Genomic DNA, 286,494 nt, shown 5'->3' on the forward strand with positions numbered 1-286,494 from the left:
TGTGAAATTTTTCCTCTCACAACCTGCCAGTGTTCAAGCTCAAAGTCAGGACAGAACCTTCCAGCTTTGTGATCTGTATTATCCACTGAATAAATAAGGATCCGGGAAGGTACACAGCACTCAGTGCAGGCCGCGCTGCTGCCTAATGTCACTGAAGGCTGATTACAGTGGGCACCCAGCTTGGGTCCTGAGCACGTGAGACATAGCCTAGGCTGCTTGAGGCTGGAACTCTTCTCTGCTTTTGATCATGCCAGCAGATTTTCCAAGCAAGTTATGGAAAGCCTCCTCCTAAGAGATGGAAGAATCTGGACACAAATCTATCCTTTTCTGATACTGTTTGCTTACTTGTTTGTTGGAGACAAGGTCTCTGTGTTGGCCAGGCTGGCCTTGAACTCACAGAGATCCAGCTGTTTCAATCTCCCAGGTGCTGGGATTAAGGCATGCACCACCACACACAACCAAGACACAAATATATTCTTATATAGTACTAACAATATCTCTCGTGAGAAAGAATATACGTGGTCAGCCTCTCTATTCATTGACCTTGAAACTGACAGGAAGGGGAAGCTGCTATTTTTAGCAATACTCCTGAAGGCCTGATTATCCGCATCTCTGTAGAGGTCAGGCTGCCTGCCCTTGATGGAGGGTTTGAGATGCTTTTCCTGGTAGGTAACTTCCTCCTAAGCCCCTTGTGCCACTCCAGGGGGCCCCACTCTGACACCATATGAACTCCAACCTGAGCGTTCAGACAGTCTATAATCATGCATTTGTCTATCATGAAGCGTCTTATCCCAAGCATCAGGGCATTCGGGTCACCTGTTTCCAGATCACTTCCAGAAGTAATATTCTTTGATTCTCAAAGACGAATGTAGAAAAACCCCAGTATGTGGGGGGCAGCTGGCATGTACTAAGCAGGGGCAAGGTAGCAAACCAGGGTCCCTCAAGGGTTTGGAGGCAAACCTCGTTGGTCGGGCAGAGAGTGTGTGAAGGCCAGTGAAACTGTGCATAAAGGAAGAGTGAGGGGTCAGGAAAGTAAGATGGCAGAGGAGGTTGGTGTTTTATGTAAGATGTCAGGCGTGATCACCCAAGCAACATCTGAAGTAAGGCCTGAGGGTTGAGATGGAGCCACGCATGTAAAAATGTGGCAGAGCCGGAGCCCCACAAGTAGGATTGAACTTAACCTGTGCAGCGAATGCAGTTGGATGTATAGCAGGGGACAGAAGAAGTTTGGGGCCACTATGCAAAAGGAGGCTGGAGACGGACAGGGAGTAGGTCCAGGAGGACTTCGTCACTTGTGAAAAGGAGCTTGGAGGTTTTCCTAAATGCAGAGGGAAGTCATCTGAGGATTTTGAGTGGGGGAATTACATGATATATATATATATATATATATGTATGTATGTGTGTATATATATACTGGGCTAGCAAGATAGTTCAGCTGCTAAAGGCACTTGCCACCAAGCCTGATGGTGACCTGAATTCAGTTCCAGAGCCCACATAAAGGTGAAAGTGGAGAACTGAACCAACTCCCACAAGTTTTTCTTTAAAATCCACTTGCAGTGTTCTTTGATGTCCATTCGCACGCAGCGGTACACACACACACACACACACACACACACACACACGTAATATATACATTAATGCTAATAAATTTACATATAAGTGCTACGCTAGGATGAATTGCAGAGGAGACCTGTCTTCGAGTAAAGGATGACGGAGGGAAATTGCTTTCGCCCAGCGGTTCTCCAAACGTCACGTCAGGCTGCGGTTGATACCCGCTCTGAGATTTGCTACCGAGCTCTGCTTGGCCACTCGATTTTTCTCCGACCCATCATCTCCAAACCTAGCATGGGTTTGAGGCTGAAGGGCAGGATGTGGTTTGGGCATGTGGTGGCCACCCCCTCCCTCCGGTAGCGAAGCTTCGCTCTTTGCCTGCACGGCGAGCCCCCACACAGTGGCACGTCCCCCACACTGCCCACTCACTCACAGCGACACCGTGGCATTCAGGAGCAGCCCACGGCTTGATGCCCTGTTCCCCGTCTCCCTTCTGCCGATCTTTCAACGCAGCCACAAATTGCTGGCACCTGAACTAAAATTTGCCCGGCAGAAAACAGCTCCTTCCCAACAAGACATTTTTCCTCTGCTCTCCCTTTCTCTTGTGGCTAAGGGCAAACGAGCCAGTTGGCTCCGTCATCTGGTAAACAAATTTCAGGATACAAACCCACTCTCTGGGGCAAACTGCTTTCTTAACAACAAGAGGCGATAGATCCCTCACCCTCATTGTTGGTGCCACATGACACTGTCTGCTGGCTCTCGGCAGTAGAGTTGTATGGATGTAAGAGGTTGACCCTAAGCCGTGGCCTCTTTCTAGCTGTATTAGAACATTTGGGGGGTGTGGGGGGGGCATTATTTCACTTCAGCATGGAAGCTGACCGCCAATCATAGCACACTGTTGATAGGAAATTTCTGGATTCTTTCCTCAGACAATAACAAGTCATGATATTGCTACAATTGTTAGAATAAAATTTGAGGGTGGCCAGTGGCGGTGCAGGCTTTTAATCCCAGCACTCGGGAGGCAGAGGCAGGAGGATCTCTGTGAGTTCGAGGCCAGCCTGGTCTACAAAGCGAGTTTTAGGAAAGGCTCCAAAACTACCAAATAAATAAATATATAGAATAAAATCTTGCTCTGCATACCAATACCAGATTGTTATCCTTCACAGTGGGGTCCTGAATGCGACAAAAATACATATTTTCTGATAAACGTATCTGGACTTAAGTATTGACTCCCCAATTTACTACTGCTACTTGACAGCTCTGAGTCTTAGCATCTTTCTTTGTCACATGGGGAACTTAACCTCTTTGTCGTGAAAATCGAGACCACGCAGGTGAGCTGTGTGGCACCATCTCTGCACACCATAAATATCCATTGTTGTTAGCAAAGTATGACTTCGTGGTGGAAGCACCTCTGCACGTCATGAACTGTGCCAACAGAGAGCTGTGACATGCACCACAGATAAAGACGTCAGAGGAATACTGAAATCGGAAAGCTTTTAGCTGACAACACGTACAATTGACACACAGAGTCCTTAAACAAGCTGTACGTTTACCCTGCTAGTTCGCTATTTTTTCCTGGCAATAATTTTATCTAACTGTCTTTTCTGTATTATGATGAAAAGCTGATGATAATAAGCTACTAAGTAGCCATGTGGTGATGGCGCACGCCTTTAATCCCAGCACTCGGGAGGCAGAGGCAGGCGAATCTCTGTGAGTTTGAGGTCAGCCTGGTCTACAGAGCAAGTTCCAGAACAGTCAAGGCTATACAGTGAAACCCTCTCTTTAAATAATAATAATAAGCTACTAAGTATATTTTCCTGGCATATTGTGAGTGCTTAAAGAACTATTTGTTCTTCAAAACAATTCTAAAATAGGTTCTGGCATACAAAACAGTTTGACTCTGGGACCTTCACTTATAATCTCTATGATGTGTACCAGAAGCAATGGCAGGACTCCATCTAGCTCTTCACTGGTTTTTCTAAATAAAGTTTTATTGATATACACATGGTACACATTGATTTCCATATTGTCTATGGTTACTTGTGTTAGAGTTGCAGGGCATTTTTAGTATAAAGACTGACTGACCCACCAGCCTTAAAACAGTTACTATTTCAGTCACTATTGGGGGGCCAGGCGTGGTGGTGCGCGACTTTAATTCCAGCATTCAAGAGGCAGAAGCAGGTACATTTCCATGAGTTCAAGGCCTGCCAGAGCTGTAACACAGAGAAACTCTTGTCTAAAAATACCAAAAGCAAAAAAAAAGTTTGGTCCTTTACAAAAGTCTGCCTACTCCTTAAGACTGGAATTGGGGAGAAGAGCTTTCTTAGTGGTAGTAACACTTTATGTTTGGTACTCACATTAAGTTTTTGTTTTTAATCTCGTTTGATTCTCGTAGCAATCCCATGGGTCATCTTTTGCTGGTGTTTTGTTTCCCCGTACTTAGTCTTTTTATTGACATGACTAGACATAAACTCCGTGCGTCCGGGGGGTCACGTGTTTGTCATCCTTCCCTGTCATCTGTCTCCGTGCTAGGACAGAGCGGACACAGAGGTTCTTGCTAAATGAATGACAGTTATAAAGGTCACCCGGATCAAGAGTCCGGTTCTCCTGTTCCAGGGCTCCACAGCTGCCTAGCAGTCACAGCAGGGACTTTCCCTGCAGCTAGGGTGAGAGAAGAGTTGACATGTCACCTGCTGTCAGTTGACAGAATTGGCTGCTCTGTCCCTCCCCCTCCCCAGTTAAGGAAGATACTACCAGCCAGCCCTCAATGGAGCTTTTTGCTTCCCCTCAATGCACACTCTGCAGGGGTTTCCTAGATGCACAGTCAGGGCCTGCTGCAGAGGAGGGTTTTTTTTTTTTATTATTTATTTATGTTTCTTTGTGACCAGTGCCTTTTTAGTCAGGTTAATACTGACACTCTGTCCCCATCAAAATCCCATCAAAATTCTTCACAGATCTGGAGAAGACAATAATCAACTTTATATGGAAAAATAAAAAACCCAGGATAGCCAAAACAATCTTATACAATAAAGGAACGTCTGGAGGCATTACCATCCCTGACTTCAAACTCTATTACAGAGCTACAGTATTAAAAACAGCTTGGTATTGGCATAAAAACAGAGAAGTCGACCAATGGAACCGTATAGAAGACCCTGACTTTAATCCACAAACCTATGAGCAACTGATTTTCGATAAAGGAGCTAAAACTATACAATGGAAAAAAGAGAGCATCTTCAACAAATTGTGCTGGCAAAACTGGATTTCAATCTGTACAAAAATGAAAATAGATCCATGTCTGTCACCATGCACAAAACTCAAGTCCAAGTGGATTAAAGACCTCAATATCAGTCTGAACACACTGAACCTGATAGGAGAGAAAGTGGGAACTACACTACAACAAGTGGGCACAGGAGACCGCTTCCTACGTATAACATCAGCAGCACAGACAGTAAGGGCCTCATTGAATAAATGGGACCTCATGAGACTGAGAAGCTTCTGTAAAGCAAAGGACACTGTCGCTAAGACAGAAAGGCAACCCACTGACTGGGAGAAGATCTTCACCAACCCCGCAACTGACAAAGGTCTGATCTCCAAAATATATAAAGAACTTAAGAAACTAGACTGTAAAAGGCTAATCAACCCAATTATAAAATGGGGCACTGAGCTGAACAGAGATCTCTCAACAGAAGAAGTTCAAATGGCCAAAAGACACCTAAGGTCATGCTCAACTTCCTTAGCGATCAGGGAAATGCAAATCAAGACAACTTTAAGATACCATCTTACACCTGTCAGAATGGCTAAAATCAAAAACACCAATGATAGCCTATGCTGGAGAGGTTGTGGAGAAAGGGGTACACTTATCCATTGCTGGTGGGAATGCAAACTTGTACAACCACTCTGGAAAGCAGTGTGGCGGTTTCTCAGAAAATTTGGGATCAACCTACCCATGGACCCAGCAATACCACTCTTGGGAATATACCCAAGAGAGGCCTTATCATGCAACAAAAATATATGCTCTACTATGTTCATAGCAGCATTGTTTGTAATAGCCAGAACCTGGAAACAACCTAGATGCCCCTCAATTGAAGAATGGATGAAGAAAGTATGGAATATATACATATTAGAGTACTACTCAGCAGTAAAAAACAAGGACTTCTTGAAGTTTGCAGGCAAATGGATGGAAATAGAAAACACTATCCTGAGTGAGGTAAGCCAGACCCAAAAAGAGGAACATGGGATGTTCTCACTCATATTTGGTTTCTAGCCATAAATAAAGGACATTGAGCCTACAATTCGGGTTCTTAGAGAAGCTAAAGAAGAAGGAGAACCCAAAGAAAAACATATAGGCATCCTCCTGAATATTAACCTTCATCAGGCGATGAAAGGAGACAGAGACAGAGACCCACATTGGAGCACCGGACTGAAATCTCAAGGTCCAAATCAGGAGCAGAAGGAGAGCGAACATGAGCAAGGAACTCAGGACCGCGAGGGGTGCACCCACACACTGAGACAATGGAGATGCTCTATCGGGAACTCACCAAGGCCAGCTGACCTGGGTCTGAAAAAGCCTGGGTTAAAACCGGTCTCACTGAACATAGCGGACAATGAGGACTACTGAGACATCAAGAACAGTGGCAATGGGTCTTTGATCCTACTGCATGTAGTGGCTTTGTGGGAGCCTAGGCAGTTTGGATGCTCACCTTACGAGACCTGGATGGAGGAGGGTTTTCCTCGGACTTCCCACGGGACGGAGAGCCCTGATTGCTCTTTGGGCTGAAGAGGGAGGGGGAACGGATTGGGGGAGGGGGAGGGAAAGGGGAGGCGGAGGTGGGGAAGAGACTGAAATATTTAATAAATAAATAAATAAAGGAAAAAAAAAAAAAATACTGACACTCTGGTGAGCTGGGGGTCACAAGGCACCTGTTTTGGATGTGTTTCTGGCTGATCGCAGGCTGCCCCCTGCCTCACCTCCTACCCCCGAGATGAGTCACAGGGCTCAGCCGCCTGCCCCACAGGAACAGGCTCCAGGCTCCAGGCTTTTGTTTCCTTTCGTCTTGCTTTATGCTGGTCATGTGATGCTCTGGGTATTAATAAACCTCAGCCTGGCTTTCTACAGCCTGCTGTTGCCCAGGGAGAAAATGAAAGGTTTGTGTTCCTCTTTTCACTGTCACGTGCTGATTGGTGGCTGAACTAAACCAGAAAGGCACGGAGAGCTGTGGTCACTCGGGAGGGACAGAGCGTCCACCCGGGTGTGTTTTGATGCCTTGACAGTCCGTGTCACTCTTGTTAGCCCCTGGCTTCTGAGTGTAGATCTGTAGCACTAAGCACAACACAGCAGCCTCACCTCTTCCTCCTCCTCCTCCTCCTCCTCCTCCTCCTCCTCCTCCTCCCCCTCCTCCTCCCCCTCCTCCTCCTCCTCTCCCTTCTCCTCCTTCTCCTCTTCCTCCTCCTCCTCCTCTGAGTCAAGAGGCCATGCCACCCCCTACACATGTCAAAGATACCAAACCCAGCAGGAAGACATTTGAGGTTTAAAACTCTTTTTTCCAATTTAAAGTAAAATTATGTTGAAGGAACTACGTCTATCTGTGGTTTGACAGGGGTCCAAAGGAGACAAAATGTTTAAATGAGGGCCTGGGACACGGAGGTGCCCTGAACCACTCAGGACATAGGTCCAAAGTTTGTCCTCCTCTGCAATCCTGCTTTTATTTTATTTTCTTGTGTTCTCATGTTGTTTTGTTTTGGCAGTGAAGAATTTGGGGGTTTACTCTGTTTCCTCCTTTTGCCTTGATTCCAGCATCCCATACTTTGTCATATCCGTTGAGGAAATCGGGCGGGGGCCTGGTCCGATGAAATGCTCTTGGAAAGCTTCCTAGGGCCAAGACTCTCCCGGTTGGTAGGATATTTGCTTGGGCATGCACAAAGGCTAGAATTTAATTTCCAGCGGCTTGTAAACCAAGCAAGGCAGGATGCACCAGTAATCCCAGCTCTAAAGAGATAGAGAACGAAGGATCGGAAGTTCAAGCTCATCCTTAGCTTTGTAGTAAGTCTGAGTCCAGCCCGGACTGTGTGAAGTCCTGTCGCGAAAACAAACAAACAAAAAATACTGAAAATTTTGTTCCAACTCAAAGGAGAGCCTTGTTAATTTTGTGATGGGAGAGTTAGGGTTCCATTGAGAATGTTCTCTAAGGGCAGAGTTCAAAAAATGAGGCGGGGGGGTGTCTCTTTTCTCTTTCCTCTTAGAATTAGAATATATTATAAAATATTAATTGCACATAATAAATTTAATTATGCTGTTGCCATATATGTAAATGATGTGTTTTGCTTTGTAGCCACCTCTGTTACTTCCCTTGTGTCTTGTCTTACTGGGGTCTTGGTTTTCAAAGTCCAGTGTACTAAGCCTGAGTCTGTGTGATTTTTCTTGGGGGCTTGATTTGTCTTCTGAAGAAATTCGTTGCTTAGCCATTACAGCAACCTTTTGGTGTGGTGTTTCTTTGAGACAGACAGTGTGTGCTCCCACTTTCCTATGTGGTGAAAATATAGCTGAGTCCTCTTGCAGGCTGTGAGATCGCTCATAGAGTTTAGAGTCTTTGTCAAAAATTTTTGTTCCATTTATTTATTGTGTGTGTGCATGCCTGTGTGTGGGCACATGTGTGGTGGTCAGAGAACAACTAACAGTTCTCTCCTTCTGTTATGTGCCTTTGGGGATCAAGTTCATGTCATCAGGCTTGACAGCAAGTATCTTCACCTGCTAAGCCATCTCCCCTACCCTGGTGGTACTCTTGAGCCTCACTTGATCCATCTGAGAAGTGGGTTGAACTAGATGATCTCGAAGAATCTTGTCATTTTATTTTTCAACACTCACATCTTTGGGGGTTTTGCTTGTTTGCTGGTTGGTTGATTTGATTTTTCAAGACAGGATTTTTCTGGGTAGCCCTGGCTGTCCTGGAACTCACTGTAACTCTAGTTCCAGGGATTCTGATGTCCTCTTCTGGCCTCCAGGGGCACCAGGCACACATATGGTACACTTACACACTTTTAAGCAAAACACTCCTACGTGTAAAATACATTTTAAATAAGACACCATCAAAGCTAGCAGATACGAGGGTTCTCCTTTCTGCCTCTGGGAAGAACAGACAGACACACTGTGCACCCCTCAGTTTCTCTTCCTTGCCATCTTTCTATAGAAATAAAATAAAATTTAAAAAAAGGTAAATGCAGCAAAGGAGTCTAGTCAGGCAGGTTTATTGAACATGAAAAAGCAAACGGTGTCTAGAAAAGAATCACCCCTTCCTTGGCTCAGGCACATGGCCCCAAACACAGGCTTCGCTGTGCCCTGAGAGCAGTGGGTGCCAGTGGATGGAAGTTCAAGCCAGGGCAAGAACAGTTCCCCCTGGGGGTGACTGTGCAGAACTCCTGTGCTCACGGGTCACGGGAGGTCCTGTTCCCTCCAGAATACTGTCAGCTCTCCTTTCCAGTAGACCAAATAGAATGGATTAGCCCTGGCCGAAGCCCAAACCCTTTATATATAAAAGAAAAAAGTCATTAAATATTCAACCTGATTCCTAGTGTTGAGTTACCACCATTTGTCTTTCATTGGGAGCATCTGCGTTTTATTGCCTGGTGGCCCTGCCTGCCATTTATCGCTCTCTCTCCCCTGTCAGTCTGTATCTGCGTGTCATGTGACTCAAAAGTGAAGATTAGAGGAGAAAAATATCTCTCTGTAGTCTAAGCCTGGCAACGTCTATTTTTACCCACAGCTGTTGGAACTGATAGCGAAGTCACAGCTCACATCCCTGAGTGGTATCGCCCAGAAGAACTTCATGAACATCTTGGAAAAAGTCGTGCTGAAAGGTGAGCTCTGCCGCCCTCTCTCAACCCTCCTGAGAGGTGTGGGAACAGGCAGGTGGGTTTTCTCATTGAGTAGCATGTCTCTAGATTTAAAGGAACGTGAGTGGATGGCAACAAACAATGTCAGCTGAATCCCAGGGGCCCTCGCTTCCAGCTCAGGAGAAAGGTACCACCCGTGCCCTTGGCAAAGAACAAGACCACTGCCTTCTTGTTCTCTCTTTAGAATCATGTTTGCCTTACTTTAGGTTTGACTGGCTCCTCGTTGAGGACATGTGCCCCACCCTTTACCTCGGAGCTTCGATATTCCTAGGACATGCAGCTGTGTGCAAGGCAGAACGGAGGCATGGACTGGACTAGCCATGACCTTAGACCCCTGGCTCCACTGAGTCATTTCACACATGGGGGGACTGATGTGTATGAGACATGAGTGTCCTGTGATCATCTAGAATTAGCCAGGCAGGGTTCGAACTCAACCTTCTGAACCCCCAAACTGCAGTCTTCCATTGGCCACCCAAAAGCATGTCAGCTGCTGAACAGAAAAGCCGCGTTCTGCTCAGGTGGACCGTCGGCACTGAATTGAAACAGGAGAGCTCTTTAGAAACCCAGGAGAAGAGAACAAAGAGGGACCTAGATAACGGAAACTCTACCCGTTACCTGAGTATAGAATAAACACGGGTGAGAAAGAAGGTGGCATCCTAAGAGACAGTGCACAGTCATAGGAGTAGACAACAAAGAAGAAAAGACCACTTGTTTCATGCATGGTCCCCATAACATGACTTTGATATTCCTTTTTCTTCTTCCCACTCAAGTCCTTGAGGACCAGCAAAACATAAGACTCATAAGGGAACTTCTCCAGACCCTCTACACGTCCTTATGCACACTGGTCCAGAGAGTTGGCAAGTCTGTGCTGGTGGGCAACATTAACATGTGGGTGTATCGGATGGAGACCATTCTACACTGGCAGCAGCAGCTGAGCAGCATCCAGATCACCAGGGTGAGTGCAAGCCCCCCACTCACCCCACCGTAGCTTCCCCTGCTCAGACACTGAGCAGAACTCCAGAGCATGACGTCCTCTCTAGTGATGCAGCAACAGGTTGCTTCTGATTTGATGCCTCGTCCTTGGGCTGAGGGTGGTAGGCGGTATGAGGGGCATCCCGATAAAGGGGGAGCGGGAAGAAGAACTTGGCAAAACAGGTGGAAGGGAATGTTAAAGATGACAGCCAACTGTAACACCATGCAGCAACAAAAAAATAAAAACAGAAACAAAACGGAGAACATAGCTGTCAGGGAAGGGATGTTGGCTGTCTGCTGAAGTCTTCAGTGGGGCTTCGGGGAGCTCTCTGCTCCTTTCCTCAAAAAGAATGAGCTGTTTGTGGACTGGGGACGCTGCCTTCAGTACAATAGAGCCCAGAAGACAGTGGCTTAGAGAGCTGGTACCACCAGCCTTTTAGAATCTCAGTCCTGTTTAATGGTAGTGATGACAAAGGACATTTGAACCAAGCCTGAACACACACGTAAGAAAATACTAACTGGACTCACTCAGAACCTGTACGTTACCAGCATAGGACTTCATATAGCAGGCATTTCTCTTGGCTTTCAGAATAAGAACTCACTGTGGGCTCCCATCCTATTAATGGCGATGGGGGCGAGAGACAAGGCGCTCATAGAACTGTGTGAATGTTGCTGGCGTAATCTCTTAGGGCTCACTAATGGACAGGCACACTCGGGAAGCTCACACAACACTTGGCTACTTATCTAATCACACACTGGGCTGGTTAAGTGGCTTCCGGGACCCACACAGTTTGGAACTGCAGCATGTATCAGGTGAAGGTGACACAGAGGAAACCCTGTGACTTATAAACAATTACCTTGCTGTATGACGTTTCCAGAGAGAACATTCTTTCTTCACGGTGAATGATTTTTCTGCCCCTTGGTTTCTTAAGATCTGAAGTGGAAGGAATAATTAGGAACCTCTCGTTACATAGCTTCCTTAGAGTTGTTTAGGTTCCAACAACCCCGCTTGTACACACCCACATGCTCATGTGCATGCACACACGTGCCCGTGCCTGCAAGCACACGCATGCAAAGAGCTGAGCAGAGCCCAAATGTAGGTCATCTTTCAGAAATGATCCCCATGGTTGGATTGTTATAAGAAGACTTAAGCATTTATTATGAACAGTATAATTTTAATAATTTATCCCAGGCTCCTCTCTGAAGTAGAGCAATAGCTTAGCCACATGCAGTTAAGAGCAGAATTCCATTCCTCAGTCCCAGAAAACTCACTTCAACCTGCTACCTGATTTCCAGCATTCTCTGTGCCCTGGACTGAATATTTCCCGTCTTATTCCCCAGAGACAATTCCCAGCCAGTGAAAGAAACTAACAAGGCTCGTTGCAAGGCTGTCTCCCCTCAAGCACCCTTGGAACTCCCATGTATGCCTGCCCTGAGCTATGCTCCCTCTGACCACCTCAGATGAGTTTGTATCCTACCCAGGTCTCCCATTCTTTGCGTTCCCATGACCTTACTTCCTTAAAGCCCTCCTTGGTTGCCCCCAAACACTCCTGAAAGGCAGCCATTGTAATTACTATTACCCTTCCATAGGCTGGTATTGAAGTGGGGACCAGAGGAGTCCAGGGTTCTTCCCAGCACTACACAACAGTTAGGTCAAAGTCAGAAGCTGGGACTGTCTATTCCTAAAATGGCAAAGCGTGCTTAACATCAGTGGTTTCCAAACTCTTCCCCGTCTAGTTTTCTTCCAACTATTTATCCACTGATTCAGCTTATTAAAAAAAAAACTTTTTAATCCAATGAAATCCTCTGCTTAAGAGGTCCAGCCCTGAAACTCATCCCCCCCCCCCCCCCCCCCCCCNCCCCCCCCCCCCCCCCCCCCCCCGCTAGCATATGCTTGGTGTGTTCCAGTGGAACCCCACACTCCTCTACACACCCTTCAGGGCCTCTGGCTCACAGTCTGCCGGGGTCATCCCATCTCTTACAGCCACTATCACAGTCTTCTTCAGAACAGTTCTGATCAGCCGGAAGGCTCTCATGCACATATATGTCTGTCTCCAGCCACTGCTTTACAGTCTCCAAAGGAGAAGACATTCATCTTGTGCGCCATACCTGGCTCAATCAGTGGATTTTAGCTGAAGAGATGAATATTGGTTTGAAGAGACAGCTCCCCACCAATCCGTGTGCTGAAGTACATGTTCGGGGTTCCGGGGAACATGAATGGAGAATATTGTCCTAGATTATGGGTGACAGTGGTAAATTATACCCACTGCAAGATTCAAACAGTTTACTCAGTCTCCTCATGCTTTTTCACTTTTCTCGTTTGGAAACGAGAGGCAGACATGCCCAGCTCTTTCCTATCCCCGTGTGAGATTGAACATAGGTGTGAGATTGCATAAACCAGCCTATGGACAGCAGCTGGAGCAGGGCCTGGTGTGTAGAAAGCATTATTATAGATGCATTAAGGTGTTGTGATCAAGGGCTTGCCTGTACACACACTGTAAGTCCTTCCCATGTGATAATTAACTTATCTCGTAATTAATTGTAATTAGGGTAAACGGCAGGAATTTACTGGGTCCTGTGCTAAGTACTTCTATGTATTAACTCATCTCTTATACCCAGCCCCCACTGAGAGATACTCATTTCCTTGTTTTGCAATTGAGAGGAAAGCATCCTCAGTCTCCACAGAGGGTGGATTCAGAGACACCCCAAGGTTAACGTGGATGCCATGGATGCTCAAGTATTTTGTATACAATGGCGTAGTGACTATGCTTAGCCCGCCTGCACCCTCCTCTGTCCTGCAAGTCATCTCTAGCCCAGTTCTAGTATATTATGGGATGCTATGTGCATAGGGCAGGAGGACAAGAAAGTCCTGTGAGTTCAGATGCATTTTTCTCCCGGTAGTTTCCATATGTGGCTCGTTGAATTCAAGGATGTAGAAGCCAAGTACATGGAGGGCAGAGTGGAACTGTGTTGGGGCCTCTATACCAGGATGTCTGGCATCAGACTCCAGAACAGTCTGCTCCTTTCCTGAACCCACTAGGGGGCTCTGAGTTGTGCTGTTCTGAGAGCTGTCAAGAAGAGCTTCCCACACAGATCCCCAACTGTTACGGGTCTTGTAGTCTCAGCACACTTGGGAAGTGGAGGCAGGAGAATGGGGAGTTCAAGGTCATCCTCAACTATAGAAAAAAAAATCTGAAACCAGCCTGGGCTATAAGATCCTGGGCGGGGGGCGGGGGGCAGATGAGGGAGTCGGGGGACAGTGAGGGAACAAGAACAGTCGAATCACTTCATTCTGGATGATAGTTCTGTGTTTCTCAGAAAGAAAAGAATATTAATCCGTGAAAATATTAAAACGCCTTTTGTAGTAAAAGCTTCCCTATCTGCCCACAATCTGCCACTGTTGTCTCGGCACATAACCTTGTTTGCCTTAGAAATCTTCATGTCTAATTCTTTCAAGCCAATTTTTATTTGTAAACGTAACTTATATAAGAATAAGGGATGAAGGATGAAATTAAGAGAACTGGTTTGCAGGGGGAAAATAAAATATAATTACAGTGCTGTGGGCAAAGCAATGTTTTGGAAAATGGGGGCTGGGGTAGACAAAATGGAGTTCAGCCAAATGCTTGGCTAAGGTTGCAAGAGTGACATATTTTCCCTTTTATATGTTTATATTCGAAAGGGAGAAGGCATGTAAGCAGTTAACCATTTATCAGGAATAAGGGCTTGGCACGAGGTCTGGGCAAGGGTTTTGGAAAAGTTCAGGTTTGAAAATCTGACAGAGCGAACTCTGCCAAGCCAACTTGCCTTTAATAGGAGTTAATGTAATAATTGGCCTGGGAGTTTTAACCAAAAAAGTAGAGGCTTTGAAGTGCTGGAAACAAAAAGAAAATCCCATGGCAGTTTTATTAGCTCATATGATCAACAGCAGATGATAAATGACAAATAGGTCTAGGGCTTTCTGCGGTCACACAAAGGCCTGAATGTTGCGAACCAATTGAGTTCAGCCCAACAGCCTGCGGTAGAAGTGAGCAGTAAAAATTGTCAAATCACAGACACTTCTGAAACAGGAGGCCTGAGTCACTCCAGGCCTGCGATCATTAGGGCTAGAGGAATCTTCAGTATTCTAAACACAGTCTTTGGGAGCTGGGGAAACTGAGGCCCAGACTTCCCAGGATGCTGTCTGCCCCCATCACATTCCTCCCTTGCCACATCCATTCTCCTCAGCAGCTCCCATTAAGTCCTCCTTCTGCGGCCTATCGTCCCATCAGTTTATGTCCTGCCTACCAGGGGACTCAGGTGATTGACAAGATCAAATGGAACTTGGCATCATCCCGATGAGGTTGGTACCAAGTAGTCCCTGGAGTCCCCATGTGTTTGGGCTTTGCTGTGCTTCCTACAGGTTCTGCCCCAGAAATTTGATGAGAAAAATAATCCCTATTATTATTTTTCCTCTGTGCCTGTCCAGTAAGCGCCCCAAGGGCTGTTTGTGCTGGATTAGTCTCCAAGGCCTACAAGCTAGGTCCTGCCTTTAAGGATATAGGTCTAGGTGAGGTATCTTGAGATGATCAAATTGTAAAATAAGAAAGGGCTTGAATATAAGTTTGAGGCTATAGTGGAAGTTCCTTCAGAAGCTCAAGGTTGATTGCAGGTGTGTATTATATGTAAATAAACAGTTTTTAAAACATCCCCTGGAGGGGGCTGGAGAGATGGCTCAGTGGTTAAGAGCATTGCCTGCTCTTCCAAAGGTCCTGAGTTCAATTTTCAGCAACCACATGGTGGCTCACAACCATCTGTAATGAGGTCTGGTGCCCTCTTCTGGCCTGCAGACATACACACAGACAGAATATTGTATGCATAATAAATAAATAAAATATTTTTTTTAAAAATCCCCTGGAGGGGCTAGAGAGATCACTCAGCAGTCGAGAGTTCTGTTCCCACCACCCACATGGTGGCTCACAACCATCTGTAACTCTAGTTCCAGAGGACCCAATACCTTCTGATCTCCATGGGCATCAAGTGCACATGTGGTGTACATACATACATACATGCAGGCAAAACACTCATATTTTTTGGATAAATTTAAAAATTTTTTAAATTAAATGTTCCCTGGTGTCCTCAGTTACAATGGAGCTTAGCTCAAAGGTTTTGGGGCCAGCCATTCCCAGTGTGTGCACAAACATATACACACAAACACAAATGCACAAGCATACGTATTTATAAATGCAAACAAACATACACAAACCCACACAGATGCATATAAGTACATCCATATAGTCCTGTAAACACACATACCACACACACACAAACACATGCACAAGGTCTTTGTGTTATTCTTTTTTTTCCTGTTCAACTATTTGGATTTAATCCATTACACTAATATTTACTGAGTGCTTATGATGTGCCAAACATTGTAGACACCAGGACACAACAGTGAAACAAAGCCAACCCCCTGTTGTCAAGGACCTTAGGTTCTGAAAGCAATGCTCCATTCAGCCTTTCTTAAGGAAGGAGTTGTGCAGAAAGGAGGGGGGTTGCAGACAGTCACTGAGGGAGCTCCTAGGAGTTCTAAGAAGGCACAGTGAAGGAGACCTAAGGGGGGTGGGGGTGGGAGGGAATACACAGATAGTAAAGGTCAAATGAAATGGTTGAGTTCTGATTTTCTTTGTTGGGTATTTGGTTCTTGGTTTTTGGAGACAGGGTCTCTCTATGTAGCCCTGGCTGTCCTAGAACTTGTTATGTTGACCAAGCTGGCCATGAGCACACACATATCCTCCTCTCTCTACCTCCCAAATGCTGGGATTAAAGGTGAGGACCACCATACCCAGTGGCAATGGGTTTGAAGTGGGTTTGAGAGACAAGAGAAGGAAGGCCAGGTGGGTGAGGGCATTGTGCATAGGTAAGCAAGATATGGTTTGGGTGCCAGAGAGTGCACTGAAGTGGACTGACCTGAAATCACAGAGGACAGTGAGATGGAAGGCCAGGTGACTCCCTGGGCCACCCATCAGGGCGGTGGCACTTTTGGAAGGCAGTGAGTCTTGAAGTTGAATAGTGAGGCTAACAAAGCACAAAATCCAATGTGCTCCCATGCTCCGGTGGGTGGCCCCACATCGTGCACACATGGGCCGCACTAATTGGACTTAGAGAGCTATCCAGGCAAACAAACAAACAAACATGAGGGGCTCGAGAGATGGCTCAGTGGTTAAGAGTCCTTGTTGCTCTTGCAGAGGATCTGGGTTTAGTTCCTAGCACCCACATGACAGCTCGTAACCATCCATAACTGCAGTTCCGATGGATTCAACACCCTCCTCTGACCTCTGCAGTGCAAGGCATGGTGCATTTACAGACAAACACTCATACACATATAAGAAAAATTAATCTTTTAAAAGGACTTGAAGTTGAGAGGAACCTGTTGGGTGCAGGGGGGTTAGAAGAGGGAAATGGGGTAGATAGTATCATATGTCACTGTTTACTTATAAGAAAACTTCAGAAATAAAGAAAAATATAGCAGAGTGATGGTGGTGATGCACACCTTTGATCCCAGCCCTTGGGGGGCAGAAGCAGGTGGGTTTCTTGAGTTTGAGGCTAGCCTAGTCTACAAAGTGAGTTCCAGGACAGCCAAGGAATACAGAGAAACCCTCTCAGAAAAAGAAAAATATAATAAAAAGAGTCCAACATATGCTGTTTTGGGAGTCTTTTTAGAGCAGAAGGTTGCAAGGACAGGGAAAGCCTGCAGCCTGCAGGCTGCAATCAGCCAAGACACTCCTGGCTGTCCTCTGGAGGCTCTGCTTCTACCGGCTTCTACCTGTTGGACCGGGAGCATCACAGCTTTGGGAATCTAGCTGTTGATAAGCCAGCTTGAGATTGCAGGATCTGGTGACCGTGGCATTCTGGGAGCAAGTTATGGCAAGAAAATGGCTCTTCTCTAACACCCGGCTTATCATCTGGCCTTCTCTCTGCAGCCTGCCTTCAAAGGCCTCACCTTCACGGATCTGCCTGTGTGCTTGCAACTGAACATCATGCAGAGGCTGAGTGATGGGCGGGACCTAGTCAGCCTGGGCCAGGCAGCCCCAGACCTTCTTGTGCTCAGTGAGGACCGGCTGCTGTGGAAGAGACTCTGCCAGTACCACTTCTCAGAACGACAGGTCAGTGAAGCCCAGTGGCCTGCTCTTCGTGCTCCCTGATCTACCCTGAAAAGGCCCATCCTTCGCTGGCATGAAGCAGGACTGCCTGCCTCCTAGAATGCCTGGTTTACTAGAAAGCCACAGTTTAAGACCATGGTTCTCAACCTTCCTAATGCTTTGAGCCTCATGTTGTGGTAGACCCCAACCATAAAATTATTTTCCTTGCTCCTACCCAGTTGTCATTTTGCTACTGTTATGAATCACAGCATACACATCTGTGTTTTCCAGTGGTCTTAGGTGACCACTGGTCTAAGACATTCCTAAGTCAATGTGTGGTTTTTTGCTTTTTGGTTCCTTGTCATTGTCACCCTTGTCTTGATAAGAGAAAGATAAATCCTTATACCAAATTACATTTTATGGCTCACACAAAATTTTCACAAATCGGTATTGCCTCTTTTCTTTAAAAAAAAAAAAGACCTTTTTATGGTGCTTTTATATTCAAGCACTTTTATGAAGAGTGTTTCCTTTCACCCTCCCCACCCAGGAAGGGTAGATATTATCATGCCCCCTTCAAACAGGTGAAGAGACCAAGGCCACAATGACCAACTGGTGTATTCAGATTAGTGAAATGACCCTTAGGCTGAGACAGCTGACCCTACTTTTGAATTGGGCCCGAGGACACCCTAGGGTGCCCTATAAACCTGTTCCTCATCCAGGGTTGTTTTACCAATTTCTTCATTGGTACCTGTTGCATTAATTCAACAGGTTCTTTTCATGAAGCCATTGATACTTAAACATAAAATAGAGCCATGACGCTAGTGACTGAGCCTTCCTAGAAATAATTGTCCAGGTCGACAGCGAAGAAAAATGGCTTATGGGAGCTGCCTAAGCTTTGACCAGTCGGGAGCACTGCACTCAACCACTAGGAAAGTGTAGTTCCCTGTTTCTTCTGAAAGCTGGTTAAACAGCGCCCAGTAAGCAGGAGAGCTAAGAAAGCTGCTTTCCAACTTGACAGCTTTCTTTCCCGGGCCTTTCTAGGGTCCCTGTAAAAACGTGGGGGGAAGAGTGGGAGCAGATTTTCGGAACCAGAAAACCCCAAACTGTCCTCTTGGTGGACTCTCTGTAAATTACTTTTCTCCGTTTGCTTTTCAGATCCGCAAGCGATTAATCTTGTCGGACAAAGGACAGCTGGATTGGAAGAAGATGTATTTTAAGCTGATCCGATGTTACCCAAGGAGAGAGCAGTATGGGGACACCCTGCAGCTCTGCAGACACTGCCACATCCTTTCCTGGAAGGTATGCGCCTGCGCTGGCTAGGGTTCTGTCAGCTTGACACAAGCTAGCGTCCTTTTGGAAAAGGGAGCCACAGTTCATTAAATGCCCCCCACAAAATTGGCCTGTGGGCAAGTCTGTGTGGCATTTTCTCAATTGGTAATTGAGGTGGAAGGGCCCAGCTGACTGAGCAGGGCTACTGCCGGGCTTCGGTAACGAAGTTGGCCATGCAAGCTGAAGAGCAAGCCTTTAAGCAACACTCTCCATGGCCTGTGTTTCAGTCTCTGCCTCCAGCCCTGTCAGCAATGTGAGGCCAGCTCTTCCCAGTTCTTTCCTATCTCAGCCCTCCACCTAAGAGGAGAGAGAAACTCATTCAGCACTTAGACAGGGAAGAGCAACTGCAAGGCCTTCATTTCCCTTCATTTCTTCCAACCCTTATGTTGATTTGTCTCTGAAACCCGCTTACCACATATTCTATCTTTGTGTGCACAGGGAAACACATAGGCAAACACGAATTCTTCAGCTTCTCAGTGCTGTGGAATCCCTTTGGAGGGGAGGGATAGTATGTGCAGATGTGTTTGTGTATGCACGTGTGTGTGTGTGCACATATGAGCCCATGTGTATGGAGGCCTGAGGTCACAGTCTCCTTTTTCATCAGTAGCTCACCACCTTAAAAAAAAAAAGAACCTGAACTCACCAGATTGGCTAGACTAGTCAGCCAATGAGCTCCAGGGCCCCATCTGCTCTGCTTCACCCCCAGTGCTAGGGTTACAGGATGCCCGCCTCCATGCCCAGCTTTCATGTGGGTACTGGGAATCCAAACACAGGTCCTCACGGTCACATACCAGCCACTCCACTCGCCCCCTGAATTCAGTGGCATTCTTTTGCTTCTAAGATTTATTGGCCTTTTTAATCATAAACATGCATACATGTTTCTGTGTGGTTATGTGCATATGAGAGCTGTGCCTGCAGAGGCTGGAAGATGGTGTCGGGTACCTTGGAGCTGAAGCTACAGGTGGTTGTGAGCCACTTGACCCACATACAAGAACAGAACTTGGGTCCTCAGCAAGAGCAGTACCTGCTCTTAACCGCTGAACCACCTCTCCAGCCCCTGTAGTGGCATTCTTGACAGAGTTGCTAAGAGATTGGGCAAGGCCCGAGAGAGCCAGGGAGCTGCCCCTGAAAACTCGGATCTAACCATGATGCTGTTTTCAGGGCACTGACCACCCGTGCACAGCCAACAACCCAGAGAGCTGCTCGGTCTCACTCTCCCCGCAGGACTTCATCAACTTGTTCAAGTTCTGAATCCCACCTCTTGACGGCACTTCACAAGCCAACCCACCCACTCCCCGCTGATCGGATGGCTGGGAATTCGGAGACTTCCTTTGTAAATAGTGTACATTGTAAGCACTGGCTTGAAACTTGTGAGCGAAGTCACTGAGAAGACGTTGGAGGGAAGGGACGAAGCTGCCGATGGGAACTTACAAATGTGAACTGCACACTAGAACTGGTACGGAAATGCGGAAATACTGTAAATAGACTTTTTCTTTTCCCCTAAGAATTTGCCAGCGAGACTCTAAGGGCGAGAACTCTATGTCTGCCGTGGAAAACGGAGTCCTCCTGATGTTCATGGAAACTTCCTAGTTCCCTAGGAGGGAAAAAAAGACGCAAAACTCAAATACCAGACAGAACACTCTGTTTACAATGTGATGGTGTTGTTAAGACAAAATGAGGAAGAAGGAGAATGAATGCTACAACTGAGGAAGCCTTGGGCTTTGGGTTTGGATTTGGGATTTGTTGAACAGGCGAAGAAGTCCACCCATCGGACACCTCCGCAGGCATAAGGCCTTATCCTACGAAGATGCCACACAATGGTCTACCTCTGAAAGCGTAGCTTGCTCTCTGGCAGCGTGCACTATCTATCAGGCAATGTCTGTGTTTCATGTAAGTTCTTTCATCTGTAAAGAGATCTGAGATGGGAAGGCTATTAGAAACAACCCTCTTCTTGGTTCTGACTCCCCTTCCCCTCTTTGCTCCCAGTCTACACCTTCTTTCTTTCCGTGTTGTAGCTCATGTACGGAACCAGAGGGCCAGCCTAAGAACAGCTCCAGCAGAAGTCACGAAGAACTAGAATTGGGCACCTGTAGATGGTGGCGTGGCGCTTCTGATTTAACTCTACTCTCCTCTAGCTTAACTTCTGGGCTTGTCTGGTCTTCCATGGGTGTCGTCATGGATTAGTGAATGTCTGTGAACTTAGTGGAGTCTAAGAACTGAGGCTTGGGAGAGACATTTTTCACACCAGCCAATTAAGCATTCTGATAGCTGCTGCTTCCTCTTGGCGGGGTGTTGAGCTGAGGCTCTTTCTGTTCTTTAGGTTTAGCATCGAACTTGAGTCATCCTGAATGGGGACTTTTCACATGTGTGATTTAAAAGAAAGCCTGGAGTTCCAGCTAGATAGGGAGCTGAGTTCATCTTAAGCTTGTTTCGGGACTGAGTTAAAACAAAGAGAGGCAAAAGACAAAGGATCCCAGGGGGTCTTGCAAAGCAGAGATATGAACACTGTGGAAGAAAGCAAATCTCAGGACTTCAGGAGTTAATTCCTGGGGTGGGGGAAATGTTATTTTTTACTTTTTATAGATTGTTGCTTTTCTACAATGTACATATATTTGCAGTTGTATTTGCTTTTTTTAAAAAAAAAATCTCCAAATAAAACCACCACTATGCACGTCCTTGGTAAATAATCAGAAGTAGGAATGTGTCCACATAGATGTTAAGTGAAGGATTGTGTAACCTGAAGCATTGATGCTTGGGGTGATCCTCGAAGGAAAGGAAAGGTGACCGAGCATACATAGAAACAAGGGACAGTCAACACCTCTGCCTTCAGTAATAGAGTACGCTCAGGTCAGTGCCACGTGGGCAGATGAAGTCTGCAGGGTTCCCTAGTTTGCAGTATCTGTACTTACACCAAAAGTTCTCCATATTTCCTTCTTCCTTGAGGGGGAAATTAAGTTGAATTCAGAGGCCTGTAATGAGGAAAGGGAACTGTAAAAGAACAAGATTTGATGTATAAAGCTGAACTTTAGAGACTACAAACCTGTAACAGCTAGGAGTTTTCCTATTTGGTTTTGTGGGTTTTTTAGTTTTTTGCTTTTTTTTTTTTTAACTCTTCTCCCCAGAATTATTTTTACATTAAGATTTACATTAAGGGCTTAGACTAGGAAAGAAAAGAAAGGAAAGGAAAGGAAAGGAAAGGAAAGGAAAGGAAAGGAAAGGAAAGGAAAGGAAAGGAAAGGAAAGGAAAGGAAAAAAAGAAGGAAGGAAGGAAGACATTTTTTCCATAACTGTCAGACTCTACTATACCTCACCTTCTGTAAGTGGGGTGGAGCTGGGTCTGCCATTGCTATGGAAAGCTCTGGAAACAGTGACTCTAAGTGACACTGTTAAGGTTAGGGGATCATGGCCTTTCACATGTTCTTATCAGCTTGTTACCACCGCTTTGTCAACTTGTTTAGAGATGGAAAGTTGTTGGGACCTTGGGGTTTATTTACAGTTCCAGCAACTTTGCCTGCTTTGAACTGCCAGCAGAAAACTGGCGAGCCAGTCTCGTGGAGTGCCAACAATGCACAAGGCATACATCCTACATGCCCCAGGCAACCATCTGTCTCTGTGTAAAATGACCCTGACCCCAAGCAGTGAGGTCCCAGCTTTTTGAAATGTTGGCTAGGTGCCTGCAGATCCTCCATGAACCTTGGTGTCATTGGATATGGTATGCGACACAGCCCAAGAATTGATTTCAAAGGGAAAAGGAGCATGTATGGGTCACTTTCATTGGTTAGTAGAAAATAGGAAGGATTGGCAGGTGGAGAGGGAGTGGGGGAGGAGTAGTAATGGATCATCTTTGATGTCGTGTAGCAGGAGGAGCAATGGAGAGAAGAGCAGGCAAGATATCCATATTAGGGCATGGCCAGAGCCTCACATACAAGTGACGGGACTTAAAAAGTTTTGCTCCTAGAACAGGAATAAGTCTATAGAATTCCTCCTGGCAAACCCACCCAGGACTCCCAGACCTAAGACACAAAAACCTGGCCCAAGCTGCTACAAAAGTGAGAGGGGCGTGGATATAGAAATTGCTGGAAGAATTTTTTTCCAACACAAAGAAGAAATCTGTTTTCTCTCTCCTACTGTACCCTCCTGTCCCTCCTCTGCATGTTGTAAAACAGAACTTGAGTAATGCCCACTCTGAAGTCGTTCAGGCAGCAAGAGAGGGAAAAGGTTCTTTCCAAGTCATATGAGCAAACCCAGGGAGATGGTGAATCAAAACTTACTTAAGAACAATCAGCTGAGAGTCTCTGAAGAGAGAGAACCATTCCATATAGAGTTTAGGAATGCTCCTTTTAAAGCAAGAGCCAGTAAAAAAAAAAAAAAATCAGCCCAGTGATACTGCCAACTAGCTCGGGTCATTACTCAGCGCGGTTGAGTGGACAGGTGTGTCAGTCGAATGGGGGAGAAAGGGTGGCAGAAAGGATCCGAAGCCACAAGGTGGGATCCCGAGCCCATCAGCTGGGAGAACTTTCTGACTAGTAATGACCAGTTTCAGGTGGAAGTGGTCTGGATAAGATACTTGCGCTGCAAAAGTTCTCAGCTGACGATCCCATCTCCTTGTGACCGTGAAGCCAGCTGGTGGGTGGCTCATCCCTGTGGCCTCACAACGTGAGGAGGCTGCTCTTGACACAGATGCCTTATTTTTATTGTTTACCGTGGAAGAGAAAAGGTTGGGAATTTGGTTTGTCTAAGCAGTTGGTATGATTCACAGAGAGAGAAGGAGAGAGAAGTCGCCGCAGGAGACGTTTAGGGGTATATGGTTCTCGGCGTTGGAAACAATGTTTATTATAAAACACGCACCTGGGTTTATATTTTTCTGCCTGGATGTGGGGCAATAACATCTTGCTGTGCAAACACTCTAAATTTTATGTGTGAATTTTTGACTGTAATTTTATGTGTGCATTTTTTAACTAAACTCTATCATTTTCTATGTTGACATCTGTTGTTGTTTTTTTTTTAATCTGTTTCCAACTATCTGAGCCTGTGAACCATCTCTTCTGACTGGATGCTGGCTTGAAACCCGTTAGTGCTTAAACAGACTTAGAAACACCCCGAACCTCTGGGCAAACGCAGGGATGTTACTCTTTGATGTATAATGGGCCATCTATGGCTCAACAAACAAGGTAGTAATTCTTCTAAAGTCCTATGTTTTCTGTCAATGTTTTCTTCTCTGCTTTGCTGAAACAGAAAATAACAAAACCACCTTTGGTTTTCTAAATGAAGGAGATTCCCATCCCAGAATTTAGACCAAGGAGGGTTGTTAGAGAGGATGCAATCTGACGTTTCTGCCTTTCAAGATGCGGAAGCCTTTCCAGAACTGGGGGACTGGGAGGAGGGTGGTCTTCCTCTGCATCCCTTGGGAAGTCAACAGAGTTGAACAGAGACCTGAAGCTTCCTGATGCCAGAGCTGTGAGTCCTAAGCACCTTGTGGGTATCCGTAGATTCATGACACTCGGTATGATTCTTCCAAAGCCCCTCACTTTGGGAGGCCATCCCACGATGGGGGTCTGCCACCAAGTCTTCCAAACCTTCTAAGGCTGGTTCTTATCAGATAAGCTAAGACATCCCTTTTGGTTTTCACACCCTCTCATTCTGCTGCTACCACGGCATTCCACTGAGCACAGCTGCTTAGTAGGAAGCAACTAGCATGCCTGGTGTGTGGTGCATACCTGTAAGCTGCAGAGGCGGGATAACTGGACTTGTTTCAAAAACAGCCGGAAGCAGATGGCATGCTTTGACAAATTCGTCCTTTCCCTTGGGTTTTTACAGCATGCCCTTATAGGAATAAATACAGGGTCCTGGGGAGTTGGCTGGTTGATAAAGTGCCTGCTATGGAAGCTTGGGGACCTGAGTTCCCCATCAAATGAATTCCTTGTCAAAACCAAGAATGAACTTTAGTGCATGGGGAGTTGATGGGCCAGCCAGTTTAAAGAATCAAGTGATACCCAGGCTCAGTGAGAGACCCTGCCTCAAAAAGAAAAGTGGACAGAGATCCAGGAAGATGCCCAATATCTGCCCTGACCTCTAAATGCCTATGCAAGTGCACACACATACAGGCATACTAGCATGCATGCATGTATACATGTGCACACGCACACACACGTGCATGCATGCATGTGCAAATATACACAAAAGAATAGCTAAGTGTTGACCTTGCTCCTGCTGGTACCCCTGAAATGGAAAGGTACATTTAAGCCATCCATCCTCCTTCCTGTTCCTCTTACCGATGATCCCCACTATAAGATCCAGTGAGGTTCTATCTGGTGGGAGTTCATTCTGTTCGACCTTGTTTGCATTTAGCAGAATTTAACCCATAAGGCAAGGGATGGTGATAGCCATGATTTTTGTCTGGTACGCCTTTTTCAAAGTGTCCTTGACTTCAGCTAGCAAAGCTTCTTGAGAAAGCTCTCTAAACTTAGTCCCTCTCCAATTGGCTGGAAATGGATGGCTGGCTACATCCGAACACCAAATTTTTGGATGCTCTGGATGCTTCAGCATTACTGAATATGACTCTGTCTGTGAGTATAATAGACACATTTGTTAACTGTGCGCAAGGCTGTTTGACAGATGGCTCCAATCCCTGCTCCATATTTGGGGAGCCTTTGGTGTCGTCTTTTATACTACCAAATGCCAGTCACGCTGGCTAAAGAGTGTATATTATAGTCCGTGTCTAAGCTTAGACGCTTTAAGTGTACTTTTTAAAGAAGAATATTAGAGTGGGTGGAATGTTTTAACTAAATGTATAAGGTTAGACGGATTACATGCAAAACTGATTGTTCAATATTAAATAATCTGAGTCCTGTATAACTTATTTGCACACCTTTCCTGCATGATGAACGGACTTTTTTTAATAGTTGTTTGTACCAGACAGTGGCATATTTTTGTAAACATTTTTTGACACTGAGTTTCAATAAATGTTTTTCCAACAATGCACCCTGGTATATTTTTTAGTGTGTGTCAGTTCCGTTTGGCTTATTATTTTATGCACCTGGGTTTATATTTTTATGTGTATCTTTTGTCTTCGAGACTGACATTCCGACTCCCAGAACTTTGTTACTACAGTGATAAAGTTCCCAGGGAATGCATAGAAAAAATAAGCTCGTGGTTGAATACCAACCAGAGTCCAAACTACACTGTTATGTATAAATGGGATATTTCCATGTATTGATGATTGTATTGTATTGTAGAATGACTGGGAGAAAATGAATTCTGAAGTCATCATCACTTATTCACCAACAAACACAGAACAGTTACTGTTTGCTAGATCTGTGCAAAACACTGAGAACAGACATGATCTCTGCCTTGATGGATTTCAGGTTCTAACCAGAAGGATAAGCATCCCCAAGAAAATATAGCAAGTAAATAGAAGTCGTTTGCAACGTGTGATCTGAAGGGAATCATAAAGCACTGTTCAAGGCAAGCTCAGCAGAGGCCTCTCCGAGGGTGCGATGCTGAGCTGTTACCCTGCCTCAGAAGGAAAGTTAAAGTGTTTCAGAAAGCAAGAGGTTAGAACCACAGACCCAGCTCTGACCTGCAAGGTGGCTTTTCACACCTTTCTATAGCTCTCTCTGTTGCAGTCTCTAAGGTGTCAATAGTAAGATATCAATGCAAGAAACACAGTTCTGGGGGTTGGAGGGATGGCTCAGTGGTTAAGAGCACTGATTGCCCTTCCAAAGGTCCTGAGTTCAATTCAATTCCCAGCAACCACATGGTGGCTCACAACCATCTGTAATGACATTTAGTGCCCTCTTCTGGCCTGCAAGCACACATGTAGGCAAAGAACTGTATACATAATAAATAAATAAAATCGTAAAACAAATAAAAAGATTAAACAACAACACAGTTCTGACCTCAAAGGAGGTGAGTTTATTGTGAACCAAGGTGACCATAGCCCAGGAACAGATTTAGTTTACTCCAAATTCCACGTTCCAGTGTGAAGTTTCTGTGCTCATAGAAGTCATGTGTCAACCCATTTTTCAAATACATTGAAATCAGGAAGGTGGGTTAGAGCAAAGTGGGGAGATTCCCATTACAGGCTTCAGACGCTGTCTGCTGGCATTCCTAGTTTCCGGATTGGTAGACGCTGCGAGAGTCCCTTCCTACATTCCAAAGGGCTTACCTAACGCTCACAAGGGTGTTAGGTCACATACAGCAGTGGGTAGTGGACGATCATTAAAGAAGCTAAAGATAGCATTAAAAATGCCTGGGAACTTGCAACCTTCTAACCTCCCCACATGGGGGAAGTTCTGATCGATCTGCCTTGTGGTCCTGCTTCTCTCCAGGGCTCTCGTCTATGGCACCTGTTTCTCACAGGTGAGAAATATGCAAGATGCTTTCCTCATTGTTGTGAGCAAATATCTGAGCAGAGCAACTTAAGGTGAGAGGGGCTTGTGTCAGCTTACGCTTCAGGAAGGGATTCAGTCCCTCACGCCAGGACGGGCATGCATAAGCATGCGACAGCTGGAAAACAGCAGGGATGACCCGGGGCCAGGCCTTAAGGCCATCCCTAGTGACCCACTTCCTCCAGCCAGGGTCTATCACCTGTACAAAACACCAGCAGCAACTGCGGACCCAAGAGTTCAAACACCTGAGCCCACAGGGGACAGTTCACATTCAAGACACAATGAAACTTACCAAAGTAGTATATGCAAAGTTCCTGGGGCCTTATAGTAATAGGAATTCGAGAGATATTACCAGATATTATTATTCACTGAACAATAAGAGTTTAAGAACTGAGTTGGGGACTCTCGTTCAGTTTCCTGTGGCTTGCTTGGGATCCCTACCAGTGGATCTTGTAGTTGATATTTTTAACTCTGAAATGTAGCCCAGTCCTGCCACAATTCTGCTTCAAAATTTTGACGTAAAAAGTACAATTAGATAGAGAATCACATTAGGTGGTGGTGGCGCACGCCTTTAATCCCAGCACTCGGGCGACAGAGGCTGGAAGATGTCTGTGAGTTCGAGGCTAGCCTGGTCTACAACAGCTAGTTCCAGGAGAGGCCCCAAAGCTACTGTCTCAAAAAATCAAAATAGGAGGAGGAGAAGGAGGAGGAGGAGGAGGAGGAACAGGAGGAGGAGGAGGAGGAAGAGGAGGAGGAGGAGGAGAAAGGGCAGTCAGTAGCTCTGCAGTTAAAGCATTGGCTGAACAAGACACTGGGGTTCAGATTCCTAGAACCCACATGACTGCCAAATGAGCACAAAGGTTCACCTGTAATTCTAGCCTCAGACAGTGGAGACAGAACATACTAATAAAGTCTGGGCATGATTAATAAGATATACTGATTTAATGAACACTTGATCTAAGTGCAAATACAGGAAGATGGAGAAGCATCAGTAGAGGTATTTAAGGGATAAAATGTTTTTCTTTAATGATATGTATATTAAAATAGAGATATAGATAAATATATATAAAGAGAGCAGCCAGTAAGATGGCCCAGTACTGGCCACCATGCCTGACAACCTGAGTTCGATCCTAGGATTCACGTGGTGGAAGAGGAAAACCAATTCCTGCAAATTATCCATGCACATGTGCACATAACATGTGCTAAAGAAATAATCTTTAAAGATCATTTACTTGTGTATTTTTTTTTGTACATGTACAGAGACAGCCCGTCGCTAGTCTCTTGCAGCACCTGACTCAGACAGCCTCCTAGAAAGAGCAGGAGGATGAGGACAGTCTGAAGGAGGCTTCTCAGGGCACAGAGGCCAGGAGGAAAAGGCAGAGGGGGAGCGGAATCTAGTGGCTATAAGAGGCTCTCAGCTAACCACCACATCCTGAGAAATCATACTTGCCAGGTGCCATCGAGTGTGACAACAGAGTCATTCTCCGCCCACATGAAAGTGTGTGCGGCTCACCCTTCCTGCACTTCCCAAACTTGCCTTCGACTGTTTTCCTTATATTTTACTAGCCAGCCTTTTCTGTGCTTCAGAACCATTCTGCACAGCCCCTGATTCCTTCTAAGAGGCAACAGAGCATCAAAAGCACAGACAGTAGAGCTAGCCTGTGCCTCTAGTTGCAGTGGACAGTGTGCAAGACCTTGATGTACCTCAGTTCTCACCTGCATAGTGGGTGGGACAACAGCGTCTGTGACCTGAGTTGGTGTGGTAAGATGCAAGTGTGTGGTTATCCAACTTGGAGTATGTTTCACAGAAGCACCCATTTTTATTCCTGAGGTCTCTGGTTAGTCTTATGGGCCTAGGAAATGACAGACAGCACATGACCCCCATGGTGTAGTCTCTGTGTATTGTTTAAACCAGTGACATCAGCCATTTCATCAGAAAACATCTTTTTTAAGATTACACCAAATTTATGTCTCAAGAGCTAAAAAGTTGCCAGATCTTACCTGAAAGTCATTGGGGGAAAGAACGAGACTTGGAAAGGGCCCTATGATTGAGATGGGACCCAACACTTTAGAAAAAAAAAAAAAAAAGACAGCAAGAAAGCTATGGTGCACCGCACTGAGGGGAAGGAGAGAAGAAAGCTATGGTGCACCGCACTGAGGGGAAGGAGAGAAGAAAGCTATGGTGCACAGCACTGAGGGGGTAGGAGAGAAGCATTAAGGCAGGAGAGCTGCGAGTTTGAAGCCACCCCGGCAAGATCCTGTCTCAGAGAAAACAAACTGGTTCCTGTGATCCTCCACCCAGGCACTCAGGCAGCTGGAGCAGGAGAGTGACAGCAGAGCAAACCTGATGTGAAAATCTGAACAAAGAAACAAAAAGACAGCCAGTCATAGTTGAGAGCCCTATGTACTCACGGCGTGAAGCTAGCTATATATAAAGCAATATATACAGTAGTCTACGGTCTAATAGTGAGGAAAAAAGTATCACATTTTCACTCATATTCAGAAGCTAGATTGAACAGTGTGTGTCTGTGTGTGTGTGTGTGTGCACACGCATGCGCACACACACATGCATGTTGAAAACAGAAGGGGAACTATGGAGGAAAGGAGGTGAAGGAGTGAAGGAAGAACAAGGACAGATAATAGAGGGTAAATAAGTCCATATATGTATATGTGCATGTATATACATATATCTATGTATTAGGCAGATTGTATATATAAAATGTCATAATGAGACCTACTATTTGTATGCTAACCAAAAAGTTTAAAAAAAATCAATATTCTACAATTAGGTATGTACATGGTATAGGATAGAAGCAATGACATCTAATGCGCGTCTTGAATCAGTTTTTCTGCACCTGTCCTCATACACAAAACGGGGTGAAAGTAGCATGTACTCACAGGATAGTTGGGGGAATGGGAAAAGCACCTAGCCAGGCATGGTACATACACCTTTAATCCAGGCACTGAGAAGCAGAGGCCTGCAGATTTCTGTGAATTCAAGGACAGTCTGGTCTATATAGTGAGCTCTAGGACAGTCAGAGCTATATAGAAATACTCTGTCTCAAACAACAACAACAACACACACAACAGAGCAGGAGGGGAGGGAGACAAACAGATAGGCACCTAACATAGTAAACTGAAAAGTCGATTAATACTGCAGTCGTTCACTTTAGTGTTGGGGTGGTGAGGCACTAGCCTAAGCATGATGCTTGATCCTTAGAGTCTGCTAACTAGGGTCTGTCTCTGGGCCACATTTTTGAGAGGAGGAAGTTGAGGCACAGGGAGCATGCACAGCTCACTCAGAAGCACACAGTAGAAGTGAGATTCATTCAGACTGAGGCCCTGTGAGCCCAGGATCCACACCCCTGCGGGCTGGATGGGGAAGCACGGACAGTCTTGCTGGGTCCTCCTGGGGATGCAAAGGCACAACCGCTTTTTCCAAAACAGACACTGGTAAAACATTATCCTAAAATAACTCACAACTCAGCAATCTGGCTCTGGACTTCAAAAACATTCACAGGAATTTTTCAATCCAAATTCAAACTAGAAAAGGGCGTAATTCATTCAAGGGTCCTGAGCATGTCATGTGACAAGGGGCCAATCCTGTCCTGTTGATTCTCCAACCTTACACCCTGCTCTTCCCAGATTAAGGCCTGCCCTTCATCCAGGCTGCTGTTCAGAACTGAATGCCACACCCTTCAGAGGTGAATTTCTGGTCCTAAAAGTGAGACCTGGGTCACCAAGCTTACCTAGCCGTGGTGTTTACATAACCACCACCACTCCCCACCCCACCCCAATCCTGGCCCCAAAAGAATGCTAGTCTGTCGCTGCTCCTTTGTAGGCTCGTGGCTGGGAAGGAAAATGTGGACAACAGCCCCATCTGCCTGCAAAATGGAAGCTCTCTTTGAAAGGCAGCCAACATCCCTAGCCATGTCACACAAAAACATCTATTTATATTAAACCATCAGAATCAGGCTGCCCTGAAATGTCATGTAGCGGTTGAAAGAGGTAGATGCCATGTGGCTGCTGGAGGCAGACACCATGTAGCTGCCCAAGAAGTAACAAACCACAAGCCTTGTGATAAAAATATGAAATAATAGAAATAGATTAATTTAATGTGTAAGAGCTAGCTAGAAATATGCCTGAGACATTGGCCAAGCAGTGTTGTAATTAATATAGTTTCTGTGTGGTTATTCGGGTCTGGGAGGCCAGGAAACTAGAGCACAGTCTCCATTTACAAAATGGCACTGACATGGGCCAACTATATCTACACAAAACCTGAGAGAGCTTGGGAAGGAATTCTACACACAAAAGAACAGAGTTAAGCACAACTTCATGATAGCAGCATTTTCTCAGGTGAGCTCTGTTTGCTAGAGGCATGCAGAGGCACAATTCCTTTAATTCGTACAAACTCTGGCTCTTTTGGAAGGTCCTGCACTTAAATGGAGTTTGTGAGCTGAGTGCTACTAGTTGCTTAATAGAGACATGCACATGCTACACCCGTGAAGCTGGGGCAGTGAACATGGCTTGCGGAGGTGGTAGACAAACCTCCACCATGTTGAATGGGACAGAACCAACAGGCAGGGCCACAGAGTTGGTCCTAGCATGGCCCCTGGTCAGAAAATGATTACATATATGCAATAAAGACAGATTCAGAAAAAAAAAATAAGCCTCTGAATGGGACACAGTGTTTTTTTTTTTTTAAAAAAAAATGTTCGTAGACTTGGGAGAGAGAAGAAAAAGAGTATAGACAGTTATAAAAAGAAATAGCTTTTAAAAATAAAACCATCTTTAAAGTGACAGTAAAAGTAATATAAAAGATTACAGACAGTCATAGATTAAAAGAGTAAAGAAAATAAGCCATGTAAAGATGGGATATACAGAGAGTCTGGATTATGTATATTATTGTGTTTTCTTTGAATTTTTTGACTATAAACAAGCTAATACAGAGAAACATTTCATTGTAAGGGCTGCTTAGCTAAAAAAACAAATATATATTGAGTCTGAGGATATGTTGCTTTGGAAAAGAGGTTTTGCTTTTGTTTCCACAGAATATGAAAACTTGTGGATTGCTTCCAGGCTAATGTGGTTTGTTGGAACAACTCCCCCCCCCCGAAAGGTCTCTGTGACCCCTAAAAATACTTGGCCCAACAAACAGCAGAAAGTAGTTTGGAGAAAACCATGCCCAAATTTCCAAAATGATTGTTTATAAATGTTTGTTTTCATTTACAGGGGGATATGATGTAGAGATGAATACTTTGCATTGGTGTGGATCTTGGTCTATTGATAAAGATTTAAGGTTAATTTGCTACACTGTGTATATGCATTTCTGCTCATTTAAGGTTCTGTGTTTGTGAAGCTCATTTAAAAATGTTATAGTTAAGAAATACAGATTGAATAGTCACCTGTAATATACAGAGATATATTAGATAGATAATCTTCAAGACTTCAAAGACCTACGGGATATAGCATTTAGAATGTTTTAAGACTTTTCTTGACAATGAGACATGTCTGTTTCTGACAGCACCAATTACTTCAGAGAGGTTGATGGGCATTGAAACTTGTTATGGAATTTGCCTTCAATGTGACAAGGCTAGCCATTTAGACAAGAAACTGCTCTTGCCTGGACTACTTGATGGTATGCCGTATGAACTGGACATGTAGGACCCACAGAAAAATGACTGCAGAATTTTCCAAAAGATAGGATGATCCTTCAGAGTTCCTACTTCACAGAGGAAACTACTAGACATTCTGCAGGACACAGAAGAAAGCAACTGATGAACTTTGCCATTACAAGGCAGAACAGATCTTCAAATTTCCTGCTTCGTGGAAAAGTCTACTGGATACTATGTGCCTGCAGGCTGAAGATGGGTGCCACAACATTACAGAAGAACTCTGGGTGACTGTCCAGGTAGCAAGATGTCTCTGTCAGTTCTAGAACTTTGGAAGTTGCTTACAATGCACTTCCTGTTTACTTAGGTAATAGTATATACTTCTGGGGTCTTTGAAAAGTTGAAGACAGATAGTTATAGCTTTCCTTAGTTATAATAAAAGATAAATTAAATATGAAACTTTAGACTCACAAAGATAAAATAGATGATAGTATATTTTCTTTAATTTTGCCAGATACAAATAAACTAAATAGCCGGGCGGTGGTGGCGCACGCCTTTAATCCCAGCACTTGGGAGGCAGAGGCAGGCAGATCTCTGTGAGTTCGAGGCCAGCCTGGTCTACAAGAGCTAGTTCCAGGACAGGAATCAAAAGCTACGGAGAAACCCTGTCTCGAAAAATCCAAATAATAATAATAAAAATAATAATAAACTAAATATTGTAAGTATAATTCTTGCTTGATATCTGTTTTGTTACATGTTATTTTATTATGTTAAAGTTAAAACCTTACTTTGTATTTAGATAGAAAAGGGGAGATTATGTGGGATGTCCTTCTGCATATGTGTTTCTTTTATTAGTTAATGAATAAAGCTGCTTTGGTCTACGGTAGGGCAGAATATAGCTAGGCTGGAAGAGATATAGAGAGTAGGCAGAATCGGGGAAATGCCATGTAGCTGCCAAAGGAGGTAGACACCATGTAGCTGCCCAAGAAGCAAGAGGTAACAAATTGCAAGCCTTATGATAAAATATAAAATAACAAAAATTGGTTAATTTAAGATGTAAGAGTTAGCTAGAAATTTGCTTGAGACATTGGTCAGTGTTGTAATAAAAAAAGAAAAGACTCAGGCTGCCCTGACCAGAACATGCTATGGTCTCATAAATAGCACTATCCCATCTAATTAACAGTTTGTTTGTTTGTTTGTTTGTTTTTGGTTGTTTTTTTGTTGTTGTTGTTGTTTTGTTTTTTGAGACAGGGTTTCTCTATAGCTTTGGAGCCTATCCTGGAACTAGCTCTGTAGACCAGGTTGGCCTCGAACTCACAGAGATTCGCCTGTTTCTGTCTCACCAGTGCTGGAATTGCAGGCGTGCACCACCATCACCGGGCCCCATGTTGGGTACCATTTGTAAACAGAGTCCATAGCCAGGCAGTAGTGGTGCACGCCTTTAATCCCAGCACTTGGGAGGCACAGATAGGTGGATCTCTGTGATTTCGAGGCCAGCCTGGTCTACAATATTAAAATTAATCAAGCAACATAAAGCCAACTACGATGATATAATAACGCAATGTTTTGACTAGTTTAATGTTTGGCACACAGAAAGTATCCCAGTAGTGTTAGCTCCCTTGTCTGGTGAACTGAAGGCAGCATACTGTGTTCAGATGGAGACTGGGTCACCAGGCTGAGCTTGCCCTTGGAGCACAGTATCAGAGTCTGCTATGAACTCATCCAGAAGAAGTCAGCAAATATATTCTTTCCAGTGGCAGTGCTGAGTTTATGCTTCAAGTACCATAAAATCATGGTCTTATTTCCTTTTCCAAAATAGCTAGCTGCGCTCCCTGAGAGCAGCTCTAAATGACTGTAGTTCCTTAAATGCCCCAAAATTCTCTGGAGAGAAGGAATGTTTTTTTTTTTTAAAGTAGGCCCAGCTTTGAGAGGAAAAACATGAAGTTAAATTCTCTGAAGCTATGACAATGTAACTCATTTCCTGTTTTGCTCAACTGTCTAGACACAGATCTCATAAGCATTAGCTGTGAGTCCCATCATCAGGTTAAAAAGAGCAGGTTAAATATGAATGTGGCCACAGGAAAATTGCAGGTTTTCTACCTTTGTTCACTCCAGTGAAGCAGGATTTTTTTTTTTTTTTTTTTTTTGCCTCCATTGCCACTTTTTCCATTAATGGCCCTTTGAAGCTGTATTTCAGTGCAGGAATAAAGAATATATTTGCCCCTTGATAATGTTAATGTAGTTTTTCCCACAGTTTTTATTTGTTTTTTTTGAGGGGACAAGGGTTGTTTTGGATACAGGGTCTCACTATGTAGCTCCAGCTGTCCTGGGCCTCACTAGGTAGGCCAAACTGGCCTTGAACCTACAAGAGAGCCACCCACCCACTCTGAAATTTCACCACTCTGATTGGTGAAATTGAAGGCATGAATTACCACATCTGGCCTTTCCCTAGATCTTCAAAGTCACTTCGATATAGCTTACAGTAGTTTTTCTTAGGAAGGACTCCTAAGTTCAATTCCCAGCAACCACATGGTGGCTCACTATTACTTTTAGTGGGATCTGATGCCTTCTTCTGGCATAAAGGCATACATGCACAAAGAAACCCTGTTGAAGAAGAAAAGAAAAAGGAAGAAGATAATGAGCTTGGAGATACTGGGAGACATTTGACCACACTCCATCTGCTGCATGAGTACTGAACTTCATAGACATGATAATACCGTCATTAGGAAGGATGTCTATAATGTCCTTGTACATGAAGTTTCATGATGTCTGTAAGCCACTTTCAGTTTGCTCAGGGGGAAACAAAGGGTTTCCGACTAAGAGCAAGAGAGCTCTTCCCTGCCAAGAGCGAGAAGTTTCACCCTCTCCAGGGTTCTCATTCCTAGGCTGGATGCTCCCCCTTGTGTACCAAGAGAGCAAAACGCATTCGCCAAAATGGACTTCAAAACCAGACTTCACCGTGAGAAAGCAAGGCTCAGAGACTTTCAGAGAAGATGACCAAAGTGGCACACCTAGGCCAGGCACGAGACTGAAGGGGATCAAGAGTCACAAGCCATTCTGGGCCACAGAGTAAGGCCCTGCTTCCAAACAGTCATACTTTTTATAACATACCCACTCCCAAGCCCTAACAGTATCGCTCCCATTTAACCTCCATGGTGTGAAAATCTAAGTCTCAGGTTGGGGCTGAAGGGAAGACATGGCCGCAGAAAGGCCAGGGTTGGAGGACCTATCTTAGCCTTGCCTGTGACAGGCATGATCTTTGAAGACTGACAGCCCTGGGATACAATCCGACATTGCTTATAAGCTTGGAAACCTCTTTTCTGGGGTAAGGAGGTTGGTTTTTTGTAAGGAGGGTTCTCTGTGTAACAGTCCTGACTGTCCCAGAACTTGTTCTGTAGACCAGGCTGGCCTCGAACTCACAAAGATTTGTCTTCCTCTGTCTCCCGAGTGTTGGAATTAAAGGCATACACCACCACTGCCTGGCTTCAGTTACCCTTAACGCACAGCTTCTGCACCTCTGAGGTGGGAATGATAACTGGACCTAGATTAAAGAGGGCCCAGTGATTTGTTCTGATGTAACTGGATCGTTGTCTTAGGATGCAGCAATTCTCAAGCCAGAGCCCGGTTCAAATCATACTCTATACTAACTGCTCTGAATGAACAGGGACAACAATTCCTATTTCACAAAGTTAATATAGAGATTAACTGTTCATATACAAGAACCTGGGGCCAAGGGAGTACTTGCCAAGCATCAGCTATCATTACGGGTTCCAAGGTGCTCTTTCAAGTCGTATTAGAGAAATCATAACATCTGCCATGATATGGTAAGAACTAGAAATACTGGTGCCTATCTTCAGTTCTCACCATAGAGCCTGTTTCTAAGCAAAAGAAATACTAGAAGAAGAAGAAAGCACTGTTCTAATCTCTGGTCTGGGTCCAGGTTACTGACCTAGAGCTCCTAAAAGGCCCTGTAGACAGAGGTACTAGAACAATCTTTCAATCTCCCATTTTCTCTCTCACCCTGATATCAATCTCGTGCATTTCCGGGATCTCCTGGAGTATCTTTCGTTCTAAGGCAAACTCTGCTTTGCTCTTTGAGGACGGGTCTCACTCTGTAGCCCGGTCTGACACTGAGTTCTTGCTGCCTCAGCCTCCTGAGTGCTGGGAGTAGAGGCAGGAGCGACCACCACGCTCTGATTCTACAGCAGAGGCTCTTGTAAACTCCTGGATGGGACCTCATTACCACAAGTCCAGGCCACTGGTGTTTTCAGCCCCTCCCCACATCCTCCAGAGAAAAACGACTTAAAATGAAGAAAATCTGTATCTCATAACAAAGCCTTCATTAAAAAAATCTCAGCCAGGTGGTGGTGACGCACACCTTTAATCCCAGCCCTTGGGAGGCAGAGGCAGGTGAATCTACGTGAGTTCAAAGCCAGCCTCGTCTACAAAGCAAGTTCCAGAACAGCCAGAGGCATGACAGAGAAGCCCTGTCTCAAAAATCCAAAAATAAAAACCCCTGCACTGTTGGGTTCACAGAGCCCTTGGACTAATGGACATGTGTGTGCTGGGAGGTTGGCACAAAGAACTACTGAGCATGACTGAAAACCGTGGCAATCTCTCAACACTTTGGACATTTTATGTCCATGAAATGGTGATTCTTTTGTAAACCCAAGCAGATTCAGACCCCTGAGGTGTGCAGCACATGACTGAATGCCCAGAGGTAAAAACCTCCCGTCCTAGGGACCATTCCCAATCCCGCCGTGTAGGGCTTCCCCTGGGCCATCCATTTTCATCCTACCTTACCATCCTTTCCACCTGCCACTCAGCTCCAGCCAATGTTCAATACATCCCTAAATTCCATGAACCACCCTAGCAAACTTAGCAGACTCAAGAGGAAGTCATAGGAACCTCAACTTATAGCAGGCAGGTCAGAAGGGCGAAGGGTATATAACAACCTTCTACTTGTGATTGGCATTTGAAGTAGTGCGTAGGGTACAGGTGAGACCTTAACCCATGGGATCTGACTCAAACAACAGGTGCTGACAAACTGAATTCTCAGACACCCACTTGAGTCACTGTCTGACATGTACGAAGTCCCTGCACACCCAGTATCAGAGCTGTAGTATTTACATTCAACTCAAAAAAAAAAAAAAAAAGCAACATCCATCCGTGGAAAAGGGGGAAAAAACGCAATAAATGGCTAATTCAGAGTCCAATTTCTTATTCTATGGATGTAAAATGTCCCTATTGCTACACGGTTACCAGTTTTCAGTCACATGCAGAGGGCTTTCCGTGTAGGTTACTCAACAGCATTGTGCCAGCCTGCAGGAGGAAAGGTCAGATTCACGGGTTGTTTGTCCACAAGAAACAAAATGAATCCTGATAAACTACATGAGTTCCTGAATCTGTATTTTTTCTCACAGACAGCCTTAAGTCCAGTTACTTTGCCAAGACAATGTGATGTTTAGTTTTGTAAGGTATGCGATAGTGACCTCCTATTATCAGTGCTCAATAAAGTTTTATTTATGAACAAAAACAGTAATAACCCTCAAGTATGGTATGGCATTAACAGTAGGGAAGAGTCTGATTGTCCTATCTGGCTTATCTGCTATCCAGGTTCCCTCTCTGTGTATGAGCTCAGGGCCTTCTGAGCCTTTCTGTGCTGATAGGAACACACACTTTAGTAGTACACGGTCAGTGCCTTAGCTGTCCAAAGGTCAGAACCAGTGACCAAGCTAGCAAAGGACTGACGGGAAAGCTCGTGGGTAGGGTGTGAGCATACAAGTCCAGAGCGGATCCCTAGCATTGCATAAGAGCCGGCATGGTAGTGCAAGACTAAATTCTCAGGGCTATGTGATGAGCTGACACCAACCTGGGCCATGGGAGAACCTAAGAAACTACAACCAAAAAAAAAAAAAAAAAAAAGTCATGCAAACAGCAGGAAAACAGAACAAGTGTGATATAGCTTCTACTTTTGATTAGTGAAATTTGAACTGCAGAAAGTAGCTGAAGCTACACTTGTTAAAATGCTTATGTTCGGGTCGGGCACACGGCTTCAGTCCACAAAGCAAGTTCCTTGACATTCAGGGGTACACAGTGAGACCCAGTCTCAAAAAAGGGAGGACAAAATTTGTATTCATTTTTTTAAAAAGTTTAAGTGGGTAAATGCATACATAAGAGAAGGGGAGGTTTCTTTAACTTTGCTTTGGAGGGGGTGTTGCTGGGGTGTATGTGTGTGCGTGCGTGCGTGTGTGTGTGTGTGTGTGTGTGTGTGTGTGTGTGTATGGGGTGTGCACCTGCCTATGGCAGCACATGTAGAAGCCAGAGCTCAACACTTCGATAGAGTACCAGTTTATTTTTTGAGACAGAGTTTCTGACTGAACCTGGAGCTAGCAGTTTCAGCCAGGCTAGGCAGCCCCTAGGATCCACCTGTCTCTGCACCCCCGATGCTAGGGTTGAAGACCTGGTCCATCACACCCATCTTTCACATGGATGCTGGAGACTTGAACTCAAGCCCCCACTAAAGACATCTTTTGGGGGTTTTAAAGTCTTCTAGACCACTGTCAAGCTTGCTGTGTAGACAGCAAGGACACTGACTGAACTCTTGATGCCCCTGCCTCCGTCTCCTAATTGCTGAGTTACAAGGCCTGTGCCACCAAGCAGCTGAAGCCAGGGTGAAGTTGGTTACAGAAGGTGAAGTAGAACTGAGGGACTGAAGACAGCTCAGCAGTCAAGAGCACTCACTGGCCTTGCAGGGGTTCGATTCCCAGCCCCCACCTGATGGCTGGAACTCCAGTTCCAGGGGACCCGAGGCCCTCTTATCATCTCTGCAGGCACAGCATGCATATGGTACACACGCACACTTGTAGGTAAAACACCCACATATATATATATATATATATGTGTGTGTGTGTGTGTGTGTGTGTGTATATATATGTGTGTGTGTGTGTATATATATATATATGGGTTTTTGTGACTTTGGGTATGTTATTTTAACGTTACTGTGCCTTGGTTTTCCAATCTCTAACAGGGAGAAAATGATAGTGTCTTATGTTGTAGTCTGAGGATTAAATGAGTTCATGTACACCACAGTTTACAGGTAACCAACACCTATGAGGCTACTGCCAATTCAAAGTGGGCTGGAGAGATGGCTCCCTGGACCCATACAAGCGTGAGGATTTACTGACTAGCTTTAGAACAGAAGCTAGAGTTATCTGTGGAAGGATCCTCAATTGAAAAAATTGCCTCCGTAAGATCAGGCTGTAGGCAAGCCTGGAGGGCATTTTCCTAATTAGTGATTAATGGGGGAGGGTCCAGCCCATTGTGGGTGATAGTCCTGGGTTCTATAAGAAAGCAGTTCGAGGGCTGGAGGGATGGCTCAGCGGTTAAAAGCACCAGCTACTCCTCTTGAAGACCTGAGTTCAATTCGCAGCAAATCCTAAAAAAAAAAAATATTTGGAAAAAAAAAAAAAAAGGCTGGCTGAGCAAGCCAGTAATCAGGACCCTTCCATGGCCTCTGCAACAGCTCCTGCCTCCAGGCTCCTGCCCTGACTGCCTTCAATGACAAACTGTAATATGGAAGATGCAGAAGTGAAATAGAACCTTTTCTCCCCAAATTGCTTTTGGTCATGGGGCTTCATCACAGCCAACAGAAACAATATAACCAAGAGTCTGGACCCCAGAACCCACCTAAAAGCTCAGCAGGTGTAGCAGCTACCTGTACTGCCAGCAGCAGGGAGGCAAAAATGAGCCCCCCCCCACTGGATTCAACAAGAGATCTGCTTCAATAAGTGGAGAGAGATAGGGAAGACATTCAGCACCCGAGTTCCCTCTCCTCTCCTCTCCCCTCCTTTACAGTACCATTTGAGCCTCAAAACAACTCTATTGGGTGAGGCAGTATCAAGCAGTAATGGAGAGCTACGACTGAAGTAGGACCTTTTCTTCCTTGTAATCTGTGTATAGGGACAAGATCTCAGCATCTGGCCGCAGAGAGCTTGAATGTAGCTCCGTATCCTGTGGGTCTGGATGGGGTGACTCATCTATCTCTATATATATATATCACACATCTGCAGGAGAGATGTGGGCCAGCACAGCACGACCGTGTTAACATCCTGCCCTTTGTCTTGCTTCCAACGTTCTTCCCAGAAATTGTTCTGAACCTCAGGTCCCCATGGAAACCTCAGGAATGGCTATCTATTGACTTGAAGTAAAATGTTGCCAGTTCTCCTCCCTTGATTAAAAACAGGTATTATTAGGTCATGCTCCATGAGACACCTGCTACAGATGATGGGCAAGGCACAGTCTCCAGTTCACCCTCCAACACTGGGCCATACAGTTAGCTTAAAGGGAAGGGAGAAAACATTGTGTCTGAGTCTCAGTATGAGACACAAGACGAGGCTTTACACCCATGTTTCCGACCAGGAGCTGGAATTAGATGTTTACCAAGAATGAAAGACTAAAAGTAGTTAAGCCAATTCCCTGGTGTTCTTTGCTACCTGCAAAAGTTATCTGTAAGCCGGGCAATGGTGGCGCACGCCTTTAATCCCAGCACTCGGGAGGCAGAGGCAGGCGGATCACTGTGAGTTCGAGACCAGCCTGGTCTACAAGAGCTAGTTCCAGGACAGGCTCCAAAGTCACAGAGAAACCCTGTCTCAGGAAAAAAAAAAAAAAAAAAAAAAAAAGCTATCTGTAACATGCTTTTCACACCAAAAGGTAGAATAAAGCTTGGAGTTAAAGCATGAAGAACCAGTCTGGAAAAGGATGGTGTAAGTCTGGCAAAAAAGAAACAGAATTGAGTTGCCAGCATTCGATCACTTATTTCCCAGGTGCTGGTGCTGAACTGGGGCACCCCATAAAAAAATTAACTGAATTTAAAAATATTTTATAATTACTTATGGCTATTATCAGGTTGATAACATGTCATATCTCCAGATCTTTTGTTTGTTTGTTTTCTGAGACAGGGTTTCTTTTCTCTTTAGCTTCTGAGCCTGTCCTGCAGCTCACTCTGTAGACCAGGCTGGTCTCGAACTCACAGAGATCCATCTGCCTCTGCCTCCCGAGTACTGGAATTAAAGCCGTGAGCCACTACCGCCCAGCTAAAAATTTTTAAGAGTCAGGTAAGGTAGGACTCCACTTGTAATACCAACCAGGGGAGGCAGAGGCAGAAAGATCTTTGAGGTTTGCAGTCCAGTCAAGCTAGCAGAATCAGCCAGTCAGTCCCAGAGAGAGACAATGTCTCAAAAAATAAGGTCGACAGTTACTGAAGAATGACATCAAAAGCTGACTTCTGGTCTCCACATATACCCATATGTACCCATTCCCACACACAAAGAAAAAAAAAAGACATTTCCCTGTTCTTAAATAAAAGTTCAATGGCTGAGGCTGGAGAGATGGCTCAGATGTTAAGAGCACTGCCTGCTTTTCCAAAGGTCCTGAGCTCAAGTCCCAGGAGCCACACGGTGGCTCACAACCATCTGTAATGGGGTCTGGTGCCCTCTTCTGTCCTGTGGGCATACACACAGACACAATATTGTATACATAATAAATAAATATTTAAAAAAAAAAAGTTCAATGGCTTCCTAAACACAGGAACCCAATAGGGAAGTGACATTTCCTAACCTAACAAGACCCCTGAGTAAATCACTGTCACAGAACAAGGCAGAGGACTCCTGTCAAATGAAAATTTTATTAAATGGAAAATTGATGTACAAGCAAAGGTTTATATATACTTACTGTAAGAAATTTCTTGTTAAGCTGGATGGGTGGAGCATGCTTGAGATCACAGCACTCAGCATGCTGGAGCAGAAGAATGCCATGAGTTCAAGACCAGCCCAGACTTCACAGGGAACACCACCAGGCCAGCATATGTTCCACAATAGATTGTCTCAGAAAAGAATGGTGTTTAATTTTACAGCAGAACCACGAATGAGAGACATTTCAACTATTCCTTTCATCGTTCATACAAAATCTTCATTTAAAATTATAAGACTAAAGTCAAATTCCTGAGGTATCTTCAAGAAAGCAGGTGTGCTAAATGCATTTAAAGCAATGACTTTCGTCTATGATGAAGGCATTCTCAGGTGTTTCTGATCAAGAGTGACATAAAGAGGACAGGGAACGACGGCTGTCAGTAAAGTGGTTAAGTCCATAAGTGTGTGGACCTGAGTTCAAGCCCAGCTCACACATAAAGCCAAGCTGGGCGGCATGTGCCTATAACCCCATGCTGAGGGGACAGAGACAAGAGGAGTCCCAGGGCTTACTGGACAGTCAGTTTAGCCCAATCAGTGAGACCCTCCCCCTAAAATAAGGAGGACAGTCACTGAAGATGCTCGACACATGCACACGTACACACACACACACACACACACACACACACACACGAAGAGTGACAGGAGTACCTCGGTGGTACAGTACTTGCCACACACACAAAGCACGCACTGAACTCATCACCAACACTGCTCAACTTCACCTCAGAAAAAAAAAGAAAGCCACAAAATCTTTAAAAACAAAACTAATTTTAAGTCAGTTTTATTTAAACTATGCATATAAATGGGCCAAATAACTCCCAGTCAAAATATCTGCAACTTTTTTAAACATCATAGTCCAAAAAGACTAATACTTATAGCTGATTCAGCTCACAATATCGTCCTTTCCGAGCAGCAGAGCTGTCTCTGGAACATTTTACAGGTACCTCTAATGGGCAACAGAGGTTCTCAGAGCCACAGGCCACAACTCTATGCTCAAGGAGTTTAGAGTCTAGCAGGACAGGAAGCAGAGAGAGCAAACAGGAGCTAGCTCCAAGTCCACAATTTTAGTTTAACAAAAGCAATTGCTGGCCTAGGTTACCGCACATCTAAACAAATAAGTCATGGAATATCTTAGCAACTATATGCCGTGTGTGGCATATCAATAGGAAAGCTTTTATTTTACTTGTTTATCTGTGTCTGAGGCTGGGGACTGACTAACTTAGGGTTGGAAACAGAACTCCAGGATAGCTTCCCACGCCAAAAAAAAAAAAAAGGGAGGGGGGAGAGCATTCATTTATATTTGCATTCATTAATGTTTTCACTCAAATTTACTATGAAAAATATACCTCCAAACTACATGTACCATGAAAAGACGGCTTACTCATAGCCCAGAATCCCTCCAGTCCCACACTCTAGCATCAGACTCAGCAGCTTTTACTGCTGAAGCGATGTACAAACTCAGGCAGCGTGTAGACAGCTCCCCATCCTACTTCAGGGTCCATGCTGATGAAGTCATTCAGGTTCATCTTGGAGTCTAGAAAAGAACAGGAAAGAAATATCTGCTGAAACAAAGCCCAGGTGAGCAGCAACAGAAGAGATGAGGAATCCATTTAAATGAGCAAGGGTTCAAGATCACTTCTGCAATGTTCGCGCCTCAAACACACAGCTCTCTTCAAGACAAGCACCACATAGCCTCAGGGATGCCCCACGGAGCAGATGGGACAGCAGTCTTTACAAACACAAAGGTTGTACAAGAAAAGAGCCCATGGTGGTGCACGCCTTTAATCCCAGCACTGGTGAGGCAGAGGCAGGCGGATCTCTGTGAGTTCGAGACCAGCCTGGTCTACAGAGCTAGTTCCAGGACAGGCTCCAAAGCCACAGAGAAACCCTGTCTCGAAAAACCAAAAAAANAAAAAAAAAAAAAAAAAAAAAAAAAAAAAGAGAGAGAGAGAAAGAATGAGAATTGTCACAGGTGAGGGGAAACAAAAAGGAAATACCAACTAAATGTTTACCCCTGAGTTAGATTCTGTACCAGAAATAAATGAATGAGAAGCCCTGAAAAAAATTAGCAGTATTATCATTGGGTTTTTTTGTTTGTTTGTTTTGGTTTTTCAAGACAGGGTTTCTCTGTAGCTTTGGAGCCTGTCCTGGAACTAGCTCTTGTAGACCAGGCTGGTCTTGCTCTCACAGAGATCCGCCTGCCTCTGCCTCCCCAGTGCTGGGATTAAAGGCTTGCACCACCACCACCCGGCTCTTGTTATTTTTATAAACAGGAACATTTTTCATCATTCTCTTCTTTCTCTTTTGGTGACTATGCTATGGCTACATGTTATAGTTAACATCAAGGAAGTGAGGAAATGGCTCAGCAACTAAGAGGCTCAGCAACTAAGAGCAGTGGTGGTGGTTCACAGCCATCTGTAACTCCAGATCCAGGAGATCCGAAGCCCTCTTCTCACTGGGCAGTAGACACACGGGGTATACTGACACACATGCAAGCAAAACTCCCATATACATTAAAAATTTGAAAATAAATACATCATTTAAAAAAATTTAGCCAAGTGGTGGTAGCAGACACTTTAATCCCAGCACTTGGGAGGCAGAGGCAGGTGGATCTCTGAGGTTGAGGCCAGTCTGGTCTACAGAGCTAGTTCCAGGACAGCCAGGGACACACACTCAGAAACCTTATTTTAGCAGTCTTTTTTTTTCTTCTTTCATTAGAAGCCTCTCACTGAGAGACTCAAAACTCAGTCAGACCCCTTTTTAAGTGTTCATCTACCCCCTTCAAATATGCTAACTACTTTTGCTTTCTTCCTCAAACAGCTAGTGATGCCCCTGCTGTTTCTGCAGAATCCTGCACAGTCTGTGGGTGCTTTCCTGTAGACTGTGTTAGCCACACGAAGGGATGATCTCACCCATAACTAGAATGTTGAGAATGACTTACAGTCATAGATAATGTTTCAAAAGCACATGACCGCTGAGCAACAGTCAAAGGGCATCCTCAACGGGACTGCTGCTCAGAAGCACAGAAAGAAAGAGCTGCAATAAAGCTCTCTTGAGGCAGGTTTAAGTACAAGATTACTAAAATGGCACTTCCCATGCCAGAAGGATGCACTGGGGATGGCTTTTACAGTCCATGACACCCCGCCATGGCAATGTGCTACTGATAGCGCTGTTCTGTGACACACAGACGTGATGCCAGAATCCCAGCAGATATAGCCAAGAACCGAACAGTGTGCTACATCATGGCTCTGTGCCCCAGCACTTATTCTCCCCCGGAGTGCTTCTGCCTTCCAGTCCTATTCTCTGTGCCTCGATTCCTGAATCCACTAATCCTCACCAGTCAGGGAGCTTATCCAAAAACTGACTAAGGGAAACGCTGATCTGAGCAGCCACCATGCAGAAGCCGCTGAAAGGACACCCTTGGCTCACCGCAGGTTTCAATGCAGGGGTACGCTGGAGGAGGCTCTCTCCAGTTCCCACTGGAATCTTTCATGTGAGACCGGTCAGAAGCAAAGTTCTTCAAGTAGGAATCAGCACGAACCACTCTAAATTTCCTGGAGATAAATCGATATACACTTATATATCAGGGAGTACTGTGGCTGGCGTTCTAACTCATTCCTACAATGGACTCTTTCTATGGCATGCACAAAACTGCTCAAGAGTTTCTGCACTGTTCCTAATGCATACACATGTACATGACCGATTACCTATTTAACCAGATGGAGGAGATGACTGAAACCCAAAGCTATGAAAGTATAAGAGTAAATCTATCCAGTTGTTTTTGTTTACTCAATTGCACAGGGGGCCAAAGGGACAGGATTTTGTTGTTGTTGTTGCCTTTTAATTTTCTTGAGTTTGACAACACAACATCAGCCATGCTCTGGCCACACTCCAGCAATCAAGATAAAAATCTGGCAGGGCAGAGGTGGCACACACCTTTAATCCCAACACTCAGAAGGCAGAGGCAGGCAGATCTTTGAGATCAAGGCCAGCCTGGTCTATGGTCATTACACTCACTTTTTAAACACATTTATTCGAGTATGTGTGCATGTGTGTGAGTGCACACGCGTGTGTGGTCAGAAATAACCTATAGACATCAATTCTCTCTTTCCACCATGTGGATCCAAGGGATAGAAGTCCAGTCCTCAGGCTTGGCTGGCCCTCATTGCACTAATGTTTGTAACACCATCTTTTATATAAAGCCTTTAGAGCCTTAAGATACTCTTAAACTCTTGTAGAGCAAGCACACCAATAATGCAGAAATAGGAGAACAGAGACAGAGAGGCGCGAGGAGAGGGGAGGAGGGGGGAAGACAGTGGGAGAGAGGAAAACACTGAGAAAAGGGGAGGGAGGGACAGAGATGACTTCTGCATGATCACCAAGTCTTACTTCAGAAAGTCAGTAACTTTGCACTGAATTTCCTCACCTCCTAAACTGTGGATGAATGTCATCATCAGACTTAAGGGCATCTTCTACGTAAATGTCAAAGGGGCAGGGAAATGGCAAAATAGTGTCGAGATCATAAATGAAGCTCTGTCCTTCACTGGACACGTGAAGCAGGATGACATGGTAGTCCTAGGAACAATAATCACTGAGGTTAACCCAGTTGGTGCAGGACAGTCAGTTCCAGCACTGCAGGACCAGGGCACAAGCATTAGCAGGAAAGCAGCTATCGGACTAATATCACCCTCCTTGTAATAGCCAAACAAAATAATAAAAGACAAAACCACCCAAACAGAAAAATGTCCAGTGACTGGAAGATGGCTAACAGTGAAAGCGTTTGACCCACTGTTATGTGGGTCATGTTCTATATAGCCCATGTTCTATAACTGAACAGAAAAATTGATTCTGCAACACAGATGTATTTTGTATTATATTTTAAAGTTTGGTTACGTAAAGACACGCATATGCACTTGAAAGTATATATGCATTCATTTCATACATATAAATTCAGAAGTCTACATAGATCTTCTTCCTCACTTTGGATCGTTAATGCTCCACACAAAAAAAGTGTTAAAGCCAACAGCATGGTCTCCTAAGGGCAGTGAAAGTGACTGTCCCCCCAAACTGCCAACAGAGGAGGTCTTCCTAAGGGTAGCCTGAAGAGGACACTAATTTCCAGTTTTTACTACTTTTCTAATTAAAAGAAAAAAAAATTAAGGGAGCTGGAGAGATGGTTCAGTGGTTAAGAGCACTGGTTGCTCTTCCAGAGGACCCAGGTTCAATTCCCAGCACCCATGTGGCAGCTCACAACTGCCTGTAACTCCAGTTTCAGGCTATCCTACACCTTCACACTTATATATGCAGGCAAACCATGAAAGCATATAAATAAAAATAAATTATTAAAGAAAAAACTAAAAAAAAAAACCCACCAAGCTCTCATCTGCAGCCATTAAAGGAGAAGAATAAAGACAGCTCCCACAGCCCTGCTCAGTTACAGAATGGGTGCTACTTTTGCCTCCTGCTCTCACTCCCAGACACAAGGCACCAGCACCAGCTGATGGCTAGGACCACCATAGGATTCTCAAGGGGCAGGTATGCAGGCTGGCGCTTCAAACCCAGGAAAAATGCTCTCATGGAGAAAGTACACCCAAACCATTTTCAGTCTAAAATTACGCTACCAGCACCTGACGTTCTTTTTTTTTTTTAATATTTATTTATTATGCATACAATATTCTGTCTGTGTATATGCCTGAAGGCCAGAAGAGGGCACCAGATCTCTTTACAGATGGTTGTGAGCCACCATATGGTTGCTGGGAATTGAACTCAGGACCTTTGGAAGAGCAGGCAATGCCTTTAACCACTAAGCCATCTCTCCAGCCCAGGCACCTGACGTTCTTACAGCACTCCATAGTTTACACAGCATGCTAGCGCTGCTTTGACCTGAGACGGGAAAGTTAGTCGACACTAGACACATGTATGCTGAATGCTCCCTTCAGCTCCCACTGCAATTAAAGAAAGCAGAGATGGAATCCACCAAGTGCACTCTCCCTCCAGATGAGCTAGGATAGGAGCTGCTGCCCCTCTAACAGCCTACTTCCTCCCCGGTCTGATGACCTTACTTCCCCTCCACAACTACCCTGGTTTTCAGTCACATTTACCTAGGAATTAGTTAAGAATACTAAATCTTGAGCCATGGAGGGCTCAGTAGGAAATTTAGTCACGAAAGTCTGACAGCTCAAGTTCCATTCCTGGAACCCATGTAAAAAGTCTATGGATGTGGCGCTGAACACCTGTAATCCAGCACTCCTACAGCGAGGCGGGAGGTGGAAGCAGCCTGGAAGCTCACAGGCCGGCCAGCTAGAGTCTGCAGTACAGCAGCAGAAACAGAGACTCGCCTCAGCAAAGCAGGGGAGAGCCAACGTGTCAAAGTGGTGTTCTCACCTCTGCATACACCTCTGCACATACATGCAATAAACAAATAATAAGTTAAGTACTAAAAAAGAGGATACTAAATCTTGATCCCTTCTCCAGATAAACTAACACGCACTTATACTTTTAACTGGTCTCCAGATAAATCAAACGTGCACCTAGGTTATATGTAAAAAGCTCCTAGTGCAGAATAGATACAAGACTGGGAAATCACAAATTTTCCTCCTACACTGGACATTTATAAACATTACTATAAGTCAGACATGATGGTCTATGCCTTTAATCCCAGCACTTGGGAGTTAGGACAGGAAAAATGGAAGATTCAGGTCAGCCAAGACTGTTACGTAGCAGGCTTTCTCTGGGCCACCAACCCGGTCCCAAATTAAGACATGGAGACAGCTGGGCGGTGGTGGCGCACATCTTTAATCCCAGCACTTGGGAGGCAGAGGCAAGCAGATCTCTGAGTTCGATGCCAGCCTGGTCTACAGAGCAAGTTCCAGGACAGACTCCAAAGCTACAGAGAAACCCTGTCTCTAAAAACCAAAAGAAAAAAGGAAAAAAGGAAAAGAAAAAAGGCATGGAGATTTAATATTAGTTACGAATGCTCGATCTTAGCTTAGCTCGTTTCTTGCTAGTTCTTATAACTTAATTTAACCTGTTTCTCTTAATTTATATCTTGCTTTGGGGCTTTTACCTTTCTTTCCTTCCATATGTCCTCCTTCCACTGCTTCCTCCATGTCTGGCTAGCTGGCCCCGGGCATCTTCTCCCTTTCTTTCTCCCTTGTTCTCTTCTCTGTCTCCTTTCTCTGGAACCTAGATTCCTCCTACTTATGCTCCCTGCCCACCAGCCCCACCTATCCCTCTGCTGCCTAGCTACTGGCCGTTCAACTTTTTATTAGGCCAGTCAGGTGCCTTAGGCAGACAAGATAAAAGAGAAACACATCATTACATAGTTAAGCAAATGCAATACATCTTTGCCTAGCTAAAGCAAAATTCCACAACCCAAGACTCCACAGAAAAGAGATTGCCTCAGATTCCCTGTGTAACTTTGTACTAGTCAACACCCCCAGCTCCATAACCACACCTGACAGAAACAAGGAAGTGAGGAAATGTTTATTTTGGTTCACGGTTTCAGAGACTATGACGGGTCTTCTTCTGTCCCACCAGCCAGCTCCCAAGTAATGACATGGAGATTTATTGCTTATGAAAACTCAACCTATATGGCTCGTATCCGAGTCATGGCACCAAAAAAAAAAAAAAAAAAAAAAGAAAGAAAACACAACCTATAGCTTAGGCTTGTTCCTAACTAACTCTTTTAACTTAACCCACTTAAATTAACCTACGTTCTATCACATGATGTTACCTCTCTTCCATCTTGTACCTCCTGTTTCCTCTGTCTCCTGGCTTCTCTCTTTATGCCTGGATTCCTCCACATCTTCCTTTCTCTCCCCGAAAATCCCACCTATACATCCTGCCTAGTTACTGGCTGTTCAGCTTTTTATTACACCAATCATAGCAATACATCTTCACACGGTGTACAGATATCCCACAAGAAACCACAGTCCACCAACTCTAGGGGGAAGGCATGATGGGAGTGATTGTCCATGGCAGCAGAATATGAGACAACTGTTCCCCAGGTGATGACAGGCTGGGAGGCAGAGAATAAGAGAACAGGTACCATGAGCAGGTACAACCTTCAAGGCCATTCCCAGTGACACACTTCTACTAACTAGGCCTCAGGTCTCAGACATTCCATAATCTCACAGAACAGCATCACCAGCTGGGGACCAGGAATTCAGGCACACAAGCCTATAAGGGACATTTCATACACAAACAGATCCCAAAACAAAAGGTGGAAAAATATATGCCCACAGTGTTTCTACCACAGACAGAATAATATCCATTCTCAAAAGATCCTTTTATTAATAACTGTTATAGCCTATCTCTAGTGTGCCTTCAATTCTGCTTTACCACAGCATACTGTCACCCAGAAGCCACAAGGAACAATGCATCAGAGGTTCGTAGGTGGCCATCTTACCCAGATTACAGGTCCATTCCCAGGTCTTGCCTGCTGTTTCCAAATAGGTACCTACAAAATATAGGACACGCAAGGGTTTCATTCAAAGTCTTCTTAGCTGGGCGGCAGTGGCAGGTGTCTTTAATTCCAGCACTTGGGAGGCAGAGACAGGAGGATCTCTGTGAGTTTGAGGTCAGTCTGGTCTGCAGAGCGAGTTCCAGGACAGGTTCCCAAGCTACAGAGAAATCCTGTCTTGAAACATAAACAACAACAACAAAAAAATCCTTCTAGATTCTCTACACCAATACATTGGTGAATAATAAACTATTCCTAAATGAGCTGTGGAGATGATACAGCGGTTTATAGCACTTGCTGCTCTTGCAGGAGACCAAGGATTTGCTCCTAGCAGCTAACAAACATCTGTAACTCCAGGGCCAAGGGATCCAACCAGTTCTGGCCTCTGCAGGCACAGTGCACACAAGGTACACAGACATGTATGAAGGCAAAACACCTGTACACACGAAAGAAAGAAAGGAAGGAAGGAAGGAAGGAAGGAAGGAAGGAAGGAAGGAAGGAAGGAAGGAAGGAATCAGCCAAGCATAGTTAGTCACACACACCTTTAATCCCAACACTCAAAAGCAGAGGTAGGTGGCTCTCTGTGAGTTTGAAGCCAGTCAGGGCTACATAGTGAGACCCTATCTCTCAGGATAAATAAATAAGTTAACTAAATTCAATTCTAAAATAAAAATGTTTATGTTTCTAAGCAATCAACATCAAGGTGGAAGAATAAAATCTAAGTCCTAAGTGCTAGTGAGAGCTCACAAGAACTTCAGTTATTACACAGTGTTCTCCAGACAGCAGAGAGGCCTGGATTAGGAAGCAGAAGGCCAGCAGGGTCAAGGCCTGCCTTCTCTCTCAGTTATTCATGAGACCTCTCTGCATCTTTCCTTCCTCACTGATTAAGTGGAGAAAGTTAGCAGGTCATGGAGGTACATGCCTGAAAGCCCAGCCTTAAGCTACATGAGTGTGAGGCTAGTGGGCTGAGGTACATACATGAGACCTGTCTCCAAAACACAAGTAAAGTCAATAAAATAAATAAATAAAGTTGTCTACACCTTGCCTATTTCACAGAACTATTAGCTCCAAACGAGACAACAAAAGTATAAAACAAAGGGCTACTTCTAATGCTCCATGGAAGTTCACTCCAGCTCTCGTCAAACTTCAGAGAAAAATCTTTCCTTCAAATCTATTAGATGGCTCTAATTATACAAAAAGCTCTAAGCCAGAGTGGAGCACGCCTACAATACCAGGATTCGGAGGTCACCACGAGTTTGTGGTCAGTCTAGTCTACACTAGACTTCCAGGTCATCCAAGGGCTACAGTATGAGACACTGTCTCAAAAAGAAAGGAAGGAAGGAAATGCAGTCTGTATAAACATGCCATCACATACTTCATCACCCTCAAAAAAGGGACTAAATTCCTCTAAATCAAATCTAATGAAGAAAGAAAAAGAACTTTGGAAGGCTGCTATTACAAAGCATGTTTTAGAACAGTAGAGCTTCCTTCCATACTGCACTTAGCTTCTGAGGTCTAAAGCTCATTTCCACTGTCATCACTTACCAACTTACCATCTTCCTCTCATTTGATATGAAGACAGCGGAACACTCTTCTAAGGGGTACTGGTCGTGGGTTTTGATGTATTCACAGAGTTTCCAAATGTTTTCCTCACTGAAAAAGAAAACAAAACAAACAATTGCTTAAACTATATAATTACAAGTGAACACGCCATGTCTTTTGAATGTAAACAAAAGAATGATGAGGATATAATTGTGAAGGACCTTAACCACCTCATCTGACTTCTGGCTAACAATGATTCTCCTCTAAAGCACAGTCAATAAGCTGCTAGCCGACCTGTACTGTGCACAGGTCCAGACAGAGGGACCACATCACACCCACCACTGAAGAAGCTGCTAGTCAACCTATAACATGTACACATGTCCAGAGAGACGGACCATACTCACCAGTGAAGATGTTAGCCAAACTGTACTGTGGCCAGCAAAACACTATGCCAGGACTCCAGAAGCTGAGAAACCACTAGAATCTAACTCAACCACTAAGAAGAAAAGCAGCTTTGTATAGTGATATTTTATTTATGTTTTAATAAATAAAACCTGCCTAAAGAACAGAAGGTAAAACTAAGTCACTAGAGGCCAGGCAGTGGTGTCACACACCTTTGATCCCAAAATTTGGGAGACAGAGGCAGGTGGATCTCTGTGAGTTCAAGGCCACCATGGCTACACAAAATCAATGCAGAAACAGATCCAGGTGGTGGTGGCTCATAAGGGATATAAAACAGGAGACAGAGGCTCACCCAGCCTTGGTAGAGGTAAGACTTCTCTAGCGGTTTGGCTGTTTCGCTTTTCTGATCTTCAGCTTAAATCCTGCCTGTCTCTGGGCTTTTATTATTCGTGTATAGCTTTGTACTCTCTGGCTTCTCTAAGCAGCCACGTGTTTCTTCTGTAAAATGTACATTCTCACACCTCACCGTAACCCTCCACAAATCCCAATTAACATTATTTCCCCATCTGTCTGAGAATGTGACAGGATTTTTTTTATTTGTTTTGTTTTTTTGAGACAGGGTTTCTCTGTGTAACCAATGTAGTTATCCTGGAACTCTCTCTGTAAAATAGGCTGGCCTTGAACTCAGAGATTCTCCTGCCTCTGCATCTCAAGTGCTGGGATTAAAGGCATGTGCCACCACCACCAGGCCCATGACAGAATTTTTTAAAATTAAATTTGAGATAGAATTTAGTCCCTTAATTGTAGTTCACAAACTATATGACTGCATGTTTATACAGACTGCATTCCCTTCCTTCCTTTCTTTTTGAGACAGCGTCTCATGGTGTAGACCTTGGCTGACCTAACTCACTGTGTAGACCAGACTGGCTAGAAACTTACAGTGACCTTTTGAGTTCTTGGGACTATAGGCACGCTTCATGTCTGGTTTAGAACCTTTTTAATTGTATAATTAGAGATAGGCACATACACATACGTACACACATATATACGTACACACATACATATGTACACACATACATACGTACACACATACATTCGTACGCAAATGTTTCTAAGCAGTCAACATCAAGGCAAAGGAACGAAATCCAAACGCTAAGTGCAGGCATCCGCCACAGTTCACAATAACCTAAGATAGTGCACAGTGTTCTCCAGACAGCAGAGAAGCCTGGATCAGGAAGCAGAAGGCCAGCAGGGTCAAGTCCCGCCTTCTCTCTCAGTTATTCATGAGACCTCTCTGCTTCTTTCCTTCCTCACTGATTAAGTGGAAAGTTAGCAGGTCATGGCGGTACAGGCCTGCAATTCCAGTTTGGGGTAGGAGCTCCAAAACTCCCTTCAGCCAGAAAGATGGTGCTCCAGTACTTGGGAGGCAGATCTCTGTAAGTTCAAAGTCAGGCTGAGTCACATAGTAAGACCATTTCAAAAATAAATAGGGCTGGAGAATGGTTCGATGGTTAAGAGCGCCTACAGCTCTTCCAGAGGGCCCTCCTTTGATTCTCAGCACCCACAATGCAGCTCACAACTTCCTGTAACTCCAGCTCCAGAGGGATCTGACACTCACATGCACATATTAATAAACACATAAATATAAAAGACTAAAGATAAACCTAAAACATTTCAACTTAAAAAGAAAGAAAGAGTTCTTTTAGGAACTGGAATTCATCTCCCTACACTGTCCCAGACAAAGTTCTTCCTATCTGACACAGCAGTCAGAACCTGTGAGCACCGGCCAGACTATCAACCTGAGCAGCACCTGAGCCTCCTTCTGGATCCCAGGCAAGAACAGACACTCCTGTGCTGTCTCCACAGCTCAGTCTCTGGGTTCCTGTCTCTGTGTGATGAATTACATCACCTCTGCTCAAAATGAGTCTCCGATGCTCTGCTCATAGCTCATTCAGTCTGTCAGGACATTTCTAGTCAGCCACATCTCTCTACCTGAAAATGAAGCAAGACAGAAAGAGCACGCAAGAAATTTATGAAATTAAACTAAAAGTATTACAGAAATACATTTAGAGTGTGTGTGTGCGTGTGCGTGTGTGGAGAGAGAGAGAGAGACTGAGACTTTTGCATGGCACAGTGCATGTGTAGAAATCAGAAGACAACTTTTCAGGAATCAGTTCTCTCTTCCATCTTGTGGATCCCAGGGATTGAACTCAGGTCCCCAAGCTTGTTGGCAGGTACCTTTAGCTCCCCACAAACACCACTGTAAAAAAGGTTCAGGGATGGCAAGATAGCTCAAGAGGTAAAGGCCAAGCCTGGGGATCCATGTAGTGAAAGAGAACTCAGGTTCGGGCTCTATTCCTGAGACCACCCATGGACTCCTCACACATGAACTGACTATGCTCTAGACAGTGGCCTCCCCAGGTAAATCCTGGAGCATTTTCTCTAATGCTGCGTCCTGTCCCACTGGTTTTGCCTGGAAGCCACATGAATGAATAGGGGAAATGCATGTAGGGGATCTGCTCAGAGAGGACACAGTGCTGTGCCCCTCATCACAATGGCCCCAGATTCTTCTTGGGTGTGTTGTAAACAGAGAAGCCATTCTCCGGGCCCCCTGCTCTTAGCACACCCCACTAAATGTCCATCCAGGTTCTGAGAAGACCCATGTTGGTCTGGTCTACAGGAATTTTGAACTTAGCCCCAGGCATCTTCAAGAGCACAGGAGACATAAAGCACAGCCAAGTGCTTAGATGATGAATTAAAGCCTATGATGGGAAGAGCCTCAAGATGCACAGCAGAGGTACAGGTCAGCAGTTCTCCCGGCCCTGTCTCCATCTTACAGGTGGGTCTGGAGTTATGCAGCGCTCATGAGTCCACAAGCACCATTAGTAGGCACCATACATGATATGGCTTGAATATACACTGTCCATTATTTTTCAAATTTCTGTGAATGTTATATAGGGTAAAAATAATAATAAAACTAAAAGTTTCTTCTTTTGAGATAGGGTCTCACTATGCAGCTCTGACTGGCTTGGAAATATGATATTCAGGCTAGCCTCAAACTCATGAATATCCTCCTGCCTCTGCCTCCTCCTGGGTGTTAGGATTAAAAGCCACTAAACCCAGCCATCGATTATTTTTCAGTAATACAACTTAACACTAAGTTAAGGGATATCATGAAATTTCTGTTGTTTGATATCTGAAACAGGGTCTGCCCTGGAACTTGCTATGAAACCTAGGCCAGACTCAAACTTGAGGTATCCTCCTGGCCTATCTATTTTATGTGTAGGGGTGTCATGCCTGCATGTATGTCCGTGCACCACATGTGTGCAGTGCCTGAGGAGGTCAGAAGAGGGCATCAGAGCTCCTGCAACTGGTACTATGGACAGTGTGAGCCACCATGCGGCTGCAGGGAATCAAACTGCAGTCTTCTGGACAGGCAGTGTTCTTAACTGCTTAGTCTTCTCTCTCGCCCCGCCCTTGCACAGAACTTTTGATGTTCGAGTAAGGTAGGAGTGAGGTCCTTATATTTGGAAGTCCTGGGAGCCACAGCAGGAATAGAACGTGCTCTGTATGTTACAGATCCTGGCATCTACTTAACTGTTAAGTGGGAAAATAAGACAGGTGGGTGTGATAATCAGCTGATCTTATCCACAGCAAAAAAGGCTAACAAAGCAACAGAAGGGCCCAGACTGTCACAGCCATTACCCATGAGCTGAATTCAGAGGAGCAGACCCAGGAGAGCAGCCCTAGCCCCCAGCAACACAAGTGGATTTGAAATGCTGGGGGTGGAAAGCATCTCACCGGGTGCAAGACAAGCTCAGGACCCTAGGTTGTTCAGTACTTAGCACTGGGGTGGGGTGGGAGAGCCTGCAAAACCACACAGTCCCCCACAAATCCTAGTTTACCGTCAGCATCACTGAGTGGGTCTGGAAGATAAGTAACGCCTACCAGAACACAACAGAGGCAGCACTTATTTCAAGTCAAAAGACCCGGAGAAACAAATGCCGTCGGGTGTGCCTATTGACATGCCAATCACAGTAGGACAAGCAATATCTAGAGATATGTTCAGTTGTCACATCTTGGGGAGGGTACAGGGAGCTGGTAATAACATCTATCTGATACAGGCCAGGAAGTGCGATCACACACCCTTAAAACTAATGGAACAAAGGTTTGATACTCAAAATGCCAACAGAGCCAAGACTGATAACCCTGCAATAGGGCAGAGAAGATAGGTTCAAAATGAGGTTGGAAAAACACAGGCCTTGGACAAATAAACCAGATAGTCGGTGATATGCAGATGGACTTTGTTATCGCTAAGAATATTCCACAAAATAGGATCAGCAAGCCTGGCATGGTAGCACAGGCCTTTAATCCCAGCACTCAAGAGGTGGGGGTGGGCACATTTCTGTGACTTGGAGGCCAGCCTGGTTTACATAGCAAGTTTTAGGCAGATAGTGAGATCCTGTCTTAAAAAAAAAAAAAAAAAGAAATCACACATTCAGTACAAGGATGGATATGCAAGCAAAATACCCATACACGTTAAAAAAAATAAATAAAAGAAAGTAAAGGGGGATGGAAAGATGGTTCAGAGGTTAAGAGCACTGGCTGCTCTTCCAGAGGTCCTGAGTTCAATTCCCAGCAAACACATGGTGGTTCACAACCATCTGTAATGAGATCTGATGCCCTCTTCTGGTGTGCAGGTACAGCTGTATACATAATCAATAAATAAATCTTTAAAAAAAAAAGAAAGTAAAGATCAACAAAGCAGCTTTACACTCTTCCACTGTGCCACCTGTAAGTCCAAACTCTCTGGGGTAGTACCCTAAGATGGGCAGGTTTTACAAGCTCTCAGATGATTCTCAACATATTCCAATTTAGAATACTTTTGAGCAGTAGGAAACCACCAAAGGATAAAGATGCATGGATGGAAGAGTGTTACTTTTTCCGTTGTTATGGCAACATTTTTGTTTGCTTGTTTGTTTCTCTGTGTAGCCCTGGTTATTCTGGAACTAGTTCTGTAGAACAGGCTGGCCTGGAACTCAAGAGATTTGTCTGCCTCCGAGGGCTGGGATTAAAAGCGTGTGCCACCACTGCTCAGCTAGCATCATCTTAGGGAAAAATAGGTCTCGGTCTGACAGTGGGGAAAGCGTGAAGCAGCTGGTCACATTGCTGCATCCCAAGTCTGGGAAGCATAAACAGTGGTGCCCGGCTCTGCTTCTCCTTTTTATTCAGACTGGGACATCATCAGTCCTGCCTGATAGAATGTTGCTGCCCACATTTTGGGTGGATCTTCCATCTCAACACAGCCAAGAAACTCCCTCACAGACATGCCCGCAGGTTTGTCTTGTGGGGGATTCAAGACCCTGTCAAATCGACAGTGTTAATCATCACAGGGAAGTAGGTAAACAGACCTCCTAGAAAGCAACTGGAATAGTCCCCAGGATGGCAGAGGAAGGACTGCTGAAGCTGAAGGAGTCAAAAGGAGATCAGTTACTTCATCGCTCTTCCACCAGACACTGCATTCTTTATGGCTCCTGGAAATACTCACCACAGGCATCCTTCCCTGGGCTTCTGTGCTCGCTGTGCTCCCTGCCTGACACGATCTTCTTCTAATGTTTACAAAGCTCCCATCCCCTTTCCTCGGATCTCTGTTCGGTATCACCTTACCAACAATGTCTTCCTTAAATATCCTAATACGAAGTAGTATTGATCACCACCTTTTCTCTCATCCTGCTGTTCTTATAGCCCTTATCAGGGAGGCAGAGGCCAGAAGGACCCCTGTGAGTTTGAGGCCAGCCTGGTCTACCAGAGCTAGTTCCAGGACGACTAAGCCCGTGACACGGAGAGACCCTGTCTCGAAAACAAACAAACAGAATACTGAAATCCTGCCAGGAAACTTACCCACTTATTCACTGCTATATCCTCGGTGCAGAGAATCACCCAACGTATGTCTCACATCCCTAAGAAATAGTTACTGACTAAATGAAAGAAACAGAGCCGACGCTCTGGACAAAAGCCAGCAGGACTTGGGAACCAGGTGGGGCAGATATACAACACAACAGCTCTCAGGACTCGAGCCATCACACAAACTCCAGATTTCATTCCACCACTCAGTTGTGTGGCATGGGACAAACCAGTCATTCTACAGCTCAGCCTGTGTACTGGCGTAACCCCTCTCCAAGGCAACTGTCTTCCAGCAGGTCTCAAACTGCAGGTCACAACCCCAAGGGTCGCCGCACCAGATATCTTGCATTATCAGATATTTGCACCACGATTCATAACTAGCAAAACTATTAGTTAGGAAGTAGCAACGAAATCATTTTATGGTTGAGGGTCACCACACCATGAGGAACTGTAGTAAAGGGTCGCAGCATGAGGAAGGTTGAGAACCCCTGCAAGCACTTGGACTTGGGCTACTTGTAGTCACAGCTGAATACACGTAAGTTCTTAGTATCATTGGTTGAGTGACCAGGTGAAGGGGGGGGGGGAGAAGGAGATTTAGATGACCCTGAGGTTGCTCTAGGGTTGGGGAAGAAGTTCCTACACAAGGAAAGGAAGATGAGGTGAACAGTGTTTGAGCTGCAGAGGCGGCCTAGGATACTAGCCTCACAATCTGAGGCCTTGAGTAAAACAGCCATACCATGCCTTCCATGCCTCGGAGTTCTTCTCCAAAGCTGCGATCACAACCTGCCTCTTGGGGAGTCTGTGGACTTCAACTGAGTTTATTTACACGAAGCACCCAAGACAATGTTTGGCATACGGCAAGGACAGTGCAAATGCAACCGTTATCATCTCGCAAGTACAGTGATCAGGACAGTGGTACTGTTGCCTGGCTGGATTTCCCGCTACCTCAAACTGTGTCTTCATTTGTCTTTTAAATTAAAAACAACCTATACCTCATTCTGAAGCCACACGGACTTCTGCGGTTACCCAGGGTCAACAGCCTAACTCCCCTTTATTTGTCCCAGGCACCAAGACGCACAGACAGCCGTCACCTCTTCAGTTCCACCCACTGCCCATGCTCAGCTAAGGAGATCAGGGGTGCGTTCCCAAATGCCAAACCCCGGCAGCGGCAGCGTAGGCCCGCCCGGCGCTCGAGAGGGCCGGGAGGGAGGAAGCTTTTGGTGGCGGCACCGCGCCCGCGCTCTCTCTCACCAATAGCAGCTGCTATAGACACACGCGTCCCGCGTAGGACAGGCCGACTGGTACTGCGGGGCCGTGGCGGTGGGGCCGTCCCCCTCCATGGCCCGAAGCTGTGGCTTACACAAAAAGCACACAACCCGCTGGCAGCAGTTGCTGCCAGGTCGCCGGGCGGAAAGGACAGAACCAGGACCGCCAAGAGCGCCTTCCGGATGAAGAAGCCTAGAACCGGGTGGGCAGGACCTGGTAGGCGGGATCCAGTGCAGCGTGAGGGCGGAGCCCGGAATGTAGAAAACTGCGTGGTTCCGGTGGGCGGGACTTCGGGAGTGGGTGGAGCCCTGGCTGGGGGTGGGATGGAGTTGGAGGAGCGGGTGCAGGGGGCACGAATCCTAGGGTTCCAAGGTCTGTGTAGTTCTCGCCAGCCCTTACAGGTGGAGCCTGTGGCACAGTGGGCTCCACTGTGAGGGTTTCCCCCGCCCAGGCCAAGCTGGGGTTCGTGCGCTTAGTCGCCATCAGGTGGGGACTGCTTGGTGTTGAAGTGTTGAATGAGCTTACTGACACCCCTTCAACCCCAGCTGAGGTTGCCAGCTGTGTTGGGTTCCTGCGTGTCGGTGGAAAGAAGTAACACACTCTAGGATGAACTAGGGAGTCAGCCTCTGGCGAACTGACGGCCTGTAGCTTACTCAAGGGCTTCTTTATTATTGCACCTTTTAGCAAGTCAGTTTCCGCATACCAAAACCTCTTATCTGAAGCTCCCAAAGTCCTCCGTAACCAAGTTTTGCATAGCCTTTGAACCTTTAGAAAGCTCTCAGGTAAGATTTATGGACTTCACACCTGAAGGTGAAGGACCCAGAGAAACCAGAACCTAGAAAGAAAAAAAACCTAATCCAAGGATTGCACCGAAATCTCACCATATTGTTACTTAATTTCTTTTTAATTTTAGATGTTTATAATGTATCTATATATAGAAAGAGAGACTGATCTAGTAAGTAAAAAAGTTGTAAACAGGTGTGGTGCTGGGGGCCTATAATTCCTGCAAGCAGGAGACCCAGGCAGGAGGATTGCTTTGAGTGCAAGACTAGCTTGGACTACATAGTAGCAGACTAGAGCTACATAAGAATTTTTCTTTAGGGCTGAAGAGATGGCTCAGAGGTTAAGAGCATTGCCTGCTCTTCCAAAGGTCCTGAGTTCAATTCCCAGCAACCACATGGTGGCTCACAACCGTCTGTAATAGGGCCTGGTGCCCTCTTCTGGCCTGCAGGTGTACACACAGAATATTGTATACATAATCAATCAATCAATAAATAAATAGATTTTTTCTTTAAAAAAAATCCTAGCTCTTGGGAGTCAGAGGTGACTGGATCTCAGTGAGTTCGAGGCCAGTCTGGTCTACAAAGTGAGATCCAGAACATCTAGGACTGTTTACACAGAGAAACCCTGTCTTAAAACGCCAAAGGGAAAGAGTCTGGATAGCATTCTGTATTAATCGTATTTATTTGCAGAAGGAAAGACACCAATTATCAAAACAGTATTTATTCATAGTGAATGAAGGACATGAAGAACTGTCTCTTTAGACTTGCTAGTTTCCTGTGTTTGCATTGAACATGTGTAACTGCTCAGGGAACTTCCCTACAAAAAAGAAAAAGAAAGAAAAGAAAGAAAGAAACTGTAATTCTTAAGCTTGATTTATAGGCCACCCACAGACTCTCAACCTCACAAGTCCCAAAACCCATAAAGTGCTGTGCTGGTGGTATATTGGTGAATGTAATTGCCTTCCAAAACCCATAAATCCTACAAAAAAAAAACCACAAATGTGTTTGTGTCTGTTACCAATTTATTGCTTCAGCTTGAATATTCGGCTTCAAAGAAGGCTCTGGAGGGTGGGGAGGGAAGGTCATTAAACTTAAGGGTTCTTGTTTAGGAAAAAGTGAGCCTAAAGCTAATCTTTCTCAGAAAGAGCCTCCCTGCAGTTTCTAGGAAGGCAGTTTAGCTAGTGGTATGTGACCTTGAAGGTTTAGTCTTTCTTCAACCCTCTGGACACAGAAACCAGAGCTTGGGGAAACCAGAGCTTGGGGAAACCAGAGCTTGGGGAGGCCTGCACACGGTTGTGGGTGGCCAGCAAGTTCACACAGGTACCTTCTAGTCTCTTTCCTCCCTCGCTAGTACTCTTGCCCCAGGTGCTGTGGAAATCACCTCTGCTTTTCAAACTCTGGTGCCTTCACAGGTTGCTAACTGACCCACACACTGTCCAACACCCCCTTACACACACACAAACACCATGTTCTGGGGGTTGCCTTTCTGGCCAGCACCTCCACATCATCCCACACCAGCAAAATGATCTGCCTTCTTATAGGCTTGACAAGCCTTCCTCAAAGAGACAGAGAGGAACCAGTATCAAATTTGTTATTTCTTGGGTCCTCTGCTCTAGCCTTTGATGCATACATATATCTCTGTCTTTCTTTCTTTCTTTCTTTCTTTCTTTCTTTCTTTCTTTCTTTCTTCCTTCCTTCCTTCCTTCCTTCCTTCCTTCCTTCCTTCTTTCTTTCTTTCTTTCTTTCTTTCTTTCTTTCTTTCTTTCTTCCTTCCTTCCTTCCTTCCTTCCTTCCTTCCTTCCTTCTTTCTTTCTTTCTTTCTTTCTTTCTTTCTTTCTTTCTTTCTTTCTTGTTTTGTTTTTCAAGACAGGGTTTCTCTGTAGCTTTGGGAACCTGTGCTGAAACTAGCTCTTGTAGACCAGGCTGGCCTCGAACTCACAGAGATCCATCTGCCTCTGCCTCCCAAGTGCTGGGATTAAAGGCATTCACCACCACCACCCGGCTATTCTGTAGTTTCAGTTGCTTGCTGCCTGATCTGTGTTGTCTCCTGGTTATTTTGGAGTTTGTGTGCAAAGGTGGTGGTGAGATGGGGTCTCATATGGCCCTCACTGGCTATCACCTGAGTGGTAGAATTACAGGCTAGAATTTATCTAGCAGGTTCTATGAGTGTGTGTGCCCTTGAGCAGAGATACTTCTCCACCATCCTACTCCCTGTGCCTCAGTTTCCACATCTGTAAAATAAAGTTTACAGTGCTGTTTTCTAAATAGGCGTGCTACAAGGATTGAGTTTGTACATATTGTTGGTTAAACTGAGTTCTCAAGGCTTTGGTGCACCTTAAAAGAATCTCAACACTCTGGCATTCGTGCCAGACACAAAGGCTTTACCAATTTTCCCACATCAAGTTGTTGTCGGCACATAACCGTGGACATCACAGTTCTCTGGAGTACAGTCCTCCCACAGAGACTTCAAGAGTTAACCATATCCCTTCCTGTTGATTCTCTTTCAAATGGTTCTTGGGTCCTTAAGAGAGACTTCTGAATTGTCAAAGATACAGATTGACGATTGTAAGACCTTTTTAGTAAGTGCTTGGGGGGGAGGAGGTTGGGCAGGGCCTATCATTAAGTGCTGGCAAGAACAAACAGTAGAATTTCCAAGGGTCATTTCGATGAGGGTGAAAGAAGGAAGGGGATGTCATCCTCTGCCACAGCTCTTATAAACTATGCTAATGTTTTGTTAAGTCCCTCACAGCTAAGGGTTTCTACGTTGGAATCCTGTGACTATGTACCCTATACAAAACCCGGCAAAAACTGGCCTCCCTTTGAAATTGTCCCCATGCTCACACCTCTCCGGGCAAAGGCTAAGTATTAGGACTGGCATAAATCCTTTTTACTTAGAATGCAGGTGGCTGGAGATGTACCTCCGTTGGTAGGATGTTTGCCTACCATGAAAGGAACCAGCACCACATAAAATAGGCGTGATGGTATAGGCATGTAGTGCCAGCGCTCGGGCTGGATGGAAAGCAGCACTACTAGAGACGGATGTCAGGGTCCAACAAATGCCCACAGGATTTCCTGTTTCTTTTGTCTCGGAACAAAGAATTGGGCCAGGGGCATGCAGAAAATGTTTATTAAGAAAGAGAGTACCGCCGGGCACACGCATTTAATCCCAGCACTCGACAGGCAGAGGCAGGCGGATCTCTGTGAGTTAGAGGCCAGCCTGGTCTACAAGGGCTAGTTCATCATCACTTGTTTTGCAAGACTTTTAATTTTAAATTTTTTATGCCAAATGGCCTCTGTATTAATTAAAAATGACCAAGATTTGCTTGCTACCTGGACAGCCATTCTGGACTACTCCATCATGACCTTATTTGTGGCAGAGGTCCTCTGCCTTGCACCAGCACTCTGAGCAACAGCCTCAAGACTGAGCAGCAGTCTTTCAGAAGAATTTTGGGGAACAGAACTACTTTTGCAAGGCAGAGTACCGCAGGCAACCAAACAGTACCCACAGTTTGGACAGGGCCCTGGTGGAGGGTTAAGCATATAGTAGGCAGTGTTGTCATCTAATCTATTAAGTACCTGACTTTAAAACAAAACAAAACAAAATCAAACCTTATTTTTAGTTACTTGCTTTAGGCTTAACCTTGACAACATATACAGAAGGCTAAAGTTGTCACTGTAAATGAGCTACATTTGTACTTAGCATGATTACATAGTTCTGAGCACATTAAAGAATTCCATCATTTATAAGGTGACTGACCATTAACGTGCATGTCTTAATTGTCTTTAACAGTTTACAGCAAGTTATCAGCTTCTAAAAAATTAGAATTTTTACAGTTTCTATCCCTGGTTTGTATTGTATGACTCTGTCTATTCCAACAGCTATTGTCAGCTCTTAGCTTTCTTTAAGGACCACTAGGTTTTCTTTCCGGTAGTTAATTTATTTTCATTCGTTCATCAACAAAAAGCTCTTCAGTCTCAGTCAAAGTGCTTTAGGGATATTTTAAAGTTTTACTTATTTATTTACTTTGCGTTTGAAGGCTAGATGGCGGGAAGCAGCCGGCAGGTAGCCAAAGGGGCCCTCCAAATCCACGCGCCAAAATTCCAAACAGGACGCGGCACAGCTCTCTCTAGTCTCCCTCCACTGAAGGCAGTGAGCCGGAACTAGAGAAGGAAGAAAGAAGTCTCAAGTTCCTGTCCTTGCTGCTCCTAGCGGCTCGCGAGTCCCAGCTCGCGTCGGCATAGGCTCCCGCGCTCAGCAGGTGGGAGGAGAGTCACCGGGTTGTGGGTCTCGGAGCGGCGGAGGGGGCGGGGCCGGAGGCCGGGGGCGGGGCCGCCGGCGGAGGGATTCTGCGCGCGCGCGTCCTCTGAGGCCTCTGAGCGCGCAGTTCGTGGCGCCAAAATTCAGAGCGCGCCAGCGCCTGAGAGGCAATCCTCTCCTGGAGCTCCGCACCCTCTCCATCACAACGGGTTCCGGCTCCCGCAGCGGGACACCATGGTGGTCCTCCGCAGCAGCCTGGAGCTGCACAGTCGCTCCACCACCTCTTCGGCCACCGACTCTCTGGACCTGTCCAACGAGTTCCTCAGCCTGAAGGACAGCGGCCGGAGGCGGCCCGGCTCGCCCCGAGGCGCGGGGAAATCTCTGGACTCCAGCGCGGTGAGTACCGGCCTGGGGCGGGGAACCCTTGGACCCGGGGTGGAGCCGCGCCGGGTGGGGACCGGCAACCCGGGTGGGGGGGAACCGGCGTGCCGCGCTGGGGTGCTGGAAGGTTCCGGTGAGACAGATCTGACTGGAGGCGGGCTGAGCAGTTGGTCGCCACCTCTTTCTACGCAAGAGGAAACCAGGGCCCGCCGGAGCCGAAGCGGCGCGTAGGGCCGAGCCGAGGTGGTTTGGGGGCCGCTCTTCCCCCCCACTTCCCAGTGTCCCCGGTTCGCGTCAGTCGGGAGAGTGCGACCCCGAGGTTGCTGACTGCTCGCACGTGCACAGGGACATTTTAGGGAGTGCGAGCACAGCCGGTAACTCAGACTCCACTGCCCTCCACTTACGGTCCAGGGAGGTTTCATGATCAGGACCTCGGCGGAGTGAAATATCAGGTTGCATAATGTGGAGGGACGGCCGCCAACACCTCGTGTGCCCTTCCTTTAAGTCTCGTGACAAGCCTTAGAGGGTCTGCGGTGATGACAACCGTGTGACAGATAAAAAAAAAATGCACCCCAGAAAGATCAACAGGAGGGCGGTAGGAAGTTCTGAAGTTGGAACTTCGACGTTTCTGCCTCCCGGATCTTTGCTATCCTGGCTCGCCGTGCCGCAGCCACAGTAGCTACAAGGGGATGTTTGCAGAGAATGGAGACCTCGCATCAAATGCTTCTTGCCTGTCGAGAACCAGTGCGACTTTTGAAGTCAGAGTCCCGAAGACATCTGCCCGCTTTGGCAGTGGAGGGAAGGGGACAGCATTCACCAAAAAGGTTGAGGTTAAGAAGGCCACAGTAAAGTTACCGAAACAGGTAGTGATGGTCTCGTTGCAGTGAGAGTCGCTATGGCAATAGGAAAAATAGGGCCGGAGAACTGATCAGGAGCCCGGAAGTCAGAAAGACGGATAGGAGCTCTGGGGTGACTGTAACACAGACAGCAGTGCCCACTTAGTTGATACAGTGATGGCCTTGTATTGGGGTCTGGCTTCGGGAGGGATTTGAGTCTCAGGTGCAGGAATGGGCAGAGGTCTGAGTAGGCTAAACATTTCTTACTCGGAATTACAGACTCGTTCCGAGTAAAAAATAAAAATGTGGTCTTTTATTTTGCCCGCTGTTGTACTGATTACAACCTTCTAGGATAACTATAATCACCTAACTTTTCTTGTTTATATTTTTTCCCTATATCAAATGTAGCTCTATAGGGGTGTGTGTGTTTTATTTTTCTGTTAGCACTGTATTCTAGAACAGAGCATGGCACAAAGATGCAGCGTTTGTTTTGGGTTGTCCTTATTCGCAAAGCTGTTAACTAAGCGTTATATGCACGCCATCCATACCATATGAAGGGAGAGCCGTTGGAATGTAGGAGGAAGAGGATAGTCTCCGGGCCAGCGTTTACACTATATATTTTAGCATTTATTTATTTATTTATGGTTTTTTTTCAAGACAGGGTTTCTCTATAGCTTTGGAGCCTGCCCTGGAACTAGCTAGCTCTTGTAGACAAGGATGGCCTCAAACTCACAGAGATCTGCCTGCCTCCTGAGTGCTGGAATTAAAGACGTCCACCACCACTGCCTGGCTTTTTTCTTTTTTCTTTTTTTTTTTAATGTGATAGGGTTTTTTTGTGTATGTGTAGCTCTGGCTGTCTTGGAACTCGCTAAGTAGACCAGGCTGGCCTCACACTCAGAAAGAGCTGCCTGCTTGGTGCTGGGGAGTGCTGGGATTAAAGGCATGCGCCACCATCTACCTGACCACATACCATCTTTTTGAAATAAAATCTTCCTTCTATAAATCAAGGCACTGTTGTAGGCCTTCTGATTAGAGGTTAATTAGGAAGTGTTAGGTTGGGTGTGAAGAAATGAGTAGTTCTCAAAGATAACAGATTCCTATTACAAACCCTGTTAGTACCAAGAATGGGATAGCTTTGTGTTTGAAAAGCTTTCTAGCTGGGCGGTGGTGTCGTCGCACGCCTTTAATCCCAGCACTTGGGAGGCAGAGGCAGGCGGATCTCTGTGAGTTCGAGGCCAGCCTGGTCTACAGAGCTAGTTCCAGGACAGGAACAAAAAAGCTACGGAGAAACCCTGTCTGGGGGGGGGGGAAGCTTTCTAATATGGATACTTTGTATTCAGTCCAGTCCTTGAAATCAAATGTACTTTTCAAAGACTTAACTCCCATTATCCTGATATTTGAAAACTTCCTAATTCCCAGTTTCATTTATCAACAGATAGTAGAGATGGTACTTCTTCAGGTGGTTATAAATTTATTCGTTCTAATTCATTAATTTGACTTTTCCTGGTTTAATAGTAGAGTACCTTTAAATCCAGAAGGTACTGAGAGTGACTCATAACTACATAGTATCTTTTTCTCCTTTTTTCTTTTATATTTACTTATTTGAGGCAATTCTGTAACATTATTTGACTTTGAGCAGGTTAGTTTTCTCATATGCATTGACTGTAGGTTTTTTAATGTGTTAGGAGGCACTTAAGTTACCAGTATGTGGTTTGTCTGGTAGGTCCTCACCGGCATTTTCTGGACAAATGTGGGTGCGATGTGGAATGTTTGACATTTTGGCTGGTATCTGTTGGGATTTGTGGGGTTTTTGTTTTGTTTGGTTTTTGGTTTTTTGAGACAGGGTTTCTCTAGCTTTGGAGCCTGTCCTGAAACTAGCTTTTGTAGACCAGGTTGGTCTGGAACTCACAGAGATCCGCCTGTCTGCCTCCCAAGTACGCCACCACTGCCCGGCTTGTGTTTTGTTTATTTCTTAACATATGAGTTAACTAGCCATTATCAATTTTTGTGCTTTGACAAGTCTGTAACTTTTTGATATCAGGAAATTTGGGGGTTTTTGTTTCTGAAGAACCAGTTAAGGCTGGGTAGAGCAGGTATATGTGGGGGGAGTTGATTGTACAAGAATTTTGGATTGTATTCACTTACACTTTTGTGGAGTTTTGAGTAAGCTAGGCAAGCACTCTAGCACCAAACTCAATCTCACAGTCTGTATGTTTATTTTTGAGACAGGGTTCCATTATGTAGCCTGGTCTAGCTAAGAGATTTCTATATAGACCAGACTGGCCTGGAATCATAAAGGTTCACCTGTTCCTACCTCTCAAGTGCTAGGACTAAAGGCATGTGCCACCCACACCCAGCTGTTTGATTTTTGAGACAGAGTTTTATTGACACTGCAGCATATATATATATATGTGTGTGTGTGTGTGTGTGTGCGCGCGCGTGTGTGCTATTTTTAAATTTGTATTTATTTAAACATCTGGAGAAATAATACTAATTTGTGCAATATATGGAAATTTTGTTTTGAATTATATTAAGAGCCTAGTATAGTGACCTATTCCTGTACCTAACAGGTAGAGGTGGAAGTTCTAATTCATCCTGTGCTCCAAATCGAGGCCAGCTTGGGTTACTTAGACTTTCCTTTTTTTTTTTTTTTTCTTTTCTTTTTTTTTTTAAGTAAAAAGCATATAGTTTAGTGAGGTGCTGAAATTGTGAGTAGGGGTTTGTCATGGGATGGTGAAGAGCTTTATGAGGGTAACATGACAGTCTTCATGAAGTAGGAGCCAGAATTTAGGTTTAGAAGTTGCAATATTAGGAAACCATAAAGAGCTAGAATAGGGATTTGATGAAATAAGTGAGATTATAGTCAGCAGGTCCAGAGTTTGGATGACCAGATGAAGGTTATAGCATTAATAGCTTGCATTGTGTATCTGGAGTTACAGACAGTTGTGAGCCACCATATGGGTGTTGGGAATCAATTCAGGTCCTCAGGAAGAGTGGACAGTTGCTCTCAATTGTTGAGCCGTCTCTCTAAATTTTCATTCTTTTTGAAGACATGATATTATATTGCATTTTTCACAACTTAAAATGTTAGGTTTTTTTTTTTTTTCTGGGGAGGGCAGGTTAGTCAGTTTTCATCTTTTACCATGTAGGCCCTGAGGAGTGAACTCAGATAATCAGATTTCATGACTAGTGCCTTCCTGAGTCATCTTGATAGCCCCACACTGCATTTATCTACTCTTCTGCGAATGGATGGTTGGGTGGATCCCACTTTTTGGCTATTGTAGTATTGTGTTGTGAACATGGATGTGCGGTATCTGATTGAGCCCTGCTTTTATTTCCTTGGCTGTATACTCACTCAGAAGTGGTGTCTTTTAAAACCTGGATTGTATTGTAATTCTCTGATTATTAAGGAACGACCATACTGTTTTGGTCTCACAAGCTTATGTGTATGCTTCTGTATTTGTATGCCGTTTTTCTTCTTTTTTCTTTTCTTTTTTTTTTTGTTTGTTTGTTTGTTTGTTTGTTCGAGATAGGGTTTCATCTGATCTTATCCTGGAACTAGCTCTTGTAGACCAGGCTGGCCTCAAACTCACAGAGATTCACCTGCCTCTGCCTCCCCTCCCGGAGTGCTGGGAATAAAGGTGTGTGCCACCACGGCCCAGCCATATATGCCATTTTTCAAATTCTTCTGTTTGCTTTTCATGATAGGTTTTTTGTTTTTTGTTTTTTGTTTTTTTTTTTTTGTATAGCCCTGGCTGTCCCTGGACCAAGCTAGCCTTGAACTCAGAGATGTGCTTGTCTAGGTCTCAAGTGTTAGAATTAAAGATGTGCTCCACCACCATACCTGGCTTGGGGAGAGGGAAGATAAATATTCTAATAAGTGTAAGATGATATATTATTGCTTTATTTGCATTTCAGTAATGCCTAATGATGTTAGGCATATTTCCATATATTGGCTAGCTGTGTTTTCTTTGGAGAACTATCTGTTGCCTTCCTTTGCTCTTTTAAGTTTTGTTGAAGTATTAGTTGTTTGGGGCTGGAGAGATGAGGCAGTAGTTAAGAACAATTATTGTTTTTGCAGAGGACCTGGGTTCAATTTCCAGTACCCACATGATGTCTCAGAACTGTTTGTAACTCCAATTCAGGGGGATCTAACCTCCTCCTCTGACCTCTACGGGTACCAGGCACTTGCAGGCAACAATAATAAAATAATTTTGTCGTTGTTTTTCCAATACAGGGTTGTAGTGTGAATTCTAATTGGTCTTAATAATAAAAACCCAGAATCAGATATCACAGTGAGTGCTGAAAGATCAGAGAAGTAAAAGAGCCAGCCACTAGAGAGACTTTATCTCTATAGAATCCTCAGACCTAAGGGGGCAAGATCTTGTCTCCTGCCTAATATTTCTCTCACCATCCAGCTTTATCACTCCTGTCTCCACTTCCCAAGTGCTGGGCTCACAGGTGTGAACTCTTGTTTCTCTTTTGGACAGATTCAATCTCATATGGCCCAAGGTGGCTTTGAACTCACAGAGATTCTTCTGCCTCTGATTACCGAATGCTGAGATTAAAGGCCGGTGCCACCAGTGCCCCATAACTCAATAAATCCAAAAACGAAATATTGTTTGTATATAGTAGATATATTTTCTCCCATTCAGTGGGTTGCCTTTTTATTCCGTTGGTAGTTCCTTTTGATATATACATTTTAATTTAATTTTTTCGTGTGTGTATGAGTACATGAGGAAATCAGAACAGCTGGTAAGAGTCTGTTCTCTCCTTCCACCATATGGGTCCTGGATTTTAATTCAGGTCTTCAGACTTGGAAGCAAAATCCTTTTAACACTGAAGCAACTAGCTGACCTTATATATTCTTTGGTATGGGTATTTCCAGCTCAGCCTTACACTCTGTGAAACTGAGGATGACCTTGAACTTCTGATCACACTCAACAGGCCTGCTAGTAAATGCTGTATTTTCAGTTTCATAGCCTTACTGATTCTTGTAATAAAATAATTGTTTGATTTATTGTTTCTTGGGGAAGTGTAAAAATCATCCTGCACTAAAAACAACTATTAATAACTTATAATCATAGAAGATTCTTAGGACTTAGGGTTGGTCTTAACTATTAAAGTCAAACTTATAACGACATTCTTAATTTTTCTTAAAGGATGGCTCCTCAGTTAAGGGAGTTGAAGTCTACCGCCATACGCATTCTTTAAGATCTTTGAGGAAAAAAGAACAGATTTCTTCAGATTCTAGTTTTGATAAGAATATGGAAAGAACAGAGAAACACACTACTGATGGCAGACATTTCACAAGGTAATAAAAGATGTTTGACCACTAATTCAAAGTGGCTTTAAAATAGTATTTTTTTTAACTTGATTTTTTCCCCCATTTTACTTGATGTATTTACTACTTTACATGTGTTGTGCATGTGAGTGTGTAGGCAGGCCTGTGGAAGTGGGTTGATGTGGAGTGCCCTTGTTTGCTCTCCACAGGGTCTCTTGATGCACTCTTCCTGCTCTTCCCTTTTTCACTGTTGACAGCAACCCTATATTGTAACTTTTTCTCATTCCTTTTTTTTTTTTTTTTGCCACATTTTCCATCTGTCCGAAAGACCAGATAACCAATATTGTTAGAAAATGTAGAAAATTTGAGTAGCCATTCCATAATGGTGGATCTATATATTTCTTTGCTCATGTTGTGCTTGGGTCCGGAGAGGACACCAGCGATCTTCAGGGAATACATGAGATTTGTGAAATGTTTTAGCTTGTATATGCAGTTTCCTAGGGAATTAAGTTCATAGAAGTTGAAGTCTAGCCACTTGGTTTTACAGATTTTATTGGCTCACAACTCTACGCAATTTTCGGCTAATTTATCTATGGCTGCTTTGATGCTACAGTGTCCAATGGTTTTGACAGCCACAGAATGGCTGACAATAATAATATATTGACTACCCAGCAACTTCAAAAAAAAGTTAGTAATTTCCGTAAAACTAAAAACCCATCTGGTTCAGTAAAATAGCAACAAAAAAATTATACTTTAATTACTTCTGAAGTGTTTTACATGGTTTGATGGGCAGGGCTCCTTGAGAAGGAAAAATTATCAGCCTAAACTAACTCTTCAATGAATTACTCAAACCTTTCAAACTTTTTTTTCCCTTTATGCTTATTGATTGAGTGAGCGTATATACATGCAGATGACAGCTGTCAGGGATTTTTCCTTCTATGTTGATTCCAGGGATAAAACTGAGGTCAACAGCCTTGGTGCCAGGTGCTTTTACCCACTGAGTCATCATACTGGCCCTGCTTTAAATTGAAAGCCTTTATTTTCTCTTTGTTTTTTACCTGTATCCCAAGAAAGGTACAGAGGTAATGCTATTCACACCTTTCAAAGGATATATGGGTGAAATATTCTAGAAAGTTTCCTTTTATGTTTGTGTGGGATGAGTTCATTTTTTGGTGTATGCACATGTATGTAGGGACATGCATGAATTTTTGTAGATCAGATGTCTATGTCGGGTGTCTTCCATAACTCTCTACCTTGTTTTAAAGTAGGAATTTTCAGTGAGCCTGGAGCTCATCGCTTCAGCTAGGCTAGCTAGTCAGTAACCTGGACATCTACCTGTTTCAGCCCACCTCCACCTCCACCCCCACCCCAGTGTTGATATTATACCTGTGCTATAATACTCCCAGCTTTTAGTTGGGTACTGGAAATCCAAACTCAGATCTTTATGCTTGTGCAGCAGGTACTGTGTTGATTTTGTATATTTTTTTTATTTTCTTTTTTTGTTTTTGATGCTGAAAATAGAACCCAAGACTTTTTTAGACATAACTAGGAAGTGTTTTTTTTTTTAAACAATGAACTGTTTCATTTTAAAGAATAATGTTTGTGCTTATAAAGAATAATGCCAATAAATTTAAGCTAATATTCATAGGATTTGAAATATGATGGAGTCCTGTTTTTTAGGCTTGGATTCCTCCCTCCCCATTCAGTAGACTTTCTATACCTTTTTTTTTTTTTTTTTTTTTTTTGGCACAGAGTGGGTGTTTAGTTTCAGACAATTCTCTACTTGAGCCTCGCCTTAAATTCATTCAACACTTAAAGCTGGCCTTGAACTCAGGTTATCCCTTTGTTATTCATGATTTACTTTTTGAGACAAGGTCTCCCTGTAAAGCCCTGGCTGTCTTTGATATATAGACCAGGCTGGTCTTGAACCCAGAAATCTGTTCTTAGAAAACAATTAACACATCTCTTTAGAATTGCAAATTTCTCAGGGTTATGAGATTGCTGTGGATGTGTGTGATACTTGCCTTTGTGCAGTGTTTCCTTCAACTACTTAAAGATTTAGTCCAAGAATTTCACTTCTTATATCAAATAAGATGCTTTGACTTGATTTTTCTGTTTGTCTACGAGTTAGTAGGCGGTTGGTAGTGCACACTAAGGCTGGAGATAGTTCTCTGCAGCTAAGACCCAAACGCAATGCCTAGCAGCCATGTAAGGAGTCTCACAATAGTCTGTAAGTAACTGCAGCTTTTAGACTATCCAACAACTTCTTCTGGACTCCACATACACAAACACGTAATTAAAAGTAAATAAAAATGAAGGCTAAGCAGGAGTATTGACATTAGTTCACATATAGCCTGGGCTACAATGTGAGACCCTGTCTCAAAAAAACAAAAATAAATGGATTAATGATTGAATTCAAAATAGACATTTGTTTAATCATAACATGTAGATGTTTTCAATGTTTCTTGGATTTTTTTAAGTGTCTTGAGTTTCTTTTCTGACTTAACTTTCCATCTCAGTTTGTTGTATAGAATGTAGGATTTAAATATCTTGTCAATTTTATTTTTAATTCATTTAACATTTTTTATATAGACAGTTGGCTCGACAGCAGGCTGATAAAAAAAAAGAAGAGTGCAAAGAAGGTAAGTTGTGCTAACAGCACTTCAGCTTTTTAAAACGTGATTCATAATGTTTATAGGTTGATTGGAGCACATATAATAGCCGGTGCATAAAATGTGTACTTTGTTAGGTTTGACATAGAATGTAAAAGAAGCCATTATATACTAATATAGTAAAAATATCCTTTACCCTTAAAAGTTTCTTCAAACTCCTGTGGTGGTTTAAATAAGAATGGCCCTATAGGCTCCTATGTTTGAATGCTAAATCTCCAGGGGGTGGATCTGTGGTAAAATTAGTAGGATTAGAAGATGTCACTTTAGGAGAAGTAACTGACACTGGGGGTGAGCTTTAGAGGTCTCAAAAGCTCAAGGCAGACCTAGTGTCTCTCCCTTTCTCCATCTACTAAACAAGATGTTGCTCTTAGCTATTGCTTCAGCAAACTGCCTGCATGTCCTCATGCTCCAGGCCATGATAATAATGGACTAAACCTCTTAAACTAAGCAATCCCCCAGTTAAATGCTTTCATTTTTGGGGGGGGGGGTTAATGAGTTGCCTTGGTCATGCTATCTCTTCACAGCAGTAGAACAGTGACTAAGACACTCATATAGAATCTATCTCGACGACTCTTTCAGTTCCTGCCTTGCCCTCTGGTTCCAAAGTAATCACCAATGTTCTTTTTTTTGTTGTTGTTTTTTGTTTTGTTTTGTTTTTTTGTTTTTGTTTTTCGAGACAGGGTTTCTCTGTGGTTTTGGAGCCTGTCCTGGAACTAGCTCTTGTAGACCAGGCTGGTCTCGAACTCACAGAGATCCACCTGCCTCTGCCTCCCAAGTGCTGGGATTAAAGGCGTGCAGCACCACCACCCAGCTATCACCAATGTTCTCTTTTGCTCCTGCAGAGACAGAGTTTCTCTGAGTAGCCCTGGCTGTCCTGGAACTAGCTCTGTAGACCAGGGTGGCCTAGAACTCACAGAGATCTGCCTGCCTCTGCTTCCTAAATCCTGAGGTTAAAGGTGTGCACCACCACTGCCTGGCTTGTTTTTTGTTGCTGTAGATTAGTTTGCATTACCTAGAGGTTTATGCAAGCTAAATCATACAGGATATTTTTTATCATTTCATTCAGCAAAATTAATTTTAAGTGTTGTCTATGTTGCTACTTTTATAGCTGAGTAGGATTCTGTTATATGAATATACCATGATTTACTACCCAGGCTGATCTTTTAAAAAACTCAGGATCTGCCTGAGCTTCTTGATGGTGGGGATTGTAGGCATGCTCTGCTACACCTGGCTGTATCTCATCCTCTTTTGATAGACTTGAGTTTCAGTTTGGAGCTATCGTAAGCTGCTTTAAACTGTCTGATATGAATCTTTATCTGACATTTCTTTTCTGAAGTGCATTAGCTCATACCATAGGGATATGTTGTAACTTAAAATTTTTTCTAGAAAAACAAGTTTTGAGGTGGTATAATTTTGCTATATTAAAGTAGTGGCCTGTGCATTTTCAAGTTGTTTTGCTAATGCTTATTTGAAATCTGTTTTTCTGTACATATCTATGAAGACAAAGTTATTTCAGTTACTCACTCGTTGAGGAATAGAAACATTGCTCAGAGTACAGAAGAACATTTGCGTGAACAGAATGGAGATGTTGAAGTTCGAAGAAGTTGTAGGATTAGAAGTCGTTACAGTACTGTGAACCAGTCTGTGCTGTTTGACAAGCTTATAACAAAGTAAGTACAGATGCTTAAGATCAAAACTATGTATCTGGAACAATCTATACTAGAGACGGATTGTGAGTTTTTACTAACACCCCTACACACAACGCACAAAAACTGTGTAGCTGGCTGCCCTTGAACTCAGATTTGCCTGCTTCTGCCTCCTAAGTACTAGGATCTCCCGCCTCATTTTCCCTTTTAGGGATTGAATATTTTGTGTATGCCAGGGAAGTGCAATACCATTGAGCTACACCCCTGACCCTGTCCTGAATACTATAATCTGTTTGATTTATGTGAAACATGCAGGAGAATGGCTTTTGGTAACCTTCATTCTATGTATGTGTAAGTTAGAGGAAAGAAGTGTTTGAATATTTTACCAACTTAAGTTAGTGCTTCTTGCTGAAATATATTTATTACTATTTTTAAAGCACTGCTGAGGCTGTACTTCAGAAGATGGATGACATGAAAAAGATGCGTAGACAGCGGATGAAAAAACTTGAAGATTTGGGAGTGTTTAATGAAGCAGAAGAGGTAAGATTCGGGGGTGACTTAATCTCTGTTTAGTGCATAATCCATTTAAGGGTACTAATTAATCATTTTGTTTAATATTTGTTAAATTCAAAAATTACTGCTAGAATTTGTTTATAGTTATGTCTTCCTTTAGAGAATAATTTCTGTGTGAACATACACTAAATGTTAATGGATTTTATTTGAACATTTGTAGAGCAATCCTTATATGTACACAAGAGGAAAGCGGAAGGCTATTCAACAGGCCGATGAAGAAACAACTGATAACCAAGACGGCAGTGTGGGTTAGTGTGTTGTTGTTTAAATCTGTTTTCTGGCTTCAAATTTAAACATTTTTAACGTAGTAAGAAATAGCTTCATTATTCAGATTGATTTTTTTAAATTTATTTATTTATTATGTATACAGTAATCAACCTACATATATCCTATAGGCCAATAGAGGGCACCAGATCTCATTACAGATGGTTATGAGCCACCATGTGGTTGCTGGGACTTGAACTCGGGACCACTGGAAGAGCAGTCAGTGCTCTTAACCTCTGAGCCACCTCTCCAGCCCTCAGATTGACATTTATTGTAGTTTGCAGTAGTTGTGGTTATAATTTAAAGAAGTGTTGACAAAGGAGAGCTCAAAACAGGATAGTATGTTTTGTTGGAGAAAGGAACTAAAATCAACAAGTTTTAAGGTAATAATTAGTTGGTTTGCTTGTATAATAAAACTACAGTTTATCATATATCTCAATCTTAGTTAAAATGATTAAAGTTGTTAATTTATTCTTTTGGCTTTTCAAGATAGGGTTTTTCTGTAACTGAAACTCACTCTGTAGACCAGGGTGATCTTGAACTCACAGAGATCTGCTTGCCTCTGCCTAAAGTGTTGGGATTAAAGTCGTACACTACCACCATCCATCTATTAAATTTAATTTTACTACTAATTTTGAGGCTTAACATATTCTGTTTTCTCTTGAGTGAAAGCAGCTTTTTGAAATATATTTTAAACATGGTAGAGGTTATCTTATCATAAAAGCATTTATTAGACTTATGTAATTTCCATAGCCAGAGAGCTAGGTAGTATTAAGTTTTAACAGGTAAGCTTTTGTGTCTACGGCATTAAAACCTATCAGTATGCTACATGAACTTGAGAGTTTTAGGTAAAGTTGGCTTATATCGAGATTTCTGAGAACATTGTAAACTTTAATATGGTATTTACTAGCATTAGTTTTCAAACTTTGTGACTTAACTTTTTCTTCTATTTTTTTGTTTTTGAGAGTCTCACTTTCTGCCTTGGTGGCCTGGTACTTACTATAATAGACCAGGCTGTAGTCCCTCAGATTTGTAGAGAATTGCTTGCCTCTGTCTCCTGAGTACTGGAATTAAAGGCATGTGCTTCCAAACCTGACTTCTAAGTTTTAATTCTATAATTTTTACTTTAATTTTGAAAATTTCTTAATGTTGCAAATTCTGTCTATGAATAATGGAAAAGTAGGTAAAGTTTTAAATGATCCCTTCTTCCCTGGGAGATCTCTTTCTCTCCTAGCTCCCAGTGTTAAAATTGTTAACCTTTTGGTGAGTGTATCGAATGCATTTCTTTTGTAAACTTTTATTGTGTTTATTTTGTGTGGGAGTGCTAAGTGCATGTGGAGGTCAGAGGACAATTTGCAGGGCTCAATTTTTCTGACTTTATGGGCTCTGGGCATAGAACTCAGTTTGTCAGTTTGGTGGCAGTTACTCTTACCTGCTGAGACATTGCATTGGCCCCTGTGTATATTCCTAATTGTAGAATCATCTGAAGAGGGTGAGGAGCAAGAGGAAGATGATGGTGAAGATGAAGAGGATGATGGTGAAGATGAAGAGGATGATGGTGAAGATGAAGAAGATGATGATGAAGATGGAGAAGAAGATAATCAAAAACGATACTATCTTAGACAGAGAAAAGCAACTGTTTACTACCAAGCACCACTGGAAAGTAAGTACTGCAGTGATCTTTCAGGAGAAAGAAAGATTTTATCTCTTTTTGGGGGGGGGAGGGGGAGGTTTCAAGACAGGGTTTCTCTGTGGCTTTGGATCCTGTCCTGGAACTAGCTCTGTAGACCAGGCTGGTCTCGAATTCACAGAGATCAGCCTGCCTCTGCCTCCTGAGTGCTGGGATTAAAGGCGTGCGCCACCATTGCCCGGCAGAAAGATAGATTTGTAGTACCTTACTTTTCTGTCCTGTTATTTCTTTCTTAAACATTTTTTATTGCACTTATCTACTCTGTGTGGTGTGTGTGTGCACATGCCGTGGTGCATACGGGGGGTGAAATCAGTTACCTTCTACTATGTGGGTCTTGCGGACTCATCTCATACTCATGTTATCAGGCAGTCTTTGTAGCAGTTCATCTCACCAGCCCTGGTTTGTTCATTGTTGTTACTCTATTCTAAATTAGATATGAAAGGGTAGTTTATCCCATTGTCGTCATTCCTCCCTTCCTGCCTGCCTGCCTGCCTGCCTGCCTTCCTTCTTTCCTTTTTTGATTTTTCAAGATGGTTTATCTGTGTAACAGTCTTGGCTGTCCTGGAACTCCCTATGTAGACCAGGCTGGCCTTGAACTTACTCCCTGCCTCTGCCTCCTAAGTGCTGAGATTAAAGGCACTACCACCGCCCAGTTAAATAAATATAAAAAAAGTTAAATATTGCCTTGAAAAAAACAAATATCTGACCTCTTTTGAGATTTTATCTTTTGTCTTTTTTTCTAATCTTATGTTTATAAAGATTAGATGCTTTTGATTTTTGTTAATACCAAACATCAATAACTTGTGAGCTTTTATGGTCAGGGGGAACTATCTGTTATACATGTATAATCGTAATAATTGTATATGGCTAGTGTGTATCTTGGTTGTCCTATACGTAATTTATATTTGTTTATGTGTGTCAGTATGAGTCCATGTACTGCACCTTCACGCAAGTGCCCATGGAGGCCAAAAGGGCGTTGAATCCCTGTAATTTGAGTTACAGGTGGTTGTACGTCACTCAGTGTGTACCGGGACTGGAACTCAGGTCTTCTCAAAGCAAGTGTTCTTTACTGCTGAACTGTGTCTCCAGACCCCTACTATATATTTTTACTATCAACCCCATAGATAGATGACATTAATAAAATATTCTTTACATACTTACTAGCATTTTCATGGAAGGCAGCACATTTGTTAGTATTTAAAGAACAAACTTGTTAGTATATTTTACATTATATATGCTCATACTTCTTTTTCTAGAACCTCGTCACCAGAGAAAGCCCAACATATTTTATAGTGGCCCAGCTTCTCCTGCAAGACCAAGATACCGACTATCTTCTACAGGACCAAGAAGTCCCTATTGTAAACGACTGAACAGGTTAGGTTCTGAAATAGTGATTGATTTGTGATATCATAATTGGCTATGTTATGGCAAGATTCTAGAATCTTTGGATTGAGTGTATTAGGAAGGAATTCTAGAATTTCGTACATGGAAGAGCTCTGCTCTACATTTAGGGCTCTAATTCCCTTTGCCAGTGACTGTTTTTGCTTTTGTTTTCATTAATAGAAAGTATTAATAACTACTTGGTAAGATAGTTTATTCCATTGTACCACATTGAATAATAGATGTGCTTTGACTTGGTGTATATTGTAGTGTAGGCTCTGTGTTAAATATTTTATAAAGATTATTGCATTTAAATTTCACATTTAGACTGTAGCCTTTCTTTCTATACTGCCACAAGCACCAACTCCACCATTTAAATATTCTAACTTATAGACTCAATCATGACACTGGCCACCCTCTTTTCTTTTTTGGATCTATTTTATAGTTTATTTCTCTTATATTTTAGAAAAAATGTGGTTTTTTTCACTAGAGGATTTCTTTTATACCCCAACAGTTGTTTTCTTTCAGAGAACAGAGGTAACTTATACTTATTTTCACATCTTGAGTAATATAAGATTTTCTGATAAATTAGGATAACTAGAGTTTGAGTAGTATTACATGGCTTATAAATAGCAAAGAAAACAAGAATGATACTGGTATGTGAGATAACTTTAAAATATTAATTTTCAGAAGAATGAAAGCAGATTTCAGCTGTTTAAACAGCTCTCAGAATCTGTAAATGATCTGGTCACGCGTTGGTCCTGCAAGCAGAAACTTTTAAGTGATAAAGAGTCCTTTTAGGAAAAATAAGTCTATTTATGTCCTTAGGCTTTCTGATTTTGTCAGCATCATGAGTAGACATTATGACTTTCTTTTTTCATCATCCCTTTCACCTAACCCTGAAGGATGAGGGCCAGTTTCGCAAGATCAGTTATGCTTGAACGGATTCTGCGTTTTCGGTATTCTCGTGAACTCTTTGGAGTGCTGTTAAAAGCTAGACCTGGTGGTTTGGTCCTCTAATCCCAGCTGGACACTGAGGCAGAAGATTGACAGTTTAAGTCCTACCTGGGCAACAGAGCAAGTTCAAGGCTAGGCTAGTCAACTTAGCAAGATCATTTCAAAAATTCTCCAAAGACAACATTCTCTGTGACCTATTTCCTTGGTCTAGACTTCATTTTCTAATGGTCCATTCATTTATAAATGGACTAATCCATTGATGAGGTCAACATTTTTATCTCGTTACGTCACCAGATAGCTCACCATCTGGTGACAAACTTCATAGATAAGCCTTTGGGGTCAGGGTTCTTTTATTTACAAAACAATACCTTATGTTGGTCCACAAGGTTTGTTGTTTGCTTACAACTTTTATTGGCTTGTGAGATAAGCTTAGAAACCATCAATACTATAGTATTTGGCTTTTTGGAAAAGATGTAGGTTTGAATTTAAACATCATTGACTTATTCTGATGTTTAAACCAGTTAAACCTCACTGACCCTGACTGTAACATGAACCTACTACTAATGTATATTGTCCAGAATTTTAGTTAAGATTAAATGAGAAGGCTGGTTGGTGTATCTCTGTGGTAGAGCATTTGCTTAACATATGCAAGGCCCTGGAATCCACACATGCTTGTTGGAGCAGTAGGTGGTGAGAAATAAATATGTCAGATGGGTATATGGAAAACAGTCAGTAAATCTGACATTTCTTCAAACTGTGAAATGTGTTTTGCTTCTATGAATATAGGGTAAGTTTACATATAGTGAGAATATGTTAGAGTGTTGACAATATTACTAAACATGCAGGCTTGCACTAGATAATTTTGCCTGCAGGATGTCACAGAAATGGTCTTTGGTACATAGATCATTAGAGGGTTATTTTCTCATTTAGTCTGGCTTTACAAACCCTTACTTAAAACTCTAGAGAACATTTGTGTTTGAAATTTCAGATTTTTTAAAGAAATGTTTACAAGGGTTATCATGTAACCCATAGATGTTAGCATTCCTGTTAAAAACTATGAACAATCACAGTGAATGGTATAGAGACCATAAATTGATTTGTGCTGTTTTATAGAGGTTTATTTATTTTATGTGTGTGGGTGTTTTGCCTGTACACGAATCTGTTCATCTTTTGTGCAATATTTGTTGAGATCACAGAGGTTATCAGATCCCCTGGGACTAGAGTCCAGACAGTTATAAGCCTTTATGTGAGTACTGAGAATCAAACCCAGGTCCTGTGGAAGAGCTCTTAACTCTAAGGCATTTCTCCAGCTCAGTCTTTTTAAAGATAGATTCTAGACATGGATTGTATAGGTGCTTTTATAAAAGATTGTGAACCTTTTGTGTCTGAAAATACTTGCTTACTCATTAAATTTTTAACTCAGAAGTTGTAGCTTCTAAGCCAATAGAATGGTTAAAGTTTTCTCAGGCAGATTTTCTTTCTTTCTGTGAGTCTTTGCAACTGTCCAAAGGCATTTTTCCTGTGTATTTGTAGAACTTGGCTTGTTATTTACTGACTAACCTAAGAATTTTTTTTAAATATTTATTTATTATGTATACAATATTCTGTCTGTGTGTATGCCTGCAGGCCAGAAGAGGGCACCAGACCCCGTTACAGATGGTCGTGAGCCACCATGTGGTTGCTGGGAATTGAACTCAGGACCTTTGGAAGAGCAGGCAATGCTCTTAACCTCTGAGCCATCTCTCCAGCCCCTAACCTAAGAATTTAATCGCATTATTTTGTAAGGAAACTGGAGTTCCGTACTATGCTTAACAGTTAGGTGATACAGTTGACAACATACTTTAAATAAAAGGCCATTCTTTTTTGTTTTCTTTTCTATTTTTCGAGACAGGGTTTCTCTGTGTAACAGTCCTAGCTGTCCCTGGAACTAGCTCTTGTAGAACAGGCTGGCCTCGAACTCACAGAGATCTGCCCATCTCTGCCTCCCGAGTGCTGGGATTAAATGCGTGCGCCACCACCACCACCGCCTGCTTTGTAGTTTTTGAAGACAGGGTCTTACTGTGTGCCTCTGACTGTCCCGGAACTCATTGATCTTAAACTCACAGAGATTATTCTGTCTTCCTAGTTCTGGGATTAAAGGTGTGTTCCACTATGCCTGGCACCATGTTATTCTTTACTATTTCCCAGGGCTTCCTTCATGTCAAAAAAGTAAGCATTCTACTACTGAGGTATACTCTTAGACCTCACAGCATTTACAGATGTTTAGTATGTGCCAGTGTATGTTTATGCACATATGAAGGTGAGGGCAATTTGAGGAGGTCAGTTCTCTGCTTTCATTTTATGGGTCCCAGGAATTAAAATGCAGGTATTTAGCTTTGGTGATAGGCATCCTTACCCAGTGAGCAATCTTGCTTACCCTTCTTTCTTTTTAGCTTCTTTCTTTGATTAAAAGTATTTTTTTAAAAAAAAAAATTACTTGTCATTTCAAAAATAGGTAATTTCTAATGTAAAACTTTATATAATATTAAACATGCATATTCAGCCAGGCCTGATGCCACTGGCCTTTACTCTCAGCACTTGGGAAACATAGGCAGGTCAGTTTAAGGCCCATCTGCTTTACATAGTGAGTTTCATCTCAGTCAGGACTACACAGAGCCCCTGTTTCAAGACTAAGAACTCACTGCCCACATTATCTTTAATCTTAATGAACATTTGAAGGTCAGCCCTAGCCTCTTGTTTTTCTTCCCTTTCTCTTGGCTGTGTCTTTACCTCAGAAATTAGCCAACAAAGCTTGCTTCATTGTTTTAGAGAATATGTTAAGTTTACACAAGTCTTTTTAGATCATTAGATATTCCTGGTGCTTATGTCCTCTGCCGTTTTCCTGTTTCCCTCATCATGATTTCAGTTTCCCTGTTTAGGCGAAGGCACGCAATCCACAGTAGTGACTCTACTTCCTCTTCTTCTGAAGATGAGCACTTTGAGAGGAGAAGAAAAAGGAACCGCAATAGAGCTATTAGCAGGTGAGCTCAGACCCTGGTGTGGTGACTTGCACCTTTAAGTGCTTTGGGGCTTAAGAGTTCTAGGGCCAGCCTGGGCTATGTGGTAAGCCTGATCTCAACAAAAACAAAAATTTGGGAGAAGAGATGGAATGGATGAGTTATAAAACTATCAAATATATTTAAAAATAAATTTTCCTTACAATTATATATTTGTTTTGTGGCACAGGACACGTGCATGCTATGGCCTGTGGAGGTCAAAGGACTTGATTTAGTTGGTTTTTCCTTCTTCTTGTGTGGGCTCCAGAAATTACTTGTGAGCCAAGCTGCTGGTCCTCAGATACCTTTTTATATGACGAGAAAGTAGAATAATTTGTGAATGACTATAGCCTAACTGATTAGAAGGTTGCACCAGAGGTTAACACAAAGCAAACTCCTGCCTAACTAGAAATGTCTATAGTTAAGACAAATGACAGAATAGAACATATGGTTACAGTTTTGTTTTTTAATAGACCAGTATATTGGATTTTTTTATTTTTTTTATCCAAAAGCACAAATCCACACTTATTTATATACTTTTCATTAGTTTAAATCTGTCAGGGTTCAATATCACACACATGCTGGGTCTTTGTAAGAAGGTTGCATCAGAATTTGGCAGGTATCTTGCCAATATGTTTGCATAAGCCCAAGTTACCTTACCCAAGATTCCTCTGTTTTTGCTCAGTTTGACTCCAGGAAACAGTGTTTTGTTTTTGGCTTTATTCACATTAGCACATCTCTTGCCTAAGTAGAATCATTTTCATCTCAGGCATAATAAACACCTTCAGTTTTAAAAGGAGCCATGTGTTCTTTTTGATTCTAGAGCCCTTAGAGCCCACAAAAATGGCCTTCTACCACAGCCTTTCAGATATATTTGCCTCTCGAAGTCCTGTTCCCAGCAGGTCTCTACAGACACCAAGGTGGTAAAGGGGATTGTAATAGATTTTAATATTGGCTTGGTGAACATTAGCTTGAGGGAATAATTTTTTTTTTCATTTTAAAATTTTTAAACTAATTGGAAAATTTTTAATTGAAACTGAAATATTATTTTCAATTGTAGTAAGTCCACATTCTAGCCAATTCAAGGATTGTTCTTGTTTATAGCTAGGTGGGTAGGTATGAATGCAATATTGAATTCTAATAATAAAGTATTTTCAAGCAGAAAATAATGTTTGAATCAGGAGGGTTGGGTTGTTTGGCTGATTGGTTGATTATTGTTCTTAAGACAAGGTCTAACATAACTCAGGCTGGCCTAGAACTTATGTTACGCAGTTTAGGATCTTGAACTCCTGATTTTCCAAGTGCACCTGCTATCATGCCTTATAGCAACCACATGATGGCTCACAAATGGTCTGTAACTCCAGTCCATGTGTTTGTGTAGAATCTGAAGGTTGACATTGGGTGGTTCCGTAGTCAGTCTCCACTTTGTGTTTTGAGACAGGGTCTCTCACTGCATAGGGGCTCAGTCTTGGGGCTAGTCTGGCTAATCAGTCTTGGGGCTAGTCTGGCTAACCAGCGGTTACCTTATCTTTACTTCGAGGATCCTGAGATTGTGGTGGGCCTGCCACTTCTACCCAGATTCTAATATATTTGGGAGTTTGCTAAACTCTTTTCCTCCATTTTGGCAGCAAGTACTTTACTCACTGAGCCATTTTCCCCAACCCCAAACATTTTTATTTTTAAATATTTATTTATTATGTATACAATGTTCTGTCTGAGTGTATGCCTGCAGGCCAGAAGAGGGCACCAGACCTCTTTACAGATGGTTGTGAGCCACCATGTGGTTGCTGGGAATTGAACTCAGGACCTTTGGAAGAGCAGACAATGCTCTTAACCGCTGAGCCATCTCTCCAGCCCAACCCCAAACATTTTTAAAGAAGAAAAATAATAGTGTGATATGGGATTTAGGGAGGGGGGTGATCTGATGTGTGACTTCATATATATGTTTGTGTGTGTGTGTATTTGTGCATGTGTGTGCATGTGTTTTTTTAATAGGTGCCTTCCACTAAATTTTCGGAAAGATGAAATAAGAGGGATTTATAAAGATCGAATGAAAATTGGAGCAAACCTTGCTGATGTTGATCCAATGCAACTAGATTCTTCAGTGAGTATTTTAAAATTTGTGCTTTACTTGAGGTGTAATTTTCTTCACTTTTACTTTTGTTTTAAGTTTAAAAAAACTGATTTTTTTTTCTTATCAGGAACTTAAATCTTTATACATTTTAAAAACAAATTTTGGGGAGTTGGAGAGATGGCTCAGCCTTTTTAGCATTTTTTGCTCTTGCAGAGGACCTGAGTTTGATTCCCAACTTACACATGGTGACACATACAAAATAAACATTTAAAAAAATATATTGGGAATACTACAGTTAATCAGTTGACTGTGGGATGATGTGACGATATAGGGCAATGTTTTAATTTTAACTCAGATCTGTGTCCTATTTCATTCCAGGTACGATTTGATAGTGTTGGTGGCCTGTCTGATCATATTGCAGCACTAAAGGAGATGGTGGTGTTTCCCTTACTTTATCCAGAAGTCTTTGAGAAGTTTAAAATTCAACCCCCAAGGTAGCCTAAATATGCTTTTTCTTGTGGCCATAATTAATGTGTGTTGTGCTACTGTTGTTTCTCTGACTTCTTACAGCTTTACAGTTTTTACTTAAATTTTGCATGCGTGAGAGATGTACGTGAGTGAGTGAGTGAGTGAGTAAGTGGGTGTGTAGGTGCAGGTGCACATGCAAGCATGTGGAGGCCAGAGGCAGTTGTCAGGGGTCTGCTCTGATACTTGCCACCTTATTCCTTTGAGACAGGCTCTCACTGAACCTGGAGCTAGGCTGCCAACCAGCATGCTCCAGCAATGCTTTTATCCCATTTCCCACAACACTGGAATTAAAGGTGTACACGTAACCTCAACCAGCTTTTTGCATGTGCTCTGGGAATTTGAACTAAGGTGCTCAAACTTATGTAGCAGTGCTTTTACTGGTTACGTCATTTCGCCTGTCCTCTTAAACTTTTTGCTGATTAACTCCTTTTAATGTGCTAGTTCCTAGTTTCCCTTTTACAATTAATTATATTTATGTGCTGGTATGAATGTGTACCACCTGTGTGGGCGGTGCCTGCGGAAGCCAGAAGTCATTGTATTGCTAGAGCTGGAGTTACAGACTGCTTGTGAGCCACCAGGCTTAAATGCTGGGAGCTGGTCTTCTGGAAGAGCATCAAGCGCCCCTAATCACAAGCCTGGCAGTCTGAGTTTGATCCCTAAAACCATTGTAAAGGTGGAAAGAGAGAACCAGCTCTACAGAGTTGTCCTCTAGTCACACACATAATTACTAATAAGATTTTAAACCGCCGGGCAGTGGTGGCGCATGCCTTTAATCCCAGCACTCGGGAGGCAGAGGCAGGCGGATCTCTGTGAGTTTGAGACCAGCCTGGTCTACAGAGCTAGTTCCAGGACAGGCTCCAAAACCACAGAGAAACCCTGTCTCGGAAAAAAAAAAAAAAAAAAGATTTTAAACCAATACACACCAATTTTCTGAATGTTTCTCTTTGAAATACTATCCCCTCCACTACGAAATCAAGAGAATTATATGATTGTGTTTCTTGATTATATATGCAAGGTAATATAATATATGTATGCTGTGCATGGTCCAGTAGTAAAGGACAATGTGTTTAAAAAGCATTTATTTAGTTTCTGATTAATCGTACTGTATTGGTATTAACTCCCAAAGTTTTAACCTGTACTTTGTATAATGAAGCTACTTCAGTTATTTAATATTTTTAATTAGCTAATTAAAGTGGTTATGAGAGTGGTTCTTAATTTTTGTTTCAGTAGTCTATCTTAATTTAATACTAAGTGTTTAATGTGTTTTACAGAGGTTGTTTGTTTTATGGTCCACCTGGAACTGGAAAAACATTGGTTGCTAGAGCACTTGCCAATGAGTGCAGTCAAGGGGATAAAAGAGTGGCATTTTTCATGAGGAAGGGTGCTGATTGTCTGAGTAAATGGGTTGGAGAATCCGAAAGACAGCTGCGATTGCTATTTGATCAGGTATGATATTAAAATTTACCTCTTTAGATTTTAATATGCAGATTCAAGTGTATGAGGTTTTTTTTCTTTTTTAATGGAAGAAGGTTTACTCTGGACTCACCATTCCAGAGGGATAAGAGTCCATCATGATAAGAGGCACAGCAGCAAGTAACAGGCATGGTGGCAGGAATAGGAAGCTGGGAGTTCATATCTTAAAAATTCTCTCTTGGACTGGTCCCGCTCCTTGTATGTAGTTCCCCTTATCAGATGTCACGGCTCTGGCATCTCAAACATCTTGGGGTATCCATTACGACCTTGGCTTCAGTTTCAAAAAGCCCTCTGAGGGCCTTCATGCAGGAACTCCTCTGCCACGTTTCCTGCTCTGACATTGTAGAGTAAGGATCCATGACCCTCCCTCTGGTCTTGGCACCCTTCTTGCCTCTGAAGCTAGCATCACATAGACAGTACTGCCAAGTTTGACTGCCAGCTTGAAATGCCATCTTGAATCACATTAGCAGCAATGTCTTGACTCCTTTTTTTGTAGTGTCAATATTTTTTAATGCTGACCTTCAGCAAACAACTTTATATAGAGATAGGAATAATTGGATTTTAGTTCTTAGAAGTATTAGAGCTCATACCTAGTAAGGAGGAGAAATAATCTCCTCCTAAGGAATTTAATGGTAGTAAATTACTTCACAATATGGAAACTGAATGTAATTCTTCCCTGGAATAGCTTTCCGTTTCTATGCCAGATTGTATTGAAGGTACATTGTGAAATAATGCATTCTGCTCTACTAGGACGTCCTGCTGAAAGGAAGTTTGTTTGTTTGAGGGAATTTTGTTTTTGCTTTTGCTTTTAAGACATGATCTATGTAGCCCTTGGCTGTCCTGAAACCTGTTATGTAGACCAGGCTAGATTTGAAATCAGAGCTCTGCTTCCCAAGTGCTGGGATTAAAGATGTACACCACCATGCCTGATACTGACAATCTTTTTGAACACTTTTTTAGAGCTAAGTTTTCATTTTGTTTTACTAAGATTCTTTTTTTAAGTTTGGCATTTTGTTGAGTAATATTTTTCTACCTAATATGGGGGGAGAGTGTTAATATCCTTCGTTATTTGTTTTCATAGACAGTGATGAAGTTTTTCTGTGTGTCCAGTAACTATAACTGTATGAAATCTAAGATACTTAACTAGTAGAATATTTTGGTTGTTTCCAGAAGAAAATGCAAATAAGATTATGTTAATATAATGTATAAATGTAAAATTTTAAAAACCGTTTTTGGGATTTTTATCAGTCTTATAAAATAGCTATGCATGGCGTTCTGGTAAGCAAGACTGAATGAAAATAGATTGAAAAAGGTATATATTCTGATTTGTAAATTATATGTTCTTTGCAAATTTGAATGAAAATAGATTAAAATGCTGACACAGGACTCCTAAACCCTCTTTTAGGCCTATCAGATGCGCCCTGCAATTATTTTCTTTGATGAAATAGATGGTTTGGCTCCAGTACGATCTAGCAGGCAAGATCAGATTCACAGGTAAAACGTGACTGATTGTGTTGCTGTTACATGAAAGATAAGTATTAAATGGTGAAAGAAACCCAAATACATACACATATTTAAAGTGAGCCTATTCTGAAAATCAGGTTATTATTAATAGTTTTAACATCTTGGTTATAGAAGATATGACTTAAAATCCAAATATATTCACAGCCATGGGTGAGAATAAGGCTGTGATATAGAATGTGGCTGATGAAGCCAATTAATTGTAGTTCTAGCCTGTCTACAACTGGGACCTAAGAATTTGATTTTCTTTCTCAAGTTTTATGCTCAAGTATTTAAATATCTTAAATGTTGCGAACTAGTTCAGATGCTTTGTCCTTTTTAAACTTCCTTCAGTACTGGGGATTGTTCCAGGGCCTTAAGCTTGCTCTTCAAGTGCTTTACCACTGAGGTATATTCCCAGCCCTCAGGTTAGTCACTATTGCTGTGAAGAGACACCATGACCGAGGCAACTTTTATTAAGGAAGGCATTTAATTGGGGACTTGCTTATAGTTCCAGAGGTTAGTCTATTATGGCAAGGAACATGATGGCATGCAATCAGGCACTGGATCCACAAGCAGCAGGTAGAGAGAGTGACTGATTCTTGGATGGACTTTTGAAACTCCAAAGCCCACTTCCTCCAACAAGGCCACACCTCCTAATCCTTCTAAACCTTTCAAACAGTTCTCCCTGGTGACGTCAACATTCAAATATATGAATCTATGGGCACCATTCTTAATCAAATCAGCACATGTGGCATCTGGAAGGGTCCAGACTGAACCAAGCATTGAGAGGAGAGCCAGGGAGGGAGAGAAAAAAGAGAGGAGAGAGGGCCAAGAGAACTATGCCCCAAATGGCTTTTAAGGGGATACCTGGGCCAAATAAAAATATCTCCTAGAATAATTCCACAGGTTTAAGATAAGACTACCAAACCTCATTTTAAAGATAAGAAAAAAATTGAGCTATACTTGGTGGTGGTGGTGGTGCAAACCTTTAATCCCATCACTCAAGAGGCAGAGGCAGGTCCGATGGATCTCTGGGTTCAAGGCCAGCCTGGTCTACAACCTGAATTCCAGGAGGGCCAGGGATATGTAGAGAAACCTTGTCTTGAAAACAAAGAAAATGATAGAAAAGTTGTACTTTTTGAATGAAAATAAGGACATAACTGCTCCTATGTATGATTGAGAAGGGTTGTATTGTAGATATAAGGGAGAATTCAGCCAGAAGCATCTGGAAGGGTCCAAACTGAACCATGCTATAAAAGGAGAGATGGGGAGAGTGAGCAGGGGACAGAGAGAGAGGGCCAAGGGGCCAAAAGAACTATGTCCCAAATGGCTGGATTATACAGAAATCAGAAGCTGGGGGAAGAGAAGTCCAACCCCTAGGCTGGAAAGGTTTAGGGTAGGGGACAAGGGTGAGAAGGATTAGGAGGGGCCATAGGTAGTGAGACTAGACTTATCCTGGGTTTCTTTGGGATCTGACACTTTTTCTCCAGGATTAGTTCGGGCCCCCTCTACACAATTGCTTAGGGTCTTAGCTGGGGTCATCCTTGTGGATTCCTGGGAATTTCTCTAGTGCCAGCTTTCTTGCTAGCCCCATAATGACTCCCTCAATCAAGGTTGCTCTCTGTCAGAAATTACAGGCAAGTTTGCCACACTCATCCTGGCTATTAAGTGTGTTCTGGGGATCTAAACTCCAATTCTTAATCTTGCAAAGCAAGCACTATAACTACTGAGCCATCTCCTCAGCCCTCATTAGTTTTGAGACAAGTTCTCTCACTGCTTGGCTAGACTAACTGGTGAGCCAGTGAGCTTTGGTGATTCACTTATCTTTTGTTTCACAATGCTGAGGCCATAGACATTCTCAGTGATACCTGACTTCTATATGGGTTCTAGGGGAATTTGAACTCTGGTCCTCTTTCTCAGCAACGGTTCTTAAACCCTTGAGCCATCTCTCCAGTTTCCCTGTGTTTTGTTTTCCATTGAAAAGTAGCTAGGGCCGGGCGGTGGTGGCGCACGCCTTTAATCCCAGCACTCGGGAGGCAGAGGCAGGTGGATCTCTGTGAGTTCGAGACCAGCCTGGTCTACAAGAGCTAGTTCCAGGACAGGCTCCAAAATCACAGAGAAACCCTGTCTCAAAAAAAAAAAAAAAAAGAAAAAGAAAAAGAAAAGTAGCTAGGTTCCATAAGAAAATTCCTTTGCACGTTTATACATTAAACCTTACCAAAAGAAATATTTCTGAGTAATAGGCTCTTTATTCATAACACTAATTTATTTTCTTATTTTTGTGTTTAGTTCTATTGTTTCAACACTGTTAGCTCTTATGGATGGTTTGGACAGCAGAGGAGAAATTGTAGTCATTGGAGCTACCAACAGACTAGATTCCATAGACCCTGCGTTACGAAGGCCTGGTCGATTTGACAGAGAATTCCTTTTTAGTCTACCCGATAAAGACGTAAGAAAATTTTAAATACTTTTTATTTTTAACAATTTAGTACAATTACATCTTTTTATGACAGGTGGGGGAATAGACAGGGAGTGTTTGTGCCACAGTGCAGGTGTGGAAGTCAGAAAACAACTTAGAGTCAATTTTCTCCCTGTGCTATGTTGGTTTGGTAGGTAGGACTCAGCTCATCAAGTTTGGTTACAAGTGCCGTAATCCACTGAGCTGTTTTCCACTCCCACTAACAAGTTTTTTGTTGTTGTTGTTTAAAGATTTTATTTATTTATTTATTTATTTATTTATTTATTATGTGTGCAGTGTTCTGTCTGCATGTTTGCTTGCAGGCCAGAAGAGAGCTCTTAGATCTCATTACAGATGGTTGTGAGCCATGTGGTTGCTGGGAATTGAACTCAGGTCCTCTGGAAGAGCAGCCAGTGCTCTTAACTACTGAACCATCTCTCCAGCCCAACAAGTTTTGATACAGTAAAAAGTTGAAGACTTTACTTTGGTGTCATGATTGTTCAAAAGAAGTCAATAGAGGTCATTTATTTTCTTTAAGCATATCTCCCTTCTTAACTGCTCTTAAAATTGTTTTAAGTTAAGCATATCTTTCTATTTTATTAGCTTAATTAGTCCTTAGCCAGCTCATTAGCTGTGACTTTTTCCTGAACACCCTTGTACTGCAACAATTAGGCTAAAGCCACTTAATGCTTTTGAGAAGCTTATAATAAAATATGAGTAGAGCTGTAGTAATGGCTGAGGGTGCTTTCTTTGTCAGAGGACCCAAGTTAGGTCCCCCAACACCTGCTTCAGGTGGCCCGGGACCGTCTGTAACTCCAGCTGGGGAATACAACACCCTCTTCTTGAATCTAAAAGCACCTGCACTCAGGTACACATACCCACTTACAGACAAATTAAAATTGAAAAAATATATATTCTTTTTTTTTTTTAGTGAAGTATTTTATTTATTTATTAAAAATTTCTGCATCCTCCCATTTCCCTCCCACTCCCCCTCCCCCTCACTCTCCAGTCCTAAAATATATATTCTTAAGAAAGAAACTGAGTAGAGTCGTCAGTATTCTTAATTCTTAATGCACTCCAGAATGAGCAATATTTTGTTTAATTTTTAAGTTTACATAGATGATGAATATAACTTGGGCACGTTACTTGGAAATCTGCTTAATTTTGTTAAATGCTTACAGGCGCATCTTTTTCCTCATTTTTGTGGTCTTATACTTCTATTTATATTAGGTTTTGGTTACTTTAAAATTTTAGATAATCAAAAGTAGTTTAAATTGAAACTTTTCTAATTAGAGTAATTTGTTTATAGGTATAAAAATTAATATTAGAGCTTTTTCCTCCCACAGGCTCGAAAAGAGATTCTGAAGATTCATACAAGAGATTGGAATCCAAAACCACTGGACATATTTCTAGAAGAATTAGCAGAAAACTGCGTTGGTAAATATTGTTTTGAGCACATGTGAAAAATGTTGTGTTCATTTCAAAGATGGAACAAATTGGGTCTTGCCTTGAAGTTTAGATTTGGCCTAGTAGGTAAAGTTGCTTGCAGTTCAAGCCCAGTAACCTGAGTTAAATCCCTGGAACACACATGAAGATGGGAGGAAATAACTGGACTCTACAAAGTTATCCTCTGACCTCTACATACCCATAGCCATGCACAACAAAACGGCAGGTGTGACTAGATTCAGCAGCACACATATGCAGTGCTAGTAGTGACGGATGACAGCAGACTGCGTGTCTATGGCCATCCTCAACTGCACAGGGAGGAGGAGCTCATCTAAAAAGGAAGGCATCATTTGTTTCCATCTCCTTTGTGGCATGTATTTCCCTCCAAGAGCATAGATATTTTTAGAGTATAGATACTGTCCAAGGTGTAGCAACATATTCCTGTATCCCCAGCACTTGGGAACTGAGGCAGGATTGACATGTATAGTGAGTACCAGGTCAGCTATGGGTGTATAATGATTCCTTTTCTCAAAAAATTAGAATTTAAAGGTCAGAAAATTGAAGGCTAGAGAGATAGCTTAGTTGTTAAAAAGTCTTTTTAAAAATGGAGATCAGAGGGCTGGAGAGATGGCTCAGAGGTTAAGAGCACTGACTGCTCTTCCTGAAGTCCTGAGTTCAATTCCCAGCAACCACATGGTGGCTCACAGCCATCTGTAATGACATCTGGTGCCCTCTTCTGGCCTGCAGGCAGAATATAGGCAGAATACTGCATACATAATAAATAATAAATCTTAAAAAAATGGAGATCAGATTAGATATGAAAACAGTGATAGCCCTGTGAATTAGACAGTATTGTCACTGGACAGACAAAGAATTCTCTGCAGATATAAGTGAGTCTTGAAAGATCACAGAGTAAAAAACACAACAGAATTCTTGCTCTTAACCCTTATCCTGTACTTAGTGCTTGCATGTTTCATTCACAAGTTACTGATGTGTTGAAGCCATCTAAGTTCACTTTATAAAAATTTTAGTTAAGACTTAATTTTTAAATTTTACTTGTGTTTTGCTTCACCCCCACCCCCAACCCCCCAACCCCCGGTTTATTGGAACAGGATACTGTGGTGCAGATATCAAATCAATATGTGCCGAAGCTGCTTTATGTGCCCTGCGTCGCCGGTACCCACAGATCTACACCACCAGTGAGAAGCTACAGTTGGATCTCTCTTCAATTAATATCTCAGCTAAGGATTTTGAGATGGCTATGCAGAAGATAATACCAGCTTCCCAAAGAGCTGTGGCATCACCTGGACAGGCACTGTCTGCCATTGTGAAACCACTCCTGCAAAATACTGTCCATATGATCTTAGAAGCCCTTCAGAAAGTGTTTCCACATGTGGAAGTTAGAACAAACAAAGATTTAAATTCAGGTATAAAACTTGATTGACCATTGAAAGAAAGAAAGTATGGTAAAGAAAAATTACTGATGGACAGGTTTTTTTTAATTATTTTGTAGATGTTTCTTGCCCTTTGCTAGAAAGTGATTTGGCATACAGTGATGATGATATCCCATCGGTGTTTGAAAATGGACTTTCTCAAAAAACCTTTAATCAGGCAAAAGAAAATTTAAATTTTCTTCATTTAAATAGGTATGTTTTCCCTGCAAATTAATGTTTTGGTATGTAAATTCCATAAAACAGAGTGAAATTTGTCTGATAAGGTGAAAGATGATAGCCAGTCAGCTTTTTATTTAAGTTAAAATATCAGGCTGGCGAGAAGGCTCAATTGGTTAAGTGCTTGCATTTACAGACATGAAAACCTAATGCTGAGAATGGTGGTGTGTCTTTGTAATTCCAGTACTGGATCCCTGGGCTCACTAACTCCCAGGCTAACCTTATTGATGAGTTCCAGATCAGTAAAAGACCCAGTCCCAGTAGAGGTAGTTAGTGTTCCTGAGAATGACACCTGAGGGTGTCTCTAGCCTGTGCCACATACGTTAAAGAATATCAAAGTTTGAGTATGAAGAGATAGCTAAGCAGTTAAGAGCACTGGCTGCTCTTCCAGAGGACCTGGGTTCATTTTCCAGTAACTACATGGCAGCTGATAACCATCTGTGACTCCAGTTCTAGGGGTCACAACATTTTCTGGCCTCCACAGACATTGTATATGGGTGGTGCAAACATGTATTCAGCACTCATGCATGTAAACTTTTAAGTAGCAATTTTTGGCTGGATGTGATGACATACACCTTTAATCCCATGCTTGGGCGACGGACAGATGGATTTTTTAGGAGTTTGAGGCCAGCCTAGTCTGCTTTATTGAGTTCTAGGACAATCAAAGCTACATAGTGAAACTCTGTCTTAAAGAAGAAAAAAATTCAAAATGTATTACAGCTGTCATTATGACGTAAAAGTATTCTTAAATCTGGGACAATCATTGCTGACTCAGCCATGTTATAATTGGCTATTCACATGGGCAAGGCTTCTGAAGATTTGTAATTGTCAATTTAAGGCAAACATTTAAATTTTTCTCCAAAATACAACTTATTAATTTTTTTCAGAAACACCTGTTACCAACCTATGTCTTTTCGGCCAAGATTATTAATAGTGGGAGAACCAGGATTTGGACAGAGTTCTCACTTGGCACCAGCTGTCATCCATGCTTTGGAAAAATTTACTGTATATACATTAGACATTCCTGTTCTCTTTGGCATCAGTACTACATCTCCTGAAGAGACATGTTCTCAGGTAAGTTGTTTTTCAGCCAACATGTTATAAGATAAAGCAGTTATTCTGAGACAAAGTTTAGGGTTACTCTATTTTTGAACTTGAATTTTGAAAAAAGAAATCTGACTTAAAGTTTACAATATAGAACTGTATAATTGCTTAGTTATTGAATAGTATATGTTTTATTTTTCACATCTACCACTTAACACATGTATGACTTTGGGAGAGTTATTAGATGTCTATTTCATTTTTTCCTGTTTGCAAGGTATGAGATAATAATTTGACTATTGTGAGAACTAAAGTTCTAAAACTTTAAAAGAGTTGTAAGGGCTTTTTGAAAGCAGCATTCAAGAACTTTGAAAGTTTTATGTGAAAAATCTGGGAAGTTGTTGTGCTAGTATTAATAGTGTGTTGACTTTGCAACCAAATGTGATTTAATTTCCTTATTAGATGATTCGTGAAGCTAAGAGAACAGCACCAAGCATAGTCTATGTCCCACATATCCACTTGTGGTGGGAAATAGTTGGACCAACACTCAAAGCCACATTTATGACATTATTACAGAATATACCTTCATTTGCTCCAGTTTTACTACTTGCAACTTCTGACAAACCATATTCATCTTTGCCTGAAGAGGTAACCTATTTGTGGGGGAGGGTGCTATTTAAGTTTTCTTATGCCAAAATAGAAACACTGTAAAATTTCTTTTTTTTTTCTTTTTTCTTTTTTTTTTTTTTTGGTTTTTCGAGACAGGGTTTTTCTCTGTGGTTTTGGAGCCTGTCCTGGAACTAGCTCTTGTAGACCAGGCTGGTCTCAAACTCACAGAGATCTGCCCATCTCTGCCTCCCGAGTGCTGGGATTAAAGGTGTGCGCCACCACTGCCCGGCTAACACTGTAAAATATCAGGTGCTACTGAAGTAAATGAATCAATAAATAGTCTTTATCAAATACACCATTGTTACTTGTTTGTGTTATGTGCTTACTGTTTAGAATGTACATGTGTTATGCCATATTTACTTTCTTGTGTGTTGTCTTTCTTTGTTGTTGATTTTGGTTTTTTTTTTTTTAATTCAATATGTTTACTCTGCATATCTGCATATCACTGGCTGGCCTGGAACTCAGAGATCCACCTGCCTCTGCCTTCCAAGTGCTGGGATTAAAGGAGTGCACCACCACCACTGGCCTTTTGAATTACTCAATCTTTAACATCTTCCTTTATGATGTTCCTTTGCATGTTCTTTTCATTATCTTGTAATGAGTTATAACCTATAAGTCTGAATCCCTGTGGTAGGTATTTTGGATGTTTCTGTCTCTTTTTTTCTCTCATTAAAGATAGTGAGATCAAATAGAATGCCTAGTACATGACAACCAGCTACTCTACCACTGAGCTATAGTCCATCGGCAAAAAGCTGTTTGTTTTTTTTTTTTTTTTTTTTTTTTTGCTGTTTCTTACTCTGAAAGTTTCATATATTTATACAATATATATTGATCGTATCAATCTATTACCCCCTCCTACTTGTGCTGCCTACCTCATCTACCTCTCAATTTCGTGACTTAAAATTTTTGTTAGTAGCCCTGTGAGTCTAATTATTGCTATTCATGTATGCGTGGATATGGGCCGTCCACTAGGGCATGAGCAGCCTACCAGTGGCCTTTTTCTCAAAAGAAGACCCTCAAAAGCTTATCCAGAAGGAAAAACCTCAGAGGTACCTCCCCATTCATGCTGGAATTTTGATGGGCAGGTAAAACCACATCTATTGTGAGTTGATGTGTGCAGCTGCCACATCATGTCCAAAGATAAGCATTCACAGTTCTCCCCATATGTGAGCTTAATGGTAGGAGATTGATACAGATGACCCCATCTGTAGCTTAATATTCACAGCTGCTTATACTCAGTACTTCAACCAATTAAGAATCTGTGTATTAAGCTCTCCCAACTGTATAAAGCTTCTCTGACCAAAGTTGAGAGCTATATAAATCTATGGGTATAGATAAAAATATTTAGAATGCAGTTTGACAACATAACTACTTAGCAAAACAATAGTAGGTTCCCCGCTAAGGCCTATGATCTTTTTAATTCTAGGCTTTTGATCAGGTTTACAATACCAGACAGTAAAACTCTCCTGTGGAGCAGATCTTATATCCAAACAGGTAGTATCTGGTTACTCCCATAACCATCATATCACTATTGCTATCAGGTCAGTGTTGTAGTGGGCCTAGTGTTAGGTAAGAAGACCATTTATGGTTTTCTGCCTTAGCTGCCTACATAGCACCTTCTGGCACTATGTAAGCTAGCCAGTAAGTAGAGTTTCCTCGGAGTTTTCAGGTTGATGTCTTTTGACAGTGATGTATTACGTTTATTTAATTGAGTGATGTCTTCAGTGGTAGAGTCTTATCATCCAGTTATGGTACAAAAACCAAACCAAGAGCAATGGCCCTGGTATGTGGGGTTTTGTTTGTTTTCTTCTTGTTCCTCTGAGGCCTCACTGACTAGTAATTTGTAGGGAGATACCATGTTCCTGGCCTTGAGATTTTCATTTTATTACCTTATTTTCTGGGAACAGTATTGTTCACTCATAGAGGATACTTTTGCCCAAACTCTCTCTTTTGTATTGTAAACTCTGCAGTATATTCCAGTACATTTTGTAGGGGTGTGGCACAGGATGAGGAATTGCTTTTTTGTTTTTTTGGTATTTTTTGAAACAGGGTTTCTCTGTGTAGCTTTGTCTTGTACTTTCTCAATAGACTATGCTGGTCTCGAACTTAGAGATCCACCTGTCTTCTGAGTGCTGAAAGTAAAGATGCGTGACGCCACCACCTAGGAATTGCTTATTTTTGAATGAATAATTTGTGTGACTATAAATAAATCATTCAGCTTTTAACTTTCTGGTTTTCAGTGAATCAGTGATTAGACCATAATGTGTATAAGGATAGTATTTCATTTTTACACTTAATGGTGTAAGTGCTGGGCTTATCTGTGGTAGAGCACTTGAATACAGCATACCCAAGACCCTGGTTTCAATCCTATGACCTGAAAAAGAGAAAAGTGCTCACAAGTGGGATAGCTATGTTATGCAGGAGCGCTATTGGATTCTCATAACTTATGGTAGATGCAAAAATGAGAAATAATGTCATAATAATCTCCCCTAACCTCTATCTACTTTTAAAAGACTTTTCAAATTAAAAATACATGTTTAACATACTGTTTGATTAAGTGCAGTAATGTACATTGTGTTTGCATATATGAATATTCTGTATATGTTATATCTATTTTTTTAAGGTACAAGAATTGTTTACCCATGATTATGGAGAGATTTTTAATGTCCAGTTACCAGATAAGGAAGAACGGACCAAATTTTTTGAAGACTTGATTTTAAAACAAGCTGCAAAGCCTCCTGTGTCAAAAAAGAAAGCAGGTTAGTTATTTCAGCTAATAGAGAATATTTTTAAGAAAATGGAACTAAGTAACAGTTAATAAATTGACATTTACCTGATATTCAAACCCTCAGTTATGAAGGTGACATGTTTACTGTTTAAAATACCTCTGCTTCCTGCTAAAATAGACTAACGTGTTCTTAAGGCACATAAGGTGTTTCATAGAATAGCCCCAGCCTGTCCTTCCAGGCTCATTTTTAGAACTGTTTTTTCTTTTCAAGATTATTTTTGACTGTGTAGAGGTATACACACATGAGAGCTGGTGCTGGTGAAGGTCAGAATAGGGTGGCTGAAATCCTGGAACTAGAGTTTTAAGCAGTTGTGAGCCACCTGATTTGAGTTCTGGGAACTGAGCGCAGGATGTAGTCTTGACCACTGAGCAACCTCTCCAGCTCTAGTAATGTGTTTTTACCTATAGTACCACCACCTTTTTCTGTTTGTTTGGTTTTTAAACTTTTTAACATACACACAGTGTCACAGTTTCACTTTTGGTTCTTGTAAAGTTTCTATCTTTATCTTTCCTTGCTGCCTAAAGAGTTACTTAACTTGGGGCTAGAGTTATGGATATCAGTGCTGGGAATGAGCCCAGGTTCACTGCAGGATCAACAGAAGCTCTTAACTGTTGAGCTCTTTCTTGAGAGAGGGCTCCCCTCATTTCTTCTTTGTTTTTTGAGGCATGGTTTCTCTGTATAGCTTTGGCTGTTCTAGAACTCAAAGAAATCTGTCTACCTCTGCCTCCCAAGTGTTGGGACTAAAGGTGTGTGCCACCACTGCCTGGCTTAGATTTTTTTATCTTTATGTGTGTGCATGCACAGGTTAAAAGATAGCTTGTAGAAGTCACTCCTGGAACTCAGATCAGGGGCTTGATGGCAGGCAGTCTTACCCATCAAGCCACCTCCAGTCCCCTTTCTTGATTATTCTTTTAGTCCTGAATATTCATTGTCTTCCTTAAAGGAAGTTAAAAATTTGATATATTTGGAGCATCACATTTTTTTCACATTAGTTCACAAACTAAAGACTTTTCATAGTTAAAATATTCTTGTTTTAAGAATAATGTATTTTCACTGGTTATTGGAGACACATGCCTTTAATCCTAGCACTCGGAAGATAGAGGCAGGTGGATCTTTGTGAGTTTGAGGCCAGCCTGGTCTACAAGAGCTAGTTCCAGGACAGGCTCCAAAGCTACAGAGAAACCCTGTCTCAAAAAACAAAAAAAAAAAAAAAAAGAAAAAAGAATAATGTATTTTCAAAGTTTGTAAATTAGTTTTTTCTGGAATGTATGTAGGGATAAGACTAAATTCTTGGTTTCCTATCAGATGTAAAGAAAATAGTCCCTCAAAGTCTTATTCTGTATGATTTGAGTCATTTGTTGCCCTCCATTTTGTGGAGGGTATTAACTAAAATCTTCCATCCACATGAAGTTTTGCAGGCCTTGGAGGTACTCCCAGTAGCACCACCACCTGAACCAAGATCGCTGACAGCAGAAGAAGTTAAACAGCTGGAAGAACAAGAAGAAGATACATTTAGAGAACTCAGGATTTTCTTAAGAAATGTCACACATAGGCTTGCTATTGATAAGCGATTCCGAGTGTTTACCAAGCCTGTTGATCCTGATGAGGTATTACTAATTTCCTCTCTGGATGAAATATTTATAAGCCATAATGATTTTAAAAAAAAAAAAAAAAGCAGAAAGTTTGAACAGTTTATGTAGGTGTTCTGCTCTACTCTGAACTTGTTTTCTCTATATGGACACGTGAACTCAGTGTCCTAAGCATGTATGGACTTTAAAGAGCTATGTAATCTATTTCCTTTGTTGCAGAGAACAATTAGCTTTTCTACCCATCTAAACAAAAGAAATTTGACAATATTTTAATTCCACATGGTATTACCACTATATATAGAATCAAAATTGAGCTTAGAGTTAGGACTTTTTTGGTTTTTGAAACAGGAACTGGCTTTGTAGTCCATGCTGTCCTGGAATTACCATATAGTCTAGGCTATAGTGGAGCTCAAAAATCCTCCTGTCTGAGCATCCTGAATACTGAATACAGGTTTGTCTCGCAGTATTTTCAGAGTCCTTTCCTAAGTCAACACTGAAGAATGGATTGCAGTTGGCATGAGGAACAAAGTAGTGTATATTACTGGAGAATATAACTGACCAAGAATAGGACTAAATATAAAGCAGAAATAGATTGAAACAGAAGAAAAGTATTCTTATTTATACTATTTCCTCTGTATTGCCTTTGCAGAAAAACTTAATTATTTTTATGTGTAGAGTTTATTAAGTGATTTGGTCATTTGCTTGAATTTTAGGTTCCTGATTATGTCACTGTGATAAAGCAACCAATGGACCTTTCATCTGTAATCAGTAAAATTGATTTACATAAGTATTTGACTGTGAAAGACTATTTGCAGGATATTGATCTAATCTGTAGTAATGCTTTAGAATACAATCCAGATCGAGATCCTGGAGGTGAGCATGAGTGAATTTCTTTTCAGGGTTGGTGTGGGGCTCCTAACATTTAATAAGGGTTGATGCTTTTGTTTGTTTTTGTTTTTTCGAAACAGTGTTTTTCTGTGTTGCTTTGGAGCCTGTCCTGGAACTAGCTCTTGTAGACCAGGCTGGCCTCAAACTCACAAGAGATCCGCCTGCCTCTGCCGCCTGAGTGCTGGGATTAAAGGCTTGCGCTGCTATCACCCAGCTGACGGTTTGTTTTTTAATGTCGGATGTTACGTTATAATAAATATTTTACATTAAAAAAAATCATGTCATTCTCTCAATAGCCTTATCCCATTCTATGGTTGAGAAAGGTATAATTTAGAAAGATTAAAACTTGGGGCTGGAGAGATGGCTCAGTGGTTAAGGGCACTGACTGTTCTTCCAGAGGTCCTGAGTTCAATTCCCAGCAACCACATGGTGGCTCACAACCATCTGTAATGAGATCTGGCGCCCTCCTCTGGCGTGTGGGCATATATGGAGGCAGAATGTTGTATACATAATAAATAAATAAATAAATAAATAAATAAATAAATAAATAAATAAATCTAAAAAAAAGAAAGAAAGATTAAAACTTTGTTCAGGGTCACAGTACCAGGAACAGACAAGGGAAGTATTTGAATGCACTTTTTTTTTTCCACTCACGTTCCCAAATATTAACCACACGATATATCCTTTAATGCAGTGATCTTCAACCTTTAACATAGTTCCTCAAGTTTTGCTGGCCCTTAACAATAAAATTATTTTGTTGCTACTTCATAACTGTAATTTTGCTGCTGTTATGAATTGTAAGTATTTGATATTCAAGATATCTGATATTCAACCCCTGTGGGGGTCGTCATCCACTAGGTTGAGAACAGCTACACTAATGAGACAAATTAGCTTGTTTATGCTTCTTGAAAGTGGAAAGATAAACACTAATAAAATGAATTTCAAAGTATTCCCTTTAAGATTTCAAAGTATTTCCCCCTTTTAAAAAAAATGATTAATTATTTATTATTTTATATGCATTGGTGTTTTGCCTGCATGTGTATTTGTATGAGAGTGTCCAGTTTCCTGGAACTGAATTTACCAATAGTAGTGAGCTGCCTTATAGGTTCTGGGAGTTGAACCTAGATCCTCTTTAGTTAAAACATACTTGACAGTGTTCCTGTCTTTGCCTCTCAAGACTGGGATTATAGGCATGTGCTTTTAGGCTTGGACACATTTTTATTGCATAAGTAATGGAGTGTAATACTTGCCTAATATTAATAGTAATATTGAAGGTATGTGTGCGTGCATGCGTATGTATACTCACATGTGTGCATAGGTACCTATGTGTATAGATTTAATTGGGCTATCATTAGACCTCTAAAATGTAGTACTTAGAATGATTTATGTAGGGAACTATTAAAAGTTCCTTTTGCAGGGTGGTAGTTGTATACACCTTTCAATCCCACCACTTGGGAGGCAGAGTCAGGACGGATCTTTGAGTTTGAAGTCAGCGTGGTCTATCTACAGAGCGAGATCCAGAATAGCAAGGATTAAACAACGTGTGTGTGTGGTGGTGGTGGTGATGTGGTTCTTTTGTTCATTTGGAGTTGTTTGTTTGTGACTGAGTCTCACAGTATAGCCCTTAATTGCCTAAAACTCAGAGATCTGTCTACGTCTCCTTCCCCAGTGTTGGGATTAAAGAATGCTGGGCCGCTATTAATTTGGTGTAGCTCAGGTTGACCTGACCTGGCTGTAGTTAAGAGTGACCTTGAGCTCCTGCTTCACCCTTTCAGTCCCCTATGCTGGCATTAAAGATATATTTGAAAAGTTCCTTAAAATAATTGAAAGCACACTGAGCTATATCCCTTGCCCTTCTTCTGATATTTTGAATCTTAATAGAGCACGGCAAAAATGCTTTGGATGCAGGCTGCAATATTGAATCAGATATCCAAATCATTAGGTTATCGCCTAAACCAGAATATAAAAGTTCTGGTAAATTTACTCTTCTTATGAAGTTGAGGAATTGTAGTGATTACTCTCTTTACCCAAAACATTAAGTTTACTTTTGGAAAAATACTAAGAATTCCATTTCCTTATTTCTCAGACCGTCTTATTAGGCACAGAGCCTGTGCTTTAAGAGACACGGCCTATGCAATAATCAAAGAAGAGCTTGATGAAGACTTTGAGCAGCTTTGTGAAGAACTTCAGGAATCCAGGAAGAAAAGAGGTAGACAAATGCTTAGGCATTGAAGAAGATGTTTTAAATAAATCCTTTCATTCTTTGCATGATTTTGAGTTCTGGAAATAATTTTTGAAAACTTATCTGTTTAAAAGGTTGTAGCTCCTCCAGATATGCGCCATCTTATTACCATGTCATGCCGAAGCAAAATTCTACTTCTGCTGGTGATAAGAGGTTAGACCAAGAGCAGAATGAAAAGCTAAAGGCACCCTGTCCTCCTGTGGCTTGCAGCACCCCTGGTAAGTACTGTTGAGTAATTTTCATTTATGAAGTTCTTTTATACTCTCCATGTCCTCTGTCTTGCATTTTGCTTTATTAATATACTAATCAGCTATCTCCCAAGTTCTAGTAATTCTATTTCCATAATGGTCTTTCAAGTTTACCCTATGTTCTCTCCTGTTGTAATTTCTACTAAGTTTCACCTCTTCCCAAGACAGTGAAGCACTGTCTTACTGTATCTACCTTAGACAGATTATTTAAGTTCTTTATACTTTTGTTTCTTCCATTGTAAAGTGAAGATGTTAATGGTAGCTAACCTCATCAGCTTAAAAATGAAATTGTAATATGGTCAGAATATTTTAGCTATATTAGCGTAAGCTATTTTAACTCTTACCTTTCAATTATTTAGTGTATTTCACACTAAACTGCTGCTCAGATGTTTGTTTTCTGTTTTGTTGAGACAGGGTTTCTCTGTATCCCTGGCTGTCCTGGAGCTCTCTCTGTGGACCAGACTGGCCTCTTCTGGGATTACAGGCGTGTGCCGCTGACACCTTTCCATTTCTCACTCTTGTCACAGTGCTTCCCTGTTTCTGTATTTCAGCCAGGTGGAAGTACTATGGTTTCTTGACTTCTTTACTTTTTCACCTTTTTTTTTTTTTCTCTTTAAACTCTTCCTTAAAACTAAGAAAATTGTTAGATATTCTTTATCTTTTTCTTTTGTTAAATTCCTTAAAGCTCAGCTGAAGAGGAAAATTCGTACTAAGTCAAAGTGGCATGTAGACAACACAGTAAAGCGGAGGAAACTTTCACACGCGAAATACAATCAAATCAGGAGTGACACAGAGGAAAGTCAGCATACAAGCACAGAACACACTGAGCTTGGAAACACAGAAGAGTCTTCAGTAGAGGAAAATGAAAAGCAAAATGCTTCTGAAAGCAACATAGACTTGAAAAATAACTCAAGTATCTCTAATATTGAGAATGAACTTGAAGAAGCTAATCAAACTACAGAGTGTACAGAACTGAGAAAAGATAAAATTGATTGTAATAGAGATGCTTCTAGCTCCCAGATCATAGAGATTCCTGATGAAAATGAATCAAAAGGTAAGTCTCTCCTTAAATGGTAAATATACCTTTACTCAATTCCTAAACAAGTCACACCACTTCATTGTTTTTTGCATCTTTCAGAGCACAAATGTTAACTAACTAGAAAAATGGCCTTATTTTTACTTACCCTTTCATCTAATAAACCAAACACGCATGTATACATATAATAAAAATAAAATCTCAAAAATGTTTAATTAATTGAGTGCAACCACAGTATTAGAGCAAACTACTGCACAGAAGAGAATGGAAGCCAACCACTAACCCATGTGCGGGGGTGGGGGGTATGGGAAGAGGGAAGCGAAGATGCAGACTTTTTCCTCCAGCCATATACTACAAAAGGAATACTAAATGAGTCAAGTAAATGGGCAAAGACTTGAAAAGACTTTGATCAAATAAGAGATTATACCATCAGCACCCAGCTTAATATTAACTTCTAGTAATCAGATCCTATTAGTTGTTAAGAGAAAGTGATACCTTCCTACCAATTTCAAGGTACTTGTTAAAGAATTTCCTAAATATTCAATTTGAGGAATTATTTCTAATATTGTTACGTTTCTGTTGGGGTTTTTTTGTTTGCTTTGAGACAAAGCTTAACTGAGTAGCTTTGACTGATCTAGAATTCATGTAGATCAGGAGGGATTACCACAACCAGCCAAATACTTCTTAAACCGTATGCTATTTTTTAATGCAAATGGCATGTCATAACCTAAGTACATATTCTGTTATTAATCTAATTATTATTTGCCTTAGGCATTATGTTTGTGAACCAAATAATAATTGTTTGATCTTTTACTCTAGAAATGTGTATTCTGCGAATGACTCGAGCTAGACGGTCTCAAGTAGAGCAGCAGCATCTCATCAGCGTAGAGAAGGCTCTGGCGATTCTCTCTCAGCCTACACCCTCACTTGTTGTGGACCATAAGCAATTAAAAGTATGTTAAGCTGAAATAATGCTTTCACTAGGCATTTTTCTCTTCCTCGCACACTGGATTACAGACTAATAGTTAATTAACAGATTCCTTTTAGCTTCCTTGTCCTTCAGAAAAAGATGTTCTGACCTGGAGAATTGACTCAGAGGTTAAGAGCTCTTAAGGACCTAAGTTTAATCCCCAACACCTACATGATGGCTTTAAACTCAGTCCACTGGGATCCAGCCCCCTCTTCTCACTTTTGGGCAGCAGGCATGCACATAGCATGCCTTAAATATTTAAATAGATTATTTTAAAAAATGTCTGGAGATGTTTGTGTATACAATCGAAATTAGTCACTTATGCTATAGTTTGGGGATAATAAGAGTTACCCAGGGCTAAGACGGGTGCTACAGAATGAAGGAAATGTAAAAGAATCATTGCCAGAAACTGCCATGTCTCCACAGTGACTTAGTCTGCCTACATTCTGCCTTTATAACAGTTCACTAAGCAAAAACTTACTGCAAGGAATTAATTTGACACATATGCTTGTTTTCTTTTAGAATCTTTTGAGGACTGTTGTTAAGAAAAGTCAGGAATATAATATATTCCAGCTGGAAAACTTGTATGCAGTAATCAGCCAGTGTATTTATGAGCATCGCAGGGACTATGACAAAACAGTTCTTGTTCAGGTAAAGTTTTGACTTAAAACTGTTTTTTGTTTATTTTTAGACAGGGTCTCCTTATGTAGCACCAGTTGTCTGGAACTCATGTAGACCAGGCAGGCTTCAAACTCATAAACATCTACCTTCTGCTTAGGCCTCCCCGGTGCTGGGATTCTGGTGTGTACCACCATGCCTGGCTAACTCAAAACATTTTATGCTCCTTTTGCCATATAATATCACCCTTAAAGATGACTGAAACCTTTAACTTATAAAAATTTAAAGACCGAGGGGGCTGGAGAGATGGCTCAGAGGTTAAGAGCATTGCCTGCTCTTCCAAAGGTCCTGAGTTCAATTCCCAGCAACCACATGGTGGCTCACAACCATCTGTAATGGGGTCTGGTGCCCTCTTCTGGCCTGCAGGCAAACACACAGACAGAATATTGTATATGTAATAAATAAATAAATGTTAAAAAAATTTAAAAAAAAATTTAAAGACCGACCAAGGTGCAGTAACAATATCTGGGGTATAGGCAGAAGGATCAGAGTTTAAGGTTGTCTACTAAATAGTATGTTCAAGGCCAGCTTGACTACAAAAATAACTGTCTCAAAACCAAAAAATACTAATTCAAAGACCATTCTTATATGAAGGATATGGATTCACAAACTCAATGTATCACAAATCTAGAACTTCATTAGGTTGTTTCTATAATAAGTAGTGGCTCCATAGTATCGATAAAACTGAAAAATATTTTGTATGTTTTAGTAGATATATAGCTTCTTTTAAAACAGCATTTTCTCCTTAAGTGTTTAAGGCAGGTATGGTAGTGTACATCTCTAATCCCAGATTTGGGCAGCTGAAGCACAGGAATCAAGTTTAGATAGTAAGACTTCTTCTCAAGAATAAACAAAGGTAGCCCACTTGTTTTTACTTGATCTTTATAGAAGGGATAGGAATATTAATTTTGAAAAATACATGTTAAAGGCTACTTAGGTTGCCAGTATAGCCACCTAGTATATGGGGAGGATGTGTGGAATATTTATTTAGTATACTAAGATATGTACATGCTATGTATATAATACTATTGTTTAAATCATATATAAGTGTACCAATAACTTACCAGGAATTTACATGAATGAAGTATTGAAACTTAACTATTTTCTTTCCTTCCTTTTACATAGAAAATGGAGCAAGCGGTAGAAAACTTCAATTGTTCCAGATCATGATGTCATTGCATCAAGTATTTTTATATTCAATTCCTGTTTGTCTTTGGACATAACTGATGCAAGATAAAATTAAATATTGTATCTTCAAAAAAAGATTAAAATAGTAAAAGTATTTTAAATTTCCTGATATTTATGTACGTGTGGTAAGATAACTGATAAGTGTGGATTTTTATTTGAGCAAAACACTGTAACAATAGTAATAGTTCTAGTTTTTCCAGATCTTAAAGCTATTTTGGTAATATTTTGTGGCATTTAATAATAATTTAGCAGCATTGGATTTGTTGTTGTTGTTAGCAAAGCACTTTTAATTTGACCCTTCCTAGTAGGTTATTGTATTAGACTGGAGTTGTATTTGTTGTATTTTTGCCATCTCTTTGTCTTTGTTTTCCTCTAATACCTTTCTCCGTCTGCCAAAATTAAAGTTGTGATTTGTAAGGGCCTCAAATACAATTCTGTACTTAATATAAAAATTAATGTTTTTGGGTAAACATTTTTATAGTTCTAATTTGAGCTAATAAAGGTTTAAAAATGTATTGTTTACTTTGTAATTATATATACAACAAATGACAAGTGACTAGTTTTCTATTTGACAACTGTTTATCTTTCTACTGTTGTATTTAGGTTATATTCTAAAAATTCTCTTTATATGCATATATAACTATAAATGTGAATTTTGTGGTTACTGATACCAAAAATACATTTCTTTCTTAAAGTTGAAGCCATTTGCTTCTATACAGTGTTCGGTGGGACACTGAGGGCTTTGCTTACAGGGCAGCATCTGTTGGAACGTGTGCTTGAGAGGAATAGAAAGCGGTAACTAAAGTGAGAGGCTGTGGTTTGTTGATGCTGTGATGGTAAGGATGGAACCCCAGACCCAGTGTACAGTGAGCACATACCTCGCTCAAGAGTTTAGATTTTAGTATAGTTTTATTATGTGGATGTTTAAAAGATTTCTAAGATTCAGTAATTTGAATACCTTAATTAGCAGATGCTGCCTTATATACCTATTAAAAATGCCAAACACTGATAACATTTGAACATGTGCATATTACTAAATATTGTACAAATTGAGTGTGATTGAATACATCTGTGATCTCAGCCCTGGAGGCAGAGACAGGAAGATCATTCATTAGCTACACAGTAAGTTTGAGGCCAGCCTGGCTACTTGAGACTATCTCAAAAAAAGCAAAAATAAATAAAGGGATTATACATAATAGTTTTTGCTGTTTATTATAATTTATTTCAAATGTATCCTTTTATTGTGCATCATTTATAATAAATTTTAAAGTTAAAAGCTTAACTTGTTTTTAGTTCTTACTTTAGAAGAACATTGTGAGTGTATATTCATCATAACACACATGTGAAGATCAGAGGACAGCTCTGGGGAGTCTTCCACCTTCACACTAATTCTAGGGATCATATCTGGATTATTAGACTTTATGGTAGGTGCCTTTATATACTGGGCCATCTTGTTGCCCCTTAAACTGAGTAAGGATAGGACAGCAAAGCCTCCTGAGTGCTGGGATTAAAGGCATGTGCCGCCACCACCCAGCGAAAGGCCCATTTTTGAGAAGGTGGTTGGAAAACCCAAAATGTAGTGTAAGAGTTGTGGGGCTCCTCCAAGTCATTGGCAGTTCTTAAAATAGTTGTCATGAGTGTGACTCAACAAAACCGAGTCACCAGGCTTGGTGAGTCTCTGTTGTCATTTGAAAGCCCTGTGTACCTCAGGGCCCAATTGGTAGAGTATGTGCTTAGCATAAATGGAGTCCTGGGTTCAATCCCTAGCGTTGTATGCGCCTGGCACAGTGGCACACACCTGTAATTCCAGCACTTGGGAAGTAGTAAGGGCATTAGAATGTCAAGGTCATCTTCTGAGTCCTGAGGTCAGCTGGGATACTTGAGACCCTGTCTCAATCAATAGCTCCCCCTACCCAAAAATGCCCATGTTCACTTAACTTCAGTGGAGAGGCCAGTGTTGCATAATTTAGTCTGTTCTGTGTGAAACTCAGATTATAAGAAAGTGTGAGCCCAGAAGTCAACCCGGGTTTTCTGTCACGGAAAACAAAGCCACAATTCACCAACACCATCTCTAACGTGCATCTGGGTCACCTCTGTAATACAGAGAAGTCTCACCTCATCTATGGTCTACAGCCCATCTATTGATCCTCACAAAATCCCCACAAGGATTAGAGGTGGGTTCTAATACCATTTTCACTTTACAAATAAGAAAACAGGCTTAGCTTAAGTCATTGGGCATTGTCACACAAAAGAGGAAGAAGCAGGACTCAAACCTAGGCCTGCGTGACTTGAAACCCCTCTTCTTCCTCTTCTCTCTTTTCCTCCTTTTCTCTTTTCCTTAACATTGTTTTGTGTGTATGGGTGTTTTGCCTGCACAGTTATCTGTATGCCACATGTGTACAGCGCCCCCCAGAGGCCAGAAGAGGGTGTCAGCTACCTTAGAACTGGAGCTGCAGATGGCTGAGAGCAACACTGAGGGTGCTGGGAATGAACCAGGACCTCTGAAAGAGGAGCCAGTGCGGCTAGCTGCTGAGTCATAGCTCCAGCCTTGTTTCACTCTGCAACCATGCTGGGATTCGAACACTGTAAGGAAGTGCTCTACCACCGAGCCACGTCATCCTCAGCAAAACCCACTTTCTTAATCGCATCTCTTAAATAGATATTGTACGTTACCCCCACTCTCCACCATCGCCGTTTGGTGGTCAGCATTCCAGGATGGGTCAACAGCAACCTCCTCAAGCACTGGGAACCTGCCACCTGGAGTAGACTGGGTGCCAGGAGGCTGCACCACTGTTAATACATGCTGTATTTACAGAAAAGCCTTGTCTCTCCTGCTTTGGATAAATCTGAGATGCCGTCTTCACTGGAGCTTCTCCAAGTTCAAACCCTACTGGAAGCTCCCTTTTCCTTTGTCATCTCTCCCTTAGAGGTGCGACACCTACCACAGAAACCACTTACTTGCCGGGCGGTGGTGGCGCACGCCTTTAATCCCAGCACTCGGGAGGCAGAGGCAGGCGGATCTCTGTGAGTTCGAGACCAGCCTGGTCTACAAGAGCTACAAGAGCTAGTTCCAGGACAGGCTCCAAAACCACAGAGAAACCCTGTCTCGAAAAACAAAAAAAAAAAAAGAAAGAAAGAAACCACTTACTTTTTGCAATCCTTTGCTTAGGGCTGTTTTAGGAAGAGCCTGACCTAGGCTATTCCGTTTATGAAAGTTGAAAGATACTAAATACCTATAAGAGCTACAATGTTTTTGTTTATATACCTCAGGTTTTGGTGTATTCGTTACTTTTGTGTCTCTATGACCAAAATACCTCACAGAAACAACCGAGGGAAGATTTATCTTGAGCCGCTGTTTCAAAGGATTCCATCCGTACGTGGTTGCTGAGTCCTGTGTCTTTGAGTCAAGCATCAGAGTGGAGAAATAAATAGGGTAGCTATCCATATCACAGCACAGCAAAGAGCAGACAGAGGGATCCAGGAAGGGGCGGGGCGGGGGGGGGGTGAGCATGCTTCAAGAACTGACTTCTATTGACTAGTTCAAGCTAGATCCCAGCTCTCAAAGCCCCCTGACCTTCCAGATTCAAACCATAACACTTGGCTGTTGAACTTCACAAACCAGCATTGCTTTCTTCCATTTTCAAATTTCTTCCCATTGTAAAAATTGTTTTGCTTTATAATCATGCAGTGTTTGGAGCCTGCTTTAAAACAAAGAAAAAGAAACGTGTTTAAGATAGATAATTTTAACGCGCGAAGTTGGAAATGAAACTGCTTACGTTTGAGTAACCGACTTTGCCAGCATCATTGCTCTGGCTGGGAATCAAGAGAACAACACTTAGCATGCAGCGAGGGGGTCCTTGGAAGACTTCTGTTTTCAGAACTCCTGCCCAATCAAAACGATTTCAAAGAGGTGGGACGAAAATGCTTCACGGATCAAAGTGAGCCGGATATGGATGCCCTGGACATGTGGACATTGTGAGCTGCAAGCATGAGCTTTTAAAAGCCCATTGTGGGACTAGGGGAAGAAAAAAAGGACCGTAGCAATAGATAATGTATTCATGAAATAATTTGCAAACTGATTACGTGTGATGAATCCTAATTATAGCTATTTACTGGGGTGAATATTTAGGAAAATCAGAGTCTTGAAAAAAAAAAGACAAGCTTTTGCTTTAATTATTTAGGAAGAAAATAAGTTACCCTCAATCTTATATTCTGTAATTAATTTTTTCACTCAGTTTAATACGCTTTATATTTAGGACCAAAGCATATGTGTGTTTTCTGTTTCTTAAAATTTTCCAGGCTCCCCACCTCACTAGGAAAAATGTAAATTACCACTCTCACATGAATTTTGTGGTTTCATCTGAACCTTCACCTCACAGCTGTGGTATGAAATATAGTCACTAGCATGCCATTCTATCCCAAAAGGCCTTGTCTTTAAAATCCTTAGCCCAGGTAGTCTTGCAGGAGACAAAACAGATAACCTAACTCTTTCTTTTATTAAAAATAGCCAACCTGGAAGTATAATGAAATGCTCGTAGTTTGGGAGAAAGGGAAAATATAAACAAACCCTCTGCTCTGTGTTTTATTGTTGCTTTTTTAAATTTATTTTTATTTCAGGTACACTCCTTTGCTTGCATGTATATCTGTGTGAAGGTATCAGATCACCTGAAATGAAACACAGCATCTGTATTCCTCTTTACACCAAAGAAATGGGAATAATTGGTTGGAAGTGGGAATAGAGCACAGATGTTTGTTTTTAAGAGTCAGGGGTTTTTACTGTCTTAAGTAGGGTTGAAAAAATGCTGGCATGAGCCATAAAATGCAATTTGATTTTATATAATTTAAAACAAAGGCATGATGGTGGTGCATGCCTACAAGTCCAGCATTTGGTAAGCAGAAGGAGGAGGCTTGTCAGTCCAAGGCTAGTCTAGACTATACAAGGAGACCTTGTTGCAAAATTCTCAAAACAGAGAGGTTATAATGTAAAAAGTCTTGAAAATATCCAGTGTCACTACCTATCCGTGGACTTGAGTTGCTAAAAAAAAAAAGGCTCATTTACAAAGAACAGACACAGTCAATAAATAGCTAAGGGACACTTCTCAGGAACTGAGACAGACCTGTGTCCTACCTGACACAGAGCTGGAGACAACAGACACACCGCCTCCTTCTACCTTGTATAATGGTAACTGTTTTCCTGTTGTTTCCAGCTGAATTCTACCAAAACCCACAGGTTAACTCCTAACCCCCCGTGCTGCAGTATGCGCTCATGTTTAGGGTCAGGCTCTTTTGCAGAGATGAGTTAAAATGAGGTTATTAAGACAGATTCTAGTTCTAGCCAGGGGGGCTGGGAGGGGGGCCAGAGAGAATCTGTCCATTCCAGTACATTTTCCTTTAAAAGGTCATTAGAACCCCCTCCCCAAGAAAAAACACTAATAGTATCTAGGCTTCCCCCTATTTCATTTCCTAGCAATGTTAGGGTTTTACATTTTACATTTGTTCCTACAGTTGAATTGATCTTTTTGAAGAGGGTAATCTGTTTTTATTGTCCTTTATAGTCTAGGAACGAAGCTCAGTGGTAGGCTGCTTGCTTAGCATGGATGAAACCCTAAATTCAACTTATAGCACTGAAAAAAAAAAAAAAAGTCCAATCAGCTACAGCAAGAGAAACAGGCAATCTTGGGGAGAAAAGGAAGGTTTGTGTGGGCCTCGGAGGATACGCGCAAGCAAGGGGAAGTTTTGGAAGATAGCTGCAAAGTCAGTTATATAACAGCTCACATCTCCTGGACGTGCACCACAGCCTCCTCTCATATTGGAAATTGTCTTACTGTCAAATAGTAAAAAGAAAAACAAAAAACCAAAGAGCTTTTTTTTTTTTTTTTTTTTTTTTTTTTGTGCCAGGCTGTGGCTGTAAGCCCAGTACTACTCAGTAGGCAGAGGTCGGTGGATCTCTGAGTTTGAGGTCAGCCTGGTCTACAGAGCAAGATCCACCTACCTCTGCCTCCTAAGTGCTAGGATTAAAGGCATGCTCCATCACCACCATCATCCCCTGCCCCCGCTCTGCCCTGGCTAGAGTCTGCCTTAATGCTTAAACCGTGAGCGAATGTATTATGGCCTAAGGAGTGAAGAGCTGGTAGCAGAGGAGGTTGTCTACTTCCTGACAGCTAAGAAGCCAGGGAGAGACAGCAGTAAGACAGATCCTTTGAAGACAGGCCCTAGTGACCGGACTCCTCTTCCTGCCAGCCCATCCAGCTTTGAATTCATCGATGGATTGATCCATCAAAGAATTTAATGTTTTCCTAATCCAGTTGCCTCTCAAGAGCACCACCAAATGGGGAAAACAGAAACTTCATAACCAAGTCACAACACTGGGCCATGTTCTAGAGGGTTTTTGTTTTGTGTAGCATGTGCACATGTGTGTGAAGGTCAGAGGTCAACAGCGGATGTATTCTACCTTGTTTTGTGAGACAGTCTCTCACTGAGTCCAGAGCTGTCTAATTTGGCTAGATGCGCTAGCCAGGGACTCAGTCTCTATCTAAAGGTCCAGGTTATGTTATAAATCTGAACTCGGGTCTTCATGCTTGTACTTTACTGACTATACTATAAAGCCAGAACTTTACTGACTGAGCTACTGTCCCAGCCATTTAGAGGAGTCTCTGTTTGTCTATTTGTAGTGTTCATTTGTTTTTTGAGACAGGGTTTCTTTGTGTAGCCCTATTCTGAAATTTGCTTTTTTTAAAAAGATTTATTTATTCATTATGTATACACTGCTCTGCTTACATATATGCTGGCAGGCCAGAAGAGGGCACCAGATCTCACTGTAGATGGTTGTGAGCCACCATGTGATTGCTGGGAATTGAACTCAGGACCTCTGGAAGAGCAGGCTGTGCTCTTAACCACTGAGCCATCTCTCCAGGCCTGAAATTTGCTTTGTAGACCAGGCTGGTGTCCATCTCAATGATCCACTGGTTTCTGCCTCCCAAATACTGGCCTGAAAGGTGTGTGCCACCGTGTCAGGTTTGTGGAGGAGTCTTAAAAGGGATTAAGAGAGGTGAGTTTAGAAAGAACATGCAGAGAGCTTTGGCCCCTGATTGAGCTAGCTCATAAGGACGTTCACCTCATACCTACAGGACCGTCAGCTAGAAGAAAACCAAGGGAAGCACAATCAGTATCCTTCCCCAAGGGAAGACATGCTGGCCTCCTTTCCTCTTGTCCTGGCAGATCCTCAAGACCGTCCAGCTTGAGAGGCCTTAGAGGATGTTAGCATCAACATGACTAATGTTTTCTGAGATGTTAGGATAACCTCGTCCTTTGCACAATCTGTCAACCCTTCAAGACAGAATAGATCCGTCAGTTGTGGCGCTATCTTAATTTTGCACATGAGTAAAAACGGACAAGAAGTCTGACTTGATCTCAGTGTGTGGTACATTTGATGACAAAAATAGATATATTGGACCTTCATTCTTACAGTGCAGCTGTGCGGCTGTACTTACTAAGAGGTGGAATCCTGCCTGGCCTGTGACTGGGGGTGATAGGCAGTAGGAGGAGGCGTAAGCGACCTTCAAGAGACTCTGAACCCTGCTTCTTGCTTATTTGGGCTCCCATGACTACATGGAAATGAGTCTAAGCTATGCTACTGCACGACTAGTCATACCTGTGACCACTGCTAGTGTGACTGAGGCCATTCTAGATGTACCTCCAAGTCACACAAATGCAATCTTCTCAGGCAGAACAGTCCCTCAGACAACCTACCTGCTCACTACAAAGACGGGAGCAAGTTCAACAAAGATCACTCAAACCCGGTCCAGGTAAGCAAACTATTCAGCTGCCCCCCCCCAGTCTAGTGAGCTAAGTACCTTTTTGGTATTCCCTGTGCGGTGCTGGAATCGCACTCAGGGTCTTGTGCCTTCTGGACAAGCACTCTACCCCTAAGCTGTCTCCCACACCCAGCACTTGGTGTTTTCAGCAGCTTGCTTTTGTGTCAGTTATGCAGCAACAGTTGGGTAGAGCTAGCAAGTGGCAGAGGATTTAGGCACTTGGACAGTAACCATTTTGACTTTAATGCCCATGCATTTCTTTCTATCCTGTGTGTACTGGACTTGAACAATGCAGCTACGGCCTTCTTCGGAGCCGTGTGTACAATGTTAGGTTGTAGGACCGATCAGGATGGATTCAGATTTCCAGGTTCAGTTTATTTAATCGTGGGCATTTTAACTTCTCCCAACATCAGCTTTCCCATATGCTGACTGCAAAAGGCAGCATCTACCTCACAGACATCCATTCAGAACCTAAAGTGAGACAACACATCAAAAACACCCAGAATTTATCAAGCTGTGAGATTTCATGAGAAATGCAAGTCTGTAACTGCTTGAAAGTTCTTGGCAACAAGTAGAGTTTCCTTTCCAATGTTGACCCCCTCATCACTGGAAATTTTAGGGTTGGGTTTTTCTACTCAGAGATTGTGACTTTTTGTATCTTGTATTCTTCAGGTCTTTCTACAAGAACACAGTAACTGTTCCGTTAATCATGAGCATTTAGACCAATATATATTATTATTATTGTATGTGTATGAGTGTTTTGCATGCATGCATATCTGTACACCACGTGTATGCCCTAGACCAATATTTATTAACATGAAGCCTTAGTTCAATTATGTAAAAGTTACCACAGCTGCATGTCAAAAGCAAATTCACAACCTCATCTGAGAGCCACTAAATTTTCATTTTATACCAGGAGTGGGGTGGGTATGACCACTTATTTTTTTTTAAGTAAAGTGACCTAATCATATTCATGTACCCTAATATTTAAGAACTGCTATTTGGCATCCTCTGGTAAGACTTTGAAACAGAGAATCATTGTATTTCCTAGCTAGTTGTATCGTTTCCCTAAGGCTATCTGTGTCTTAAGCTTTTAAAATTTTGTTTCTTTTTAAGACATGGTCTGGTCTGGCCTGGGAGCTACAGCTTACATTGTAGACCAGGCTGGAATCACAGGCACGAACTACCATGCCCAGTTCTAAGATTTTAGACACACACACACACACACACACACACACACACACACACACACACACACTACACTGCAGGAAGACAAGAAGAAAGCTTATTTCCTGAACTTTAATTACCAGTGGGTCCAGGAAGAAGCGCTAACACCATATTAAATGATGTGTAGTGTAGTTTCTTTTTCAGTAGTCATGCATATTTCCACAGATTAAAAAAAATGTTGCTGTTTTTTGTTTTTAAGCCAGGTGTGGTGGCACGCACGCACCTTTAATCCCAGCACTCAGGAGGCAGAGTTTGATGGATCTCTGTGAGTTCATGGCCAGCCTAATCTACATGTGTTCCAGGACAGCTGACCCTGTCTCAGAAAAAAAAAATACACTACTGTTTTTGCTTTTCAGGTCTGCTCATTTCTACTGCTGTTACCATAGGCTTATTATTTACCTGGAACATGCAGTTGAAGGAACAGGGAAGGACTTGGCCTATTTGAAAGTGTGTTCGGGGGAGCAACATTTAGCATGACCAATTTTGTTCACCTTCTGAACTAGCCATTAGAGAATTGTAGGACATTTTTGCTAAGGCAAATTTCTCAGGCTGCCCTAACTGTAGTCAAATGTTTAAAATATCTTAGTTTGGTGTCTTTTTGGCCTGTCTCACGGTATCATGTTTGAAAAACGGCCTTTTCACAAAGGGAAGAAAGAAGGGTATGAGCAACAGAAGGAAGCCTCTACCAACAGAGCTGCTGGAAGCCTGCTCGTGGAGATCAGCCGGGTACTTGCCACTTTTTATTCAAAGTGCTTTATTTCCTACTAACACTGTTGCCACTGTTCCAAAGGTGGCAGAGGCTCTGAAGAGCAAAGGGGCTGTGCTTTTAAACGCCCCCCTGAATGACTTCTCATCTCTAACAGCCCCAAATGTCGTCATGCCACTCTGTGTATGACAAACTGCCAGGCTTATGCAGCAAAACTCCAGACTTCTCACTGTGCCAACCCATGGGGAAAACTTACTTCTGGAGCTGCGCAGCTGTTAAAATCCGTCATATTTACAATTTTTATAAATGAGTTTATTTTAATAAAAACAAGTTACTCTGTAAGCATGGTCTCTAGACAGATTTATGTGGGCTGGCACAATCTGCTATGGAAACATATATGCATATTGCTTAAGTCTGCAATCTTTTTTTTTTTTCCCTAAGTGCTGGTAACAGTCTTGCTTTGTGCACGGATGCCAGATCATTGGCAGCACTTCAGCCAGGGATACTGTTCCCAGCGCTGTGCCATTGAAATTGTTTCCCTGGACAGAAGTGCCCGGTGGGAGTGACCTGAAATTGGGAGGCTTTTGGGCTGTTGGCTTTAGGGAATGAAGCAGGCTGACTGCTTCAGAGAGAAGGACGGAGACTATAAATTGTTGCTAAAAAGGAGGACTAAGAAAAGGGGGGGGCGGGGATTAGGGAAGAGAGGTGAAGACCATATGTCTCCACCGCCTCTGTTTCTCCCTCTTCTCGCTTTTCACTTTGATGTGTTTTATGAGCATGTTTGTGCTTAGCGTCTAGTCTATGAGAGCGCCTGGAAGCCAGAACACAGCCTTCCGGATCCATGGTTTCCATATCTACGATTCAACCAACTGTGGATCCAAAATGTTCCGGAAAGATGCTGCATCTCGGCTGACTGTGCCCACTTTTCTCCTTGTCACGGTATGCTAACCTGTTACAGCAGGGCAGTGCTTTGCCTGGCATCGACATCGTGTAGTAGAGATGATGCAAGCCACACGGGGGCAAGTGCACAAATTACATGCAAACGCCACAATTGTTTATCTAAGGGGCTTGAACAAACCCTCGATTTTGGTATCCTGGAAGGTTCCAGAACAGCCTCTTTTAGGTACCAGAGGACAATTGGATGGCTTAACTCAGCTTCACGTCTCCTATAGTGTCAGGCACACGTGGTGCTCAAAAAGGCAGTGGTTGAATGTGTGAACAAAAGAATGAATTTCTGTGTTTGAAATATTTCTTCGCTCAGAGTTAAATTCTAAGCTGGGATTCTCAGTGGACCTGGAACTGTCTTTGGGTGAGCACAAACTGTGTGTGTGTGACTTTTTGTCTTGTATTTTTCTTATGGATAAGAGCATTTAAACACATTGTGGAGTATATATAAACTACTTCCTATTTTTGTTCTTATTAAAAATTACATTGATTTCTTAAGTCATTTCTATAAGTAGTTTACATTCTGAATTTAGTTCTAAGAAGCTAAAGTGCCGTTAAATTGTTTTAGAGTAGGACAGGCTTGAGTACCTCAGCTGGTGAGATCATTAAGCCTCGGTGTAGCAAGTTTTAGAATGTTAGGAAGCACTCAATACTGTGCATGTCGATTTCAGCAGCCAGGCCTTCCCTTCAAGCAACTGCAGATTGCAGATCTTGGGATTGGTGTGACTTGGTGGAGTCCTGAAGGGGTCCATGATTGGGATGCGGGTGGGGACTAAACATCCAGGCGCCAAAGAGTTCTCTTATGTCCGGGCCGTGAATACACTCTGAGTGCGTGGTTTCTTTTTGCCTGCGTTTGTATATTCATTTTAACAACGAAGAGAAGATGGGGAAGATGATGAGATCCTCAGCTGGCCACGCTGTAAGGCTGGTGCCCACCGAGAGCTCGGCAGCAGTGAGCGAACGGCTCGAAGCAGGAGGACGTGGGACTGCGGCAGGAGGCAGAGGCGGGAGGCTCCAAGCCGGGCCACACTCAACTTTTCCCGTCCGAAGCTGGAGCTGCGGCTCCTGCTGGACTCCGGCGAGAAGAGGCGGAGCCGCAGCTGACAGGAGCGCGGGACTGTTGACAGCGGGAGGGGGCGCGGCTGGAATGCAGAGGGGGGCGGAGAGAGCTATAGTGGGCGTGGCGACAAGGGGGTGGGGCCTTAGGGTTTCCTGAAGGCCAGGGCAGTTTCAACAGAAGAAAGTGACAAGAGGTCGCGGGAGGCGGGAGCCAGCTCCTGACGACTGCGGGCGGAGCAATTGCCTGCGAGGGGCGGGACCAGAAGGCGGGGCTTCTTCCCTGATGGGCGGGGCTTCTACGGACAGAGGCGTGGTCCCTCCTGACAGGGGGCGTGGCTCTCCCTGACAGAGGGAGGGGCGGCGCACACCTCCCGCAGCGCCGGGCTCTCGGGGAGGGGGGAGCGGCCTGGGTCGCATCCCAGAGGAGCAGCTGAGTTCTCGAGTGGGGCGCCGGCTCGCCCCGCCTCGGCTGGCTCCTCCTTGCGGCCCCGGGAGACTCAGGGACGAGAGTATCCCTCGCACCCTGGCTCGAGAGCGTCTCGCTCCTGCCGGGCCGCAGAGCTCCGTGGGGGTCCCCCCCGCGCGAGGGCCCTCCGAGTGGTTCCGGGGTTAGGGTTCACGGGTCAGAGTTGACTCCCTGAAAAGTGCAGTCGCTCTGAAATGCAAGATGGCGGCGGCGAGGCGCTGAGGCGCGGCGGCCCCTGCAGGTAGCTGCGCGAGCCGGCTGGGTACTGGGGCCGCGGGCGCGGGGCCGCGGGTGGAAGCCGAGCCGGAGCTCGTGGCGGCTGGGGAAGCCGAGAGGCGCGGGCGCTGGCGCTGGCACGGGACGGGCAGCCCCGGGGCAGAGATCCCCCCACCCCCGCCCCAAGACCCAGCCCCCAGTGTTGGGGCGCGCGGCAGCGGACCCGGTGGACCGGGCCTGCCCCACAGCGGGGAGGCGCCCGCGGCCGACAGCTTCGCAGCTCCCGGGAGCTCTCGGGGGGTGTCAGAGCGAGGACGGAGCTCGGGGCGGGGGGGTTTGGGAGAGCAGTGAGTAACTTGGGGGTGCTGAGGGGCTGGGGATCCGGTCTCCCTGGGGGAGGACGCCTCTGGGACAGCGACCCTAACTCGGGTTCGGCCTCCGGAGGCGCGGGACCTCCTCGTCGTGGACGCGGCGCAGCCCCTCGGAAGAGTCAGCAGAGGGTCTCCTGCTGGACGGGAGTGCGCTGGCTTTGGGGTCGGAGCCTCGGGAAACCTCAGCCGGGGAGACTCAGAGTTGCATCCCTAAGAAGTATAGCGCGATTTTGAGGAAGACCGGGATTTTAGGGGAGAAGTTGATTAAAGAGGGCGGAAACACACTGTCTCTTTCTGTAGAGGTATGGGGAGTGCATGAACCGGGGTTGGGGGGGTGATGGCCCAGAGGAATCTCCAAGCTGTGGGACTTAAGGGAGTTCGATCTGCTGATTCCTTGAGGGAGATGAATGGCTAGGAAGAGAAAATAAAAAGAATTGGGATCTGATGGTGGGAAGCCAAGCCCTGACAGAAGCTCTTCCCGGTGTATTCACACCCAAGTTCCAAGTGAAGGGGCTTGCAATTCTTTGTTTCGGTACTCCAGGGGTACCAGGAAGGAACGAGCAAAGCACAAGGAAAAGATTCTGTTTGCTGTTCTTAGTTTAGGGATCAAACCTCTGGGAAAAGCAATTGGGAAACTCGACATAGGGAAGAAGCGGGGCTGGAGTAGACTACCACAGCACTTTTCCCAGACCTTCTTTAAAAGACAAAAACAAACAAAACCGGGAAAGGGATACTATTTAGGAGGAAATTATAAGAAAGGCTGATTGAGAATTTGTGACGTGATTAGGGTGGGATTCCATGTAACTCGAAGAAGCAATTCTCCCAGAGGTCAATGTGATAGCCAATGAAAATCCATAAGAGCCCGTCCTCCCCCAGGAAGAATGGGTACGTGTTGCGGGGTGATATACGTATACGTACACTTTTTTGTTTGTGGTGCTTGTCAGTGTATCTCAGTCTTTGCCCTAAAGCTTTAATTTGTGTGCGGTAGTAATTATCTGTTTCTTTATAAAATTGCCCTGAAATAGTCATTATTTTAAACTGGTAATGGGGACTGCTAAAAGTTTGTTCTAACAGGGCTTTTGGCACGTAGATTTCAAGTTCTAAAGAAGCGATTCTGATTCCAGATTTAGTGAAGGGTTAGGGTGATTGCTGCCAACTACAGTAGTTTGGTAACAGGGCATATAAGGAAAAGGACATCCGTGAACATTTTTTCTCTTGGTTTCTCTCCCCTTCCTCCAAGCATTTTTAAGGGTTTGCAGACCAATTTTAGGCAAGGTAAAATGTATTATCTTCAATTTTGCACTACATTTCAAAACATAGCCTAGACTGGCCTTGAAATCATGGCAGTCCTCTTGCCTCTGCCTCCTCAATGCTGGGATTGCAAGTGTGTACCACCATTTCAGCTAAGTTAGATACTAATAATTTATATTTATCATCGTCTGCATCTATGTGCTTCAGTTGCATGCCCATCCTACTGTATGCATGTGGAGGTCAGAGGACAACTTTCAGGAATTGCCTCTCCACCCACCGTGTAGGTTCTGAGGACCAGACTCAGGTTGTCAGGCTTGATGGCAAGTGCTTTTACCTACGGAGCCACCTCACTGGCCCTTAGATTTTATATATAAAATATATATAAGGATTACCTCTTGACATGTTTCGTTTGGCTGCTTAGATTAAAATGATAAAAATCAACCCTAGTGACTTGGATAACTGATGACAGTTATGATCATACAGATGTCCTGAGCTGTTCTTGTATTCTCAAAAGAACTTAATGTTTTCAGTGGAAATGTTTTAAAGATACAGGTCGAGCTTCTGGCCCAGCATCCGGAACATTGCTCTAACTGTGTGCTCTTCCCTGGTTTTCCCGCAGTGCATACAGCTCTAGTGTTCTACTCAGTTCTGAACAGATTAGTCTGGCAAACCAGAGAGGCATAGATGCCAGATGGTTTGAAAATATGCTAAGGCTGAAAACATAAATGTGTCTGCATGGAAGATGCTCATCAGTAGTTTTGTCTCACTCACAGCTGAGCTTGCTTTTCGCTGGGTGGGAGGGTAGGACATGAAACATGTCACAGTGGTTTCGCCTTTCATGGTTCTTGCTTTTGCTTGGAAGGAGCAGCACTTTGCTTTTCGCTAACGTAGTTAATAGTGTAGATGCGGAGGCTTGTTTCAGAGTTTTTCTGTTTTGTTTAATTAATATTCAGATGGAAAAATGATGTAATGAAATATTTTATTTTTTATTGTTGTGCACTCTTTTTTTAAAAAAAAAATTACCGTTTTGTTTGTGTTTGGGTGTTTTGCCTACATGTGTGTGCACAATGGTGTGCAGTGCCCTCAGAGGCCAGAAGAGGGCGATGGATCCCTTGGAACTGGAGTTTCAAACAGATGTGACCCACCATGTGGGTCTTGGGGTTCCTTTGGAAAAGAAGTCAGTGCTCCTAACTGCTGAGCCCTTGCTCCAGCCCAAACATTTGTTTTTTTTTTTTTTAACTCTGCTTCTTAGTAAAAAAATGTGCTTAGTCTCCACATTGTATTTTTTTACATTGAACGGAAGATGTTATAGTTGAGATTTACTTATGGTTATGGTTTAATACTTAAATAAAAATCCTATTAAAATAATTAAATTGATCACAAATGCATTTGAGGAAATAGTTTTTTTATTTTATTTTTATTTTGGGTTCCTAAGACCCTGCTTCTTTGAATCTTAAACATGTTGAAAGTTCAGTACTAAGCTAGTTTTAAGTAAGCATTGTAGTTAATGCAATTATTCAGGAGAATGCTTGGATTGTTGGATTGTTTAGGATAATAGCCAGGATTACCCATATTTGTGTGTGTGCGTGCATTTGTATGTAGGTGCATGTAAAAGCCACAGCTCAACATTGGATGTCTTTCTCAGACACCTTATTTTTTGAGATACAGTATTTCATTGAACCTGGAGCTTGCTGAATTGGCTAGGCTGACTGACCAACCAACCACAGGGATCCCTTGTTGCCCTCCAGCACTGGGACTATGGTGTTCCTTATAGTGCTTGGCTTTTTATAGAGGTGCTGGGGATGGAGGGCAGATGCTCATACTTGTGCAGGAAGCACTTTACCGACACAGCCATCTTCCCAGTCCTATTATACATAAAACAACCACTATAACTGTTTACATTATCGAAGCATAGTTACTTTTAATTTTTCCAAAAATAAAGTTCTTTAAATTTATCCTGTGCAATCTTAAAAGTAATTTAAATTATATTTACTTTTAGAGCTTTGATACTGGCTCTTGAGTAACAACTAGTGTTTTTGTAATATCACTGTAATATCTTTGTATCCTTGTTGCTCTGATATATCCTACTCATAAAAACCAGATTTGCCTGAATAAAGTTGGTGACATAAGATATGAATCAAAATGTACATTTAAGTTTACATTTTGGAAATCTATATTTTATAAGATTTTTATATAAATATACAAAAAGTTTATGTACTTACCAGGTTTTGTTCATTAAATTTTATTTATTTGTTTTAGTTTTTTACTTTTTGAGCGGTCTCATTGCATTAACTCAGGACTCAGGAGAACTTTAAAATTACAATGTAGGGGCTGGAGAGATGGCTCAGCAGTTAAGAGCACTGATTGCTCTTCTAGAGGACCCAGGTTCAGTTCCCAGCACCCACATGGCAGCTCACAACTGCCTGTAACTCAAGTTTCAGGGGACCCAATACTCATGGCAAAACACCAATGCATATCATTTTAAAAATAAATAAAATTTTTAAAAATTACTATGTTACCCAAACTTGTTTCCAACTTTCCTCAATAAATGCTGGGATTCCAGATGTGTACTACCACTACTGGCTCAGGTTTTGTTCTTAGAAGGTAGTTAATCTTGACATTTTATATAATCAATATTCTTTTTAAAAAGTAATTATTTAATTTTTTTATGTACATTGGTGTGAAGGTGTCAGATATCCTGGCACTGGAGTTACAGACAGTTGTGAGCTGCCATGTGGGTGCTGGGAACTGAACCCAGGTCCTCAGGAAGAACAGCCAGGTCTCCCAACAATCAAGCCATCACTTAAGCTCCATATCATCAGTATTCCTTAATATATTTAAGAGTCATGAAGACACACGCATACACACACAAAGCTATTTAATTGATATGTACCTTTGGCCTAAGGATAAATTGTACAACGATAAATTTTAGGAAACAAATATATATGGGCTATTTCAGAATGAAGTTTGCTCAAGGAAGTCAGCTGAATAAATGTTTATTTCTCTGTGTGTGTTTTTTGTTTGTTTTGTTTTGTTTTTGTTTTTCGAAATGGGGTTTCTCTGTGTAACAGTCCTAGCTGTCCTGAAACTAGCTCTTGTAGACTAGGCTGGTCTTGAACTCAGAGATCCACCTGCCTGTGCCTCCCGAGTACTATGATTAAAGATGTATGCCATCCCCGCCTGGTTTGTTTCTGTGTGTTTTTAAGACATAGCCTTGCTATGTAGCTCAGGCTGGCCTGGGCCTTCTAGTCGTGCCTCCTGAGTGTTGGAATTAAAGATATATGGCTAAAGTTTGAATACCTTTTTTTCTTTCTCTCTCTCTCCCTCTTTCTTTTTTTTTTTTTTTTTTTTTTTTGAGGATGTCATATAGCACAGCCTGGCCTCAAGCTCCATATGTAGCCAAGGAGGACATTGAACTTATCCTCCAGGTTCCCCTTTCTAAAAATTCTAGGGTTACAGTTGTGTTCTGTGAGGCTCAGTTTATGCTGTGCTGGGGATTGAATCAAGGCTTTGTGCATGCTGAGTGCTCTAGTAACTGCATCCCTGACCAGATGATTTTATAGTGTTTTAATTTTCAGTTTTTAGACTTAGAATTTTAAAAATTCATATCAGGGCTTATTTTTTAAAATACAGCATTAAACAGTACCTATAGATATATATTTATTATTTAAAATAAGGGCAATAAGATGGCTCAGTTGGTGTAAAGCCAACCACATTTTATCCCCAGATCCTACATGGTAGAAGGGGAGCAGACTCGCAGAAGTTGTCCTCTGCACCATGGCAATGCCATCCTCCCAAATAAGCTAAGTAGTAAATAATAGCTATCATTAGTTTTGAGTGATTTAATATTTACTACATGATTTAACTCCCCCTTTTCCTCTTCCTAAATATGTATTTCTTTCTCCTTTTCGATTGTTATGGGATTAGGAAGCTTTGCTTGTTTGTAGATATTCATTCATAATTATACTTTCCTGCTGTCCCTAAACCCTTCCATAGCCCAATTTTTGTGAAAAAGAAGGTTGTTAGACTGACCAGGTGGTGGTGGAGCACACTCTTAATCCAGCACTCAGGAGGCAGAGGCAGGCGGATCTTTGTGAGTTTCGGACCAGCCTGGTCTACAGAGTTCCAAGACAGCCAGGGCTACACCACAACTCTGCTGCTCCACCCCCACCCCAAAAAACCCAGACCACTTCACTGGGCTTGGATTGTATGTGGGAGTGTAAAGGTTAGTACATACAATTTCTCCTCATTACTGTAATATTTATGAACTTGTATAGGGAGTTGAGTTATGACATATTGCATATTGTTTGTCTACTGTTAAAACAAACTTGTATTAATATATCAGCAATATAAATAGGGAATACAACATACTGGGTGACCATTACCTAGATTTTAAAAATAATTTATAATTTAATGGCACTGATCCAATTTTAAACAAAGGCTTTGTCATATAACTTGTCAGTAATACCTCAATAAAATCCGAACAAACTTCATTGTGGTCTTACCAGTACCAGAAAATGGTCTAAAAACTAATCCTATTGCTTCTCCAATCCTCACAGCAGCCTGGTTTGAAAAGCACTATCATTTGCTCCACCCAATGGATGAGGAGGCTGAGGCAGAGCCTCTTGTCTAAAACCGAGCAGGTAGTGAGCGGCAGTGTTGGGACTTGCATCCCGCTTGTTCCAGAGCCCAGGCTCTTAGGTCTTTATGTCTACTGCCAGAACAGCGTATTCTTTTTTATTATATAATATACGTGGTTGAGCTCTTTATTTTCTGAAACACACTCACTCTAAATTTAAAAACATACTCTGAATTAGAGAGAAATGTCCTCAAGGAATCTCTGTCTGGGAACTGAAATGGCATCAGACAAATGTGGTTTTCATTCAGAAGAATCAAAGCGCTCATGTGTTGTGCCTCTGTTGCTCTGTGCCCTCATGTCTCTTGGCAGCTCAGCTCAAGAGACTCTTGTTCAGTAAAACGTCTTGTCCTTTTGGTGCGATTTAAGAATGAACTTCACTTGGTTACCAATTTCCTACAGTATTAATAATTCACTTTTGAAGATGACCTCCCTCTTTGGCAGCTATTTTTTATTTTCTAGTCCCTGTCCTGTAGATGGATGTTAGGGAGTGGCTGAATATGGGAATATTAAAAAACAAAATTGTAGGGACCTAAACTACAGAGAGAATACAATGCTTCACTAGGTCTGCCAGGAAAATGCTTTTTTATGTTTCATGAAAGTAGTGACGTTATTTGGCCTAAGCTTTTACTCAATTTATGAGTTTTACAAGTAGGTGTTCTGTGGGCTGTGGTGGTGCACACCATTAATCCCATCACTTGGGAGGCAGAGGCAGGTGGATCTTAGTGAGTTCAAGGCCAGCCTGGTCTACAGAGTGAGTCCCAGAACAGCCAGAACTGTTACCCAGAGAAACCCTGTCTGAAAAAATAAAAACAAAACAAGCAAACAAGTGGATGTTTTAATATATTTACATTATTATTATTACCATTATTATTGTTTTGGTTTTTCAAGACAGGGCTTTTCTGTATAACAGCCCTGGCTGCCCTGGAACTCTGTAGATTTTTGTTTGTTTGTTTGTTGAGACAGGGCTTTTCTGTAGCTTTAGCTCTGTCCTGAAACTTGCTCTGTAGACCAGGTTGACCTTGAACTCACAGAGATCCACCTGCCTCTGCCTCCTGAGTGCTGGGATTAAAAGCTCGCACCACCACCGCCCAGCTATTATTTCTTAAGAAGACTCTTTATAAGCTTGTATATATAACATTAGCAGGAATAAGAAGGTATTTGAGAAAATAAAAAATGATTTTCTGTTTTTCTGTGTTTTAGAGTAACTGTGCTTTAAAAACAGCAAAAAATATTTCCACCCTCAAAAGTACGTCTGTTATTCTAATAAAAGAAGCAGTTGTAGTTTTTATTAAAAGTTTCCAAGTGGATTAGGTACTCTTGGAAATAGACCAGACATTTTTAGAGATTAGTTTGAATTTTCAGAGAATGATAAATTAAAATATTTCTTTGTATGTGATAAGGTCTCTCACTAAGTAACTTTGGATAGCCTAGAAATCGCTATGTAGACTCAGCTGCCCTTGGACTCATAGAGATCCGACTGCCTCTGCTTCCCAAGTGCTGGGGTTTAAGCCATGCGCTACCATGAGGGACAATTCAAGTTTTTATTTGTTTGTTTTGGTTTTTTGAGACAGGGTTTCTTTGTGTTATAGTGTTGGCTGTCCTGGAACTCGCTTTGTAGACCAGGCTGACCTGTCTCTGCCTCCCAAGTGCTAGGATTGAAGATGTGCGCCACCGCTGCCTGGCTAATTCTGATTTTTTTGATTTTACAGTACTAATATTTGACAACACCTGAAATGCTATTTTGTGGCAACTTTCTAATTAAAAACTCTTATAACTTAAAAATGTCCTATGAGGCTCATGGATTTGAACACTTGGGTAGTGCTATTCTGAGAGGTTGTGGAACCTTTAGTAGGTAGGGCCACTGGAGGAAGTGGGTCTCTGGCTTTTATGTAGCTGAGCCAGCCTTCCTATACTTTTCTGGGTTCATGGATTTGTGAGCAAGTCTCTTCATGTGCCTGTAGCCATGGATGCTAACATTCCTTCACTACTGTAACACTGAGCCAAACTAAGTCCTTTTTCTTTCACGCTGCTTCTGTCACTAATCTTGTCACAATAGAATTTTGGAATTTTATTAAAAATAATATAATAGTTACTGAGTTCTGTATAAATATATTTTTAAGCACCTTTAAAAATTTGTGTTTCGTATCAATATTGATTTCAGCATTTTTATATATGCATATGCATATATGTGTATATATTAATTTTTAATGAGGAAATGTCTTCCTCCAGAATTAAAACATCTAAAAAAAACCCCTAGTTCTAAACTGTAATAGTTAATAAGTCTAAGTAATATCTAGAAAAATAAAGTAATAGTATATTTTTCTTTGTAGGAGAAGACTGCTAGCTACTTTGGGACTATCTGTGATGATGGCCTGAGCCAAGTACCTCATTTGAAGGGATAACCTTCCACTTTAATGAACAAAATTCCGAGGAAGCTATGGCAGGTATGTATTCATTATTCTGGGATGGCAAAGCCCCAGTGTAGATGTACTCACTGAAGAGTTCACAATACTGTGTTTGCTAATGTTTACAAAGCTGCCTCTCCTCCAGATTCCAGGGGATCTTATGCCTTCTTTTTGCCTCTGGGAGGGTGTGTGCATGCACACGTATACAGAATCTTAAAAAAAAGAGTCAGCCTCTCTCTCTCTCTCTCTCTCTCTCTCTATCTCTCTCTCTCTCTATCTCTATCTATCTATACATACATACATACATACATACATACATATATATATATATATATACATTACTTTCCTTAAAATAACAGCTGAGGACTAGAGAGTGGCTCAGTGGTCACTTACTGCGTCTTTAATCCCACCACTTGGGAGGCAGAGGCAGGCAGAGCTCTGTGAGTTCAAGGTCAAACTGATCTACAAAGAGTTCAGCCAGGACTACTTAGTGAGACTGTCCCAAATTCCCTCCACCAAAAAAAGAGCATTTATTACTCTTCTAGAGGGGGGGAAGGAGTAGGAATGGGGATAGCTATGTAAAATGAGAAAAATTATATTAAAAACTTATTTATTCGTGTATTTTATGTATATGAGTGTTCTGTCTTACAGTTCAGAGATTCAGTTCATTACCATCATGGTGGGACATGGTAGCATACAGACAGACATGGTGTTGGAGTGGTGGCTGAGAGTTCTACATCTTGCAGACAACAGGATGTGAACAGTCTCATTGGGCATGACTTGAACATATATGAGACCTCAAAGCCCACCTCCACAGTGATACATTCTCCCAACAAGACCTACTCCAACAAGGCCACACTTCCTAATAGTGCCACTCAATTTGGGGGCCATTTTCTTTCAAACCACCACAAGTCACATGTTACAAACTGTAGCAGAGGATGACATTGAACTCCTGATTCTCAAGGGCTGGGATTGCATGAATGCACCTGGCTTTATAGTAGTGATTTTTATTCCTGACTTTTTATTTAATTTGTATCTTATCAGCTAAGTTACTTTCAAAAAGAAAAAATTATAATATGCAGACACTATCTCTTATTTATCTAAAAGAATTTTTGAGAGAGTGAAAGATAGCATCACTTAAACTCTTACTGTAGATGAGCTGCGAAGAAAACTCTTACTGTTTGCCTTTGAGAAAGGCTATTCCTATTTCCCTAGAGGTAGGCTCCTGTGCTGTGCTTTTATATAGTTCCTGCTAATTCTTTTGTTGTTAGAACTATTTCAAGTTGGAGAGATGGCTCAGTGGTTAAGAGCACTTAACCACTCTTCCAGAGGACCTGAGTTCAATTCCCAGCAACCACATGGTGGCTTACAACCATCTGTAATGAGATCTGATGTTGTCTTCTGGCCTGTAGGCATATGTGTAGACAGAACACTGTGTACAAATATAAATAAATCTTAAAAAAAAACCTACTCCAAGTAATGTTTGACTGTCAGTTTTCCTTGCTGCACTGCTAATGACTGAACAGAGGCAGTCAGTCTTGGTCACTTCTGCATCCCTAGTGCATGACACAGTACCTGGCACATGGTTGACATTCCACATATTATTAAATAATTTTTGAAGAAATACACAGCTTTATAAATTTATTAATCTGTGTCTGACTTTCTTCTTCCATGAAATTGATCAGTTGTTCTAAAATTTTTGTTTCCTACAAAATCATAACTTTATATTAAGAGCCCTAAAGATTCTTTTTGTTGTTGTAGCATGTGTGTTTGTGAGTGTGTGTGTGTGTGTCCAGGTGGAAAACAGAGGATAACCTCAGGTGTCATTTCTTCGACGCTGTCCACTTTGGTATTTGAGGCAGGAGCTCACTGGCCTGGAACTTGCCAATTACCCTAGGTTAGATAGGGAGCTCCAGGGTTCTGTCTCTGTCTCCCCAGTGCTAGAATTAAAAGTGCCCTACCATGTCCATATCTGGCTGAGTTGTTGATGTTGTGCGAATTGGAGATTGAACTCTGTTCTTGTTTAACAAATACTTAGCTATCTCCACACTCCACCATTTTGTTTTTTGATCTATCTTTATGTTAAATTCAGGTGCAGATTTGAACCATTTGACCAAATCTTGAATCTTTGGGGGGAGTGGGGATTCTCATATTTTCTTAAGAACTGTCTTAGTTATTTTTGTATTGTTGTGATAAAACACCATGACCGAAGCAACTTATAAAAGCAAGTTTTTTTGCCTTCCATTTTTGTATTTTAGTTAATTCCAGAAGTAGTAAAGTTGACAACTAAGAATAACCATGACAGATACTCTTGAATCACAGAGCATGAACAACAACAACAAAAGACAAGATGGAACAGCCTGCTACACTCTTGTCAGGCACATGTTCGTCTGGAGGTCCCTCATGACCTTCCAGGGACCATCATGCCATCATTAGTATGAAAACTGTACAAACACCGGATACACTAAAAGCAAGTTTTTAATTTATAAGTTTGTGCCAGCATGCTGAGCTAAATCGTTACTCAGTTCCAGAGGGTGAAAGTCCATGACCATCATGGCAGGGGGCGGGTGGGTGCAAGCAGGCATGTATTATTCTAGAGCAATAGCTTAGATCTGACCCACAGTAATGAGACAGATGTAAACTGGGAACGGTGTGGGCTTGCCCCCATTTTTATTTTTGAGTTTATGATATAATTACATCATTTCTCCCCTTGCTTAATGCTCTCCAAAACCTCCCATATGCCCCTTTTTGCTTTCTTTCAAATTCATGGTCTTTCTTTTAATTGTTGCTACATGGAGAGATGGCTCAGCAGCTAAGAGCACTGCCTGATCTTCCAAAGGTCCTGAGTTCAATTCCCAGCAACCTCATGTTGGTTCACAACCATCTGTAATGAGATCTGGTGCCCTCTTTGAGGAAGAAACCTGGTCAGTTCTCCTCATCAACTTAGACTATGAAACCCAATATGGACAAATTCAACAGAACCACTATATACGGGCTTCCCATGCATGCTTCAGCATTACCAGGGCATAAATTTCATTCAGTTTTCACATGCTTCTAAGTATACATGTATAGAGAAACACATATTCCCAAACACAACCTTCTTAGTCTGAACTGAAGAGTTGAAGTTACTGATTGTTGTGAGCCACCTAACATGGGTATTTGGAACCAAACTTGGGTCCTCTGGAAGAGCAGCAGCAAGTAGTCTTAATGACTAAGCCAACTCACGATCTTTCTCTTTTAACCTTTCTTTTCAGTAACTTGAATTAAATTATTGTTTGTTTGTTTCTTTGAGACAGGGTTTCTCTGTGTAACAGTCCTGGCTGCCCTGGAACTCATTCTGTAGATTTTTGTTTGTTTGTTTGTCAAGACAGGGTTTCTCTGTAGCTTTGGCTCCTGTCCTGAAACTTGTACTGTAGACCAGGCTGGCCTTGAACTCACAGAGATCCACCTGCCTCTGCCTCCTGAGTGCTGGGATTAAAGGCGTGCGCCACCACTGCCCAACTAAATTATTTATGTTTCTAAAGTCAATATTTTCAGAGGCAAGAGTACAACTTTGATATAGATTACTAGATTATAACCTAGCATATTTTTCATGACTTTAATAAAAGTACTTAAGCTTATAAAATTTGTTTAGATCTAGAACTGGCAAGATGACTCATGGGTAAAAGTGCTTGCTGCCAAGCCCGATGGTCTGAATTGGGTCCCTGTATCCCACACAGTGGGAGGAGAGCATCAACTCCTGAAAATTGTCTCCTGATGTCTACGAGTGCACGTATCCTAAATGTAAGGATAAGTAAAATTTGTTTAGATCTGCTTAAATTTTTACTTAACAATCTGAATTAGTAGGCTGGTAGAAAAAGAAGTAAAAGTAAAAAGTTGATAGCATATTCTTTTTTTTATTTATTTATTAAAGATTCTGCCTTCTCCCCGCCACTGCCTCCCATTTCCCTCCCCCTCCCAGCATATTCTTATTATGTGTTATATAAGATTTAAAAAAAACAAGAAATTAAGAGCTGGAAAGATGGCTCAATGGTTAAGAGCTCTGGATGCTCTTCCAGAGAACCCAGGTTCAATTCTCAGTACCCACATGGCAGCTGAATTCGACACCCTCACACAGACATATTTGCAGGCAAAACACCAATGAAACATGAAAATAAATAAACCTTTAAAAAAAATAAGACGTTAACACCAAAAGTTGAATCTTTTTCTGAAGAGTCAGAAAGGTAAAGGGGCCTGCAGGCTCTCCTCTGAGGCTCTTCTGACTACTGCTTTGCTCTACTCCTAGATTCCCTGGGTTCTACTTCTCCCTTCTCCTGTGGGCTAGGTGAGTGCTCTTACCACTGAGAGCAAGTCTTACCCACCCTCACTTTGTTTAGTTGACACTTTATTTTTAATCAGTTTTGCTGAATTGCTCAGGCTGGCCTCAAAGTTTTGGCCAGTGTCAGCCTCCCTTTGGTTTGCCTTCTTCAGCTAACTGAAAGTCACACTGAATTCACTCTAGATTGGCTTCTGATAACATGCACAGTAGTGGCATAAAGAGATGATTTGGATGAAATTGATACATTGTTTTGAAAGTGTTTCAAGTTTGTAAGACATAGATTTTCAAATACCTCATAGAACCCATCAGAGATAGAAGTGGGATCCTGGAATCCTGGACTATTTATCGTCAGGAGTAGTTTAGCCTCTGTCTCCTTCAATCGGCTAGCTACTCTGTTTCTCGCCTTAAAATGTATTTTTTTGTGTGTTTTTTTTTTTCAAGACAGGGTTTCTCTGTAGCTTTGGAGTCTGTTCTGGAACTAGCTCTTGTAGACCAGGCTGGCCTCAAACTCACAGAGATCCACCTGCCTCTGCCTCCTGAGTGCTGGGATTAAAGGCATGCGCCACCACTGCCCGACTGAAATGTATTTATTGACATATACTCATTGTATATGGCAGTATATTTCGAAAGACATTTTCATATTTGTTTACCAAGTGCTTTGACCATGTTCATCCCTCCTGTTCTTTCTCAGCCCCACCTCCTGTTATTCCCATCCATTCTTCCAGTTAGTTTTGCTTCTATTCCATGTCTTATATAAATTAAATAAATTTTATGTTTCTGTTTAAAACTTAGCATCCACAAATAATATAAAACATGGGAATATTTGTCTTTATGAGATTGATTATTTCACTTTATATGATGATCTTTAGTTGTGTACATTAATAAACAGAATTTGACTTACATTTTGGCTTCTCAGTAATTTTGTTTGAAGAAAGGGCTCCTTTCTTTAAAACTTCAATTTTGACAGCTACTGCTTTCAGAAAATAAACCTCTTTGTCTTTGATTTCTAGCTGTTAGTTCATCCCAGCCTCTTTCTGCAACAGGAGAATGGAGTCACAGGTAGCTCACTTCCTGCCCTTCTGCGGTGTCCTCATGTTCACACATTGCTCTTCCACTTGGCAACTGCTGCTGCTTCTCTTTTTTCTGGTCCTGGAGACTGAACCCAGAGTCTCATTGCTGTCATTCACCATGAGAATTCCATTTTTAATGATAAACAGCTGTCAAATAGCTGTGTGATTGACAGCTTGAAATACCAATAATTCCTATTTGGTTAGGAGATACTAGTTTATAAGAGCTAAATAGTTTGAATTTCAGAGATTTCTTTATAATCTCTTACAAATAAAGAGTTTTATTATAGGAAACACGTTTTAAAATGGTACTTTCATACATACATGTTATTATAGTTTGTTCTTTTTTTTTTTTTTTGTTTTTTTTTTTTTGTTTTTTAAGACAGGGTTTCTCTGTGGTTTTGGAGCCTGTCCTGGAACTAGCTCTTGTAGACCAGGCTGGTCTCAAACTCACAGAGATCCACCTGCCTCTGCCTCCTGAGTGCTGGGATTAAAGGCGTGCGGCACCACCGCCCAGCTAGTTTGTTCTTATTCATACCCAGCTCTCACTGTGCTTCCCCCATAATCCCCTCTTGTTGGTCTCCTACCTACAGACAGTCTTCCCTAATGCTTTCCTGCTACACATATCCCACCACCCCTTCTTTCTTCCTTTCCCTTAAGAACTGTTTCTTTCTGCTCATGGTTCCATGACACACCAACATCCCTACATAGTCCTATATATGTATATGATCTGTTTTCATATATGTGTGCATACATACATACATGTACTCACAACGCTTTAAAGCCTGGTTCTACATATGAGAGAAAATATGCAGTTGCTCTAGCTTATTTTACATTATTAACATAATGACCTCCATACCTGCAATTTCTTGCAATTTTTTCCATTTTTTTCAGATTTATTTATATTTTATATATATTGTTGTTTTGCCTACATGGATATCTGTGCACTACATGCATGCAGTGCCCACAGAAGCCAGAAGAGGGCATTGGATTCTCTGGAACTGTAGTTACAGATGGTCTTGAACCACAAGTGGATGCTGGGTATTGAACTTGGGTCCTCTGGAAGAACAATCAGTACTCTTAACCACTGAGCCATCTCTCCAGTCCATGATTTAATTTTTTTACATTTATTTATTTATTTTTTTTATTATGTATACAGTGTTCTGCCTGCATGTATGCCTCCATGTTAGAAGAGGCCACCAGATCTTGGATGGTTGTGAGCCACCATGTTGTTGCTGGGAATTGAACTCAGTACCTCTTGAAGAGCAGCCAGTTCTCTTAACCTCTGAGCCATCTCTCCAGCCCCCATGATTTAATTTTGAAGAGTGGAAATTTGGACTGTTAATACTATGTATAACTCAGTTAATGCTCATTGTTAGGGATCTTTTATACAAATTTTTAGTGTGCTGCTTTGTATCTGTCCAATGAACGTGTAGTTCGTATCTAAATGATCAGATGTAAAAGTCTTAAATCAGGGCATACAGCTTCATTTCCCAAAAGTTACTATCAGCATACCTTCTTATAAGGTCTTTGAAGTTGACTTCTTTTCCTTCAGCTATGACAGGATGATGCTAATATATAAAAATCACTTGAAATTCTGGTGGCAAATAAGTATAAACACTAATTGTATTTATTTGAATTTGGTTTAGACTTCAGAAACACATAAACCTTGACTTAGCCTCAAAATTTTACTTTAAATATTTTGATTGCAAGTTTATTAGAATATTTTTTTAATTTAAAGATTTATAGCCATGCAGTGATGGCACACACCTTTAATCCCAGTACTTTGGAGGGAGAGGCAGGCAAATCTCTGACTTCAACGCCAGCCTGATTTACAGAGCAAGATCTGGGACAGCCAGAGAAACCCTGTCTTGAAAAACAAAAATAAAATAAGATAAAATAAAACAAATCATTTAAAAGTTTATTGAGCTATACTTCACGTACTATGAGCTCCACCTATTTCAACATAAAATTCAGTGATTTTCAAGAGTGTATATGTTGAGGACAGCATCAGTATTGTGAGTTGCAGCGGTTATAGACTATACTAGATGCTCTCACCCAGTTAGGTTCTCTGGAACTACTTTCCTATTCCTACCGATTCAGGTTAATTATTGTGATGACCTGCTTCAGTACTGACTTCTTGTTTGCACTGTCAATCAAACATGATATGAGAGGCCAGCCAGAGCAGCTCAGCTGAGAACGTGTTAGTTTGAAGATACTGAGGTCTTTTGCTTTGTGTAGAGTTTTGGAGACCTTTATCATAACAAAGTTGTTACTGGGGAGAAAAAAGAACAGGACACAGTATCACTAATAAGGAGACGACAGATATGCAAATATAGGCAGGGAGTGGAACAGAAATGGTAGCAGGGGTCTGGTGCAATATAGTTAGCACTAGACTAGGAAATAAATAGAAGAGGTGATTTACAATGCAGGAAGACATTATGCCAAGTTTACAAACAAGTGTCCTGGAATTGAGAACAGCCTGAGTAAAATCGTGAAAGTGCATCAGGTGTTCTTGGAATGACCATCATTTCCCAATGACATGGGAAAAAGGAAGAAGATGGCAAGAGATGAAGCAGAAAAGTGAGGTTGGGGCCAGAGAGTGAAGGGAACTGCATATGCCTTAAGGAACTTCAGCTCTCTTCTGTCAGCACTGAGCCCAGACAGGCGAGTAGGAAGAAGACCTAGCCGATGGTTTGAATTTCGTATAGATGCCACTGTAGCTGCCCGTACAGCTCCTTCCTTGTTGGTGGTGGCACTTTACACTGGTGATGGTGTGCTTCCCTAGCAGGCTCCCTCTCTAGTTTTCTACCATCTAGCGGACTGAAGGAGTCAAATAAACACACTTGGGTTTGACCCCTAAGTATCCCATGGTCTTCAGTGTGTTGGCTTGGAGACAGACATCTGTTTAGATTCTTAGAGCCCTTTTTTCCTGATCCCTGATTTACATTGTAGCTCTGTATAACTGGCTTATGCCACAGCCTAAGTACATATAGTAGCATAATTTTATTAAAATCGTAGTCACTCATTTTAAATTTATTCCGATGTAGGTGGTTGGAGTTGTGCTTCACACATTTCAACAGCTCAGCAGTGTTTTATCTGCCAACTAAGCTTTTTACTTGATTGCACCATGGAAATGCTACTAATGAGACTTGCGGAGCACAAAAGTGGACTTGAAGAGCCAGAAGCCACTGTTTTCAAATGAAGGATTCCAGTTTTAAGCCTCAGTGCTTTTAAATCACCACTGATATTTACCCCCTAAAATCAAAATGTCAAGCAGACGAAAATCAACAACACCTTGCATGGTCCTTGCCAGTGAGCAGGATCCAGACCTTGAGTTGATATCAGATTTGGATGAAGGTCCTCCTGTCCTTACCCCCATAGAGAATGCGAAAGCAGAGAGTGTCTCCAGTGATGAAGAAGTTCATGAGTCTGTGGATTCTGACAATCAGCAAAATAAAAAAGTGGAAGGGGGCTATGAATGTAAATATTGTACTTTTCAAACTCCAGATCTAAATATGTTTACTTTCCATGTAGATTCAGAGCATCCTAATGTTGTCCTGAATTCATCCTATGTTTGTGTTGAATGCAATTTTCTTACCAAAAGGTATGATGCACTTTCTGAGCATAATCTGAAGTACCACCCAGGAGAAGAAAACTTTAAGCTGACTATGGTGAAGCGTAATAACCAGACAATCTTTGAACAAACAATAAATGATCTGACTTTTGATGGTAGTTTTGTTAAAGAGGAGAATTCAGAGCATGGAGAATCCATAGATGTTTCTTCTTCAGGAATCTCCATCAGTAAAACTCCCATCATGAAAATGATGAAAAATAAGGTAGAAAACAAACGGATTACAGTCCATCATAACTCCGCGGAGGACACTCCTGATGAGAAAGAGAATGGAGTAAAAGTAAGCCGGGAAGAAAATGTAGAAAGTGAGACTTCTTCAGCTCCAGAATCCAATACAAGTACTTCCACCATCAGCAGAGTGCATCCCAATCCTGCCAGCACAGTAGTGACACCCTCTGCTGTTCTTCCTGGATTAGCACAGGTGATCACTGCAGTGTCTGCTCAGCAGAATTCGAACTTGGTTCCTAAAGTCTTAATCCCTGTTAATAGCATTCCTACTTACAATGCTGCACTGGATAACAATCCCCTTCTACTCAATACCTACAACAAATTCCCTTATCCTACAATGTCAGAAATTACAGTTCTTTCTGCTCAAGCAAAATATACAGAGGAACAGATCAAGATCTGGTTTTCAGCCCAACGTTTAAAACATGGTGTTAGTTGGACTCCTGAGGAAGTAGAGGAGGCAAGGAGGAAACAATTCAATGGAACAGTACATACTGTACCTCAGACCATAACTGTTATTCCTACACACATTTCCACAGGGAACAATGGGTTACCGTCTATTTTACAGACATGCCAAATAGTTGGTCAGCCAGGTCTGGTTCTTACTCAAGTAGCTGGAGCAAACACTTTGCCAGTAACAGCACCCATCGCCCTGACAGTGGCAGGGGTTCCAAATCAGACAAATGTACAAAAGAGTCAAGTACCTGCTGCTCAGCCTGCTACAGAAACAAAAGCAGCCACAGCAGCAGTTCCAGCATCGCCAAGTGTCAGACCTGAAGCTGCACTAGTGAACCCGGATTCATTTGGTATTCGAGCCAAAAAGACTAAAGAACAACTAGCAGAACTGAAAGTTAGCTATCTTAAAAACCAGTTTCCCCACGACTCAGAAATTATTAGGCTTATGAAAATAACAGGCCTTACTAAAGGCGAGATTAAAAAATGGTTTAGTGATACAAGGTACAACCAGAGAAATTCAAAGAGTAATCAGTGCTTACATCTCAATAATGACTCCTCTACCACTATCATTATAGACTCCAGTGATGAAACCCCAGAACCCCCAGCTGCAGTTACTACACAGCCGAAACAATCCTGGAATCCCTTTCCTGACTTTGCTCCCCAGAAGTTTAAGGAGAAAACTGCAGAGCAACTTCGTGTCCTTCAAGCAAGTTTTCTCAACAGTTCTGTGCTTACAGATGAAGAATTAAATAGGTTAAGAGCGCAAACCAAACTTACTAGAAGAGAAATTGACGCTTGGTTTACAGAGAAGAAGAAAACAAAAGCTTTAAAGGCTGAGAAAAAAGAAGTAGATGAAAGTAATGTAGGGAGTTCCAAAGAGGAGCCTGGAGAAAGTAATGTAGGCAGTTCCAAAGAGGAGCCTGGAGAAAACTCTCCTGCAGACGAAGTAGTTGCACCTAAGTCGGGAGGTACAGGCAAGATATGTAAGAAAACACCGGAGCAACTGCACATGCTTAAAAGTGCATTTGTCCGAACACAGTGGCCATCACCAGAAGAGTATGACAAGTTGGCTGAGGAAAGTGGGCTTGCCAGAACAGACATAGTTAGTTGGTTTGGGGACACCCGTTATGCTTGGAAGAATGGAAACTTGAAATGGTACTACTACTATCAAAGCTCCAATTCAAGTAGTTTGAATGGTCTTTCTTCCCATAGGAAAAGAGGGAGAGGCAGACCCAAAGGACGGGGCAGAGGCAGACCACGTGGGAGGCCTAGAGGAGGCAAAAGAATGAACACCTGGGACAGGGTACCAACACTCATAAAGTTTAAAACTGGAACAGCAATACTTAAGGATTATTACCTGAAGCACAAATTTCTTAATGAGCAAGATCTTGATGAACTTGTTAACAGATCACACATGGGCTATGAGCAGGTCAGAGAGTGGTTTGCAGAAAGACAGAGAAGATCTGAATTAGGTATAGAATTATTTGAGGAAAATGAGGAGGAAGATGAAGTTATTGATGATCAGGAAGAAGATGAAGAAGAAACAGATGATAGTGACACTTGGGAACCCCCACGACATGTGAAGCGGAAGCTTTCTAAATCAGATGACTGAAATGTAAGTGTTTAGACTTTGTATTCATCATCAGACATACATATATTTTAACATCCACCTTATTGGTTCAGTCGTCTTCACTTGTGTGTGTGGTATATGTGCATATGTGTGTGTACATGCAGGTGTGTGTGTGTGTGTGCGTGTGTGTGTGTAGGCCAGGGTCTTCCTCTATTTTCCACCACATATTTCAGCATCCCTCTCTGAACCTGGAGCTCACTGATTTAGCAATACTATGTGGCCAGGGAGCTCTAAGAATCCACCTCTCTCTTCATCTGAGCTAGGAATACAGGTGCGCACTGTTGTGCATGACTCCTATGAGGGTTCTTGGGTCTGAACTCAGATTCTTATGCTTTATAAAAGTGCTTTAGTGACCTGGGCCATCTCCCTAGCCATCATCTTCACTTTTACTAATTTTTTTTTCCTAAATTTTTTTTTTCCTAATGAGAGGATCAGGTGCCACTAGTCCTGGCATGTATTGTTATGATATGTAGCTTGGTAATTGTATTATACAGATTTTAATGTCTTAATGTCTCTTTAATTATTTATTTTTCATACAAAACATTTTAGTTTGTTTTAAAAGGAAGTAAGAAGGGAAATGGGAAACAAACACTAAAGATAATAAAGATATTTCTTGTAACCTTCTTTCTACTAATGCTCCACTTTTGCCTGTGTAAGGGAAGAATTAAGAAACACTAAAGAGGACAGGTATACTGAGGGGAGCGACCACAAGCACAAGGACAGATGGGTTTTAGAATACCTAAATAAAAGTAGGTGCTTTTTTTCTCCACTGCCCAAAACTTTAACAGCCTTTCAGCTGGAGTTTAAGATCTTTCTGTTAAAAGACAAAGGCCTGCCTGTTCTAGGTCCTGTGTAAACTCATGTGTGCTTCAGTGGCATCTGTTTTTGAGCAGCCACAATATAAGTTCTTCTTCATAAAGATCAAAAGGCAGATAACAGATTTGATATTTGATATAAATTAACTCACTCCCCCAAAATATTTATAAGTACTATGTTTGGTTTTAAAGAAATTAAATTTCCTGCTGGATGTGGCTCCATATTTTCATAATCCTAACATTAAGAAATGGAGTTCAAGTTTGAGGCTAACCTGGGCTACATAGCAAGGCAATATAAAATCTCTGTAGTCTTCTTAAAAGTGCAAACAAATACGGTTTAAATTGGAAAAGTGTTGCCATGTTCCTTAATAGATTAAAGATTAAATTTAATATGTACTGTATTATTTGCAAGCAGTTACCTGAAGTTAGGACTTCAATTCTTTCTATTTAAGTTTCCCATAGTGGGGTTTGAACTGGGGGATTGTTCATGCATTCTCAGTGAGGGACTTCAATTCTTTATTCTTGTGGAATTCAAGAACATCATTTTATTTTTTTCTGTTCTTTGTTTTGGGAGTATTCCAGAATAAAAGCACACTATTTTGAAAACAATGTAGTTGTCATGAAATGCTTGTGTTTGTCTCTCTGTAGCTCAAATAGTGTCTTGTCAGAAATTACTGTAGTATTCTCAAATACTGAGGGAGGAAAGGAAATGTAGACTTAATTTTGTATATGAGCATAGTTTCTTATTTTCTCTCTAACCTACTTGCATGCTCTCTTATTCTACGCAGTATTTTCTTAATTCCCGAGTGGCATCTTCCTGATTTGTTTATTTTAGTAATTATTTATAGAGGCCTTAATAAAGGCTACACACTAGTCCTATTGCTAACAGTTCTCTCTAGCTTTCGTCTCACTAACACTCTTAAGACGGAAGGGCAGAAGAACTGAACTCCACTTATTTACATCGCAGTCTTAAGTCTCATTGCAGATCATAGAACATTGTGTCATCATTTTAGGTCATAAGAAGCTCAAGCGTTTTGTAGCTTTACCCTGAAACCCAGTCCTCCACTTCCTCATGTCAGAAGACTTCTTGACAGGCTTTGTTCTGACCCAGATGCATAAAATATTTTTAACAGGCTTTTTTTTTATATTGCTAAACACAAGAATGTGTACTCAGCCAAGATTAAATCAGCAAATTTGTTGCTGCAGTGAATTGTTGTTGCAGCCTTTGCAGTCATTTTCTGGGGAGTTGTAATTGTCTAAAAGTAGGTGGAGCTTTTCCATACAGTTTACTTGGATCTGACCTTCAATTATACAGTAACATGATTAGGGATACTAATTATGGTCATAAAGCTCACGTGAAACTTTTTTTTCAAAAGTTTATATTGTATGTAGTATATGTATCCATATATATACATATATATATATATATTGTTATATATATCAGGGCTGGGAAAGTGGATCAGTGGTAAAGGGTTTTCCTGAGTTCAGACTCCCAGTACCCAACTATGGGTGCAGTAGCTGGCCCTTGTAACCCCAGCACTTAGGAGAGAGGGTGGAAAAAGGTGGGTCCCTGGAGTTCACTGGTCAGCCAGGGTAGCTGAATCAGAGCTCTGCTGGCTTTACTGAGAGAGCCTGTCTCTGAAACTAAGGTGAAAAGCAGCCGAGGAACGCCGGGGGTGACACCTACCAACAGCTGGCACATGTGCATGGGGCATGTGCACCCCTCACATGAACATGTGCACAGCATACATCCCATATACACAATTTAAGAAATACTTGGAAATATAAGATTATAAGACACATTAATCAGCATGTTATAATTCATTTAAAAAAAAACACTTGCCAACGTATTCAGCATAGGTTTCCTCTTAAAAGTTTCATTTAAATGTGGTTCAACTTACAAAAATGCTTACCTGAACCTTCCCCAAATAGTCATTGCAACTAGGCAAAGCCACAAAAGACAGGTACAAAAATAATTCCCCTTTTACAACCCAGAACTCATTGCTCATTATGAACTTTGATAAATACACAAAGGAATATGATAAAAAAATACTGCAGAACATGAAATATATATATGTATATGCATATACATATATCTTTTTCACATGCTAGTCTTGTGTACAAACAAATATTATAGATCTTTGGATTTCATGTTACAAATACTAACAAAGTATTTTCTTACTAATAATTTTGTAAATGATCACACAAAGGCGTATGTGTAAAAGCAAATGTGGTACATTAAGAACATACACATGGTTTACACACACCTGCAGTGTGAGGTTGAGTGTGATAAGTGACTTCACTGTTAAAGAGGATGCGGAATGTATTTGTGACTAACTGCCTATTTTTTATTCTAAAAGCAAAAATTAAAATATGGCTGTATTTAAAGTTTCAGGGTTTTGTCTTTGTTGTTGTTGTTGTTTTTTCTTTTATAGCTACTTACAGTTCCGAAGGAGAATAAGCTCTTCAGCTCCAGATGTCTGAGTTACTGTGAATGGCCCAGTCCTTGATGACACTGAAAATGCGTACTTTGGGCATACATACTCTCAAAACAGGATCCAATGTCCAAAAGAAATGGAACTTGATGTCGTGCCAAAGTCAAACTGCTGCAGTCGGGGGAAGGTCTGCAATGTAAATAGAGCGCTAATTAAAAACAACTTGTAAAAAGTGAGATTTTAATACAGTCCGTTTTTATTCTGCTAGGATGGAGACTTTGTGAATATTTGACTTTCTAAGGGGTTAATGACCACTAGAGCTTGTCCTCACTTGTAGTCCAGCTTACAGCTGTGGAAGGTAGGCAGCGTTGCCTGTTTTCTTGGACACGTGATTAAGCTCACAGCTTTGAGTGACCAAACATTTTCAGAGTAAAAGTTCTTAGAAATGGGAGGGGGAGCCACACCCTAGTTTACTTATGTGTCTTATTTATCAGGTCCTACACCAAAATTAAAAGTTGTACATGGGCTTTGCCCAGTTTGCAGTGTAAAAATAGCCTGGAATATTATGTTGGAATAGGAAGACTTGCTGGCCTTCATGACTGCACCCTCCTCTAAACCCTGAGATAAACCACTCTTTCCACTGGCAGTATTGTGTGACTGCTTTCTGTCAGCATCTGACTGAAGATACTAGCCCAAAGGGAAAAAGAGCTTATTGGGGAGAAACTCCAAATACTGTTCCAAACATGTGGAACAGTCCACGGTCAAATACATGCAGCGCGTTCTTCCGGGTGTGCGGGTCCGCAATGCCAGACAGGTGCAGAACAGATTTTGCAAGATTATCTTTCCATGACATTCTACCTTGTGTAACGATTTCAGTGAACAACGAAAAAAAATTCTGAACTGATCCTAATGAGTTGAAAATTTCCTGTAAGAATCGGGGTGTTCACGGTGCCTGCTGTATCAGGGGACTCGGTTCCTACTGACTTGTAATTTAAGACGGTGCTGCCATTCATGTTGGAAAAGGCCCCTTTCTTCTGTGATCAGAAGACCACCTTTCAAAATGTGCTTTCCTCACAGAACAGTCAGTTCAATTAGATCGAACTTCAAAAAAATATATTTTTGAATGATCACATGTGGTAGGTTTGGCCAGTTTGTTTTCTAATTTAATAATAAATACTAAGCTCTTGGTTAAATGTGTGTCAGCTAATGAAACTGTTATGAAAAAGCCTTGAATATGCATGCTGCTTTCATTTTTATAAACTTTTTATTTTTTAACTATAGCTTTATTAGCAATTCCCAAATGCTGCAATTTGCTGATTTCTTCACTCAGACAGCTGGCTTTGTGGGTGGCTTTTTTCATACTACTGTTAACTTTTTTAAAAAGAAGTGATGTAAAGACTGTAACAATTGAATGCACTAAGCTGTTTTTCTTTTACACATCTAAAAACTTCTTAAATACTCTGTATTATAATGATTAAATTGCTCCCTTTTCAAAACCATTGCTAATGTGGTCTGAGTTTTATTTGACAGTAATTTCAATGTTCTCAAGATCCAATCCTTAAAATGTCAAGGATTGGAGATGAAGGATTTGAATATATTTACATATGTTTCCTTTGTGCTGTGCTAACTTTGTATAGCTGCAAATAACTCCGTGATTTCCCATCTCTCTGGCAGGCTAGATGGAAGTCTGCTCTGATGTTTGCTAGCTTTTAAACACATTTATTTGACAACGCAAAAGAGCCTTTCTTTCTTGGTTGACTGTGTCCTTGAATACAAAATAAAAGTTAGCAATAATAAGCAGTTTTGAGTGATTTTTTTTTTCAATTTTGTTGAGCTAGCGTTTTAAAAAAATGTGGTAAAATACGCACAGAATTTGCTGTTATAATTTTAAGTGTACAGTTTAATGGCACTAAATTATATTCACAGTGTTACACAACATGAGTGTTATTTCCAAAACCTTTTCATCACCCCATACAGAGATTTGTAACCATTAAGCAATAACTCCACATCCTCAGCTCCTGATGACCTCTGCTCTACTTCCTGCTCTATGAATTTGCCTGCACTTGATATTCCAAGTGAGTGGAAATACACAGGGTTTTCTTCTGTGTCTGCCTCATTTCCCTTGGCATAATGTTTTTAAGGTCATCTATGTTGTGGCATATATCATAATATTTCCTTTTGATGGCTGAATTGTGCACTAACTTTTGGCTATCATCTGTTGATGGACGCTTGGGTTGTTTCTGCCTTCGCGTTATTGTGAATAATGTTGCAATGAATTCTGACCTTTGAGGCCTGTTTTCAGTTTGTTCAGATATACATCTTGGAGTAGTACTTTGAATTATATCATAAATTCTATGCTTAATTTTTTTTTTATTTTCAAGACAGGGTTTCTCTGGAGTTTTTGGTGCCTGTCCTGGAACTAGCTCTTATAGACCAGACTGGCCTCAAACTCATGGAGATCCGCCTACCTCTGCCTCCCGAGTGCTGGGATTAAAGGCATGTGTCATCATTGCCCAGCCTATGCTTAATTTTTTAAGAAAAAAAAATCAAGCCCATTTCAGCTTGGTCTCCAACTCATTGCATTGTTCAGGCTGGCTTAGAACCCTCAATTCTATTGTTTCCTCATTTTGTGTGCTGGGATTACAAGATTGTGGCCCCATACCTAGCATTATATCTGCTTAACTTTCTGAGCAATCATCAACTCACTTACACAGAGCCAAAATGTTTTCCCCAGCATCTTAAGCATTTTACATATCAACAACCATGTAGAAGGGCTCTTTCTCACATCTTTTCCAATACCTTTTACCTTCAACCACTACAAGTATTATACAGTCAACATGAAGTAGGGAACAAAATGACAGTCTGATAGTCACCTTGGATGTGAAGTATAGCATTGTGCTTTTGATTGACATTTCCATAGTGACATCATCTTTGCGTGTGGTGACAACCACTTGTATGCCTTTTTTGTAAATGTCTGTTCAAGTCCTTTGCCCAGTTTTTTAATTGGGTTACCTTTTTGTTGTTGAGTTCTAGAAATGCTTTGTATAATCTGCCGTTAAAAGGCTTACAGTAAGCAAATAGAGCCAGTCCTCATTATTTGTGGATGCCGTATATGCAGATGTTCCTACCCATTAAAATTTATTAGCAAACCCTAACTCAATACTCAGTGCACATGTGTGGCTATTCCTCTATGTGCACAGAGTAGCAACACATCTGAGTTGTCTGTGAGCACATTCCCAGCTGAGGTCAGTTGTGTCAACTCTCTCAGTGCAAAGAAACAGCCTTTCTGCAGTGTCATGTTAGGTTTAGTATGCTTGTGCTTTTTGTTGGCAATTTCATTGTTTAAAATAGTTCCCGAGGGGTTGTAGAGATGGCTCAGCGGTTAAGAGTATTGACTCCTTTTCCAAAGGTCTTGAGTTCAATTCCCAGCAACCACATGGTGGCTCACAACCATCTGTAATGAGGTCTGCTGCCCTCTTCTGGCTGCAGGCACACACGCAGACAAAATATTGTATACATAATAAATAAAAAAAAAAAAGTTCCCGAATGTAATGCTGGAGTGCTGCCTAGTAAATGCAGTAAGTCTGCCTTGTGCCATGTAGAGGAATGCATGCTAGCTAAGCTTAATTCCAGCGGAAGCCATGCTGCTAGCCATTCTTACAGTGTTAATTAATCAATAGTGTATGTTAACTAAGGCGTCTTTAACAGAAATACAATAAGTTTAGAGACTGATAAAAACATGGAAGGGTCAGAAGCTTGTATTTTGTTTTCTCGTTTGATTTTGAAACAGCATTTCATGTAGCCCAGGCTGGCTTTCAATTTACTGCATAGCCAAGGATGACTTGAATTCTTGATCCTCCTTGCCCCTACTTCCCAAGTTCAGGATTAAAGGCATGCATCGCCACATCTTCTTGTTCAGTATTCTCTTTTAAGATGGATTATTATTTTTTTATTATGCATATGTATGTCTGTGTGCTGGTACACAGAGTACACACACATGCAGGTCCCCTAAGAGGTCAGAGCATTAGATTTCCTGGAGCTGGAGTTGTGGGTACTGGGAACTGAATGAACTCAGGTTGTCTAAAGAGTAGTACATACTCTTAACTATTGGGCCATCTCTCCAACCCCTATTCAGTAATTATAATGTGCTTTTATGGAACATCACCATTGAAAGTAGTGAGAATCAGTTGTAATTTTTCCTTTGTGTTGGGTTGTATTTTTATTTTATTGGTAATACACAGATTTAAATTTTTGTGAGTCTCATTTTCTGTTGGGATTAATGAGTCCTGGCCTTCAGTTTGCTTTTCCCTCCTGGAACCTTCTAATATAAGTTACTAGAAGCTGTGCCTAGTTAGAGGATCAGAGGATCACGTGTTAACCATTAACTGCAGTGTATTTAAGGCTACATGGTGTTACTAAAGATGGGCTTTCTGAACCAGCGTTTTGGAGCTGTGTGTGTCAGTCTGTCTCTGTGTCTGTGTTCTTAACCTCCAGCCCCTTGCCCGAAGCTCAGGAACTGGGTGCCAGTGCACAGAGTGCAGACATGGGGGCATGGTGCATGGCAATTTTCAATTTCTTATTATCGTTTATGCATTTAGCATCATGTTTAAAAGCCAATATCAATTCATATATTTTTTCTTAAGTGTTTTATGATTTTGGGTCTTGTATTTAGGTTCTTAAACCATTCCTAGTTAGTTTTGTTATGGAGTAAGGTGTCCAACTCCATTCTTTTTCTTTTTTAAGATCATTATTTTCTCTTTTAAAATTATAGCATATAAAACAATGGCTTTAATTATGATACTCTTATTCGTTTATTTGTTTATCTAGTGCACACATTGGTGCATGAATAGCAGTCAGAGGACACCTTTCAGGAACCAGTTCTTTCCTTCCGATCTGTGGGTCCCATGGGTTGAACTCCAGTCATTAGGCTTGGCAGCAAGCACCGCCTCCAGTTGAACCATCTTGCTAGCCCCATTGTGACATTTCCATATGCATCTATTATTATACCTTGCTCATATTTGTCCACCGCTCATATTCTTCCCCACTTCTTGCTGGACCTCTCCCCACACACAATCCCTTTTCTCTTTTCACGTCACGTGTATATTTAAATCTCTATTTCATATCAGAGACAATCTATGAGATTTTGTGTTCCCTCCTTATCCTCACTTGTTCTCTTTCCTTTTAGATCTCCTCCTTCCCACTTGAGGCCCCTCCCACTTTCATGCCATATCTGTATTTGTGTTTAAAGCTAGTTTCTAGTTATGAGAGAAACGTGCAGTATTAGTTTGAGTCTAACATGAAGATCTCTTCTACCTATTTTCCTGAAAATGACAGAATTTTATTCTTCTCTACAGCTGAATATATATGTCACATTTTTAATGGTTCATCTGTCAGTGGTCATGTAGGCTGGTTGCATAACTTGGCTGTTGTGAATGAAACAGCAATAAACATGGTGTTCTGTGGTATGCTAACTTAGATTTCTCTGGGTATACCCAGGAATGGTTTATAGCAGTTAGTGTATTTTTAACCCCCCTCTCTCTATCTCCCCTCCCTCTGTGTGTGTGTGCACCATGGCATGCATGTGTAGAGGTAAGAGGACAACTCTTAGGAGTTGTTCTTCGCTGCCATTTTGTGGAATTAGGAACAACCTTGGGTTGTCAGTCCCCCATGCACAGCACACACTTCTACCCGCTGAGCCATCTAGCAGACCATAAAAGTTCGGCTTCGTAAGGAACTTCCCCCAATGATTTCCATATTGACTGCATCGATTTGTATTCCCACTAGCAGTGTAGAAAGGGTCTCTTTCCCCATGACCTCACAAGCAATTGTGTGTATACTTCAGGCATCTTCCTTAATTCTCCTCCTCCTCCTCTTCTTCCTCTTCCTCTTCTTCCTCCTCCTCCTCCTCCTCCTCCTTTTCTTCTTAAGTGTGGGTGAACTCAGCTTGGAGGCGCACACATTTAATCCCAGCACTCAGGAACAAAGGCCGGCAGATCTCTTCTGAGTTGGAGGCCAGCTTGGTCTATAAATTGAGTTCCAGGACAGAAAGGGCTATGCAGAGAAGACCTGTCATGAAAAAGCGAAACTAAATAAATAAATAAATACAGGTGTATTTTGCCTGTATCTATGTAAATGTACCACACCAGTGCCTGGTGCCCCTGGAGGCCAACAGCCTGGAACTGGAATTACAGACCGTTGTCTTCTGTCGTTTGAGTGCTGGGAATCAAATCCAGGTTCTCCTAACCACTGACCCATCTCTTCAGTCCCTGTTGTTTTATTGATAAGAGCCTTTTCAGCAGAGATGAAATGGAGTCTCAATGTTTTTATTTACACTTATCTGATGATTAAATATGTTGTTTCTTTAGCTTTTAGAATCTATAGATTCTAGGTATCAATTCTCTGTCAGGTGTATGCTTTGCAAAGATTTTCTTCTATTCTGTAGGCTGTCTCTTGTACTGATGGTTCTCTTGTGCCCTGTCACTGCTTTTGATCTCCATGTAAGCCCATCAGTTCTTGAGATTATACATCCTTTACATCCTTTGATAATGGAGTTCTTTTGTTTGTTTGCTTGGTTGGTTTGTGAGACAGGGCTTCTCTGTAAGAGTCCTGGTTGCCCTAACTCACTTTGTAGACCAGGCTGGCATCGAACTTACAGAGATCCACTTGCCTCTGCCTCCTGAGTGCTGGGATTAAAGGTGTGGACCACCATCCCTGGCTGAAACGGGAGTGCTTTCCAGAAAGTTTGTGCCTATTTGTCTATCTTGAAGTTGTCTCTCTAAGGTCTCGGAGTTTTAGATCTGGTGTGTGTGTGTGTGTGTGTGTGTGTGTGTGTATTTGTTCATGTGTGTGTTTGTGTATGGGGATGTCTTCCTCAATCACTCTCCACATTAAGCACTTTTATTTTAGTTTTTTTCCTACATATTTAATTTGCTCATGAATGCATAAACTGCAGCGCACTCGTGGAAGTCAAAGGACAACTTGCAGGCACCGATTCTCTCCTTCCACCATGTGGATCCTGGGGATTGAACTCAGGTGAGGTTTGGTAGCAAGCGCCTGTTATTTATGCATTCTTGCCAGCCCTCCAGCTTATCTTTTGAGAGGGGTCTTACTGAACCTCAAGTTCAATAATTGGTCTAGATTAGCTGGCCAGCAAGGCCCTGGAACCCGTCTTAACTTTGCCTCCCCAGTTATCACTTGCTGTGATATCAAGCTAGTGTCACTGTACCCGGTTACTTTTTAAAAATTAAATAAAAATATTTATTTAACCTAGTGCTGTAGGACAAACTTAAGTACTCATGTTTCAAAGCCATTTTATTAGCTTAGCCATTCCTTGCTCCAAATTAAGGTCTGATACATTTGAATTTGTGTGTGTCTGTCTGTACCTGTGAGTGTGTGCATGCCTGCAGAGTGAGTTATGAATCTAATTCTTGTACATGTAAAGATCCAGTTTGCTTTGCTATTTATTTTTTTTAAAGATTTATTATGTATACAACATTCTGCCTCCATGTATGCCCACATGCCAGAAGAGGGTGCCAGATCTCATTACAGATAGTTGTGAGTCACCATGTGGTTGCTGGAAATTGAACTCAGGACCTCTGGAAGAGCAGCCAGTGCTCTTAACCACTGAGCCATCTCTCCAGCCCCATGCTTTGCTATTTCTAACTTACTTCTTTTGCAAATGATAATCTAGTTGTCTCAGAACCGTCTGTTGAACGACCGTTTTTCCCCCATTGAACAAACTTTGCACCCTTGTCAAATATTAATTGGCTTCTTTTCTGGACTTTTAACACTATCCTGTTGGTATATATTTCTGGCCTTATACTAGCCCTGAACCACTTAAATTTTTGTAGATTTGTAGTAAGTTTTGAAACCAAGAGTACGAGTCTAGCAACTGTCTTTTCTGTGATTTTTGTCTGTGGGCTGGTGGGGATGGCTCATGGATAAGGGCACTTGCTGCAAGTCCTGACTTCCTGAGTTTGATCCCCAGAACCACATGGTGGAAAGAGAGAACTGAAGTTGTTCTTGGACCTTTATATATGACTCCTCACACATAGAAGATTAATAAATAAATTTATTTTTTTTCTTTGGGGATTGGGGTCTGTTTAGCTCCCTTTGCAATTCCATGTACATTTGGGAACTGGCTTCTCCATTTTAAAACAGATGGTTGAACAGTTGGTAGAGATTATGCTGATTCTGTAGATTTCTTTGGGTAGCAATAACATGCTAATGATGTTGGGGCTTCCTGTCTGCACACAGGATATTTGCCATTCTATGTATTTGGATTTACTAAATTTCTTTCAGGAATATTTTACAGTTTTCAGTGTGAAAGTCTTTCACTTTTGATTTACTCATATATTTTATTCTATTAGATCTCGATATTAATGGGATTGCTTTCCCTTTTAGTTTAATGTCTGTGTGTGTGTGTATGTGTGTGTGTGTGTAAATGTACACGTGAGTCAGTGGGGCATTCTCATCTTGCTTCCTCTCCATCTGGCTGGTGACTGCAGACTGAGCCTTTCCTCTTCCCAGAATTCTCCTAGTGTGGTCACCCCGCCTATACTTTCTGCCTGGCTACTAGCCAAAAAATCCAAAATGGGTGATCTAATCTATTTTGTTTAGCTTTTCCCCCTGAGCATTATCAACAATAACTTGTAACCAATATTCTAAACAAACAAAGACAAACATCTACAATCCATTTTTTGGGGAATGTGGGCTTAGTTTTCTAGGCTACTTACTTTCTTCTGATTTGGGGTGCTGATAATCTTATGGGTACCTAAAGAAAATTTAGGATTATGGTCAAGTCCTGACTCGAGTATTTTTTGAGGCTGGATCATCTCAGCCTGCAGTCTTGAGGCTCTTCTGGATGTAGAACTTAGTGGAAACTGCATCAGAGGTGCTGTGAAACGTTGGATCATCTTGGCCATCTGCTCCTACTGGAGACTTTTCAGGGGGTCTTCTTCAATCAAACCTCATTTTTCTTAACCAAGAATGAATCCACAGTCTCTCATTTCCTGTGGAAACAAAAGAAAAACCTTTTCTCCAAAGTAACATACCTTTTGACTGTGCTGCTGACTTAGAGGTGAGTGACCTAGTGGGGCCTAAATGAGCTCCTGGTCTACTGTGGGTGACTGACAAGTGAGCATTAGACAAAACAAAACAACAAACAAAAGCCTCAACCCCAACCTTTGGAAATGCAAAGTGCCCTGGACGTGGTGGTGTGTGAACCTGGTTGGCGAAGGGAGTCAGGCCGAGAGAAGGGGAGGTCAGGAAAGGATTCTGGGAACCAATCAGATAGCTAAAGGGCACTGGGGGTGGGGTGCCTTCCTAATAAAGGAAATGGTGAGTTGGTACCTGGTTAGAACAAGGAGGGTTGCAAGAGGAGGGAAAGACTGAGGGTTGACTGTGGTAGGCCTGTTGAGAACAGAAGGCTGGAGAGCAGGGCTCACTTAAGGTCATGGGGTACAGGCAGGGTAGACTCACGGTCTAGACTGGGGAACACTTTTACAGGGAAACACTGGCTCTCTTCTCCCCAGATCCCAGGCAGGACACCATCACGAGAGCCACAGGTGAGAAGACTTTTCCTGCCCTCCTTCCTGCTCCTCCTTTACAATCACCCATCCAGTTAGCAGGCATTGATTAAACTGCTCTGGCCAAGGTCTGTATGGGAGCTAGGTTTCCAAGGGTGAAGAAAGACAGCGTCCAACCTTCCCACTGTCTGCAGTGCATGGAATGCCCCAGTGGGGGAGATAACAGGGCACAGTGTTGCCTGAAAACAGGGTAGCTGCCTTGTGATTCGTAACTCAAACAGGCACCTCAATCAAAAATAAGATTTTTATAGCTATTAAGCAATAGGAACAGTTTTTTTAAAATCACAACCACTCAGTTTGATAGTTGTAGAAATCCTGTTTACTCTTTAACCTAGTGATTCTCAACCTGTGGGCCTGAACCCCTTTGACAATCCAGTATCTCCAAAAATATTTACATTATGATTCATAACTGTAGCAAGATTACAGTTATGAAGTATGATTGAAAATAATTTTATGATTGGGACATACATAGATTTAACCGTTACAGTGTCTGATACCCTCTTGTTTTAGTGGTTTACCATTTTGGGCTTACCACGTGAGGCAGTGTTTTGCAACTCAGGTTCCCAGACTCTGGCTCCTCAACTGCTGTAGTGAATCTTTCTCTGTCCTACCAGCCAGCTCCCAAATAATGACATAGAGACTTATTACTAATTACGAAAGCTCAGCCTTAGCTTAGACTTGTTTCTAACTAGCTCTTAAAACTTAAATTAACCCATTTCTATTGATGTAAGTGCTGCTATGTGGTTCATAGCTTTTCTCCTTATACATGTCCTGTTTTCTCTGTGTCTGGCTGGTGACTCCGCCTTTATTCCTCCCAGAGCTCTCTCTATTTAGAAGTCGCACCTGCCTTCCTTTTGGTCGTTTAGCTTTTTTTTATTAACCAATCATTTAGCTTTTTATTAAACCAATCGCAGTGACACATCTTTACATAGTGTAATCAAATATCTCACAACAAACTGCAATAGGGGACTCAAACTGTGTTATTAGAAAAGTCCTAATTCTGGCTAGTTTGCTGTCTATCAAGCTTATTAGGATCCTAACAACTACATTCTCACTTTCAACTGGAATTCTATCATACACCAAGGCAATGCTGGTAGATTTAAGCTGGGTAGAAGCTTAGTCTGGCTGTTAGGCAGAATTTGGGTTCAGTTTTTCAAAAGAAAGGGAAGCAATTATTAGTCAATAAGCATAGTTTTATTTTGTATACAAATCTGCCATGGCTGTGGGAGTTATGTAGCCAAGAAAGCTTTGTGACAAAAAGTTGGAAACTACCGAGCCCAGGAATCTTGAGTCCAAAGGGCAGAGAACTATCTGTAATCACAGGTTTCTCTCTCTTTAAACAGGATGCTATTTGTAACTCGAGGTTTCTCTCCCACATGCCAGTTCCCAAATAACCACTCAGAGACTTAATAATAATTATAAATGCTTGGCCCATGGCTCTAACATTTAAATTAATCCATTTCTGTTAATCTGTGTATCTCTCCATGGGCTCTGGCTTTAACTCATTTTCTACACGTCTTGCTTCCTCCAGGGCTGGCTGGCATCTCCCAGACTCTGCCCTTCTTCTCCTGTGTCTCTGCTTGGATTTCCCTCCTGGCTCTATCCTACCTTGCCATACACTGAAGCATCTTTATCAACTAGTGAGAACAATATATATTCACAGTGTCCGGACAGACCACACCACAGCAACTATCACCCACGTGCAGCCCTAGAACACCTTGCTGCCTTCTCAGCACAAGCTCAGTTAGTTGCTGGGCAGGAGGCTAGAGCTAGCTGGCTTCAGAACAGGAGGAAAAAAATTCCCAGAGCAAACAGCTTTCATAAAGAGAAGACTAGAAGAAATCCCCTTGCTTCTTTTGCTCTGCTTTTAGGCTCTCCTGAAGCAGGGATTTTTGATTGAATACATGTTACTCTCTGGCCACCTGACAAGCTTTATGAGCCATATTTTAATCAATACCCACTTCACATAGCCAGCAAGACAAGTATCGTGAAGCCAGACACACGAGGCTCTTGCAGCCTTCAGTACTGTGTATTGCCTTCTAAGATGCATACCAGAATTAGGGCAAATCTCTCTCTCTTTTTAGGATCTCATTTTCCCCCCTTGGTGATAGTATTATGGATTTGTTTTATTTTTCTACAGTATCCAAATTCAAATTTTTCTTAATATGGAGTATTGCATTTCTGATGAGAAAACAAAATAACACCCCTCCCCCCACCAGCTGTTAAAAATGGACTTCCCCTGGATGAATCCATCAGTAGCTACCGCCTGGAGGCTGCCTAAGTGGAGTCTTCCCATGAGGCTGTTGAATACGAAGCTAGGTTCCACATTGTGTGTTATGAGCAAATGGATTTCGAAACTGAGGGAGGTCTTAGGTTGCCCTAGAGAAAGAACCCTGCAAGACAAATGATGGAAGAGGATCAAGAGCTAGGAAAAACAAAAAAGCTTCATAACTAACTCTGCATTAGTGTTTTGTTCACAGCTTTTACTTTTTAGACTCAAGATATTTCTTGAAAGTCTCAAAATTCTGCTAGTCTGATTGAGTCTAAATTTCGATGTCTAATTTTTTATAAACACGTGAGTAGTTCTGATCTCTAGAGACACAGGGCTTTTTCAGCTAGTTTACATGATCTCTTCAAGCCCAATATTTTCGTTTACAAAACAGGAATTACTGCCTTTCTCGCAATTGTTATTGGGAGAAGAAAGAAAATGCAAAATAAAATGGGGGGCCGAGTAACACAATGAGAATACTGCCAGTGTTTAAAACTGGCCCTTAAGAAGTTAACCGGCTCCCTAGGGACCCCGACTTTTCGAGGTACGCAGGGAAAGAGTACTTTATCCAGCTCCTGACACGGAGAAGTCAAAGCCTTTGTTGTGAGCTTCAAGAAGCCTGAAAGTCCGGTAATAATTTCTTCTCCAGTTTGGGATAATAACTCTATGCGCGGCCGCTGGAAGACTACTACTCCCAGAATTCTACGCTCCGGCCGACGGCCCACCGCTTCCGGGCGGGCTGCACGCCAGCGCCGCTCTGGGTACCAGTTCGTCTGGCTGCTGCGGCGCGTTTTGGAGGCTGGGGCCTGGGCGCCGTTTTTAGGTGTCACCTCCTTCCCGTGCCTGGCTGCGTGCACACGCGATGGAGGCCGGGTGCTGGGTGCTCGGCGGCGAATTTGAGGACTCAGTGTTCGAGCAGAGGCCGGAGCGGCGGTCCGAGCCCCCCGCGCCCTACGGCGCCAAGCTCTGCGAGCCGCAGGTGAGACAGCTGGCCTCCTGCCGCCCCGCCCCGCACCGGAGCCTGTCTGCGGCGAGGCCAGCCATCGTCACTGTCTAGCCGCCCTGGAGCCGGGGCTTGTAAGCACGGCCTCCTCTCTCTCCCAGCCTCGTGGTTTCTGCGCCCCCCCCCCTCCCATGGCCATTACGTCCCGCTGGCCGGCCCCGGCTAGTGCCGCACAACAGCTCACTGCCCCCAGCACCGCACAGCTGATCAACTGCAGTCCAGCTGGCTGCTTGGAAAAATAAAATAATTTAAAGCCGGTTTTGTTCCATCGTTTCCTAGTAGGATAATGAAAATTGGATGGAGGTTTATATATTATTAAAAGGTTGGGACTGGCTAGTATGTGACTGGATAGCTTCTGATTGCCGAAGCTAACTGTGGCTCAGATATCTAGTCTTGAGTGACACGGTTTGAAGAATAGAATCAAGTTTTCTCTACCGTGAAGACTCGGGAAAAGGAGAGAAACTAATTTAGCAAACTTGTGATGAGTCTTGGTACTTAGTGAAGTGTTTTAGAAATACAGCCAAGCCATCAGAATGTGCTAACTACATTTGAGTCAACAGAATTTAGAGACAGACTTTCTTCAGCCTCAGCGGGTTTTGTTGTAAAATGGAGTAGGAGATGCTTCTTTGGGCATACAGAATGCTTTTCAACTTTTTGTGTTCTTTCTGTGGGAGTTAAATCTCGGTCTCACTTTGTATGCAGGGGGTTTAAACTGGAAGAGGGAAGCGTTATTAGAGGCCCATCTTGAGGTTCTCCTGAGTCTGTCTGGGGTGCCCAGACCCTCCTTTCTTTTGCTTGGATTCTCCGTGTGCCAGTGTGACGTTTTCACCACAGCGCCGTTGTCATAACCACAGTCTCGTGTGGCTTGTGCATTGCCAGTTCCTTTTCATTTCGTTACTCTAAAACAGATAACACATTTATATTTTTGGTTGTGAGCCTAGTCTTTAACGGCTGAGCCATCTCTCCAGCCCCAGATAGCATTTTAAAAGTCCTTGACCCCATACAGGATGTGGTTGAAAATGTGTGTGCTTTTTCTTTCTTTTCTCCCGACTTCTGTCACCAGAACCCCCACGGTAGGAGGAGAGAACTGCCTTCAGCAAAGAGCATCCTGACCTCCACATGGGCACCGTGGCATGGCTCTGACCTCACATATATAATAAATTAGAAAATGTTTTTAAAATGTCAGGCCATCATTGTCATTGGTGGCTGGGGGCGGGGCTCAGTGGGTGGTGTTTGGTACGAAGCCTGCAGACCCCAGCACCCGTGTGAAAAACTGAGTATGGCATCCGGCCCTGGAAAGTGGAGACAGGAGCATCCTAGAGCTTGCTGGCATCCAGTCTAGCCAAATGGCAGGCTCCAGGTTCAGTGAGAGACCCTGTCTTGAAATAAGATGGAGACTGATGGAGAAAGACAAATCACATTGATTTCTGGCCCTTCCACCACCCAGACACAGCGTACACACACCTGTGCGCACACATACTGCACATACAACTGCCTGTCATTTGGTCTGTGTGGCCATGTCTGTAATCTCAGCACTTGGGGTGCATATAATGAGACCCCGTTCCAAAAACCAAATAAAATATAGCCACTGTGTCCACTGTCTTCCCTTGAGTCTCATCCTGAAGCAATCTGTCTAGTTGTATTATGGGAATTGCTTTTGATCGCGAAGTGGAAAAGCCTAGCTTCGCTCTTCCTCATAAATGCCATCTTCTTGATTTCTAGTGGTTTAATGGAGAGATGGAAAGGGGCGATGATTCCGAAGTTCTCACTCTCAAGAAATTTAGAGGGGACCTGGCCTACCGACGACGGGAATACGAGGTGGGAGTCAACACGTGTCAGACTACGATGCTTGCAATGGGCGCTTGTTCTACTAAATCACACATGTAACGAGCATGCGCCAGGGTCAGGGTGTGCTCCTTGGAGATGGAGTTAGTCTTCCGTGATACCTGTAGATGACCTTAGAAGCCTAAGTCTTGGTCTTTTCTATGGGGTCCATACTATATTCTTTTTTTTTTTTTTTTATAATTTCAAACAGAATATTTTGGGAGTTCCTATAGGTCTGTTTCCCCAGGCTTTATATGGACTCACGTGTGATTCTCCAATGCATCACAGGGACAGAATACCCCAAAATGTGCAGGGAAAGGGAAGAATGAACAATTGGATTCCAGAGTGCTTCACATATATGTCCCATTTCATATTTGTGCAAATATTAATAAGGTATATAGCTGGGCCTTGTGAAATATGCCTTCAGTCACAATGCTGGGGAGGTGGAGGCAGAGGCAGGTGGATCCCTGAGAGTTCACGGTCAAACTAATTAATCTATATAACACACACACACATCCCAGTCAATCCAGGACTCAACGCCTATTCTGTTTGCCTCTAGAATGTGCTAGCTCTAATACTATAATACTTACCATAGTTGTAGACACGTCCCGCAGCCATTCTGTCTCTGCCTTTCAGAAAAACATTAATAGTCCTGGTGGAAACACTTAGGTCTCCCATAGGTCACTGGAGGGTCAGTTATATATACTACTTTCTGAGAGGGAACGGTCATCTCTGCACTAGATCTTTCCCCACCCTCTTTATGCCTTCCCTTCTTTCTCCTAATAATTTCCAGAAAGCACTGCAGGAATACTCCAGCATCTCTGAACAGTTGCCATCTACCAATTTTGCCATGAAAAGGGATGTCCAGGAAGGCCAGGCTCGGTGTCTGGCTCACCTGGGGAGACACCAGGAAGCACTGGAGATTGCAGCAAACTTGGTGAGTGGCTCCATTGCTTGTTCTCACACTTTCCTGTGCCAGGGACATCAGCGTCGTTTACTCCCTGAAAAACAAACTTCCTGCTAAAGGCAGAATCAAGGACAGGGATTACAGAAGGAAACTGTTAGAAGTGTCATTATTGACCTGAAGCTCAGAGCTTCAATGATAGATGTGCTTGGAATATTCATCCTGTGCTAAGATGAGAATTATTGCTTAGAAATCTTTTTAGAAGTTTTGTTTTTATGAGGAATATATACGCAAGAGTGGTAGGATTATGTATGAGTTTTTTAGATTTTTTTTCAAAGATATATTTTAAATTTTAATTATGTGTATATATGTGTTGGGGTTCAAGTGTGGGTATGGACATGGAGTGCAGGTACTAAGGAGCCTAGAGACACTGGATCCCCCTGGAGCTGGAGTACCACTTGTTGTAAGTTACGCAGTGTGGGTGCTGGGAACCAAACTTGGGTCCTCTGCAAGAGCAACAAGAGCTCTTAACCTCTGAATCGTCTCTAGTTCCCATTGTTAAAGTTCTAAATCCCTGAAACACATTCAGATGGAATTTAATGTCCAAAGAGGGACATACCTACTATGCCATCAAATCCTTATTTATTAGGTTAGTTGTCTTAGTTAGGGTTTCTATTGCTCTGAAGAGACACCATGACTACGACAAATGTTTTCCTCTTGTGAAGGAAAACATTTCATTGGGTGGCTTGTTTACAGTTCAGAGGTTCAGTCCATTGTCATCATGGCTGGGAGCGTGGCAGCATGTCACGGCCACCCTCGTCCCGCAAGGATGACGTGACCACCTGAGCTCTTCTCACTGCAGTTTATTCCAGAACTTTATTCACTTTCTCTCTCTCGGGGCAAACCTCTCCCAGCCCTTAAGTAGGCATGGGCTGCCAACCCCGAACTGCCAGGTGGGCACTGCCCATAGGCCCACGCATATGCAGGCAGCTGATAATCATTGCGTGGATCATACCATAGGTCAGGCCTTAGCCATCTCAGGAGTTGATTATACATCTCCATCAGGTGTGACACCACGCTGCTCGCTACAGCAGCGTGCAGGCGGACATGGTGCTGGAGAAGGAGCTGAGAGTCCTCCATCTTACAGGCAACAAGAGGTGGTCTGAGGGTCACACTGAGCAAAGCTTGAGCCGAAGAGACCTCAAAGCCTGCCTCTGCATGACACGCTTCCTCCAGCAAGGCTGAACTTCCTAATAGTGCCCACTCCCTTTGGGATCACGGGGGTTGACAACTGGTGAGAGTTAGTCTGTCCTTCCACCGTGTGATTTCCAGGGGTTGACAACCTCCCGCTGCCAGGGACGGCAGGGAAGGCATTTGGGTTCAGTAACAAGTTGAGAGCTTCAGAGTTGTCCTGAGTAAGAGAAGTCCCAAGCCAAGTCAAAGATGCAGATGGGATTCCTTCAAGTCCCCAAGGAAATTACCTTGAAGTATGAAAATGAAACCATTAGACCAGTACCTAGTAAGAAAGTCCACGTCAGACCTCATCACTGAAATAGACAGGACTCAGCAGGAGAAATGTGCTTAGCGCATGGTTTCCAAGTCCATTCTCCGTGGTCACTGGGCTCTGTGTCTCGGGCTGCAGTGAGGCAGTGTGACATGATGGAGGGGGTGTCACTGAGACGGCAGCCTTTTCTGGCAGCCAAGGCAATGTGGGACAGAGTTGCTAGCAGGCTCTTTTCCAGTTTCTCCATACCGGAAGCCAGCTCATGAGGTCTTCCCCACTGAAGTAGTAACGTCTAGAACTGTCCTTAGATGCTCCCCGAGTGCTGTGACTGAGCATCACAAGTTCACCCCTCGTCAGCCTGGCCCCAGATAACCAGAGCAGGACTATGGTGAGAGTTGAACAATCCATGGTGATTGGTTTTTTGGTGTTGAACATTGTCAGGCCACTTACACGTGTGTTGCTGCATTATGGCACTGGGGTATTGTGATAGTTTGAAAGAAAGTGACCCCCCACAGGGAGTGACCCCCCACAGGGAGTGACCCCACAGGGAGTGACCCCCCACAGGGAGTGACACTATTGGAGGAAGTGTGTCACTGTGAGAGTGGGCTTTGAGGTCTCCTATGCTTAAGCTACGCTAGTATGACACAGAGTTGCTTCTGCTGTTTGTGGATCAAGATGTAGAACTTCCAGCTGCTTCTCCAGCACCTGTCTGCCTGCAAGCCGCTCTGTCACCCACTATGACGATAATGGACTAAACCTCTGAACTATAGCCAACACCAATTAAATATTTTCTTTTATGAGAGTTTCCATGGTCATGGTGTCCCTTCACAGCAATAGAAACCCTAGGACAGGTATCTAGGAGTTTCTGGGGACCATTTGCTGAATCATTTTCTATGTTTATGGTTTCATATTTGTGTGTGCGCATGTGTACATGTGTGCGTGTGCCAGTCAGAGCTTTCATGTGGAGTCTGTTTTCTTTTTACACCATGTATGTTTGAGGGATAAAGCTCATTTCATTAGATTTGGCTGTAGATGCCTTCATCTGCTGAGCCCTCTTACTGGCCCTAGGTTATGGTTTGAAACACAAAGTCTGGAAGTATTAAGTTCACTTGACCCATTTAGCACTTAAGAATACTTCCGGTTTATAACATACGCTACTTGGGCTTTTAGGTGCTTTCGTTTTTATATGAAAACATTTTGTAGTTAAGAGTTTTTGTTCCTTTTCTTCTCCTCAGGAAAATAAAGCAACCAACACGGACCATCTCACCACGGTGCTCTATCTCCACTTGGCTATTTTTTCCAGTTTGCAGAGCTTGGAGAAGACAATTCTGTGCCTACAAAAACTGATTTCTCTGCATCCTCTGAACCCTTGGGGCTGGTGGAGATTGGCAGAGGCATACCTGAGTCCAGGGCCAGACCTCTGTACGTCATCTTGGGGACAGACAAGTGTCCCCTCAAGTAACAAAGCCATCGGTTCCTCCACTGTGCACTCCGGAACAGGCCGTCTTTTGTGTTTCCCAGCAACCTTGCCTGAGAGCGCAGTGTTTTCTGTGGAAGAAAGTGGCTGTAATATCCAGAAGGCTGAGAAGGCTCCAAAGAATATGCAGAACTGTCTGGCACAACGGAGCAAGGCAGCATGGATGGAGGCTCGGGTGAAAGCATGCGCCTCTCTGGTTCGCACCAGGTAAGCCAAAAAGAGCCCATCAGCACACAGGGTGCGACTGGAGAAAGGCTGGGTTTTGTTTGAAGGGAGGAAAGACTTGTTTATTTAAGTTAATTTTTAAGGTTAGTATCCTTGGTATGTAGGGAATGAAGAATCCATACAAGGATGGTGAGAATTTAGACCAGTGCAGCCACTTGGAAATCAGTGTGGGGTTCCAAAAATAAAATAATAAAACCAAGCAGGAGCCTGGTGTGCTTGCCTTTAATCCTAGCATTCGGGAGGCAGAAACAAGTAGATCTCTGTGAGTTTGAGGTCAGCCTGGTCTATATAGAGAGTTTCAGGACAGCTGGGGCTATGTAGAGAGACTCTGTCTCAAACAAACAAATCTACCCCAAAACAAAAGCCAAAAATAAAGCTACCATATGACCTATCTGTGGCATATTTCTGAAGCACTCTGGACTAACATGCCCCAAAGATACTTGGGCATCCATGGTAAGCACTGCTCTGTTTACAGTGATTAAGAAGTAGACATGATGGTTTCTAATGTTCTCTTGTTACAAGAAAGCTCAACCACTGGGGAAATGAATACTAAGCCACAATAGCACACAAATAAACATTAAAACATTTCATAATACTATTGGTATAGACTTGGAATCCCAGCACTTGGGAGCCTGAGCCAGGGGGATCATGAGTTCAAAGCCAACCTGAACTATGCAGTGAGACCCTGACTCAACTGAACAAGACAAAGTCTCATAGTTGGGGGCGAGAGGGAGGACAGGTTGGGCCTCTGAAGAGCTCAGGCAGTGGTCACTAAAGAAACCTTCCCCTGCACTTGTAGATTGGAATCCCCAGTGCCATGTGATGTGAGAAGGAAGGGAGGGTGGGGGGCTTCTGTAGGAGTCAGCGCAGGGAAAACAGCCAATGCCACCCCAGGAGTGTTGGGGGGTGGTGGAGGCACCCTGGCTTAGGTGTCATCAAGATTTAGTCTTGTTTGAATTGGAGTGTGATCAGAGCTGTGATTTGTGGGGGTGGGGGTGGGGGTGGCTGGAAATGGCCATTTGGGACTTTGGACAGCAGTGGAGAGGCAGTAGTGGTCATCAGTGATGGGATCTGACCTGGACTAGCGCAGTGGTAATATCAGTAGAACACAGAGTCATTACCGAACAGATGGGACTTGGTGACCAGCGACTATACGGGAAGCGTGGGGGTGAGGAGGAGGAGGCTCCGAAGAGTGCCATGGGTGCAGAGGTGGCTTGGATGCCATTTGCTGGGATGGAGCATACAAAAGGGTAGACAGGGCAGATCAGGGTCCAAGGAAGAATGACTTCAGCTTGATGTACTGAAACCTGGGCGCCCATGGGACATCCAGCCTGAGCTCCTCGTTAGAATGGGGAGTTGAGCTCTGAAGAAGGGATGAATGGCTGAAGAGACCAGGTTAGGATCACTGGGACATCCATGGTAAGGCAGTTGTGAAGTGGTTGTCAGAGGTTTGGCCCTGTTTTGGTATTCAGGTGTGCCGGCGAAGCTAAGTAGTCCTTGGGGTTCAGTTTCCGTGGAGTCAGAGATGCCAGCATCTGGGAACAGACCCAGGACAGAAAGCTTTTCTCAGTCAGTTGTTTTTGCTTTCAGCTGCCTGCCTGCCTGCTGGCTTTCCTTATTGTTTTTGAGACAAAGACTCACTGTAGACTCTGCTATCCTCAGACTTGAGATTTGCCCTAACCAGCCCCTTTAGTTCTAGTCCTTTGTTTTAGAATAAGATGTAAAGGGAGGCAGCTTATTCAGAGTTGAAGTCTAGGGACTCGGGGAAGGTCCTAGTGCAGCACGCAGACTCGTGGATGCCGAGGGCCTGACTCTGTCGGAGCGTGTGTTCCCTGCTGCCCTGTGGCAGAGCCTCTCACACTGAGACTTTCTGGTTTTTCAGGCTCTTGCTTCAGCTCACCCAGTCTCAGCAAATGTCATTTGCTTTGGAGAGGAACCTGAGAACTCAGCAGGAAATTGCAGAGAGAGTGAAGAAGCTCAACTTCCCTGCAGATGCTTTGCTGTTGATGGAGGAGGTGCGTATCCCAGGTCTATGCACAGCAGAGCCTTGTGCTGACTTGTGCTGTTCCCACACCACAGCAGGACCAGATCTCATCTCCTCTGGAGGACTTGTGTCTCTCTTCATTGTGTGCCTTTGGGTTGCCCGAGTCATCCAAGTGGCCCTTTATCATCATTCCTCTGCTGTGTATCTCTTCTTGTTCTTGCCATCTTAGTGTAAACAGAGACTGCTCACTTGTTTCCCAGCTGCCCAGACCCAGATAATCACACAGAAATTATATTAATTACAACACGGTTTGGTCTATTAGCTCAGGCTTCTTATTAACTAACTCTTACATCTTAAATTAACCCATTTCTATTATTTTATATTTTTCACGAGGCTTGTGATTTCTTATCTCTTGTTTCTTGGGCAGGTACATGTGTCTGCCTTCTTTGGCAGCTACTGGCATCTCTTTGACTCTGCCTACTCTTTTTCTATATCTCTTCCATCCTGGCTATATTCTGCCCTGCCATAGACCAAAGAAGCTTTATTCACTAGCTAGTAAAAGCAACACATATACAGAAGGACATCCCACGTCACATTAGCGCCTGCCCACTTGAGCATCCTAAGTGACATGTTGTCTTATTTGTTTCAGTGTGGAAATAACTGATTAATTCATTTTTTTGGAGATTGAACCCAGGACCTTGTACATGATGAACAATCTCTAAGCTACTGAGCCACATATGGTACTGAACTTTAACTGGCAGACAGGTGTCCATAGCTACTTTAACTAGCGGATCAGTATCCATAGCTACTCTAACTAGTGGACCAATGTCCATAGCTGTGCAGTTTTATGTGCCTTCCCTCCATTCATCCTAACAGCCAGTCAAGAGGGGCAGAACTAGAGTTGAGGCTTAGAGAGGTTGTGGCTCCCTGAGGTTAAAAGGCCAGTGTGGGCCAGATGTGAAAAGTGTTTTCCCTCTCTGTCCACCCTGTCACTTCCTGGATGTTTACATTTTCAGCCTCTGTCAGCCCTTCCTAAAGCTGGATCTGTAGAGAACACCATTGAAGGATGCATTGGGGGATTATGTGCTCAAGCTCTTCTGCTTCCTTTCCGTACACACCAGACTCGACAGCGTCAGGTCCCAAAGAAACCCAGACAGATGGCTAACTGTGGTGCCCGTTTGCATACCAGAGCATCTGCTTGGCCCTCAGCTCAACACCAGTGCTTCTCCCAAGAGAGTGACCCATCTGTGTGCATCTGACATCGTTCCTTTAAGAAACACTGTGTATTGTTGTCGTTGCCAGGTCTTATTCCTCTTCTTGTTGCTGTGTAAAGTCACCTGACAACCTGTGCTGTCCAGGCTACACTGTGAGGTCAGGGATCTTCCTGCCTCAGCCTCCCGAGCAGTCAGATCTAGAGATGCATGTCCGCGTGCCTGGCTTTTCCTCCTTCTCTCCTTTCTTCCCTCTTTTCATTCTTCCTATCTCTTTCCCAGAATACACATTAAAAACAATATGTGGGTGTGGTGGTGCCCGTACTGGGAGGCAGAGGCAGGTGGACCTTGGAGCTTGCCAACTAGAATGCCCTGATGTGGCTTCTAGGCCAAGTGAAAGACTTTGTCTAAAAACCCAGACAGAGGTGCCCGATGACTGGCACTCAAGGTTGACGTCTCTTCTTCACATGTCCACGTGTGAAGGCCGAGAGTGGCAGCGGAATTCTTTATTTGGATTTGGCATGCACAAGCAAGGGTGCATATGCTCACACACACTTGCACACAGGCGTACACCACACACACGTGCACACACATGCACACACACAAACATGTAGTTTATGAAGAGCCATTCTTTAGCTATACTTCTGGTTTTCAAGGCCACATGAGACCTCAAGGTTGGCCTTATGGTAGTGTCTCCAGTTCCCGGTGCAGTGAGCGTCCCTGCTGGAGGCTGTGTAAACGCTCCTGGTGGACAGTGTGGCAGTTGTCAGGACCTCATTCTGATCACGGTCATCACCAAAGGGTCACTTAGAAGGGTGCATAAAGGCTCTCTAGACACTCATCAAAGAGAAGCTAGGGATCCAGGAATCCAGTCTTTGAGCGTGTGTCCCTGCAGTTCAGTTGTGACCAGGAGGGAGCAGTGGTGTGCCTTTATCAGGGATGTGCCAAGGCTCTAGAGAGCCCTGGCTGCGGAGGCTTGGCCTCCAGGTCCGTGAGAGGTGTACATAGTCTTGTCGCTTGAGTCTTTGCCGCCTTTGACTTCTTAGGGAGAACACGTAGGAGACAGATCCAGACTCACACCACACCCTAAGCTCTGCCCCTACCTTTTCAGCCCCAGCCCCAGCCCCAGCCAGGAGGGAGAAGGCCACAGGTGCACTGCCACAGAGCAGTCTGACATCAGGAGCCCAGGTGGGGCAGCTGCCACTGGAGGATGCAAGGATTTGATTACGGGGGAGCGTGAGAGTTGGCACCTGTGGTGGTAGGCTTTGAAACAGGCCTTCTCGGTGTGGTAGAGTGCCTCCCTCGGGGGTTTTGTGTGCGGGGCTTTACAGCTGGTAAATAATCTTCCATCTGTGTTTGCTGCCCCTTTAACTGGGCTACTCTCACCCCCTCCTCTCTTATTGCAGGCTATGGGGGAAGATATTGTCCCAGAAAAACTAAAAGACGAAGTTCATTCAGAGGTGAAGTGTGTTGGCCCCGCAGCCCTGGCCAGCTTGGTGATTGCGTCCTCCAAAGAATTTGAAGACAAGTGGTTTGGAAAGATCAAAGACCGTTTCTGCCCCGTGGAAAATCAGGTCCACGTGGAGCTACAGATCCCGGCTTAGAAAAGCACAGCAGGACCCAAACATCTTGCGCCGTATTGTCCCTGCTTACTTTAGGGAGGTCTGTGTAATCATGGAAAGCTGAAATAAAGACGATTTTATATTGTTTATAAAAAACCCCTCTCCCAGGTGATTGCAACTGTTTTCAGTTTCATTATTTATTTTCGTGTTTTTAATACCCTCAAGTACTGCCTTGGTCTCTGCCAACTTAGTAGGCAGCTCTTGGGAAAGTGATACGGACAGGGTTGGGCTAGCTTTTCTTGCTGCTGACATCAGGCTTTAAGTGAGGATTGAATGTGACCGATGGTTTCAAAGGTTTCTGTCCAGCAAAATGAGGACAGGGCTCAGTCACGGTGGCCAGGAAGCAGAGGGAGACAGAGGAGGGCCAGGAACAATACAGCCCTCAAGGATGTGCCCAAAGGAGCCTACTTCCTCCAGCCAGGACCTACCCCCTAAAGTTTCTACTGCCTCCTTGTAGAGCCTTCCAGCTGGGGTCCAAGACCTCAACAGTGACTTCAGGGATTTCATACTCGGGCCCTAGCAAGAGGCTCTTTAGGTGTCTTGGTCTGTTACTATACTGCAAGAATCTGTAGCTCGGGTGCATCCATTAGAAGTGACCCAGAACACTGAAATGGAAGAGTAAACAGGGTGTGTCCAGAGCTGTGAATGCTCAGGCTTTTATCCTCCTTGCTGGCTTCCTGGATGCTGGCAGAAGACAGGATGTTTTTGAGTCAGACCGGATCCCATCACTCAGGGCCCAGCAGGCAGGATGAGCCTGGGCACATTTGTGTCAGCTACTTTTGCCTCCAGGTCCTAAAGAGGCTGTGGGCACACAGGAATGTTTCCTGTCACACTGCGAAGGTGCATTACTGTAAGTCACATAACCAACCGGCTTGTCCTCCAGGAGGAGAACCCTGGGTTGAGGAAGTCCAGGTTGCTAGGATGCGTGAGCAGCTTGGATCTCTGTCATACCCTTCAGTCACATGTCCCATGGTCCCCCAAATTGTTGGCATTTACAAAGGGTCATTTTCTCACTCAAGGGATTATCCAGTGGAGCTATGATTCCAGCCCCCAGGTGCAGGCCCCAGGCTTCCCTCCCATCCTTCTGATTGGCTGCACCTTCCCTCTTCCTTCCCAGACAGACAAGGGTCTCTCGGTGGATTGGTCAGTGTGACCCGCAAGTCCGAGTTTAGCTTCTCAATGGGGAAACGAAGATTAACAGGCACTGCAGTTCTAAAGACCGTTAACAACAGAGCACCCTCCCTTGCCAGTCCCTTCCTGTTCGTTATTTTCATGACTGTTTTCTGTGATAGAACCAACAATTTGTAAAGCGAGAGACTTCCTAGTTGACACTTCTGTCCCCAGGGAAGAATACCGGGCATTTTACTATAAATTCGCTTTTACAGATTGCTGATACTTTGGGTTTGCACTAAAGCTAATAGTGTGCCTTAGGTCTGGTACAGGGCTGGAGCAATCCCCATACCCAGCTATTTCTCTTTCTATAGCCGAATCCTTTTGCCCTGTGTGCCTGGGTTTCCTGGAAATGCTTCCGGCTCTCCCCCAGCCCTAGCTCCAACCCCACCCTGGTCCCTGTCAGCTTCACCTGTCTATACTTCAAACCTTCAGTCCTTGGCTTCCCCTCCCAGACCTCCCGCCTCCACCCGGTGGCCTGGTGGTTTCCATGACTTCTGGCGCACAGCTTACTCCCACCTCACCTTCCTGGCAGTGGGGTGTTGATGTGAGAACCAGATTCATCCAGCTCCAAAGCCTCAGCTGTCACTGAGGGTGGATGAGGCATGAGGAGGCCAGGGTACCTGGGTTTCATCACCCAAGTTACCCGGATCATTTCCAGCATGGATGGGGAAGGTACTGAGTCATACGATGACGCTGCAGCCGCAGAGGCCCCACCGTTGTCTGTTCACACACTTCCGCCCTCTTGCCAATGCGTGACTCCCTTGAAGGCAGTGTGTGGCTGCTGCGTGCCTGACTCCTCTCCAGCTCGGGTGGGACATTGAATTGGCTACTTGTGGTAACCAAATACCCGACCAGAAGCCTTGAAAGTGGGAAAGGTTCGTTTGGACTCCGAGTTGGAGAACACAGTCCACCATGGCAGTGGAGGTCTGGGGCTGGAGTGGGAGGCAGCCGCTCACGTTGGATCTACAGTCAGGAAGCAGAGAGATGGATGTGTGTGCTCAGCTCCCTGTCTCCATCCACCCCATGATGGTGCAGAACACAGTTACTGCCAGTTCCCCCTCCTCAGTTAAACTTCTCTTGGAAAGCCAGCCCCCTCAGACACATCCAGGGGTTTGAAGCCTCGGGGATTCCAAATCCTGTCACGCTGGCAATGAGGATTAACTGTCACCGACCTCTGGTACGCTTAGATGTCCTCACGTCAGTCCGTTCTCCCAGATGGGACTCGGAACTGGTGGAAGGATGCTAGTCGGCCGAGCATGGCAAACATGCTTCGTCCCTTACTGAAAACCATGAGATTATGCCCCTAAAGCCAGTCCCCATGGTCCATTCCCTTATTTGGTCACTGACTCATTCCTGAGACAAAATATCGAAGTCCAACAATCAAAATTCACTGTTTGGAGCTGGAGAGATGGTTCGGTAGCTAAGAGCACTGCTGCTCTTCCAGAAGACCAGGGTTCAGTTCCCAGCACCCACGTTCCAGCTCACAATTGTTTGTAACTACGGTTCCAGGGGATCTGACACTCTCACAGAGGCACACGTGCAGGCAAGACACCAATGCACATAAACAAAAATAAATCTTAAGAAAAAGTAAATGAGCAAAATTCACTGTTTAGCTAATTTGTTCAGTCAGGATTTGTCAGGAGCCATTTCCCCTCTAACAATCATTACAGAAACCATCACTCTAGGGAGTCTGCAGAGAACCTCACACCCATAATTATGTTCTATTGAGAAAACCTGCCCCTCACCCAATTAAGCTGTTGATAGAGAGCTATCTGTTAGCGGAACCCGCCTCACATTCCAGCTATCCAGGGAACCAGGTGTGGCCACTTGTGACTTCTGGCCTGTCTGTCTGAATGTAACCGAGCTACGTGACCGGAACCACGCGGCCTGCGAGATCCCGTACCCTGCCCCTCATCCCTTACCATATATAAACTGTAACTCGTCCCTAATAAACTGAGGCCTTGACAAAGTTGCTTGGTCTCGTTCTTCTGTCTTAGCTCACTCCCTTCCAGGTAGCGCCCCTCCGAGACCCTGGAATAACTGGATTGCCGGGTGGGTTACAACCTCTAGACTGAGTAGCCCACCCCAACGCAATCCACAAGGATTTACCAACTGACCCTTCCTAACACAGACTCTCCACTTTTTGCCTTAAAGACCCACTCACTCCTGCAAAAAAAAACAAACAAAAACACCTGTTTGCTGCTGCTGTTGCTGCTGCCGCTGCTACTGCCTGCCATCTGCCTTTGTAGGCTCCCCCGACCCCCTGCTTGCCCCTTCCTAGGTAGTAAGTCTCCTTGGTGCTGAGATTTGGTGTCTGTAAGCGTCCTATTCCGACTCTGAGGGGCTGACCTCCCTGACACTGGTTGTTTGAGCTGGGAAATGTCTTCTGTCTTTTACCTTCCTATTCATCTACAAGCTTCAAACTGAAGCTAGCATTTCGCTAGAGTCATGATCAAAGTTGTCAGGAAAGCCATGAAGTCCTACATAGTGGCCTCCTGGCCCACTTGCACCCCAGCTTCCTCTGCTCCCCTTGGTACTAGCTCTGGGACTCTTGTTAGCATTCCTGGGCTCTCTAAGATCTCCCCCCCCCCCCAATTCCTAGCTCTCTGCCCATCCAGTTCCCTCTACTGGGAACATTCTCCCCTGTGATCCTCCACACAACCCTTGTTTTCTTCCTATGGATCTCATAGTGTTCCCGAACCCTACATTTGCCGGGCCCATGTCCCAATGTTACAGTGCCCCGTGCTTTTCCCAGTGCCCGTGGGAACTAGAATTAACAATGCACTGTGGAATTACTCCGAGGCAGAGCGTAAGTGTAAATAAAACACTCTTTCGTTTGCCCTTTATGGTGGAGCCCACTTCCCCATTGCTGCCTTCCTAGAGTGTCAGCCCCTTGAAAAGGCCACGTGAGGTACAGTGGGATTGAAAGTCAGAAGCCAGTCCCTGCAGAGTCAGGCCACCAGTGTCAAAGACATTTCCAGCATTTGTGAAGTATGACACACATTTTGTAAAATTACAAAATCTACATTTTGTAAAAGATGCACTTTGCTTTGGGGAAACCGTGGGTCAGCACGCCTCCAGCCGATGAATACAGGCTAGTGTTTACAGAGAGATGGTTTTAAACAGGAGCCTTCTCCAAAAATTTAATCCATAAAAGTATTTTGATTTACGTCCAGCGGCTTTCCAGGGCCTTAGCGGTCAAAAGGAAAGCAAGCAAACTCGCAAAGAAACCAAGGACTCAAAACCTCAGGAACCTCTGCTGGTGTGGGGATGCCCACTCACCAGATCAGGGGCAGCCTTGCACGAATGTGGCTGCTCTCTCCCTCCCTGATCCTGTCTTCTGGCTAAATCAGACCTAGGTGAGAGTTTCGGGCCTAGCAAAGCTAATAGGAATGTCCTGAGTGATTGGCATCTCATAGTTCAGTGAGTGGCACCTCAGTCCCATCGTCCCATATTGTGGTCACTTGGAGACTTTTGTAGGAATTGGGGGCCCAGTTGGACGGGAGGATAGGTGAAACTGGATGGGTGGGGAGGGTAGAAGATACTCGTGTATTTCTTTTATTCTTTCTTCCTCCTTGGTACCAGGTGGCCTCATCTCCTGAAGCTTTGGTAGTACTGGTGCTGCCTCTCTTCCTTCCGGGAGAGCTGGCCTGGCCCAGGGACTCAGACTATTAGAGGAGTCAGAGAGAGTTGTCTGACTCAGCCTGGGTCAGATTCTTGACGGAGGATTTGGACACAAAATATTCTTCTGAACCAAGCAGGCTCAGATGCTGGGGAGCAGGCACTATGCTCTTCAGAGTAAAAAGCAAGAATATGTCTGCAGAGAGAAAACAGAGAAGATGCCCCCCAAAGCACAGAGAGCAGTTGTCTGCTCTGCTACTAGGAATAATTTGAGGCCCTCTCTGGGCTCTAGGGCCTTTCTCATGTCTCCATGGAAACCCGGGGGAGGGGGGGCAGCAGGGTAAGAATGTCCTCCACCCCCACCCGAGGTATCCATGTTCTAATATCCAGGTTATGTGGCAAAGAGGAGGGAGAGCTGCCAGTCAGTTGAGTTCAGGAAGTTTATCTGGGGGGATCCAGGCAGACCCAAGGAAACCAGCAGGGTCTTTAAAACCGGAAGGTGGAATCACATGGAATGAGCTGGAGCCAGAGAGGTGATGTGTGTTTACCTTTAAAGAAGGGGGAAGAGGTGACCAGGCAAGAAATTCCTGTATTTTCAGAAACTAGAAAAGGCACACAAAGGGATTCATTCCTAGAATTTCCAGAAACATAGCTTTGTTGATACCATGGTTTTTAGCCCAATCTAAAAGTCAGTTTTCTGGACCATAGAATGGGGAGGTAATCCATTCACATTAGGTTACTACCACTGTGTCGTTTGTTATAGCAGCAAGGAGAAGCGAATACATGACATAATCCCTCCCAAGGTTAAGACCACCTGTGCTGGCTTCTTTTATTTCCAACTCAGGAATCCTACGGAGGCCCACTTGGATCTTTTCCTCTGGGTTTTAGAAAGATGCTTTTCATCCCAGACGGCTATTGTTTTTCTAAGTAACAGTCCTTCACTCATTCATTCAGTGATGGACTCTTGACTAAGCATTGCAGGAGGCATCAAAGAGAAGAGGCAACACCTGCTTTTAAGGGGGTCGCAGGTAGCCTCATGAGTATCCATCCCATCAGGGAGACTGGAGGAGAGGGCTAAGGGTCTGACTATGGCGGAAACAGAGGAGGCTGCAGCTTTCGTCGAAGGTTCTGGGAGGAGGAGGCCTGAGACGGGTTTTGGAAAAAGGGAAAGGATGCAGCAGGCTCATCAGGCAATGAGAGACAGCTGCATCGGAACCCTTGGTTGAGATGTGGGAAGAGGAGAGGCCAGGGGAAAATGAGGGCTAGCCAGCCGGATTGGCAGAAAGGAAAGGTGGGTGCTGAGGTGTCGTCGGGACAGTTAAGCCAGCTCCACTCTGCAAATTGTCAACACCGGGCTAAGTCTGACCTGATTCTGAGGCAGTGGCTATGGGAGGTTTTGGACAGGGGCAGGGCTAGTTTAGGGTTGTCCCAAGTCATGTGATCAAGGAGACTGGCGAGTGCCAAGACCTTCAGGATCCTTCTGCTAGTGAGAGCTAACAGTGTAGCTTCTGGATGTACGCCACAGGCTCTAGGCCAAGGAACGGTTTTAGGTCAGGTTAAAAAGAAAAAGTAGCGCTTTAGGTTGAAGGCCACCAGAGTTCTCTCTTGGCTGCTCAAGGGTGATCTTTTTATTGCTTTTGGCTTCAGCGGACAAGATGAGGCCTACCCACACCGAGGGGGGGGGGCGGCGGAATCTACTTTTCTAAGTCTAGGAGTTAATCCCAACCAGAAACATCCAGAATAATGTCTTACCAAACATCTGTGTATCCCATGACCTACTCATGTCAACACATAAAACACATTTCTTAAAGCCCACCCCTTATCATCTTGGCACCCAACTCCTCACATTCCTCCCACTCTTTCCAGTTTGACTAGTATACTTAGAAGGGCATTTAGGGACAGGCATGCTGAAGTAATCTTGTGGGTTCTCTCTCTCTCTCTCTCTCTCTCTCTCTCTCTCTCTCTCTCTCGTAGCTATGAATGACAAAAAGCCTTTAAAAAAAAAAGCCTTAAGGGAGCAAGAACGTATTTTGGGTTTCAGAGGTTATAGCCTGTAGTAAGCTGGTTCTGTTGTTTCTGTGAGGCAGAACCATGGTGGAGACGGAGCAGAACTGCTCACCTTATGGGAGAAAGAGAGAGAGAGAGAGAGACAGAGAGACAGAGAGAGAGAGAGAGGCTGAGACCCAGGCAAGGTATTCTTTTAAAGACAAGTCCCCCACATTAGTTCCTTTTCTAAGCCTGTGAGAAAACACCATGGCCGAGGCAACTTAGAGGACAAAGAGTTCGCTTGGGTTTATGGTTCCAGAGGGAGAGGAGCCATGACAGTGGAAGGAAAGGAGGGCAGCTGTGGTACCTGAAACAGAGCCGAGGGCTCACATCTTAGACTGCAAGCAAGCTGGGAATGGTGCAAGGCCTTTGAGCTCGCAAAGCCCACTCCTGGTGACATACTTCCTCCAACAAGGCCACACTTCCTAAGCCTCCCAAGTGGGGACCAAGTATTCAAGTTCCTGGGACTATTGGGGGTACCATCCTTATACTCCCCACGTTCCCAGTGTGCCTCCTTTGTCCAACAAGACTGACTTCTATCACCTCTCAGTACTCTTCTCAAATTTCAGATTCTCCGGTGGATTCGATCACTGGTTGATCACAGCCTTCACAGAACCACCCATGAAGCCCTCACAGACATCCCCAGAGGCCTTTATCAGTCTCCTTTGGTGTCTTTCCAGTTGAGGACCAAGCTTCACGGCCGCAGGCGTTTGCAGAAGGACTGGAGCCTTCCGCAAAGGAGCGAGGCCACTGGGGGTCCCATTCGGGTGGCACTTGATCTCAGACTTCAGAACTGGAAGAAAAGAAATCGCTTGCTGTTGAGGTAGCCCGGTCAGCAGTATTTGTGTCATAGTGGCTCTAGGTGTCTAGTCCCGTGAGAGGACATTGTCGTCATCCCCATGGGCTCCTCACGTGTCCTTTTGACTTGGCGTGTAGCACTTCCCTTGCTTTCAAGGTTTGCTTTGCTTCTTTCTCTACGTTCAGCAGAGAGGTCTGGATGGCGCTGCTCAGAGCAGCAGCCAGGAGACTGGATTGCAGGGAGCCTGGGAATCTTCACAGGGACCTATTTCAGTGGGAACATCTAGAAATCTGTCCTCAAGCCAAGGCCACTAGGCAGAGAATCTCTCTCCCATCTTGGGGGAAGAGGTGAAGGGGCCTCCCTCAGCCCCGTGCACACATGGAATTACTGTGCTATAGCCGTCCACGCAGGACTTCTGTCTGGTACACTACTCAGCATTGCCCAGCCATCTTCCCCAGCTCTGCAGAGGGAGGACAGCCAGGGGCTGTGAGAAGCACAGTCTACCTTAGGACACATTGAACCAAGACGGCGAAGAGGGCTTGCATCTCCGCGCGTCTGCATGTGTCTGCAGTGTTTACGTTCCAAATAACAGTTTTTCCGACACACAGACACTCTCGAGGAGGAAGCTGAGAAACGGACTGACAGTTCCTCTGTGTCCGACAGCTTCTTGGATCCAGTCCAGCAAAAGAAGCGTTTGAAGAAGCTGCTTTGGCACTTCGGCGACAGGCCAGCAGGGCAAGCTGTGAAGTCACACCACGGTGGGAGCTCCTTCTTCCTGCCCCGTTGAGGCAGCCTTGGGGCTGCCATGGCCCCGCTGGAGGAAACCTTCCCACCAGCACTCGACTGAGGAAGCTTGATATACCTGTGGACTAGACAGGGCATTGCTGCTGGCCTGTTGGGACCTGCAGAGACACTCTTGCTCTCTGGGCTCTTACAGTAGAGATGGAGCAATACAAGGTCAGCATCGTGTGATGACCAATGATTGCAACAGACACTGTCAAGGAGAGAGATTCTAGAAGCATGTGGTCATTAGCAGCCAATGTGCCCTGTCAGTGAGGGCCTTCTCATGGGGGACGCTCTGCCTTCCGTGGGACCCGCTACAACTCAAAAATCCTGCTGTTCCTTTCATTTTCTTCTGGGATTTCTGGTGGTCTTCATGGGTAGCTCCTTCCTACTAGTCCTGGGCCCTCCGGGCAGAGACCTGTGCCCACGGAGGATGTCCAGGTACCATTGTTAAACTTTACTCTTCAGTTAAGGAGTGTTCCAGCAAGCAGGCCCTAGGGAGGGAGGCCCAGAGGGGATTGTAACCCCAAGTGGAACTAAATATAGCATGAAAGCGGTAGGGCACAGATGGGTATGTGTGCCTTTCTATTCCATGCTATACAACCATATTGGTATTTCACATTATAGTATGGAAGCTGCACGTGCATATTAGTAATACCTTAGCATGGGCACACTGTCAGTGACCTGCATGTTGAGTTACCTCAGTTTCTAGAGGATTTGTACCAGCAAACACTGGCTCCACTCAGGGTTCCGAGAGGCACCTGTGTGCAGACATTCGGAGGAAGGAAGAGCACAAGAGTGGTCATGAGAAGGTGGCACGCTAGTGTTGTTGCTTCCCCAGCTGTGCCCACTGCCGACTCAGCCCTCAAACTCTCTGAATAGAATTCAGCTGGGGATTCAGCTCCTCCCCCCCCTGCTCCTTGTGGCCAAGAGCCGCAGCGCTGGTATCCCACTTTAGGCAAGGCTTGAAATTTAGATGTAGTATTCTGGATCTGATTTTCCACCATCCGTTGCCAGGCGCTGAAAACTTTGGTTGGTCAGTGCTGGGAGTCAGGTCTCTAGAAGGGAGCTCAAGACGCCCCCAGTGGCTGTCTCTATATCAAGCCAGGGATCTCAGAGGTCTTATCAGTCAGGTTAAACTGGGCCGTGATGTAAAAGAAACTTCGCACCTCCCAGTCGCTTAAACGACACGGGCTTGTTCCTTGATGTTATCTCTCCATTGCAAGGCAGGGGTGGGAATGAGGGGTTCTGTGGTTGCTGCAGAAGTGTAACTGGCAGAGGAGGGCTTCAACCTGCCAAGTCCTTCTGGTTGAGACCACAGCCTCTGACTGGAGGTGAGCCTTACATGCCGCTAATCAGAGCATCAGAGCGAGGCTGGCCCTACCTCCCAGTCAGCAGGTTGTCACCAAACAAGGAGGGCTCAACAGAATAGAAGTGTGTTTTGAGTAGCCTGACATAGTGGCAGAGCACAGGCAAACTTCTGGCTAGGAGTGGCCAGGAGCTGGGTGGTTCTTCCTTCTCCAGCTCTGAATTCTTTCCAGCATACATTGGCAGGCCTTAGAACGAAGACTCCAGGAGTTTTTGTTACCCCGTGAGCTTTCTCTGTTTTTAACTTTCTTAGCCAACTGTGAAATTCGATTTAGTACTCAGCCCAGGCCTGGTAATTCCACATTCACCCGCGTGTTAGCAGAGTAACAGCCGCCTAGGGGCTGCCTGGCGAGATGGTTCAGAGAGTAAGGGAACTTGCCACCAAGCCTGAAGGCCTGTCTTTGATCCCTGGGCCCCACACGGTGGAAAAAGAGACCTGACCACCACACACGTACTCTGGCCACACATGCACTGCAGTGAGCGCGCACACACACACACCATTCATTACTAAAAAAAAAAAAAATCAGAATCTGCCAGGCGGTGGTGGCACATGCCTTTAATCCCAGCACTTGGTAGACAGAGGCAGGAAGATCTCTGTGAGTTTGAGGTCAGCTTGATCTACAAAGTGAGTTCCAGGACAGCAAGGACTGTTACACAGAGAAACCCTGTCTTGAAAAAAAAAAAAATCAGAATTCAAATACGAGGTTTTTTTTTTTTTTTAATTGTTAGAACTAAGAGAAAACAAAGTAAAGGAAGGGAACAGAATTTAAAAGAAACAAACAGAAACCAGAGTGGCCGTCCTTTGGCAGGAGTGTTGGGTAAGTAAGGGCAGAGGGATGGATGGGTTAGAAATGGGTGTGCTATAGCTGTCAGGAACGGGACAGGAGGAGAGAGGGGCTCCATGCCTAGGGCTGCTGAGCCCTCACCAGTAAAGCCCAGAGTTTCGTTGTGATGGGTTATGGCTAGCAGGAGTTGGTGTGTGTGGTATGGTCCAGGGCCCAGGTACCTGCCTTCTTTTGGCTGGACTAGCCTGGGGCTTATCTTGTAAACGCATCTCCTCCCTCCCCCCAGTTATCTCAATAGAGGCGTCTCGGTCACATTCTTTAGGAAGAAACTAATGGTGACATCGTGAGGATTCACATTTATTTCTCAGGGTATCAACAGGACGAGCAGAGATCCCCAGAGCTGGAGGCAGGCGCTTGCCCTGGGCCAGCTGAACCTTTGAGAAGTTATCCAAGGCTGCCCTGGGCCTTGCTGAAGGCCATGCGTAGCCATGACAACTCAGATCCCTGCAGCCAGCCCAGGTTTCCAGGCCTTCCGGGCCAGGGTTCTCTTCCGCAAGAATCAGAGTCTGTTAAAAAGCCTTGTGGAATCAGGTCGTCCCATCCCTGCTGGTGCAGCTTCAGAGGGCCCCTCACAATCACAGACACTTTCTGGGGTCTCATTACTAATCCATCAGGTCCGGGGAACTCCAGTTTTAAGACATTTAACAGGGAGAGGCATTTCCTACCAGAAACATACAGAATGTTCTCATGCTTGTTCATCTTCCCTCTCTGGGTCTTCGGGAAGTAGCCCCCTTTGATCAAACATCTACCCATGTTTGCTTTATGTCGACATCAATATTCAAAGTCCAGGATGACCTCTGGAAGACAGGGGTTCTCAGTCACATTTTGTCATTGAGGGCTCTCGACTGCCTCCCTGGAATCTTCTAGAATGGGGCTGGCTACCTAGGTAGGCCTACTGAGGAAAACCAAGGAACTGATACAGTTTGTCAAGTGGATGGTCTCAGGCTTGGGAATATTTAGAGGTAGGCAATAATTCCCCTCCTCCCCACCCCCCAGCCAGTGCTTTTAGCTCATAGGGGATCAGGCTCAATCCTATTGGTCGCTAAGGCACAGCCTTTGCATCAGAAAATTCAGCAGTGCCGAATTCTCACCCCCGAGGAAGGCAATGAGGGGAAAGGACCCTTCAAAAATGAGGCAAGGCCTGTAGAAAAGGCCCCCAGGGGTGAGTAACCCTGGGTACCAGGCCGAGCTGCTGCAGCTGCAACCGCGTGGGTCTATAGGCCATGAAGGTGCTGTAGGGAACAGGTGCTCCTTCATGGGGCCTCATGGGGACCAAGAAGGCCTGCGGGGCCACGACTCTCCGGGGACTGTGATAGGGTTGAAGCCTTGGAGCCACAGGTGGGATGGGGGCCAGGGGGCTGGCCGGCCCTGAGGATACGGACAGACTCTGGTTGAGGGGATTGCTGCCGGCCGACAGGCTGCTGAAGGGGTTGGAAGAGGTGCGGTCACTGGCAGAGCCGCTGCTTCCACTGAGGCGACCATTGGAGGCTCCCGGACCCTTGCTGGGCTGGAGCGGGGCCACTAGCCTCGGGGACTTCAGGCCCATCACAGGCTTGGAGGAGGCATAGAGGCGTCGGAACTCTTCATCAAACAGCTCCACAGCCTGGCCAGTGAACTTGGAGAGGATGCTTCTGTGCACGTGTCCACAGAGCCAAGAGAAACTGCGGGGGAGAGGCGACAGAACCACGGCATCAGTGTTGAATTTGTGCTAGCGGCTCACCGCGGCCACTGCTCTAGCAGGCACATTTCAATCGAGCAGAAGCCCTGAAAACTGGTTATGTAAACCCTGCATAGCTTTGTTCCCCTTTTTTTTGCTAATGGCAGCACTGAGGCCCAGAGACTAGGACATGCTTGCAAATGAGTCACTGAGGTGTCAGAATCAGCCTTTAGCTTCAAGTTCCTAATGTCACCAACACATCTACCCAATGAGCTATCCCATCTACCTACTGCACCGCACACACACACACACACACACACACACACACACACACACACACCACTACCCCTCAAGGGTTAGAAAATGGCTGAATGAGAAATGCAAATCAAAACAACTCTGAGATTCCATCTTACACCTGTAAGAATGGCCAAGATCAAAAACACTGATGACAACTTATGCTGGAGAGGTTGTGGGGTAAAGGGAACACCCCTGCATTGCTGGTGGGAATGCAAGCTGGTACAGCCCCCTTTGAATAACAACACCTTGAAATTTGCAGGCAAATGGATGGAGCTAGAAAACATCATATTGAGCGAGGTAACCCAGACCCAGAAAGACAAATATCATATATACTCACTCATAAGTGGTTTTTAAACATAAAGCAAAGAAAACCAGCCTAGATATCACAATCCTAGAGAACCTAGACAACAATGAGGACCCTAAGAGACACATAAATGGATCTAATCTACATGGGAAGTAGAAAAAGACAAGATCTCCTGAGTAAATTGGGAGCATGGGGACCATGGGAGAGGGTTGAAGGGGAGGGGAGAAGAAGGGAAGGGGAGCAGAGAAAAAATGTAGAGCTCAATAAAATTAATAAAAAAAAAAAAAAGAAAAAAAGAAAATGGCTGAGCGTGATCTGAGTCCTCTCTACCTCCATTCTGCTCGGAGGGGTCACCTGGTAGAGCCAGTATTGGGGGCCTTCAGTGTTCCCACCTGTAAGATGGGGCACCTGCCTCCTGCAAACAGACATCAGCTAGGAAAATAGCTCCCCAAACAGGCAAAAGGGGGCACTGAGTGTTGGGTGGCCCTGATGTGTTCCCATGAGAATCTAACTGCCCCTCAGGCCCAGAGGGGTGGTAGTGGCCTTTTATCTCAGCGTGTTCAGGAACTTGAGGAAGGAGGATGCCCTTCCAGACTAGCTGGGCTACACAAGACCCCGCCAAACAAAAACAAACAACGAATGCTCTTGAATGAAGACTTCAGTCCATTTCGCTCTGGAACAGTGCACAGTGGAAGGCAGGGTGAGCCCACAGGAACCTGAGTAACTACAGCTGCAGTTCATGAAAGAAATTCCCCCGGACATCCAGGGACGGCCATCTTCGCAGACAGGTCTTGGCTCCCGCTTTAGGGGTTTGAAGTGGAAGTGAAATACTCCAAGTATTCATGCCTTATTTTTTATGATTCTCTTATTTTAGCAAGTGCTTTTCGACCTTGGATGGAAAAACCTTTTCGATTTCCTGAGAAGCTAAGGGCAGGAGAGATGCCCCGCCAAGAGAAGGCTACTTTCTCAAAGGGGCCACCCCTAGGGTAGGGAACAGTGCAGGGGGATAGTCAGAAAAAGCCAGAGTCCCCAAGGTGTGGCAGTACCAGAGCTGAGAAGAGACAGGCTTCCAAGGAAGGGCCTCTGCTCCCAGCCCTCTGCCTGCCGGCCTTACTGCCCAGCCTTGGCCCCAGACCCCAGCTACGTTTCCCTGTACTGTGAACAGGCTCACACAAGCCAGGATAATCTTTGGAACAATCGGGATGCTTTGCTTAAACCTCTCCTCCCGCCCAGAAGCACCCACAGCTGGAGATGTAAGCTTCTGAGGGTGAGCCCAGGCAGGCCAGCCAGGAGGCAGGGGAGGAGGTGATCAATCAGGCTTGGCTTAGACTGGGAAACCAATCTTGCAGTGTTGTTTGGACTCAGACAAGATCAAGACACATAGGTGTGTACCTCGTTCCACAAAACAAGCCCAATGACGCCCTAGGAACTTCTTTAGGCCAGTGGTTCTCAACTTTCCTAGTGCAGCGACCCTTTAATACGGTTCCTCATGCTGCAGTGACACCCGGCCCCCCCATAAAATTATTTCCATTGCTACTTTGTAACTATAATTTTGCTGCTGTTATGAATCATAATGTAAATATCTGATATATAGGATGCCTGATATGTGACCCTATGAAAGGATGGTTCAGCTCCCAAAAGGGTCGCAACCCAGAGGTTGAGAACCACTGTCTTAGGCCCATCGTGCTCCTCCATCCCCTGTGTGTCCCGCACACTCTGTTCCGTGTTCACTGGGCTCCTACGCGTCTCTCACTAAGCCCCGGGGAAGGAATGGCCTTTACTGTTTGCTGAGTCTCGGCCCTGAAGGCAAAGCTTCCTAATCTTTGTCCGGTAGTCCACTCTCCTTCCTGGCCTATTAAGGGCCCATTTAATTCATGCATCTATTTCTCTTTTTTTAAAAATATTTATTTATTTATTATGTATACAATGTTCTGTCTGTGTGTATGCCTGAAGGCCAGAAGAGGGCACCAGACCTCATTACAGATGGTTGTGAGCCACCCTGTGGTTGCTGGGAATTGAACTCAGGACCTTTGGAAGAGCAGGCAATGCTCTTAACCACTGAGCCATCTCTCTAGCCCCATGCATCTATTTCTTCTCCTGCTTTACATAATGTTATTAGCACTGTGGAAATGCACACTTGCTGCCTTTACAATCTTGTTTATTATTATTGTGCATGCGTGTATGAGTGCAGGTGGGGACCTGCCACAGCACATGTGACGGTCACAGGACAACTTTCAGGAGCGGGTTCTCTCTTTCCACTGGTTGGTTTTTGGGGATAGAACTCAGGTCATTAGGTTCTACCCACTGAGCCGTCTCACCAGCCTAGGCTCTGGCTCATAACCCACACTTAGTGGCCTGGCCCTCCCAGCAGCCTCGTCATAGGGTCCTGAGCTAGGAAAAGGTCAGAGGAACGTGTACAGAGGAACGTGTCCTGTGTACAGCATCCGTGTTGGTTTCTGTTTCATCGCTGTGACCTAAACCGTCAGAAACAGCTCCAGGGACAAAGCTTTGGTTTTGCTCACGGTGTCAAGGATGTTAGTGTGTCACAGGGAAGGCACGGCAGGGTTCACGGAGGCTGGAACTCGTGGTGGAGATGCCCATACGATGGTGAACTAGGAGGCAGAGAGAGCCAGCCATAGCTGGGGCCAGGGCCAGGCCAGAGCCTTCAAAGGTGAACCCCAGTTAGCCCAGTTCTACCACGTAGGCCCCACCCCTACAGCTTCCATAACCCTCCCAAACAGCGCCAATACCATAGGGAATCAATGTTTGAAACAGAAGCCTGTTTTATATTCAAACCACAGCACCAAACCCTGCTTTCCTAGTCCATAGTTAGAATAATGCTGTATACGTCTATTTATTCTTAAAAGTAAATATTTTAGTTTTCATTGTTTTTAAAATATATATGCAATCTTTTAGGCTTTTTCTTTTAAAATTACATTGCTAGGATGTGTCCACACTGTTGCGTCTTGCTGGGCCTTTTTGACTGTTGTATACTGTCCCATTGGCTGGTTCACTGATTAAGTAGGCACTGGGTTGCTCCTATCATTCACAGTACTATGTCAGCCTTCCCATGTGTGTCTCCCACATATATGGGAACAAGTTTCTCTTGCTATATACCCAGGAGAACGGCTGTTGGGCGATAAGTGGCCAAAGTTCATCTTGAGGAGAAAATCCCAAACACTGTCCAAAGACATTCTCTAAATCAAAAGTAGTTCACGGGTTTTCAGCGTTTGTTAAAACTCTACCTGGTTTCACGGGCCTATCATCTCAGCTCCTTGGGAGGCTGAGGAAGGAAAGAAGACCGTTCAAGGTCAGACTGAGCAGTTAATTTTGACCTCGTATCAAAATAAAAAGTAAAGCCGGGCGGTGGTGGCGCACACCTTTAATTCCCGCACTCGAGAGGCAAAGGCAGGTGGATCTCCGTAAATGTGAGGCCAGCTGGGTCTACAAGAGCTAGTTCCAGGACAGACTTCAAAGCTACAGAGAAACCCTGTCTGGAAAAACCCAAAACATAAAAAAATAAATAAATGGTAAAAAGCGCGCTGCAGATACAGCTCTGCGGTAGAGCGTTTGGTTAACGCACATGACATCCTGGGTTCAGTCCCGAGTGCCCCAAACAGAAACAGCCTTACCTGGATTCTCACCTGCTCACACCATCAAGCCCACAGCTTTAACCAAGGCAGAGCAGTAAGCCTGGTTCCCAGAGACTCCCGGGGACCTCCACATTCGCCCTGCTCTCCCCTGCCCTCTGCTCTACAGCCCAAACAGGTTCAGAGTAAACAGCCTGGCTCTGCCCTTCCCCAGACTGTCGCTAGGAAAGCGCTCTTAGCGTTAGGTCCAGTGGACGTATGTCCGGTGTTGCCTGGCCCTGCTGCACGCTGTCCTGGGAACCTGGCCATGCTCTCTGGTACTTTCTTCCTGTAAGCCCCACAGAAGGGATGAGGCACAAGAAGGGGCCTTGCCTCCAGGAATAAGGCTCTACAAGTCATTCAGTTAGTGTGCTCATAATAATCGCAGCCTCTTTCTTATTCACCAGAACCCATTAGAGAGGTCGGATCACTCTGTATGGGAGACCTAGGTGTGCTGCTCACGTTGCAACAGACCCTGCCTGAAGCTAAGGCCAGCACAGACGTGTCTCACTCTGTAGCCCACGCTTCCCAGAACTCATAGCAATTCTCCTGCCTCAGCACTCTGGGTGCTGGGATTACAGCATGCATGAGCCACTGTATCTAACATCAGAGTCATTTAAATAAAAAAGTGTGTGTGTGTGTGTGCATGTGTGTGTGCGCATGTGTGTGTGTGGATGCTGAGATGTATGTGTGTGCCTCTGCATGTCACAGCACTGTATGGAGGTCAGGGGACAACTCTCAGAGTTCCTGGAACAGAACTGAGGTCCTCAGGCTTATGTGAGACGTGTCTTTCTTTACCTGCTGAGCCAGCATGGCTGCCCTAATACCAACGTCTTCAACAAACCTTTCTGTGCAGCCCCCGTCAGGCAGTTAAGTATCCGAGCTTGTCATTTGCTTGATCTTCCCAACAACCTAATGGAGCTTTGTTCCGTTGCATGGCTGAGGAAGCAGCCGAGAGGGGAGCGCAGAGGAGCGCGGAGCAGGAACATGAGCCAGCAAGCGTAAGTGCTCATTCTTCTGAGGGAAGATGTGACATGGAAGATTAAGCCTACTTAGTTCAGAAGGAACGGTGCCAGTTTGGGGATTAGAGGATGAAATGGTCCACATTTTGAGAAGCTAAAGATCACTGGAGATTGTGTTTCCCTTGATACTAAAGGCGGTGGCCCAGCACGGCACAGGCACAGGACGGCACAGGCCCAGTCTGATCTCCTTTGGTTAAGAGTCTCTCGGCCCCTTTAGCAACAGCATCTATTTTTGTTTGGTTTTATTTTTGATCTCGTCACCCACATTTCCTAAGGACAAATGCTCCTAGATCTTTTCTCAAGCTTGTGGTAGATCTAAGAGGCCCCGAATAACTGGTGTTTAGAAGAGATGGCAGAAGAAACAGAAACAGGAAGACAGACATTCTCAGGGAGTATCTTGTAAAATTATTTAACATCTTAACGACAGTCTAAAAATTATGCAAAAATGCCTACACATAGACACAAAAACATCTTAAATAGGATATACCAGGAACAGCAACTTTATTTGTGACTTGGGCAGTTTGAGGGGCCACTGGCAATGGGTCCAGGATTTAGCCCTGGTGCCTGAACTGGCTTTTTGGAACCCATTCCCTATGAAGGGAGACCTTGCTTAGCCTAGATACAGGGGGGAAGGCCTTGTCCTGCCTCAACATGATGTGACAGGATTTGCTGACTCCCCGTGGAAAGCCTTACCCTCTCTGAGGAGTGGATGAGGGGTGGGATGGTAGGAGTAGGAGGAGGGGAGGGGGAACTGGGATTAGTATGTTAAATAAAAAAGATTGTTTAGAAAAAAATTAAAATAAATAAAAAAGAATAGCAGCTTTAGTACGATTAAGACTAAAGAAGCACAGCACCGAGAGGAGGCTATTTAATATCGTCAGCAAATGTGGCATTGGATTAAGTTTCGCTGTCTTGAGCTCCGTTTGGTGAGGGTCTCAGGATGGCTGAAGAAGTCGGTGGTAGGAAAGTGTTTGGGGTCAGTAAGTTATGCTGCTTGGTGGGGACTTCTTCCCAGAGTGCCATTAACACACTAAATGCCCCTCTTCAGGTGTCTCCCGAAATCCTTACACCCAAGGGTGTAGAGTAGCTGAAAGTGCAGGGTGACCAGGCCCTTGTGTGCAACAAGACATGGAAGCTCCTTCCATCCAGGACTGAGACAGGCTTGCCCGATGAGATTCCTCATGAGGCTACTCTGTCTGGGGTCAGACATCTGTCAGCTCTGCCACAGCCCCAGTCACCTGGAGTCACCCGGAGCAGGCAGAGAGCGTTTCCAATTCTGCCTCCTAACAGGACCGCTTCCAAGGCGCCAGAACTTTGCCTTTCTCAATCATCATAGAGAAAAGAATATCAGACCAACACATCAAATCACATAAATTCAACATGCCAAGGAAGAGCTCAAAAGAAAGGGTCCCCCAAGGGAACCCACAGAAACAACTAACCCGGACTCATAGGAGCTCAGAGACTCTGGGCCAACAGCTGGGGAGCCTGCGTGGGATAGACCTAGGCCCTCTTACGTGTGTGTGTGACAGTTATGTAGCTTGGTCTGCTTGTGGGACTCCTAACAGTGGGAATGGGACTGTCCCTAATGCTTTGGCTGGCTTTCAGGAACCTATTCCTCATAGTGGGTCACCTCCCTCAGCCTTAATACAAAGGGAGGAGCTTAGTCCTACCTCAACTTGATATTGCCAGGCTTTGTTGACACCCATGGGAGTGGATGGGAAAGCAGAGGGGAGGCAGGGGGAGGGAATGGGAGGAGAGGAGGGAGAGGAAACTGTGGTTGGGATGTAGAATAAATGAAAAAAAAAATTAATAAAAAAAAAAGAAAGTATCCTTAGGTTATTAAGTGACTCTCAGGAATCTGAAGGGCAGGCCAAGTTTTTGTCAGTGGCTATCTGTTAATCAACCCAAAACTCACATTTTATAAAAAAGATGAAACAAAATCCAGGAAGTATGCAGATTGTTATGTCCAAAGAGGGCCCCTGAACAGTGCTGGTGACAAGGGCAACCTGATGGTCTGAGTTCAGCTTGGGCTAGACTCTGTCTGGGTAAACGGAGGACCGCTAGCAGATCAACAACATCTAAACTCAGCATTCCCCAGAAACCGTGGGAAGCTGGTGTGTGTTGGGAAAAGTCATTACTTCCCTTGTCTGTGCCCTGCCGACAATGACTCCAGCAATGAACTCGAGCAAGCCTGCAACAGATCCAAGTCCCCATGCCACCTCCAGGCTATGCTGGCCTGTACCCCACTCCCCTAACACCCGCCAACACACACACACACACACACACACACACACACACACGCAAGGAGAGACAGTCTTGGCAGTTTGACCCACTAAACCCAATAAACAGAGAAGTCTACTTCAGGGGTTTCCCTGTGCCCTTGCTTACACAGATGATTCAATAGTAAGATAGATAATCAGAACTTTCTGGGGGGTGAGACCCTTCTCTGGTACCGTAGCTTCATCCTGCCTCTCCCCCAGCGAGGGACCCCTGGTGGGACACAATGCTTTCAGGGCCATCGTCTTCATCATCCCTGCAATAACTGGTCATGCGGAAGGAGAGCCGCTGATGGGTTCTAAAAGGCACATTTTTTTGTGTGTGTGTGTGCTTTCTCTATTTCTATTTCAAGTTAGAGTAACTGTCAATTCTTCAGCCATTAGCTAAATCACCTCTGCTTCGACGGAAGCAGAGCCCCGGTTAGAAAAGGAAAGGACCAGAGTGAGACTTCCAGACCTTCTGCCGTTAGATGCTGGGGACAGGGACATCCCTGTGAGAGGGCGAGTGGTCGAGCAAGCTGTGGTACATCCACACGGTGGAACGCTGCTCAGCTCTAAGAGGGGTGACACACCGAGGCACGTCACAGCTGGTAGAATCCCCAAAACACTGTGTTATATAAAATGAACCAGTCACAAAATACCATATAGTGCCTGGCTCATTTATAAAATGCCCAGAGAAGTAAATACAAAATACAGCCTAGTGGCTGCTAGGGGTGGGGAGGAAGGGAAAGGAGAGTGATTTCTTAGCGGGTATGGAGTTTTGTTGGGGGGGGGGTGATGAAAAAATTTCATAACTACATGGTGATGATTGTGCAGGGTTATGACTCTAATAAGCACCACTGAGTCAAACATTTTGAAATGATTAATTTCAGGTTATGTGAATTTTAATGTACTACTACTACTACTACTAATAATAATAATAATACTAGGAATAAAAAGCCCAACTACAGACGCCTTCCCTACTTTAGGCATATTTTTGTATCAAGGGCAACTGTCTAAATATAACAGAAAGTTTGAACATAATGGTGCTATAGTTTGGGTATGTCTGCCAAAGACGCATGCGTTAAGGACTGCTTGCTCCCAGACGGATACTATACCAGGGAACAAACTACAGGAGGTGGGGCTTAAGGAGAGAACCTTAGGTAACTGGGAGCTATCTTGGGCAAGCTGGAGAAACGGCACCGGACGCTTTCCCAGAGGACAAGCTACAACTTTAACTCCAGTTCAGGGGATCTGATGCCCTTTCTGGCCTCTCGAGGCACCGGGCGCCACGTGGCACACAGACATGCACACAAGCAAAACAACCTTCTACACGAATAAAACAGCGACCAACAAGCAGTGTGACTCCGCCTTTCCTCTGGTTCTCGCCCAGGTCTCTGATGTGAGTGTTGGCTTCCCCTCACACTTGTTACCAGGTACCTCCCCTTCACCAGAGGCCACACTAATCTACCCAAACTGTGAACCAAATACAACTTTTCTCTGTATAAAGTTAGTTGGGTTAGACCTGGAAAAAACAAAACAAAACAAAACAAAACAAAAAACCAAACCAATTCCATGATTGTCTGAGGAAAGCAAGCAAGCTGTATTTAGAGCTGGCCAGCCAGCTGCCTCTCCCAAAGCCGGGCTTTCAGAGGGCAGCCCCTCGCTGGGTTTTGAAGTCCCTTTCACGGGGAAGGGTTAGCGTTGATATGGAACAGCTGCTGAGGATAATTGGTTGTTAGCACCTGGACAGAATAGTGCTGGGGGGGGGGGGGGGGGGGAATGCAGGACTCCAGGCTACTGCCCATGGAGTAGCTAAGAGCAAGGCCACATGACATGGAAGGGGCCTCAGGAAGGTTTCTGGGTAGACACATTTTCGTTAGGCGAAAGGGCAATCACCTCACAGGTGCAGGAGTTTTCCACAAGGGGTGGCCATGCATCATGGAGTCACATGTTATTTCAGGATACATTAGGCTTAGGAAACAGAAACTTATTCTTGTAAGAGATGTCGACTTAATAACAGCGTCTAACAGTGTGGCCCCTTAACAACACAACATCTGACTGGTTTCACAGCAGCCTCTGATAGTTTGCTGTAAGAACGCTGGCTAATACAAAGGATCTGGGACAAGGGAGGTTTGTGTTAGAACTCGGTGTTGATGTCTCTCCGGATTCACAAGTTAAAAACCCCAACCCTTAATGAGACCGGGGGTGGGGGGTGGAGGGGGTGTCAGACAGTGATTAGTTCTCAAGGGATTAAGTGCCTGTCATGGTTTGAATCTGAAATGCCTTCCAGGGGCTCATCTGTTGGAATTCTGGTCCCCAGATGGTGGCATTATTTTGGGAGGTTGTGGAGCCTTTAGAAATTGGGGCCAAGCTAGAAAGGTGGTTGCTGGGGAGGGGTCAGCCATTAAGGGATTACATCCCTGCCCTGCATTTAACGTGAGCATCTATCTCCTTCCCGATCCCATGAAGGCTAATGTTAGCTTGACAGGACGGTGAATCCCACAAGATGCAAGACCGTGGTCAAGCCTGGGAGGTGTTAGTTGAACGAGGTTAGTGGAGGTGGGACGGTCCACCTTAGCTATGGTGGTGCCGTTATGTTCCTGGGCTACAGAAAAAGGAGATGGCCAGCTGTCAGCATTCATAACTCCCTGCTTCTGTGCATGCACTGTGACCAGGTACCTCAAGCCCCTGCAGCTGTGGCTTCCCTTGACTATGAGCCAGAACAAGCCTTCCCTCTCTTAGGCCTCTTTGTCTTTGGTCCCAGCAGCAAGAGAGTTGATGAACCTACCCACCAGCTGTTATGCATACAGAAAAGGAAAGTAACCAATGGCGGCATGTCCTTACAGCAATGATACAGGGAGCTTGCTCAGTAACCAATAGAGGCATGCCCTTACCAAAACAAAACAAACAAAGAAGAAAACAAACACAAACTACATAGAGCTTGCTGAGTAACCAACAGAGGTGTGTCCCTACAAAAATGACTTCAGAGAGCTTGCTCAGTAACCAATACAGGTGAGCCTTTACAAAAAGACTCCAGAGAGCTCTCATCCCTTTTGCTGTGTGTGTGTGGGTGGTGTGAACAGCTTTTCTTAGTAAAATTGCTATGGGCATTTCCTAGTATGTATTATAAAAGCACATTTATACTTCGCTGTGGAGGAAGGAATCTACCTGTAGGCTTAGCATTCACACCCCGCTAATATTTTGTTCCTGAGTTAACCTTCAATCTAAGTACTAAACACCAGGCCCAAGCGGAATAAAAGTCTCGGTGGCCTTGATATCTGGGAGACTTCCTTCCTACTCTATAGAGAGATCCTGGTGAGAAGAGGCAGAATCTCAGAGACAAGGTGGACCGCTTGAGCAGAGGGGCAGACCCTCTGACAGACGGGCAAGACTAACTGTGAGTGACGGATTTTGTTGCCCTTTGGTCTACAATCGGCTGGCTGAAGATGAGATGGAACACAGACCTTTGGAGTGGTACTCCAAGGTCTTCTTATTGAAGAATCAGTTTCTGATCTTTTGAGGTTTTCTCTAGATGACAAGTATCAAGGACTACTTATAAAAAGACAATGTCTAAGAGCCAGGAAATAGGCCTTTGTTGGGCACTACATTGGTTACCAGTTTTACCCTGGACATCTCAGCCTTCAGGACTAAACTTATAGTATTCATATGCTACCCAGCCTATGGCATTTTTGTTATAACTACATGAGTAGATTGAGATGCCATGCAAATATTAGTGACATCAATGCCATAAAAAGTACAATTTGAGCCTGACGGTGGTGGCGCATGCCTTTAATCCCAGCACTCAGGAGGCAGAATCAGGCAGATCTCTGTGAATTCAAGGCCAGCCTGGTCTATAAGAGCTAGTTCCAGGACAGGTTCCAAAGCTACAGAGAAACTCTGTCTTGAAAAAAAGGAAAACAAACAAACAAACAACAACAAAAACCCACTATGCTGAGTGAAAGAAACCCGTCGCAGGAGGCCACATATATTTTTTTTAATACAAAAAGTCTAGTTGAGACCAAGTCACTGAAACAGGAAGTAGATCTGTGGTTGCCTAGTGAACCAGCTACTAACAGTGCTGAAGGAACAAGGCAGCGGCTGCCAGTAGGAACAGGCATTTTGTGACGGTAACTGACTGTGGTGACAATGGTTAAGCAACACTGTAAATAAGCTAAGGAGAACCAAACTGCACATTTAAGTAGGTGAACTGTGTGTGAATCAATAAATCTCAATACATTGGTTGCCTTGGAATCATAAAAGGTTAGAGGATAAGGAGATAGTTCAGCTAGTGAACAGCCCACTGTATAAGCAATGAGAGCCTCATTTAGGGTCCTTAGCACCATGTGGAAAAGTCAGGTGTGGTCCCACATGTCAGTAAACCAACCCAGGGAAAGCAAAGTCAGGAAGCTCCCAGGAACTCCCTGGCAGGCCAGTGTAACTGTGGTGAGAAACCCCGTCTCAGAAGATCAGGGGGAGAGCCAGGAAGAAGACAAAGCAACCTCTGACCTCTACAAATAGTCCCCCACACGATACACATGCGTGTGCACTCACACATACAACATAAAAAAAAATAAAAGCAAATTGGATCATGTCGTACAACACACAACAAATCCATGGCTTCATAACAATTCCTAAGAGACTTGAGAGGTAAAAAGAGAATTCTGTGTCTGGTTTCAGGACCAGGAAGGGGCCCCATTTCTCACTTCTTGCTCCATTTATTTGATGAACTCTGGGACAGGGAGAAGATATATACCCTGGGAGCAGTTGGGGTTCAGCTGGTAGGTACCACTCAGCCCTTCACTGCTAGGAAGCCGTGATAGCCGCTGAAACCAGTACTCACCTGTATGATCCGGATAAGACAAATCTCCAGTCTGAGATGATGAATTTCTCTTGGATTTGGCCGGCAAATTTCCTGCCTGACTTGGCACAATACACCTCCCCTTCCACACTCCGGATGGAAATGTTCTGTGGGAAGCAAAGCAAAGGTGACATTTATTAGCTATGTGTTTATTGATAAACATGTCCCCCCCATTCTATGTTGAAACCTAATCTTCAATGCAGTAGCTCCACGGTCTTTGGGAGGTAATTGGCTCCTAAAGATTGAGCCTCGTAAAGGGATTAGTGCCCGGTGTAACAGACTGGAGAGCTCCCCATTCTGTACGCCATATGAAGAAGACACAACGAGACAGGCATTTACAAACAAGGCAGAGAGCCTCACCAAACACTGAATTTGTAGACATCTTGATCTGAGATTTCTCTGCCTCCAGAACGGTGAGAAATAAATCTCAGTTGTTTCCAGGCCACCCAGTCTACGACAGTCTGCTATAGCAACCCAAACACGCCGAGACAATTTGCATAGGAAATTGGAAGGATGTTCACCAAGATTTTATCTAAGCTTGGAGAGATTTTGTATTATTTACATTTTTTGTTGGCCTAGTTTTCTAAGTCCCCTCCCCATTGCTCTGACAATAGATGGTAAATGGGGGGAAAGCGGTGGAATTCCAACAAAAAATAAGAAAGCAAATAAAAGAAAGATGAGGTTTGATGACCAAGGAGCCCTAGTCTAGGCCTTCACGGACCACAAAGGGTTTGAATTATCAAGGAACAAGTCCATAGGTGGCTTTAGTGGCATGAGTTCCTTACTAAGCTGGCCAGAGAGCTGGCCCAGTAAAGCAAGAGGAGACAGTGCTGTGAAGGCCACCGTGGACCCTGGACCATTTGGAGAAAAGGCGTGTTCACGACCGCAATCTTAACGCTGTTTGTATCTTGTCTCCCTGGCAGCATCTAGTGTCCATGCCTCAGCTGGATCCCATGGAAGACTTTATAAACGTCAAAGCAGGGAAAGCGTGGGGATTTCCTTTGGGGTTATGGCCAAGGGTTGTGGAATACTGCCAGGACCCCACCAACGGCTGTCTATGGCCTCCAATCTCCAGGAAGGGCACTCCAGTGCGTCTAGAAGCTCCCCCCAGCATCTTAGTGGCAAGAGGACATAGCCACTGCTCTGCAGGTGTGGCCCATGAAGGCAAGGCCTGCATGAACTCTCAATCTATTATAATGGCCTTTTGTTAAGGAGTAGAGACCCAGGAAAGATCAGGCAAACCCTGGTTGTAGAGAGTGGTATCAGGAGGAATCCCAGAACTAAGTTGCCTCCCAGGCAGTGTGTGTATGGTGGGGGCGGTATTTTGGAGGCTGATGTGTCTGAGTTGAGAGGGGGATATAAAAGGAACCCAGAGGATCATCCTTCAGCTGTTCAGCCAGAACCTATTCATGAAAGTTGTGGCTGGTTTTCCTTTTGACCTTGACTCAATGCTCTCAAATTTGCATGGCTAATTAAATTCTTATCTCCGTGTTTCTCCTGCCAGGAGAGGGAAGTACGTCTGCGTGTATCTAGGGGAGGATCTAGTTAAACTAAGAGCATCAACTTTCTGGTGGGTTCAGAGAGTTCAAGACACATCCTCCTGGTCCTCGGGGTTGCCCTGGGCTATGAGGCATATAAACTTTGTTTCCGAAGCTGAGAGGAGGAGAGAAAAATGTAGCCTCTTTACTGGCTAGTCATGGTGCCCTGAAAGACCTCAGGCCCTATACATCCATTCCTTCCAGGTCAAAGGATTATAGACAGAAATGATTAACACCTCACCCAGGTCAGGGCCTAATAATATCCTTCAGAATTCTCCGGTCCTCTTTCTCAACTCCATATACCTTAGAGTAGAGTATACAACCAAAGAAGACTGGTTGCCCTATATAGAAACTTGAGCAAGAAGTTTCTTGAGATATGGAGATGGGGCATGAGCTGCCACTGTCCTATCTGATGGACACAGGGCATCCACTACAACTGTCACTGGGCCCCTACCTTGAGATGAGTATCAGAGATCTGGACTTTGTCACACATCTCCTGGAAGAGCCTCACCCCTCCCTGGTCCAGCAGCACACAGACGAACACCCCTCGCTTGTTGGCTGCCTCTAGGATGTCACAGAAGATCTCCACGTCTGTGAACACATCCATCAGGATGGCCAGGACCTGGGCCAGGGAGAGAGGACTCCATTACTAGAGAAGTCAGGCCAGCAATATCAGGACCCAGTCAAACCTCCTAAATCCCGGTGGGTCTCAGGGAGCTGGAGGGGCAGGATAGAATAGGCGAGGGTCTGATTGGCAGAATCAGAGGGATGGGAAGGGTGAGCCTAAGTGGAGGCCCTGCCCCATCTTGGCCCCACCATACCCACCACCATACCCACCACCATACCCACCACCATACCCACCACCATACCCACCACCATACCCACCACCATACCCACCACCATACCCACCACCATACCCACCCAGGCACATGTCTCTGCTTATGTCGGAGCGAGAAGTGCTGAGGGGGAAAGCTGGGAGGGGAGGAGAGACATGACAGAAAAACAAACCAGCAACTCAACAGGCTTAGAGGAGCGAAAGAAGAACATGGGGTAGTCTCAACCGTTTGGAGGTAGACGGCACATATGACCACTGCTTTTCAAATGTTCTTAATCTCTTTATGATTTCCTTTATTTCTGTTTCTCCTTCCTTCTCTCTCTCTCGATTGCTTGCTTGCTGTGTGTGTACTCAAGTGTGCCACTGTGTGTATGCAGACAACTTGTTAAGTTGATTCTCTCCATCTATTATGTGATTCCCAATTCCTTGGCTTGGCAGCAACCCCCTTTACAGTGGGCGATCTCACTCTCCCCTAAGTGCTCCCCTCCCCAAGAGTCCTCACTTCATATACAACAAAATCCCATGTGGAAGAACCATACTTAAACTAGATCTGAGAGAGCTGCCCCAATGGGATGAAGGAATCTTGGTCTCCCAGAAGCCTCTGCATCGTCAGTCTCTTTAGAACTTTGATGAAACATCCCACGAAAGACATGATGGAGGAGTTCCTGCCCACCAAATTCCCACCCCTCCTCCTCCTGTCAACAGCACCCCAATTAGACATGAAGGGATCACCTTTCCTCTCTATTCTCTACCAATGTAACTTGAACGGAGCTACTGGTAATCACTGGTCATGGTCAGAACCTGAGACCAAGGCCAGAGCAATGAGAGGGCCACATCCCTTCCTGACCACAGAGGGCAGTCCAGAGATGGTCACGCCATTCACTGTTCTAATGAATGCTGGTCTAGGTCATTTGTTGGAGCCCTTGAGGAAAGGAGGGATTTGTTTGTTTGCTCCCCTGTTTACTTGTTTTAACTCATACTCTACAGACTCTGGTAGCCAGTGTACGGCCTCTTGTGGGAAGCATACATGAAAATGAAGCCAGCCAGGAGAAAGCAAGCCCAGGCAGTGGGCACGGATCCTCATTAGCACCCAAACACCTGCTTCCAACCATACCTGAAGCCAAATCCGTCCTCCTGTCTCAGCCCCCTGAGGTTGGGACTACAGGGGTTTACCTCTGTGTCAAGCTACCTCTGACCTTTCCACAAAGGATGTCAACAGATCTTCTCCTTTGTTGGACATCTTTATTACCTTCCTAATACCTAAGTTGCGGTGTAGTGGCAATTCCATTATTAGGAAGCCATTCAAAAAGATAATCCTGATGATGGTGTTAAAGCTGCAAGACACAGTGGCACCTGTGTGGTCTGAAGTAAGGCCAGTTGAATAATAAGTGGTCAACAAATGTGTTAGCAATGAACAAAGTAAAAAAGAAGAGCAAAATAACCCCAATCCTCACATCTTCCACTATGACTGTCAGACGAACGTCACAGACAGATTAAGCCAAACTGGTAGTCATGACAACAGGGGTATGGAGAGCTTCTTCTTCAACATTAGGTGTTGCTGTTTGCCAGGGAATTGTCCCCCACAAGCTCACACCCAGATTGGGGTGAGTTTGGAGAAGTCGTAGAACGTATAGGACTTGTTTCTATTAGGTATTTTGTCAGAGTCTTGAGACAAGTAATTAACATAGACATAACAATGTTGTTCCATCGTCTTACCCACAATATGCATATACATCGTATGGGTGAGTGTGTGTGTTCTTTATTTCTTCTTGCTTTGAGCCCCACCGTGCAGCCAAGGCAAGCACCGACCTGCAGTCTTTCCACGTCAGCCTCCAAGGGCTGGGATTACAAGCCTGTGTCAGTATGCCCTGTGACGATGGGTTTTCTGTTGTTTGTTTTGAAAGCATCCACAACTGGGAGGTAGCAGAGAAAGAGAACACGTCATCTCATTAGTGAGCCAAGGAGGTGACTGGGCCGTGTGTGGGGATGACTACTTAGCTGATGTGGGTATCTGTGCCAGGGACGGGGCAACGGAAATGGATTATTATGGCTCTATGAGGTTAGCAGAAAAGAGAAGGAAGCCCCCTTGTGCAGCCCCGTGCTAAAGGAGGAGGATGTGTTGGAAGCAAAGCCTTGCAGGTTGGCTCCAGAAACCTGCACTGTTGAAGACATGGAAGATATGTATTCAAGTCAGATGAGGCAGTGCCTGCTCCAACCAGTGTGGACCCTAGTTCCTGGCTCTGGGCGGTCCTCAGGCTGGAAATCCTTCACCCGTGGAAGGGCGGGGGTGGGAGGTGATGGTGGTGGGGTCAGAGCTGGTTGCAGATAGGCACCGGGGACCCTCAGCACCACTCTGTGCTCTGACTTTCCTGGGCTCTTTTGGGGAGCTTGCCTTTGGCAGACCATTAACAACAGCAAAGGTTTGCTGAGCATTACTATTAGCCACAGGCTTGTCTCATGTGACTTCCTCAACTTGACCAGTCCCCCAGCTTCCCGGGGAGGAGACAGGGTACAGACAGCTTTTCACAGCCACAGGGCTGGGATGTGATCAGAGATACCCACATCCCATCCTGGAAACCCGTGTCCTCATCCTGCTCCATGATTCTCCTTTTGTCCAACTGTCTGTCTGTGTACATCAGTGATAACCTGAGGGACGGAGGGATAAAGAGGGAATATTCTAGAATTAAAAGAAACATTCCAGCTCTGTTTTCCTGTCAGGAACACAACCCTATTTTATCTCTGCCTCAGTTTACCTGCTGGTCCTGAACTTACACAGCGTGTCTTCTTGCATTGTTACCAACTATCTATGATTGTCAAGAACTTTTGTCGCTGGGCAGCGGTGGCACATGCCTTTAATCCCAGCACTCGGGAGGCAGAGGCAGGCAGATATCTGTGAGTTCGAGACCAGCCTGTTCTACAAGAGCTAGTTCCGGGACAGGCTCCAAAGCTACAGAGAAACCGTGTCTCAAAAAACAGGGAAAAAAAATAAAAATAAAAATTAAACAAAAGGTTTCAGGAAATAACTATTTCCAAGAGCTTTGGAGGGCGGCATGATCTTATTCATATACTGTATGTTTATGTGCATTGCTGGGGGCCAACGCGAGGACCTCACACGCGCTAAGCAGCCCCCAGCCCTGATGCTCTACATTTTTGCTAATCTATGAATGCCTCCCCAGAGCCCCGTAGCTTCTCCAATCCCCTGCCTCAGCCTGCTGCACAGCCCTGTGAGTGGAAGCATGGAAATAATCTTTCAGGGGTGGGATTAAGGTGTAGCTCCATTGATAGAGTGATTGCTTAGCGTATCTATGAAGACCGGTGTTCAATTCCTAGCAGTGCATGAACTGGGTGTGGTGTTCATCCTGGTGCTTGCAGGATAGAAACAGGGCCATTAGAAGCTACACGAGATTCTACAGCAGGGAAAAAAAAAAAAATCCTGTTTTTTTTTTTCTTTCTTTTTTTTTTTTTTTTACACAGGTAAGTACCTAGAAAGGACAGAGCATCACAGAACCACCGCAACGTCCCCAGGGACCCTCAGGGACTTGTGACGAAGCCTGGGAATTGCTATTCTCACTCTTCCGCCCAACAAGGCACAACACAGTTGCTGGCCTTGCAGCCCCCATCCTTGTCCCTTCCCAACTCCTTGAGGTCCCACAGGGTGGATGGTGGTATCTCCCCACCTCCAGGACACACGCACACCCTCTGACCCTCCTGATCTTTGCACCTAGCTTTTCTCTGCCTGGAAGTCTCCCTTCCTTCTCTCCTGGAAAAACGGTTACTCAGCCTTTGACGCTCAGCACCCTGCCTTAGTCACTGTCTCCCAGACGCTGAGCCCCACCTGCCGCTTGACCCACGGCCTACTCCAGTCCTCTCCCACAGCAGGAGGCAGCTGATGGGGACTTCCTCAAGGTGAGGAGATCTCAGCTTTGCTTTGCTGCACCGGGCTGGGTAGAGTGAAGGAATTCAGCAGAAAGGGAAGGAAGGAGGGCCGGTCCTGCTTCTTGGATGGGGAGTGCTCAAGAGTGGGATGTGCCTCAGCCTGTCTCCTTTTCCTCTCAGGGCTGCAGTTACAGGAGATGGCAGAGCCCAAGCCCAGTTTTCTTCCCGTCTTATTCTGCTTCTATGATAGCCTGTCCACCATCTATCCATGTTTACCATCACTGTGGGAACAGGCCACCCCTGAGCCGCCTCCTCCTCCTCCTCCTTCTTCTTCTCGCTCGCTCCCTCCCTCCCTCCCTCCCTCCTCCCTTGCCCCCCCCCACTCTGTGTGTGTGTGAGAGATCTATCCATTTCTGCTATTATCTCTGTGGGAACAGGCTACCCCTGAGCTTTCGTGTGTGTGTGTGTGTGTGTGTGTGTGTTGGAATGTGTGCTTGTGTGCTCACGTGAGCTTTGCATGTGTGAAGGATATCACAAAATCAGCCACAGGAAGGCAATAAGTGTGAGCAAAGCCCAGGGAGGTGCAGGCCAACAGGGACATTTTGGGAAACCCAGCCAAAGAGGTCACTGTCACTCACTCCAGAGGATCCAGGCCTCTCGACCAGTTAAGTGGACCTGGAAGTCCACACTTTTCGATGATTTTTAAGTTTCCTAAGATTCATAACCTGCTGTGTCATACAAAGAACATTAGTGGGAATTAGGTCTCAGAAGGCAGAGAGATTCTGCCAGGCGGGGAGAAGGAAGGAAGGGTGTAGCGAGACTCAGACAGAGAGCTGGGTTTCCCAGCGAGCTGTGGTTTCCTTCCAGGGTGCTGCACTGGCCCTGAAGCCGGTGCTGAGGCCGAGGATTCCCTGCACACAAGTCCTTCCCTTAGGAGAGCACCAGCAGTCGCCCAAGAGACCAGAGGCAGCACACTCAGCGACAGGCAAAGGGATATCAGTTCAGCATGGCAGCTGAGCCCCAAGAGGTCAAGGCACTTGCCTGGGGTGTCACAGGGCAGCCCTAGGCTTCCCAGGCTCCCAGCACCCATCTGTCAACTGCCAACGCCACCAAGTCATGAAATACAGTCTCCAAGCAGCTCTGCCACACAGTGGCTCCACCCACTGACATTTAATTTTCCAGAACTCTTGTTCCCTCACAACCTTCCAGGCCTCAGCCTTGGTGGCTCTCCCCAGGACTTTAAGATTTCAGTGTTGAGCCTGGGAGGGGATCCTGGCCCGAGCCCAGGACCACAGCCACGAGTGAGCATACATATCAGTGTATGCTTCATGAGACAGAGACTAATACAGTGGGGGCAAGAGTAGGAAGGGAGAGAGGGAGGAAGAAAGAGAGAGAGGCGCGCGCCAGCCAGCAGGCAGACGTCTCTGAGTTCGAGGCCAGCCTTGTCTACAGAACAAGTTCCAGGCAACCAATGCTACACTGAGAAACTTTGAAAAACAAAACAGAAAAACAAAACAATATGATTACTCCCTCCCCCACCAGTGATATGGGGATCCATTGAACTCAGGACCTCGTATATGCTAAACAAGCACTCTACCACAGAGCCACACCCCCAACCCTGGACGACAGATTTTCTGCCACTGATGCCTGAGGTCCTGTCAGCTGGGTCCTTGTTCTGAAGGAATTTTCTGAGTCTACCTCACTGTCTTATTAAAACAATGGCCCTCTGGCAAAAGGGAAAGTAGTTTCTCTGACCCTCTCTCTCCACACACCTTTTCTTTTCTTTCTTTCTTTTTTCCTTAGAGCTGCCTGGTACAGGGGCCACGGGGCCACAGAGAAACCCTGTCTTGAAAAAACAAAGCAAAGCAAAACAAACAAAAACAAGGGCCGCATGTCACTTGTGGGCAGTCAGGTCTAAACAGAGGGGGGGAGATGGGACGGGGGACGGGACAGGACGGGGACACAAAAGGACAAGGGTATACCCTAATGAAGTACCTCCACCCTTCGTTTGGAAGCCCAGAGCTAAGAGTAGCCAAGTGAAAAGCAGGGAGGGCGAGGGGCCAGGTAGAGTGTACAGAGCCCCGAAGCCAGAGGCAGCAGAATCTGCAGCGGACTGGACTCAAGGTTGAGCGACAGGCGGTGAGACCAGGGCTGAAGAGCAGGCAAAGTAAGCTTACTCTTCCCACACAGGAGATTGTAGTGCCAGGGATGGGCGTCAATGGCCTAGGATCCAGACTGTAACAGGGATCAGGGGTCTGGGCTCCAGGGCAAACCCGTGAGAACCGGACGCAGCCCCTCGCCCTGTTCTACCAGCCCTGTTCCCCGCCCATGGCCAAGCAGACACCAGCTCAGCGTGGGTACCTGGCTGGCCCGGGAGATGCAGCGGCGGACCAAATCTCTGATGTTGTTGTGCTTGTCCGTTTGGAAGTACACGGTGGCGCTGGACTTTTCCTTCAGGTAGGGCTTCTCAGCCAAGGTCCAGTTGTGCAGCAGAGCCGGTTCGCTGCCTTCCGAAGTCACGGGGAAGTAGGTTCCTGACTGTACAGAGCAGGAGTCCAGTCCTCTGGAACCCGCCTCAGCCCCTCCTGCTGGATCTGGGCCGCTGGGGGGCTCCTTGGCCTGGGCCTGGATGTACTGGGCCTCCGCCGAGGACAGGAAGTCTACCTCTCCTTCCTGGTTGAGAGTGTGCCAATAAGCCTCAGGACCCCCATCTAAGAGGGCGTCTGTGGCCAGCCGGGCACTCTCGTTGTCGCTAAAGTCAGCTCTGGCTGGCCGGATCCACTGGTTTTTGACATCTTCCAGACGTTTCCGGATCTTGCCCACATGCCTTGACCGGCTCATGCTGCCGTGCCCCTCAGTCGTGGGGGGAGGCCAGCCCTGAAGCTCTTCCAGATGTGGGGAGAATGCAGACAATACCAGGGAGGGGCCGGACTCTAGGTATTTCTAGGAAGCTCCGGGCTTCCTTCCCATACTGGCCTGCGGACTCCCAACCTCACCTCTCGCCTATTTGGAGAACTGATTCCCGCTGCCCCAACAAGGCTTCTCAAGGCTCCTCACCTGCAGCCCAGGGATTGGCTTATCTCGGAGGGTTACCGCCCTGCCTGCAGGCTAGGGGCTGGATCAGTCGCTGCCTCGGCACAGTCAACCACAGGATATTTCCTCTGCTTCAGCCGCAGGCTGAGCAGGCTTTCCCACTTAGTTGCACAACTCTGAGAGCCTGGAGTCCCTCGGGCCTTTGTTACAGTGAGGAGCTGCTCCTCGCTCACCCCCCCCCCCATCCCCAGCGCCACCAGCCCAAGGGATAGACAGGAGCAAGGACCACTGTGCTCTGGTTCCCTGTGGGCTCCTCGGCTCAAACTCTAATGGGTTCATATAAGGGCAACAAAACCCTCTCCTTCCCACGCGTGTTCCCTCCTTGATGTCTCTTTGTCTAGTATTTGCCATTATCCTGTTTTCTCAGTCTGCAAAGAGTTTCCAAGTCCGGGGCTCAAGCTGACCTTTGGGAAGTATGGTTGCTGCTCAAGCTACTACTTGCTGGCCCGGGGAACCCGTGACTGGAGGCAGGGATTCATTTGTGAATGAACTCTGTGACCTCTGCAGAAGTAACCTGTGTTTTCCCTCCAGACCAGATCCAGGCCAGCGGAGGGATGGAAGGAACAGCCAGAAGCCTGCCTTTCTCGAATTGGGTTCTACAGGAAATGGGCTAAGAGGAGGGCTTGAGCACAGGTGTCTTGCTTGGACGGGGAATTTAACAGAAGGGAAGAACACTTGTCTTGGGCAGGTTGACTTGTAGGTCACTGTAGTGGCCATCTGGGGTTCCTGGACATGATAGAACACACCTAGGGCTCGGTTCTCTGTGTGTTAAGATAGGGTCACATCTCAGCTTTCCTACCTGGAGGCTGAGGGGGTCTGAAGTGTTTTACCGGCCTGCCTGTCGTCTATCAGTGATGGAGGGTCTCTCACGCCCGGGTTTACCCTGACACCCGGCCTGCCTGTCATCTAACTGTGGCAGATGGTCTCTCATGCCCGGGTTTACCCTGCACCCAGCCTGCCTGTCGTCTATCAGTGACAGAGGGTCTCTCATGCCCGGGTTTACCCCGGCACCTGGTCTGCCTGAGAGTCCACTAAGTGCAACCCTGTGGTGACTAAGTGGCAGATGGTGACAGGAAAATGTAACTGTGGGAGTGGTGACACTGGAGTACAGTGCCAGGCTCCGGCAATACCCGCTAAGGACCTGTGCCAGGAAACTCCAGTTGTGTGTGTGTGTGTGTGTGTGTGTATGTGTGTGTGTGGAGTCGGAACATGGGAAGAGCCGGTGCTTCTGGGGCATTGCTTCTTTGTGGAGGAAGACAGACAGACCTAGGCTTCTAGGAAGGTAGAAAAGTGGCCCAGGTGGCTTGGTCCAGCAGGACAGCCACACGTTTAAATCAAAGTTCAATCCAGAGACAAGAAAAGCAATTTTAAAAGGAATTTCTTTCCTCTTAGGACAGACAAACGAAAGAGTCCAATTCACAGTTCAGACACGCCTCCCTTTGTTTCAGCTTCTCTCTTCCCTCCGTCCCTGTTCCCTGAGGACAAACTCACTAATCCCTCCTTGGCTTTCCGCCCTCTCCCTTCTTGCTCCTGGAAGTGGACTTGTTTCTCTTTCCCATAGCCTTCTCCCTCTTTCTGACTCCTGGGTTCCACTCATGTCCCCTCCCAACGCTATCTGATTTCCTGCATTACCTAAGTCCAGTCCCCCTTCAAGTAAGACAGACCCAGGATAGAGGGTGTACACCCATGGGATTTGCTATTCATGCCTAGGGGTAGTATGTGCACCCCTTCAACTCGAGACTGTCTAAAACGACCCCTGTGATCTCTCCCACACTTGGCAATCATGGGACACTAGGCAATCGGATTCTCTAATATTGAGGGCAAGATGAGTTGCTGGCCCTCAAAACACAGAAGAGGAAACTAATGACCAGAAAGACTGAGTAGTTGGCCCTAGGTTCATGCAGCTATGAGGTGACAAAGCCCAGGCACTGGGATCCTAAGGCTCCCATTCTTCCTCTGCAGGTCCCTTTCTTTCTGTTTCCCTTTCTACTCTTCAAGTTCCGCAGATTCTCAGTCCCAGAGGTTGAGAAGGGCAGAAAGAAAGACATAGGTGGGTGTCCTCTCCCCTGGACTCAACTCTGTGTTAGCTTGATAAATGGTTGAATACCTCCCTTGAGAGAGCGGTAGATTTTTGTGGCCTATAGGCACCATTTTTCCCCTGTTTCCCCACAAAGCAGCTCCTTTAAAAAATGATGAGAAGCCTGTTGAGTGTGACTTAGCCTCTTCAGAGCCCTTCTCTTGTCCCCAGCTCCTGATCTTCCAGTGAAATCCTTTAAAAGAGTCAGCAAGGCTGGGCGATGGTGGCGCATGCCTTTAATCCCAGCACTCGGGAGGCAGAGGCAGGCGGATCTCTGTGAGTTCGAAACCAGCCTGGTCTACAGAGCTAGTGCCAGGACAGGCTCCAAAGCCACAAAGAAACCCTGTCTCGAAAAACCAAAAAATAAAATAAAATTAAATTAAAAAAAATAAAAGAGTCAGCAAACATGAATATTGCTACCCGCCCCCAATTCCTAACCCTTGACAGACATTACTAGTTGATCACAGAGCTCTAATTGAACAGGGAACTAATTTCCCAGTATAGCTTATAGGGGACCAGAGAATTCATCAGCAGACATCAAGACAGACACCCAGAATATGAGATAATCTACATGACAACTGGGCCAACAGGACAGTAGCAGAGATGTCTTTTAGAGAAAGAAGCTGAGAAACTGAGGCACGGGGAGATTAATTAAATTCCTAAAGCACCCCATAGTAGAGTCTGGACTGCCTTTCTCTCTGAAGCTCTTGTCCCTCCCTGCAACCAGATTCAGTAATTGCTAAACTTTGTAAGTGTGTTTGAGCCGGGGTCTCACTCTCTAGTCCAGGATGGCCTGGAACTCAGAATGTAGTTCATGCTGGTTTATACCCACAGTGACCCTCCTGCGCCAGCCCGCCAAGTGCTGAGAATACAGGCACAGTCTAATCCACACCTGTTTTGTAATTACCAATGCAAGCGAGAATCCTCTCTGGGAGACCGAGAAATTTGTGGTGGCAGTAGGGGGAGGCAAAGCATGTCTTGGCTCCTTGGCACCCCAAGTGTCTACCCTAGCTAGGGATCAGCACAAAGCAGCTATTGAGCAGGGTCTATCCAAACAGCAGATGGTTAAGAGGCCCCGACTGAGAAGGTGGCCGGTGTGGATAGGGTCTCACGGGGTCCAGGGTTTGGTTGTTTACTGCTTGGGAAGATCTAGAGGCTGTGGCTGGGCCCTGGGAGAACAGCACCGCCCCTGCCACTTCCCATCAAGGCCTGTAGCAGTGAGTCTTGTTACCCGGTGACCCGAGATGAGCAATTAAATTGAAAATTAGTTGGCATATTAATTAGACAAGCAGATCATTCCCTGTCAACACCAATCAATTTTAATTCCTTCTGCATAAAATCAGACCAGCGAAGGCAGGGCAAGGTGAGGTGTTCTCCAAGCTGTATCTGCTGGAGGCCAAGGCAGTGGGTGGGGAAGAGAAGTGTTGGGGCGGGGGTACTGCCAGGTGCCCCAATCCCCACTTATCCACAGAACCTTCTCTATTTGATTTTCAGAGAGGCCACCTTCCAGGTTGGTCTCACTGGGCCCATCTTTAGCACCTGACAAAATCCCAGAGGCAGTCCCAGAATCCCCCACTGTGACTCAGTGGGTCTTTTGTTTCCCACCTTTGACTCCAGATCAGTTCCTTGAGATTTCTGACATGGACAAAGACCACAGAAGTTCCTAGTTTCCTTAATAAACACCAAGGAGCTTTTTAAAAATTGTTATTACTTACCTGCGCTAAAATTCATCCTTCTGAATGTGCTACTCTGAGCTCTAAGACCCACGGCTGTGTAGCCACCACCATAACCAAACAACACTCCCATCACCGCTAAAACCTCTGTGTCCTTCCAACGTCATAGCTTCTCCTCCCTCAGGTATCTGTCCCTAAAACATTTTGCTTCTTCTTGAATGTCTCATTAATTGAGGCACACAGCGTTAGACTTCTGAATCTGGCTTCTGTCTTCTTTTGATTAGCTATGCACTGTGATTCACCCATCCTGGGCATCGGTAGCCAGCTAATTTTTATTGTTGTGTAGTATTTAATTGTTTGTCTATCCACTTCCCAGAAAAAGGACATTGGGTTATTTCTCACGTGAAGTGTTTATGAATAAAACCACTATAAATAATCATATGCAGAATTTAATGTAAACAAAGTTTTATATAAATTAGGAAATTGTCTTGGACAATACTTCTAAGTATCATGATAGATGTTCTTACAGCTTTGTAAGAAACTGCTGCTCTGTCTTGTAAAGTCTAAACTAATCTGTATGCCCATCAGCGATGAATGAGGCTTTGGTTGCTCCACATTGCTCATGCATAAACGTGTGTGTGTGTGTGTGTGTGTGTGTGTGTGCACGCGTGTGCATTCATGTGCGCATGTATATATATCTAGCTATTCAAGTCTGTGCACACCTGCTGAGTGTGTGGAGGCCAGAAGTTAATGGCAGGATATTTTCCTCAGTTTCTTCTCCGTCTTTTCTTCAAAGTCTCTTTGAGCTTGGATTCTCTGATTCAGCTATCCTGATTGGCCATGGAGCCCCTGGGATCTGGCTATAGATGCACGTCACCACGCTTGACTTTATGTGACTTCTGGGGGTCTGAACTCAGGTCCTCGTGCTTGCACAGGAAGCATTTTCCCCAGTGAGTCATCTCCTCTGACCCAGTGTGTAAATTTTAAGGAATAAATCCACGTGTTGCTGGTAGCCACAGTTACACAATTTGCAGGCACAACAACAAAATACAAACATGGATTCCCATGTGCAAAACAGAAGGAAAGAAACCCCATAGATGCTATCGAGCTAGAGGCCTTTGTCATTCTTCTGGGGACTTCCTCTTGGCTTTTCTCATGGGTTGTTTATTTTGCTTCTTAAACGTGCTCTTTGATATTTCACTGTGCTTTGTGGTGTGTTTACCTGTGTGTGCTGAGCAGAGATGAAGATCTAGATGTGGAGTAGGACTTACAGGGTTGCAAGAGCTGTCTCAGCCACTCCACGAACACCTGCCGTAGACGTGGAGAGGCTGGCGTGCTGTGGTTCTGGGAAAGCTGAGCAAGAATGAATGCCTACTGGGCTCCTGACCTTCTAAGAAGAGGCACTTCGTAATTGGACTTTCTCTCTGACTGCTGAGTGAGTTAATGGAAGGCCGCTAAGGCAGATGAGGCAACTCTGTCAAGGGGAGTTGTGCAATTTCGGCACAGCATCGTGTTTGAGGGAAGGTCTGGGAGCCGATTCCACTGATAGAAATGGAAAGGAATGGTGCTTGGGCAGCCCAGCCCTGTGAGCTGGCATGTCAAAGCCACACCCCCATTAGCTCTGTGAACCGGGGGGCCCCATGGCTCTGTGTGCCAGCACTGCCCGTGGTGACGGGAGACACTGCCCCTTGCAACTGCTGCTATACGGGTTGGAACTGGAACAGAACTCCTGCCCTGTTCTGGGTCTGAATTTGGAAGGAGCAGGCTCAGCTTTGGGCCCCAGGGCTGCTGCACCCACAGCCCACACCCACAGCCACCTGTCCCACCTGGCAGTAGGTGTGGAGTGGGAGGGTGCTGTCGGGTGAGCATGTAACCCTTTCTTCTCTGGCTAGGCTTGATGTTCTGCCCATCTGTACATGGAGACTAGAGAGTTAAACAGTAGGAAAGTCCATTTGGATAAGAGTCCCACTGTGCAACCCTGTGTATCTTCAGTCACGTGAGACTGGAGGCACAGAAGTGAACCTGTCTTCTCTTCAAGGGAAGATCCATCTGAAGCAGGGAAACATCTCTTGCAATCAACCCTCAAATGCTCAAGGGCTCCCAGTCCCCACAGAGGCACAGTATGGCCTACCGCCAGCAAAGGCAGCAGTTTGGAAACCGTGAAGTGCCGGGCTATGGTGGTGCAGGCCTTTAAGTCCAGCGCTCTGGAGGCAGAGGCAGGTGGAGCTCTGTGAGTTCAAGGCCAGCCTGGTCTACAAAGCAAGCTCCAGGACAGCCAGGGCTACACAGAGAAACCTTGTCTCAAGGAAAACAAATCAACAAAACCAAATCAAACAAATAAAAGAAACCGTGAAGTCAGGCAGCAAGATGGATCAGCCAGATGGTAAAAGCGGGACCTTAGTTCATCCCCTGGATTCTCAAGGTGGAAAGAGAGATATGACTCCCCAAAACTGTACTGTGTATACACACGCACATATACTACACACACACACACAATACAAAGGAAAGGAAAGAAAAGAAATCATGAAACCAAACATGGGTCTTGAAAACAAAGCAACCACGGCCCTGAACTATGGAATGACTCAGGAATTATGAGCACACAGCACAGAGGAACTCCACCTAGCTCTAGGGCAGAAGCCTCAGGAGTGGCCAGTGGGGACAAGGAAGGATGTCTGGCTGTGGGGCGAGGGTGAGGTGAGATGAACCACACAGGTCAGACCTGAAGGTACGGGAGGATACGGCTCCTCCCATGGGCGGTGAAGCCTTGAGGTGTCGGCAGGACACAAGTCAGTGTCAATGTAACAGTAGTAATGGCTAGTCTAGTCACAGGGTGCCTGTGGAGCTCCTTGGGGACATCTGGCCAGCAGCAGGGGTGAGGCTGCCTCCTCTTCTGCTGTCAGGGTGATGAGTGTTAGACACCGCCAGTAATAGCTTGCTGCCTCCTGCCTGGCTGTTCATTCATCAAGTTGAACCCAGACTGGGAGGACTGGGACCTTCTGAAGCCCTGGACACCTGGCAGAGGAACTGCTGGCTGTTTCTGCTTTCTCACGCCTCGTATCCATGCCTCTGCTCCTTCTACTTGCATACATAGCTGCCCTCCTCCCTTCCCTCGGTTTTGTTATAGCCGAAACAATAAGATGAGGTTCCTGGGCGTCTACCCAATGCCAGCCTGGCAGGTTGCAAACCCCAGTTGTAGGAGACCTGGAGACCTTTATGTATCCCAGAGGACGGCAGCACAATTCCAGCCCCGAGGGCCTTCTCGATAAGGTCCCCCCCCCCTTCCTCCATTCTCAGCCCTGCTCCGCTCAGTCTTAGTTGAAGCAGAGGCTGCTGGAAAGGGGTGGAGGTCCTGATGCACAGACGTTTGGAGCCAGCTCTTCTGTCCTTGCTCTAACTGAGCAGTCAAACTGTAGGAGGAAAAACTAAGACCAGGCTAGAGTGGCTCTTAAGCCACTCACAATCCCTGCCAAATAGACGGTGATAGTGACCTGTGGGTTGGACAAAAGTGCAGAGAGAGGTGAGGGGCTAAACACCTTGATGGCTCATACCATCTGAGCTCCTGGTCTTGGCCTTTGGGTAGATGAAAAGTTCGCCTAGGGGTGAGAGAACAGGAATGAACTTGTCTTTATTTTAATCTGCCCACAAGATCTTCTGTCTTCCACGATCCCACACATCAAACACATTGGCACGAGACCATCCGTATTTCTGCTGTCTTTGTTGCTAATGAAAATTAGAATGTCTGGAATTAGGAGACTTTCCTGACCCCAGAGTGGGTAGCATGAACAAAGGAAGCTGATTCTGTCGCTGTGTTGAAGGCTGAATGACCCAGAACAGATTGAAGAGACTCCGGGGCTTGTTTCTTCCCTCCTGGGTCCCTCTTACTGGATGTGGATAGACGGCCGTCTTCCTTTTGTACCCTCATAGGGCCCTTTCTCTGTGTGTGCCCAGGTCCTGCTGATCTCTCATAGACACTCCAGGCAGCTACAAAGACCAAGCGAGAGCTGTATGGGTCACCAGGTGTGATGGCTAGTCTTGGTAGTCAACTTGACTACATCTGGAGATAACTAAAACCCGAGCAGCTGGGCGCACCTGTGGGATCGTTTTCCTAAGCAAACCATTTGAAATAGGAAGACACACTTTTAATCCAGATCTTTTGTGGTGGGGAAATAGACTTTTCACGTGGGCCATACCTTTGGCTTCTGACAGCCTATAATGAAGGCCATGGGAGGATGGAGCCTCCACTCTCTGCCTGCTGGCCCTCACTCTCATTGGCAAGACCATTCCTTCACTGACGATGAAAGCCTACTTCTTTGGGATTCCAGAACCTATTGAAGACCAGCTGAGACTTCCAGCCCCATGGACCGAACTGCTAGATTCTTAGACCTTCCGTTGGTAGCCAGCCATTGTTGCGATAGCTGGACCACAGCCTGTAAGCCCCTTTATCCTCTGAAGATCCCTGACTGAGACACCAGTGAAAGAGTCCCAGCTCACTGCTAAGTGGAAATAAGAATAGTATGGTCCCTTTTATGCACCTAAACCTCGGGTGTTAATTTCCACTTTTGTGGGAAGATGCTGCTTCCTAGCGTCAAGGGTGAGGCTGGGTGGAGGGAACTATTCACTCTTGTACGTACGTGAAGGTTAGGTTGCATTGCTATTCTCAAGTCCTCCCTCCTCCTCTTGTCTTGGAACTCTGGCTCTCTCTCTCTCTCTTTCTCTCTCTCAGGTTCAGTGACTTCGAACTTGGTCATATGATTTGCTTGAACCCAGGACCTCATTTGTATTAAGTAGACAGGTGTGCTAACACTGAGCTATTTACCCAGGGTTCTTTAAACTTTTTATTTTGAGACAGGGCTCACTGAGTTGCCCAAGATGACCTTGAATTCACTTTGTAGCCCAGAAAGGCCTTGAACTTGTGACCTTCCTCCTTCAGTCTGCTAGTAACTGAGACTTAGAAGTCTGTTCCACCAGGCCCCACTAGACCATTGGAATTTTACTGTACAAGCTAAGAGCACAGGCTTTCTGTGAGATTACCTAGCGTGCTATGATCTCTTGGGCTCCTCCTACTCTTTGAGAATGTGTCCTGTTGTGGGAGATTTGTACACCGTGTGAAAATATACTGCTTTGGGGCTGGAGAGATGGCTCAGCGGTTAAGAGCACTGACTGTTCTTCCAGAGGACCCGGGTTCAATTCCCAGCACCCATATGGCAGCTCACAACTGTCTGAAGATCCAGTTCCAGGGGATCTGACACCTTCATACCAATGCACATAAAATAAAGTTAAATTAAAAAAAGAAAATATACTACTGTGATTGGTTTAATAAAGAGCTGAACGGCCAATAGCTAGGCAGGAAGTTACATCCATTTACCTGTGAATTTCATGATTTTAATGGATGACTAATGTTCCATTGTATAAATGTACCACATATTCTTTATCCATTCATCCATTGACAGACATTTAGGTTGTTTCCAGTTTCTGCCTATTGTGAATGGAGCAGCAATGAATACAGTTGAACAAATGTCTCTGTAGTTTTGGGCAAATGTCTCTGTAGTGCTACGAAGCATCCTTTGGGTATATGCCCAAGAGCGGGTTAGCTAAATCTTAATGTAGATCAATTCCCATCTTCCTGAGGAACTACCACACTGATTTTCGTGGTGACTGTACATGTTTGTAACCGATTACAATGAGTGTTCCCTTTACTCCATATCCTTGCCAGCATGAGCTGTCATTTGTTGTATTGATTTTGGCCATTCTTATTGGTAATGACGAAATCTCAAAGTAGTTTTGATTTGCCTTCCTCTGATGGCTAAGAATATTGTACATTTGTTTAAGTGCTTCTCAGCCTTTTTTTTTTTTTTTTTTTCAAGACAGGGTTTCTCTGCGGCTTTGGATCCTGTCCTGGAACTAGCTCTGTAGACCAGGCTGGTCTCGAACTCACAGAGATCCGCCTGCCTCTGCCTCCCGAGTGCTGGGATTAAAGGCGTGCGCCACCATCGCCTGGCTTTCAGCCCTTTGTTTCCTCTTTTGAGGATTCTCTGTTTAGCCGGTTTGTTTTGTTTTTGTTTGCTTGTTTTGGTTTTGGTTTTTTGAGACAGGATTCTACCCTGTATCCCTGGCTGTCCTGGAATTTTCTCTGTAGACAAGACTTGAACTCAGAGATCTGTCTACTTGTCTTCTGAGTGATGGAATTAGAGGTGTTTGCCAACACTGCCTACCCTGTTTTAACTGAGTTACTTGTTTTTTCTTTTACTATTACATTTTAATTATTTAAAACAATTTTAAAATGTAAATATTCTTTGATTATATTCTTCCCCTCCTCAAGTCCTTCCACATTCTCTCCCCCTTTTTACCTACACGACTTTAAGTTCTTTCGCAAAGAGCAGGCAAAACCCCAATATAACAACAAAACCCAAGAAAATAAAATAAGACACCACCCCAAAAGAAATAAAAATCCACCGAACTGTAGCCAAATAAAAGCATACAAAAATGTGAAGTCCTTTATATGTTGATCAACTACTCCTAAAATAAGGCCCACTCTGAGCTTTTTTTAAATATATATTTTGTATATTAGCCCTCTGTTGATATGCAGTTGGTAAAAATCTTTTTCCGTCTGTAGCCTGTGACCTGCTGCTTTGTCTCAACGATTGTGTTCTTTGCTTTTCAGTTACATGAGGTCCCACTTACTGTTCTTAAAGTCTGGGCTATTGATGCTCTGTTTAGAAAGTCTCATTGATGCCAAGGAGTTCAAGACTATTCCCCACTTCCTCTCTCTTCAGATTCAGTGTATCTGCCCAGCATAGGTTGAGATCTTTGATCCATCTGAAGTTTTGTTTAGGGTGGTAAGTATAGATATATTTAAATTCTTCTACACGCAGATGTCCAGTTTGACCAGCACCATTGGTTAAAGATGTTGCCTTTTCCCCTGTGTGTATTTCTGGCTTCTTTATAAAAAAATCAGGTATCCATAGGTGGATTTATGTCTGGGTCTTCAATTTGACTCCATTCATCAACATTTATGGGTTTTGTGCCAATACCATGCAGTTTTTATTACTATAGCTCTGTAGTACAATCTGAGGCCAGCAGTTTTTTTACTCTTTGGGATTATCTTAGCTAGCCTGTTTTTTCTTAACTTTATTTATTTTTATTTTGTATACATTGGTGTTTTATCTTTGTGTATGTCTATGTGAGCTGATGTTAGATACCCTGGAACTAGAGTTAGGGACAGTTGTGAGCTGCCATGTGGGTGCTGGGAATTGAACCCTGGTCCTCTGGAAGAGCAGTTAGTACTCTTAAGTGCTGAGTCATCTCTCCAGCCCCTAGCTGGTTTTGTTTTTGTTTGTTTTGTTTTGTTCTTTGTTTTTGGTTGTGTGTGTGTTTCCGCACGAACCTGAAGGTTGTTCTTTCAAATCAGTGAGGAATTGTATTGGAATTTTGGTTAGGATTGCACTGAATCTATGTATTACTTTTGGAAGGATGGTCATTTTTACCACATTGTCCTACCAATCCATGACCGTGGGAGACCTTTCCGTCTTCTGATATCTTTTTTTAGTTCTTATCATATAAGCCTTTTCACTTGCTTAGTTAGAGCTACTCCAAGATATTTTATATTTTTTGAGGATATTGTGAAGGTGTTTCCCTGGTTTCTTTCATAGTCTGTTTATCATTTGTACGCAGGAGGACTACTGATTTTTGTGAGCTGATTTTGTATCCAGCTACTTCGCTGAAGTGTTTACCAGCTGCAGAGGTTTCCACTGGGTTTTTTAAGGGTCACTTATGTATACTATTACATCATCTGCAAATAAAGATATTTCCTCCTTCCCAATTGTGTTCCCTTGATCTCCTTCAGCTGTCTTATTGCTGAGACTTCAAGAATTGTCTTGGATGGCTATGGAGTGAGCGGGCAGCCTTGTCTTGTTCCCAATTTTGGAGGAAATCCTTTTGAGTTTCTCTCTATTTAAGTTAATGTTGGCTATGGCCTTGATTTAAATCACCTTTATTATGTTTATGTGTGTCCCTTGTGTTCATGCTCTCTCCAGGACTTATATGAAGGGGTGTTAGATTTTTTCCATAGATTTCTTAATGGATGTATGAAGTTCCTCTTTAAGGGCCTTTTTAAGGACTGGAGAGATGGCTTGGTGGTAAGAGCATTGGGCTGTTCTTCTAAAGGTCCGGAGTCCAATTCCCAACAACCACATTGTGGCTCACAGCCATCTTATAATGAGATCTGGTGCCCTCTTCTGGCCTGCAGGCAAACATGCAGACGGAACACTGTATTTTTCTTTAAGGATCTCTAATATATTAATAAAGTCTTTGTCTTGTGCTTCTGCTATCTTGCATTTCTCAGGGCCTGCTGTGTGTTGGACTCTAGTGGAAACGTATTGTCCTGGCTGTTATACTGATTGTGTCTTTACATTAACATCTGAGCATCTGGGTTTCAGATGATTGTAACTCTAGGTGCTGACATCAGGTCCCATCTTTGTTGGGTGGGTGTTCTGTTCACTGGTTTCCGTTGCCCTCTCTGGTCCTTAGGAGACTGTGGTGGGTGTGGTTGCCTGGTGGGGAATGCGTCTCAGATCCAGCCAGGAGTGGACGCTGAGGGTTCCAGTTTCAGAAGATCAATCCATGACCATCATGGTGGGGAGCATGGAAGCAGGCATGGTTGCTGGAGCTGAGAGCTTACGTCTTACCTGCAAGATGGAGACTTCAAGATTGGGCCAGGTATGGACACCTCCTCCAACAATCCCACACCTTCCAGTTTTTCCTAAACAGTTCAATGGGGACCAAACATTCAAAATATGAACCTATGGGTGCCATTCTCGTTCAAACTGCCCTGAATTATGCATTTTCCACCCCTCCACGATCCATTGCCGAGTTTAGTATTTTAGGTTTGGTTTTGAAATTTAGTGAGCAAACATTAACACGTGTAAATAGCCACTCCCCCTCCTTCCCCCCATTTTTCTTTTTACAAAGGAGGTGGCCCATACTCAACTCTGTATTTGCCGCCTTCCCTGGCTGTCCCTCACAGCCTAGACTGACGAATACTTGTTCCTGTTTCTGGCTGATGTCTTGACCCTTTCGAGGACACTCGGGCTGCTTCCAGTTCTCTGCTATTCCACAGATCGCAGAACCAGCGATGGTTTTTCTGCCCCGGGACCGCCCAGCCCGTGAGCGGGTCCGTTTCCTGGCATGCAGTGCAGACTTCCTCTTGCCTGGGATCTGGAGTCCACAGCCAGGTTTACAACAGAGACCCAATCAGAGCAGAATCTCCACGGGATTCTCAAGGTTGGGCTAGTGTGAGGGCTTCCCACCAGGATCTGTGGGCGAGAGGTTTCCTAGGCCTGGGGCATTCGTGGTTAAGTCTGGACAACTAACTCTTTTTCGTGCTGTTTCTGGTTCGCTCCCTCAGGTGTAGTGAGTACCTGACCATCCACCCCCCCCCACACGAGACGTGGGGGCTCCCCCCCTAAATTTGTGAGGTTCCGCTTCCCACCAGCTCTAGTGCCTGCAGCCCCATGGAAAGCCTGCGCCTTTTTATAGTCTGGTGTCCCCTCCACATCCAGGCCCGCACTCTCCTAGTCCGGGTGCCCCTCTGCCACTCACTGGGGCTGGGATCCATCCCTCCACCTTAGTCCTGTCTGTCATTCTCTGAACTTACTCAGTTCTCGCGTCCAGTAGGAAGGATCACTTCCTACTCCCATTTAAATTTTAGCCAGGCACGACACACCTCCCAATACTTGGAAGGTGGAGGCAGAAACCCAGAAATTCAAGGCCTTACACAGCCACATAGCCTGTTCCGGGCCAACCTGGGATATAGGAAACCCTGTCTCAAATAACCGCACACACTCAAGCAGCCAGCCCACTCACCCACCAAACACCAACAAAATAATGGCGAAATTTGCAAATCCCTGGCCTTCGTCTGGCTGGTTTTCTTTTTCCTTTTGTAGTTGTGTGTTGGTGATAACGGCAGTGTGAACAAGAACGCCAACCGTTTCCCAGTAACGTGAAGTTTCTTTTCAAAGAATTGAGAATTTTTAAAAAGAGCGTCTGGAAAGAGCCGGGGACGGCGGCGGGGTCGGGTGGGGGTGAGGGCGGAGGGGGAGTTGGAGAGTGACAGGTGCCAGGGCTGGGGCTTTTCCGGAGCTGGGCCACCCAGAGCTCCTGGCGATCTCAGGAGAAAGACCTGTGGAAGTTGCACTGGAGGTTGGGGGCTGGGGATAGGAGTGGGGCGCAGAACAGTGTGCACTTGCACCCGCACGCTTGCTAATTATTACCGCAGGCTCCTCCCGCTCGGTTGCTCCAGGCTGAGTGTCCCTGAGAACCCAGCCTCCGGAACGAGGCCGAGAACGAACACAGTAGGAGCCTAATAAATGTTTCATAAGATGACGAGTGTGTAAACTCTGCACAAAACTGAGCTCATAACGGCCTCTCTCTTCCATGCTCCCCCTTACCAGGACAACGTTAGCTAGCAACCCACTGTGTTTGTTGATGGACTGAGGGACAGGCGAGAATAAAGACGACACGAGCAAAGGTCTGCAGGTCCGAAATGGGCAGGGACCTCTGGGATTCTGAAATGGAAACAAAACTAAAGAAAACTCAAAGATCTGAGCATGCGCACTGCGCTTTTCCAGCAGACTTCATAATCAGGCCGACGGCAGCCGCTAGGTGCCTCGTTAGCGCAGTAGGTAGCGCGTCAGTCTCATAATCTGAAGGTCGTGAGTTCGATCCTCACACGGGGCACAATGCTTTTGATCTTTTCAGACCAAAAATACCTTTGCTAGAAATGAATTGTATTCTTGTCCAGGTTTGAAAGTTACACGAAGCAGCCCCAGCGCGGAGATTGTCTTTCCCTGGCTGGCACGTCCTAGGTGACCCTGGCCCTGTTGATCCTTACCCTGCCCTTGAGCTAGCAATAATTTTGATCGCTGGGGACGAGGACAGCCCCGGTCTGGGAGCGTGTACAGTTTTGTTGGGTGCTGCGAGCCGTGCGGTGCGAGGGGCCCGGAGCTGGGCGGAGAGCGGTAGACCTGCAGGGGCGGCTGCCAGGCCACCGCGGGTCAAACAGCAAGTTACGTGGGGGTATGTCAAATATAACCCGCTCCACCTTCCCAGCTGCACCCCTGCCCGGGATAACTGCGGCAGGGGGACTCTTCCCAAAGTGACAGCCCTTTTTTAGTGGGTCGGGGGTGGCAGCGTGGGGAGTCTGTCATTTTTCTGGGGTGTGTTTAGCTCAGTGGCCGATTCAGGTACTCCGAGGATAGGCACGGGTTAGTTTCCTGGCTCCCTCCCCTCCCTGGGATTCAAACTTCCCCGGAACACTCCCTGGATCGCCCCAAGCCCCAACTGTAGTGGTCCTCAGTTAGTCGGGTCGTAGTCTAGTTAATCCCTGCCAGGTCTGGGGTTTTCTTTTCCTCTTTTTTTCATTCAATAGAGTCCTTGGGGAAGGCTAACGACGCGGGCCTACAGCAGGTCCTTTCTTAAGCCTCCCTCCCCTTCAGCCAAGAGCTTGCGGGGCTGGGATGCGGGAATTACATACGGTAAGTGGAAACTGAGTCTCAGGTCCAAGGAGTGACTCAGGTTGGGATCTGGGCCGTTGAGACCAGAGTCTTTTTTACTGCATACACCGAGCTACATTTTAGCAATCTGTCTCCTTCGTTCTTAGAGACGACACAGCAGCCAAAGAACCCCATTATTGTCTTGCTGCACCTTGCTACTCATTGCCTACTTGGGGACTTGCAAAGCCCATTGGGTCCCTGCTACCACAGACTACAATTACGGGTGGTGGTGTTTCATACCTTCGCTCTTGGCTAGCAGGGCCACCACGGAGTTTCTCAAGTTGGCGGATGATTTCACATTGGATGCCTGACTGAAGGCCTTTTCAGCTCAGAGCCTGGAGTTGGGAGGTGTGTGGGGTCATGTCATAAACCCACGATTCCGTTCCTAGCTTCCTGAGCTTTGAAGAGCATTGTCTACACCGGGGGTAGAACGTGATACTGTAACGTGCAGCCTTCTTCAGAGCTGACTGGTGTTTTTTGGGTATGGTAGTGTGAGCCTGTCGCCGCATTGCTTTTACAATAAGAGCATTTTTTTTTTTTTTTTTTTTTTTTTTTTTTTTTTTTTTTTTTTTTTTTTTTTTTTTTTTTTTTTTTTTTTTTTTTTTTTTTTTTTTTTTTTTTTTTGGTTTTTCGAGACAGGGTTTCTCCGCAGCTTTTGGTTCCTGTCCTGGAACTAGCTCTCGTAGACCAGGCTGGCCTCAAACTCACAGAGATCCGCCTGCCTCTGCCTCCCGAGTGCTGGGATTAAAGGCGTGTGCCACCACCGCCCGGCTTAATACAATCTTAAAATACACGAATTTGATGCTTGCGTTCTAAGGAATGGCGGTAGGAATATATTAAAAGTCTGATTCTGGAATTAAGCCGTTATTTTTCCAGAAGAACAAAAAAAACTCAGCATGCACAGTAAAAGCCTTGGGATCTATAGCATACAGTAAAAATCTTGAATCGGAGCCCAGATGTCTTAAGCGGTGGTCTTTGGTATTTCATGGCAGGATGTAATGCATGGTGTAAGGTGGAAGCATGTGTCCAGAGCGGAGGCGGCAGTGATGCTGCGCAATGTATGTGGAAAAGCCCCAGAACCACTGTGCATTTGATACCGGACTCGTCTTTGGCTGCTGCATGTGCAGAAACGTCTTGCTGTCGTCGTCAAAGGTTCCTGACCCCCATTCAGTGACAGGATTCCATATAGAGCCGTGACCTACAGCTTACGGAGCTAGGCTCCGTATCAAGCCGGACAAATGTTGGCATCTCAGACTCACCAAACAGAGACCAATATTGAGTCAACTTTGTCAACCAACCAAGAAAGCTGTAGAGCATCTTCCAGCCTGAGCGTTGCTGCTGTGAATCTACACTATTTTAAAAAGTCCAAAAAAGTTAAGTGTAGGAGGAGGGCCTGACAAATTGGCGCCAACGTGGCTATCTAAGTCCACACAAAACCTGAGAAAGCTTAAAAAGGAATTCTAGAAACAAAAAATACAGGGTTTAACACGGCTTCTTGCTGTGTGCTGGCGGTGTGTGGCAGTTTCTTTAAGAGGTCTTACTGATTCAGCGGTAGTAGCTGCGGTTTCATAACAGCTTGCGCCACAGGCTGTAAGTCAAGCAGTGGGCCAGGAACTGCAGACACCTGCTGATTCTCACAGGTCCTGCAGGGATGAAAGGGAGATTGCTGCAGTGGAGCCGTGTAGTCCTGCCTGCTGTCAGCAAGGGCAGGAGAAGCTGAGCCACAGATGGTGCTGTGATGGGTGGGGTCACACAAAGACCCCCACAGTCCAGAAGTGCAGTGCAGGAGGCTGCCATCCAGCCAACCCCACAACTGCAGGGTTCTAACCCCATCCTGCTTGTTGTTGGAGCAAACCCAGTTTTCTTGTTTGTTACTCATGATGGGCGCCCAAGTGTGTGGCAGTCAGAGGACAACTGGGTTCTCTCCTTCCGAAACCTTGTGAGGCCAGGGGCTTGAACTCAGGCCATCAGATCTGGGGCGTGTGCCTGCACTCACTCCGCAGCCTCCCTGACCACGAAGTCCTGCTCTTTATTTATTCTTTATCTTTAAAATACACCCCATCTCATCAGCTAAACACTCTCAAGTCTGTGCTCCTCTTTCTAAGAAAGAAGACAAGCTGGCTTAAAAGTTTCCAAATGCATTTATTGTGAAATACTGTAGATGCCCTTTACAAGCCCAAAGCATTAGAATTCAATAGAAAACATAATTTTATAGACATATTTCTCTATACAAAAGTCTGACCTTTCTAAAAATTTAGAATAAATAATTGAAAAATCAGTGCCATTGATTTAAAAGGTATCCCTTGGGTTGTTTCATGGTGAAGCGCCTTCTATGTCACCAAAAGATGAGGGGGCTGACACCTGTCCCGAGCCTGGGCTGTGAGTCTCTGGCGAAGATTCCGTACTTCCTGGAGAAGATCACGTTCCGTGTGGTTCCATTCTGTTGTTTTCCTACTTGAAAAAGCTTGAATACGAAATTACAGTTATTATCAGTTGAGTTTCCTGATGTACTAATATAGTACTTCCCTTCAGTGGAATTATGTTATAAAAATCAATAACAAAAACCAATATCCTAAAAATGTTTCTTGAACTAACAGCCAGCCATATCACCCAGCTCGACGTGGCTTCATTTCCCACCCAAGCAGCTTTTGTTGCTGTTGCTGAACTGACTGAATGACCGCAGAGAACTCACAGCCTCTGGGCACTGAGCACAGTCCCGTATGAATCAGATACACAGCTGGGCTGGGGGGCTGAGCAACTCTTCAGGACAGCACACATCCCACCATGGTGCTCAACGGGAAGGAGACAGGACAGACTCCAAGTCAGGAGCTGCAAGGGGCACCACCGCAACCTCGCCAAACACGGGATGGGATGTTCTGGCAGTAGCTAACGGCAGGGGAGATCAAGACTAGAGTAACACCCTGCTCAAGTTTATAGAGCTTCATCCCCATCGCGGGGCTGGGAACACTGGAACCAGAATCGCGGGAGCACCCTTTACATATTTAAATAGCTTCAGCTTCTGAAAATGATTTTCATCCCCCAAAGGAAGGCAACTTTCGTGCTTTCATTTTGCATCCAAATAACTGAGCTCAGTTGGCTCCTCCTGGTTGCTCTGAAGTGCAGAGAGACTATGTGGCCTATGCATCCACTCCAGCATGTGTGTGACACCTCCCCCTCCCCCCCCTTGAAAAGTAAAACCACAGTCCTCCTTATTTACCAACTTACTCTGTGTGGAGGAATCCATTTCAGAAACGCCATTTAATTGTGAGGTTTGGGACAAATAGTTTGAGGTCATGTGTTCCCTTTGCAACCAGGGCACTTCTGCTAGAAAGGGCGGAGAGAAGGAAGGTGTGAGATCCAGCAGAAGCCATTTATTGAGGACAGACCATGCGTGGTAAACTCGCTTCCCTCCTTTCTTGCTCTGGGAAGAACACTGCTGCATTCGGCACACAGCAGAAGTGCAGCGTCAGGAGTGCGCAGCTGCACTGAAGCTCTGCTAATGGCTTTTACGAACATCAACTAAAACAAAGGCCAACAGAGAGCTAAGAAGTGGGCACCAGGGGCTAAAAGCACGGCTCGGTGGTAGAACACCTGTCAGCACACACAAGGCTCCAGATTCCCTTCCTTGTAAAAGATGCCAGGGTGGTGATCCCAAATATTAATAGGGATTACGGAATGTGTTAGCAAATGGTCCCTGAGAACCACTGTGAGCATCGGTGGCAGGGGGGTGGCTACTGTAGTTCAGACAGCGAATCAGAAGCAGCAGGCCCGACCAGAGTAGCGAGAGCAGCAGCAAAGCCCTGGGAGTGCGGTTGTGCAGTAACTGCTCTCCGCTGACAGGGTTGACAGACTGGGCAGGTCAAGGCATTGCTGCCAAACCCAAAACCAGAGTCAATCCCGGACAACACAGTGGAAGGAGAGAACCCTCACGGCCATACACAGGTACCCAGCACAAAATACCACGTACCCACCACAAAAATTCTTAGAGAAAAATGTCAGAATATGTTTGTGTGCACATTTATCCAGCAGTTCCAGAAACAGGTGGTTGGAGGACGGCATAAAATAATGCTGGAACTGTAGCAAAATCCAAGACTCCCAGACACCATCTTCCCCTTTACAAACAGGAGACTGGAGACCAGAAAACCGAAGGCACGGCGCCCAGTGGTTATACTCAGCCCCACGATCTCGGGCCAGGGTCCCCCGCAGGCTTACCTGTCCCACGTGTCACCTCCTTTCTTCTAAGCCCTTCCTGTTCTACCTCCAACACCTTGTATTTTGAAACCTGGTCCAGAGGCCCTGTCTGGCACAGCAAGCCCCATGCTATCTCATCATTCACTATGACTGTATAGAGAGTGTGCACACATGCCGAGTCTGGGGCAGCGTACACGGTTCCTCCCTTCCACTGCCTGCACATCGGGCTTGTTGACTCCCACTGCCTTTTCTTTTTATGTATATAATTTATATATCATATGCTTCCATTTATTTGAGACAGACACAAGTAGTGCGGGTTGGCCATGAACTTCTGATCCTTCTGCCTCTACCTCCCAAATGCTGGGAGCATCATAATGTGCAAGCACACTTGGGCAGTTCATCTTTTTGAAGTGAATAGTTTGGTATAATTAATACATTCAAAATGATTGTAATCCTCATCATTACTTTGAGAACATTTTCATCATTTCCCAGAGAACTCCCAGATCCTTTACAGCCTTCTCCCCACCACGGTCCGGCACCAGCCTGCTCCTCTCTGTGGAGCTGTCCCCTTTGACGACGTCATATGGATGTGCTCTCAGTGTGTGGGCAGCCTTTCATGCCTGGCTTCTTTAATTAGACACGGTCTTCAGGATCAACTATTCTGAAGCATGGAACATTCCTTTTTCTAGTAGAATCAGATTTCACTGTATGAATAAATTTGTTCTCTCTCTCCTCAGATTTCACTGTGTCGCTCAGACAGACCTGAAACTCACGACAGCTTCATCTTCCTGGGTGCTTGGACGACAGGTGCACATCACAGCACCAAGTTTGAACACATACTCGACTATATACTGTAAACAGGCAAACTGTATATTGATACAGTATATATAAACCTTCAAGTGAAGTTGTTGTTTTTTTTTAAGGCAATGTTACTTTTTTTTTTTTTCAGATTTATTTATTATTATGTATACTGTTGTCTGCATATATCCTTGTAGGCCTGCAGGGGGCACCAGATCTCATTATAGATGGTTGTGAGCCACCATGTGGTTGCTAGGAACTGAACTCAGGACCTCAGGATGAACAGTCAGTGCTCTTAAGCTCTGAGCTGTCCCTTTAGCATGAAGGTGTTGCTTTAAAAGGTAAAAGTCATATACAAAAGCCTGAGAGTAGAAAATGCAGTAAAAGAGAACTCCTATCTGGACTCTACTTAGAATGTGACATTATAATTCTCATCTAAAATTACACTTATTTGCTCACTTATTTATTTTGTGCACGTGTGTGTACACGTGTGCCACAGTGCATGCGTGGAGGTCAGAGGACAACAGAGGAATGAGTTCTCTTCTTCCATCATAAGGATGCTGGGAATCCAGCTCAGGCTGTCAGGGGTGGCACCTGGGGTCTGCGTCGCTCAGTCATCTCAGTAGCCCAATAGAATTTTGATTTCTCAGTTGATAGGGTTGCAAGCCTTATCCTAAAACCTAACAGTTTGGCCCTGGAAGATCCCTGTGGTACTTTGACACCCTGTTGCCCTGGAGCCAATTGTTTGGCGAAGCACACATTCTTACTAAAATTAGAAATAGTTCTCTGGGGACACACCAGATTCCAGGAGACTAAGAGAATTCCAGAGAGCACAGCCGCCTGGAGTAAAGCAGCTCTACAGGGCATGGAGACTTTCCTCTGTCTTCTGAGTGACAGTTCTGTGCTGGGACTGAGCTGAGGGCAAGCCCTCCACTGCCAGCCTCTAACCCCGCTCAGGCTGTTTTCTCGAGAGGCACTCTGTTCTACCCCCAGCCTACTCTCCCTGCACTCCTCTTCTCAAAAAGGTTACCAGTCCCTGTTAGTCAAGCACAATTTGAATGAAAGAAACAAAAACGGTCTGTAGATGTATCCCTGGTAGCAGACCCACGACACTCACCTCCGCACAGCAGATCTCCACCATGTTCCCGAGCTGCACTTGTCTCCTGCTTTAAGAACCACTTTCTAGAGGCATCCGACAGGGCAGAGGCCCTCTTTTCTGATTCCAAGCGCGATTCCTTTTCTTCGGCTTCCTTCCACTGCACACGAGTGGGGCAAAAAGACCATCAGACAGTGCAAACAGACCACGTGCGCCGAGTGGGCCCCGTTTCCTCTACTACTCTCCTTTGCACTTGAGAAACACAGGACCTGTGTGGTACTGTGGGAATTGGGGTGTCTGTGGTGGCCCACGGCTATGTAAGAGCCCCGAGAGCAGAGGCAGGTCTTGCTAGCAGTGAAGCAGCAACTCCTTTGTGCAGGTTCCAGGCCTTACCAGACTAAGCTAGCTTCCTAACAATGGGAATTAGTCTCCTTTAACATAAATGCTATGCCCACGCTACAGAGACTACAAAATTCAGAGAATTAATTATTTGCTTGGCTCTGGAACACGCATTGATCATAGAAGTCTAGTGATTTCTACCGACCCCAGCTCTTTCCCCTATAAAATGAGAAAATTCATCTTAAAATAAGTTCAGAGGATGACTAAATAGTGAATTTATAACACCCCAAAATGCTACAGCCTTTACATGGAAGCACACATACAAATTTTGTGATTAAAATACCAATTCATTAAATACAAACTTAAAGACTCTCAAACTCTGAGCCCAGAAAGGTAGCAGAGATCATTTCCCCTTCCTGGTCAGGGCAGAGGCAGCCAGCTTTCCCAAGACCACACCACAGTAGAGGTGACTTTAAGGCCAGGATGCTGGATGCAAGGACTGTGCAGCACTCTCAAATGCATTGCTTTACCTCAAACTGCACAGTCTACTGAGACGGTGCCAGCAACCCTTGCCTCGGACAGAGAGGGCTCCCACCACTATGCGCCCATGGCCAATGACTGCAGTGTTCTGGGTACCGCCCCGTATCTCAACCTTCTTTCTAGTCCTTGAGTGACAGGGCTATAAGGCAGGTTCTCCCCTCACTAGGGTGAGGTAGGAGGGAAGAGATTGTGGGACAGGGCAGGGAAAAGGCTATTACAGTGTATCAGCAGACAGGAAGACAGATACTAGCCGCTCAAATGGCCACCCAAAGCCCGGGCCTCCCACATCTGCAGGTAGGAAGACGAGGGTCTGAGGACAGTAGTCATGGTACTGATTTCAGTCTGCCCTGAAAAAGAAAATTACTTCCGTCCTCCTCACAGTTCTGCTGCCTTGGGTACCTCTACTACTGGCTACAGTGCCTATGTTTAAACATGTCCCATGTAGATTTGATCCATGTTTGTCTCTTAGGGTCCTCTTTGTTCTCTAGGGTTGTGAACTGTAGACTGTTTTTTCTTTGCTTTATGTCTAAAAGCCACTTATGAGTGAGTACATGTGATAATTGTCTTTCTGGGTCTGGGTTACCTCACTCAATATGATGTTTTCTAGATCCATCCATTTGCCCGCAAATTTCAAGTTGTCATTTTTTTTCTGCTGTGTAGCACTCCATTGTGTAAATGTACCACATTTTCCCTAGCCATTCTTCGGTCGAGGGGCATATAGACTGTTTCCAGGTTCTGGCTATGACACACAATGCTGCTATGAACATAGTTGAGCACATGTCCTGTGGTATGATTGAGCACCCTTTGGGTACAAACCCAAAAGTGGTATCGCTGTATAGCCCATTCTATCGTGATCATTTAAAGGGTGAGGGGGAATAACCAGTGGTAGGGTGCCTGCCTTGTATTAGTAAAGACCTGGGTCCAGCTGGCAAGGGAAGAGATTAGCTTAGCATACTAACAAGACACTTGTAAGTTTCCCTTACCTTCTTCGCTTCCTCCTTCATCATGGCGTTTAAGACTTCTACCTCCCTCCTCCTGTTCTTCCGCAGGAGAGTGGCGACTTCCTGGTAGCCCTGGCTGCGCTGCTGGTCATCACACTTCTGTCGGTGTAAAGCCTGAATCTGCCAGTCAGCATCGAGGCACGCTTGCTCAGCTTTGGCCAAATTGTCCTCAACTACCTAAGAAAAAGAAAATTTCAGAAACAAGGTGAAATCATGTAAGATATGGATGTCAATCCGCTGTATCCCAGAGTCTGCTAGGCTGCGCCATGTGTTTAACCAAACTGACTTCAGGGCCCCACCATAAACCAATTAAGTTCATCACCAGGTCAGCTGAGGTAGTTTAACAGCTTCTAGAGAGACCACCTATGGGTGCGGGGTGGGATTGTGAGTTCAAGGCCAGCTCAAGGTTAGGTAGTAAGACTCTCTCTCAAAACAACCCTAACTCCTTAAGTGACTCCGATTCCTGCCAAAACTGGGAACTCCCAGGTTAGACAAAAGGCAAGATTCAACAAATCTGCTTTTAACACCCTGAAAAGCAGTTAGAAAAAGTCCCTTTTCAGATGCACAAAAACAAAAAAAAACCTGTAAGAGAAACAAAACAGTACAGTACTTCAGAGGAATCCGCTAAGAGACTGACTGGTGCAGAAGGTTCCTCTTAGCCTCCACCATCCCTCATTTTCAGAACAGGGACAGCCTGGGACACACACACACAGCATTGTGTTAAATCAACCTCAGAGAAAGTTCTTTCTGAACATCTCCCGTCGAATCTCAGTCCACTTAAACTAGCATTTCTGAAAGGGCACTTCGTAAGAGATGTTATAAAATAATTGGAAATTTTTCTTTAAGGCTTCACCAAGACATTGTGAATCAAACCTGGCTCAGGCCCTCATTTCACACCAGTGTTCCAATCCCGACTTGGCCATCCCATGTTACTGGATGCGCATTTTCCGGAGGCCGCTGTGGAGAGCCCTGAGGCTCTGCGACCTTGCACTCTTGGGGGCAATTCCTGAGAGGAACACAGCAGGACGGAGCAACGTGCAAGTTATTAGTTCTCCTGTGCGTCCTCACGTGCCTTAACATTCTCTCAAAAGGCATGTCAGCCGCATGCAACCAATGCAGGCAACAACCCATAAATACAAAGCCCTGGGGCTTCTAAGGACCGAGGCAAACAAAATAAACCAACGGATTATGCAACTTCAAAAACTTCCAAATGCGAGCTCTCAGAAGGCCACCTCCCAGCTCCCGCTGTGGACCCCAAGTTGAGTAGGCTCTCACCCTCCGAGTCCTGTTCCCCAGCTGGCTGGTTTCTAGTAGATTCCGGAACATGTGTTCTTCAAGAGCCACTTTCCGCCAGTGGGCATCCGCACCATCTCGAATTTCCTTTGCAATAGCATCTTGACTTCTAGTAAGATCCTGTTGAGCACAAAGGGACTTTGCTTTGTTCAGGCCCCAAGGTCAACTGTAACTGTCTCATTATCAGAGTAAAATGGAAACAGTGGTGACTTCACTGATAACTGCAGGGACCCGGAAAAACTTCTCCATAAATGCACTGAGACTAGCAAGCATGCTCAGAACCAACTTCTGAATTCTAGCAGCTAACAGGTGTGTGACACGCTGGGGAACGTGGCTCGGGAAGAAGGGATCCATGCCCAGCCTGCCCCTGGCTCTGCATCAGCCTTTGAAACATAGCAGCCGTGGGTGGCTGTTCCTGGAGACCACATGTGAATCACAAGTCAAGGGCTGTGTGCCGAGGGTGTGCACAATAGCTCCGCTGGGCTCCTCAACAGAGACAGAAACTGTTGTTGCAGACAGCGTATCACTGCCCAGCTATGGAAAGGAATAAGGCACCAAATTATGCTACTCCATAGATAAACCTTGAAAACACTACGCTAAATGAAAGAAGCCAGTCACAGAAGGCCTTGTCTATATGTTGCATTGAAATGGAATATCCAGGCTAGATAAATCCGTAGAGATGGAACTAGATGACTAGTTGGGGACATGAAAGGTAGTGCTAACGGTGGCTGGGGCACGAGGGACGCCAACAATCTCCGTGATGGTCTAAGTTAGAAAGGCAGAACGCAAACTGCATGTGCCAATGGCCTCACTAACCACTGCTAAGGACATGAGTTTTCTTCTTACAGTGTTGGGATTAAACACAGGGCCTGTGTGTTCTATCTTAAGATTTATTTTTAATTAATTAATTGTGTCTGTGTGTGTGGTACAGGTGTCCTCAGAGGTCCTGGAATTGGAGTTACTAGTGGTTGTGGGCACCTGATATGGGTGCTGGGAACTAAACTCTGGTCCTCTCAAGAGCAGTACATGCTCTTAACCGCTGAGCTTACTCAGTGTTAAAACTATAAGATGAAATTCCAGTCCCCAGGAATTCTTTCTTAAAGGAATATTTATTTAATGTGCATGAGTGTTCTGCTTGCACGGATGTATGTGTACCATGTTCACGTGCAATGTTCACGGAGGCCAGAAGTTGGAGCCCCTGGAGCTGGAGTTACTGGTGTGCCACTGCTCAAGACCCAGGAGTTATTTCTTTATTCAGAGATTTTTCTTTTATTTTTCTAATGATCTATAAGCAGCTTGATTACCTTCACAATTACCTAAAGATAAAAATATTTTTCAATTACATACAGAAAAGGTACATGTACAAAGATGACAAAGATGTTTATCACTAAAAATTGTAGGCAATTTAAGCATTTAAGTTTAAGATTTATTATTTTTATTTTATGTGTATGGGTGTTGTGCCTGCATGCATTTAAGTGCATACAAGTGCACAGAGTGCCATAGAGGGCAGTGGATCACCCCACTGCACCCTGGAACTGGAGTTACAGATGGTTTTTGGCTGCTGTGTACATACGGGGAATTGAACCTGGGTCCTCGGGAAGAACAGTCAGGGCTCTTGCCCACTGAGCTGTCTCTCCGGTCCAAACATTAAGTTTGAATAATGTATGTCTCAACAGCAGCCGCTACAGATGATAATTATGAAGATCTTTAGCCATTCAGAAAGAGGCTTGCATCATACTGTCCTAATTGATACTGAATGAGTAACCAAATGTTTTTCTCAAATAAAAACTTGCATTAACCATTCTTTTCAATGATAAAAACTGAAATATATACCCTAACCACATGCAATTCAGACCATTCAGATTTATACTTCTTGCTTCATGTTCCTACTGAAGGTTCTGAGACTCTCCCTTATCTAAATGCTCAACAAGCAGCTGCTCAGATTTGGGAGGGTCATGGGTTCTTATCACTGTGCACTGTGCAGGGTGGAAAAGTTCACTCGGGTCCTCAGATAAGGGACTTCAGTCCCTGCCTCATAAAGGCCTGTTGGGGAGCTTAGCAAATGGGAAGCCATCGTGAGGCCAAAGGTGGGCTCCAGCTGGTGCCGCAGACCTGCGACTGCACCGCCGGAGAGCTGCGAATCTAAGCACTGCACATACGCATTCCGACATCCGCTAACTTACAATCCTGGGTGACATGATATTCTGCTTCAAGAGTAAATAAAATGCACGATATAAACCACAGACGAGCCGTCTGCAGGGGCTGAAGGACAGCGCTCCTCCCACAGCCCGCTGGCCTCTACCTTCTCATAATGTCGCTTCTGTGATTCGAGCTCCAGCTGTCTCATTTCCAGGTCTTTGGCCGTGGCAGCAATTTCTTCATCTCTCATGTGTACCTATGGACAAAGCACAAGTTGTTAAGGTCCCTACGAACTCACAGCACAATTTTTCATAGATTTAATAATACTGTAATTCGGGTATTCCATTAACAGCACTCCAAAAACAGCAACCACCAGGAACTGGGTTTAAAACAGAGTAGCTGGTAACATGGTCGCGGAATCGAGGGCTAATCTGGGTTAAGCTTGTGTTTTTAAGAAGCACGCACAGCTGCCATATGCCCACGTAGACAGACTGACTAGCAGGTGGCAGCTCTTCCCCACTACAGCAACCAGCTCCCGGTTACGGAAAATCAGCAACTGCAAGTTAGGGCGGAGAGAAACAAAGCGTATTCAATTGTAAAAAACTTTAACTGACTTGACAACTGGTAAGTCCAGGTTTCTTGTGACCTGTCTGACTGCTCGGTGCTCTGTATGGCCCGTGCTTACTGGAGCTCACTGTCCCCAAGTCTGATTACCTGGGGCTCTCAGTTGTGTAAGACAGGAGTTGGGTAAGGGACTCTCTACAGCATCTTCCTAACTATTTGGCTGCCTACAGACCCAGTTATTTTTAAGGGAGAGAAGAGAATAAACAATGTGTATTTGGAAAACAGAACAATAAAACCACAACCAATCAGCTATCCAACTGTCAATCCCCATCCATTCATTCAGCGAACATGTAAGCGCTGCATGGCTGCGATCTTGGTCACTACCAAATGCCTGCTGACTAAAACACATGCTATTAAAAACTCAAGAGAAGAAGCAGTAAAAATAGGGATACCGTGGGATGCAGAGACACACACTCAAGGAGTAAAATAAACAGTGTGCAACTGACCTCGAGGAAGTTACGGGAAAAGCACTAGCTAAGGGGAGGTCTGAGCATGAAGCCGGGTCCTGGCAGCAGAGGGGAAGAAGCGTGTGGAAGGAGAGCACCACTCTCTGTGGAGACCACTTGACTATGAATTTTCAGAGATACAAACAGCTCTACAAGAAGATCACACGAGACTGTGTGTAGATGTCCACAGCCACGTCCACAGCCCCTGCTGGAGCTGGGGCAGAGTCAGAGCACAGCACAGGAACAGGCAGCCAGAAGGGCATGCAGGGTCTCCCCGCTGCTGCTTAGAAGAATCAGGACACCTCACTGTATGTCAAGAGGATTTGGGATAAAGACATCAGAGTTCTGAGCATGGACCACTTTTGGGAAAGAATATATGCTTTTTATTAAGAATACAAAGCTATTAACTTGATTCACTGGATGAAGTAATTTAAAAGAACTGCAGAGTGTAAAAGCCAACTAAAATTAATTAGCCCTAAACAAAACATGTATTAAATTAAATGTTTTACAAGACATATTTTATTGAAACTAGGTTTTAAGTTTCCAAGATTAATGCATAAATTGAATTCAATCCTAATGAGAAGAATTTCAGTCGAAGGGAGAAAGGACTCAGAAAGATGGGATTCTCCGTTTGGAATGTAAGTATTTAAGAAGAACAAGGAGTGAGGACGAGGCCAGGCTAAAGAGTCACAGCTGCTGTCACCCAGGGTGCTGCTGGACAGATACTAAGCAAGTAAAGACTGAGGAGACAGGCAAGTCTATGAGTAACAATGTTACCCAGCACGTGGGCGCTAACAACAAACAGTGCTGGGGCAATGGCATGCTGTCTAGGTCCCTAACTCACTCCTGACAGTCAGTGTTCAGATACACCTGCAAGCCTTTTTTCCACAAAGTAACAGAGGGGAAATATTTTAGGCTTTGAGTGCCACAAGGTTTTGATACAACTTTGCAAATAATTTTAAAATTAAGATACTATTAAAAACAAATGACACTATTAACATTTTTAAAAGGCAAGGGTAAAAGCCAGCTGAAGATACTTACAACAGAGAAGGGCTATATCCCAGCCATACACTGCAGGGCATACACAGCTATGTGAGACTGTTGTGCAAAACACAAGCTGCAAAGGCGAATGAACGCAGGCTGCCGCCTATCTGGTTAGAAATGTCACGGTTAATCGGGAGACATTTCATCTGCAGAGACTAACCTGGGTTTTGTTTTTAGAAAATGGTTAATTACACTCTTTTCCTGTGTTTCTAAAGGTGGAGGAGTAGTTATATTTTCTTATGTTTATATAAATTTCATTTGCCTTCTATTTTTGTGCCATGTTTTTAAAGACTGTTTAACGTCTTTCCATGTTGTCTTTATGTATCAGCTCTCTTCACTGTGGATGTATTCACTGGTGAGTTCGCCATAGTGAATCACTTTTACACACGTAACACACCCACACCCCAGACAGCTCAGCTGTAGAGATGAAGAAGCACAGGAAGTCAGCTCTCTAGCTCCAGATGTTCTGGATTGGAATTCTTTCTGTATTGATCACATGTGAATTTTTATAATAGAGAAGAATATCTCCCCCAGCTCACAATCAACACCTGGCAGGCTTTTACTTCTAAACAAAGTCATTAAATTGACTAATTTCTTGGCATAAGGAGAGCTGAGTCAGGCGGTGGTGGTGCACATCTTTAATCCCAGCACCTGGGAAGCAGAGGCAGGTGGATCTCTGTGAGTTCGAGGCCATCTACAAAGCGACTTCCAGAGTCGCAGGACAGCCAGGACTGTTACACAGAGAAGCCTTGTCTTGAGGACCACCCCCAAAGGATAGATGAATGTAAAAGGAAATAGAACTGGAGGAGCTGTTCTAGTACTGTCATGGACTCTAGCACCATCACGTAATTTGAAGGTGCTCGTTCCATGAGGCTACAGGGAGATCTTGAGTAAGATTAAAGCTGATGAACCTTTCTCTCAATTTCGTCCTCCAGCCGGCGCAGCTCCATCTCACGCTGATCCTGCTGAAGCTTGAGAAAGCGTCTCCTAGCAGCATCCTGTAAGCGCATTTCCTTCATCTTCAGCTCTCTTTTCGCAGCAGCCAGCCTGAAAGACAAACTGTATCAAAGCACTCTCCAACACACCTTTGATTTTTTTTTACTACTGAGTTGCTTGTGCTATTTGGATACATTTTGTCCACTATAACACAACTGTGCTTACAAGAAACAAAGCCAGTACTCAAGAGGGTCATGGTGAGGGCAACTGGCCATCCTTTCAACTTTACCTTCCAAAAGTCTACCTGTGAGCTACTTTCCCAGCGCCCTGATGGAATCCAGGGCCCTCTTACATGCAAGGCCAGTGATCTAACAGCAAGCTGCAGCCAAATGCTATCACATCGTTTCAGTACAAGTGATACTCTTCAACTAGAGGATCACTGCAAAACCACTACAAGCAGGGTACCCACACCCTTTGTAGTTTTAGTGGAGGTCATCAGTTCTGCAATTGCTCTAAATCACCTGGAGAAATAGGAACAAACACGGGGAGAAGTGGGTGTGAGGTACACACCTGTTTCCCCAGTACTAGGGAAACCTGGGCAAGAGCCTTCCACCTTTGCCAAAGTGTAAAAGTTTCAAACCTTGTTTTATGTATACGAGTGTTTGCCTGCATGCATGTATGTGTACCACATGCACGCCTAGAGCCTGTAGAAGTCATAAGAAAGATTGGACTCTTAGGAGCTGAAGTTACAGATGGTTGTAAATGTCTTATGGGTGCTGGGAACCAAACCCAGGTTCTCTATAAGAGCAGCAAATACTCTTAACCACTGCGTCATCGCTCCAGCTTCTTGTCAAAGATCTCATTTGTTTGCTGGCTTTGAGACAGGGTCTCACTGCGCAACCTTGGTTGTCCCGGCTATCCTTGAACTAAAGAGATCCACATGCCTCTGCCTCATAAATGGAGGTATTAAAAACATGCACCACCACACTTGGCATTGCCAAGGTTTTAAATGCATAAGGAGAGAAGCAATTTATGTTTCAATTTGTTTGGATCATATAGTTATGGTTAAACATAATTTTAAAAATTACATTGTGCTGTGTGGTAGTGACACAAACCTTTAATCCAAGCACTTGTGAGGCAGATGCAGGCAGATCTCTGTGACTTCGAGGTCAGCCTGGTCTACCCTGTCTCAAAAAACAAACAAAAAAACTCCAAAAATTACGTTGCACCAAAAGTGATTTTCCAATACTCTATTACAAAGCATTTCTGCCTAACATAGAATGATTTTTTTTTTTAAAGGAACAAAACAGAGAAAAAGTCTCACTCTGTAGCCCAGGCGGGTCTGGAACTTCACTATGAAGCCCAGACTAACCTTAAACTGGCAATCCTCCTGCCTCAGCCTCCCTGGGTGTTGGGATGACAGGCATGAATCATGCCTGGCTTAGAGTGAACACTGCTAAGTAAGATTTTCAAAATACATTAGAGCTTATATTACATCTAAAAATTCATGCAGGGGCCAGATTCAACACTGCTTTAGAATTAATTTTACTACATAAAGTTTAGGTGGCATGTACACTTTTTATTACCTTACATATTTGCTTAATGGAAATTACACTGGGTAACTTTACAAACAGTGTTCTATGTAAGAAAGGCAAGGGAACAGAACTTATCTGATTCCTGTCCTCAGTTTCCCACAGCAGTGGATTATACCCATGTCCTGGGTCACGAGGACTGCACCCCTGTCCCTGCTGGGTCACGAGGACTGCACCCCTGTCCCTGCTGGGTCACGAGGACTGCACCTGTGTGCCTGCTAGGTCACGAGGACTGCACCCGTGTCCTGGGTCACGAGGACTGCACCTGTGTGCCTGCTGGGTCACGAGGACTGCACCCGTGTCCTGGGTCACGAGGACCGCACCTGTGTCTCTGCTGGACCATTTTCTCTTCCTCCTGCAGAAGCATCTCTCTTCTCGTCTCCTCAGCTCTACGAAGCAGCTCCTGCTTCTGGTACCAAGCCTCATCCTCAGCTCTCTGTTCATCAACTTCAGCTTGCATATTTTCAACTGTCTGCCTGAAGTAGACAGTATTTATTATTATAAAAACACAAACAAGAAAGCGAAGTAATTTAACTCAAAACAACCAAGATATAAAATGTAGGACCTGCTGAAAGTCCACTACGTGGTTTTATTTTCAGATACAGGAGGAATTCGCATCTTTGAAGACACCTCTAGCTTTTGAATTTGGATTTTATGCACATACTTTAGAATTCAAACTGACTTCTCATTAAAAGCTTTTACTTGGGGTTGGAGAAAAGGCTCGGAGGTTGAGATTGTGTGCTGCTCTTGCAGAGGACCAGATTCGATTTCTAGCACCCACAACCACCTGTAACTCCAGGGGACCTGCCATCCTCTGGTCTCAATGGGCACCCACACAGTGACCACAAACCCATGCAGGGACACATACATACACATAAATAAAAATAACCTGAAGAAAAAGGCCTTTCTTATTTACAGTGTCTGGTTTATATCAAGAATAACTACATGATTACCTCTCTCTCAAGAAATCCAATTCATCATTCCTGATCCTTTCTCGTTCCCGTGTCTGATAGTCCACAATAAACTTTGGATATTGATTAAATATGGGATATTGCCCTTTGGTCAATGCAACAAAAGCATCCAGCGTGCTTCTTGGATGAATATCAGCAGGCGTAGTCTCCATGAGACGATAAACTTCTCTAATTACAACATTTATGTCCAGGTTATTCCGATGGTGAAAAAAATACTGTAAGAAAACTTGATGTTTAAATCAGAGTTTACGCAGTAAAGCTAACTACCACTCAGAAGTAGTAAAAACGAGGACACCATGAGATGCAGAGACACACATTCAAAGGGGCAAGAGAAACAGAGCAACTGATCTTCAGAAGATTGGGGGAAACACTAGCTGGGTGAGGCCTGAGCTTTGAAGCCAGAGTTCTGGGAGCACAGAGAGGGGGAAGGGGAGGCTCTCTGTCACTGTGGAACAGTTTAGGCTAGTGCAGAATTTGCTACAAAGTCCAAACTAGCCTCAAACTTGTGACCCTCCTGCCTCAGCCTCCTAGTGCTGCTATCCCAGGTCTCAGGCCTATAATTCCAGCACTAGGAGGCAAAGGCCAAGGACTGCTGTGAGTCCCAGGTTAGCCTGTGCTACAGAGTGAGTTTGAGCCAGCCTGGGCTACATAACAAGCCATCGTCTCAATAATCCGAAACTGGCTGCGCACAGTAAAACTCTCAAGTTCTACCTATACACATTTCCAGACAAATACAGACCAAAGAAGCCACACATGAGATCATTCAAAGAACAAGCAACAATCAAGTGTTAAATGCCCTTTACAAAGGAGAAAACAGCAGTTATAACCTGCTTGTCAAGAATCACGAGGTCAGGGATGTGGCCCAGCATTTTATCTATTATTTTCCACCACCTAACACCAATGCCTCACCCTGTAGGCTCTCACTAAAGAAATGTACTTCTTAGCATAAACAAATGAGATTTGAGAACTTCTTGTTTGGGGTTTGTTGTTGACTCGGTGGGTGATGGGACGGAACCCAGGGCCTTGTGTGTGCGAGGCAAGCGCTCCACCATTGACCATATTTCCAGCCTAGAGAACCTTCTCCATGGACGGGTATTTACCTCAATATCATCCTTAAGAGTAGAGTTGAGCAAAGGTGCTCTAGAGCAGGTATTGTAGGCCACCACGGCCATCAGGAGGAAGGAAGGGTGATTGGAGAAGACATTATCAAACAGGCGGAGCCACTCCTCTCTTGTCAGCACTTCTGAGAACACAGTTTCAAGGAGAGGCCAGGCGTACAGCTAAAGCAAACAAGAAACGGTGGATATCACACTGATAATCTAAGAGTCAAAAGAGTCAATGGAAATTTAAATTATGCAGTAAATATATTCAGTGTTTAATTAAAGAACTTAAGAACTTTGTGAATTTGGGCAACAGGTCTGCTTTACCCCAGGCTAGAGATCAACCCAGGGCCTTGTGCATACAAGGCGAGTGCTCAACCACTGAACTGTATCCTCAGCAACTATCTGGACTCTCTTCATAGACTTTCAGGAAGACAACTCAATAAAGAAGAATGGCGAATTGTTAAAAATATAGACTGTGGCCGGACAGCTCAGCAGGCACAGTTGTTGGCCATCAAGCTAGATGACCCAAGTGTAAGTCCTGCACACATGCCCACAAATGTATACACACACACACACATAAATAAATTAATCTAAAAATAAAAATTACAAAGTAGAATATATCTTTCATTATTCATTGGGGGAAATACTGCTTTATCCATAGCAAAGTCAATTCTGGCTCTCACAATAAAGATGTCATTCTAAAGTCCTTCTGTTTCTTACCTGGGAAGTTACATCTCGCTCTATAAAGTGCTGCAGCAGTTCCTTGTCATGAAATGCCAAAACATTTTCTATCATGCTAAGAACATTGATGGGAGGGTTAGGAAAGTACTCAAACCAATGTTGACACCAATTGACTACAAAGGAAAAAAATAATCAGAAATTTTGTCTTTAAATACTATTATGTATTATAAAAGAATTTTTTGAGACAGTCTCACCATGTGTGTGTATCTATGTATGTATGCATGTATGTATTCGTATTCCCAGGCTAGTCTCAAACTTCTGATGCTCCTGTCTCAGCCAACCTAATGTTGGGATTACAGGCACTGGCACTGGAACTTTTTATCTCTAGTTCTGTGGGTTGGACACAGGGGCCTTTTACATGCTAGGCAAAGCTACCATAAGCCATACCCCAGGCTATTCACTCATTCATTTAGTTAGTTAGTTAGTTATAGGTTCTATAACTTGTGGTCCACCTGCCCCAGCTTCTGGATTGCAGCCCCGTTCCACCAGCCCCAATGAAATAATTTTTTAAAATTTTGCTCTTCAATATGCTCATGAATAAAGAAGAGATAGTATCTTTTTAGTTTCTAGAATATGAAACTCCATGGTGTTAATATAGTAACTTAGGCATAAAGAGAATTTGCCAATTTCTTCAGAGCAGTCGTTGAAAATGTGTCAATAAAAACACATGTAGATACACACACACACACACACACACACACACACACACTTCCAAACCATTCCTAATCCAACATGTTGGGCCTTCTGTTTCCTGCTGACTCCTGTATTTTCTGTCTTTGATTAACAAAGGGCTGTGTTTGGTTTACCCTTATTGTCAACTTGACAGGACTTAAAATCACTCAGGAGACAAACTTCTGGGCATGTCTGTGAGGACATCTCCAGAGAAGTCTCGATGAGACGAGGAGAGCCACCATCAGTACCGTGGCTCTGCTCCATGATGGGGCCCCAGGAGGCACAGGGGAGAGCGTGTGATGCATCGGCACCAGTGGGTACTTCCTGCTGCGGCCTGTGGACGCTGCTGCCGTGACTCCCCTCCCACGATGGACCATGAGCCGTCAGCGATTTAAGCTGTGTTCCTTGATGTTACGACCGCCCATCTCAAAACAACAGCAGAGGTTTCAGTAGCAGAGCACTATACTGTCTATGAGGGCTTTCTAATTCTAGAACTCTATTACTTCATTTATTGCCATACATTGAAATCTGAGCTAATAATTGAGCCAGAAACAAGATCTTGCCAAGGTTTCCCCCTCTTTAACTGCTGCTGTGGGAATGACACATGCAGTGAATACTGGAGCGGACTGCCCTGACCAGCCTGAGAATGTGGGTCCTCTGTGCCTCAGGCTCATCTCTAGAAAGGGGATAGCCTTAGCCATTGCACAGGTGGCTATGAGGGGAAAATGAGCAAACAAAAGTCCAACACCGAGAACAATGCGTCATACAAACTGCTCGATTTTAGGAGCCTCAGATGTGGGGCGAGGGCAGCAGCCAGCACCTGGGCACTAACCAGCAGGCCCTGGGTGCAAAGGGCTCCAGCGGACAGCGGTTCTCTGAAAACAACCAATCCCTACCTAGTGCGAGACCTGCTTCTTTCTAACCGAGTCCAGCCCGCAACAAAAGTGTCTTAAAAACTCCAACTCTCCATGTATAAGTGACTGATGTGTTTACTTCTGCTCTAAACTTGACTGTTTCATACCTGACTCAAAAATAAAGAGCTCTAGGTTCCCTAAGGGTGGCAAAGGTGCCAAGACACCAGGAAGGTTTGGTTCTGCAGTCATATGAAGTACTTACTTATGAGAGTAGCAACGACTTCAAAACAGATGAGCTGATTGTTCTGGAATAATTTTACAAATGGAAAAGCCAAGAGTGGAAGATACGGTGTGTCACTGAAGATCGCAGACCAGTGAGCTAATGCAGAGAGGGTTCTGGAAATGAGAAAAGGAAATAAAAACTAGAAAGGGATAGCATTATTAAAAATGTCTGAGTAACTGATCGGATTTGGTGGAGACTTTCTCTCTTCAGAAGGACTAGGTGGCGGCGGCGCACACCTTGATTCCAGCAATGGAGAAGCAGAAGCAGGCAGATCTCTGGGAATTCAAAGCCAGCCTGGTCTACACTGTCAAGTTCAGGCCAGCCAGGGATACAAGGTGAAACCGCATCAAAACCAAACCAAAACCCAGAACCCAATCTGCCCTTATCACCAACAAAAGAACTTAACGCCATACAAATGGTGGTATTACATAAATATGTGTTCTGTGCCTGAAGTTTTCAGTTAATACTTGAAACATTTACATCAGTATGTGTAGCATAAATATCTTCATGATGTTTTCTTGGTGCCTATGAGAGTTTTGTGCTGAGGAATCTCATTTATTTAAGTAAGGTTCCTGTCATTGGGCCTTAGGGTCTTCCTGCTTTTCTAAACAATGCTGCACTGAGTACCATTACAGATGCCTCCTTCTTCAAGAGGGAAACAGGCGGGTAAGCACAGAAGATATACACAGCTGTAATTTCAGCAGCCACCGCCACACAGCCCTCCATGAATGTCTGTGTACTCTGCCGCTGACACCGTGAAGGGATCTCTGTTTCCTCAAGGCTCCTCACAGTCTTGTCAACATTGTGTGATGGATATTCTTGGTTGTCAACTTGGCTATATCTGGAATAACTGAAACGGGACTGGCTGGGCACAGCTGCGAGGGATTTTTCCTAATTAATTCATTTGAAGTGGGACAACCCACTCTTTTAATCTCTGAGGTGGGCAGACCCACCTTTGACCTGGGCCCTTTGGCAGCAGTGTATATAAAGAACAAGGAAAAAGGAAGCATGTTCTCTTTGTCTGCTTGCCTTCACTCTCGCTGGCAAGCCTGTTCTTTCACAGGCATTACAGCCTTTAAGACTCTGGCGCATACTGAAGATCAGCTAAGAATCCAGCCTCATGCTGGGTGATGGTGGCGCACGCCTTTAATCCCAGCACTCGGGAGGCAGAGGCAGGCGGATCTCTGTGAGTTCGAGACCAGCCTGGTCTACAGAGCTAGTGCCAGGACAGGCTCCAAAGCACAGAGAAACCCTGTCTCGAAAAACCAAAAAAAAAAAAAAAAAAAAAAGAATCCAGCCTCGTGGGGGTTCTGGGGACTGAACTCAGATCCTTGGGTAAGTGCTTTATGAACTGAGCCATTTCTCCAACCCCTGGAAATTTTTCTTTATAGAAATTTCCCACAAAATAAGAGAAGGAATGACAGAGCTAGATGGCCAGTGTCTTGCTAGTCTCTGGGACACGATAGATCTAGAAGATGATCACCGATGACCACCTTCAAGAGAGAAATGACCAGGGACTGTAAGTCTCCTAACAGAAGCACACAAACCACCTATGATGTCTCCCAGTAAACCCAATTGGAGAAAATTAATACCCTAACTTTCTCTCCCCTCCCCCCTTCAAGACAGGGTTTCTCTGTAGCTTTGGAGCCTGTCCTGGAAGTGACGAGTGCTGGGATTAAAGGCTGCACCACCACAGCCTGGCAATGTCCGACCTCTTGTCAGGACCTTTCATGCAAGATCGGTGGCGAGTACATCGTGGATAAAGAGAAACAGGGCAAACACTAGGAAGGCAACAAACCACCAAAATCCAGAAAATCTGTGGTAGAGTATGTAAGGTAATTCCTGGTTCTTCACCAAATACATTGCCAAGCAAACAAAGAGAATCTGTAGATTAAAAGAGGCTCCAGGGGGTCTGTGTGGTGGCACATGCCCAGACTCCTAGCTCTCATGAGATAGGAGGGTTAAAGTTCCAGCACAGCTTAGGATACACAGACACTGCTTCCAAAAAGCCAAATAAACAACAAAATAGAAAAATAAAAGAGACTTCAAGGGGGTGGGGTCGATCAAACATTGTATGTGTAACTTGTTTGAATTCAGATTTGAATAAGTTTACCATAAATTTCCCACATCAATCAGTAGTGGGGACGCTAATTGGGTATGTGGGTACAGGAGTGAGCCTCTTGTCGATGACGATGGCAGTGCGCATGTTCAGGTTAGAGGACCAGTCTCCAGCCTTGAAAGGCACACATGTGCATGCATGTCCAGGGAGGCAGCAGAGCGGCTGCTGTGGAGAGGGAGGAACACTGCAGTGAGGGTCCACGTAGCTGCTGAAGCTAGCGAGGCACAGGCTGCTCCTTATGGTGTCCCACTTTTACATAAGCTTGCGGTTTCTCATCAGAAACATGTAACTCTGAAGAAAGGTCTTGGATTTTAGAGATCAGGAGCAACTCCAGCTCTAACAAAAGTGACCGAATCACATTACCCAATCTCTCTATGCCTTAGTTTCTTTACCTGTAACATAAATCCACATTTACCTAGCAATGAAGATGCTTGTGAAGACGCTTAGCCTGTGATGTGCACAATGCCACCTACAAGGTTCACCCTTGAAAACTGTGCAATACAGGGACTGAAAAGCAACCTTCTGATGTTTTACGTAAGCTCCCAGCTTTGTGCTCCGCTCCATGCAGGGGTGGGCTGTAGCTGGACGTAAGGGCTTACAACTAGCATTTACCACGTGTCTACTACGAATCAGATGCTGCTGTAAACATCCCGAGTGACACGCTCTTCAAACACCTCAATAATCTCAGTGTTGGGGTGATTAGCTCCCATTCCATTTCCTGCCAAAAATGTAAGGATGGGGGAGGAAAGATATATCCTTTATCAGTTATTAAATGATGGAATAAAGAGTCCACACTAGGTCTTCTGTCTTAAACCCCAAGCTCTTTCCACTACTTTGCATTGTTCCTTTAGATTACCGGAGAAAGTATGACTTTCTGGTACATAGCACAAACTAACATCCATACATGATGTGTGTATGTTTTGTTTTTAAAACAGTCCTACATACCAGACAAGGGCCAAGCGATACTTTGTAAGAAGGGGATTTGGAAAACGCGCAGTTCCTGGGTCCCATCCCCATGCATGGCTGCAGTGTGCTGAGCGTACCTCTGCAATACTCTCAGGAGCTTTCTACTTTTGATGGGGTATTTCTTCTGAAGGTTGAGATAAGCCACATGAGTCCCCTTATCCACCAGGCTACTAAATGCAGTATGATTTTCAGGCAGTTGTAGTAAAGAACGCCAAATAAACATTCTGAAACAAAAATTTAATTTTAAATAAATAAAAAAAAACCTGCTTTGAATAAAACTGACTTAGAATAAAAGAATCCGAGTTTTACCTGTATTTTGTTGGATATTCCCCATAGCCTTTCAATAAGATTTGCAAACGTTTTTTATTTAATCCTTCGGACAATTCATTCTACAAAAAGATTGCATCTGTAAGTGACAGCTGTGCAACTGAAAACATGGCAGTCTAGTCCACAGTGACCGCCAGACTTCAGAACACAACATGGCAGTCTAGTCCACAGTGACCGCCAGACTTCAGAACACAGGCAGAGGACAGGCAGGGGCACATGCTGGCAACTTAGCACTCAAGAGAGTGGGCTGCAGGGTCATGAGTTTGAAGCCAGCCTGAGCTACAGGGAAGCTCCTCTTTCAAACAACCCAACAGAACTAAACATAATATACAGTATTATGAAATATACAGAAATATTCATGTCCCCAGACCTTCCATCCACGCTTCCTCTCTCCTACCTCCCCAGTATAGCCATACAAAGCATATGTCAGTTACTCATATTGCCCTGATGTGGGAGTGATTTCCTACTAATAAAGAAACTGCCTAGGCCCATTTGATAGGCCAACCCTTAGGTAGGCGGAGAAAGCAGAACAGGATGCTGGGAAAAAGAAGCTGAGTCAAGGAGTCGCCATGATTCTCCGGCTCCAGACAGACGCAGGTTAAGATCCTCCCTGGTAAGCCAGCTCGTGGGCTACACAGAATATTAGAAATGGGTTAGAACAATATGTAAGAGCTAGCCAATAAGAGGCTACAGATAATGGGCCAGGCAGTGTTTGAAAGAATACAGTTTCCGTGTAATTATTTCGGGCGTAAGCTAGCCATGAGGGCGGGGACGCAGCCCCACCGCTCCTATTTCAACATTGCCCCTCTAACAAAGCACCAAGAAGGAAGACACCAACCAACACACCTGGAATCTGCTTTATACATTCTTTCATACATGTAAGTTTGATAATTGAAATGCTTATAAAAATTATTTAAATTAATGTGAAAAATACCAAGTGTTGCTGAAGAGATGGGATAACTAGAACTCTCTACTGTGTTAGGAATATAAGTTACTTCAACAGCTTAGGAAAACTGGCAGTATTTACTAAACAAACATATGGTATATCAAGAGGCTAAGGTATGAGGCAGAACACACTTAGTACATATGTGTAATGCAAAGATCTCTCCAATCCTCACTCTCCCCAGCAAGGAGAGTATTATCACTGAGGCAAAGGACAAAGTCTAGAAGGGAGTGGTAACGTCCATTCTTTAATGTGGGTACTGGTAGCCTGGGTGTTGCTGAAAATTTACTGTGTACTTTGCATGTGCATTTTACTGTCAAAAAAGTTCTTTGAAGATAATGTTAAACATTTCTATGAAGATTTATATTTTCTTTCTATTTCAAAATAATTTATATGCTTTGCAGAAAAAACATTTAAAAAAGAACAGGAAAACCATTTGAGAAAAGAACATGGGGCAATAAGATGCTCAGTGTTTTGGCAAAAGTGCTTGCTGCACGAGCTTGGTGACCTGAGTCTGACCCTTGGAACTCACAGTGGAAGCGGAGAACCCACTTGAAAGTTGTCCTGATCTCAACGAGTTCACATTCGTGCGCACATACATACACTTAATTTTAAAAACAAAACGTTTTGAACTTTCTCCCAGAGTGACCCTCCTATTGGCTGTGCAGTGCCAGACTCCAGAGGGGCCGTGTAAAAAGCATGCTTCCTGTTTTTCCCGTTGTAACCTTCTATAGCAGCACTAATAGAAAAACAACACGAGTCACCAATAGCATCTAAAATTTTCTAACAAGAGCATTAATAAAAGTAGAGAGAAAGAGGAAAAACATCAATTTCATAATATAACTTATTTAACCCAACATAACCCACTTTAACACATAATCAATATAAAGTCAATGCACAAGATATCATTCCAGGCTTTCCTACTTTCTTACTGCATGTGTTTTACACCTAAAGCATCTTTTAGAAACTTTTATTTACTTAGCAAGCGCATATGTGACTATGTGAGTGCATTCCACAACACAGGTGAAGATCAAAGGACGATTGTCAGAGTTGGTTTTCTCTTTCTACTGTGTGGGTTCCAAAGATGGAACCCAGTTGTTAGGGTTTGTTGTGTTTTGTTTTGAGATAGCATCTCACTATGTAACTCAGGCTCCTGCGTTTCTACCTTGTAAGTGCTGGAATTGCAGGTGTGTGCACCGTGGTAGTCTGCTACAGCACATCTCCACTCAGATTACCACACCTCCAATATCACCAGCCACACACAGCCCTGAAATCACGAGCTGAGCCTACAGCAGGGTCACAGTAAGCTGGAGTCGAATTATAATGCATTCTTACCTCTTTGTTTTCTACGTTACCCTCCAGGTCTTGCTTGAGTATTCTCGTTTGAATTCTGCTCTCTTTAGATCTTGCTGGCCGCTGTACTCTTCCTGACACCATTTTCATCTTAAGATTACTGGAACTCAGTGTATTATTAGGCAAATCCTCGATCACTTTGACTAAAGGAGGAGGTGGCTGAAGAGGAGGGAAAAAAAGGCTTCATGTATTTATGTACCTATACGTATTTGCCACAGTGGGTATCCTTGGGAAGTAGGCCTATTAATATATAGTTCATCAACTTTATTTGAATAGCACGCTTTAATTTGTATACAGCAAATGTCTGTCAAATTCCTTTAAAGAATAAATAAATATACGTGATTAACACCAATAAGTAGAATTTATTTTAAAAAGGTGTTTTGAAACAGCATGATGCCAAACCACTTTCTACTTGCACGATAGAACCGGCACATGACGATGACACAGAGAAGGCAGGGTTAGACACGTGTCCCGGGAGGATGCAGAGGAGAGCACCCTAACAGGCTCAGGGCTCACGTGCAAATCCTGAGGGAGCACAGGGTCCCCTGCACTGCGTGAGGTCAAAGACCGTGGTCTGCACAGCAACAGCTGTCGGTCCCTTAATGCATCAACTGCTTAAGAGGGCAGCTAGGCAAGACCACTCAGAACCCAAGGGCTCATTTTTTGGGGGGCTCTCGAGTGGGAAAATCTTACAATCAACTTACTCAAACTGAAACGACTCACTAGAACATTTTCTTCATAAATGGCACTCCTTTTGAAATCAGATGATCTTCCTTATTCAAAGGAAATGAGCAAAAAGGCCAAGTTCTAAAGTACCCCCTTCTACGATGTAATTCTTCATCTTGGGGTGGCATCAAAATGATTGACCAAACTACGGTCATCTTTAATATTGCTGAACTGTTCATTCTTTAGTTTCAGTTCATTCTAAGTTTTTATTAAGCCTCTATTCTGAAGTTATTTCCCCTGCTGGGGCCTCCCCCTTGGCTCTAAGCACAATCTCCCCAAGACTAGAGCTGGACATGGGACTGAATTCGACTCCTCTCTGTAATGAATAAGTAAGAATTCACTGACTTCATTAGAATCACATCAGAAATTCTCTAATGACGGGAAAATGAAGCAAAACTCAGGAGAAAGGGGTACAGGTAAGTCAAGGATTGAACAGGAAAAGTGGCTAGACATTTATGCAGCTGCAACAGCCAGAGACTCTGGGCAATGTGCCCAAAAAGTAAAACACGATTCCACTTTGGAGCAAGCTTTCCTTCACTGTGCTCTCAGTGGGCTGGGCGCACAGCAGCACCAGGAGGTGACTCAGTCTCTTTCCACCTCCTTTAGTCGGTAGTGGAAAATCAAATGAACAGGCTAAAGACGCTCAGCGGGAGCACTTAATATACTGGTGATTTAAAAAAAATAACATACATTAAATGTTCCAACAAAAAAAGCAGAGCTATGGCATCTAAAATTGCATATTTTATGTACTATAGATTATATATAAGAAACATAATTCCATATGATAGAAAATACATACTCACAAATACACACATGCATGACTACATCTATTAGATGAGTCTTGTCATTTCAAGTACATAATTACATAGAATTATCCCAAGTACTGAATTAGTAGAAACAGAACCACTGATTCCAGGAAAAAGTTAGGAAGCCTCATTTACATATCATCAACTGACTTGTAACACATAACCTTGCTTTGATAAGTGTTTCTGCTTAAAGATACCTTATTTGAAATACATTACTGGCCGGGCGGTGGTGGCGCACGCCTTTAATCCCAGCACTCAGGAGGCAGAGGCAGGCAGATCTCTGAGTTCGAGGCCAGCCTGGTCTGTAAGAGCTAGTTCCAGGACAGGCTCCGAAGCTTCAGAGAAACCCTGTCTCCAAAAAACCAAAAAATACCTTACTGACTTCTCAGCTAATAGCCCTAGAACTCACGCCCAAACGAGTTTAGGATATATATTTTTCCTTAAGGCACAACACAGCTTTCTTGTGCTTAAGAAAAACCAGACTGAGCTTGAGCACTATTCTTGAGGGTCAGTAAAACAGTAAAATCACAACAAAAAGACCCAAAATGTAAAATGCAAAACTCATGATTCTGTGCAGACTCGGAAAGACACTCTGATTGAGCATGAGAGATAAAGCAGTAGAAGCCTTGTCCTGCTCAACTGTAGCGGGGCAAGGGTATTGAACGAGCATGGAGTGAATGCATCATGGTCATATTAAGAAATCATAAGGCAGAAGAGTGGCTCAGAGGAGAGAGACAACTGGACACAGGTCTGATGGCCTGAGTTCTAGCCCTGGATCCCACCATGTAGCGGCTAGAGAGAATCCCGCCTGAGAGGTGTCCTCTGACCTTCATACATATGCCATGGCACACATGTGCCTACACACGCAGAGACTGGAGAGACAGCTCAGTGGTTGAGAGCACTGAGTGTTCTTCCAGAGGATCCGGGTTCAATTTCCAGCATTTATGGCAGCTCATAACAGCCTGTAACTCCAGTTGCAAGGGATTGGACACCATCACACAGACATATAAACACAGGCAAAACACTAATATGCACAAAATAAAAAAATTTACATTTATTATAAAAATGATGAAGAAAACATTATTTTATAAAAATGTCATGTAGAAGATGGATTGATAGGAGGAATAGCCACTGAAGACCGATTTTAGGAAATTTGTTTAAGTTCCTGTAACTCAGAATTAGTTAATAAAGACCAAGATAGAGTGCAGGTAGCAAAGACAGACGATCGACAGATTAACAGCTGGATGACAGACAGATAATAAGATGCTCGATAGATAAGATGATAGAGCACAACAGAGATGATGGACAGATGCACGGTAGGTAATTGATAGCTAGGTGATAGATTAGATGATAGATGGTAGCTAGAGACATATCTCAAACTTAAGAAATCTTATGACTTAGCAGAGACCGGATTAGGAAAGAAACAGAAACGGCCACGGCGCTCCAAGGGTTGTAACCTACGAGGTGAGAAGAAAGAGCGGGATGGAAACGCCGCCGCCGGGATCGAAGCCTCCTGTGGAAGAGAGGGCACGGTGACACTGAAGGTGGGCACGAGCTGAGAAGGAGCCTGGTGAGAAATCAGAGCTGGAGATGCAGCTCTTCAGAGCCAGGGGATGTGTCCAGAAAGACAGATGTGTCCTAAAGAAGTCAGAAAACAGCAGAGGAAATAGTGACGTGCAGAGAGCAGGGCCAGTCACTGGAGGACATACCTTATTTATTTCTTGTGTTAAAGCCTGAACAGAATATATGTTCAGACTTCCATTTTCCATAATAGATGCTATGTACCGACCATGTGGGCTAATTACTGATGAGCTAATTCCTTCTTCGACGCTCCCAATTTCAAAGAGAAGTTTACAAGTCTGTATGTTGATAAATCTCATAATCCCATCTTGACTCAGCACACCAAGAACCTGAGTAGACAGAAATGACGGAACTGTAACATCTGGGAGCCCAATGCCTGGAAGTTCACATACATAAAGAGAGACTGGCTATATGTGTGTACATTGATATGTGTGTCGTGCAAACATATTTTAAAAGTAATGTATTCATTTTATATAATTTCTTAGAGGGCAGTTCAACCTTCAGTGAGCCGTTATGCATTCTGAAACCACGAATGAGGGCTCGTGTGGATGTGTCTGACTCTGGCATGGTATGGAGTACACTCCTGGAAACCATGGAAGGTTTTGGCTCCCCCAGGCAGGCCACCTCCACCAAGACACGGGATCAGACACTGACCCTCACCTCCACACTGGCTGTCAGCGGCAGGAACGAAGCACATGTGCCCTTGGTGAAGGTTCCCCTCTCCCTGCCAATCTTCAGCCGCTCTAACTGATATTTGGAGAACAGACTGAGATTATGGGTTTTAGTAGTAGGAAGCTAGTCTTCAATGGGAAAATAATGTAAATTTAAGTCATATGATTTGAAAGCATTATCTGGGTAAAGCCTCTTGCCCCTGTGGCCTGGGGGCCATGGCTACAACCTTTAACCACACGACTTCCACTGTCGTGTCGCTGCATGGTGGTAACAGGAAAAGCTCTTCCACTGGCTCGCTGGCAGGGCACAGCGCTCCACGTGTGCAGCAGACGCAGGCTGCTCTTGAGAGCAATTTGGAAAGACCCTGTTCTAGTTACAGATAACTCTGTGAAATGACTTCAACTCTTGGATTTTTATCCTACAAATAGGATATGAAAAACGACTCATGAAAATTTATCTGGTGAGGCAACATTTATAACAAAAAGGCCTAAGAATATAATAGGTGCCCAATAACAAGAGAAATTATTTAAACACATCTGATTTAAACACAGATAAAGAAAAATATGAAATATTATGAAGCCATGAAAGACATTTTGTACTAACATAGAATAATTCCCAAATGAAGAAAAAAGGCATAAGGCTGTGTAGAGAGAAAACATGTTATATCTAACAGCAGTTGCAGGGGAGGAGTGAATGACAACAGGAGACAGGATGGGGCTTACCTCCAATACCTACTTGTAAGATACCCATGTGCTTACGTATTACATGTGTGTGTATAACTACATGAAACATATGAATTTAACTTTAAAATTCATGACTGTGACTGTCAGTTTAAAGTTAAAGCAATTATTTATCAGTAGTACTAAAGAACACAAGTTTTTGAATTCTTCCTTCAACTCTAGATTCCTCACGCACACACAAAGATACATAAAATTTTGGAATTGTGGGCTGGAGAGATGGCTCAGTGGTTAAGAGCATTGCCTGCTCTTCCAGAGGTCCTGAGTTCAATTCCCAGCAACCACGTGGTGGCTCACAACCATCTGTAATGGGGTCTTGTGCCCTCCTCTGGCCTGTGGGCATACACACAGATGGAATATTGTATACATAATAAATAAAAAAAAAAAAATTTGGAATTGTGTCAATCATGCTATAGCTGGTATAGGAGCTGATGAAGATGAAGCTGGGATGCGGGTGGGGTTGGGGCATTATGGGGAGCTGGAGGGAGGTAGTGTGGGTGGACACGGCTAGCATACTTTGTATAAATGTGGAAACTTTCAAAGAATAGGGATGATTAAAAAAGAGAAATACCTGAACAACAGAGCCAGCATGGGTCTGGAAGCGGAGCTGGCTCTTTCTGTTACTAACCTGATTGGAACCAGCATCAAAGCTGTCAGGAAGGAATTCAAGGTGGCGAACAGCTCGGACCTTAGTAGGCATCTGGATGATTCTGAAGAGCTGTGTGGTCTCTAAACACCACAAGTGCAGGTGGTTGGATTTGCCTCCAGCAGCCAAGATTCGGCCATCTCTACATTTAAAAATACAAACCCGGTGAGGGACCAGGAGCACCTGAGCGGCGTGTGCAGCAGTGCCCGCCTGCGGTCTGCTGTGAGGTCTACTGGTCACGCCGGGCACGACAGAAACCTCAGTCAACAGTATGGTTATGTTCCCCAAAAGTAAAAATACACACTAAAATGTTTACCAACAAAATGATTCATGTAAGCTTTGTTCCTAAACAAGACAATAGAGAAATGGTCAGAGACAGAAATAGGACCAGAACTGGCTGACAACTGTCCAGCTGATGAGTCCACAAGTTTCTCCATTTTTATATATAATCAAAAGTTTGCACAATAGCTAGTAAGTAGTGATGCAAACCTTTAATCCTAGTACTTGGGAAGCAGAGGCAAGGCAGTGTGGTCTATAAAGCTAATTCTAGGAAAAGCAGGGCTACACAGAGAGACCCTGTCTTGAAAAAACAAAAGTCTGCATGATAAAGTCAAGTCAAAGGCCTGTATATCACATCTAAAGCTGAAGGATTTTCCCCCAGATCCTGAATGGAAATTTAGAATTTTTAAATAGAAACTAAATTTCTTTTTTTTTTTAAATGTTAATAATTTTTTTAATTTATTTATTTATTTATTAAAGATTTCTGTCTCTTCCCCACCGCCGCCTCCCCTTTCCCTCCCCCTCCCCCAATCAAGTCCCCCTCCCTCGTCAGCCCAAAAAGCAATCAGGGTTCTCTGACCTGTGGGAAGTCCAAGGACCACCCACCTCCATCCAGGTCTTCTTAAAAATGCTCATTACCTGGTCACAGCAAACACTTTGTATATGATGCTAGAGCCTTCAGGTGGAGCTGGTAATTGGTACTTGCAAAACAGAGTATCACATTCCCAGGCGAAGATGGAGTTGTCTTTGAAGCAGCTGAGGATTGTGTTACTGAACGGGAGAAAGAAAACCTAGAGACAGAGAAGGTCACCTTTCACCCTGGGTCCACACAGTCCTCTTAAATTTAAAACTACACAGTTATTTTCTTCTTTTAAGTTGATATCTTCTAACACTGAGAAAATACATCTTAATATATGATAGTATAATACCAGTATTTCATAAGCTATAATAAATAAAAATAAATGGCAAATCCTTTCAACTAAAAAGTTGACTACAATGATGAAATATATAAAATTCTAAATAACAATTTAAAATTTGTCAGCTTATATTTAATAATTAGGTATCTGATAAAGTTAGATACCGCTGAACAAATGTTTTACACTAATGAACATACTTATATACATATGTAATTACACATGTACTTACGAACTATAGTCACCTGCCTATTGTCCCATACGTGCAATGAAGATGAAAATCTACAGAACCTAGCAGCATGTTATAAAGCTGTAGCACAGCTCACTATTCAAATGTCTATGATGCCAGGTGGTGGTAGTGCACGCCTTTAATCCCAGCACTTGGTAGGCAGAAGCAGGCGGATCTCTGTGAGTTCAAGGCCAGACTGGTCTACAAGAGCTAGTTCCAGGGCAGGCTCCAAAGCTACAGAAACCCTGTCTCAAAAACAAACAAGCAAGCAAAAAAACGTCTATGATGATGTTGGTGTAAACAAACCTTCAATGCCAGTTCCATTCAGTGTGAATACGGAATAGTGCACAGGGCCTAACACGGTAATAATGAGCTTGACTGTTTCCAGTTCACACATCTACTCCACTTTTAATCACCACTTCGGATAATCCTCTCACTTTTTCTGAGCATGCTGCTTCACACTGGCAGCAACCTCAGACACCTGCTCACATGCTTCATGGCTACACCCAGAGCCATTGACCTGTACCATCTGGATTGTGTGAGCATGTTGCCAATGTTCACACAACAAATAAATGCTCAACAATGCCTCTCTCAGAACACCCACATGGTTCAGGGATTCCGACTCTGTATTCATATGAACACTATTAGAAACATTAACCACGCTAAAGAATGCTGCATGTTGGTGGAAGCCTAGAAAGGCTCCGTCACGGTCTCTCTAGACAAGAGAGTCCCACATGCCTCAAAGGCCTTAATAGCATCCCTCCCGAACCAGTCAACTACTCTGTAAGAGTAAGTCCTCTGGGAACCACTGGAAAAGTGACAATAAATGTAAATACTATGTGTTCCTGTGAAATGAAAGTGTATACACAACCACATTTTATTAGACACGTCACTTATTTGATGGAGAACTGAGGGTGGAAGCAGAGCTGAAGATGTTTATTATTTGTTTGTTCTTTCAAGACAGGGTTTCTCTGTGTAACAGTCCAGGCTGGCCTTGAACTTATATAACCACCTGCCTCTGCTGGGATTAAAGGTGTGCACCATACAATGGAAATGACATCTTTTATATTTCTCACTTTTCTGTTACATAAGCTTTAACCAATGTCTCTTTTTGAATATAAAGGTTTTGCTAGGGCTAGGGGTATGGTTGTGGCTCAACAATAGAGTGATTGTCTAGCATGCCAGAGGCACCTGAATTCTACCCCTGGCACCCCAAAACAAAACCCAAAATACTGAAATTGATCACTGACAGCCTCAATATAACCCTCTGGACTCATCTGCATAACACACACACACATAAACATGTATGTCAAGGTCATTGTTGATAAGACACATAAAAGCCTAACCAAAGTACCTAAGATGCCAACAGAGCCCAATCGGAAGGGCCCTGCTCCTGACTTGTGCTGGGCGCACGCTGCCACAGGCCATCCCCTGGACCTTCTGATATAGACTTACTATGTGAGAAGATTTATAACATGATCTTAGAGCAAGAATTGGCAATGAATATATTATAATCCATAATGAACACATTAAGACACTTTCAAAACTGGTGTCAAAAAATGACTTCGGAAAATTCTTATTTTAATTAGCAGTCATTTTTTTTTTTTGTAGAAAAGTAATAAAGTTTATTCCTACTGGGAGAAGCAAAGGCTTAAAAGTTAATGAGCATCAACTTCTATTTTAGGTGAATAGCTGTGATAAGATTATTGCCTGCATGATTATTCATTACCAGATTTGTGATTTTAATTGCTAGATTTTAATGATTATAAAATTGTTCCTAATGAAACATGTCATTATTATTTAGATAATGTCATCTCCTGACAACATTAAGTACTTAAAAAAAAAAACCTTCAAAAAAATTAACAAAATGCACGGGAGCGGGGACAATTGAGCTTGGGGGGGGTGAGACTTGCTTCCTTGTGGCGTATGAAAACTCTAAGCTTTCTGTATTTGTCATTTTCTATTGCCATGACAAGATACTGTTGGCTAGGTATTTAGCTCACAGTTCTGGAGGGCGGAGAGCAGTCCTGCTCCTGCTGGGATCTGGTGGGTCTCTGGCTACATCATCGCGCAGCATGACGGTGGCAGGTCGGCAGAGGGAGCGACCGTGCAGATGTGCAGGAAGCCAGAGGGCTCGGCGGCACGGCTTCCTGGCTTCCTCTCTAACTCCATCACCTTTCCTTTCTGCTTTCCCTCCTTCTCTCAGAGTTCTCAAGAATCCATTTCGCCTTCCTAACGCTGCGGCCCTCTAATAGAGTTCCTTGTGTTGTGGTGACCCCCGACCATTATTTTCATTGCTATTTCATAGCTGTAACTTTCCTACAGTTATGAACTATAATGTAAATACCTTGCAGGCAGGATATCTAATATGCAAACCCTATGAAAGTGTCATTCAACTCCCAAAGGGGCTGCGACCCACAGGTTGAGACCCACCACTCTAAGGTCTTGAGCTTGCGGCAATCCTGTGGACTCCTGAAGGCTGAGATTACAGGCATAGACTGCATACCTGGTTATTTTATATTTTTGAATGTTCCATTTTAAAGGGCTATATAACTTCGCTTTTGTATTATATTTATTTTCATGCACGTGTGTTTGTGTGTGCATATATGTGATAGACCTATGGTGAGAGGACCTTTTGCGGAAGTCAGTTCTCTTTTTCCATCCTGTGGGTCCCAGGGATCAAACTCAGGTCATCAAGCTTGGTGATAAGGGCCTTTCTTGCTGAACCATCTTGTTTGCCCAACTATCTCTCTTGGGAAGAGTTTGCTGGTAACTTACAGACCATGGTGCTCTATTATTTTACTATACTTACATGCATGCATCACAGCACCCACAAACACACACTGTCTCTCTCTTTCTCCCTCTCTAACTGAATTCTCATACTTACTAAAATCTGGAGACATTTTAGCTAAATGCCTAGATGACCAGCACTGTTCATGTCGGCACCCATGTAAGAGCAGGAGGCTACTGTCAGTCATGTTCCACAGCCATCTCCACTGAGGGTTCAACTCCCACTCCTCTTTATGCTTTGGGATTTAAAATTCAATTTAAGTGCTAAAGCAATTAAAGAGGGAAAGACCTACTAAGACATTTGGCTCCCGTCCCTAATGAACACGCTGCCTGCAACTTCTATCTTCTTTTTAATTATCAAAAGCACACTAAAGAACTCTGGATTTCCATGGAGACCGCATGACAAATTTTTGGTTGACGTGCACTATTAGCTGCTCGTGTTAATAACGAAGAGAATAAAGGCAGCATCACATTACAACATAGCCTAAATAAAGCAATTAATCTCACAGGAGACACAGATACCACTAAAAACAATATTGAACTCATCAGAGAAAAAATATTAAACATGGAAAGCAAAATAAACGAATCTTTTTAAAGGTGGTATATTTATACATGGGACGCTAGTTAGTGAATAAAAGGAATAAAATACATAAAACAGGCCTTATATAAGTCAATACCAAATAGTTCAGTTTATATGAGTTTTATAATAGACAAACCAAACCACAGTAAAAAGATATCGGAACTATCCATGGACGGACATGACAACTGAGTAGTGAGGGCAAGGAGACAATGCACCCTGCAAAGTAGCCTACTACATGTTTATATAATTATGAACTGAGAAAAGAACATAAGAAGTATAATAAAATAAAAAGAATACATGTAATTGTTGGCTATATCTAAATGGACTTTTAAGTTAGTGTCTGTGTTGCAGTACTTAACACTGGCTTGTTCTGAGCATGCCGTCCTCCTGGACCCAACCCTCAGTTCATGGGCTACTAGTCACTCTGGGGATTAATATGCTCATGACTTGATGGACCTTGTGGCTGATTGCCCTGCTTTATTTTGGTTTTCCCTCTGGATGCCTAATAGAATGTAAATTATATTTTTTGGTCAGTTTACTCCTTAAAAAATTTGGGTCCACTATGCAGGGATTTTATTCTCATGTTATTTTTTTCCCCTATAAATTTAAGAAGCAAGTGGCCAGTGCTACCAGCAAAAATCATAAGACAGCTAAGACTAACTGTTTGGTTAAGATTAGCTAGTTCTGAACCCAAATATTAGTGGAAATCACCTAGATTAATTAAATGAACACAGTGTTGCATGGACAGCTTTGATCATTCCCACTGTATGGGCTTCCATCATGGAAGATTCAATTAGGTATAGACTCAATTTAATGTTTAACATGTAAAAAGAGAAGAGAGGTGGTGGTGGCGCACACCTTTAATCCCAACACTCGAGGCAGAGGCAGGTGACCTCTGTGAGTTCAAGGCCAGCAGTCTGATCTACAGAGTGAGTTCCAGGACTAGCTCCATAGCTACTGGGAAATCCTGTCTCGAAAAACAAAAACAGAATCCTCAATAAAAAGCACATTTCATCTTATTTGTGGGAGAAAAAAAGGAAAAAAGAGGGTATGATGAAAATTCCCCAGGCAATAGTAAGGATCACCCCACAGGCCACACACATTCGCATCTGTCACCCTCACCAAAAGTGTGTAGACATTTCATATGCAAACATGTGTAGGCTTAAGTACTTAAGTACAATGATGTTCACATTATTTAAATTTACTTTAAAACACATAAACAACAATCAGTGACCAGATGATCAATCATACACTAGCGTGTAACAAACTGCACAGTAGAGTACATGTCAATGAAGGACTCTAGATGACAGGTACCCATGTTCACTAGGAAATTTTATAAATCTGCTGCATGTTTAGAGCTGTTCATAGCAAAACTGGAAAAGGGTTAAACTAAAACATCTTAAAATCTTCCACTTAAATGTGGAAGTTTCATGGCTATAATAATTTAAAAGAAAAATTTCAGTGCTCTGATCATAACCGTAAGCAACAGTTAATTAATCCTCTGCCTGGGCTGAAGCTACAACGAATCATTACTCCCTGTCCCCTCTGAATCCCGTGACCTACATCCGGTGGGAGGGCACAAGCCACCATCGCTGACCTTCTGTATCCCCACAGACTGGCGGATGTTCAGCTTTCTTTTCCTCTGGAAAGTGTCCAAGTCCCAGAGCTGAGCAGTGTCTGAGGAAGTAGTGATGGCGTATCTCCCGGCTGCGTGCACAGAGATGGAACTGACTGACGATTCATGTCCTCTCATCCAGCTAACCAGCTCCCTGGTGACTGTGGGGACAGGGAAACTGTTACTCGTAAAGCGTCACTCACAGATTAGTAAAACACTATACATAAACACCATGCGAGCACTGATTCAACTAATGGACAGGGACATAAAGGCATCGCCTTTAACATTGGCAAAGTTGGCAGCCTGCGGCTAACATTTACCACAGGAGTGTTAGCAACGTATGATCATGGAAATTTCATGAGACCTACTGAGGGCTTAAGAGTACCTCAGCGGGACACTAGAGCTTGGGTACTGTGACATGGTAACAGCTTTATGTTGCAGTTTACAAACAGTCTGAGGCACAAAGAACACACTTAGATTAAAACAATTGATTTAAATAATTAATTTTGCCAGGCACAGTGACACACACCTGTCACCTGGGAGCACCTGGAAGAGTGAGTCGGGGGGATGACTGTAAGCCTGAAGTCAGCTTGGACAACATGGTGACTATGAGGCCAGTTCTGACCACACAGATCCTATTTCAAAAGAAATAAGTGAAACAAGCCACACAGAAAATAAAAATTAAGATGAATTTGGGCCACACACGTTGTGGCCATAATCTCAGCACATGGCAGGCTAAAGCAGAAGAGCTCTGAGCTTGAAGCCTGGGCTACACCGTGACTTCCAGGTCAGTGGGGGCTGTACAGCAAAACTCCAGCACTATAAACAAACAAACAAATAAATAAAAAAGAGTTTTGGCTTTCAGGTAGCGTGTGTGTGTGTGTGTGTGTGTGTGTGTGTGTGTGTGTGTACAGAGAATACAGTCTGGTAGAGAAAACAGCAAAACTACTCATGCTAATTACCACTAAGTAACTAAATGAGAGTTTTATTTCATTCTCACACTTGTTTGAATGTTTCTAAATCATCAACATCATATTACTTTTGTGACCCAAATTCTTCCTCCCAGAGAAATGGAAGTGAGGAGAGAAAGAAAGCGAGATATAAATCTAGGAAACGAAGTAGGTCAGAACTGAAGACAGAGCGACAGCTCCTGAGGGAAACAGCAGCTGTCTGCGGTTGTTCTCACTCCTTCCTGTGGCCCTGCAGTGAAATGAAGAAGGGGTGACCACACTGGGAGCTTCCCATAAGCTCCACTTAAACCACTGCTTCCTTCCAATTCAGTATCGCCCCTCTCCGCCTATGGTGGGGAAGTTTCCCCTCTTATATGAAATGCAATTCTTCTTTCCTGATGTTGGGTAGAAAACTAGAAGCTGGCCAACTATGCTCAGTTCTTTGTCTCTAGGGTGGAGCCTGTGATACGTCCCTTTCAGGACAGCCCGTCTCCTGTTGTCATTGCTCAGGTCTTCAGGCAGCCATATCGCTGAGGTATCGTGGGTGTAGTAGCTTCCCTGTCATTTCTAGGAGACTTGCTCTCACAGCAGACTTCCTGGTCAATCCCACGGGTTTTTTTTTTTTTTTTTTTTTTTTTTTTGTTTGTTTGTTTGGTTTTTAGAGACAGGGTTCTCTGTGCCCTGGCTGTCCTGGAATTCACTTTGTAGACCAGGCTGGCCTGGAATAGATCTGCCTCCCTCTGCCTCCCAAATGCTGGGATTTTTAAAATAAGGATTATGGGAACTGAACTCAGGTCCTCATGCCTCAAAACAGGCACTTCACCACCTGAGCCATCTCTCCAGCTTCAACCCCAAGTTCTACATGCTACTGAGAAGTGGGAGGCAGGTGGGGGCTTGAGGACCTTGGAGACCAGAGTCTTGTTATTGTGGGGTAGGAGGCACAAGAGTCATCATCTGTTAATGGATTCTGTGAGAAAGCAGGATTTGCCACAAACAAAGAAAAGGTGACTAGGAAGTAAGGAACTTAAATGGGGTGTCAGGTTCAATGAGAGAGACTAGGCTATAAAAAGATGGAGCTAAGACAGAAGAAAATGGTGGCATCCAAAGACGCTAACTGTAAGCATATAATTTTTTAAACAATTTTTTTCCCAGCAGTGTTGGCTGGATTTCTAGGCACTACTAAAAAAGGTAATTATTTCTGCTTATTTGTAGATGGAGTGCAGTACAGACATTCCAGGTTCCAATTCTGGCTGCTTTACTTTAAAATCCTGGAACACTGGTCAAGTTAGCTTGCTGCCTCAGTTTCCTCATCTGCAAAATGGTGATGACGATATCCATCTCAGCGAGTTATTAGAATGAAAATGAAGTAGAACATATAAATTCAGAAAATAGTCCTTGGAAAAGAATAAATACAATAAAATGTTCACTGTCACTATTATTAAGTCATATTTATATCTTTCTAAATATTATATACCATCAGTTAGTTATTAGTAACAAAAAATACAATTAAAATTGTTTCCTTTCACTTACGATTGAAGAATAAAGGGTTTAATCTACAGTCCTCCAGAATGTCAACTTAAAAATATATGTAATGTGGTATGAGATTCATGGGATTGTTTTTGTTTATTTGTTTGTTCATGGTTTTTGGGGATAACTGTATAGTAAGAAATTTGGCCTCAAAAGAGAGGTCTCATTTTTGTCCATATTCATGGGAAGTAATCTTTGAACTCTTGGGTTTTCGCACATGATAGGAATATGTTCATTACTCAGTCGTCCTACAGTTACAGATAAATGGCTTCCGTTAAGGCCTCAGAGTTGGGGCTGGTCTCACCACAAAGACCAGCAACATTAGCAGACTGAGCATCAGGAAGGCGGGAGAACTGGAAAAGGAATTCATCCACACAGGCAATGCTTCCACCCTGGCAGTGACGGGGTGAGAGATGTCACCGTCAGACTGCCCCCACATTCACACATGCGCAATGATTCAGTCAGTTAAGTCTGTGTGAAGAAGGAGCCTCAATGAAAATTCTTAACAACAAAGCTCGAGTGAACTGCCTGCCTCAGCGAGAACTGGCAAAGTCAAGGCATGCTGATGCTGGGAACTCATCACTGAAGACGAGAGACACATCCTTTTAGAAGCCTCCCAGATCCTACCCTATGCACCTCTCCCACTGGCTGGCTCTAATGAAGGTGCTATATAAGACTGCAGTCAGTCACATGTACAATGCTTTCCTAAGTTCCCCTGAGTTTTCTAGAAGGTTATTAGAAACCCTGACTCTGGAAGCAGCTAACCCGAAGCAAGAATGGCCCTTGGACCCCAGACTGTGGCTATCTGAAGTGAGAGCGATCTTGCTCCGACTGTTCCTGAGACTACACAGACGGTAAGGGCCTCGCAGTCTGTTAGCCTACATTTTACTCCGCTTCAAAAGACAAACTTCTTACCTGTATCAAAACATTTAATGGAATAGTCAGCTAATGCCACAAGGAACTCAGACTTCCTGCGAAGATCAAAGGCCAGAGCTGTGCAAGCTTGTGCTGTTCGCTGAACAAGAGCAAACCTAATAAGAAATAGCTGCATTAGAATCAGAAATCCCACTGGTGATCATAAACTTTACAATGGTGGAGTTCTTGGAGCACAAAATGAGACCTAGGAAATGGTGGGCCAAAAACAGATAGGAAGGGCTGAGAGACCCACTGTGAACGATGAAGGCATTCCTATCGTGTGAAAATGCCGGGGCTAGGGCTACCTCTCAGGATCATGCTAAGGAGACTGGATTTTACTGCCATAATTGGGAAGCCATTGTTAAGCTCTGTAAATTCAGCATAGCAGAATTACAATCGGCCACGTCTTTGGGAAGATGTTTAGAGAAGCAATGGCAATCGGCACACAGAGGGACTGAGGAGAAAGGTCACTGTGAGAGCTACGAGAGACGACGTCAGCCAGAGAGACAGCGCACAGTGGAAGGGACGCAGAGGAGGCTACGTCAAGCCAAGAGAGACCCGGGATGCATTAACCACGGGGGGAGAGAAGGAATCAGAGTTTCTCAAGTCTAACAGAAAGACAAGAAGAGGAATCCTAAGAGTTTGTTGTGATCAAATGAAATAATACACAGGAGTTCTTACAAGAGCTTGGCACACAACTAGAATTTCATTTATAAAATATTATGCTTCCGAGCAAAGGGAGAAGGCCCTGGACAACATTTGGAGCCATGCTGTCCAAAAAAAAAAAAAAAAAAAAAAATTACACGGGCCATATGTGTAATGCAAAATTTTCTAGGACCTATGTCACAGTAAAGAAAAAGATACAATTAATTTGAATATCCAAAACCTGAATAATCAAATTTTCTTTTCTACACTAAGCCTTCAAACTCCAATGTGTATGCCAGCATTACACTCAGAATCTTTCTGGTCACTTTCCGCAGGCTCAAGAGCTGCAGGCAGCTTGTGGTTATCAAAAAGCGAAGCACTGAGTAATTTCTAGAAGTGAAATCTGAGTCTATAGCATGTACATGATATCTGGTCATGTAAACACTCAAGGCTCTGCTGGGGACGAGATTATTAAAAGAGCACAGAAGGACAATCCCAGGGCAGGTGCCTGGGCAACACAAAGTACAGGGTAGGCACTGGCTGAGGCCAGAAGACAGGGATGAAAGGATCAGGGAGGTGGGTAAAACAGGAGAGCTCTAATTGGAAGCCTAGGAGAGGAGGGAAGGGGAAGTATTTAGTCTTATATACAAGAAGCTGCAGAGACCATTGTGTTGGACAACAAGAAGACGGTTGCAGTGAGTCCCTTCCCACCTTGCCTCATGGCATGGATACTTAGAGCCCGAGCCTGCTTAGTTGCTTCTGCACTAAATGGAGGAGCAAGGAGGACGGTGTTAATTCTTTATGGTTCTTAAATCTATAAACCACAACAAAACTATTCAAGGGAAATCAAGTTTCTAAATTGCCCCGTGAAGCACCAGAACTTAACAATAAATTAGCAGCAATAAAAAATTTAAATAAAAGAAAAAAGCAAGCAGAGCTGGCAAGACTCCTCAGTGGGTAGAGGTGCTCGCCATAATGACTAACAGGCCAGTTTCAGTCCCTGGGACCCGCACGGTGGAAGGCGTGCTAGTTAACTTGTGCTAGTTATCCTTTGACCTGTGCATGCAAGCTGTGGCACGACGTGCATGCACACACATACATAAGTAAATAAAATACAATATAATTTCTTTTTAATGAAAGGAAAAAACAAGCAGTCGGGATGGCGGCTGCCAGCAATGGGGAGGTGAGGCAGGACTACACAAAGTCAAGGCCAACCCGGGACATGATGAGACTTTGTAAAATCTTTATTCCTCCTTTCCTCCATCCTTCATCAGGGCTGACAGTAGCTTCCCAAGAACTCAGTAGTGCTCTGTAAATCAGTGGTAGGTAACGAACTAGTCAACGGTCAGTAACTTCGTATATGGAAAGGTCCATACCAGAAGCACCTGCTTACCTGTTTCCATGCAAGTCAAAAGCATAGATGTTTCCGTGGTGGTCCCCAGCAATAAAGGAATCGCCCGAGCCATCAAAAGCCACATTCAAAAACCGCAAAACTTTCGGATGGTATTCAGAAGTGCTGTGAACGATGTTCACTATAATTCTGCCAAAACACATCCATTTAAATGTTACATTTTACATCACATACCAGCTTTTACACATAGGGTTCTATGAGGGCTTCCTGCCTGCCTATGCTTCCCTGGAGTCCGTCTTATAACGACTTCTAAACAGTTCAGAAAGCCATTCATTATGAAAGAAGCTAGCATTCGTTTAGTCATTAATTATTCTAAGACTTACTGTCAGAACTGAAGAAACCAGACACTAGGAATAACTGACAGACAAGGTTCCTGTCCTCCCGTTAGTCACAGATAAACATACAAACAGTTGTGTTATGGTGAACAGGCAGCAAGGTCTAAGAGTTTGTAATATAAAATGCTCCAAAATGACTTAAATGAGCGGTGTCGCCACCTCTAAGAGACTACACAATCCCCTAGCAGGTGTGCTGTGAGGACGACCTGCTCCTCACTGCATTCCAGCACCTGACTTCACCACACTTGTGGAGTACTTTGAGTTGCTTCTTCATAACCCCCATGAATCACACTTCTCAAATGGTAAGAAATGAAGCTTACTTATTGCATAGAAACACATAGCATGTGTTAAAGTTATGTGAAAATTCAAACATCTTAACCATGAGCTTTAAATTGCTCATATATAATTTCAAGCACAAATATACAATTAAAATGGAAGTGCAAAAGAAAAGGTGTACGTACACATGGGGAAAAAAGACACACACATATAAACAGTGCTAGGTGTGTGCAGAGAACAGGAACATGGGTCACTCTACTTTTCTATTTGGTATAGTTGTTAACAATCATACACTACGTCCATGGGTAAACTTTGTGAAGGATGTATAGCACTATTTGTTTAAATTTACTATTTTTTGAGGATTCTTGTGTCATAGTTGCCGAAAAACTGTTTATAAAACTTACAGCACTGGGCCAGAGTGATGGCTCGGCGGGCAGAGCCACTTGCTACCACGCCTGGTGACTTGAGTTTGATCCCCCAGGCCCACATGACAGAGAGAGAGAAATGACATCTCTAAGTTGCCCTCCGACCTCCACATATATGCCATGCCACACGCACACCAAATATAAGAAAAAAGCTTGCAGCAGCACAAAATGATTCCTCCCTCACCTTCTGTGCCCTCTGGCCAGCACTCCCTTCTTTATTTCAACAATAGTATTTATCATGAAGACTTTATCCTTTGAATCTCTTAGAAACTGTTTTACTAAGCTGGGCATTGGTGGTGCACGCCTTTAATCCTAGCACTCGGGAGGCAGAGGCGGGCAGATCTCTGTGAGCTCGAGACCAGCCTGGTCTACAGAACGAGTGCCAGGACAGGCCTCAAAGCTACACAGAGAAACCCTGTCTCAAAAAACAAAACAAAACAAAACAAAACAAAACAAAACAAAATAAAAACTGTTTTATCTGTATGGGTCTTTTGACTGAATGTATGTCTGAGCACCCTGCCCATGCATGCCTGCAGATGCCAGAAGAGGGTGCTAGATTCCCCTGGGACTGGAGTTACAGATGGTTGTGAGCTACCAAGTGGATACCTAGAATTAAACCTGGATCTCCATAAAAGCAGCCAATGCACTTAAGCCCTGAGCCATCACTTTAGCCTCTTGTAGAAGACTTTTAATACAAATTAAATCTCATTTAAAAAAAGACCTATGGAAGTGTGATAAACTGATATATATTACATATTTTCCTCAAGGATTATTATGTAGCTCATTGGTGAAGCACTTACCTAATACATACAAGGCCCTAGGCTGAATACTCAGCAGTGAAAAAGTTATTTTTCTGCATGTTTATCTAAATATATAGCTTTTTAGATTGACTGAGGACATAGAAAAATTCTTACAATGCTCTTTTTTTTTTAAAAAAAAAAAGATTTATTTTGTATACAGTGTTCTATCTGCATGTACACTTGAAGGCCAGAAGAGGGCGCCAGATCTCATTACAAATGGTTGCCAGCCACCATGCGGTTGCTGGGAATTGAACTCAGGACCTCAGGAAGAGCAGGCAGTGCTCTTAAAGGCTGGGCCATCTCTCCAGCCCCACGATGCTCATTTTTTAACTTCCTTTTTTATTTATTCTTTGTGTCTTTCAAATCATGCATTTCCATTCTATTCATTTTCCTGTCCCTTCATATCTGCCCTCTGTCCTTGTAATCTCCCCCACAAAATAAGATAAAAATTAAGAGAGAAAAAAAGGAAAAAAAATGAATGATGGTAAGGACCTTAAATTCCAGCACTCTGAAGGCCCAAGGCAGAAGGATCACAAGTTTCAGCAAAGCCTGGCTTAAAAGTGAGACCTTGTTTCAAAAAACTAAAGCTAAGCTGTTGTGATGGCCCAGCCAGTAAAGGTGCTTGCTACCAAGCCTAACGACCAGAGTTCAATCCCCAGGACCCTCATTCATGGCGGGAGGTGAGATTCTCCCCAAAGCTGTCCTCTGCCACATGTATACTGTGGCATGCAATACAACAAGCAAATAAATGTAATGAAACAAATGAAACCAATACAAAGAACAAACCAATGCAACTAGGTCACCAAGGGCAGTGCTCAGGCTACCAGAGTGTGACTAAGTGTGACTAAGTGTGACTAGGGCTGATTTCCTGCTCTGAGGATATGGCTGGCAAACTGGAGCTACTTCACAAATCTTCTGACTCATCTTTGTCTCTCTCAACCCACAGCAATATTTTTTTATTTGACAAATGTAATTATTGCCAACGTGCAGGGTGTGTGCGCCATGTAGCACACGTGGAGGTTGAGGACAACTCTGCAGAGTTGTGCGCACCCCTGCTAGTTTTACTTGTCCATCTGACACAAGCCTAGGTCATCTGAGGGCAAAGCCTCGGCTGAGGAAGGGTTTGATTAGATTGGTCTGTGGCATGTCTGCAGGGGACTGACTTGATTGGGTGGCACCATTCCCTGGGCAGGGAGTCCTCAGCTGTATTTCAAATAAGCTACCTGAGCCTAACCCAGAGAGCCGGCCAGCAAGCAGTGCTCCTTCGTAGCTTCTGTTTCACGTTCCTGTCCTGACTTCTTTCAGTGATGGCCTGTGACCTGGAAACCTAAGCCGAATAAACCCTTTCCTGTCCTAAGTTGCTTTTAGTCGGTGTGTTTGACACAGCAGCAGGCGGGAAGCTGGGATACGTGAACTCTGGGGGTTAAATTTAGGCAGCCAGATGTGTGCAGCAAGCATCTTTACGTACCTAACGAACTCCCTGGCCCAGCAATGGGTTTAAATCAGTGGTTCTCAACCTTCCTAATGCTGTGACCCTTTAATACAGTTCCTCAAGTTGTGGGGACCCCAACCATAAAATAACTTTCATTGTTACTTCATAACTAAATTTGCTCCTGTTATGAATCATAATGTAAATATCTACTGTGTTTTCCAATGATCTTAGGTGACCCTCGTGAAAGGTCCGTTTGACCCACAGGTTGAGAACCACTAATTTAAACGAAGCAAAAGAAAGCTGTATTTTCATAGAAGCACATATTTATTAATAAATAACCGGTTTTTTTTTTTACAATCTTACATACCTACCTAGATATGCAGCAGCAAGATTGTATCTAGATTGTCACAGCAAGAAATGGTAGGTTGGCTACAATTCTCCGACGTTTTAGAGAAGCCAGAGGCAGAGTGTGCTGCTAAACAAACTCCACGTTTGGAAATGAGAACGCTGAAGAATCTCCACTACTGACCAGATTTTTTTATTCAATAGGTTGGTGGGTCAATCGCATTGATAAAGAAAGGGTGGACAACCACCAGAAACCAAAGTGGCTAGGTGGTTAAGTAAGTGGCTGACCCAACACCTTTAACTGCATTTTCAGCCTACAAAAACACATATTTTGATTTCTGGGGAAGCAACTAAAAGATAAACAGAAAAGTCTCTGGAGCAACAAACCTCGAGACTTGAACCCAAAGTGATACCACGAAGTCCGTACAAGCCTAGGGAGTCGGAAGCACTAAGACGTGCACCATGGGAAACCAAACAAATATATCACTGGGGCAAAGACTCCCTCTGACGTCACACGGGAGGCCGGATCTCAAACCCGGCGGACAGCTCTAAGCAGAATGAAAACAAGCGCAGGCGCTGTAGAAGGCCCCCTCATAGTTGACAGCCCCAGCAACACACACTTCTCCGTGCAAACTGCAGAACTGAGGTTTGTTCCAGCACCGTCCCACAGTGCTCAGCCCACACTAGGCACTCAACATTACAGATGTGTAATGCCTGGAGGATGGCGAGCTTCGGCTTTAGGAGCGAAAGGTGTGCATTGCCTTCTTTGCTCCCATCACCTCCTGGAGTCTCTTCCCTGATGGAACAGTCATTAATAAACCAAAGCAGGCGGAGTCTGGCACTTAGCAGAACTGCAAACTCTTTTGCATAAATCGAAGAGCCTCCTCCAGCCTCCCGCTCCCTGGGACCCAGGACCAGGACCTGGGACGCATCTGCAACCTAAACGGCTTCCGGAGCTACTTGTTCCTCCTGAGATCCCAACCCGGGGATGCAGCACCCCACCGCTACGCTTCCCCACTCAGCCTCCCGCAGACCCGCCCCCTCGACGGTCCCCACATCCCGCAGCCTCACCCGTCGTGAGTGGCCGGCGAAGGCTTGCGGTGCCATATCTTGCCACTCTCCTTGTTGCCCAGGTCAGTGCTCTGCATGTCGAAACCCCACTCGGGACCACTGCTGGCCGGGTGGGTAACCGTCCCGAGAGCTTCCCGGCAGGCTCCGCGCGCCCAACCCGGGAAATTCGAGCGGCCCCCCGAGGACAGTACCAACCCCACCGCGGACACCCTTCCTAGTTACAGCCAATCAGAATGCACATCGTCCACATCCGCCCTGGTGGTCCCTCCACTCAGGACAATGGGATGGGCCAACGACTTTTTTCCTGGACTCTACCCCTTTTTGAGGCGTCTCCCAAGCCTGCGACCCAAAGGCTTCTGGGAGTCGTAGTTTTCTGACAGAGCTAGTTCCAGGACGGGCTCCAAAGCCACAGAGAAACCCTGTCTTGAAAAACCAAAAAGAGAAACAAAACAAAACAAAACAAAAAAAAAAAAAACCAAAGACGAAACTTGTAACCTGCTCTCTGGCTGCTTCTAGGCTCAAATAAACAACGGAAGTGTTTTTCTCGTGAGACCGCCTGCCTCCTTTATCCCGTTCTAAATCGCGTTTAGAGAATAAGGGATTTATAGGAACAATTAGTGCAGAAGCAAAAAGACAAATATGCTGAGAATTTACAGAGTTCCTTTCCTGGAACTTCTAGGCTCCGCAGAACCTCCTAGCTAAATATTCTGTTCCTCTTGCCATAGCCATCGTGATTTAATTGTATAAATTTACAAGAAACTCCCATATTATGGTTTCCAGTCTACAGTTACAGTCTAGAAAAGCAAAGCTGTCAAGAACCAGATACATTGATATCGGAAGTCTTTTTTTTTTCTTGCAAAATTCACTTAGTGTTTAGTGCTTACCATGCGTGGCTCTCCTGCGTGCTTAGCATACTAACTTAATTTGCAGAGAGAAACTTAACAATTTAAATAACACTTCAGTGCTGTAAGAAGTTGAGAATTCGTTTCAGATCAAATTGTCCCACATCTAGTGTATAAAACAACAGAAATATATTCTCTCAGCATACAGTGTCAAGAGTCTGTCAACAGAGATTTTCTTCGTTGTCTGGGATACCCACCTTCTGCTTGTTGTAAATCTCTCTGTACTTTTCTCATATGTGAAAATAAATGGAAAAATCATAATAAAATAAAAATTAAATGAGGTTTTCAAAATAGAGTAAAAACGTCTGTAAGGAAGCAGATCTTGGGCTGCCCTCGCTGAGCCTACTGCCTGGGAAGATAACCTTTGGCTATAGTCATAGCTTTGGGCTACAGTCGTCTGATGAGCCTATTGCTCTTGAGACTTAAGGTGTCTTTCCAGAAACTTTGCTCAAGAGATATTAGGTGTATGTATATATTTCCTTCTTATTGCTGATAGGTCACATAGCACCTGCCACATAGCTCCTGCCCTTCCTCGGCTTCAGTAGATGCTTCTCTGTTTTAAGAAGTATTTATGTATTCAGTGTTCTGCCTGCACGTTTGCCTACAGGGCAGAAGAGGGCACCAGATCTCATTTTGGATGGTTGTAAACTACCAAGTGGTTGCTAGGAATTGAATTCAGAACCTCTTAGCAGCCAGGGCTTTTAACAACTGAGTCATTTCTCCAGCCTTCAACAGAAGCGTCTTACAAGTGTTTGCTGCTTTGCAATAAGTCAGCACTTCTGACCCATAAATACTCCTATTTCACCTATTTCATTTGGAACACTCATGCAAGACTATTTGAATCTGTATCTCCTGAATTTCAGTTCTTAAGTCTCTCTAACAAGGTTCTCTTGAAGTCTCAGAGCTTGAATTGATGGTTGTTGACTTGGGCACTTATAACTGGATTTAGGATTCACAAGAATAATCCAGAATAATATTCTTTTTAAAACTATTTTATGTGCATTGGTGTGAAGGTGTCAGATCTCCTGGAGCTGAAGTTAGAGACAGTTGGGAGCTGCCAGGTGGGTGTTGGGAATTGAATCCAGGTTCTCTGGAAGTGAGTTCTCTTAACTGCTGGAACCATCTCTCCAGCCCCCAGAATAATATTCTTTTCTTTTTTTTTTTTTTTTTTTTTTTTTTTTTTTTTTTGGTTTTTCGAGACAGGGTTTCTTTGTGGTTTTGGAGCCTGTTCTGGAACTAGCTCTTGTAGACCAGGCTGCTCTCGAACTCACAGAGATCCGCCTGCCTCTGCCTCCCAAGTGCTGGGATTAAAGGCGTGCGCCACCACCGCCCGGCTCAGAATAATATTCTTATATGAAAATTCTTAACTTAATCACATTTTCAAAGGTGTGTGTGTGCGTGTGTTTAATAAATTTCATGAATACTAAGAGATTGGCATATGGACATATATGACGGGGAGAGATGAAGCATTCCATCTACCATGGTAAATGCTATTATTATCCCTATTTTCTAGACAAGGAAATTGAAGTAGGGGGAAAGCAAAATAAAATTCTCATCCCTCTGTTCCTGATCCCTATGATTGTCAGCAACAGAAAAGCAACAACAAAAGAAGTATTTGGTCGAGCATGCTGACGCATACCTGTAATCCTAGTACTTGGGAGGCTGGGGCAGGATGATTTCAAACTGGAGACCATCCTAAGCTACAGAGTGATTCTTTAGCTAAGAAAAAAGATCATGTGGATCATTAGTCAATAACAGATACACACATACAACCCATATACGTAGCTTTATTTACATAAAGTGTATCGTTGTGTAAGTTTTGACATAAGTACCCTTTGTGAAACTACGACCAAATCAAGATGATGAACATTCCCTCCGTATTAGCTGGGCGGTGATGGAGCACACCTTTAATCCCAGCACCCGGGAAGCAGAGGTGGGCTGACTTCTGTGAATTTGAGGCTGGTCTACAGAGTTGGTTCCAAGATAGCCAGGGCTGCACAAAGAAACCCTGTAAAAAAAAATTCCCCCTATATCTTTGTGATTGTTTTCTATCCCCCTTTTATCTCCTTGGCATTGGTTCCTTACATTTTATAGCAATTTATATCAATGGAGTCTTATTCATCACCCACCTATGTTTCTCCTCCAACTGGCTTCTTTCGTATACCATGAGTTTGGAAGCATTATTAAGAGATCCATTTGTTTTGTTGGGAGACTAGTTAGTCATCATTTTCATGGCTAAGTGGTGTCTCATTATATCCTTATAATGTGTTTACTCATTCTTGAACACTGCCATGTCTGCAGTTTTTACTTATTCCCTGTAAAGCTGTTGCGAGTGTTCCTTGTATTTCACTGGGGGGTGTTATTGAAAGTGGAGCCACCGCCTTGTGTGGCAGACATCGGTTTCGCTTTTCAGGGAAGCTGGCAGACATGTTCAGCACGTTTGTGCGATTTCCCTCCCCATCCTCAGAGCAGGAATTCAGGTGCTCCACGTTTGTAATAAATCTTTGTCATTTTGGCCACTCTGGGAATATCCCGGTATCCATGGTGATTTTAATTTCTTCTGAAAATGCAAACGAGGCTCAGCACCTTTTCATGTGATTATTTATTTGTGTTTTACATGTATTCTTGGTAAGTAACTATCCAAATCCTTTATGTGTTTTTTAACTGGATTGTTTGAATTCTTATTATTGCACTTTGGGAGCTATTCATACATCCTAAATACAAGCTTTTCATTGTACATATATATGCTTTGTGAATATTTTCCCAGTCTGCGGCTTTTTCCAGGTTTTTTTTTTGTCTGTCAAACAGTAGAAGACATTAATGAAGATCAACCTACCTATTTTCATCTTTGGAGGGTTTTGATAATCATATTTAAGAAACCCCTTACCCATGGGACTGGGTGATGGCTCAGTCGGTAATGTGCTTGCTGTGTTGGGTTCAAAGCTCCCAGAATATGCACAAAAAGACTGGGCATGGTGGTACACACTTATAATCCCAGTGCTGAGGAGGTAGAGATGGGCAGATCGTGAGGGCTCCACAACCCATTACCCTAGCCTACTTCTTGAGCTTGAGAGAAGCTGCCTCAGAAAAAAAAATGTGGATGGTTTCTGAGGAAGGACACCCAATGATGACCTCCACATGCACACGCATGTACATACCCACACATACAAAGTGCACCCACCCAGCTCGTACTCTATTGCTCCTATAAACCCTCAGCTCCATCCGGATAAAGATGCCTTTCTACGGGGCACTCTTCAAAACCACCGGTGATGACAACATCAACACTTGTGACTGCTGAGTAAATGGCAGAGTGAAGCAGGATGCAGGCAAAAGCCAGAAAGTTGGAAGGAAGTAAACAGGCTGCCGTGTAATGGAGTTTGAATCTTACGCTGAAAGAATCTAATGGCCATCCTTGTTTCTAGGTGCACTTTGGTCTGCAGCGGGAAGGGCACTTAAAACAATTGGATGGTGGACTGGGGAGATGGTTCAGCTGGTAAACCTTTTGCTAGGCAAGTACCCAGACCCAACATAAAAGCAGGTCATGGTAGTATGAGTTTGTAATCGCAGCACTCCGAAGGTGAGCTGGGAGGTGGATGCAAGAGAGGACCAAGAAACACATGGGCTTACTTAGCAATGAACAAGGAGGAGACCTTGTCCCAAACAAGATAGAAAGCAGAGACTGACCCTGTGGTTGTCCTCTGACCTACGAGTACACACTGTATCACATGTATACCTACACTCACATACATGAACAGCACACACACATACATGTGCATACATCACACACACATACACATATACACAAAAGTGAAAGTAAAGGGTTTGAGGCTTGAGATGGAAAAGGCAGGGGAGGGGAGGAGCTGTCGTTCCCAGTAGGACCGAAGGGGATATGGAGTTAGCCAGGGCAGTCACTAAGCAAGGACTGCAAGCAGGCAACAGCTGGATGATGTTGATAGATTGTTGAGGAAGGCTGACGTTACGTAATAAACAGTTCTGTTTCTTCAGTACAACGTCCGGGTCCAGCTCCCAGCTGATGCAAACCCAGGCAATGCTTGCCATCCAGCTGGTGACTCAGCAGTGTGACCTTGTGAGAGGGAGGAAAGAGGCAGAAGACGTGGGCATGTCCCTGCTTCTGTCATGAGAGTTGGAACAGGGGAGAAAGAGAAATGTGTTCCCAGCCTCTCGAATAACTATCCGCGCCTAGATAGTCTCATCAAACATACATGAGAGCAAGCAAGGGTGGCATTTCACGTAGAAGATGAAGGATTTGGCCCTTACAGCTGAAACTGTGCACTATCCCGGGGGTGGATGAAATGTGATGTTGAGTTTGACAGCAGTTCACGTCCACACATGAGAAGAAAACAGCTGACATAGATCAGGGTTTCTCTTTTTGTTGTTATTGCTGTTTGTTTTGTTTTTCAAAGCACGGTTTCTCTGCTTAGCCCTGGCTGTCCTGGCGTGCCTCTGTAGACCAGGCTGGCCTTGAACTTCAGGGATCTGCCTGTCTCTGTCTCTCCTGAGTACTGGGATTAAAGGCTTGCACTGCCAAGTTCAGTTTTTTTGTTTGTTTGTTTGTTTGTTTTGGTTTCGTTTTTCAAGACCAGGTTTCTCTGTAGCTTTAGAGCCTGTCCTGGAAACTAGCTCTTGTAGACCAGGCTGGCTCCGAACTCATAGAGATCTGCCTGCTTCTGCCTCCTGAGTGCTGCGATTAAAGGCCACCACAGCCCAGCTCAAGTTCACTTTGTAAAAGGACCCCAGACCAAAAAGAAAAAAAAAAAAACAGAGTGAAGCTTCCAAGTCCATGAAAGATTAAACTGTGCCTATGATTTCCAGTGTTCACAGTCTTTCCCAGAGCCAAAGAGAAGGAGCATATGGAGTTAGCAGCCTCTGTCACATTTAAAGCTGTCCTAAAAGTCAGAACAGTCTAGAGACACTCAGGCCTTAGCCACACTGTATAATCCTCCGTCTCAAGAGGGCATAATTTTATGATTCCCCCGTTACTGGTAGGTGATTTTAAAAGCTATTTGCCAGTGAGAGAAATGACCCTCTAATTGTGCTACTGCGGGCATTAGTGTACACCATCTCTGGAAAATTCTATGGGTCAAGCCTAAACCTTCACCATCACATTCTGCAGTACCAGCCTATCTGAAGACTTCCTCAGGCAGATGGCTATGAAGTCAGGATGCTGGGAATATTTCCTACAGCATTGAATAATTAGCCTGATTCACAGGCTGCTAAGAGCATCTGTGGGCTCAGAGGGCAAGTCATCAATCAAGCGTGACACGAAGCTAGTAAACCCGGAGGAAAGCGTCTGTAATTGCCGTGAGGAAGGAAGACGCGAGGATGGAGGGAAATGGCTCTGGGGTGGTATAGCATCTTTCCTCTGGCGCCCACTGGAAGGCTGTGTGCAGAGAAGCCATCCACCCACATAGCGATGACCTAGAAGAAAGCCGTACCCAGCAACCCTGTGCAAATGGTGTCACATCTCAACTGCTATTTAGTACCTCCCATTTTCTATGTAGCCTTCCTCAGTGGTAAAACTCATCCTTTTGAAGCACTGGGGGAAAGTGTCCATGTGTGAGTGTGTGTGCACGCGCGTGCGCCCACGCTTGTGCACACACAAGGTGGGGAGAGAGGCAAGTATTGTTCTTAAGGTACTGTTGTTCACTTTGTTCTTTGAAATGGGGAATCTCGTCGACTAGAAGCTTGCCAGGGCGGAGACTGCAAGCGTGTATCACCACGCTCAGCTTTTTGTATGGGTCTGGGGATTGAAAGCAGGTCAACAGGCTTGCAAGCCAAGTACTTTATGGGCTGAGCCATCTCCCTGGTTTGATTTTTGTTGTTTTTAATGTACTGATGAGTTTGGGAAATACAGCAAACACTCTCTCGTGAGAAAAGTAAAAGACAGGCTATCCAATCAAGTATTTGATTTAATTGACTTTAGAAGTGTGTAGTCTTAATTGACCTTAGAAGAGTGTGTTCTTTGTTAGCAGAGTCCAGCAGTCAGAGCCACCTAACTAATCCTGCAGGAGAACCCTGTGCAAAGGATACGTATGAGGGCAAGGGCGGGCTAATGGGATCCACATTGACTGGCTTCTGGGTCAGCTGTGGAGTCGCTCTTTTTCATTTCCCTAGGGCTTTTCTTTTCCTATCACTTCCTTTTTTTTTTAAAAAAAAATTAAGCCCCGTGGAATCTTGTGTTTACATTGTACGTTAAGTAGCAGTCTCTCATTCATTCCCTCTGCCCTGTTCCTCTACCAGTAAACTTACACTGACTAGATCTCCGGCCTCAAGAAGAATTTCTAATATGGATTAGAAGTTAAAAGACATGGGACTCACAATACCCATATTCTTTGAACCCACTGTTGAGAGGGACTTTAACCTTGGCCCAAGAAGTTAATGTGTCTGCGTCTTGATTACTTCATCTGCAAAGTTAGGATAATCACGGTGCTAAACTTGAAAGTGTGAAGGATTCGGAAGTGTCCGGCATATAGGTGACAGGCATTATTAAACGCCCGCTAAAGAGGGCGGGTACCATGCTGTAAATGTTTAGCAGCTGCCTCTCTGGGCTAAAGAAAAAATCCAAACTGTGGCATCTACAGTTTGGCAATTCTATGGTGTAAACGCTCCTACCATGACCAGTTTCAAACTGCCGAAACGGCATCCCTGGCTGCGGAGCTGAGCTGCAGGAAAGGTGCATCAGACACAGATAACCTCAAGTTTACGGGTAATAAAATGTGGCACACTAATTAAGACAGATGTGTTACCTCTTAAACCTATGTTTTAACGTAAGCTTGTGTCACTTGGTTTTTTAATGACACTTGTGTTTAATCATTGACTCAGAGCAGCCCCGAGAGTATAGCGCTGGCTCCTATAAGCTGGGAGGAGCTGCTTCAATCACTGCGCAACTCACTCAGGTCATTTTATTCAGCTGTTTCCTACTATATAACAAAACCACCTCAAAACTTGCTGCTGTAAAGACAATAACTTCCTCTTTCTCACACTTTTGTGTATCTGTGCTCAGCCAAATACTTCTTCAGATCCACATGGCACAGCCATAGTCATTCATGACTGCATTTAATTTGAAGCTCAGCTAGAGCTAGAACATCGGAGACGGTTTCTCATCCACCCATACCTTGCTCCATGGGGCCTTTCACCATTCAGCAGCCTACCCTGAGAATTTTTGCATGACACTCACGTCTAAGAAAGGGACGTCAGGGATGTCACATTAGGTCCTTCTGCAGAAGCACAAGATCAAGGCCACGATCACTGCAGGAATGAACTGTGTCCGTGCAAGAATGCTAGGAGATGTTTTCTTTGGGACTGGTCTTGCTCTGGACCCCAGGCCCTTGAACTCGGGGTGTTTCTCCTGCCTTCGCCCCTAATGTACTAGGATTACAGATGTGAGCCACCAGGCCTGGCTAAGATCCGATTTATTAAAGGTTCTTTGTACAACAGTTTTTGTTGACGACAGCAAGAAACCCAGGGGCACATTTGGAAGGAGTATGCAAAGGAATGAATCATCTTGTATTGGATGGGGGATGTCTTTGTGTGTGTGTGTGTGTGTGTGTGTGTGTGTGTACTGGAATGAACATACAACTGCAAAAGGAGGAGGGGTGGATAAGCATCACCTGTATCACACAGAACCCAGGGCTTCTCAGTTGGGCTGGTTTTACCCCACCCACTCGCAGGGCATTTGACAAGATCTGCAACACTTCAGGAGTTGTAACCGGGGAAAGGAGTTGTTTGTGGTGGCCCCAGGGATGCTGCTAACCAAGCGGAGGACCCGGTGCATAGTCAGAGCCCCGCAAAGAATAAACCGAGCCAGACTGTCATCAGCGACTGCACTGAGGCACTCCGGGTGCAACCTCACAACAGGCACAGCCCTGATTGTCAAGTATGTGCACTTTCTCTTCCCAACACATTTCCCCCTGTGGCTTCTGACAGCATGGACAAAACGCAAAATTATCTCCGAGCTCTCTAAATGTGTGTTCGGCTTATTTGGATTGCCTTCAGACAAACATGACAGATGTAGCATTCTGGGCTCAGATGCCTTGCCAGTCAGACATATGCACGCGTGCACATCAACAGCAATAACATCCTGTGACCAAACGAGGCGGTGCTTAGAGTATTCACTGCCACATCTCTAATTACCTCATGTCCCCCTAAGTCTCTGGCTTTCTTATTGCGACTCTTTTCTCTCTTCTCTACTTGAGCGATTTGATTCCTTCTGGTACAAAGGTTACCTGTGCTGGGTTTTGGCAGCGGCGCTATGCAATCGTTAGTTATGAGCTGTTCGTTGAGCTGCTGCAGTGCACAAGAGATGCTCATTGGGCTGAGGAGTGAATGAAGCAAAGCCGCATGTGCACAGAGCTTACTTCCTAGTCAGACAATCAACAAGTGGGTTTTGTTTTGTCTTATTTTGTTTTGAAACAGACTCCTTATGTATCTATCCCTGGCTGTCCTGGAACTTTGTGTGTAAGCCAGCCTAGTACCAATTCCTGGTTTGATACTATGTCCATTTAGCAAAATAGTAGTAGTATGTTCATCTTTTGGGGCTGGTAACTCTCCAACATGACTCCTTGGCCGGATCTTAGTACCAGTTCTCTCTCTCTCTCTCTCTCTCTCTCTCTCTCTCTCATTCTTATTGTTATTATTTTGTTTATATTTCTTCTTCTTCCTCTCTCTCTCTCTCTCTCTCTCTCTCTCTCTCTCTCTCTCTCTCTCTCTCTCTCTCTCTCTCTTTTCTCTCCTCTCTCTCTCTCTCTCTCTCTCTCTCTCTCTCTCTCTCTCTCTCTCTCTCTCTCTCTCTCTTTTTGAGACAGGTTTCTCTCTGTAGCTGTTTGGAGCCTGTCCTGGAATTGGCTCTGTAGAACAGGCTGGTCTCAAACTTACAGAGATCCACCTGCCTCGGCCTCCTGAGTTAATTAAATTAAATTAACTGAGATTAAAGGCGTGCACCACCACCCAGCTTCTTCTCCCTTTTAATCCTACAGGTCCTTTGGATTCATATTATGTCTTCCAGTTTAGTGTTTTTATGAGATTCCTGAATGTGTGAGTGAGTCTCTGTTTCTTGTGCCTTCTCTTGGGCTCTTTTCCTTGTGTTTGTCTTGTCCAACTAAAATATGTTAATTTTTTTACCTTACTATATTTTATTTGATTTTATTATTAGAACCTTAGAAGCCTGTTTTTCTTATTAGTCATTTATATTTTTTATGTGCATCGGTGTTTTGCTTGCATGTGTGTCTGTGTGATGGTGTCCAATGACCGGGAACTGGAGTTACAGACAGTTGTGAGCTGCCATGCGGTTGGAGAGACTTGAACCTGGTTCCTTTGGAAGAGCATCCAGTGCTCCTAACTGCTGAGCCATCTCTCAAGCCCCATGACTTGTGTTTCTCCTGTAGAGTGGGCGTTAAATTCAACCAGGAAGCAGTTGACTACTCCCATAACAGTCTCACACTCTTGCATCCATGAATAAGTGATATCTTGCTACTCTAGTACACAGAGGTCACAGCGGGGGAGACTGTTGATGGCTTCTTTCCTTCCCCATCCTTACACAGCACCCCCACCCTGTCCTATGAAAGCTAGCTATGTGCCTTTATAATTTGAACCCTTTTCTTCACTCGCCAGGATTATCGGCAGCCACTCTGTACTCATAAAGAGTCCCCTTATTCTTTCTTTACAGCTGCATTCTAGTCAAATATTAGTTTATTCAACCAAGCGTCTTCTACATATGCACATTTAGTTTCTGTATGTGCTAGTCCTGAGTAATGCAACATTTAAGAACCTTATATCTGATTCTTTGTACAGTGTTTGTGTACTGTTACAGTTTTGTTTCTAATATTCAACCAGGGTTTCCTTACATAGCTCACACTATTCTGGAACTATCTGTATGGTCCTTCCTGTGTCTGTCCTCGTTTGCTCAGCCACACTGGTCATGTTAATGGCTTTCAAACAAGACTCCCTCACCTATGTCCTGCTGGCCTTTCCTATCCCTCTAACGAAGCTGCTTTCCCCCCAAATAGCCACACAGTCTGTTCTTTCACTGTCTTGAGGTCTGGGCTGCAGTATCTCCTGAGGTCTCACCAAAGCCTTTCCTGACCAGCGCAAGCCTCCACCTGTTTCTCTTTTCCTCAGCATTAGCTACCACTCCACCTATTCTACATCTTTCATTCCTTTCAACTACGTCTCCGCCCGTTGTAGAAACTAAGCTCCAAAGTAATTGTCGTCAAGTTGGCTAATTACCCAGAGGAGTACCTTGTACATAGCACACGTTGAAAAGAAAGACATTAGTAAATGAATAAATTAATGAATGAATTCCACCATTGATTTTAATAGACCATGGTTTAAGTATTACATGTTTTTAGTAGCATATAGCAAGCTAAATATGTGGGGTTTTGTTATTATTGTATTGTTTGTTTTGTTTTGGTTTTTTGAGACAGGGTGATGGATTTGAACCACGGGGCCAGGGATTGGAGGTCTTGGGGAGCTAGAAATTTAAGAATGTATGGAAATGGAGCAGAAGCATTTCCACTTGCATTACTTCCTGTAGGAGAGGGAACCCCACCACTACCATATATGTTTATTTCAAGGACATGTTTATACAGAACTAAGATAAAAGTGGCATGTTGCCAAAACTGTTCTTATACAACAAAGTCCATTATTCTCTTCTGTGGGGATTCCCCAGATATCTGATGTCAGCCACTCTGTGCTGACTCATAGCCCCTCTTGGCATTGCTGGATATCCATATCAGTATGCCATTGTCTAAATATAGAGTCTTACGCTTCCCTGTTCCATATACAGGGCCTTAGCATATATGTAGTGTAGGCTGGCCTTGAACTTGCTGTGTATCCCATGTGAGCTTAACCTCAAACCCGGAATCGTTCATCTCATTTTCTTGACCGTCGTGAGCACAGGTGGGCATCACCACACCAAACTGCTGCTTAACTTCTCTACAGCTCCGGCTGCACTTATGAGTGAAATCGAAGTACCTCGCTGTTGTGAAGACTCACTGAGACCATGCCCAAGCGTGGTGTAACTTGGTGCCAATCAAAACATGCAATGAATGCTAGCTGTTAGTAAAAAAAGGTATTAGTGTGCCAAAGTGCATATGAAGACACTCGCTGTGCAGTGGTGGTGCACGCCTTTAATCCCAGCATTTGGGAGGCAGAGGTTGGAGGATCTCTGTGAGTCTGAGGCCAGGCCTGGTCTACAGAGCGAGTTCCAGGACAGGCTCCAAAGCTGTTGAAATAATAGGAGCGGCGGGGCTGCATCCCCAGCACCCCAGCCGCCTGCTAGCTTATGCCTGAAATAACAACACACAAACTGTATTCATTTAAAGACTGCTTGGCCCATTTCTATCTAGCCCCTTCTAGGCTAATTCTCACATATTAATTTAGCCCATTTCTAATAATGTGTGTAAGCACCCCAAGGTGCGCTTACCGGGAAGATTCTAGCCTACGTCCATCCTGGGTCGGAGCTGCCTGGGAGAGCAGAGCCTGGCATCTCTGCTCCAGAGAGCAGAGCTGTCAAGTCTCTCTGGGAGCAGAGCAGAGTCTGACCTCACTTCCTCTTCCTCCCAGCATCCTATTCTGTTTACTCCTCCCACCTATGTTTTAACCTATCAGGGCCAAGGAGTTTCTTTATTGCTTAACCAATGAAATCAACAGATTGATATATGATACTCCCACATCACAAAGCTACACAGAGAAATCCTGTTTAGAACAAAAAAAAAAAAGATACTCATTGCAGAATCATTCAGAGTATTGAAAAATGAGTTTCAAAAATAGGAAAACGATCATAGATCATGCCACATCAATGGTAGAAAATTAGCCATCAAAATGATAGATATAACTAGTAAGACTTTGTCGGAACAGAGAAGGAATCTTTGCGGAAGTTAAATGAAAAGATCAAACAGCACTGTGTGTGTGTGTGTGTGTGTGTGTGTGTGATATGCTGCAAGATAACACAATTTACAATTTTTGTTATTTGCCTCTTCTCAGGAATATCCTCCTCTGCCAGATCTTCTTCTAATACATTGTTCCTTCCCAATAAATATCTCCCCTTCTCATTCTTTCCGAGGCAGGGTCTCACAATCTAGTTCAGACTGGTCTTGAATTTTTCTACTTCAGCTTCTTGAGTACTGGAATTCTAAATACGTGTCAAACACACTCTCTCTCACCCCTATAATTTTAAATCACGAAATGGAAAAGTCTGACTTACATTTTTGTTAGTAGCTGGTTCCTGACGGAGGTGGGAAGAGGCATCAAGTGTTTACAAGGACCAGGGATCTGCCTCACATCCCCTTCTCCAAGTGTGTGTCTGGCTCCAGTTGAAGAGCTTTTTTTTTTTTTTTTTTTTTTTTTTGGTCTGTATCTTAAGTCTAGATGAATCTCCATAGAAGAGTTGAGGATTTAAACCCAAGGCCCATAGGAAAGAGTCTTCTGCATTCCGATCCATCTCACATTCTCAGTCTGCAATGACCTGAACAGTTTTTGGCTCAGCTAGAAGACACATCGAGTATTCATAGAACTTCCCATTATATACCTGAAGAGTGTTGGGAATTGTTCTAATTATGAATGCAAACTATGGGTTGATGAGTAGCAAACTATGGGTTATTGCTTAGATTGGTGTTATCCTGATTCTTTTGACTTGCAGGAATTTCTTAAAAGAAATTGAATGCTCCTTGAGTGCTGGGATTAAAGGCTCACACCAACATGCCCTACTCTTTTCCTTTTTTTTTTTTTTTTTAAATTTGAGACTGATTTTCACTATATAACGCAGGCCGTTCTCACACTTGTGAGCCTCCTGCCTCAGCATCCTGCGAACTGGAATTCCAGTTGTATACTGCCAAACTCAGCTTAGAAATTATTTTCTTCCCAGTACTCTACATACACTCTTTGTTCCAGACAGTCCAGCCCATTCATCTGTAAGCACAGAATGCCTCCTGTATCCAGGTCTTTTGCCAGGCAGAACAAAACCAGGCCCCCTTTCAGATACTTTGGACTTTTTAGTATCTTTCCATTTATCTCGGAGGAAAGGCACTGTGGTGAGGAAACAGGCTGTCTAGTTGGGTTTAGGTAGAGTTCTAAAATTTGTGTTTAAATTTTAAGATGTTTGTGTGCTGCGGTGCCACCCATGTGAGGTCAGGAGATAACTAGCGTGTGCCAGTTCTCTTTTTCTACCGCATGCGGTTCCAGGGATCCAACTCAGGCTGTCAAAGTTGGCAGCAAGTGATTTTATTCCCTGAGCCATCTTGCTGCCTCCTTGTTTGGAGATTTTTGAGAGAAGGTTTCAGGCTAGCCTTGAACTCACGGACACAATCCTTCTGCCTCCGCTTCTCAGTGGTTGGGGTTATAACTGTGAGTGGCTGTGCCTGGCTTTATGGATTTGGTGACAACTGAGTTGTTTGTGACTTTGCAGAACTTTCACCTGCTTTTCAGTTTGCATAAACTGCAGTACTCATTGATGGGTGTTAAGATGTGAAGCGAGATAATATATGCAGAGCGCAAGTACAGAACGTGGCGTACCATATGCGCTCACAGCGCAGTCTCATCTTTTCCATTCGGATGGGTCAGGTTAGTGAACTGTCCACATTATACACTTAGCAAACAACAGAAGAAGGACCGGAATTCAGGCTGCTTTTTAACAGGCTGAGTTTACAATCCATGCGTGCATGCATGCACACACATGTTTATGTGCAGGCACACATACCCAGGCATCAAGGATAATAAATAAATACTTTCTATACTGCTCAACAGATCCCTTATCCCCTGGACCAGAGTGCTGGAGTTTGGAAATTTTCCAGAACCGTGACTAAAAGGACTGGTTCTACTGGGAATATCATGATTCTTTTCAGCTTCGTTTGCAAGGTGCGGCTGATCGACCTGTTATTTAACGTAAGGATTAATTCCACATTGGCGATATGCTGTGACCTTCTTAAAGAGACATGCCATTATGTGTCATGCATCCTGCTAGGACGGCGTTCCTCTGTGTAACAGAATCTGTGAGCTACCAACTCCCCATCTGTCAGCATTAAGAGAACTGCACAATGCAGAACTGCCGTTCTAGCTACTCACGTGCTATTGGCTGCTGGTTTTACTCTATTTTTTTCTAATTTATGCTTTTGAGAGAAACAATAGGAAGTGGATTTTTATTTTAAAAATGCTTTTAAAATGACATATATATATATATATATATATATATATATATATATGAGGGTTTTGCTTGCATATATGTACATGCACCATGTGTATGCCCAGTACCGGAAGGAGTGAGAAGGTGGCAGTAGATCCCCTGGAACCAGAGTTATGGATGGTTGTTGTGGGAGCCCATGGAAGTGGCTCCTCTCTTGACATAAAGCCATTGAGTTGGAGCTATTATTGCTCCTACAACGTCAAACAACAGAATGTTTGACCTAATGTGACGTTGCTGTACCTCTTGCCTCGATGACAGGATGTTTGGTCTAAGGTGTAGCAATTGGATGATTTGCTCTGAATAACAGGATGTTTGATCTAGGGCACAGCTATTAGATGTTTTGAATTAAGAAAGCAATCACTCTTGTTTGCTCCTGGTATTATGATAAAAAGAAAGACCCTTTGCCCTCCCTTTTGGCTTGGGATGTAAAAGGGCTATGAGAAATAAGCTTGGCGGGGTTCAGTATTCACTGGGATGCCCTCCCTACGCTATCTTCACTCTCTCATCTATTCCTTCCTTAATCCACACTCTGTTCTTGGGAATGTACAGCTGGAAGACAGCTCGTAAGTCACCAGGGGGTGCTGGGGATCGAACTTAGGTCCACTGAAGAAACAAGTGTTCTTAGCTGAGCCAGCTCCCCAGTCTCTTCTTATTTTTTTATCTTTCTGCTTTTATGAGACAGAGTCTTGCTATGCAGCTCAGGGTGGCCTGAAACTCTCGCTCTCCGGCTTCCTGCATGCTGCGATTGCACGACTGTCCCACCACACCTGCCTTGGACTCCTGTGCTTTTGTGTGAACGCTAGAGTTCTAGGAGCTCGATTCCCAGCTCCGTGACAGGCAAGGAAACCAAAGGCCTGAGAGGTCACGTGGTTTTCACATCACGATCTCGCAGAGAAGTGGTTTCCTCACCACATAAACTGGTGTTTCTAAGCCAGGCGGTGGCGGTGCGCACGTTTGATCCCAGCACTCGGGAGGCAGCGCCGGCCGGGTGGATCTCTGTGAGTCTGAAGCCAGCCTGGTCTACAACGTGAGTTCAGGCCAGCCAAGGCTACACAGAGAAACCCTGTCTTGAAAACACAAACAACAGCAACTATCAACGACGACAAACCCTCTAGTGTTCTTAAAGCAGGCAGTCAAGTCCAGACAGCTTACTGAGTGAATCTGGGAACACAGCCTGGGTTCTGGCTATATGCTCTTCCTGTTCTTTTCTCATGCACATGGACTGATGAGCTCATTAGTGGAACTTTCCAGAGCCACGCTGGATAACCGGTGTTTCTTATTCCTTATACCTTATTTAAAATGGCAGTGCCGGGGACAGGAAGAGACAGGTACAATGACCTTCTTGCAAGGTTGTGCCGTTTGAACTCTCCTGACTATGCATGAAGTTTCTTCACAGACTTTCTCTACTAGAGATTCCTCAGGACCCCAAATTTGGTGTCCTCTCACTAAACTGTGAAATACTGAGCACCGTTCTATCTTGCAAAATGTGCATTTCTTAACCTCAAGAGGGTAGTGACCAAATCCTTTGAAATAATGCAACACTGGAAACTGGAAATGCATCACTGGACCCTATCTTTGCTTGGAGGATGTGAGCCACCTGGGCCAGGTGGACCTAAGATTCTCAATTAATCTACAAGGTTAAATAATTTTTTCAGATCCCAAATTCCACAGTTGTTTTAAGTTTGAGGATTTTTTTTGCCCCCCCCCCCTCACTGAGTCTGCTTCTTGTTTTAGGTCCGGGCCTGATGTTAATCAAACACTACACACAGTTCTGCTCTACTTTGCTTTGCACCCACAAAGCACTGCTTCTTCTCGCTTCGCCAACATGCCCCCCCCTTTCTCCGCCACCCAACAATGATGCTTTTGTTTAGTGAGATGGGTCCAGGTTTCTTTGGGGAGCAATCCCTTTTACTGTAGTAAGTTCAAATATTTTGTTCATCGCAGGTCAGTTTACAGTTGTGTTCTCTATGGAAGAAGGTTTTAGTGATTCTAAACCAGAATTCCTAGCTCCAAAACAAGAGCAACAACATAGAATGAAAGTTCTAGCGAAATTGTTATCTTTCCACTAATTGTGTGTGTGTGTGTGTGTGTGTGTGTGTGTGTGTGTGTGGTAAAGCAATCACCTTCATCTGGAGCTAACTTGAAGCTCCTCAACGAACCAGATTAAAAAACAAGGCCAACCCCCCTTTCAGCTCCTTTGGCATTCCTGTCAAAGCAGTCTTTTCTCTTCGGGAAAAATTCTTTCCCTAGATTTTTGTCCAGCCTCTCTGCTCAGAAGGCCCTGAATATGTCCATTCTTAAATGCGGCCTCCAATCTGCTGCCTCAAGATTTTCCAGTCCTCCGGAGCACTGTACCCCATCATCTTATTATTATTATTATTTTTTTTTATCATATCCTTCTCTGAACATTTTCTTATTACTCTTGATCTGTCTACCCGGAGACTGTAAAGTCCAGGTGCAGCCACTGTGTGACAGCCGCAATGGCATCTCCAGTGTCCAGAAACCCGCCTGGAATGGTGAACAAATTGCTGATGTTGGGAACAAATGGGAACTAGCCACTTTAGCTCCCTCTTTCCCTTTAAATAAACTCTCCAAGAAGCACCCACTCAGATTACACCTCCACCGAGAACTAGGTGAAGGGCGTGTGACCTCTCTGTTGGCTTGAAAGTCTTGCCGTTGCTCTGGGCAACCACTGTTTTCCCACTAGACACGTCCTCGTCGCCCCGCCTGTCCCGCTTGGCCCCACCCCAGGATGCCGAGCCTCGGTTCTCCTCTTAAAAAAACGACGCTGGCTCTTTAATCAGCTAGGGCATCTTTTGTCACGTGGTCCGCGGCCACCGGAAGAGGAAGTTTCTCTTGTGAGCTCTGCCTGGCTCGTCCGAATTCGGTGGCGCCACGTCCGTCGGTCTCCGCCTCCTGCACGGCGGCTGCGCTCCTACTTTCCCTGGCCGAGCCGGTCGAGGAGCGCGGGGTGGGCACGGGAGGACGCGCGGCGCTGCGCAGCCGGCCACCTGACGGGTGACCATGTCGGACATCGGGGACTGGTTCAGGAGCATCCCGGCCATCACGCGCTACTGGTTTGCTGCCACCGTCGCCGTTCCTTTGATCGGCAAGCTCGGTATTATCAGCCCGGCCTACTTCTTCCTCTGGCCCGAAGCCTTCCTCTATCGCTTCCAGGTAGTAGCTGGCGTCTGGCAGTGGCGACTACAGCCCCCAGGTGTCCCTGCGGCGGCAGGACTGGTTCGGCGGGCTGCGGGGCCCGCTGGGGCTGGTGGGATCTGTAGTGCGTCCGGCTCCAGGGGTTTAAGGCGGGGTCCTTGGGGTCTGGGGAGGTCCTGGGGTCTGGAGCTAAGACGGGGATAGCTTAGAGTCGCAGATTGGTGTGCTGGGAAGTGACTCACTATACTTCTCTGGCAAGATTGGGCTTCCCGCCTTCCGCACTCTGAAGGAACTAATGAGAAGGTAGGTTAGGAATAGTTACCATTCTCATGGCAGATTGGGCCCAGCTGCCTTAACGTCCTCTGCCCTCCCTCAATCCCCACCGTGATGGTGCCTCTTAATCAGTGGCGTCTACTTGACAGCCTTCTATATGGATGGCTCATATGTTTACAGTTTCTCTCCCCGACCTAGAGGTGTGGTTTAAGGTCGGAGATTTTTAAAAAGTGTGAATTTCTGTGTATTTCCTGCGGGCCCCAACCTAGCACCTGGCATAGAGTAGTTAAATGTATCAGTGAGTGAATAAACTACTCAGGAAACGGGAGATGTCAGTTTCCTTAAGCATCCAGGGAAACACTCAAGATTATTATTCCAGGCCAAAGAATATTAATTTCCTAGAGGCTATTTTTATCTTGGGGAAACTCAAGATTCCAAGATTAGATATGAATCTCGGTACAAGTTCCTTGACTTTCAGTTTCTCCTCCCCACTGGGTGTTATTCTCTAGTCTCCTTTGCTGATTTCTCGTTTTCCTGACCTAGATGTTGCGATAGGCCTCAGGAATCCATGATAGGATTCCTCTGTAGTCGCTCCCTAACCTTGGGAGGCAGATCTTTACCAGCCATGGGCATAACTACTTGAATGGGAGACTGTCAGTACACAGGTATCTCTAGTGTAGTGGTGGAAATCACCACTTGGTGACCAGTCGACATCTAATCAAATCTCCTTTTTGTCTTTGCCCTAGAAGTAAACAGCAACTGCTTTGCTAGAGGAATTGAACCTAACAGTCATAGAGACATCCCTGAGTTCTTCTTTGCTTTTTCTCTCTTTTCCAGTGCAGGGGAGTTAAACCCAGGGCATAACATAGACACGTGTGCTATCATTGAGATACATACCTTGTACAGTCCCTCGACTTCTTTCTCCCAGCCCAGCATCTATCAAGAAGGTCCGTCCATTTGACTCCACCTCAGCTGTATATCCAAGGACCCAGGGCTCTCTCCTTCTCCATGGCAAGCTGTCGTCATGCCGGCTTGGCTGGGCAGGCTAGAGTGAGCCTCCTAAAACATAAATCGTGTCTTGTCCGTCTTCCTAGAATCCCCCAGTACCTGCCTGCTTGCTGTTGTCCTAAGTCGACCCCAGGGCTTTGGCACGTGTTATTTCTCTACTGAGGAAGATAATCCTGGCTCGCTCTTTTACCTCTGTGTATCCTTCATGCCTCTGCCCACATGCGCTTTCCTCTTAAGGCCTTCTCTGATGCTCTCCATCAGAGTGTTCCTCCTTCGCTCCGTTTCCCTCACCTTCACTTTGTCCTGCCACGTGCCGTCTGTTGGGATTTGTTAGTCCACTTCCCATCAGAGAACAAGATTTTGTAGGACCTTTATGATTGCCTGTGTCACCTACACTAGTGCTGGGCACATAGCAGCTGCTTATATACTGCTTGAGTTGATAGGAATAATTGGGTGCTTGTGATGTTCTGGGCACTTGACTACAATAGTGAACTAGACAGAGGTTCCTGATCCTATGGAAAAAACAGAGGGAGGCACATTGTTAGGGAAAATGATTTAAGACATTGGTGTTTCTGAAAAGTCTAAGGATACTGAAGAATATCTTTGATTGGGTCTGGCTTTGGACCTCACCTTCCAGAAAGGAGGAATAATGAACTGGGAACAGAAAGAGGACCGGGTATGGAGTAGAGAGCCAGGGCAGTGGGGAAGCCTGGGAGATGAAGACAGGGATTAACCAGGTGTGTGTCCTGTAGAGCAAAGATGGGACTGTAGGTGAGGGCTGGACCACAGAGGGCTTGGTCGTTCATAGTAAGAGACTTAAATTTTAATTTTTTTCCAATGCTAAGAGTCAAACGTAGGGCCCTAGGGCATTGCCCATGCCAGGCAAATACTCTCTACCTTTGAACTTTGATTTGAGAGCACCAGTAATGCCTGAGAGGATTTGAACACAACCCCGAGCAAGGCATCCCTGGTACTCTCAAATCAGAGCAAGGAACATGGTGGTTGGTACCCAGGTGGCTGTGGATAGATTTGGCAGTTAGTGTGGATACAGAAGGTGAGGAGGAGAAGGAGAGCGGGCTCAAGGATAGCACTGTTTTTCAGGAGTGACTGGCACAGGTCTTTATGAGCATGGGAATGCTATGCTCTGAGGGGCTTGGGTTTGGTTGGCAGCGTGGACTGTGGTTGTGCTTTGGTCAGTATTAAATCTGGAGGTTCTCTCCAGGCATCCGAGTAGAGATAACCTGCAGCGTTGGTTGAAAGAACATGGTTCTACAGCACAGCCTGAACTGCATACTGGTTCAGTCACTTGCTTTAATTAATATGTTTTGGCGGAGGACTGTTGTGCACCTTGTACCTGGTGGCATATTGGGTAATATGTGTGCATGAGGAGCGTTGGCTGTAAATCATTTTATGAGACGTGGTCGAAACAGACTCTTTGAGCCGTCTTGTGAAATGCCGCTCACTTATAGCCAGATTGGTAGAATAATCACCATCAAAAGCCTTTCTAATAAGCTACAGAGAGAGCAATATTAGAAGCAGGGAACCGAATTAACTAGAGACATCATTTGTTTCACACCTCATCAGCCCCTCAGATGCAGAAACAATGCAAGAACGAAAAGCACAGAAGGTGTGCTTTCCCAGTTTCTGCAGCAGACGCCTCTCCCTGGGCACTCCATCTGTGGCAGCTTAGAGAAATTGTGGGATAATTGATTTAGAATTGTACATTCACAATTTGAAGTACTGAAGGTATTTTCCTTCTCCCTTGTAGACTAATTTTGTGTAGTGTGGTGCTTTCAAACTATGAAGTCTAAAGTGCTATTTCTCTAGTTTGGGTAACAAAACACAGCAAGTGTGCT

At 44.1% G+C, this 286,494-nt stretch overlaps 8 protein-coding genes, 1 long non-coding RNA gene and 3 other non-coding genes across 19 annotated transcripts in view; 7 read left to right on the forward strand and 5 right to left on the reverse strand.

Moving 5' to 3' along the window:
• Fbxo32 (F-box protein 32) overlaps window positions 1–25,838 on the forward strand; it is a 42,402-nt gene extending 16,564 nt beyond the window's left edge. Inside the window, exons 5-9 of the mRNA XM_050145094.1 lie at window positions 9,309–9,402; window positions 10,209–10,393; window positions 17,370–17,552; window positions 18,684–18,827; window positions 20,019–25,838. Coding sequence (XP_050001051.1) covers window positions 9,309–9,402; window positions 10,209–10,393; window positions 17,370–17,552; window positions 18,684–18,827; window positions 20,019–20,108 — 696 coding nt within the window. The 3' untranslated portion in view covers window positions 20,109–25,838. The remainder of the gene's footprint in view (window positions 1–9,308; window positions 9,403–10,208; window positions 10,394–17,369; window positions 17,553–18,683; window positions 18,828–20,018) is intronic.
• Window positions 25,839–43,370: 17,532 nt separating this feature from the next.
• Ntaq1 (N-terminal glutamine amidase 1) lies at window positions 43,371–60,408 on the reverse strand. 3 transcript variants are annotated; one of them, XM_050145258.1, is made up of 6 exons: window positions 60,169–60,407; window positions 52,623–52,722; window positions 51,016–51,066; window positions 47,032–47,180; window positions 46,035–46,159; window positions 43,371–44,139 (listed from the first exon to the last, which is right to left on the reverse strand). In XM_050145258.1, exons 1-6 carry the CDS (start codon window positions 60,255–60,257, stop codon window positions 44,030–44,032), a joined length of 624 nt encoding a protein of 207 aa, XP_050001215.1. In that variant the 5' UTR covers window positions 60,258–60,407; the 3' UTR covers window positions 43,371–44,029. The 3 variants fall into 3 exon arrangements, with proteins under 3 accessions (XP_050001215.1, XP_050001217.1, XP_050001216.1); XM_050145260.1 differs by lacking the exons at window positions 43,371–44,139; window positions 47,032–47,180 and having other exon boundaries at window positions 52,615–52,722; window positions 60,169–60,408; XM_050145259.1 differs by lacking the exons at window positions 43,371–44,139; window positions 46,035–46,159 and having other exon boundaries at window positions 47,033–47,180; window positions 52,615–52,722; window positions 60,169–60,408.
• LOC126503614 (small nucleolar RNA SNORA11) lies at window positions 55,517–55,642 on the reverse strand. Its single transcript, XR_007592347.1, has one exon. It is a non-coding gene; the product is annotated as a small nucleolar RNA SNORA11 (small nucleolar RNA).
• Window positions 60,409–65,325: 4,917 nt separating the features above from the next.
• Atad2 (ATPase family AAA domain containing 2) lies at window positions 65,326–109,713 on the forward strand. Of its 2 annotated transcripts, none has more exons than XM_050145139.1 (28): window positions 65,326–65,619; window positions 71,603–71,754; window positions 74,317–74,366; window positions 75,898–76,066; window positions 76,480–76,582; window positions 76,776–76,863; window positions 78,357–78,542; window positions 79,826–79,943; window positions 83,825–83,926; window positions 85,937–86,045; window positions 86,394–86,509; window positions 87,815–87,989; window positions 89,422–89,510; window positions 91,809–91,968; window positions 93,324–93,414; window positions 94,536–94,850; window positions 94,937–95,069; window positions 95,981–96,167; window positions 96,597–96,782; window positions 99,427–99,562; window positions 101,003–101,199; window positions 101,895–102,054; window positions 104,156–104,278; window positions 104,386–104,529; window positions 105,245–105,613; window positions 106,415–106,548; window positions 107,088–107,216; window positions 108,369–109,713. In XM_050145139.1, the coding sequence occupies exons 1-28, from the start codon at window positions 65,458–65,460 to the stop codon at window positions 108,411–108,413; spliced, it is 4,128 nt and encodes a 1,375-aa protein (XP_050001096.1). In that variant the 5' UTR covers window positions 65,326–65,457; the 3' UTR covers window positions 108,414–109,713. The 2 variants fall into 2 exon arrangements, with proteins under 2 accessions (XP_050001096.1, XP_050001095.1); XM_050145138.1 differs by lacking the exon at window positions 65,326–65,619 and adding an exon at window positions 65,663–66,467.
• A 10,844-nt stretch (window positions 109,714–120,557) lies between these two features.
• Zhx1 (zinc fingers and homeoboxes 1) lies at window positions 120,558–145,612 on the forward strand. 2 transcript variants are annotated; one of them, XM_050145030.1, is made up of 5 exons: window positions 120,558–120,889; window positions 129,456–129,569; window positions 133,165–133,313; window positions 137,966–140,845; window positions 144,111–145,612. In XM_050145030.1, the coding sequence occupies exon 4, from the start codon at window positions 138,185–138,187 to the stop codon at window positions 140,840–140,842; it is 2,658 nt and encodes an 885-aa protein (XP_050000987.1). In that variant the 5' UTR covers window positions 120,558–120,889; window positions 129,456–129,569; window positions 133,165–133,313; window positions 137,966–138,184; the 3' UTR covers window positions 140,843–140,845; window positions 144,111–145,612. The 2 variants fall into 2 exon arrangements, with proteins under 2 accessions (XP_050000987.1, XP_050000986.1); XM_050145029.1 differs by lacking the exon at window positions 133,165–133,313.
• Window positions 143,590–143,716, forward strand: LOC126503612 (small nucleolar RNA SNORA40). The gene has a single exon (XR_007592345.1). It is a non-coding gene; the product is annotated as a small nucleolar RNA SNORA40 (small nucleolar RNA).
• Window positions 145,613–156,695: 11,083 nt separating the features above from the next.
• On the forward strand, window positions 156,696–167,814 carry CUNH8orf76 (chromosome unknown C8orf76 homolog). The gene is made up of 6 exons (XM_050145031.1): window positions 156,696–156,945; window positions 158,692–158,787; window positions 159,587–159,730; window positions 162,437–162,885; window positions 164,786–164,918; window positions 167,505–167,814. Exons 1-6 carry the CDS (start codon window positions 156,829–156,831, stop codon window positions 167,700–167,702), a joined length of 1,137 nt encoding a protein of 378 aa, XP_050000988.1. The 5' UTR covers window positions 156,696–156,828; the 3' UTR covers window positions 167,703–167,814.
• A 10,406-nt stretch (window positions 167,815–178,220) lies between these two features.
• On the reverse strand, window positions 178,221–201,648 carry Fam83a (family with sequence similarity 83 member A). Of its 2 annotated transcripts, XM_050145416.1 has the most exons (4): window positions 200,991–201,648; window positions 194,373–194,540; window positions 192,363–192,487; window positions 178,221–180,016 (listed from the first exon to the last, which is right to left on the reverse strand). In XM_050145416.1, exons 1-4 carry the CDS (start codon window positions 201,468–201,470, stop codon window positions 179,479–179,481), a joined length of 1,311 nt encoding a protein of 436 aa, XP_050001373.1. In that variant the 5' UTR covers window positions 201,471–201,648; the 3' UTR covers window positions 178,221–179,478. The 2 variants fall into 2 exon arrangements, with proteins under 2 accessions (XP_050001373.1, XP_050001374.1); XM_050145417.1 differs by lacking the exon at window positions 194,373–194,540.
• A 7,487-nt stretch (window positions 201,649–209,135) lies between these two features.
• Window positions 209,136–214,815, reverse strand: LOC126503552 (uncharacterized). Its single transcript, XR_007592326.1, has 3 exons — window positions 214,459–214,815; window positions 214,157–214,230; window positions 209,136–209,453 (listed from the first exon to the last, which is right to left on the reverse strand). It is a non-coding gene; the product is annotated as an uncharacterized lncRNA (long non-coding RNA).
• A 1,318-nt stretch (window positions 214,816–216,133) lies between these two features.
• Trnam-cau (transfer RNA methionine (anticodon CAU)) lies at window positions 216,134–216,206 on the forward strand. The gene has a single exon. It is a non-coding gene; the product is annotated as a tRNA-Met (tRNA).
• A 2,971-nt stretch (window positions 216,207–219,177) lies between these two features.
• Window positions 219,178–265,522, reverse strand: Tbc1d31 (TBC1 domain family member 31). 3 transcript variants are annotated; one of them, XM_050145238.1, is made up of 22 exons: window positions 265,100–265,522; window positions 260,398–260,544; window positions 258,360–258,475; window positions 254,950–255,128; window positions 249,479–249,630; window positions 248,543–248,702; window positions 246,634–246,834; window positions 243,375–243,551; window positions 241,079–241,158; window positions 240,847–240,993; window positions 237,664–237,797; window positions 235,855–235,988; window positions 235,132–235,311; window positions 234,014–234,246; window positions 233,384–233,536; window positions 231,444–231,579; window positions 228,582–228,674; window positions 226,262–226,399; window positions 224,969–225,163; window positions 223,128–223,266; window positions 220,247–220,345; window positions 219,178–219,485 (listed from the first exon to the last, which is right to left on the reverse strand). In XM_050145238.1, exons 1-22 carry the CDS (start codon window positions 265,174–265,176, stop codon window positions 219,352–219,354), a joined length of 3,204 nt encoding a protein of 1,067 aa, XP_050001195.1. In that variant the 5' UTR covers window positions 265,177–265,522; the 3' UTR covers window positions 219,178–219,351. The 3 variants fall into 3 exon arrangements, with proteins under 3 accessions (XP_050001195.1, XP_050001196.1, XP_050001197.1); XM_050145239.1 differs by having other exon boundaries at window positions 219,179–219,485; window positions 220,247–220,342; window positions 265,100–265,521; XM_050145240.1 differs by lacking the exons at window positions 258,360–258,475; window positions 260,398–260,544; window positions 265,100–265,522 and having other exon boundaries at window positions 219,179–219,485; window positions 254,916–255,048.
• A 17,529-nt stretch (window positions 265,523–283,051) lies between these two features.
• Derl1 (derlin 1) overlaps window positions 283,052–286,494 on the forward strand; it is a 26,349-nt gene continuing 22,906 nt past the window's right edge. The window contains exon 1 of the mRNA XM_050145244.1: window positions 283,052–283,375. Coding sequence (XP_050001201.1) covers window positions 283,223–283,375 — 153 coding nt within the window. The 5' untranslated portion in view covers window positions 283,052–283,222. The remainder of the gene's footprint in view (window positions 283,376–286,494) is intronic.

The sequence above is a fragment of the Alexandromys fortis genome, unplaced genomic scaffold (genome assembly GCF_014885135.2).
Source record: "Alexandromys fortis isolate MF-2015 unplaced genomic scaffold, M_Fortis_MF-2015_v1.1 scaffold_2_1_26212458, whole genome shotgun sequence".
Classification (NCBI taxonomy): Eukaryota; Metazoa; Chordata; class Mammalia; order Rodentia; family Cricetidae; genus Alexandromys; species Alexandromys fortis.

Excerpts from the sequence above, each read along its gene's own strand:
- Tbc1d31 (XM_050145238.1), bottom strand. The coding sequence starts at position 265,176 with ATGCAGAGCACTGACCTGGGCAACAAGGAGAGTGGCAAGATATGGCAC. Across the intron at positions 249,631-254,949 it reads AGTCTGTGGGGATACAGAAG|GTTTTCTTTCTCCCGTTCAG; the intron begins GTCAGCGATGGT and ends CTCTGTCTCTAG. Across the intron at positions 243,552-246,633 it reads TAACACAAGAAATAAATAAG|CCACCTCCTCCTTTAGTCAA; the intron begins GTATGTCCTCCA and ends CCTCCTCTTCAG.
- Zhx1 (XM_050145030.1), top strand. The coding sequence starts at position 138,185 with ATGTCAAGCAGACGAAAATCAACAACACCTTGCATGGTCCTTGCCAGT.
- CUNH8orf76 (XM_050145031.1), top strand. The coding sequence starts at position 156,829 with ATGGAGGCCGGGTGCTGGGTGCTCGGCGGCGAATTTGAGGACTCAGTG. Across the intron at positions 156,946-158,691 it reads CCAAGCTCTGCGAGCCGCAG|TGGTTTAATGGAGAGATGGA; the intron begins GTGAGACAGCTG and ends CTTGATTTCTAG. Across the intron at positions 164,919-167,504 it reads CTTTGCTGTTGATGGAGGAG|GCTATGGGGGAAGATATTGT; the intron begins GTGCGTATCCCA and ends CTCTTATTGCAG.
- Fam83a (XM_050145416.1), bottom strand. The coding sequence starts at position 201,470 with ATGAGCCGGTCAAGGCATGTGGGCAAGATCCGGAAACGTCTGGAAGAT. Across the intron at positions 192,488-194,372 it reads TCTCTGATACTCATCTCAAG|AACATTTCCATCCGGAGTGT; the intron begins GTAGGGGCCCAG and ends TGCTTCCCACAG. Across the intron at positions 180,017-192,362 it reads GTCTTATCCGGATCATACAG|TTTCTCTTGGCTCTGTGGAC; the intron begins GTGAGTACTGGT and ends TCTCCCCCGCAG.
- Ntaq1 (XM_050145258.1), bottom strand. The coding sequence starts at position 60,257 with ATGGAGGGGGACGGCCCCACCGCCACGGCCCCGCAGTACCAGTCGGCC. Across the intron at positions 51,067-52,622 it reads TATCAAATGAGAGGAAGATG|GTACCTATTTGGAAACAGCA; the intron begins GTAAGTTGGTAA and ends TATATTTTGTAG. Across the intron at positions 44,140-46,034 it reads CCCCTGCATTGAAACCTGCG|ACTCCAAGATGAACCTGAAT; the intron begins GTGAGCCAAGGG and ends GTTCTTTTCTAG.
- Atad2 (XM_050145138.1), top strand. The coding sequence starts at position 66,294 with ATGTTTGCAGAGAATGGAGACCTCGCATCAAATGCTTCTTGCCTGTCG. Across the intron at positions 76,583-76,775 it reads TGTTTAATGAAGCAGAAGAG|AGCAATCCTTATATGTACAC; the intron begins GTAAGATTCGGG and ends GAACATTTGTAG. Across the intron at positions 83,927-85,936 it reads CGCAATAGAGCTATTAGCAG|GTGCCTTCCACTAAATTTTC; the intron begins GTGAGCTCAGAC and ends TTTTTTTAATAG.